We start from the raw sequence: 272,860 nt of genomic DNA on the forward strand, positions 1-272,860 counted from the left end.
ACAAAATGTTTCCAATCACCTTTAATACAAATTCCAACGAGTACTTCAAAAACGTTTTAACCATGCTCTTGACTTGCTCTATAACTCGTTGACTTCCCTCGCCGGGTACTTTAAGGGCTTGGATCATTTTAACGAGCACGTGGGCCCCGCCTGTGAACACGAGGCGCGTTATTAGATTCCATAACCCGCTGAAAACGAAGAAAACGATCTTGAGTAACACGACAGCCATTTTTTCTAGGAGCTTGATTCTTGATTCTTGGAAGAGGAAGATCAGTTTTTTGTTGTATATATATAAATATATATTGATTTTAATTAGAGTTTAGTGAGTTGAAATTCATCTATATATTATAAAAGGGGTAGTTGTTGTGTGCACATTTTAACAATTCAAAAGTCTTTAATATAATTTTGATGAGTTAAGAAAGACTTAGCTTAGCAATTTCCTTATGTTTTCTCTGTCTGTGTATTGAAGTTTGATTTTTGAACTACTGGAAAATAAATTGACCGAGGGTTGACTTTTTTTTGTCACAAAACCCTTCAAAATTTCAGACATCAATAAAACTTCAAGAAACACAAGACAATTAAATTGCATATGTGTATGAACATTATATTTTGCCATCAAGTAAAAGATTATATACACATTATATACACACCTCCACATTTTGCTAGGTGCAAGCAAGAAATAGTTCATCTATACAAAAAGTATACGCCTATTATAAAAATAAAAAAAATAAAACGAGCCCGTTTGCTTCAGTACTCGTCGAGCAAACTTGTGCAGTATCATCATATACATAACATCTTCGACTTCATATTGGCATTCGTTCTGTTTTAGTTCCGCAATTCTCCTGTCATTAGTTTCTTACGTCAGTAAATAGTACATTGAAAATCGAGTGTTTTGTGCAGATTAAACCAACACTACCACGGTTTTTTCTCGATGCCTTATTTATCGACGAGTTCTCGGGCCTCGTCCTATAACGTGTGCATCAAAAAAAAAAAAAAAAAAATTCTGAGGTATGAGATCCAATTCTACCTAAAGTGAAGGGGGCAAATCGATGCAATTGAGAGTAAAAGGGGTAAAGTGATATCGAACTAAAGTACAAGGGGGCAAATCTATACAATTGAGAGTAGAAGGGGGTAAAGTAATATCGAGCCAAAGTACAATGTGAGAAAGTGGAGTTAACCCTAAAATTTATAATGCTAATCTATCATGGTTAAAAGTGTAGCTTTTATTATGACAAGTTTTACATCAAAATTATTCTATTTAAGTAACAAAATAATTATCAAAAATAAAATAAAATAATAACTATATTATTAGTTTAAAACTAAAATTATGTAATTTTATTATGAAAAATAAAGGTTACAAATAATTAATTTAGCCTCGCATGCCAATAGTTAACTAATTTTAATAATTAATAATTTACTATTTTTAGATTTTGTTAAGTTTACAAAATTTTGTTAGTTCCAATTTTATTTAGTGGTAGAAATTTAACTGTAATATTATTTTTAATTAATATCATATGGTAAATAAAAAATAGCATGTAAAACTAACTTACGAAGTGTTATAATGGACAGTTGACTGGACATACAAGTTCGGTTTAAGAAAAGGAAAAAAAAATAATATAAAAAGAAAAAGATGCACAAAGATTAAAAAAGAAATATTAATTAAAAGAATTTCAATGATCAAATTAAATTCACCTTCAATCCCCTACACCTGTCAATCAGTGAACGAACCCGCTTTTGCCTTATTAATGGATGGTCCGGTCCAAATGCTCACTCTTGAAATAAACCGGATCCATGTAATTAGCTTAAATACAATAATTTATGGGGTAGTTTGATATATGCCCGTCTACTTTCATTTATTCATTTTTAGTAAGGACAAGTCACATTTTGCTAACAGTTCATCAGAAGGCATTCCAACATTAATGGTCGGACCAAAATACTCATATCATTGTACGCTGCAAGCACCTTTTCACCTCCCTCAATCACATTGCTCTATTCAACTGCGATTTTACTTTACATTTATGAGGTTTTGCTCTATATTACTGCGGTTTTGCTACAAAGTTGTGCTTGAAAGAAAAAGTGGCGGAAAAAAGTATGTAGTTCGAAATCTAATTTTAACGTCACTGTACTATAGAGTTCAATAATACATGAGACGTCTGAGCTTCTAACTATGAAAGTCGATAGTACGTGCGTTTGAACCACAAAACTCGACTCATATTACCCAATTGCCACCCTAACAGTATTTTCATTTTCTCAAGATCATTATTTTTCATCTATGGTTAAAACAACTTAATTACAAACAATTCCCAAAAGATAGGATCAAAAATCCAAATTCCAAACGGCCCAATTATAAACCAAAAGCCCTACTTTGTATCATCGTCTAGCCCACCTTTCTCTGTCACACACACACACACACACTCTCTCACACACACACACACACACTCACACGAAGCGCTCGAAATAGTTTTTTCAATTTTTTTTTTTTTTTTTTTTTTTTTATTATTTTTTATTTTTTTTAGAGAAAAAAATAAAAAATAAAATAAATAAATCGCCAATCTTCGGAGCACGAAGACGAATGAACCTGAAACTGTGAAAAACACCATTTTCACATTAAAAATCTCACGCAGAACACACAGTGGCAGTGGCATATGCATATACGTATATATGTATGGCTATTTATCTCTATATCCACATTACAGTGTAATGCTCTGATAATTTCACGTACTCTAGGGCAAAATTTAGTACCTTCTGCTTTGAATTGAGGTACCTTGTGCATCAGAAGCAAAACCCTAGCAGTGGTGCTAACACAAAATTCGAGGTCTTCCCTTTTATAGCCCCTTCGTTGCAATTCATTCGTGCTCCATCGCAATTCAGGTAAAATTTTCGCTCTCCCAGCTGGAATTTCAAGTTCTGCTCTAACCCTAAGAATTTTTTCCGCGCATTTTCAATTCAAATTGGGGTTTAATATGGGAAGATGGATATGAAATTGGTGATTACGTGTTTCTTTTCATGCATTTTGTTCAATTGCAGTTAGGTTTAGCTATATAGTTGTAATAGCATACTTGAGCTTCTCTGAAGTTTGGCATTTGAGTGGTTCTGGGAATTTCATATTTATTGCTGAATGAGTTGAGTTATGCTTTCTCCGTGTGCCTTTTTTGATCAGTTGTGAGAGTATGAATACGACAAGACGGGTAGAAAGACTTGCGAGGCTCCATTTGCAAAGTTTGGTTTGATGTTTACTTTTACGACACGTGTGCGTCGGTCCTGTGCTCCATATCTTTTTGAGAAATCTGTTGACTGATTCTTGGTTTTCTGATAAGCTAACGAACTTTGACTTGCTTTATGAATTTCTGACGTGTCATATTTGTGAATTTAATGATGGTTATGATACAATCTTTTACTTAAATCAAATTAAATGCGCGTTCAGAAAACTGTTTGCCACTTTCTTTTCGTATTCCTTATCAGTTTTAGGAATGTCCTGGATCACTTCCCAATCATTGGACAAATGGGGGAAACCCCTGTCGCTCTTTCACTCACATTTTGAATATGTGAACATACTGGATATGAAAATGCTTCCTGTTTTTATCTTCGTATGTGGAATCCGCCCATGACATGCATGTTATAGACGATGTATATGTAGGCCAGTGTACCTTTACTCAAATACTTGGAATTCAAAATATCATGGATCAGATGTTAAAATCACTGGAGATTGTTTGATTTCACATTGAATTGGATCTATAATGCATTAACACATGAATACGTATGAAACTGGTGCCACTGAGTCTGCAACACTGCTCGGACACATATTTTTCTGAAAGGATCTTAAGTGGAACCAAAGAAAAAAAGAATGGATATATTATCACCCTATTAGGATATAGTTACGTTTTAAAGCCAAGTGAAAGAGGAAATGTATGGGCATCTAGATTGTAAGTCACCCAATAACTCGACCTTATTTCTACAAAACTGAACTGTCATGTGCATTAGGAATGTTACAAGTATAAACTATAAAATCAATTTTGTGCATATATATATATATATATATATATATATATATATATATATATATATATATATATATATGTGTGTGTGTGTGTGTGTGTGTGTGTGTGTGTGCATTTCTCAACTTCACTGTGTCTCGGGTATATGTACAATGTCTCTATTAGCACCCGGGCAACATGGTATGGGGTCTTTGTTCATTTTTGCAGTACTGTTCAATCATGACGTTATCATTTCTTGACACTAGTTAGCCCTGTAAAATTATATTATTTGTTAATTCAACAGCATATTAATTTAGTGTTAAATCTTATCTTTATTTTTGCTGAATCGGACTACTAGGATCTAAGTTACCTTCGATGAAGCTTGTTGAAGTTGAATGCTCATGCATGCTATGTGCTATTAACCGACCAAGAAACCTCAATCTTTGATTTGTCTTTTTGTTTAACACTATGAAAATTGGACCCCTTACAATTGTTGGCCTTCCAAATTGTTTTGGCTGTTCTCTTCATAGCCAATCTCCAAATTTTCATTTCATGGTGTGCTCTAATATATGGTTGTTGAATGTTGTAGACATTTTAATTGTTTGTGTGAAGTTGATTTTGATGAAAGACTTGTTAAACCAGATTATCACACACATTCATGACAAACACTATTCCAGCTATCAGACAGAGTATGAAATAAGATGAAGGATGTAGCCCAATTAGAAATACATTTTTTCTGACCTTGCCCTGCCTATTTGAATTATGCGCTCAGATAATTTATCCTTTATGTGTTCCAGTTATCTCTTGTCATAAGTCTCTTAGCTATTTGTTTACAGGAGATAACTTCCTGAGGTATTGGAGGAGATCATGTATAGCTTTTGAACTGGGGAATGCATGGATGTAGTTCAACATCTGTTCTTTTAGTCGATGCCGAATTTGATTCTATGGGAGGTTCTGAAGTAGGAGTTGGAACTGCTAACAGAACTTCTCCGCGGAAAGCAGCAATCGAGAAAGTTCAAGCAGAGCTAAGGTAACGATGCTATGCCTTATTACTTCTATATTGGGTCAACCACCTGTTCTTTGTTATCGACTTCTATACTTTATTTATAGTCACAAACAATTTGTTGGTGATGACAGGCAAGAATTTGGTGTCCGGGATGAATGGAGAAGAGAATTGGATTTTCTTGAGCAAGTATGGAGCTTTACTTGATTTCCTTTTGGAAAATATCCAGAGAATTTTGAATTTTTTTGATTCCTTTTTGTTTGCAGGGCGGAAACCCCCTCGATTTTAAGCTTGGGAATGTTGCTTCTGTTAGTGTCCAGTCAACTTCAGTTACCGACCAACATCCCGATCAGTTTGTGACCAGGTATTTTAATGACTTTGCTTTTCCTTGTAATTACCTAACTGGCACAAATGATGCCTTTGTAACTTTTTGTTCTTGGAATTATAGTGAAGCAAAAGGTGGTTTGGCATTTACTACTTCTACTCATGGAGATTCAGTGGAAAGTAATCGTAGACCCGAGGCAGCTCTTTGTGAACCCAATAGTGCGGATAATCTCATCTTATTAGATGCTGAACATGGATATTCCGAAGGTCGTAGGAGTTTGTTGCATCCCAATAGAAGTAATGTTGTGCCATCTGAACAGTCATTCCAGATGGATGTAAGTCGTAAAACTCAGGAACATGGGGATTCTGCTGCTTTTGGTCTCCCTAGAAAAGCATATAAGAGAAGGAATAGGTCCCGTCCCAACCGTGATGGAGCTAGGTCAAGTTCAACTGATGTAAATCCAATTCGTGGAAGTCATTCCTCTTCTTTACCTTCTCGCCATGGGCATAAGGATGTAAATGGATTGGTATCGGATACCGAGAATCAAAGTATATCATTGAACTGGAACTCAAAGCCTACAAGTCCAATGGATGTTACCCGCCCTAAAACTGTATTTACAGGTGCTCAGGACAATATTGGATTCGATGGTCTAAAGTCCGTAAAATCAACCAAGGACCTGATTGAGGGTGTTTTTGTAAATACTGCATCAGATGTCATAGCTTCAAAAAACCCTGTAGATGAGGAACTAAGCCAACAATCATTTTCAGGTGCTATTAAAACTCGTAATCGAATGGATTCAAACGGGCCTGAAGCAATCCAGGTTTTGGGAGAAATGGACCCTGCAGCTATTGAGTGTCAGCCAAGTGTGAATGCCACAAAAGTTGAGATTCAATCTAGTTCCTGTCAGATCAATGGATTCAGCAGTAAAAAAGGCGATGAGATGATAAATGACGATCATAAGAGCAGTCCCTCTTGTGTGATAAAGGTTTTGGATTCTGAGTCATCTTGCACGCAAACCAGCCTCAGTAATGATGCAAATAATGATAGGGAAAAGTGTGCTAGAGTGAAAAACGTTGACTCCAATGGGAACCTTGAAAATCAAACTTTACAAGATGGGAACCCAGTTATAGAAAGTGATAAATTTGCAAATGGAGATAAAGATACTGAGGAAATTGACGTTTCCACTCTTGTCAACAAGGAGAGTGTTTCTGCTTGTCAAAGCCAAAGAGATACTAGTTTCTCACTCCAACCGAAGGAGGAATTATATCAAAGCGAATCTGCTTCAAAAGGCGAGGTGAAAGATCAAGTTATCACTGAGGGAATGGATACTTGTGACCCCATTCAATCAGAATCTGGGAGTAAACCTACTGATCCTTTGGCTGACAATCCTGGACTGCAGAATGAAACATCTCGTGATGTTGGGCATCAAGGTTCTATTGATGTTTCAAATTTGGATCTCCCTGAGGCTAGATGCTTGGCTAGTGTGTCTACTTTTTCAGTTGAGGATCAAATAATCCCCGAGTCTGACTCAAAGTTGGCAAGCAGTATCGATGAAGATGCAATATTGAAAGAAGCACAGATCATAGAGGTTATTGTTTATGTATTTGTGTTATCTTTTGTGCTTGAAGAATATCTTATATAATCTTTTTTTGGATCAAAAGATCTAATACGACTATTGATAGGCAAAGCGGAAGAGAATTGTCGAGTTGACTAATGTGACTTCTCCAATGGAGATTCCCCGGAAATCCCATTGGGAATATGTGCTTGAAGAAATGGCATGGTTGGCAAATGATTTTGCACAGGTTTTTCTTCATAAAATATCTCCGCGTTCTTCATATATGGATCGTGTTTCTACACTGGAAAAATTGTAAATTCCATTCTTGAGAGCCTTCCTGTTTTGCATCTTCTCATGTAGGAGCGTATTTGGAAAATTGCTGCTGCAGCTCAAACATGTTATCAAGTTGCTGTTACTTCTCGGTTGAGAAAACAAGAAAAATGTTCTGGCATGGATGCAAAGCGTGTTGCTCATACCTTGGCCAAAGCTGTCATGGGGTTTTGGCACTCTGTAGAGGTACAAATTCAGGTAAGGACCTGTCTTCCAAATGCCTGTGCCCGTGATTCTGTTTTTGAGAAAATATTTCCATTTTAGGAAATGGAGCCCTATTTTGATAAATTGGGTAATGAAACATGAGTGATTAATATGGCACATGGAGTAATTAGTATTGTTGGAGCAGTGCATTTAAATAATCATAAAAAAGACCCGTTGCATTTCAACTGCGGCACAAGAAATCTAACGTTGATGGACCATCTCTAATTTCTGATTAAAACTAATCTTGTTGTTTGAATAGTATTTTCGTCTAGAGATATTTTTTTCGTGTTTCTATAGCCTCTATGAAATGGCTGGGATATTCCATATTTTTTATTGCCGAAAGTTTTTTGTTTTTTGGTATTGTATTGGTTTGTTTGCATTAGATATTTTGTGCTTAGTTGGGCACAGCACACCAATCTTTCTGAAGCATTGTTCTGTCTAATGATTTTAGTATATTAACTAAGCATTTGGAACTCTGAAGCCTATGAATTTATCTATGGGTTAACATTGTTTCAACTTTTCTTGTTGTATGCTGCTAGGCTATTTTGGACGAGTCATTAAAGCCATTATCGATATCCTGTTGAAAGATTGTAGACTTTTACATGATTTAGATGAAGCATACAGTCTTGTATATGTATTGCTTTTTTTTTGAGTTTTTGTATTTTATTGTCAGCTTTCTGCTGCCTTAGTTTTGTCAGACCCTTTATAGCTGTTGGGTTGATGCCAAACCCTTTCATCCAGTCGCGGATGGTTTTAGGAAAAAAAATAAAGAAAATATAATTGAACTTGCAGTTGTCAATTTGATGGTTTTGCAGGAGACAAACAAAGAACTGAAACAACAACTTCAGAAGGATGAGGGACTCTCTGTTCGGGATTATGCAGTCAGATTACTGAAATGTAATGAACCCAGTATTTTTCTTAGTCAGACGGAGGTACCGTTAACACCGGATAGAATTTCTGACTCGGGAGTCCTGGACCTGTCATGGGAGGATAGTTTGACGGAAGTATGGATAATCACCCAATATCTTGATATATTTGTTTCATATCAATCCTCCCTCTGCCTCTCCCTCTTCCACTCACCCAGCCCACACACAGCACAGTCACTACTTATCGAATATTGCTTCACATACTATGGATACATGATGATATATATGTTTTACGTGATTCCATGAACTTGCTCGGTTCACTTATCTATTATATTACTGTATTACAATTCAGGAGAATCTCTTCTACTCAGTTAATCCTGGAGCTATGGAAACCTATAGAAAGTCGATTGAATCTCATGTGACTCACTGCAGGGTAAGTGTATTACTCAATCTTGGTGCATCATAACTTGTATTGTTGCTTACATTATACTGCTCGATCCATGCTTTGCACTTTTTCCTTGGCTTTAATTGCAAGTGGTCTATCAAATACATTCTTCAATAAGAAAATATTATTAATGGAACTTCTATATGGGCAGGGTAGTGGGAATGTGTAGCGCATGAATAGGCCCATTAGGTATTAAGAAAGTCATATTGATGATACTATGGACACTCATGATATGTGAACTTTGGACCTGGCCTCTTTATGTTTAAGGAATAGCTTGTTTCAGATACTAGTAGGTATTTTGAAGTCCATGCTTGTCTAACTAGAATACTTTGGTGAAATTCTAGAGAACAGTGTACAGGTGCTTGTGGATGCCACATGTTTGAAATTTTGTTATATACTAAATATGAAGACAGTTCCAATAGAGCAAGAGTTTGAAACATAAAATTAGAAAAGTAACGTGGACAAGAATGCTTGCCAGCTTTCTTCTAGTCTATGAACTATTAGACATCAATGCTAATACAACTCGAATCTTCATGTTTTATATTTTACCTTTTAGTGTCTAACCTTCGCATTATCCGATCTCTTGAATTATTCAAATGCCGCTTCAGAGAATTGGATGCACTGTGCAAGAGGAAGTGGAGACGTCTGCTTGTGATGTCGCAACAGGTAAATCTTATATAACTTCTGCTTGTTTTGGCCTTGTCTTTTGAATTAGTATTTGTTTGATAAGGTTGCTGCCCATTGCAGATTTTGAATATAAAGATAATGCATATGATGAGGATGAGGGGGAAACAAGCACATATAACATACCAGTGGCCTTTGAAGATAACAAATCTTCGAGATATGGCCAAAAAAAGAGGAAACACTTGGGACATTCTTATGGTGCGAGGTCGTATGAAATAGGCTCTGATTTGTTGCCTATGCCAAGTACTGAAAATAACTTAGTGAGCCAACAATATGGTTTAGCGGCCAAACGGCCAGGCAGCAGTCTTAATGTATCAGTCCCAACAAAACGCTTACGGACTGCTTCCAGAAGAGTTATCAGTCCTTTTAATGCTGGAGCATCTGGATATATTCAGATGCCAAATAAAACAGAAGCTTCAAGTTGTGATACCAATTCATTTCAGGATGATCAGAGTATCCAACGTGGTCGATTGCTTGTTCCAAATAGTGTAGAAGTAGACTCAGCTGGCGCTTTTGAAAGGAAATTACCATTTGACTCTGCAGAAGTATCATTAAAACCTAAGAAGACGAAGAAAGCAAAGCATCTGGTCTGCTATAGTATACCCTATCAAGTATGTTATTGTCATTGTAGTCAATTTCTTGAAGTATTGAATCTCATTGGTATTTTTTGGCAGAATTCTTCATATGAACAGAGATGGCAGGTCGATTCGAGTTTCCAGAATGAGCAGGTGAACCATGTCACATCACCTTGTATACCTTTTGTGTGTGTGTGTGTGTGGCAATAACAATCAAAATGGGCTGCTGCTGCGCACAAGCCTACCATGAGGGGTTGTTTTGCAGCCTGTTTGTTTACTATATTAAGTATTACTGAAATTGACGTGGACCACTGAGACCTTCCAGTCCAGTGCTTTAACTTACCTATTATCTGGAGCTTTTGCAAGAGACAATGAATCTTGTTTACCTTACGTGTTTAAACATCGTGTAGTTTAAACTTTTATAATAAATATAACTTAACGGAGTGTTGTCTTATTAAAATGCAGTCTAAGGTGATTTATATCATTATTGCCATTATGATTTGTACATCTGTAAATTTAACAAAGGCCTAATAATACTTCTCCTATTGTTATGATCTCATTTGGCCAGTGAGAATTTACTTACTATGGTTCCGCAATTTATTTGTGTATTTTTTGTTGTATAATCTATTTTACAGTTTCGGAGAGATCAGTGGAAAAAAGGTTTGGACGGTCATCAACTTGAGTCTAATGGGAACTGTGGTAAAGCTTCCTCTAAGCCAGTGGTCTTGGTTTATTGGGTAATGGGAACTCATTCTTGGTAGCATCTTATGTATTTGTATCCCTCTTATGAAGGTTTATTGGGTCAACCTGTATTAAAGAAGCCGAAGCTTATCCGACAATCACAGGATAGCTCTTTTGACAATATCCCACCAAGTGGAGGGTCTGTTCCTTCTCCAGTAGCCTCCCAAATGAGTAACATGTCAAATCCGAATAAATTTATTAAAATGCTTGGTGGCCGGGATCGTGGTAGGAAATCTAAAGCTCTTAAGGTACTTATACAGATCACCATTACCATTTCTTCCTTTCATATTCACTTGTCGATTCTTGCTGATGTTTCACAAGCACTGAAGTTAAAAATTGATATCTTTCAGATGCCTTTTGGGCAGTCGGGTTCAGGAAGCATATGGTCACTCTTTGAAGACCAGGTTGATTTAATTTTAGTTCATAATTTGCACATATTAGCTTACAGATAATTGTTTTCTGAAACTTGAGATATTCTGTTCTCCTCAAACATCATTTAAATAGATTGTTTTTCAATTCTTTTTAGGCACTTGTTGTCCTGGCACATGACCTTGGGCCCAACTGGGAGCTTGTAAGTGATGCTATTAACAATACTGTGCAAAAGGTAAGATTATTCAAAATTCCTCATATCGTTCTCATAGGAGTCTTAATAGTTGTCAGTTGTGATTCTAATAGTATCTGCTCTTATAACTTATGTTGTATGTAATCAGTGCATTTACCGAAAAGCCAAAGAATGCAAGGTGCGTCATAGCTTTTTGATGGATAGAAGTCCTGGCGATGGGGCGGATAGTGCTGAAGATTCTGGGTCTTCACAGCCTTACTCTTCTACATTACGTGGCATTCCCAAGGTAGAAAAAACATTCATCAGTTTCTTGTTTGCTTGAGTAACCTATTTATGATTTACCACGTAATTTCATCTCGAATTATTTGATCGACTTATACTGACGATCTTTACTAAAGATCATAGTTTCCTATTACGACATGATAAATTTTTCTATGGATATTTCTGCTTGTCATACAGGGAAGTGCTAGGCAGTTGTTTCAACGTTTACAGGGTCCAATGGAAGAAGAAACCGTCAAATCTCACTTTGCGAAGATAACAATGATTGCACAGAAACAACATTGTCGTAAGACACAGGTATTGACATTAAATTGGATGTCATACAACCCTGTCTGAATATGCCTTGATCATTTTGTGTTGTGTGGTTACCCTTTTCCTTACTTGTTATACATTGTTAATACTTTATGTGAGTATTCTTGTGTTGTGTTGTGTGTTATCCTTTTCCTTACTGATCTACTCCGCATCTGAGATTTTAGTCTAAATGTGTTACTCTGAAAGTAGTGGTCGCTTCTATTTTATTTCCTACTACGTTAGCCTGTTCTGCGCATCACTTAATGGCTTGATAGATGTATGGATCTATAAGTTCTGGTCAACTATGGCATATATTGGTATAGAAATTTACATATTCCGCTGTCAAAATGTTGTTTTCGAGATTATGCATTCTTTATGGAAGTGTGGGGTAATTTTAAGACTATGGTTTAGTTTTTGGTGCAAGTTTCACATATCAAAGTAGGTGATTTGCACGTTCCCTTTGTCTGGATGGTTCTCTTAATTCAAGTTGTGATTTGGGTTGTACGTTCTTGATGAGGTTAGAATTAGTTATTAAGACCACAGTATGATCAACATGGGGTGATTCTGTGATGTTTTTGGAGTAAATTGATGCTTGTTTTGCAAGTGGACTTTTGTTGACATTCCTCAGATAAATTCTAGCCTAATGTGGTTATCTCATAATTATGTAAGATCAGTTTTGGATACTTGATGCTTAAACCATAAATTGCTTACACTCGTTTCCGTTCCTAACAGCATTTATTTTGGTATATCTCTTCCTCTAGACTCTTCATAACTAGTTCAGTTATTCTTCTTAATTAAATTAATTGATATGAACCTGAATCATGTTTTTAATTATGTTTTGTTTAATTTCCTCAATATATCTCGATTATGGTTTTATTTTATTCACAATAATGACTTTTAAGAATGATAACCAGGATCCCATACAACTTCAGCAACCTCACAGCTCTCATACAGTTGCTCTTTCGGAAGTTTGTCCAAATAACCTTAATGGAGGACCCGTTTTAACGTAAGATATGCACGATTTGCTCATGTTCATTTGAAGGATTTTTTATGATTGAATTTACATATTGTATTGGAACCGGATTTTTCTGTTCTTAAGCTAAGTGACTGAGGACTTTCTAACTGTCCTTAATTCTTAAATTTTTCTAAAAGCTCCACTATGTTTGCTTTTTTGAAGGCCTCTGGATCTGTGTGATACCAGCGTTTCTGGCCCTGATATTCTTTCTCTTGGATATCAAGGGCCACTTTCTAGTGGATTGGCTATTCCAAATCAGGGCAGTCCTACTCCGTCGCTTCCTGCATCTGGTGCCAGTTCTGCGTTGCAAGGATCCTCAAATATGATGATTGGCAATACCTTTTCATCTCCTCATGGGCCTCTCAGCTCATCTGCCAGGTAATGAGTTCTTAAGGAATCGAAACTTCTGTTGATTCTGTCATGTATATATATATATATATATATATATCCCCAGGTAATGAGTTCTTAAGGAATCGAAACTTCTGTTCATTTCCAGCAGGGATGGTAGATATGTCCCCAGGTCAGGATCATTGTCAGCTGATGAACAGCAGAGGATGCAGCAGTATAATCAAATGATACCTGGTAGAAACATACCTCAACCCAATACCTCTTCTGCTGGAATTGATCGAGGTGTTCGTGTTCTTCCTGGTGGGAATGGCATGGGTGTCATGGGAGGTGTTAATAGAAGCCTGCCGATGGCAAGACCCGGGTTCCAGGGTATTCCGTCATCATCAAATTCTGGTAATATGGCGTCCCCTGGTAATGGTATGTCATCAGCAAATATGCACGCTGGAATAGGTGCTGGCCAGGGAAGCTCTATGTTGAGACCTCGTGAAGCTGTGCAGCACATGATGCGGGTAAGCTGTATAGGATTCTGTATGGTTCTTTCTAATCTTGCTGCTTCCGGTAATTGGCTTCATTTTGTAGGAATTTTTTTGAACATGTATGGGCTAGGATACGAATTGTGAGATGCATTCTTTCGTATTAATCCAGGAGATTGTCCTCGTACTTTACAAGATAAAATTTCTGTTAATAAATTTTATTTGCCAGATTGCCTATTCTTGAATGTAATAAATTGCCCTGTGCTTTCCTGGATAATTTTTTTTTGGAATGCATGCCTTAGTTTCATTATATATGCATCTGTTCTACCTCTAACATACAATACAATACTATATTGTCTTCAGGATTCGCCGAGGCAAATGATGGCCCCTGAACTACAGATGCCTGGAAACAGCCAAGGAATGTCTCACTTCGGTTCTCCACCAGTATCATCATACCCGATTCATCACCCAATATCTCCACAACCACCACAAGTTCTTAGTCCTCGTCACCCACATTTTCAAGGACCAGCAAATCATGTCCCGAACCCCCAGCAGCAAGCCTATGCAGCAGCTCGTCTGGCTAAAGAGAGGCAGCTGCAAAATCGCATTCTACAGCAGCAGAAACAGTTTGCTGCATCTGATTCTTTGATGTCACCGCATGTACAGTCACAGCCTCAACTTCCTATATCATCTCCTATGCAAAATAGTTCGCAAGTTAATAATAATAAACCCCAGCAGACAAGTTCTCCGCCAGTATCAGTCTCTCCTTCGATGAATTCAGTGCCACCTCAGCATCAGCCAAACCATCAAAAATCAGCACAAGGAGCTGCACGGAATGGACAAGCTGGTGGGAGTGGGTTGACGAATCATACGGGCAACAAACGGCAAAGGCAACCAAATCAGTTTTCGCAAGCTAATAGGCAACATCCTCAGCAGCGACAACAGCAGTTACAAGCTCAACAAGCAGCTAAGGCTGCCAAAGGAGTTGGTAGAGGGAATTTGTCGATGCATCAGAACATCCATACCGATACCTCCCTCCTAAACGGGGTTTCAGCAAATCTCGGGGAGAAAGGAGAGCCAGTCTCGTTCACTGGTTCACCACTAAATACGGGACAACAAGTAAGGCCATTTGCTTCACAGGGCACCAATCAGTCACTGCCTCAGCAAAAGATGTATTCTGGCCAGGCATCTTCATCATCAAGAAATCTCCAAAGTAATGCTCAGTCTGATAATAGCTCTAAAGGTCAATTTCCTCCAGTTTCTCCTCCTGTTTCGTCTGGTGGCAATCAGTCCGGTACGTCGTTAACCACTACAGGGTTAAACCACCAACAGGGACCATCTCAGCAAAAACTAGCAAATCAAAATCAACCAGTTTCTCAAAGAGTGGTGGTTCAACCAAATCGACAGATTAATCCTGACGCGTCAACTAAACCACAAGTTGGAGATTCTGATACTGAGATAGAGGCTTCTAATAATGCAACAAATGCAGTTCAAGTTGTGTCACCGACCGGTGGTCATAAGTGGCATAATTCAGAACCGTTATCGGATTCAAATGCATTAAAATCACCAACGAATTTGAGTTCCTTGGTTTCAGTCCCCTCAAACTCGAGTGAATCTGTTCCTCAAGCTGGTCAAGGTCTTAGCCAGAGATCATCATCAGCCAGCTTACCCCAAATTCGGCACGACCAGCAGCCTCAGCAGCAATCACAACAGCCTCAGCAGCAGCAATCACAACAGCCTCAGCAGCAGCAATCACAACAGCCTCAGCAGCACCAGCCGCCACTTCATTCCCAGCAGGTGGTGCAGCTTCTCCAAGCAGGGAACGGCAATTTGTTCGGCAGATCGACTGAATCTAGATTGGAATGAGTCTGGCCAATCAGATTCTCACAACAAAGATTTGATCAGGCCCATATCGGGTCGACATACTCCTGAGATAGCAGTGTACAGGTATGTTATATATATTAATTACATTCATATCGGTTGTATTTTATCATCCTTAAATTGAAATACGATCCATTATAAGGGCCCCATCAATTCTTAGTTCTGGATCCTCAAGCAATCTAGAAATAGATCAAACGAAAAAGGGAGCTGAGAATATTTCATATTTCCTTCTCTTGCATACTTTCATTTTCATCTTCTTGTTATCGATAATTCATGTTTCGTTTGTATCAGTACATTTATGTGAATTAATTTTTTTCAATTATGACGTGCATTTTGGTCAGAGAAGAAGATCATGTATGCAAGGGAATGGAAAGATGGCGTGTTGGTCAAAGAAAAGAGTTCTCCACTGATCTGTGAAGAGATGCTGCTGGGTCGGGTCAAATGTTTTGAGTATACTGTATATTAGAATTGGGCCAATGGATAGCTTGAGGAAGATAGAGATAGATGGTAGGGGTAGATGTACAGTCTCTCGTGTCTCTCCGTTTTGGTGCCTTCTTCTTTGTAGCCCTTATTTATTTTCGTGCTCGATTTAATTAGGAGCTGTATTTGTTTCCGCATATGTAGAGAGAGATCAGTCATGTAATTTTTTGCCCTTGCGTTAAGGGCTAAATTATCATCATTGTAAAGCCCAAGGCTGTCGAACTTTTGTGAATATTAGTCCTTTTTGTATAATTGGGGATTTTGCTTCCCATTTTGTAAGTTTAAATGAAGTTATACCATGCTAGTTGTTTCTCTTAACAAGGTGAGTGCTTTAATTACATTATATCTTGTGTTAATATTCGCTTATGCTTGTTAATTATTTTATTACGTGTGCACGAATCCAAACAAACACTTATTTTGAAACGGAGGTGACGAGTTTCAAAATCATTAAAAATTGCATCATAATTCTTGAATTGTATAATCAAATGTTAATCTTATCATCAAATATGTCACATGTCAATTATGTAAACTCGTTCTTTTCCCGTCGAGCAATGCCAACAAAAAAACCGACTTGCACGCGGTTATTCATTTTCGGGTTTAGTTGATTTTGGCACTTTATCCAATGTGCAGCATGCCTTGTCCATTTCCTGCTGAGCAATGCCAACAAAAAACCAACTACCAACGCATAATCGACTTTCGAAATTACTTTTGAAAATTAAAATGGCATTGAGCAGCTGAATCTTAATATAATTCCAATTTCAATAGAAAAAATAAATCAACGAACTACAAAAACTAAAAGAATTTTCTTGTTCCAAAGTAAAAAAAACTTCGAATCAAAATCATGTGTGCCAATTTGCCCACCTGGTCAACAATGAACATAAAAACAAAGATGTATTGAATCATAAAGAATTCGTATTAATGAACTACCACCACCTACACGAACCGAATATTTTGTTTGTACACTAACAACTAGTTATTAACATCAACAGGCACCGATCAAAAAAACAGTTAAGCAATCATCAACTTGGACTTGCAAGTTTATCGAGCCATCTTTGCTTTTCTTATGAAGCTCGAAATACCCTGTCAATCGTATCAATAATCTTCCTCTCAGCATGAAGAATCATCTCCTTCCTCTTCTTCTCAATATCTGCCCTATACCGTTGTGTTTCACTCATCATTTCAATCTTTTTATTCTCCATTCCCACAAATTTCTCCGTAAAACACCTAATTTCTGCCGCCAATTCCATAGCTCCACCACCACCACTTTCTTCTCTCTCATCCTCCACCGGCACATGCTCCTCCTCCACATCATCATCTCCATCATAACACCGCTGCTTTCTTTTCCCATTTATCGGATTTCTCGACACTTTAGCGACCCTATTGCTACTTCTGCTGAATCCCCTCTCAATAGGCATTCTCTTCGCAGTCCTAGCCCAACTCTTCACTTCGCCACGCACAATGTTATTAATACTCTTCGACTTATTTCTAGTTGCTAATTCCACACTATTATTACTATTATTATAGCCCATGTTCCATTTCTCCTCGCTCTCGTTACCAGACTCACCACCATTGTAATACTCAGCCGTATTCGAATACAAACTATCATAGCCAAGAGCAGCAGCGCCGTTAGCGTTACCGTGGAAGGATTTAACGGCGGAGATTGGGCGTGCATTGACGGGGATGGGGCCGCGCTCCATTTGATCCATGAGGTCGAAGTACTGCCATGAGTAAGAGTAGGGTTTTTGAAGCTCCGAACGGTACCGTTTTCGGAGTTTCTCGATTTTGTGGCGGCACTGGGTGGCGGTTTTGGAGGGTTCGTCGAGGCCGCAGCGGGCTGCGACGGTGACTGAGACTTCCTCCCATTGAAAAGCTTTGAGCTGTCCTTTTTTGAGTGAGTACCATTTCTCTTGGTACGCTTTGATTATTGCTAGGGTTTCTTCGTCACTCCAGGGCACCGGCGGCGACTTTTTAGATTCCGTCGCCGGCGGATGAGGGGGTACGTGTTTAGATGAGAGAGAGGGAGAAGATGAGTGTGATCGCGAAGGTGGGTGCTGCTGCTGCCGCGGCGGCGGTGGTGGTGGCTGCGGCGGTGGAGAGGGAGAGGTGGAGGGGGAACAATAAGCCATGGTCGTGTGAATTTGAGAGATGAGAGGGTGAATGTATATGTTTATAGGAGGGGTAGGTTGCTATGACTAGTGCTTTGGCGGTGGCGGTGGCGGTGACTGCGGCGGCGGCGGTTGTTGGTGGAGTGTGGGGGCTGCGGAGGTCAAAAAGTGCACGGAATTGGGGTTGTACGGATTAAATTGTAGGAACCACATTGCCTACGGTTTTCGTTTCTACAGTTAGCTGCAGTATTAATCTTTGGAATTGATAATCGTGCTTATTGTTATACACTTGTGTCAACATTTAAGTTGTTGTACGTTTTTAATTGTAATTATTTTTTTGTTTATGCAAAATAGATACTGTATATGCCATAAGGTGGTATTACATATGATAAAACAGTTTGATAATTGATATATAATATTTATTTAGATTTTTTTTTTTTTTTTTTTTCACAATAAAAGAAGGGGAGAAAAAATATAAAATGGATGATTATATTAAGTGTGTTCTTCAAACTCCTTGACTCAATTGCAAAAATGGAGAAATCATTTGTACTATCTATATACCCTAATGAAGTCTCCTAATGAAGTCTTCACAGAATCACATCCCACCTCCAACATAATTTCATACCTAAATGCCAGAACAAAAAACAATCATTAGATACAAAATTAATTCTATAAAATATCAGAGAGAGAGATAGAGAGAGAGAGGGAGAGAGAGAGAGAAGCTACCTCAAGAATGATATCGGTTGGAAAAAAATAATCTCAAATGACATCGAAAATATTGAGAAAAAAACTATGTATTTGTCCGGTGAAAACAAGCTCAATGAAATGTTAGGTTCGTCGGGGTAGAGACTTGCTACTTCGTAACCAACAACTTCTTGACGCCTGTCATTCCGAAGAACAGATCGATCATCACAAAGATTCGTAAGTAGGGGAATATTAATGATAAGAAGTTCGTTTATATGGAACTCACTTTTAATTTGATCTCTTTCAGAGTATCCAAAGACTCGGAAAGTTCCACTTGTTTTGATGCTGTAGCGAGCAACGCCTAAAACACAATGAAAATTCACCACTTTCAGACATTTAGTCGACCGATTAATCCAAAGACTAGAGAGTATAAAGTCCAAATAAATCGTACTTTTTTGGTCTTTTGCAAATCGTACTCGATTGATTTTATGCGGCTCATAGACTCGAGAAGTATATCATCTTTCTCTGGTGGAATCTTTGCAGGTTTTTTGCACAGCTCAGTTACCAAATCCTCCAAATGCTGCAACTTCTTGCAACATGGGTGGAGAAGCTCCTCTGTATTTGATCGTGTTTTTTGTTCATCCGGAGAATTTGAATTTGGCGACTGGATTTCTTCTGTTATCTCAGCATTTCCCGTATTGAAAAAAATTCGAACCATCCAAGAAAGCAAAAAATATATGAATGCAAGTAATCTGATCAGCACATCTGTGGCTATGGTTGAGATTGATCGCTTTGTCAGCCTCGTCAAATCTACGTCGAGGTTCAAACAAGAATATAATTAGACACCCCTCACTTATGTATATCAACCATTTTAAATTCATTATTGATTCAGAATATTTTTTATCCTTTCTCAAGATTGCTGTGACAAATTTTTGTTTTTAGGAGATGATATAATTAACATGTTTTTTTGCAAACATAAGGCAGAAGTGAACATTAAAGAAGACTTACTTGATGGACAATGAGTATCGACTGCCTCAATATTATATGGTTCCGATCTTGTCACTCTCTCCTAAGACAGCAAAGTCAAATAGCAATAAGACATACATAATTGATAATCCTATAAACTCATATAAAATCTTAGGTTAAACTTTTAAAAGAGGAAATGATAACTTAAGCGCTTACATTACTGCAACCTGCTGTTGCTTCCATGGTGCGGTGAGATGAGGGTCTCGAAGAATAAGTGGAAGCAGTTTTACCCCTTGAGTCCTGTGCGGAGAATCACAGTATTAGTTACATCACACACACAAGGGTGACTAAGTTCGTTCTCAATTGCAGTATTATGTTACCTTCAAATCGATTAGCTTGATCTCAAAATCATCACTGTCAGAGAAGCTATCTGGGAAAAATTCACTACTTCGATTCTGTAAAAAGTTTAGTTCAAATTGTATATATGAAAAGTAAAAGAATAATAAAAGTTGGGCTCTAAAATTCGTCATATAATTTTACCTTAGAATCTATTAACTTAATTTCTAAATCATCGTTGTCTGAGAAGCTGGTTATCTTTCTAGTATACATTAATTCATCATGATTCAACGCGTGTACCAGCTGCAAATATGAGTTGGATAACCCTGATCAAATGAGAAAACATCGGAAAATGATGCAATAACAAACGAAAAGTTCTTGATTAACGCTTGTCAACCTGAACAGGTAAACCGAGTCCCAAATGTATACCTTAATCAGTTCTGGACTGTTCCATGGTCCCTTGTCAGATCTAAGACACCCACCTTGATCAGGGCATGAGCAGGATCCACCAAGAAAATCTGGCAACTGACTGTTTAAATAGTTAACACAAGTCATAATCTGTAAACATTTTGTTGTAGAACTTCTCATTAGGAGAAAGAAAAACCCTCACCTAGCATCTACGACCTCCAATAGCTTATTCTGGAAGTTCGTCCCTAAAACCTGTAAGACGGCAAACTTGGTAAATTGACACTTCCATTAGCTCCATGACATTTTGGAGTTTGAATAAGATTTAGATTGTTTACATGTATTTTCTCTGTGGTCCTTGGATCAAGAAAGCCTTTTGCCCAACTCCATAGACACTTAAATCCACTACCAGCATTAACTATGAACATATGATGCAATGTCTGAAAATGACGAGTACAATCAATCAGTTGAATAAACCGATACATATATAAGAGTAAACATATCTAATCTATTCAGGAAATTGCAGCTGAGGTACCTCAGGATAGTTGTTTCCGTCTATTCTCTGCATTCGCATTACGAGATCATGTGCTACCTTACCGAAACTCATCCAGTTCTGCATTAGATGCATATATACAGATTAATAAACATGTGTTCTAAATTAAAAAAACAGTTGCGTGTACTAAATCATTTAAGAAACAAAGGTGAACTTAATATCTAGTTCACAGACCAGTCCCTGTACGTCCAGAATTGTGGTGGTCGAATCAATATGTCGCTTGGCTGCAATTGAACATGCTGGAAACTTTTCCGCAAAAGCCTTTTCAAAACCTTGAATATGATACTTTAAAAACCTATCGGAAGTGGTGACACTCATGAGCTTGCTAGGTTCTAGTTTGCCAAGCCTTTCGATGTACACTGGTCGCCCTTCTTTATCCACACCATGGTAACCATGAGGATAATAGCGTTGAACTTCTTCAAATTCGTCATACAGAAAATCCTGCACATAGACCATTCTTTAGCCCTATAGTATGACCTCAGTTCTCGTTTCGTTTTATTACCGTACAACTATCAAAACTAGGGAATGCAAGTTATATAATCCATTTGATGACATCATTTACCTGAATAATAGAGTCTACTCCATTCTCTTTCCTCCATTTCAACATTTCTACCCACATATGGATCGCTTTCTCAAGGTCAAACTTCCTAGCTTTCAAGAATCTGCAATTTCATTCATTACTTTCATCGGGCTCACGAAAAACACGAAAATGTTTGTTTTGAAAGATATCCGGAGTTAGTTAATTTTGATTATATGTAGATTAATACCTCAATAGAGTATGGTAATCATCGTGCTTAGCCGGGAGCAGGTCTCGTTCAATCAAAACCTGACGAAATTCACACACTGCCTTCTCTTCCCCTTCATCTAGAAACTCTTCTGTCGAAAACGAGGCGAATTGGCAATGCACCACCCTCTTGCTGCGTTTCCTCATAGTTTGTTTAATCCTTGTTGAACCATTCGCTGCCTTTCTTCTCAACGATCTCAATCGTCGTTTTCTATTCTCATCCTCGAAAATCATCTCGTGATCAGATCTTTTCCCCCTTTCATCTTCGTCAATCATAACTATTTCTGATTAATGAGAAAAAAATAAACAAATTGAAAAATCAAACATATGGAATATACCCTATCTTATGAACAATTTCGAAGGGTTAAGTTTCAAATACCTGGCATTGTTCTTCTAGGGCTTCAGAATTCAATCGGCAGATACTCTGCACCAATTAACAAATTAAACCTCGTTAATTTCGAAATTTTGAATAATCAGAAAGACGAGAGAATTTTCCCCAATGATTTAGTAAATCCAGAAGGCAATCAATTCTGAAGAAATGATTTCGTAAATCTAGAAGATTCGCGATTCAGATTCATTCCCGATTGAAAGCTGTACACAATCTCGCAGAAGATTGATAAAAACAAAAACAAAAACAAAACTGCGCATTTTTCACGCTTCCGTAAAACAAACCAGAATCTCACCACGAGGCAGAATCAAAAGATACCATAAATGGAAAAGGAAATTCAGGCTCGTCACATCATCATCAACACACACTCAGTCTATATCACACGTACCTCCAAAACACTGCAGCATTCAAAATCCTTCGGTGATCGATCACTCAGCAATAATCACTTTTTTTCTCTCTCTGTAGTTGTGTGTGTGTGTGTGTATATATATTATATATATACACATATGCCACGTGTACAGTCACATAGAGAAATATATATATATAATTCACGTAGAAACGCCGTGGCCGGTGGATTAACAGCTGGAGTTGCTTTCAGATCACTCCGTCCGTTTGTTTCTCTTTCTAGAAACTCAATTCTCGTGAAAACGTCAATTGAATTGAAGTACTGTTAAATTACGTATACACACAACACACACTGTAGATACAAATACATATATCTATAGATACAAATGTATGTATAGAGAGAGAAATTGTATCGGTTGGGTATAATTCTGGTAGAGAGAGAGAGAGAGGGGGGAATATGGGGGAGAGGAACCGACGAACGAAGCGTGTCGTTTTCAAAGAATAGTAATATTGTAGTAACGTACAGTGGAGCGCTTAAGGGAGGTGGGGGTGGGGGCGGGGGTGGGGGGAAAGTTCAGTGACGGCGGTTACTTGACGGCGGCGCTTTGTGATGACTTTTAGCTTTGCTTTTGGAACGAATCGGGGGAGGAAATGAAGGAAGCACGAAGTTGACGTTGCCGTCAGTTAAGGCACTGGGTGGAAAGTTGAAAAAGCGTGTTCGGGTCTTGTGTACAGAAAATTTGGGTTGTCACACACACTAAACAAATGAGTCCTTATGTTAAAGAATCATTCAATTTTTTAATTAAAATATAATATAATTGAATTGGGAAATAGTATTAATGTAGATCATTTTTATTTTGTCCAACCATTAGAGGGATGGAAATCCCAACCATTTTTTTGTATTTCATTGATTACTATCCGAAATATTTCGATTTTGGAAACATTTTTTCATTATGATTTAGACTTTTGAAAATCCAATTTCCTTTATTTTTATTACTTTTCTAGTTTTCTACCGAAATTGAAATTATCTAGTAACTTTATTGGATATTTTGATTTTCGATTCAATTTAATTTTCCAAAAAAACTTATAATGTTAATATTATATATGACGTACCCTATTGGGCCACCTCAATGGACCCAAAATACAACTCATCTATAAATAAATAAGTTAATGAGTCGATCCTGACCCTGTTAGTTTAAGTTCATGATGAGTCCATTAAAATGTTTAATTCAAATGAAGATTATATTTTATTAAATGTGCCTTTTGTAGTCAATTGATTTATATATGTATTTTTCAATTCAAACTACAAAAAAAAAAGTGTGGGGGCGTTTTAATTAGGTTGACTATATTATAGTTTAGCAATAAATATAAATTTGGTGGGAAGTTTGGTTTGGTCTTAAGGTGTATATTATGTATTCCACTAAGGTTGTGCAATGTCCATGTTAAGACAACCATTGGGGATTAATGGTTGTGCATTTGCCAATTGTCCCACACCACACACACACACAACCTTTTTCCTTTTTTTCTTAATATTTCTAGAAGAATATTAAATAAATAAATAAAGCTTAAATTACCAAAATAGTAGAAGTCAAATATTTATACTCAATTAACTAGGAATTATGTGCTAATGTTATCATATGTAATCAAGGATTCCCCCTCACCTTTACTTTTAGTTTTAGTGTTTTTATTTATCCTGAAATGATTAATTACTAGTCATGATGAAATCATGCATCTAGAAGTGTGTAAATATCATTGGGTACAATCATTAGCAACAAATAAGCAAGTGATTCAATTTAATTTAATCGTGATTTGAAAAATATTAGGGAGAGGGGGCATGACCCCCGACCCTCTGCTGGCTCCGCTATTGTGAACAATAACATGATGATTGTTAAATCTAATTGAACATTAACTATCTAAAATTGTAGATTTTGGAATATATTCGTTATAGTTGGTGAACATTCTTTCACAACTTGGATTATAATTAAGTGTGCAATAATTATATATATAATTGGATAATGTATTTATATGTTGTTGGGATATAAAAATGCATGATGAATTGGTTCAAACTTGAAACATGCCATCCCGCAAAACATGGGCCTTAAAGTGAGGTACAAGGGACATTTGACATGCATTTTTGTCTTATGACCAAGGACAAGAAATTAATCTTTGGAATTTGTTTCTCTATCGTATTTATATATTAATTAATTATTACACAAGTCATAATAAATTATTATTATTTCTTTATTAATTTATTATATTTCTTTTGACCTTGGGCAAGTTGGGCTGCATGCTTGGGCCTAGGCGGTGTTTGGCTTGCGGCAGCAACTTAGGCCTGGACCATTTTGTTTTGTATATAATATAATATTTGTAGTAATTATATAATTATTTATTTAAAAAATAATAATTAATTAGACGTTATTAATATTATATTCAACAATTTCACTTCAATAATGTTATCTTCAATAATTCCATTATGGATACGCCTAACTGGGTCTATAATAGGCCCATTAAATATATGTCTATATTGGGTTTGACAGCTGAGGGCCAAATAAATCAAGTGTTTAGGCCCAATATTCATTAAGATCTAGGGCAAATGGCAAAAAGGCCCATCACATGGGACTTAAATGCATTTTAGTCCACAAAAAAAACAGTCTCTCAATTAAGCCCATCCCCATGTCTTTAGTCTAAAATACCCTCAATAATATAATTCTTAACAATTCCACCCAGTATGCTCTAACTTCCTTAATATTACACATTGACCCCGGATTTAAACAAATATATCACATTAACCCCCAAAACTTTTTTTTTTCAGAAAATAATTTTTTTTCTGAACTGTTTTTTTTCCGGCCAGATTCCGGCCGGATTCCGGCATTGACCGCCGGAGACCGCCGGTCTCCGGCGTTGACTTTTTTTTTTTTTGAAATTTTTTTTTCCTGATTTTTTTTTTTCCGGCCGATCAACCACCGTTGACCGCCGGTCTCCGGCGTTGACTTTTTTTTTACTTTTTTTTTTTTTTTTTTTTTTTTTTGAATTATTTTTTCTTAGAAAAAAAATATTTTAATTAATATTACTGTCTTGACTACTAAATTACTGTCTCAGACAGTAATATTACTGTTTGGGACAGTAATATTATGAATATTATTTTTCCGAACAGTAATATTATTAATATTATTGTCTAAGACAGTTAAATTACTGTTGGAGACAGTAATTTAACATCCAAGACAGTAATATTAATTAAAATAATTTTTTTTTAAGGAAAAAAAAAAAAAAAAAAAAGTCAATTAACAGTAAAGTTACTGTCTCCGACAGTTAAATAACTGCTGGAGACAGTAATTTAGCAACGAATACAGTAATATTAATTAAAAATATTTTTTTTAAGAATAAAAAAGTCAATTAACAGTTAAATTACTGTCTCCGACAGTTAAATAACTGCTGGAGACAGTAATTTAGCAACGAATACAGTAATATTAATTAAAAATATTTTTTTTAAGAATAAAAAAGTCAATTAACAGTTAAGTTACTGTCTCCGACAGTTAAATAACTGCTGGAGACAGTAATTTAGCAACAAATACAGTAATATTAATTAAAATATTTTTGAAGAAAAAAAAAAAAAAAAACAGTCAATTAACAGTTAAATTACTGTCTCCGACAGTTAAATAGCTGCCGGAGACAGTAATTTAGCAGCCAAGACAGTAAAATTAATTAAAATATTTTTTTTAAGAAAAAAAAAAAAAAAAAAAGTCAACGCCGGAGACCCGGCGGTCAACGGCCGTTGACCGGCCGGAAAAAAATTTCAGGAAAACAAAATTCAAAAAAAAAAAAAAAAAAAAAAAAAAAGTCAACGCCGGAGACCGGCGGTCTCCGGCGGTCAACGCCGGAATCTGGCCGGAAAAAAAATATTTCAGAAAAAAAATTATTTTCTGAAAAAAAAAAGTTTTGGGGGTTAATGTGATATATTTGTTAAAATCCGGGGTCAATGTGTAATATTAAGGAAGTTAGATCATATTGGGTGGAATTGATAAGAATTAGGGTTAAAATTGGGGTCAAAATTGAAATTTGGGTTAAAATTGGTTAATTGATGAAATTGGGCTAAATTGGGGTGTAAATCATGAAATTGGAGTTGAATTGGGTTTCAATGAATTGGGGGTAATTTTGGTATATATTAAGGGATTTTCCTTATTTGCAAATAAGTTTGAATGGGGTGGATTTATTTGAAAAACAAAAAAGTTGGATGTCCCTATTTTAATTAAGTGCCCTTGTCATGGGCCTATTTGCCATTACCCCTAAGATCTAATTATAAATTTAGAACTATACTCTAGGTATAAAGTAGGGTTATAATTATTTAATTACAGTTCCACCACTAATTAAATATAAATAAGACCCGGCCTCGTGGTAAAAGGTAGAATCCAATGGTAGTTCAACCATCGAATTCTGATGGTCATAGAGAAAATTATGACTCCGAGGAGAAACAGCTGAAAAATTGAGAGAAAAATGAAATATAAAGAAACGGTCGTGGATAATAGGTCAATTTTTGAACTAAAAACTAATTAGAGATAAGTATGAGGGGGTTTTCGTAATTTAACATTGTACGAGGGTTTGGTGGTAATTTGGGGTTGCGGAGAAAGATCTGAGTCACACAAGTGAAGTGAAGTTAAATCTAGAAGGCATATCCCAACTCGATTCGCTCCGGCCAAACAATTGCCCCCACCTCACCACGGATTAGGGCCCCACCGGAAGAAAAGCCCAAACCCCCGCCTCCTTCCACCACCACCACCACCACTGCAATGCCAATTCTGTAATTAGAAACCACTATGGCGGTTCTCGGCTATGGACCCTCAGTTCTCACTCTTCCGCCGCCGCAGGTCCGCCTTTCCGATTACCGCCACCTGCATTTCAATCGTTCCACTCACCGTCGCGTTCATCTCTCCGAGAGTATCAAAATCATATGCAAATCATCAAGCTCTCGGTATGGATATTTTTTTTTTGTTTTGTTTATGGCAGTATGACCGTGTTTAATTCTCCTCTTCGGCGTGATTCCGGCGTAGTTGTAGTTATATGAGTTTTCGTTTTTTTATCCTTTCGTAACTTCATCCATGATTGATGTGAGTGCGTTTAGTATTTGAATGAAAGTTGCTAGCACTTTAATGTTACACAGATGATATGTATTTATTGTTATACATGGAATTTAGCAATGTTTGACGAGAGTGGAGAGTTTAATTTAATGTTCTTTCATTTGCACGGTGTTTATGCTATTATGAAGTATGAAGGAATCGAATTCTCGGAAATGGAACTAGAAATACTTGCACTTAGAGGCTGAATATATAGTTTCGTCGAACTTTGTTTATGGATCAAACATGTTGTTAGTTAGTAACAAACCAAATTATTTTGCCTTACCTTTGAATGCCTGTTAATGAAATATAATATTAGGCGTGTCCTCGTGATCGTGGATTGGATTGCTATTGTTGTTTACCTTAGAATTGGGTGTTTGATGCTGTAATATATTATATATTATTCCAATTCCGACAAGCTCTCTGTTGCCAAGATAATAACTTTTTAACATTTTGTGCTATGCAGGATCGAAAGCATTCAGCATGATAATGCAGAAATCTCCGACACTGCAAAATCGGAAGTTATTCCCGAGGATGAAAACATGGCTTCTGATATTGCTATTGGAAGTTTAGGAAACAAGGCTGCTGGTAATGGAAGTTCACTTCTCCCGATACTAGGAATACTCCTTGGAATAGCTGCCTTGATTACATTAATATCAGTTGGTGTAAAGCCGCTAAATCTGGGAACATCAACTGGAATTCAGTTTGTGCTGGATGGCTCATCCTCTCCCACTTTGGCTGCACCTGCTAGTGCTTTTAGCTTCCGGGCTTTTGGATATAAATTTGTGCTTCCCGAATATGCCCCCGGGTACACTTCTATTTAACTCCCAAATTTTATGACACATTTTTTCCTTACTTTTCAGTCCATGTTGGAGTTTTAACTTATAATATTTTATTGTTTTTCGTCATTTTATGCTTTTAACTTCCTGGTTGCAGATGGGTTTACTTTTGGCTGCTGATGGCAGCAGGATGCGGACTTTTTATTAGCGAAGAGGCTCTAAATATATGGGTATGTCCTTTATGTCAAATCTCAGTTTCGCACACTTCTGTGCTCTTGCATCTCTGTAATTATTGTAGTCTTTTTCTCTTTTATCAGGTAATTTGAAATGATGTAGGTTGGTATCTCTTTGGCACGACTACTTTCTTTGGGCGGGACACGGCAATCTTTAGTTGATTCGTTTTCTAGAAATGCTCCATATATGATATCCACTGTTATATGGGTGTACTGGTTAGTATTTTATTTAATTATTCGTTTTTTTAAAATATATTTAGTTGGCCTATCAGTCTTAAAGTCATTATTGCAAAAAAATTCATTGCTGTTACATCATGTCTTCTCGAAGCCATGGATTTTTAATATCTCAAATATGTGCAATTATTCGTCCAGCTCACATGGTGTGTGTATTATCTTCAGGGGAGTTTGTCTCAGTGATATGATACCGTTTTACGTTGGGAAAATTTTCAGACAATCGGGGGCATCTGATGATGTTTGTTCAAAGGTTTGTACAACTGAAATACATTTAATCTGCATAATTTTTTTTTTCTTAAAACATCCTAAGTGTCTGTCTTATGTGACTCTTCATGATACTTCAGTTAGGGCTTGACAAAAAGAAAGCTGTGGGCATTACAAGAGCTATACAGAGATATGGAAATCTTATTGGTTTTGGTGAGTCAGCTGTTTTAATTTCTTATCCTTGAACACCCAAAAAATTAGACGACCTAATTTACATTTTATTATTGCCAAAAAGTTTAGTTATTATTCTATTGTTTTTTTCGCCTTTTATCTCCTTTCCTCATGCAGATCACAAGGTTTTCGGTGCTAGTTTTGAACCACATTATTCAATGCATGTCAACTTGCTACTTTTTCTGACCCTCTTATTTTATTTGCAATTCATGCATGCAGTGGAACGATTTTCTGTTGGAGTAAGAAATCCTACGGCTTTTCTTGCTGGGGCAACGGTCAGTGTTAAAATTTTACGAAAGAACCTTTTTTCTGTATTTTAAGTTCCTGCCTGAACTTGTTAGCTTGCGTGAATTTATCAATGGTTATAGCTTGTCTAACTAGTTGAATAAATCTATGTAGAAAGGCAAATATAACCTTCAGTTGTGAACTCAGTTTTATTTGCTTAAATCTGATTACAGGGCATATCACCAGAGTGTTTCTTTGCCGGTGTCTGCTGTGGTGGACTCATAACAGTTCCATTACAGGTAACTGAAGTTCTCCTTGATAACATATGTGAATATGGCTTTTCTACCTTACGGTGGTATTTCAAATAAAAATATTTACAAAAGAAATTTTTTGCAATATTTCAGATAAACTTTCATTCTCTCACCCCACAAAAAAAAAAAAAAAAAAAGAAGAAGAAAAAGAAAAAGAAAACTGATTATTCTCTTGTGCTTATAATATGTTCCATCTTGCAGTTGGCGATTGGATTCTTGCTGAGAGAACGTCCAGTCTTTGCCCTTGCAACTGTGGCCACTGTAGTGGTGAGCTCTTGTGTTCAACCGTTTTAACTATAATATTTCACATCAAATCTAACATCTGTCACTTTTTTTACAGGGAATTTGGACAGTGTTCCCATATGCTGTGGCGGCTATGACTGCATTATTCCTCTACTTGCGAAGTCGTTACTCTACTTAGCTCTGTGTTAAGTGTAGATTTATACACTTAATTATACCTTTTAATTGGAGCTTTTGGTGTGTTTTTACGATAATTGGTGCTTAATTTGGTTATTATTTGTATTTTAGGTGCAAATTGAAGAATTGACAACTTTTGGGGTGAAAACTGCAAATTCAGAGAAAAAGTGGGCCAAAAGTGAAAAAAGTCAGATTTCCTGCAGAATTAAAGCCCGCGCGGCCGTGCGGATTTTAAAGCATAATCTCACACGGCCGTCCGGGTGGACGTGAAGGCGCAGTGAAGGAATTTTAATTACACAAGGAAACCCGCCCTATTATATTTTTGCACCCTATTTAAAGGCCAAGAGCACACAATTAGATCTATCTTTTATCCATCTATCTTTATTTTTAGTTTTTAGCTTTCATCTTTCGACACGCAATCAAGGAGCAAGAGAACGAAGACGAAGACTTGACGACTCTTCATCCTAGTTTTCCTTTTTCCTTTTCTTTTCTGATTTTTATGAATTTTCGTATTTTTATTATGCTTTTCGTTACGAACATGAGTAGCTAAGTTTTTATTCTAGGATTTTATTGGAACCCTATGTGGTGATTCGAACCTCTTTTTCGACTTTTATGCAAGTTTAATTCTTCGATTATTTCTTCTATCTTGATCTTATTTAGTGCATGAGCGTAGCTAACTTATGTTGCTATTTGTTATTGTTAGAATTGATTGACAGATCGTTTTAATAATTAGAACAGAGATAGAAGAGCCTTCGAGTAGTTTTTCACCGAATGCGTGTGTTGATTGCATGTATTATCGTAGACATACAGATAATACCTTAGGTAGCCGTTGTCGAGACTTGTTATTTAATGCTTTATTTATACTAGGTTTGCATAGACATATAGTGAATCTTTTATGAATAATAGGTTTATAGCGCAGCGACAGCTGGTTATGAATAATTTCGTGTCTTGGGTTAATAATCGGGAATCGTAACTTGCATGATAGGAGATTAATTGGGTGAAGAATTATCGCATAGGGGGAAGATAAAATCCTAGATCCGTTTTATATTGATATTTTCTCGTGTTTAATTGCTTTCTTAATTAGTTTAATTTATTTAGTTAATTAATTTGACAAACTTGCGTAGGCTGGATAAAAATCGTAATTGTTAAAATTTGGTACTTAGGATTAAATAATTTGCGTATTCCCTGTGGGATCGACATCCGACTCTCACGAGTCTACTTTACTACTTGTTTGCGATACGTACACTTGCGTGTTGGTATTTAGCACCCAACAAGTTTTTGGCGCCGTTGCCGGGGAATACGGCTAAATTATTTATTTATCCTGATATTAAATTTGAACAATTTTTCTTACTTCAGCCAATTTTTTTATTTTATTTAATTATTTTTTTTATTATTTATTTTGTTCTAGGTACTTTTTATGCGAAGAGGACACGACACGAGTCTGCTACCTCTTGATCCCGAAATTGAGCGAACGTTTAGGCAAGCCAGGAGAAATCAACGGTTAGCCCAAAACAATCCGGCAACGATGGAGGACGAGAATAATCGTGGAGAAGGTGACCAAAGGCGCCTACCGCATGCGGCAGGGGATGTCGTTATCGAGCAAGAGCAACGCCAGCTAATCAATCCACCGCCTCGCCAACGAGCCTTGCACGAGTACACCGTTCCGACACTCAATGGGTTCCAATCAAGCATCCAGCAGCCCCCCATTGAAGCCAACAATTTCGAGATTCGAGCGGGACTCCTCACGATGCTCCAAAACAATGGGTTATTCAGCGGATTGGCTCATGAAGACCCACATCTCCATTTGGTCAACTTTCTCGAAACATGTGACTCGCACAAAATGAACGGAGTAACACCCGAAGCACTGCAACTCCGCCTGTTCAAGCACTCCCTACAAGGAGCAGCCCGAGAATGGTTGCAAACTCGCGCACCGCACTCCATCTCGTCGTGGGCCCAGCTAGCTCAACTTTTCATGAACACATACAACTCCCCAACAAAAACTGAGAGAATCCGGAGAGAAATTCAAAATTTCATACAAGAAGCCGGTGAAGCACTATTCGAGACGTGGGAGCGGTTCAAACAGCTAGTAAGGAGGTGCCCAAATCACGGACTACAAGAGTGGCGCCAATTGCAAATATTTTACGATGGACTGCAAGACAACTCGAGGACAGTGCTCGACTCTGCAGCTGGAGGTATGTTCATGAGTTTAACCTATGACGAAGCATACGAGCTCTTGGAACGAATCGCCAGAAATAAATACATGCGAGCATCGGACCGGTCGAATAGCGGAGCAGTCAAGACGGGAGGAATTTTGGAGTTAGACGGAGTCACTGCAATCACAGCCCAATTGGAGAAGCTATCGAAGCAAGTAGCTGCTTTGCAGACTCAGCAAGCCCATGCAGTCCAAGTTCCCGACCAGCGCGTAGAAGAAACGGAGTCTCTGAATTATGTGCATGACACCAACCGACAACAGAGGAACCCGTACTCCAACACGTACAACCCGGGATGGAAGGATCACCCTAACTTTGGGTGGGGAGGAAATCAGCAAGGACCAAGGCAAGCACCACCTCAAGGTCAACCGCCTAATTATTCACGACCAGCGCCCGGATTCCAAAATCCGCCTCAAGCCCAACCTCAAGGTGGAGATCTCGCAAACATCTTGGCGCAATTTATGACAACCACCCAAGCCTCCATCCGCAATTTAGAAACACAGATGGGTCAACTTGCAACCCAACTAACAGCGAGGCCATCGGGAGCACTGCCATCAAACACGGAAGATCCTCGGAAGAACAACGTCGAGCAGTGCAACGCCGTGAGTTTAAGGAACGGGAGACAATTGGAGGAGGCCCCACGAAAGGAGAAGCAAAATACGGTAATCGAGGAGCCAATTGAGATTGAGGAAAAAGAAGCAACTCGCAAAGAACCACCATCACCCACAGTGACCCCGCGAGTCCCTCAAGTCCCATATCCCCAAAAGCTTAAAAAGAAGAAGCTCGATGCGGAGCACCAAGGATTCTTGGACAAGCTGAAGGAAATCCACATCAACATTCCGTTTATCGAAGCCATTCAAAAGATGCCAAAGTGGGTGAAATTCCTCAAGGAGCTCGTGACAAAGAGGAATAAATTGCAAGGGAACGAGATCATCCAACTCACGGAGCAATGCAGTCAAATTCTTGTACGGCCCCTTCCACAAAAACTCGGCGATCCAGGTAAGTTCACTATCCCTTGCACTATTGGAGGTAAAAATTTTAGGTCACTCATTGATTTAGGTGCTAGCATTAATCTTATGCCTTATTCCACTTACAAAAATCTTGGGTTAGGTGAGATTGAACCTACGGCTATAACTCTTCAATTAGCCGATAGGTCTTTAGTTTACCCAAAAGGTATTTTAGAGAATGTGCTAGTAAAGGTGAACAAATTTATCTTCCCGGTCGATTTTGTTGTACTTGATATAGATGAAGATAGGGAGATACCTCTTATTCTAGGAAGGCCGTTTTTAGCCACGTCGAAAACTCTAATTGATTGTGCTAGTGGTGATCTTTCAATGACAGTGCACGATCAAACGATCAAATTTAACGTTTTTAGCGCTAATAAAAATCCATGTGATGATAATGATTGTTATGCTATTGATCTTGTGGATTTTACGAATCATGACGATTTTGACGTTTTGATCTTAGACCATGGGAAAGGATCTTTGAGTGCAGGAGATGGTGGCGGAAAAGATAGTCGGACGGAGCAAGTTTATTGTGCGAGCCCAATTTTAACTCCGCCGAGAGACAGTCAAAAGAGTTGGGATGATAACAATGATGAACGTGCAAAGTGGATGTGGCCACCTAACGAACCAAACGAGCATTATTGGGGAGAGGGATGCAATCGCCATGTGACTTCGGTCACGTTAGCTTGAACAGAGAAGCAGACAAAGTCCGGCTGAAGACTGTAAACTTAGCGCTTCTCGGGAGGCAACCCGAGCTTTCGTTTTTTGTATTTTATGTTATTTTAAATTTTTTTTAGTTTGGCTTTTATTTTATTTTATTTATAAAAAAAAAAAAAAAAAAAAAAAAAAAAAAAAAAAAAGTTTTTGGGTACTAATAGAAAGTTTTTATTTTGCAGGGGCCTAATTGCAAATACCGGCACGGCCGTGTGAAAAAGACAAGGAATTCCGCACGGCCGTCCGAGAAACGACTCCAGCTACTGGACAAAAACGTGAAACCGCACGGCCGTGCGAAAAAGCACTGGGAATCCACACGGCCGTCCGAAACTTGGAGCTGCTACTGCCCGATTTCACCAAACGGTGCGGCCGTGCGGATTTCTTCACAATATCCCGCACGGCCGTGCGAATAAAAAAAAAAAAACGGGCAGTTTAAAGAGGGGTTTTCACACCCAAATTTTCACAATTTGAAATCCCCCTCTCTTCCACTTCGAACCCTACCCCCCTCTTTTCAAAATTTTCAATTTTCTTGGACCAAATTCACCGAAAATTCACCAATTACACACACATACTTCTTAATCGTGGTGGTTTCTTGTTGATTTGCGCAGGGGGGATTCAAGAAAGGTGCAATTTTCTCCACAAACCCACTCCACCAAGAACGCCCACAAGGTGTTCGACGAATTGCCCAAGTCAAGTTTGGGGGGAATTTTGCACATCAATTCACGTATAATCCCGACGATGGTCCCGACATTTAAAACAGGTGTTTTCTATCCTTAAACTCCGGGCAAATCACATTGAGGGCAATGTGAATTTTAAGTTTGGGGGTGGTTAACTACTTGTTTTCATTTATGTGCTTTATGTGTGTTTTATTTTTTTATTGTGCATGTTTTAGTTTGTTGTTTTAGTTGCCGTTTTATTATTTTCGTTTTATTCTAAAAAAAAAAAAAAAAAAAAAAAAAAAAAAAAAAAAAATTGTTCGATGCATCGATGAATTACGATGATGGTAGATGGTCAATGTTTGATGATGAAACTACTTGCTTTATGTTGATAAGGAGTATGTATTTGTTTAGCTTTCGATTCAACGGAACGTAGAAGTGAATTATTGCTAGGAATCACACCTTGTGCTTTGCTTTGGTTGAATGTTTTGCATGTTAAATTTGGAATTTATTTGTGCTCAATCATGCTTTGTTCGGTTTTAAATCTCACCTTAGGACAGGTATGATACGAAGTGTTGATAATAAGTGATTTGGGATATGATTTGGGCCTTCTTTGAACCGTTTGAGCCTTTCAAGCCTACCTTTAAATTTTTATCCTTAGAACCTTGATTTGAGCCTCGGAGAAAAAAGGTGTTCTTTCTTTTAGCCAATATGTAGAAGGTAGAAAAGTGGAGATTTCTGAATAATCATCCCTTGGAGGTCCGTCGAGAAATTCTTATAAGATCTTTCTTCTTCTTCGAAAAAAATAAAAAAAATAAAAAAAAAAAAAATAATAATAAAAAAATAAAAAAAAATAAAAAAAAAAAAAAAAAAAAAAGAGAAAAAGAAAAAGGATAGATATATATGTGCATCTTCATATATATATATATCTAAATCCGTCGATTAAAAAATAAAAAAAAAAATAAAAATAAAAAATAAAAATAAAAAGAAGAAGAAGAATAGATTAGAAGGGAGAAATAAGGACTAGTTGTTGAGTTGTGTTGAAAACTCGATCCATTGCCTCAAGGCAAAAGTGTTGACGTGTGAATTTTGGAGAATCGAGTTTATTTAAGTCCCTAGAGGTGAATTCATTGTTTCAAACGCCTATCTTTCAAATTTTGGCGTAATCACCTCAATTCAAGAAAATTAGCCACATATACCCATATTACCTACCTCGGACCAAAGAGCCTAACAATTGAAAGCCACAAAGTCCCAATGATTCCAATAGCTTATTGTTCAATATTAGTTGAGTAAAATAATTTGGTGAGTATTTGGAGTCAAATATATGCATGTAAGTACAAATTCTTTCTATCTTTAACTTGCAAATATTGGATACTTGAAGCAATTGTATGATTTGTGGTTTTTGGTAATGGTGAGTGACTAAGTGCCGTTGAATGTTAAGCTTGCGAATACTTATGAATTGTCATCATAATTGCAAGTTCTGAAAACACGAAGTTGACCAATCGACCTATGTAATGAGATGTATTGTCATGATTTGTGTTCTTGATTTGATTTTACTTGAGGACAAGCAAAAGTTCAAGTTTGGGGGTGTGTTAAGTGTAGATTTATACACTTAATTATACCTTTTAATTGGAGCTTTTGGTGTGTTTTTACGATAATTGGTGCTTAATTTGGTTATTATTTGTATTTTAGGTGCAAATTGAAGAATTGACAACTTTTGGGGTGAAAACTGCAAATTCAGAGAAAAAGTGGGCCAAAAGTGAAAAAAGTCAGATTTCCTGCAGAATTAAAGCCCGCGCGGCCGTGCGGATTTTAAAGCATAATCTCACACGGCCGTCCGGGTGGACGTGAAGGCGCAGTGAAGGAATTTTAATTACACAAGGAAACCCGCCCTATTATATTTTTGCACCCTATTTAAAGGCCAAGAGCACACAATTAGATCTATCTTTTATCCATCTATCTTTATTTTTAGTTTTTAGCTTTCATCTTTCGACACGCAATCAAGGAGCAAGAGAACGAAGACGAAGACTTGACGACTCTTCATCCTAGTTTTCCTTTTTCCTTTTCTTTTCTGATTTTTATGAATTTTCGTATTTTTATTATGCTTTTCGTTACGAACATGAGTAGCTAAGTTTTTATTCTAGGATTTTATTGGAACCCTATGTGGTGATTCGAACCTCTTTTTCGACTTTTATGCAAGTTTAATTCTTCGATTATTTCTTCTATCTTGATCTTATTTAGTGCATGAGCGTAGCTAACTTATGTTGCTATTTGTTATTGTTAGAATTGATTGACAGATCGTTTTAATAATTAGAACAGAGATAGAAGAGCCTTCGAGTAGTTTTTCACCGAATGCGTGTGTTGATTGCATGTATTATCGTAGACATACAGATAATACCTTAGGTAGCCGTTGTCGAGACTTGTTATTTAATGCTTTATTTATACTAGGTTTGCATAGACATATAGTGAATCTTTTATGAATAATAGGTTTATAGCGCAGCGACAGCTGGTTATGAATAATTTCGTGTCTTGGGTTAATAATCGGGAATCGTAACTTGCATGATAGGAGATTAATTGGGTGAAGAATTATCGCATAGGGGGAAGATAAAATCCTAGATCCGTTTTATATTGATATTTTCTCGTGTTTAATTGCTTTCTTAATTAGTTTAATTTATTTAGTTAATTAATTTGACAAACTTGCGTAGGCTGGATAAAAATCGTAATTGTTAAAATTTGGTACTTAGGATTAAATAATTTGCGTATTCCCTGTGGGATCGACATCCGACTCTCACGAGTCTACTTTACTACTTGTTTGCGATACGTACACTTGCGTGTTGGTATTTAGCACCCAACACTCTGCGTCTTATAATCGGAATCGGAAGTTTCTATGGAGGAGAGGCCAATCACTTGCATCTCGAAACTTATTATAGGTAACTAACTTGAAAGATTAGCTTCGTAGAAGATAACTCGTATGTTACCATCTTTCTGCAAACAACGTCATAAATGGAAGATCAAGATTTGGGATTAAGGGTTGTCCTTGCCTTCGTATTTTCTTGATATATTTGTTTATGGGTGTTTGCTATTATATCCCCTCGCAATATAAATGTAGTCATTCTAAATAATTATTGTCAAGACTCTCATAGATGTATACTAATTGATCCCCACATTTAGGGGTGTAAATGAATCTAGTGGCCAAATGCATGATTGTTCAAAGTCATTTGAATTTTTTATCGAGTTTGAAAATTGTATTTTAGCTTGGTTTGGCTATTAGTCGAGTTAGGCTCGAGCGAACTTTAACCAAATACAAATCAAGCTCGAATAACTTGGTATTCTTATGCGTAGTTATAATTTTGTTTCCATGAGTCAACTTTGTTGTGTTAATGAATCGAGCTAAATAAACTTTTAATTGCTGAGCTCGGATTAGTCTGAATCGAGTACCGATTAGTTTGATTATAATTTCATCCCCTAATTAAATAAATCACGGATACATCCTAATTCTATCACATGGATTAAAGATAACATAGGATTCCATCATCTCTGATTCTCTTCACACTATAAATTATGTCTCCTCTCTCTTCAATATACCACACAAAATATTATGATAAATAAACTCTCATACATAAAAAAGATATATAATAATAATACTACTAATTCACACAAGACCAGAAGAGGCAAGATAGGCTAGCTGGAGACTATAGGCTTCTTTGAGCTCAGCAAGAACCTGTGAAATACTTGGTCGACGAAGTGCATCTCTTTCGACCGATCTGCATGCAATCAAAGAAGCCCGTCTCAAGCTTTCTGCATCGAAACCCCCCTGTATACTTTCGTCGACTATCTCAAATGTACCAGCCTGCAGGTATGGTTTTGCCTGCAAAAAAAAAATAAAAAATTGCAGTGACATGAAAACTTAGCTAGATTGTGATTTTATAACTTTAGATAGGTTGTTTTTCGTAAATATGAAAAGCCGAGTCTATTTACCCATAGAACCAAGTTGAACGAATCTGGAGAGCCGGTGTGAGTTAGGGGTTCCCGGCCACATATCAGCTCCAGAAGTACAACCCCAAAGCTATAGACATCACTTTTCTCTGTTAACTGTTGAGTCGAATAATACCTGTATTTATAATTATGTATACATTATTACAAGATCGATCTGTGTGTGTGTGTGTGTGTGCGCGTGTGTGTATAACTGAAGAAACGGCTATGGAATCTTACTCAGGATCAAGATAGCCTGCAGTGCCTTTGACTACAGTGGTCACATGCGATGCATCTGATTTAGTCACTTGCTTCGAAAGGCCAAAGTCGGAAACTTTAGCATTCATCTCATTGTCTAAAAGAATATTACTGCTCTTTACATCACGATGGATTATACGTAGTTCACTTCCGTTGTGTAGGTACTCCAAACCTACGCCATAAAAAAACGAGCCCGTTGTTTAGGCCTAGTTTTGCTATTTACTGTATGGAACTTGTACTTGTGATTAGATTAAAGAAAACAGTCACCTTTTGCTGCATCGACAGCGATTTTCAGTCTCCGAACCCAGCTTAGTGTCAGTTTCTTGCTCTTTGCACCTGTTTGAAAATTTTAGTTAATTAAGGAAAAAAAAATGATTAATTAAGAACAATCAAGAAAATTAACAGACCATAAAGATTATCTGCCAATGATCCTCCCGATAAATATTCGTAAACGAGTATTTGCTGCTTCGATTCGCAGCAGAACCCTTCCAACGACACTAGATTCTGGTGACGAATTTGTGATAAGAGAGACACCTGAAAAAAAAAAAAAATAATCCAGGAAATTATAATCAAGAACACATTAAAAAAACATGAGTTTTAATCTTTTTTTTAAATATTAAAAAAATAGACCTCATTGATGAAAGAATCGGCGCCTAGCTGAGATTTATCGAAACGAACTTTAACAGCTACTGATTTGCCACCTGGAAGCTTGCCAACATACACACATCCGAAGCTACCGCGGCCAATAGCTTCTTTGAAGTTATTTGTAGTTGCTTTTATCTCTTTGTAAGTGAATATTTTCGATGAACCCCATTTATGCATATCCATTGCGGAACCTAAAAGTTGTAACAAAATAAAAACGAAAAGTTAAAATTATCTGTTTAGCGTTTTCCTATGTTTGATTACTGCGAAGGTTGTCGTCGTTACTTGGTGAATAGCTTTTTTCGGCTTTCTTTCTCTTTATGTACACGATAGCCGAGAACGAAACCACAAAGAGAGCAAGAACGGCTCCTCCAACTGCACATAGTAGAACGATCAAATGGCTTTGGTATTTGTGCTTCTTTGGCGTAAAGATTGTAACTTGCGGAGCTTGAAGTAACGGGTTTATTGAAAGCTGATTGCATGTTAGTGTGAATGAAAGGCACAGGTTTCCGGATGTCCTGTAAAATGATAAAAAAATATATATATAAATAAAAGGAGTTCCATACATACACATATATATATATATATATATATATATATATATATATATATATATATATATATATATATATATATATATATATATATATATATATATGTAAATATGAAGAAAAGCAGATTTCAGCTTATTTGATCTCACCTGACTTCTAAGCTTTCTCTGTTCAGTGACTGTGGGAGTGGCCCTTGTAGCTTATTGTTCTCCAGATTCCTTTAATTTACAGAATAAAAATCATTTTGTATATATATATATATATATATATTATTATTATTCATACTTACAATAAATGAAGGTCTCTTAGCTCTTCAAAGCTTTCAGGTACTGTGCCTTGCAAACTATTATTTTGCAGGTCCCTACGAATAAAAGTGTCGATTTAATTCTTTTTTTGGTCCCGTTCTCATATTTCTAACTAAAAAAAAAGGAGAAGAAACTTTGGTTTAATGAGACTTACAGGACTTGAATGTTGATCAAATCTTCGAAATCGGAGCCAAATGAAGTTATCTGATTGAAGCTCAAGTTCCTGCCAAAATTATTTTAAGACAGAGTAAGAGTTTACACCTTTCCGAAACAATATATTTTTTTCGAGTACTATTTGTTTGGTTTTGATGAGATGATTACAGTTTTTCGAGATGTTGGAGACCACCCAAGTTTTGTATCTCTCCGGCAAGAGAAGTGTTGTGCAGATCTCTACAAACATAATAAATTGTAAGTTATTACAAACACTAAATATAATCTAGCAAATAAATTGTTGATTCTTGTGACATAATTCTTAGTTCTTACAGTGATTTAAGGTCGAGTAGATCACCAAATGTAGGGATTATCGTCCTCAAATTAACGTCGAAAAGTTTCCTACATACAGCCCAATAGATTAATTAGCCAATAAAAATAAATATAAATATAAATAAAAAATCTCATGTAAGATTAACATACAAAGAAGTGACAAGATTTCCATCACATTCGATCTGTTCCCATGGTGTAGGCGAACACGGATCATCTTCCCACCCGAAATCGATCCCCGTAAATTGTTGTATAACCTGAAGAGCCGATACTACAAAAAAGGGATTAAAAAAATATTAGAAATTCTAAGCATAAAAAAAATCATGAATTAGCAGAATTCAAGAATGTAGTAACGAAAAAAAACCTGTGGTTGAAGAAGATTCCAAGGGAATTTCAAGAATCTCGTAAACCTCGAGAGCGTTCACTAAAGGATAGTATGTAATCGTCTTTAATGTAATATTCAACTCCTTGATTCCTTTCACACTGAAGAATATACCGTTGGCTTCCCAACGAGCCACCGTGTAATTCGACCGAACAACCTCACCGTTAATCAGTAAATCGAAAGTTGGCGAAACAGGCAAAATCCCAGCAAAGTAAAGGACAATGTAGTAATCTCCTACATTATCTAGTGGCAGCCGATATACTAGGTTATTCCACCTTGCAAGAACTCTAGCTGTCTGAAGAACAACACAAGGAGGGCTCTCTTTAATCTTCGACAAATCGAAGTTACTCTCAATGTCGAACCCAGTCGATACGTGATAAGGTGAGTAATCCTCGTCAGCATCCCATAATCGGTCATACGGATCCAAAGGGTACCTTTAAAAAAATGCAAATTTTTTTTTTTTTTTTTTGAGAAATAGTACAAAATGATCATAGAAAATGGTGGTGTTTTAGTAATTAATTACCTTAGTGTTCCGTCACTATAACCGCAGTTAATACGGTGTGATTTCCTTAGAAGCTTATTATCGTTTGAATCTTCCGGAAGGTAAGCTCCCTGAGGAAGGTTCCGGAGTTCGAGTGAGGATATAACGGGAAATCCACCGTTGGGAATCGAGTGAAAACACAACGGTAGAAAATCTTTGTGATTATTATTAGCTGATGGCCATATAAATTCTTCGATCCATGGATCCGTGTGAGCAAGATTAACGGTGGTGGTTACAGCTGTCCCGAGGGAGACAGAGAATACGGGTGGTTTATTAAGTCCGTCGTAGTTTTTGTAGACAAATGTTGTCCTAACGAGAATTGAAGACGAGATGTTCTTTATCGGGAGCCTGTAACAGTTTCTGCCCGAAAAATCGGGGAAATATCTGAGGGTTTTTGGGGTGGTTCCGTCTGAGGAAACCACACTCGTGATGTTGCCTTTCATCACGTAGTTTATATCCGGTGTCCATGAAATGTTGGATGAATCGACGTAATCTGTCGTTCCACCGCATGTTAAACTCAAGAAACCTAAAAAGAAAAAGAAAAAAACTAATTGTAAGAATATCAAGAATATCGAGAATTGTAGTACAAGAGGGAGAATCGAATACCGTCTTGGTAACCGAGAGTGAGGCTTATGAATGCTGAATATAGAAATAAGCCGAACCAGCTAACGAATCGTTGCTCCATCGAATAGAAACTGTCTTAGAAAAAAAAAACAGTGCAGAGGAAGTGGAGAGAGAGAGAGAGAGAGAGAGAGAGAGAGAGAGAGAGAGAGAGAGAGAGAGAGAGAGAGAGAGAGAGAGAGAGAGAGAGAGAGAGAGAGAGAGAGAGAGAGAGAGAGAGAGAGAGAGAGAGAGAGAGAGAGAGAGAGAGAGAGAGAGAGAGAGAGAGAGAGAGAGAGAGAGAGAGAGAGAGAGAGAGAGAAGATTTGCATGAGAGAGAAAGTTAGAAGAAGTAAGAATGCAGTAATATATATGATGAGAACTGAAGCTTTTGAGTGAAGTTATGGAAAAAAGAAACAAAAAGATGAACTTTTTGACCGTTGGATTGCATGCTGTTTTAGAGGGAAGTAATAATGAGTGGTGATGATGACTGTTTTTATTGACACCATTAATACTAACAGCAGCTGATTGTGTTAAGACATTTATTTAAGTTGAAATCTGGTGTTAGTTATTTCTTGATCTTCTTACAGTAAGTTCTTGAATTTACATCATTGTTTTTTTTTTCCATCTTTTTCTTTTGACTATTGTGGGTAGAAAGGCATGTTAGGGTGTAATGATGGCTGATTTTTATTTGAACAAAAAAAAAATGATGTATTTGTGCATAGGATGCTTCAAAGAAGAGATTTATTGATTGATTTTTTGTGTAGGCCTCCATTAATCCTTGTTCATAATTAAAGCTTGTCTTCTTGATCAAGGGATATTTTCACTTTTTTGAACACCCCAAAACTATTGCCAAGATTCAGGCTTAAATTATCATTTCTCGGGTCATTAATCGAATACGTAGGACCTCATGCGCTATCAGTTGTCCTAAAACTAATTGGTGTTAAAAAATGCGCAAAATTGTAGTCTGATAGTGTATTCAACGCATACAAGCGGTTAATGCAACTTAACTTTATGATATGGCTGACTAAGAAATCTACATCGGAAATTCTAGTGAATAAATTGCACAAATTAAAAGTTAAAAATTATTTTCTTAAATTTCTATGGTAGAAATTAGAATGGGCTTTAAACTAATGATATCGTTTCTGGGCCCATGGGCTTTATATTTCAATTTTCAATTATAAATAGCCCAAAGTAAATTCACAGTTAGGAGAAGGTCTATTTTGCAAATATATTAAAAATCAGGACCCTCGGGGGGAATAATATATTTCATCTTCATAACTCATGAATTACTTTCTATTTGCTTACCTCCCAATTAAGGAGTGTAAGTGAGTTGAGCCGGCTCATGAGCTGGCTCGACAAAAGCTCGAGCTCACCAAATATGACTTGCGGCTCATTTTACATCCTTGGGAGTCCGACTAATGGTTTCATGTGATCTGTAGGTTAAATTCAAAAAATATTAACATTAAATATTTTTAAGTAAATCTATAGTTGTGTTTTCATCAAGCATAAATAATGGTCGAAATTGGAACAGCAATTTCGATACGAAATTTTCCAAAATTCATCCAATTTTTAGCAATTTGGAATCGAAATAGATCATTGAATTCCAATTTTTTTTTTTTTTTGAAAGGACCTAAATATAAAATCAGTTTATAAAGAGTTGCATTCTTTGTTTGGTGGGAAAAGTGAGATTTAATTGACAGCACATCTTCTCACCAAACCCTTATCTCACAGTCTTAAATCTACCTTTAACACCCCACCCCCCCTCAGCCACCTACCCCCCACTACACTCTCTTTCCCACACTATTTCTTCAACCCCCATTTCCATTTTCTTTTTCTTTCTTTCTTTTGCAGCCATTGAAGAGTTGTTTTTCTTCATTCAATTCTTTCTTACATTTTCATTCAGATTCAGAGTTTTTATCTTATGGCTAAAGTTTTTTCTCTAGCAGAAGTTTCTGAGCACAACACCAACAAGGACTGTTGGCTTATTATTGGTGGCAAGGTATATCATATCATATCATATCATATTATCGATTCTTTGTCTACCCTTTTCGATTTACTGTTGTGGGTCGACTCTGTTTTCTGTCTGTCATGATTTTATCTGTTCAAGATTCAATTTTTGTATCATTTCTTGATTTGTTTTTTTTTTCTTTTTTTTTTTGGGAATCTGATGAGTTTAGCTGGAAGTCTGGTTAGTTTTGCTTATGCATCGTGCTTAAATGTGACCCCTTGTGATTTTTCAGACAATGTTGTTGATTGGATTGTAGGAACTTGGATTTGATTTTTCAAGTTTCCTTAAAATGCACTTTCTCTTGTGTTGTTTATTTGTATAGCTTGCAATATAATCGTATGTATCTACGTGCATTGTCGTAATGAAGTACGAGAAATAAATCTATCTGCAAAATGAGTTGTTTCTAGCTTGTATAATCATCAACACAAGTAATTGCATGATTTAAGTGTTTTTTCTAAGATACACAATTGAAGGATATTTTATTTGTTTCCTTTTTATCGGATATTTCTTATGCCGGTGGTACTTACTTTTGTGTGTATATATATCGACAGGTTTACGACGTGACTAAATTCTTGGAAGATCATCCAGGTGGTGATGACGTCTTATTGTCTTCAACCGGTATATTACCAAATTTTCTCTTCATTAATCCCTACAATTAATATGTGATTTAGCAACTCGAATATACCATGTAACAACATCTCACCATAGATTTACACATAATTGCACACACATGGATGTGTGCGGAACGTGCCAAGTGTACGGTTAGATATTTTCCGGCGGACTTTCATAGAATTATAGTATGTTATAAAATCATGTTTCTTGGTTTGTGATGGTTTGTAGGAAAAGATGCAACCGATGATTTTGAGGATGTGGGCCATAGTACAAGTGCTAAGGCAATGATGGACGAATTCTATGTAGGAGAAATCAATTCATCGACAATTCCAAAACAGACTAAGTACACTCCTCCGAAACAGCCTCATTACAATCAGGACAAAACATCAGAGTTCATTGTCAAGATCCTTCAGTTCTTGGTTCCATTGATTATCTTGTCTGTGGCTGTTGGAGTCCGTTTCTATACCAAATCATCGGCCTAAAAAAGTACTTTTTTCTCGTTCATTGTTCGGTAATAAATCGAGGTTGTTAAGGTTGAAAAATTCCATCTTGTCTGAACTTTCTAGAAGGTTATGTAGTCTTTTTAAGGTAGCAGGGTTTTTCATGTTTGTGAAATTGTTGATGAGGGATTGATTTTGTATTCTATTCGATTTACGTGAAGAAACTCACTATTAAAATCCAAGAAATATATTCATTTCCAACCGATTCTTGTTATTGAAATCGACAACGAGTAACATACGACACACATCACTTATCATAACTTATATTTGACTAATGAAAATACCAATCAAGAATTGAGAAAAAAACAATGACATACCTCGTCACGAGACATGCTTATCGCATGTTCTTTCGGTTACCTTAGTCTCGTTTCTATGCGCAAAGAGTCTACCGACAGCCTTGGAGAACAAGTCAAAGAATCTTCTAGAACCAGACCTCTCAATATTCATCTTCATAGAAACATGTTCCTTCTCCAAATCATTTAATCTCATTCTCAGCCTAGCCAGCTCGAGTTTCAACTCCCGATTCTCTCTCCTTAAAGAAGCATAATTATCTCGTGGAGAAATCGCAGCACTGAGGGCCCCACTGCTTATCCGCCAAGACTGCTGCATATTAACATTCTTCGGATCTTCATCTTGGTAGGAACAGAATAAGGCGTTTCGTAGCCTCGTTTGCTCGTAATAGAGAACTTGGACTATTGATTGGAGAGGGAGCCGCTCGTTTGTGGCGGCGTGTGCACCTGCTTCTTGAGATAGTTTCTGAAAGTCGATTAATTTGCAGAGCTTTTTCCTGTCTGAATCTGTTAAGTGTTGATGAGCCTGTGGAACAATGGTTTTTTCAGTGATCAGTTTGAGCAGTCCTTTTCTAACATGCCTATTTCAGACAGTCAGTCATTTTTTTTTTTACATGTAAAAATACATTTGCAAATTTAGCATTTTTTCGTCCTGTTTTCGCCCGAATTTTCTCGTTTATGACTGACGTGGCAAACAAACTCTTGCTTATAGTGAGACTTAGAATTTATATATACAACCCTTAGTCTTGATGGATTTCGGTATTATAAATTGCCAGATTTCGGCTTTTTATGCACTGATAATCCACATACACAGAATCCTACACGTCGTCATGCCACGTCATCAGTAAACAGACAAAAACTAGAAATTCCAGCAAAGCAAGACAAAAAATGCTAAATTTAGCCAAGTTAGAGCTAAAGCTATTACTTACTTTGAGGTAAACATCGACCGCTCGATACAATCCATCATGAACCGTACGAGCATGTGCAGGTAAAGCTTCCGCCACATCAGCAAACTTGTTGAGCTTAAGATTTGCATCAGCTGCAATCTCACAAAGGTAATTATCCACCAACTTCGACACTTTAAACAAAGCCGTTTGAGAAGGCGAAAGAGGATAATTATCCGATTCGAACAGCGAAAAATCGTCCATATCTTCTTCGCTATCTTCACTCCGAGAGAAATTAACAAGTATTCTTTCCACAGTGTCCACATCGAACAACGTGTCGCCAGCCTGGCGAAAAGAAGGTATCAAAAGATCATCAAGACTTGCTGTATCCAACTGCGACCCTATTCGCCTCTCGAGATCCAGCCTGCAAGAAATTGCACAGTCGAAAATCACCGCATTTCGTAGCAACCCGAAAAGAAAATTTATCGGAACGGCAAATTTTTCGACCGGGAGTAGGCTTATAATCGCCTCCACCACAACTCTTTCATGTCCACTAATTGAGTCGGTTTTCGATTTCTTGAGTAACTCCTTTTTAGCATAGTTCATAAGCGATGAGCCTATACTTTCTGGTCTAACTCCTCTGCATTTCATTGCTTTTACAACTCTCTGATAAAAATCGATTCCAAGAATGGAAAGGTCCTCTATCCACCAATCGGATTCACAGTTCGTTTGGTTCTTGCTCATGTGAAGTCTACCCGAGTTGCTATACTCGAGCCTCGAAAAACTTGAGGCAATTTGCTCCACGCAAGCTTTTGAAGCTATGGAGTCGATGCATATTTGGACTATTTTCAGCTCGTCTGCAAGTGGGAGTAGCTTTTCGCATTGTTGGAGGACTTTTACGCACATTTCGAGGCTTTTGGACACTATGATTTCGAGATATTCTTCGGCTCTGGTGAATAGGTTGTTCTTGGAGTAGTCTTCGGTCATTTCGAGGTAATCGGAGATGCAATAAAGATGGGCTACATTTGTGGGGGTAATTTCGAAATTGACACCGTAGCAGAATTGGGCTGCAAGTTCGAATGAGTCGGCACCTCCTTGTAAGCTGACAAGCTCGATTCTTGATATATCGGAGTCTCTATGATCAGCTACCAGCTTCCGGATTCTTCCGCTTCGTGATACGAGAGGGAACTGCAATTTTTTTTTTAAGTAACAATTTATATTTTTTCAAGTTGAAATTTGAAATGTGGTAGCGTGTGTGCGGTTACCTTATGCAATAAGAATGTAGTGCCGTCTACTTCGATTGTTATATCGCTCGGAACATCTCGAAATACCCTACGAAAAAGATATCGGAACAGTGATTAGAGAAGCGATTTGAAAAAAAAAACAGATGATCTAGTTAACAATAGATGAAAAACAAGTACAATCCCGTGAAACGAAGTGTCGTATAAAATATAAATCGTAATTCTCTTACAAAGATTCGTGTTTTCGATTATTAAACTAATTAACAAAGTCAAGAGAAAATAAAACACTTATGAAGAATCAAATCAACAAACAAACCATTCACTACACCGTTGTGGAGGGCAGTTTTCTTCCATGGAGAAGGATAACTGATGAGAGAGAAAACAAATTCGACAATCACAGAGAGGAGAAATGGAAGCTTTAGAGAGAGAAAACAAGAATGTGGGGACAAGGAAACAAGCTGATGAGAGAGAGATAGTGCCAGTGAGAGATGTTGCTGTAGGCAAAGTTCTTTGGCGATTTTTGTCAAACAGTTTGTGTGCATATCATACATTGCAAATTGTCCAGACCAAAGCATTTGCTCTCTCTTGTGGGTCATCATCTCTATTCCAAAAAATATTAAATTAAAAAGGAAAAAACAAATTTATATATATATATATTATTTCCAATTTTGAACAGCATTTCGCAAGAATTTGTGCTCGTAAAGGGGCGAAAATAAAGGAGGAATCGCTCTCTGCGTTTCTTTGTTTATTTTTCATGAAAAAAGTCAACACTAATAGGGAGAAAATTGAAAAATAAATAAATAAATTATTTGTAATAAAAGATAAAAGCGGGAAAAAAGGTCGTTATTCTGGTTTGACATTTTACTCTTTGCCCCCCTAATCTAATTATAATTTTCACTTTAGTAGCCTTCAAGTTTTGTTTTTCCATTTACAACCCAACCTAAGAATTATCTTTTGACATTTTCATTCATTTATTATTTATTTTTATTTTGTATTTTTGATCGTACTAATCGATTAATATTTTCAATTTTATTAATTAGGTGGTTGATACATTTAAATTTTAAGCGTGAGAAATTTAACGTTATTTATTATTTATTATTATTTTCTTTTTCCATGGTGACCAAACAAAATCCTTTGATTGGTCTTAGCACCAAACTTAATAATAGTAGAAATATTAAATGCAAGTACGTGATCACAAACATATAGTGGTGGATCCAATTGATAAAGAGTTGTTAATTTTATTTATTTATTTATGTATTATTATTATTTTAATTTATTTATTTTGCCATAGGATTGAAAGAGTGACGGTGGCCAACTTTGTTAATAGTAGCAATTAAATTATTATTATTTTTTATTGTTTCACCCACCTTATTTATTATAACAAAGGGTCCACATATTTCCCAACTCCATCAATCATTATGCAAGTAATTTAATTATAAAACCTTTATTTAATTTTTTTTTATAAAACTTGAAATTAAATGTTTTTTTTAATGTGAACTAACAAACATATTAGATGTGGATAAGTAATTGATAAGCAATGCCAACCAATTATATGCATAAATTATATGTCGGCTGATCGGCTCATATGATATTGTTTGTAAGTAAACTATATTAATATGATATTAAAGAAATTAAAATTGACTCATTTATTTATTGATTTTTTGATAGTTAAAGTTGACTCGTTGATACACTAACTACTGTTGGAAAGCATGCAGGGTACGTGTGCAATCTTATATTAAATTATGAAAAAAAGAAAAAACCCTAAACTTAGGTAAATAAATAAAAACATGTCACGTTTTGTAATTGTCAAAATACTCTCGACTCCATCTTATATTGATCCTCTTATGGTGTAATTTTTTCGTGTAATCTTTTTGAGTTAAGTGATTATTATCCCTATAGATATGTCATTTATTTATGATACTTTTTAAAGATAAAAACTAACCTTAGGGGGCCTTTACACAGAACTCTATTCTTCTTGAATATTACCTTCACATTTTTTTAGTATTATCATTATTGGTCTCAGTGTAATTTTTGTCTTCAAAAAATAATATAAAGAAATGTCACGTTTGCAAATAGAATTAACAATTTTTTCGCAAAATATTCACCGAAATAAAAAAAAGTATTTTGTCAACCTCTTTAAATTAAATGTATTGATGAAAAAATAAAGATAGGTGGAAAACTCAATCATTAAAGGGGACATAGATATTGAATGCCAAATTTCCTTCCACAAAACAAAAAATTATTACCAATTGTTTGTAGGTTGTAACATCATTGTCTTTAATTTTGTTAATTTGGACTTTCTTTGGGCATGTCAGAACCAGTCAAATCTCATATGTCTTGACTGTATATTGGAGTGTAAAGGCATCCAATGTTTACGAGGATGTCGAGTAAGGGCATAAACGAGCTGAACTTTGTTGTTTTTGCGAGCTCGAGCTTCAGGTGGAAAGAAGTAACGTACAAAAAAAATAGATTTTAAGGGGAAATATGCAACAAAAAATTCGATTCCGGTGAATAACCCATCGAAATTTGGCTATCGGGGCAACATAGGACAAAAATAATATTTTGAAGGGAGGAACTCACTTTTTTAAACTTAGAGGGGGGAAATGGAGGAACTTTGAAATTTATAGGGGGTGAAGTGCAATATGGTTTTTGGTGGGCGGAATCATATAATTTGAAAAATACATGGACTGTCTTTGAAAATAGCAAAGCCTAATGGATTTGGACCATTTGATTGGCCCGGATAAACTTTATGGGCCGGACCATTTTATTTTCGGAATTATTTTATTGTCATTTAATATTTTAATTATTAATGTTGTACATTTGTACTGCTGAGTGCTGACCTTATTTCATAATTAAATTATTAATGAATTAAAAAGTTCATGCCATGTGAATAAAAAATTGATAAAAATCACATGAGTTTGTTTATTTATTATTATTTAATCCTACATGGTCATTGTGGCCCTCTCATTTAATATTATGTTTCATTTTCCCCCACCAAACTCTTTTTTTTTTGAACATTCAAATATATTATCATTCAGTAAAATCACATGATGTAATTTAAAATGCATGTTAATTGCTTAAAAGAATACAATAACTGCTTAGCTGTATAATTAGAGTTCGCCTCACCAAACTCAATTAATTTCAAATATTAATAATATTTAGCAAAACTAACACTAAGGATGTGTTTGGTGTATAGTGGATCCACAATAATACAATATAGTGGGTGGAGAAAAATGCTTTTTAATTTTATTGGGGAGAGAAATGTAAGGATAAAAAAGTAGAAAAAGATAGGCAAATTCATAGTGAAAAGATATATATTTGAAACTTAAAATGCACTATTTTTGTTTTGGGGCTTGATAATTACCGTTATGTATTTCGAAAGGTGTTTGAATTGTGAACGGTATTCGTAACCTTAGACCCCTAAAAATTATTTCAGATTTTTTTTGCAGATAAAATTACGACTTGGAGCAATTAGTAACTTTGTGAACTTCAAATATTTTTTATTGTTACAAATTTCTAGAATAAAGTTTTATCATTTAATATTAACATATTTTAATGTTTTTAATATTTAATTTAGAAAATAAAATAAAATTATTTCATCTACGATAACTATCTTGAACGAAAAAAAACACAAAAGGAAAATTCATTAATTATTATCCAAATACGTCCCTTTTTTTTTGAAATATTCCTAAAAAATCATTTTTTTTCTTGAAAATTACATTTTAAATATCAATATTATTATGTATTTTGTATTACGGATGGCTAGAAAATAGAAGTTTCAAATTCCGCCAATTTCTATTTCTGAAATTCCGATTTCGGTTTTTTCGTAATTTTTCTTTCTTCAATAGATTGAAATTACCTTTATACCCAAAAAGATGAAGTGGTACCTAGGAGGCTATTTTCACCCCTAGTTGAAAGTTTAAAAAACAGGACTACACACAAATGCAAATCGATAGTCTTGTTCGAAAACATCAAATCTATTTTGACTCTGTAAATCAATTACACACAGAAAAGTGAAAACACACACACACACACACACACAGTAACTCCCACACACACACACACAGAGAGACACACGTTGTGTCGTGTATATGTAGAGCCAGGCACAGATGTAATGGAGGGAGTGGTGAAATAAGTCCAACTGAGTCACGTAAAAATACAGGCAAGAAGACGGGTTTTAAGGATTGAGTTCCACCTCAACACCCAACTCGGAAACTGCCCCCTTTTCTGCTACCTTTGTCTTGTTCGAGTAATTAATTGCTTCTTCCATGAATCCAATTATTCATTGCTTGAACATGGGTTGATTGCTAATTTCAAGGTTATTTTTCTTTCTTGGATTCCTGCTGAAAATCCCTCTTCTGGGTTTTTTTTTTTGGTTTCTGTGCTCTAATTTCTTGTTTAAAGTTTCGATTTTTATTTTTAAAATTGATTTTTTTTTGAATTTTGATTTATTTATGCAAATAATGGTGAGTGAAGTTTGTGGTTATGTGAAAAACCTGATCTTGCTAGTTTGAATTACTGATTTTGATTCTTCTTCTTCTGTTGGAGTTTGTGGGAGCACTGGTTTTTTAGGTTTGATTTTGTTGCTGGTTATTGTATGAGCAATGTAATTCAGTTTTGGGGTTTTTGGTAATTTTTGTTAATTGTAGCTCCTTATTTTGGAAGATCTTTACATCTGAAATGTTGCATTATCTAAAGGCCTTTTTGAGATAAGATTCTTTACTGGAAAGAAATGTGATTGTAGCTTTATCTCATTTTGCATAATAAATAGGCAATGTTTTTTATTTAGTATTTCGATTTTCGACCCTTTGTTATCACTAAGTGTGCCTCTGTTAGTGGTGCTTTTGTTCCATAGTTTCTAATTGAGTTGTGTTTTTTTTCTCGCTAGGATTTATTTCTTAAGCGGTCGTAAATTATCTGTTATCGAACTATTCATCAAATTAACCGGTAGCAAGTGAAAAGGAAAAAAAAATAGAAGAAAAAAAAACGTTCGTCGTCTTCTTGAAAACAGAAGGTAGTGTTTCTTGGCTACGCGAAATGTAAAGATTAAAGAACTCTATTCGTGTCAATTTGCTGTCAGACGTTTGAATATTTAACATTCTCGTAAGGAAGCAGCGTTTATTCTAAATTATGTATGTAGTAGTTAGAAGTTTCTAGACGAACTGAACTTGACTATTCATTGGTTACTTCGACAGGAATTAATAAACCTCAATTTGGAAATTAAAAAAAAAAAGAAAAAGAAAAAAAATCATGAGTCCTGGATGCAGCGCCTATGAGGGCACAATCGAGTCCCAGAGTACAGATTACGGTATTGCCCCTGATAGCATCGAGTTGAGGGCCTCTCCTCATAGAAAGAATTTGACTATTAATGGCACAAAGCGCGGCGTTGCATCTAATACTGCTGTGCATGAACTTCTAGAATGTCCCGTTTGTATGAAAGTAATGTACCCTCCGATTCAGCAGGTAAAAATTTCTATTGCAAATTCAGTTTATGTTATTTACTTGTCTTGTATATTACATTAAAACCGATATATTGTTTCCGATTATAGTGCCCAAATGGACATACTTTATGCTCCAAGTGCCAATTGAAAATACGTTGCTGCCCAATTTGCCGTCACGAGCTAGGAAATATAAGGTGCTTGGCATTGGAGAGAGTTGCTGAGTCACTCGAATTGCCGTGCAAATATCAGGTCGTAGGGTGTCAAGATATTTTCCCGTATCACGGGAGGCTGAGGCATGAGCAGAATTGTCGGTTTCGCCCCTACAATTGCCCCTACGCTGGAGCCGAGTGCCACGTCAGCGGCGATATCCCATTCCTTATGGCCCACCTCAAGAGTGACCACAAGGTCGATATGCATGATGGCTCTACTTTTAACCACAGATACGTTAAGTCCAATCCGCAAGACGTTGAAAATGCCACGTGGATGCTCACCGTAAGCTCTCTCTCTCTCTCTCATGTTGTAACACGCTTTTTGTAGCACAAAACCCCCTAAATAGTGAGTTTTTAGGGGGAAATTTGCTAAAAACAAATTGAATCATAGTGGGGGTTTTTGCTATTAAAATAACACTGTGAGTTCTTTTAGCAATTAGAGAATATACAAGGGTGATTGAATGCAATAAACCCCAATTAAATTAGTAAACTAAATAATTTACTAAAATTACACGAACCTTGTGCAAATACTCGTGTCGTGTCACTTACTAGTCCAATAAAATTAGGGGTGGGAAAAAGACAATTTTGTCCCCGAACACAATATTGGATTAATGTTAAGCCAATAAATCCCAAATTCTAATACGAGCAACCAAACATTTTACTAAAACTAAATAAATTAGTTATTCAGCCAAAATTTACGGTTTTTTTCTTGTTTCGGGTGCAGGTTTTCAATTGTTACGGGTACCAGTTCTGCTTGCACTTTGAGGCGTTCAATTTAGGAACAGCCCCAGTCTACATGGCGTTCATTCGTTTCATGGGAGACGACCACGATGCTAGAAAGTTCACTTACACCTTGGAAGTCGGAGCCCACGGCAGGAAGCTGACGTGGCAGGGTATACCTAGGAGCATACGCGACAGCCATACGAAAGTACGCGATAGTATGGACGGACTAATTATTCAGAGAAATATCGCGCTCTTTTTCTCCGGGGGTAACAAGCAGGAGCTGAAGCTGAAAGTTGCGGGGCGAATATGGAAAGAAGAAGCGTAAAAGAGGAAGTACCGAAATTTCTTTATTTTATTAACTATTTTGTTATTTATGTATATGTAAAAAAAAAAAAAAAGTTTGAGCTAGTTGTATGATGTGGGATGATCTTTTAAGTGTTGTTGGCTCATTAATTAAGACTGATTGATTATTAACCTTAAAAAGATTGTCATAATTGTGTCATTCATTCAGCTGTGTTTGTTGTGGTTTCTCTATTTTGTTTCGGTGTATCGAACAGTTATAATTCATCGATTGTTGTATCTCGCCCGTGTGGGGCTCGTACAAATGAATAAGACAAATTGCACGTAAAGCCCGTGAAGGACAGCCCAAAGTTAGACGTCCGGTTCGGTTGAAAAGGTATATGAAATACTAGCAAGGAGAAAAACGTCTTTCACTCTTACGTCGCACGCCGATTTGAGGTAAAGCAATGAGGTGTCACGGTATGACCTCAGGCCGGTGTTCTAGACGAGCTGACGTTTGTTTAACCTAAAACTCAATTAAATGATGTGGCATACACCTAATTACTAATACTAAAATACTAATATTAATATTAATACTAATACTAGACATATTTTTCCTATAAAAAAAAATACTAGACATATTATCTCTCTCTCTGTGAGCTCGAATAGCTTGATTTTTTGAACATATTTTATCATATTTTTTACAATTGAGTTTGGGTACGAGTCTAACTTCATAACTTAGCAAACAAAAATACGTGTTTCATTATATTATAATAATAATAAAAAAAACTTAAATAAAAAAAATAACAATAATAATAATAATAATAAAAATAACAATAATAATAATAACAATAATAATAACAATAATAATAATAATAATAATAATAATAACAATAACAATAACAATAACAATAATAACAATAATAACAATAACAATAACAATAACAATAATAAAAACAATAATAATAATAATAATAATAATAACAACAATAATAACAATAATAATAATAATAATAATAATAATAATAATAATAATAATAATAATAATAATAATAATAATAATAATAATAATAATAATAATAATAATAATAACAACAATAACAATAACAATAATAATAATAACAACAATAACAATAACAATAATAACAATAATAATAATAAGAACAATAATAACAATAATAATAATAAGAACAACAATAATAATAATAAGAACAACAATAATAATAATAAGAACAACAACAATAATAATAATAATAATAATAATAATAATAATAATAATGATAATGATAATAATAATGATAATAATAATAATAATAATAATAATAATAATAATAATAATAATAATAATAATAATAATAATAATAATAATAATAATAATAATAATAATAATAATAATAATAATAATAATAATAATAATAATAATAATAATAATAATAATAATAATAATAATAATAATAATAATAATAATAAATAATAATAATAATAATAATGATAATAATAATAATGATAATAATAATGATAATAATAATAATAATAATAATAATAATAATAATAATAATAATAATAATAATAATAATAATAATAATAATAATAATAATAATAATAATAATAATAATAATAATAATAATAATAATAATAATAATAATAATAATAATAATAATAATAATAATAATAATAATAATAATAATAATAATAATAATAATAATAATAATAATAATAATAATAATAATATTGTGATATTAGACTGATATGATATATTAATGATGCCACTAATTGTCAAATTAAGTAAGCTGTTCGCTTAGAAAATCAAGGAATAAATGAAAACTAAACTACAATAATTCAATAAAAAACAACAAACAAAATTATGTTTCTTTAAATAAAAACTATCTTTAGATCACATGCGCATAAATAATAAAATAAAATGCAAATTTTAAATAATAAAATACCTTACCACTATAACATATATCATATATGTGTTATATAAGTTTTAAGCAACAAAAAGAAATTTTCTCCAAAGAAAAAAAGGATACAGAGAAAAAGGGAAAAAGGAAAACTAAATTCATGCGAGCTCTAGATCTAACGCATTTTAATTCATAGTGTATGTTTCATTGTATTTCATATTGAACCATTGTCTAATTTAGACACGGCCATGGGCCGGTTCTTTGGCTTGGAACCGGCCCGTTGACTGTGAACTGGTACTAAAATCGTGAACCAGCTCGTGTTCCTCGGGAAGGGCACAGTTCTAGAATTATGTGAACCGTGAACCGTCGGATCGGTGAACGGGCCTTGAAAAATACCCTGACATCTCAATTTTTCCTATAAAATTAAGTTAAAGTCATTTCATTTATTTCTTTTTATTTTTTTCCTATTTAAAAGTAATTCTTTTAATTAAATTTATCCATCAAGTATATATATATATATATATATATATATATATATATATATATATATATATATATATATATATATATATATATATATATATATATATATATATATATATATATATATATATATATATATATTTGGGCCAGACGGAACCAGAGTGAATCGGCGGGTTGGCCCGGCCCGGCGAACCGTATATTTTACGGGTCAGCCCGAACCGGCTCATGGCCATGTCTATCTCCGTTGCCAATGGTTTTCGCTGCCCTATTGTTATGTGTTTCGAGTTTTGACATCATTTGCCCTTGATTGGATCATTAATTATAGTTTGTTTTCTTTTGTTTGTCTTTTTCCCTCTTATGTCACTTCCATTTTAATTCATAGTGTATTTTTCATTGTATTTCATATTGAACCATTGTCTAACTAATGATACCTGATTTGAAGTTCATGCTAATGTCTTATTTATTTTTTGAGTAAATTACAACCACCTATCTGATATATAATCAAATTACGAATCCCCTATTTATATTTGGATAATTACAATAAGATCAGTATCCATGCATGTTTAAGATTACATGCATTTGCAAACAATACGTGTGGTGGGGCATGTCAAAGGGTATCAGACTCTACAACAAAGGCCCCTGTTGCTATATCAAAGAAGGTGAACGAAGGATTTGGTACCCGATGCGGCCGTTTGAGGCATTGACGTTCATATTCATCAAAGTGCACATAACCTCAGGAGCTCGTCCTTGGCCACCAACCTCCATCGCCGCCGGAGCTCGTCCTCGGCCACGGCCACCCACCTCCATCTCCGCAGCAGCACCATCACGTCCGTTTGTCGCCATGGATGGATCTTTTATTTAAAAGAACTTGTTGTGCGTGTTGATTCTCTGACACAGGTCTTGTCAAAAGGCTTAATAGAGAGTATAGAGCGTATTTTTTTTCTTTTATGGCAACTGTACATAGATAGCATATCAACAAGACAACAACTAAAGACTCAAACAATGCCCGTATGTCGTTATCAAAGTTACTGTTGACTAAGTTTAGTTGATTTTAATTCAAATGCATAACTGACTAGGTAGTTAATGTTAGAGATAACCCTCATTGCTTTAATTCTAAAATATTATCTTGTGATTAGATTTAATTTGTGTTTACTTATTTGTGCCAAGTGAGCATTTTCAAATGGCAATATCACAATTGATGGATGGAGAGGGGTGTATGTTAATTAACCCTATGTAATATAATAATATATAATTAACCCAATGGCAACATTTTGTGTTAATTAGTGAAATTGAGCTAAATTATCGTTAAATAATGAAATTGAAGTTGAATTGGGAAAAAATGTAATACTTATTTACAAATAAGTTTAAATGATAAAGAAATATGTAAAAGATAAAAAGGTTTGATGTTTCCCCTAGTCATAGCCCTCTTTGCTATTAACCTAAAATATTACTTGTGATTGATTTGATTTGTGTTTATTTATTATAGGATACTGTATAGTGTATACCAGATTTTCTATGATTAATTGCTATTTAAACCGTGTATAATACACTCCAAAACGTTTATTATATTTAATATAAATCGGATTCGACTATTTTTTTGACATGTGGTATTTTTAAGTCTAAATTCTTAATAAATCAAGCAATTATAATGAAGGTTAGAGCGATTATGGAATCATCCTATGGCATCCAATTTTTCTATTAAAACAGACCATCCGGTCTAAATTCACACCCATAAAATATATATGATTGTGCTTACGTGCAAATTATTTAATTACCGTAAATTTTAAAAAATTCTAGTACTATATTTAATCTAGGCTGTTTGGACAGGCGCAAGTTATTTGGGCTGAATTGGCACAAGCCCACATCCTATCCTCTCTTTCTCTCTCTGGCCCAGGCCCAACTCAGCAAAGGCCCCTACCCCTCCCTCTCTGAATATTGTATCACATTGCTTTACTCAATGTGTTAATAAGTGGAGAATTAACAGAAGACGAAGGTTGCGTTGGTTTGTTTGCTATCGTAATTATATCTCGGTCATCGGTTGTCCTTACGCGGTCATTGTTCTTGTTGCGGTAATTGAAACAGCTTGTTTTATCTACTTGCTTCGTACCCGTTGTGGAGATGTGGTCTACAAATGGAGTCAGAACAACTTGGTCAAGATATTAATCAACAATTCTGAGGTCAAAGCTATTATGCAACGTAACGATCGTGAAAGAATAACTCCTCTGTCTGCAGATCGATCGTTGATCCAGTGTGTACTGTAGTAGCCACATACATTTTAATTCATATTCCCGAGTTACAAGTAATAACGTACACGGATTTTAACAACAAATAGTTCCGATTAATTCATAATGTACTCATATTCGTACAATGTTTGTCTCTTTTTCACGTTCGAGTGCGCCTTAGTTATAATTGAAGTTCAGTCTAATAATAATAATAATAAGCTATATATATATACTATGCCTACCACATCTGACGAATTCTGGTTGTAATTAGACAGACCAAAATTATCTATAAAATTGCTCTACTCCGTTACAAGCATTGAGATATCATCATCCACTAGAGTTGGAACCTGCAAATTAAAACAACGAGAGATGTATCAAGTCGATTTACAAGGATATATAAACATTGTATTGACATAGGATTAATTAATTACGAGTTCATGTAATAACTTTGAGCCTTTTGACAGTCGATTTTAAGTTGAAACATGAATACAGATAAATAATAAAATGCAAGCACGGATCAACTAATCGAACCACATCACTAAATCAGCCATACTCTGCAGATAAACACATTAGAAAGCAAAATTCACCACTTACACACACACACAAGAAACTCACTCATTAGAAAGCAAAATCTTCGTTTCCTCTTTCGGATTCTTAAATCATCGTCCAATTTACCATTTACCAACGCAATTTCTCGTATTACATTGTCTAATATAATCATGAATCACTTCTCCAAGAAAACGGTTAGTCTTAACACTTTCGAATATCCTCCCAAATTTAAAATACTTCCAGCACATCAAGTCTCACACACACACACACACACACACACACACACACACACACACACACATAAAACAAGACACATCTGTTCAACTCAGCCTAACATATTTCGGGTTTTCGGGGTTTCATTACCTTTACTAAATCAGACAATCATCCTAAATTAATCACAATGCACAAATAAAACAATCCACAAGACAAAATAAAAAAAATAACAAGTAGATACAAAAATAAGACAATTGAAGAAAGAGACAAATACCTGAACAATCTGTCTCAAAGAAACAGCTTTGTCCTTGCAAGAACGAACAGTGAGAAACTGATCAAGATCGAGTTGTTTGTTAATAATCCCAACAGTGAAGTAAATACTATCAGAAGGGGGCAAATCGACTTTGATCTCATCAACATCGAACCACAAAAAGAAGAATCTTTGCACCTGAATCCCCTTCAAATTAGTGATCGACCCAATACTCAGCTTCCCTGAAATCGTTTTCTCGTAGTAAACGGTGTAATCGAACTCTATGTAGCAGGGTTTCGCTAGATTCACTTCAAAATCACCATCTTCTGTGAGTGTGTAGTTGGTCACCGAATCGGGTAACAAGCCGCTGGGTAGGCCGTATTTTGGGAGGATTTCGTACACCGTCGGCGCCGGAGTTGGTGCGGCGGTGGGCGGCGGTGATTGGGATGATGCGCTGAGGATTAGAAGAGGGAAGATAACGAGTAGATAGTTGAGCTTCGCCATTGATTGATTTTTTCTTTGATGAAAATTTTATCAGAGTTATAGTCAAATTAAAGGGCTGTGTGGATTGTAATTAATAATTATTAATTATTTAATTTTATAATGTGATTATTGAGTTTTTTTAATTAATTATTTTTTTGGATTTTGTGGAAACAAAGATGAGAAGGAATTTGTTTGAGGCATTAAGAAATTTCTTGGAAATTGTTAGGGTTTTGAAATTTTGTGCAACGTGGGGTTGAATTTTATTTGTTTTTGTCTTCGAGTTTGACCCATTATTGACCGACCCGCTTGGAGGGATGCCAATTTGGTAAGATAATATTTTAATTAATTTAGTTAAAACGAGTTTTTTATTTAATTTATTGGGCTACAAATATAATGTATTGGGCCGTTAAATTATAGCCCGGGTATTTTATTGGGCCGCTTCATTATAGCCCGGGTATTTGATTGGGCCGATTCAAGCCCACCTAGGCATGTAAATGTTATGTAGTATTACATATGCAGTAGGGGTGGAAATCGGATGGAATGGATCGCAAATGACTTTTTTCGAAAAAAAATTCATTTTTTTCGGAAGTAAAAAAAGGGTTTTGTTTTTTGTTCCAAAACAATCGGAATGCAAAATTTCATTCCGGTTTCGGAATGCCTCGAAATCGGTGGAATTATTCGAAACTACATTATGCATTTTGAAAAACAATTGAAATAGTTGAAACTATAATCGGATCGGGAAATCGAAATTTCCGATAATTTTATTTACAATTCCGATTCCATTCCAAATAAATTCGGAAGAATTGGAAATCGGTTAAGGTTCCGTATTCAGACATTTATAGATCGGAATTGATAGAATTCAGAAATTCCATTCTGATTTCCACCCGTATTATGCACCGATGATTTTGCAATAAATGTTTATTTGAAAAATGATGATCTATAAATAGGTGGTCCTATAACAGTAAGTATAATAGCAATGTGTCAAAATGGAGACAAATTAAAGATAAGCAGCCACTACATTAATTCAGACATACATGCATGTGAACATTATTAATAGCATCCTCTCTCTCTCTCTCTCTCTCTCTCTCTCTCTCTCTAGAAATGATGAACATACAAACAAATTTATAGTAGTAGTACTCATACAAATGAAAATACTAATTAATTAATACAAAAAAATAAAAATAAAAATGAAAACACAATTGAAAATATAAATCAAAGATTGGGTAATTTGTCAAAGTAGCACCATAATTGTGAATATGAGCCCTAAAATCATTTCAATGTTTAAAAATGTATTCTTGTTTCCTCCATCACCACTTTTCTGATTAGCAGCAGTTGTTACCGTTGTTGTCGGCATCCCACCTGATGGACTCCCTTTAATTAATTAAATAAAATTATTACAAATTTGGTATTAATCTTAATTAAAAAATCATTAATCCATATGCAATAATAATCTGAATATATATATAAATAAAAATATGTTTCCTTACCGGGAACAGGTGCAATACTAGTTGAAGTAGCATTGCTTTTATTGGCACTGTTTACAAAGTCCTCAAACACCTTGGCATCCGGTGAATTTGGTGGTAAATGCAGCAAAGCTGTATCCATTAATAATTAAAAAAAAATTAATTAACCATAGATATAAACTAGTATTTTGTGAATATTTTGGGTAATTACTAAAATGCCCTTAATTAATGAATTAATTACGTACCGGGACAAGCAGAGATGTTGGCGGGTGCATGGCACTGAGAGGGGAGGCCGAGGGCGAGGGTGGCGTTGATCTGAAGGCCGAGGGTAGGGTCATTTCGGTCTTTTACTAACAAACAGATGCACTGGGGGCTTTTCTGCAATATTTGCTTGAGGCCAGTGCAGCAGTCAACCGGAGGTGCCTTGGCTTCACCGCTCACGTAGGGGAGACACGTGGCAAGTCCAACCAAGTCGTTGGCGCATTTTTCCTTGTCCTTGTCTACATCGCACGTTGCTAAACTACCCCACAACATTACTACTGCTAAAATGCACGGCACCACCTTCGAACACCCCATTTTAATTTTCTTGCAATGTAGAGAGAGAGAGAGACTAGAGAGAGAAAGAGAGAGAAACTAGAGAGAGAGAGAGAGTTAGAGAGATGGCCTATGCTTTGTATGTGTGTATATATATATGTAATATATGGTTGTCTTGTGACATGCTGTATATTAATTAATGGGGATAAGGTAAGAAGAACTATAGGCAATGAGAATGGGGTTCGTGGGAGTTAGAAAACTAAATTTTGTTGGTTGAAATTTATTGCTATTTTGCCGGAAATTATTTGGGCATTTATGCAATTTTAAAAAAAAAAATTAAATATACTATCAAATAGCACTCCCATACCTTGTACCATATATAGGTTAATAAATATTATTTAAAATTCTAGTGCAAGAGGCTTGTCTTATATGGGTGTAACGAACTGTAACCAGATCGAGATTTAATTTGTTGAAATAAAATAATAGTTATATTGGAACCCGTGATTGATTGATTGATTGAGTCTTTATATATTATTTGCTATTCATCCTATTTTTTTCATTTCAATAGAATGGCCCGTGACTTAGATTGTTCTTGAGTTGTCCGTGATGATCTAATAGTATTAATAAATTTTAAATGTGATTAATTATGGTTCGGTTAATTAGGATACGTAATTAATTGTTTGATTACAAGAAGTATTATTGAATCGTCAACCTCCAACTACACACTAGTGTAGTAGCATTTAAGAGTAATTAAATAATACTACCATACTAGCTCAATTTCTCTTTTTTTTCTTGTCGGAATATATTTAACTATGGTACCACTCATGTGGTCACCATTTCTAATTGTGTGCAGAGATATCACACTCATAGCCCATTGGCCATGTTGTTTAGTAGAGATAGATAACGAGCGACGAGTTGAGAGTAGATGACGAGCTGCGAGTAGGTGATCGATGAGATGACGAACGACGATCTGTGAGTAGTCGACAAGATGACGAGCATATATAATTGAGAGTAGTAGGTGCCACCTCATAACTTAGACATTTAGGGTTCGAGAAAATATCTTGGATTAGAAATGTCCCGAATAATTGAATTGGATAAATCAAAGGTATCCGAAAGATTTCTTCTATAAATGGAGCGTTCATAATAACTCTCAAAGTAGGACAACATTACATCAAAAAAAAAACTTGAGCTTGTATACCATTTTCTGAGATTTTGCTCGACTGGTAAAAAATTAGTGAAACCGAACTTAGATGAGCTATTCTTTAACTAAGTTATTAATTCAAATATTCATTTCTATATATTTTAGTGTCAAAATTTATTTAAAAAAAAAAAAGACCACTTATGCTATTTTTAGCAAAAAACGTGTGTTATTGTACACATTTTTTTAGTGATTTTCTCGACTAGTGGAAAACTAGTAAAATCGAATTTAGGTGAACTATTTCTTGACCAAATATGAATAAGTATATTCATAGTTGTACATTTGAGTGTTCAAAACTATTTTTTTTTTGTGCGACAATTTTAGCTAGTTTTGGCAAAAAATAAAAACGTGAGCTATAGTATACGATTTCTTTGTTATTTTGCTAGTCTTCTATTGATAAATCGATGGAAATTTGAATAAGCTAATTGAGCTACCAAAGAAATTGGATTGAAATAAGGGTTTATTAGGGATAAACCCCTTGTTCATATTTTCTAATGAGGTAGATTCAATTTTTTTTCTCCTTTTTGAGATAGACCCAATTTTGCCAACTTGGCAAAATATATTATATAATTTGCCTTTAACACCCCTGTTTTATATTTAAACGGCATTTATTTCCTTTACTACGTGATTTGAGATTTGCTGATACATTGCCTAAAATCACGGAATAAAATTACGTGAGATCATTGGCCATTATATCAAATCGTGTACAATATTTTTCGAAGGTTCTCTTCAGCGTTCCAGCGGTTTTTTATCGTCTTTGAAGATTTATGCACCGTCGTTGAAATAGGATCGAATTTGAGCGTTCGTTGTTGGACGTTGTTAACCGGGTATGAATGCGTTATTCGTTTTATTTTCGCTCAATGTCTAGGATTGTCGATTACGGTGGTTACAAATTTTTAAGAGTTGTGTTGATACTTGATTCTATTAAGTAGAACGTTTTTTAACAAAATTATTCCGTCATATATACATCGTTATTTTTTGGCGGATGACGTTTGTTTGGAAGAGGATTGACAAAGTTAGATGAGGATGGTTCACGCATATCGGACCAGAGTTGTTTTATATGAACAGTCGTAGTTGGTTTACGCATTAATTGAAATAACTGTCTGCTGTCGTGGAGTTCATGAGTCGGATCCCGGTCGATAGTTGGTTTATTTGTTTATAACAGCCGATTAAGTGTGTTGGGTAGTACATTAAAATATAGTTCGTAGTCTTTTTTAAATTAGCGTATGGATTTTGCATTTTAAGTTTATTTTAAATGATATTAATGTATTGTCATTCAAAAGTATTTGCAGTCTATTTAATCATTTTTTAGTATTCTGCATTTTTAATTTTGTTTCATGATTTTAGGTTTTTTCGATGGCGAATTTCGTACGGATGGGTTGGTTGCTATAAAGAGGTGTTTACGATGTAATGGCTCGGTAACTTCGGTTAAGTTTTAAACCGTTGTAATACAGTAGTATACTATTATGAATACCGTATGATACTACCATTATCATTTTATTATACTATTATGAGATTATTAATGTACTAGAGTTTTTTAACTTGACATATTAGTTTGATTGTGTTATGATGTGTTTTATGTATTTTATCAAAACCCTAGATTGAAATTATGAGATTATTAATGTACTATTTTATTGGTTATGTTGGAATACTTTACGTTGGTGTTGTTCTCAATGTTCTTGTCATTTGAGTGGTATATTGTTTGTAACACAATTCATATCACTACTATAACCGTAATATACTATCATAGCAGATCAATGTACTATATTGAAATTATTAATATACTATGTGGTTGAATAATACGGGATCCATAGTCGATTAACGAGATCCATAGTCGAATTAGATCAATAAGATAGTTTATTACATGATATAAGGAAAATTACCCTAATTGATTAGTATTTCAAACAAACATATTATTCAGTTTCCATATATATTATTATTTTTTCATATATATTATTATTTACCTTAATCGTTTTCATATAATAAGGAAAATTACCCTAATTGATTAGTATTTCAAACAAACATATTATTCAGTTTCCATATATATTATTATTTTTCCAATAGTCAATTAACTAAACCCATAGTCGAATTAGATACATGGGATAGTCTATTAAAAGATATGAGATAGTCTATTAATTTTAAAACACAAATCCGCCGCCGTCACTTCTCAAATCTAGGGTTTTGACGATTCTTCGGCCTATAGTCGATTAACGAGATCCATAGTAAAATTATACCAGTGGGATAGTCTATTAAATGATATGGGATAGTATATTAATACAGATGTAATTCGACTATGACTCGTTAATCAACTATGGGCCGAAGAATTATCAAAACCCTAGATTTGAGTAATCCTAAATTTGAGTAACCCTAGATTGGAGCAGTGACGGCGACGGCGACGGCGACGGACAACGACGATATCACTTCTGGTGGATGTCCTGCCCATCAATTGTTGCAATATCACTGATTTAGTGCTCGAATTCGGTATGCGATTATAATAGATTTGCAATTACTCAAACGTAATAGTCGATTTAGCCAAAACATATCAACAAATCGATGGATGATAGCGATTCAGCGAGTGGCGACGACGTACCTACGACAGCTTGCTCGGAGTGCACGAAAATCGTCGTTTCACGGCAGTGCAGACGTCTTCCCCTTTCAATCGACCGTACCGGAAAGTTAGTCTGGGAGGTTTTGCAGTTTATTCGATAGTGGGTTTGGGATGATAATGATTTAACGGGAAAATAGGAAGGGATTTGATTTTATTTCAAAAGGTAAAGTAACAGGTTTTGTGGGATTTGATTGAGGGTAATTATGTAATTAGGAAAAGTTTGAGCTGTTATCAAAATGACAAATATAAATTTGGATCTACCCCTATTATTTAAATGTTTAAGGGGGTTATATCTAATAGACCCTTGAAATAATATTGGGCTCAAATTTTAATTATTAGGGCCAACAAATATAGGAACTTTATAAACATAATTTGGGCCTTTATGGGTTGAGTGTAGGGGTGCAAGTTGGAACGGAATTTCCAATTTCCGCCGGTTCCGATCCGAAAAGTTCCGATTTTGGAGCAACTTTTTTCATTCCGACTTCCGAAAATCCGGTTTCCGATTTTTTCCGATTTTTTTGGATTGGAATTGGAATTATATAAAATATATATGGAATTTCCGATTTCCGGTCCGATTTAATTCCGAAATTAATTCCGGAAAATTCCGATTTTTTTCCGAAAAATACACTTATAAATATATATATTATATAATTCTTATTTTCCGACAAAATACACCTATAAGGTTTGTTTTAGGATTTTGACATAATGAATTTTTGTTCGAAGTTTTATTGGAAACGAAATTTAGTAGTTATTAGTTTTACTTTTATCGACATGGATGTTCTTATTTTTTAAAAATTATGAACATTTTAGAAAATTTCGGCTAAGTTTTGAAATTTTAAAGCTTATGTGATTTCCGATTTTTTTCCGAAATTCCGAAATTTTCGGGGCTTTTGGAATTGGAATGAATTTTTAGATTCCGAAAATTTTGGAATTGGAATTGGAATTGATTTTGTACTTCCGAATTTTTTTGGAAATTTTCCGAAAAGGTTAATTCCGATCCGATCCATCCGACTTTCACCCCTAGTTGAGTGCATCAGTTCTTACGCATCATTATTAATTTCATTTTTAAGACAAAATATTATATTTCGATTTAATTTTATTTTTTCAATTTACTGAATTTTATAGCATAATAAAAATGTGATTTTTTTTTTGGTGTAAAATATATTTAACTTGACTCTTATTTTGATTTAATAAAAAATGTGATTTTCTGTTTTTATTGGCCTTCTACCAAACACGCCCTTAAGCATGGTGAAAAAGAAAAAAGAAAAAAAAAAAACAGAAAAATCCCTAAAACCCCAATGTTTCAAATTGAGAGAAAATCGTAAGCAGAAAATCACATTTTCTCTGCAAAAACCCTCAATAATTTTCCTAATTGATCTCCATTGTATTTTATACAGACAATCTAGCTTTCGTATACGTATATATTTCACCATACAGACGCTCTGCGCACTTCAATCTAGTTCCTTCAGGTATGTATATATACCTACCTTGTTTGTTTATAAGATATGTGTATATGGTCAAAAGTTTTGTGATCGTTTTATCTTTATGGGATTTTTTTGGTGGGGAAATGAATTTATATATGTGAAGTATTTCTTCTTTTTTCATTCATTTTGTAAGAGGATTAGAGTAGCTGAAAGGAGGAATTATTATTTAATTTTGTAGTTATGATTGTCTGGTTTCGTCGGCAATTCGGAATTAACTATTGCAATTTGGAGGTGTTGATTAATCTAAAATTCGTAGCTCATCAGTGTTAATTTTGTAGTTATGATTGTCTGGGTTTGGATTTTGTTGGGTTCGATTATTGCACATTCGGAGCACATGTTCATGGATACTTTGTTGTTGCAGTCCGTATTTTGACGTCTTGATTATTTTGACAAGAAAACATAAATGGCGTTTGGTTCGTTGATTTCACGAGATGGGTGAGAAAGAGGAACAGTGGAATGCATATTCGTTTTTGTATATAGTGCTATCACACTAATAATGATTCATATACGCAGCCGTTGATTCGTTATGTTTGAGTGATGGGTGAAGAACGCTTGCCGAGCAAGATGGACACAGAGACTAAGCATGCGTCTGTTGATATTCAGAATACTGCAACGGTTCCTTCATCCACATCGTTAGCAACTACCCCGAAAACGTCTATGTTTGCAAAAAAGATAGGATTCGTCATCCCGAAAAACAAGCTATCAGGTTCGTTGGTTCCTTTTTCTCGAGGCACTAAAAAAGCAGATGCTGATGTGACAAAAGAGGAAGCTACTAATCAGGTGCAGAGGAAAACCAAATGGGGGCCCGATCCAGCCGCGGATAACACTGTTCGAAAAGGTAGAGCATTGGCATATCAGGTATATATGGGATTCAGCTTTCCTTTTTTAAAGTATTTGCCCTGTAGTTTTCCTGAAGAGCTCTCGTAGTTTTATGTATTCGTGCTATATTTACCTTCTTCTTTTTCTCCGAGTCCTGGTATTTTACATTTGGCGATTATTTTTGGGGTAAGTAGGGTTGGGATTTATAGTAGGTTACATGAATTTGTAGTCCCAATTTAACTACTCGGTGCAATTTAAGAATTTCCTTTTTCAAATTGGGTGCAAAAATGTCAGTGTATTCTTTGTGAGTGGCTCCCATCAACTTCAAATCGAGGTGCATAAGTAGTGATGATATTACTGCCTTTGTGGTGGTACAAATTTTCGACAGACTCGGATCAATCAAATATCACAACAGCTGACTCTAGGGGCCCTGGAACTTGAAGATAACAAAGACTCGTTATCGACATCTGAATTTCAATACGAGAAGACATCAGATCATCAGCTTAGCAAGGAGGTCGGTCAGCTGATTTTTCGGGACACTTTTTCTTATCTCTTTTTAAATTCTTTTAATTTCATGGTATTTACTCGATGTATATATACGGATTGTAGGATTCTGAACTGCTGGAACTTGAAAGACGTGAAATTATTGGTATGAAGAAGTAGATTTCTGCTGATATTTTTCAACTATTGTCGTTCATAACTTTAATTTAGTCGTTTTTGTATCTGTTTACAGGTGAAATATTAAAGTTAAACCCAACCTATAAGGCTCCTGCTGATTACAAACCTATTTTAAAAGAGGCAAAAGTTCCAATTCCTGTGAGTGTACGTCTTTACATGCATTTTACAGGCTCGTTTAATTAACGAGAATTTTGCAATTCTTGTGTGTGAAATATTAAATGAAGTGGGAGTTGCTTAAGAATATGCGTATGTCTCTCAATGCAGATCAAAGAGTATCCCGGGTACAATTTTATTGGTTTAGTATTTGGCTCTGCAAGTGATACTCATAAGCGACTGGAGAAGGTACGTACGTATTTATTGTTGTGTGTTTCATCCATATCGCTGACAAAATTATACAAACGCATGTAACTTAAAATGTTTTCCTTGATCTTGGATGATAACCATGTAAATCAGGAAACGGGGGCTAAGATACAAGTTTATGGCACAAAGGCCGATACGGGAATGAAGGTAAATAAGACATTAGAAAACTATTTCATACTATTCATACTTGCTAACTATATCCTTTCTTCTGTTGTTTTTAGGTTCAAGTAACTCCTACTGATGGAAAAGAAATAGACGATGCTTACGAAGATCTGTATATACATGTATCAGCCGACACATTTGAGAAAATCGATGCAGCTGTGTCATTGATCGAACTTTTAGTCACCCCAGTTTCAGTATGTTCTACACCCCCCCTAAATCAAAACTTTTTTTACTTTGTTCTTTGTCTGTTATGTTGATACTATTTATGCTTTGTGTTGTTAGGTGAATCCAGTGTCTTCTTCGACAACATCGAATGCAGTTTCTGATGATCAAGTCAATGCTCAATCGAGTCAAAACCAGCCTACCTCCAATGTAGGGCCCACACCGATAAACCAAGGAACAGCTCAACCATATCCCGGTTCTTTACCACCTCCTCAAGGTCAATATCCTCAACCATGGTTTTCTGCGGGTCCCGCTCATACTCCAACATATCCACAGTCTCGATTAGTCTCCCCTACAAATTCTTCTGCACCGTTACTCAACAACACTGTCCAAGTACCTTCTTCGCCTTTTAATCCCACAAACATGCCTTCACTATTCGGCCCACAGCCAGTCTTACCTCCAAGTTTCAGTCCTGTTCCGCAAAATCCTTCGAATTTTCTCTCCAGACCTCAGCTACCCTCGTATTTGCAACAAGCACCCCCTCATAATATAAGACCGATAATATCCCCATCACCTCAATCTGCTCCTCTTACAACATCATTTTCTGACAGACCAATGAATCCTCAGAATGTTCCTTCCCACGGACATCATGCTATGCACCCGCAGAATATGTCCGTTTCTGGAGCGTCACAGCCGAGTAACCCTAGCAATATGATTTTTTCACCAAGCCAACAATTTCGGCCACTGCCCAATCCATTCTCTGGAAACGGTAGAAATTTCGATCCTGTAAAACCTCTTTCTAGTGATTTTACTTTTCAGCCCCAACGACAACCACCGAATGCAGCTCCTCAGTTTTGGCAAAATAGTCAACCGCCACATCATCACAATGTAAGACCAATTCAAACAGGGCCTCAATCTCCATTCTTGAGACCTATGGTGCCTCTGAATTCTCCCCCGGGTGGTCCCGCTTTCCAACGGCCTCAGATGAGTCATCAACCAATGCCTACAAACTTTGCCGGAAGTCCAACGGGCCCACAAATGCCACCTAGGCATGCGATGTTGCCACATATGCAACAACCAAGGAACTTTATTCCTATGAATAGTAACAACGACTCTGGTCCTTTTCCTCCCAGACCAGGAAATCACCATCTTGGAGCAATGCACCCGCAGAGACCTCAACCGATGCCGCCACATCAGCAATTTGGTAATAACCATGGAAGGCCGTTTTCTAGCTCTTCTGGTGTTCAGCAAACGTATGATCCTTTCTCACCTACTTCAACGACTTTTAGTAACAATCCTCAAATGGGCAGTAATAATGCAGCGCGGGTGCACGGTGAAACTGATCCGGAGTATGATGATCTGATGGCTTCAGTCGGTGTGAAATGAGTTTTATTTTAAGTGCTCTGTTTGTATTAGCCGCATAGAGTTTGAGAAAGCAGTCTTCAGAAACAGTTTTGAGCTGTTGATCTATAGTTTGTCTTGATATTTACGTCTCTCTATTTCGGATATAACAAGCACGTTGTGAAACTTGTATCCTCTTTGTTACTTTATTTCATTTTGTTTGAAATTCTCAGTTCGATGAATAAATTTCTGCATGTCTACATGTAATGTCGATACGAGACATTTGAAATTTAGCCAAATCCGAGCAAGTTCCTCTCTATTCATGGTTAGTATTTACAAATAAGAGGTGGCATTATTAAGATCCATACAAAAAGGGTTGCCAACAAAGCAAAAAAGTTCAAACAGAAGGACCGGAACGAAGCACCCTTTCCAGTCTCTCAGCTTTCGAGTAATCGTTTTCTGCAAGTGGGCCCGCAGGAAAAGGCGTTATCTCAACAATCAAATGTGGCGTGGGGAGCTCATCGAACAAGGCCCGGACATTGTTACAACACACGGTTTCTCCATGAGCATTTTCCCTCCTAATTTGACACCCCTGCAAAAAAAATAAAAATTAAAGAAACCCGAAGAAATAGAAGATGCAAGAACTATAACACAAATTAAGGTAAGTTGAAAGACATAAGAGAATTATTATTTAATTACCTTGTGGGAAGTGGCATCTCGAAACTGATCATCGTCCGACAGTAAGGATGCGATGGCTTTAAGCAAACGCCTACCTTCGGATTTAGAATGAATTCTGTAATGTCGCCGGAGTGTACCCTTTGTCGTAGGATGCCATTTGCTCACTAATTTTCTTCTGTCAGCTGCCTCTTTCTCTGCACAAAGTTAAAACAAATCGGATTGTATTGGTCCTTATAATTTGCATTCTCAACCGAAACATCAATTAGTGTTTTAAAATACTACGTAAGAAAATCGCTACCATTTGCATACGTGTGTAATCGAATCTAGTTTGAACTCACACTACGAAACGAACAGCAGCAAAGTTAAGCATCGATCTCACTCTAAAGCATACCAAAAGTTAAACAGCATGTAAACGACAGTTCATCCCCACAATTAACACCATTCTTGAAACAGTGAAGAATCAAATAATTTATCAAATATTTCGACAAATAAGAATCCATCAGAGGACTGTTTTTGTCACATAAACAACATAGAACAAATAAAGTATGGATTAAAACAACAAAAGGAGTTATCCTAGGAAATCAAAGAAAGCCCACAAACCTGGTTTGCTTAACCTGTCAAACCACTTTGAAAACCCCAAATCCGGAGCTCCAGTTTCCAAATCTACACCAAAAAAAAAATTAATAAAATCAAATCTCAAACCAAAAGAAAAATGCCTTAATTTTTTTTCACGGAGATAAAAAGAGCGGTTTAAAAACATCGTTTTCATCGGAGAAAGCTATATATATATGTACCTGAAAGAAGTGGATTAGTGGGAGATCCAGCTAATCCGGTTTTTAAGAGAGCATAGAAAATGCAGAGGCGACCGGCCCACAAAATCGGAGTCTCGAGCATGGTGGCACGCGGTGTAATTAAAGATGCTGCTCCATTATTGTTTCTTGATTTGCTTCCCAGATAGTATCTTCCATCAAGAAGGGGTAAGAATAGAGTTTTGGGCAGAGATAATGGAGTATTTGAGCTCAGATTCTTGGCGGAGTACTGAAATGGTGATGTGAACGCCGCTGAGATGGCGGCGGCGGTGGCGGTGGCGGTGGCGGAGGTTGTGGTTTGCAGAAGCATGTTGATATGAATGAGATATCTTTCTGTAGCAGAGAAGGTTTCTGGTATTTCTTCCTAATGATTCAGCTGCCAAGATTGTATTTTTTTTTTTCTTTTTATAGTTTTTAAATAAATATCACAAATAATAATAATGTACTGTATATCCAAAATGTATAAAAAAATCACAGTATTATATGTATATATGTATCTATGATCTATCCATCCAAAATGAAGTATATCCAAACAAGGACTAAATTGTCATTTACACGGGGGATATTTAAAGATATTTAAAATAGTTTCATAGTGGATAAGGTTTCAACTTTTGGGGGTACGTGGAACATCCTTCATTTACATTTACTCATCATATCAAATTCCTCTTTTTTTTTCATCTCTTTTTTTTTTTTTTTTTTTTTTTTTTTAATAAAAAAAAATGCCAGTTTCATAAAGATAAATTGACAAATACCAACAATAGCATTTTTCTCAAACTCTACTTTAGTAATTTACAAGCTTTTAATACAACATATATATATTTTAAATAAATAAAAAATTCCTACTGAACTTCTCCCACTAAAGATCTCCAAGATTAATGGAGACAGCAGCCTATATATAATATATCTCTATCTAACCTTAAACCAAATACTTTAGTAGGAAACATGTAATGAAACAACTCCCTTCTCAAATCTTTACGAATCGAACATCGTTCTGCCCAAACGCAGTTCCACAGCCGGGACACTTGCGATGCCTGATTTCGAGATTTCTTTGGATGCATTGATTGCAAAACAAATGGAAGCACTTCACTATCACAACCTGCCATTATTGAAATGAATTCCGCTTTTCTTTCAGCATCGACACGATGAATTTTCCAAATATTTCACCACAAGTCTATTTATTTAATTAATTAGCAGAGGGTTCGTGAGATTACCTCCTTGGGCCGATCAAAACACACCCCACATTTGAGTACACCTTTGCAATCTTTAATCTCTTCCTGGAGTTTCTGTATTGCAGCCTCGCCATTTTCGGAAGTCAACTCGTCTATTGTTCTATTCACCTCCATCACTTCTTCATCAAGCTTCTTTCGCTCGCTTCTGTATTATTATGACCGTTTTATACAAGATTATAATCTTTCTCTAACAGATGTAAAATTGGCTACTAATGGAAGGCATAGAAAAAACCAATAAATCACGACACAAGTTATAATATAGTATGTTGTATTTTAATCCAATCAAGACAGATAAGCAAATCGAGATTTACCTTTCATTATCTAATTCGATTTGGATTTCATCTACGTTTCGCTGAATCTGTTCGTGTTCCTTCTCAGATGATAATACAGCGGATTTCAGCATCTTCAGTTCTTTCTCTGCATCTGCTAATTCCCACTTTGTAGCTTCGAGATTCATTGCCATGTGCCTGTCTTCTTGAATGGAACTTAAAGTTTCTTGGTGGTGAAGTTTCATCTGCAAGTTTTATTTTGGTTTTAAAGAGGTAATTTAAAATCTTAACAGAAAAAAAAAAAAACGGGATTGCTTGATTTCGAGATAAACTAATTACCTGCTCCTCACTTTGAGCTATCCTCGACTTCAAAGATTCAAGAGATCCATTAAGGCGTTGAAGTTGCTTTTCTAACCCTTGTTTCTCAGAGAGTAATATGCTCTGTGATTGCTTTGCTTTCACACTCTCAGATACCAGCTGCAAAACAAAACCACAAATAATGAATAATACAAAAACTTGTTGCGTCGCTTAACAAGTAAAAGGTAGATTATAAAATCGCCAAATAAGAAAAAGGCGATATTTAACTCAAACCTTTATATTGTATTCATCCCTTTCAGTCACTTGCTGCAACAAATGCTGGTTTTGAGTCTGCATGTCTTCGTAGGATTGACCAATAGTCTGTAGGTAGACTTTGCATGGTTAACAAAAGCGCCATAAAGATGCTAACAGACGAGACATAATGAATTCTGCTTAATAACGAGCATAATTAAGAGACATCCTCTAAAAGGACAAAATTGTCACCTCAATTTCAGATATATAGGACTCTGACTCTGCTTCTTTGATTGCGATGGCTTCTTTGACCTCTAAAACATCTCTGCGAGTACATAATGTAAGACTATTTCTCGAAAATATTATAGAGTGTGAGAACTTGCAAAAAGAGGGTGAATCGATTCAGATGGAAAAGTTAAAGCACAGACCACAGATTTAGATCCTCCCTGTGTATCTCTTGAAATAACAAAAACATACTTCATCTTGCTTTACTTATTCCCTTTAGTTAGTTTTCAGTTTTCTTTTTCCTTCCTTAAAGATTTGATCGTCTTGTAAATTAGTTTACTTCTAATACATTGAAAATTTTATTTCAACTTCTCATGTCACACAACTCCGATGAGGAGAAATCTTAATGACAGAAAAATCAGACCATTTCCATTTCCTTCCGCTTCAAAAATTCAAGATTAAATTATAGAAGTTATCATCATAATGCAGATGAGATTAATAACCAATGCGGTCACAGACTCACAATATGAGAGTAAACTCCATTTTACCCTACTGTACTATTTATTTCATATCAAATACCCCTTTGTATAGGAGGGCATGAAGTAGCAATATGGAACAAACAAAATAGCTTATAATATCAGTTAGGAAAAGGTGGCATGTTCCTTTTCCACTTGTCAGCACCATCTAACTCAGGATAAATAAGCAAAGGCATGCATAGGAAAAAGCAAGAAAACGAACCTGTCAGCACCATCTAACTGAGCCCTTAATTTAGCCATTTCAGCTTCAGCAAGACAAAGCCTCTGCTGACACACTGACTCAGCTTCATAAGCTGCTTTGACTCTCAATTCCAAGCTATGTTCCTCTAATGCATTCCTCAAAGTTTCAGCTTGTAAGTGAGCTCTACGTTCGGATTCTTTGATCTCCGTCAAGTCTCTTTCATAGAAAAAGTTAGATCCAAACGAAGAGTGAGGAATTTGTGTGTATGCAATGATTTATTTTGAACTTGCAACAACAGTTATACACATGAATATACTGGACTAAAAGCTACCTATTATGATAAATTTGCTGACCAAACATATCCAAGAAAATTTCCAGCTCTTGCTTTTCCTTCTGCATTTTCTCAGTCTGCAAATTCAATTCTCGAAAATCAATGGCTATATGCTTTTAGGTTACAAGATATAAAAGATCCGATGATGAGGGTAGAGTGTAGACACATACAATGTCCTTTAAAGACTTGATCTCCTCCGTCCGCCGAGCACATTCGTTAGACAAATTCTTCAATTCAGTAGTCTGTCAGCAAGAATAAGAAATCTCAATTGAGAACAAATAATACAATTCACCAGCAAATACAATAGATGACTTGAAGAAATTACAAAAGTAGTAGGTCGAGATAGAATATGAACTGTAACTAAATATTTTCAATAAGCTGTACATGAGAATATGGGATTTTATACTTCAACAAATGGATCTACAAATAAATTATCATAATTATCTTGAGAAGTAACAACAAAAACTATATGAGCAATCAAAATAGAATATCAGTTCAACGATAAAATTTGTCTAGATGTTTTGATGCGAGTCACCATTTGCAAGTTTTCTAGTTTCTTTAAGTTTATGAGGGGCTTTTAACTTAGTTTCTGAAGGCAAACCATATAATGGCAATCAGAGGATTCGAGTTCTTTGACCGTTCACCTAGCCCCTTCTAGATGACTCCCAGCCCCTATGTGAAAAGCTATGTGTATAAAAGGGGGAACACAACCAAGCATTTCTGTGTCAAAAACAAAATGCTGATCCAAGACAGCAAACGATTAGTGGAATAGTACAAAGCAAACCTTTGAGTCTAGTAAGGCACTGAGTGATTGGGCTTTTTCGCGCAAGGAGAGAGCCTCATCAGCTGTTTGTTTCCACCTGTTCAATTGGCTTTCCATCATTGCTATTTCTTTTGATAAAGCTGATGCCATTACCTGAAACTCGTCTTTGATATCTTTTCTTCCTGAAAAATACATGGTGTTCTTACTTGATTGTAATTTGTAAGCACCAATACAGCAGTCATAAGTGAAGTAGTAGTTTATCAACCTGAATCTTGAAGAGATTCTTCCATTTTCATCTCCATCTCATTCTTCTCGATGACACAGGTTTGCAGCTGATTCTTTAGTTCTTCAACCTTTGTCTCAGAAATATATATTGCAGCCCTTGCAGCCTCTAAAGACTCTGTTTTTGCAATCAAGTCTTTTTCCCTTCGCACGATGAAAGGCCTTTCAGCCTACATTTTTGTTTTTAGCAAACACTGGAGAGTTGAATAACATTATTAAACCATATTAGGACATAGCTTACTTGCAAAGACTCCGCTAATGTTTTATAACGCTCTGCCTCAGCATTCCAGTGTTGAAGCTGATCATTTGCCAAGGAGTAAGGGCGAGATGCATAAACATACTTGTCTTCCTTCAGTTCGTTCTACACAAAGAAAACAATGAAAGTGAGATTACTTACATCATTATGAACTAATTTACGTGTACATCAAAAAACACCATTTAGAACCTCAAGATGCTGCAGTTGATTTGACAGAATTAAGTTGTCCTCCCGTGCATCACGAAGCTCAGAAAGCCGATCCTCTGCTAGTACCTACATCAATATGTTACTTTGACATTCATCATAAAAGTATAGAGAGGGATAGAGCAAGTGAGGGAGTTGTGGAGAGTGATTCAAAGGATGAGAACCTTTATCTCCTCAATAGATTCTTTCAGTTCTCGTAAACGCTTCGACCTATCGGCAGGCTTTTCAGGAGAAGCGTTTCCGTTTGCAACATTAGGAACTATAACCGGAATAGGAATTGGGACCTGCATGCTAGAAACCCCATCTTTCTGCATTTTCAGATTAATTAGTTTTCTTCTACTTTCTTCAAGTTCGGCCATGCTCTCCTCCAGCTCTCCTTCAAAAAGAATATGAATATGATTAAGTTCAAAATATATACTTCATATAGATATGCATCTCATACCAAAAAATCAGTCGAAAATTGGAGCTGAGAATCTACAATATTATTATTCAGTGCATGGTGAGCACACACACACACACACACACACACACACACACATATATATATATATATATATATATGGAAAAAAATCACTACCAGCAAGCCGTTTTATCTCAAGCTGATCAACTGAATGGTTGTCAATGCAAGTTTGAATCTCATCAGCATAGTGCTTGTGCTTTAAGTGAAGCACATCAACCACCGCATGGAGGTGACTAGTCTCCTCTGTGATTAAATCATCAAGCTCGCGCCATTGGATAACAGCATCTGAAAGATCATCAGTTAAAATAGAGTATCAAATTTTACTGAACAATGTTAAAACACATTTTAAGTGTGTGGAACCATGTCTACATGCACAGATATTTATGCACCAATTGACAAACCGATCAGAGACTAGATTATAATCCTCCTTGTCAAGAACTCATAACCTTCTGAAGATGGTTTCTGAAGTAAATTCTGAGCTATGCCCTCAAACTTGGCTCTCTGAGAATCAATAGCATCTTCAAGTAATTTCATCAACTCTCTTGTAGAGGTCTGACGTGATGCAAGAGCTTCTTTAACATAACCAATTGATCCATCATTTCTGCTGCTTTCAATAGCACCTGTTTCTAGTACCCTACAAAGAAATATATCCTCCGCAGGACATGATGGAATAGAGCCTAAAGTGATGTCAGTATCTTGATTATATACATATAAACACATATAATATAATAATATAGAATCAGTCAAATCCAAACATCACCTCGAGAAAATTTAGCATGATCCAAAATTTGCAAAGAACTTTGGTCAGCCCCAGCTTGTACTCCAAGTAAAATTATATCGTCAATCAACTACACAAAGTGTTCCAGTCAGCCACTAAAGGATGTTATTCATGCACATAGCACACAATTAAACAACACAAACTATAGGAGAAAGAGACATGTATGAGTAACCTGGTTCCAGAGTTGGTTCACTTTTATCAGTATTTCATCATATGAAGTTTGTTTCTCTTTTACTTCTTTGATTTTGGATTCGAGATTATGTAGCTCTTGCTTCTGTGTTTCTAACTGTTGTACAAGTCTCTGGTTCTGGTATTGAAGAACTGCAGTATCAACCTGCCAGATAACAGATGTGACTTTACTTATTTATTGTATAGAGACCAGAATCAACTTAGATATGTAATCAGCACATAATTTAGAAATTCATTTTCGGGAGAAACATAGACAAATATAAATGTCTGAGCCTTATAAACGAAGCAGCATAACTTATGGTACAAACTCTCAAGTATCTACCCGAATTTCAGTTTCCAAGGTTATACTAAGCTCATTTAATTTACTCTAAAATGCAAAATTCCGAAACTCATTTACTTAACAAGGGAATTGCTACAACTTTCAGACAGAAGTTCAGTGGTTCAGGCAGTGGACTTTTGCTGCTAGAGTATCCTTGCAGGACAACATCAAGACTTACTAAGACATAAAGTCTCCAAGTTTCATCAAATAGGTGGAAGCTAAATCTCCAAATTTTCTTCTCCAATAACCCTATGAATATTCTAAATAGGATTTCAAAAAACATAGAACGATTCGCATGTGAATCCCGATCAAGTTATGTTCGTCGATTACAATTTAAAATAGAAAGCACCAAAAGTGAAGAAAAAAAAAAAAGATCTCATCATTGTAGGGGCACATCCACCTTATTCCTAACTCCACTCCAATACCTATAAGTTACAACATAGCACCACCACACTTTTATAGACCTAATACACTCCATTTTCAACCAAATCCCAAAATATTGAAACATTCTACCAGTTCTAATTACCTTCCCCATAAATAAGAAAACGAAATCCCATCTCTAACCGCAATACCGTATAGACCTACCGCAATATTAAGCACAATAAATAGAAACAACTGAAAATAAAGACAAATTCATGAACAACAACAACAACAAAAAAAAATAAGGCGAGGTTTACAGGTTTGTTGTCGTCAGGAGGAGGAGGAGAAGAAGAGTGGCGAGCCATTGAAGAGCCGTTGCTGTCGAGATGGCGGCGCTTGTGCTCCGGCTCTTCTTCTGGTTCCATTTAAACTAACGCCGCCGCCGCCGAGCAGAAAACGTAGTGGCTGTATACCTAACACCTCCGATCATTACATGAATAAATACTGGAAATTTTTCAATTCTTCACTGGCCAATTTTATGTAAATATAAAATATGCAGCAAATGAATTCTGCAATTCTTATTCCTCCACTGCTGATTACTGCTTCTTTATGTGATGACAAATTCCAGAACCATAGTTAGAAGAGAGAGAAAGCCATAGAGGAGAGAGAGAGACTCGCCCAATGCAAACTGTGAATTTTCAATTGAAAATTTTCCCCAAAAAGAGTAGACAATTGGGCCTCCTCTTACAAATTAAAGGCCCAATATAAAGTATTTAAAATTGGGCCGATTAGAAAAACAATTTATTTATTATTATTATTATTAAATGCTAGTTTTGTGTATATATATATTTTATATTCAATAAAAATGAATATTAATGACCATTGAACAACAAAACGTGTCAAACTTTTATTTGTTACGAATTTTGTTCTATTTCGAATATGTGGTCGCTTTTTACCAAACATCATAAATTTGCTCTAGATTTTTCATTTGAATAAAATAAATATTGTTAGAAAATGAAGAAGAAGACAACATAACAAAGAGAACATAAGAGAGTAAATAGAGAGAATGCAATATGTATTTCTCTTCATCTTCTTGTTGTGTAAAATACATTTACATTGTGTTGTATATATAGTACAAGAAAGACCTCTCAAAGGTCAAGAGTTACAACACTTTTAATGATGAATAATGGTGGAGATAATGGTGGGAGTTATGGTGGTGGTAGTGGGAGTAATGGTGGTGTAATGGTGGTCATCCACACTTTTAAGTTTCATAACACTCCCCCTTGGATGTCCACCATCTATGGAATATGCCTCGTTAAAAACCTTGTTAGGAAAACCCAGTGGGACAAAACCTAATCGAAGGAGAAAAGAGTACACATCCATTTAAAGCTTATGAGCGTCACACTGCCTCGTTAAAACCTTGCCAAGAAAAACCCATTGGGACAAAAACTTGGACGAAGGAAAAATAGTACAATGTTAGAATTATTGATCACGCTCCCCCTGAATTCGACATGAGATTGAGTTTGATCATTTTCTCAATGATTCAATGATAGATCTCCGACATATAGTTAATGATGATTGCAAAAATCATCTTTCTTCTTTAACTCGCGAGTTTAGAAAACTTCAATATTTCGGCAGCCTCTTTTGATATATTCAAAGATCGGACAATCAGTGAATGAGGCTTATCACATAAAATGATGGAATTAAATTCCATAAAACAAATGTTCGATCTATAAAATTTATCCTTCAATTGATCTCAATCTCTTTCATCAAATATGCCTATGTGAGCTCTTCAAGAGCCTCACAAGACTAAGTCATTTATATATACCATAAACGAATCATTTGATTATTCATTTCTCTAATATGGTATTCACTAAAGTGACTATACCATCATAATTATTAATTTGTGTATGGATCATCACAATGGTCTAACTCATGAGACCTTTTATTATATGCTACAAGCATTATATTTTCAAGAATTTACTTCATTGTTATTATTTGATGATCCATATAGATATGCGGTATTTGTATACACATGTTGTATGTCAAGTCATTTGAATACCGAAAATTGATTGCATCGTTCTCATAATAAAATATTTTCAAAAAGGTATTCAAATGTACCGCGATAATACTACTCACTTTTGTACTAAAGGCTCCACAACTTCATATGTGTTGACTTCAAGTCAATGTGCAATTTATTTTATCTCAAATCTCAAATACTCGTGGCCAATTACATTTTTTTAACTGTATGGCCAATTGCATGTCGACATGTATTTGCTTTTATGAGCTTCAAGCTCTTCACTATTCAAAGAATAATTGCACAAATATTTATCAACAATATCTTTGTACTCCCCATATTTTTCTACATCATCAAGTCATAGCTTGTTATTTCACTTTTTCGGTACCGGATTCTCCTCGGAGAATTATATTTATTATGGGGATTATAGCCTTTGTGGGTACGATCTCTTTTAGAGATCTATATTTTTCATGTACCATGTATTTTTCTCTTGTAGAGAATTTTATATCTTGCACCAATAAAGTTTTCATAATACTTTATGTGCTTGAGCTCATTATTTCTTTCACTAAATGTCCGATAAGGACTTAAACGCGCGCTTTTGAGTTTCACAATATGGAGGGAGTAATAAGGGACTATAGGTCCACTATATTTTCAAAGTCAATATTAACAAAATCACTTTGGTACATGAAAATCAATTCAAAGATTTTCTAATTCTTCAAAATGATAGATTGGTACAACAAATACTTGAGAACTACTAGTCTCAAATGTCTCTCTATTTCATTTAGAGAGCAAGCTAACCATGATTTATTTGCCAAACTCTTTATTGGCACTTCGGTTCGATTGTAAATGATTTCGGTATCTACCGTATAATCATCAATGAATTTATCATCCAAATATAAATTTGATTTATGCCACCGTAATTGGCAAAGATTTTCAAATCATATTGATGGATATTGGTGTTGAGGCGTCCCCCAACATCGTCTGTAAGACGATTCCTTTCATCAAATGGGATAAATAATAGGATGAGATTACAATGCTACTAGCGCTAGCATACTTTTAGTTAAACGATATTCACCCACTTCTTGAGGTGCAAATCATTCGAACCAACATAAATATCTCCCCCTCTTATATGCATAAATTATAATTGGTTAGCTAGTGTACCATATTCACCCTTCAAGGGACTTCTCGATGCAATCACAATGTACAACATGTCCTCCTCGGACATTCTCTTTTCACCCTTCTAGAGTATTCATTTGCAACATATTTTTCAATCAATGCATCTCGCATTTTACTCATAAGATTGTTGCAATGTATTCTTTTGTAATGTGTGTGTTAATTCTTTGATGCACAAACCAAGATGAGACATATTATATTATATAATTTCACGCCGTTTCCATGTAAATAAATCGGCTTCTAATCTCCCCCTAACGGAGGGAAAATTGTCTCATATAAACACAATTGACAAAGTATGTCATATAATTATCTCCCATTAGGGATTATTTAATCGCATAAATAATCGATTGTAATCTACATGTAATAAAACATGCGATAGATATGCCATGTCCAAAATGTGACACAATTTTTTGTTATTTTTTATATTGGTGCTTGATAAAACTTATCAAAATGTTTTATCATAAAATGGATTCATGACCAACATTTTTCGTATTTCTCATCTCTCTTCCACTTCTAATGATGAGAGAAAAATTGTGATAAAATAAGCACCAAAATACGATATGCCCTCATATTCTCTCGATTCGCTACAATGAAAGCAACTTTAGTTCTTATGTTGCTATTTCATGAGCATAATATATATCCAAAGTATGGATTTTGATGGAGTATTTCAAGTCACATATATTGGAGAATATTTTCTTATATCTCCATAAGTAACTATATTTATGTTACTTTTACTTGTTTGTGCAAGACACATGCCACCAATTTTTATATGTGTTTTCATGGCATAAAATACTTTGTTTGTGTCTTGAAGCCACATTTAAGTATGAAGTATGTGGCTTGTGACTTGAAAACATATATCACCAACATGAAATAGTGTATGTTTTCATGACACATAAATGGATCTTCAACTTAAATGATCCATATCTCATGTTTTTTGTTGTTGAACATTCAAGATAATTTCAAACCTCGTGATATTTTGATATTATTGTATCACAAATGAATACTCATTTTGAGTACATATATACAATTCAAATCTCAAGGATTGAGTTTTATACCTTGAATTTATGTACTTGGTTTGGGGTCTTAAGCCCTATAATTGGTACTTAATCATAAAATAATAGTACTTTGAGTGGGAAATACCCATTAACTCAAATATTCGATTTTGAATATTATCACTTAGACCTTGAGTCTAATATATTCAATTGAGACTTATAGTCTTCAAATTTAATCTAGGCCTCAAACCTTTATATTTAATATTCTCCCATACAAGCTTTCAAGCTTTCATATTTAAACTAGGCTTTAATTTGAGCCTAAAATTTATGAACTTCGAGTTCCTTTTTCGATTGATGAAGCTTTTCAAGTTGCATAAACTAGAGAGCACATGGTTTTTTTTCTTAATATACCACTCAAATCTTCGAGTCACTTGATTGTACGTGCTCGATTTGGGCTTCAAGCCTCAATATATGATAAAAATCGTAATAGTACTTTGATCATGAAAGAATAGTACTATAAATGAGGAATACCCTCTAACTCAATTGTTCAAGAGTCTTATCATTAGACTTAAAATCAAATATACTCGATTGAGAATTTTGATCTCGTATGTAATATAGGCTATAGGCCTATAATCGTCCCTTTTTATTTTTAGAACATCATGTTCAAAATTCGCACAAGGGACAGCTCTGGTAGAGCTGAGTATTTTAAGCATATCTCTCTTAATCGAGATCCGATTTCGATGATTCAAAATGTTTCGAAAAGCCAACAGAAAATGCTACAAGTTTCGTATTTTACCTTTTCTGAAATTCGGACATTATCAAGTCCAAAAAATACATCGAAGTAAAAACTGGTGAATTGCACGAAAAATCACCTACAACAAAAGTAAGATGGTTAATATTTTATCAATTCAAAACAAGAATAAAATATTTAAAATAAACTCCCTTTCATCTTCAATGGCTAATGAGTCATCTTCCTTGGACCATCTTTGCTCGAAAATTAAAGTAGAACAATCGTGCTGATAACGTGTTAGAAAATGAAGAAGAAGACAACATAACAAAGAGAACATAAGAGAGTAAATAGAGAGAATGCAATATGTATTTCTCTTCATCTTCTTGTTGTGTAAAATACATTTACATTGTGTTGTATATATAGTACAAGAAAGACCTCTCAAAGGTCAAGAGTTACAACACTTTTAATGATGAATAATGGTGGAGATGATGGTGGGAGTTATGGTGGTGGTAGTGGGAGTAATGGTGGTGTAATGGTGGTCATCCACACTTTTAAGTTTCATAACAAATATATGTATAATATAAAATAATTTATCTAAGCTTTGACTACCACTAAAACGAAGAAATGTCAATCTTTTATTCCTTTAGGACTTGTTTGTTTGGGAGATTAGCTACAACTAAGAGCCCGTTTGGCTAAGCTTATAAGCTCCTAAAAACATCTTATAAGATGTTTAGGAGCTTATAAGTTGTTAAAAGGTGTTTGGTAAAAAAATTGCAAAAGATCTTATTTTTTCAAAAAATAAGCTGTTAGGGAGCTTATAAGATGTTTTTAAAAAAGTACCTCTACCCCACCTTCTTTCTATAAGATCGTATTTGCTTATTTACTAAAACACTTAAAATACAAAATTACCCTCAAATATTTTATTATATTACATGAATACTAATAATATTTATATTTTATCAAAACAAGGTATTCTTGTAATCAAGATTAATAATTAGTTAAATATAATTATCGTAATAATCATAATAATTGTAAAAAAAATATTCTCTATTTATATTTTATATGTATATAAAAATACACGAATATTCTTATTATCTCCATAATAAATTATATTTCTTTCATCTAAAAAAAAATTATATTTCTTTTACAACTTTTATTTTATATTATTATATAATTTAATATTATTATTATTATTATTTGAAAAAATAATTTATAAATATTATAATAATATTTTAGGAACAAAACTATTTGAGTCAAATAAGTTTAACAATTATACTGGCATCATGTACTTTTTTGTCATTATAGCAATAAACAGACCTTTTATTTCCAAACACCTGAACAACTTATAAAAACAAAAAGTAACTTATAATCTAATATCCAAACACCTTAAAAAATAATTTTTAAAATAAGATCTAACAGCTTATCAGCTCCTAAAACATCTTATCAGATGTAGGAGCTTATAAGATGTTTTAAATAAGCTTAGCCAAACGGGCTCTAAATAATTAAGCTTTGTTTAATGTATGGTATCTCGATAATTTGTTGGGTCGACCTGCATATTATATTATCATGGATTATCTTGTTGTCTAAGTACGTATTCTATTGAATTATCGAATGTTCAATTATATAATTGAGTTTTATTAAATTATTTAATTTTATATTAAGTGATGTAACCAACAGACCTTAATATATAATTACGGATTACCGATAAAAAAAATGATGGCATGAGATAATTCAATTTTGAAAGATTGAATTTTATACGCAGACGCCATTAATTTTATATTTGATAAGGTGGGACCATGTAAATCATATTATATATATACTATCAATTTAGCCAAAACGAATTAATTATATAATTACTTAATTAGTTTTTCACAAGATTATATAATTTTATTTTGATTAATCATATATCGACAACCAAACGAGTTTTAAATATATTTAAAACATTATTTGGAAAGACGATTAAAAAAAATGGAATTACTTTTCTTTGGTGTACAAACAAATCACAAAATGCTAATAATTCACAACCTAAAAGTAATAAATTCAAACCAAATTCACACCACACCACTCCCTTTTTTCTTTCACACATTTGACATGAGACAACTTAATTACTATTGTACTTTAATTACAAACCCACACTAATCTTAGCTTAATATTAACAATCAAGTAAGTAATATTTAATTATGATCTCCCAATTTGAAGAAAACTCTTTGGCTCCTCTATCTTAGTATTATTGGCCTTCTTTTGTGCCTCAACATCATCTTCATCGTCATCCAATACGAATTTCGATAAAGATTGGTACTCGATTTTCTCATGATACAACTTAACCATAACCAAATAAACGATCACTGCAAAAATCGTCACACCTAAAACGTACCAGCTGAATTGAATGTTCACTAACGACTTAGCCCTTTCTAGGGCCTCTTCCCCGTGACACCTCACGACTTTATGACCTTCCTCCAAGTTCATAAAGCAACCCTTAGGTATTAGACTAGGTGTCCATAACATGTACCCCATTACCATAAGCCAAACACCTTGTAACATTACACTTGTTGACCTCACAAAGCTATTCAAGAAACTCTTGTGATAATTAATCCCTAAAAGGGTTGTCAAAAGTGACGTGGATATAGCGATTTGGAGTAGCCAATGGTATCGGCCCTCGACCCCCATGTGGTCGGCGGAGTGGAGGTGGAAGATGAGGAGTTGCTGCCCGAAAGCCACGGCGGCTAGCAAGTGTGTCAACCCGGTTTTAGCGGGCGGGTCGAGTTTATCGAGCAAGATTGAGAGGAGAGCGTACGTGAGGAAAGTGAGGGAGATGTTGGAGTGTTCGAAGTTGTGGAGGTGATTGGAAGGGATGGTGCCGTCCGGGTCGAGGGGCTGGTGGCGGGTCGGCCCGATGAAGAGCTCCATGGATATGGACATGGAGCAACCCAATATGATCAAGTAGAGCTCCAAGTATTTGATTCTTGAAGTTGGGAACCATGGTGAAGAAGTGTAGGATTTGGGGTGGAGTGCATGGAGTTTTGTGTGGTTAAGTAGGTGCCATAATCCTATGATGAAGAAGCCAAATCCAGGTACCACATGCCCCACAAGTGTGCCCATGTTCTTCTATGTGTGTGTGTGTGTGTGTGTGAGAGAGAGAGAGAGAGAGAGAGAGAGAGAGAGAGAGAGAGAGAGAGAGAGAGAGAGAGAGAGAGAGAGAGAGAGAGAGAGAGAGAGAGAGAGAGAGAGAGAGAGAGAGAGAGAGAGAGAGAGAGAGAGAGAGAGAGAGAGAGAGAGAGAGAGAGAGAGAGAGAGAGAGAGAGAGAGAGAGAGAGAGAGAGAGAGAGAGAGAGAGAGAGAGAGAGAGTTTGTGAGATGAAAAGGGATAAAGGGAAAAGGGTTTTTTATATGGAGGATTTTGATGAGAAAAATGAAATATTTATAAGGTCTAGAGGCTTCTAAGAGGATTAGAAGTTTGAAAATTTGAAGAACTTTGATTCATTTGATTAATTTTCTTTGCTTTGTTTGTGTAGGGGGTGTTTAGGGAATAAAAGGGGTTGACCAAAATGAGTAATATTAGGTGTTGTTTATGTATGGGATGAGGTGGACAAGTTTTGGTGTTCTAGAAATTTAATAGGAGAAGGCAAATTGAATTATATTGTTTATATGAATGAATGGGATTATCTTGTCAAAAGTCAAGAAGTTAGCATCCCTAGTAATTAATACCAAACAAAGCTAACATTTGGTTAGGATTTATGAATTATGGTTGGTAAGAAAACCTTCAATTGAAAAAAGTGATAATTATTTTTTTCTTCTTTTATTTTTAATAGGAAAAGAACTTTTATTTTAAATAGCACAAGATGTGAATTAGGTAAATTTAATAGCATACCCTGCATTTATTTGATAATTGCATCCCGCAAAGTAATTCACCAAATACAGATAAGTATATCCCACTTTTAATATACGAAGGCTAGTGATACAAGAAAGCTAGATATTTTTCGAACAATATTTTCCGATTCTGTGCACCTTGTGTGACGATTACGTTTTCCCGACATTTGGTGAAAATCTACTTCAAGCTTATGCTGCTCTTCGTTTGCTGGCTATCGAGCCGGTGATCTTGAGCGGGTCCCGTTTTTCTTGTCATTGTCTGTGCCGGTTCTGTACAGACAAAAAACTCGTTAAAATCAGTGAAAAACAAGAAAAATCGACCAAAAACGGTTCTGTACAATCGACGTGCAATAAAATATAAGGTTATTTTGATTACGTCCATTCACTAACGCTGTCCAAATCACCACCCGAAGCCTGCACCCAACTATAACCAGGAACTTTCTTCAAGCCCTTTATTTTCATGTCGTTTCTCATCTTATTATCCATGCTAGAAGAAGAAGATACAATAGCAGCAAGTACATAGTTTGCTCCAAGATCGGGCTCGATTTTGAGTAATAACTGCATCAAATGTTTGTCCACATAAAGACCACAGCCATGGTGTTTACAAGCACTAATGTAACTCCTTAAGACAACAGAGTTAGGCTCGATCGGCATGCTCACGATAAACTGATAAGCTTCTTCGATCTTTCCAGCACGACCCAATAAGTCAACCATGCATCCGTAATGCTCCATAGTAGGCATTATATTGTACACATTGACCATTTTGTCGAAGAGTTCTTGTCCCTTTTGCAAAAGACCTTTGTGGCTACAAGCAGAAAGTACGGTCGAAAACGACATACTGTCGGGCCTTAAGCCCGTTTCTTCCATTCTCATAAACAGAGATACAGCTTCTTCTCCATGGCCGTTGTCTGCAAGGCACGAAATCATGACAGTCCAAGACTGTAGATTTTTGTCGGCGATGGAGTTGAAAACGTGGAAGGCTTCGTCTAAGTGAGCTGATTTTGCGTACATGTTTAGAAGGGCTGTCTCTAAGACAACGTTTGGCTCGATACCGTTAGTGAGAATATGCGTGTGGATGGATTTTCCTAATCTGGTGTTTAGGAGGTTGGTGCAGGCGGAGAGCAAACTAATGTACGTTACCGCGTTTGGCTTCTCGTTTACCGTGTTCATGTCTTTAAACACTCTCAAAGCATCCAAATTAAGGTCACTGCAAGCATTAAGAGGACGATTACAAGCGAGACGACTAAATGACGAATCACAAAGTAGTCGTATTTTTCGTACCAAAAAGAGTAAACATAAGCAGGGAAATTCAGCATGAAAAACTAAAGAGCTGCAAAGAAACCGAAACAGAGTATGCATACCGGTCAACATAAGCGGAAATCATAGAACTCCAAGACACCACATCTTTCACAGACATTTCATCGAACACCTTTCGCGAAAACTCAACCACATAGCACCCACTATACATCGTCAACAGAGTATTGCACACATGCGAATTCGAACCAAAACCCGCCTTCATAGCCATCGAATGCACCGACCCACCGACGCCCAGCATCGAACAACGCCCGCAAGCCTTTATAACAAAAGGGTACGTAAATTTATCAGGTTTCAGCTCATAAGGCGTTCGAAGTAATTCCACAAAGAGTTTGACGGACTCTGTTGGGGCGGATGAGCTCTTGGCGTACGCTTTAATCAGCGTGTTCCACGCAAAGAGCGGCGGCGGCGGCGCCGCCGCAACGGATGAGTTATCAAAAATTTGCCGCGCGTGGTGGAGGGAGGCGGACGCGCCGGAGAGAATGAGATGAGAGAAGAAGTACTCATGGTGGTCGAGGGAGGTTTTGAGGAGGAAACAGTGGAGGAGTTGGAAAATTTTCGTGGAGGTTTTTGATAATTGGAACAGAGTTTGAATCCGGCGGGAAATCATGCGAAAATTTCCAATTCGCACGTGAACGACGAAGATGACATTCAAAGGGATGGATGCTTGACAGTTGACTCTCCCCTCTTAAATAAATGGGTAAATTACAACCGTTACCCTGAGGGTAAGATCTATTTACGAAAAACCCCCTCATTTTCCAACAATTATATCCATCTCCTTGAAATTTGTAAATTTCTTCATTTACACCCTTTAGTAGGGAGATGAATGTAAGAAATTTATAAACTACAAGGGAATCGATGAAATTTCTCAAACAAAAAGGGTTTCTTTGTAATTAAAATTTTAAAGCTCAATTAAACTTCTTTCAATCTCCATAAATAATTAAACAAATTTTATAATTCAATATATAACCAAACAAAGCCTAAACAGCCATATTCGACACGATTCAATCCATTAACAGCTCCATTCACAATCATGAATCAACACACAATAGATTGTTTTCAAAACCAATTGAGCAAATTTACAATGAGGATAAATACAAAAAAAACTTCAGCAAATACAACCGAAGAATAAAAATTCAAAACATAGAAACGGGCGAATTATACAGTCATAAATAAATACAAAAGCACTGCGCTTTGCTCAAGTGAATATTTGTTTGTTGCACGATAGACGTTACATCGAACAGGAAAAGAATTCCTGATTGTTTTAAATAAATATCACTACAAATAGATAAGTATCAAAACGTTGCAAATAACTAGCAATCGTTAATCAGAGCGTTACGATATTAGGCACAGGAACATCCCTCATCAACGGATAATCCTCAGGTAGTGTGAGTAATGGCTCATTTCCCGATAATCCTCTCAATGCCAAAGCTAAAGAAAATCCTAATGCTCGTGCTACGGGCACAGCCACTGCATTTCCTACTTGTATGTATCTGACAAACATCACAACAACAAATGTATTAAAACTCTCGAGCAAGAGCCAAATGGTTTCAACATAACATAGTTGTAAAGAAAATATTTTGATCAGAAGCAAAAGAAGCTAGTGGCAGACTATATCAGAAACATTTTATCTGCCTAATTGATCAGTAAATGTTATATATACCTTTCTTTTATTGGGCCAAGAAGTTTATAGTAATCAGGAAAGCCTTGCAGTCGAGCATTCTCACGGATTGTAAGAACTCTATCTTGAAGCGGATGCAAAATTGCCTGGAGCGAGTGTGTGTAAATAATATTGAATGCACAAATGAAGGAATGTATATATATATATATATATATATATATATATATATATATATATATATATATATATATATCTGTGTGTGTGTGTGTGTGTGCTACCTGGTTATGAGGCTCTGCACGGGTAACAACAGTGGGCACAGTTTGATCCCACCACAAACGCCCAAATGGCCTGCACATTTTGGAAAAGAAGTACACGTTAATAGCATAAAACTTCGCTTCACTAAGTAAAGATTAAGCATAAAAGATAGTTATTGTACTTCGATGAAGTTCCTCTAACAAACGTCATAGCATAATCAGGAACCTGCAATTAACAAGTCTTTGTCAGGCACCAGCAGGACATTGTTTTGGAGAACGAAATGATAGATATTACATAAGAAACTTGAATAACAAAATCATACCAGAGGCTTCCCTGAAGTCACCTTTTCCCTTTCTACATCAGGATCCCACTCAACTTTGTTATCAGCACGAACTCTGACACCTGGCAGGTCCCTAAAGTTTGCACCCTAATAGCACAAAGGACAATTTCGAATAAACACAGTTTCAAATAAATAAGGCATTATTTAGTTGTAATACCATATTCTATTTCTACAACACAATAAGATGAACATACCTTCTTTTTAGGTATTCGACAAACACGTTCGTAATCATCCTGATTTAGCTGCAGGGGGCGATGATCATACAAATCGTGTTTTACCACTTCCAAATTGAACAATAAGCTGCCAGGCATTTCTGCATTGTAAATGAACAAGAAATTAAAAGTAATAATACCAGCATCATATTTTATGTATAATGACTTGGAAACAAAATATATATGTGCAGATAGTATACGTATTCTTTGCTACTTGAAAAAATTGAAAATCAAAGAAAAAAGCAAAGAACAGCTCACCATCCCTTCGTAGCCGAATGAAGCGCTGGAATTCAGATTGTGGCTCCAAATCATAAGGCCTTTCATCACGGTTCTCATCATTATCAACCTAAGTCACATATTTTTAAATAATGAATAATGGGATGAAACCTAGGAAAGTAGATAAGTGTGAGAAACTTGAGTTCTGCTTACAGGAGGGAGGTCGGATATTGCATCTTCGAGAAAAAGTTCCTTTGCCAGTTTGACTTCACGACTTGCTTCAAATCCAACAACATTCCCCTACATTTGAGAATGGATAGATTTACAAGTACTCAAATTAGACCTCAGAAAATATCTTTTACAAGCAAAAAAAGTAGACACCAAAAAATTCCTTAAGAAATTAGCAAGACTTACTTCAAACTCAGTGGGGGCATTTCCTCTGGCCACAACATTATGTGTAGGCAACGGGTACTGGGGCAGTCTCTGTAGTGCAGAAAACAATTGAGAAATGAATATAAGAAAAGCTAGTCTAAGAAATAGTACTTTATACATGACAATTCTTTATAACATCATAATGTCAATACCAAAGCAAAAATAGAAAAGGGCAAATGACGTCACCTCTGTGGGAAGCGCACCCCACATGAACATTCGCATTCGAAACTGAGGCAGTCCATAAGCACCAGCTGCCATCATACCCATCCTTGCTTGATAGTCCATCGAGAGAAGTCTGCCTAGTGCGTATCTACCAAGAAACCCCCCCGCAAACCTCACAATGTCCACGACATTTTCCATCAGCACAAATTTTGGCCTCAAGAAGGCCACAATATCCATGAAAATAGATAATTGTTCATTTTTTTGGTCTGCGAGAGGATTCTTTGTATTCCTAAACCTATTAAAGCCACTAATCCCTTGGCAGGGAGGGCCCCCACATAAGACATCAACAGTACCCTACAAGGCATGAAAGCAAAATACCAATTACTCAAAGTAAAGTATAATAACTTATGTGTTGGCATAGAGCAGCAAAAGCTTACAGGTAATGGCAACATCTTGGATTGGTTGCCTTTTGCAACATATTCTTTCAGCTTTTCAGGACAGCCACTAGCAAAATAGCATTCATAGACACCTATTAGAAATGAAAATAATCTTAAACAGCAAAAGGGTCTTAGGTTTTATATACCTTAGGCCTTCCAATGGTTCCCAAGTGTCGTAATCTGGACCATAGCCTAACCAACGTATCTAAAGAAGTTAAGAAAGTAAGCACAAATTAAAATATGTAACGCAAACATATATATAACTTGTTCATCAGCTCAGAATAGGTAAAAACAATTCATCTTATTCCATTTATAGCATATGAAGTGTTCAGAGCAACATTGACACGAATCATTTTAACTCAACTACCTTGAAGTGAAGTTTGGGATTTCCAGTTTTATTCGGGTCACCATAACAAACTGCCAGTATCTCATCAACCTCAAAAACTTCAGAGTCTTCTGCACCTGCTTCGTCCTCTTCATCTTCATCATCATCATCATCATCATCATCATCATCATCATCATCATCTTCAGTGTCATTCAACACTCCATATTCACGAGATGAAAGCTTCTCCCATTCCTTAAGTAGATGGAGAAAATCATCCGCGGATTCATTTCGCACCTATTTAACAAAATTCCATCATCTATTTTTTAAGCACAAAGATGATAATTGGTCTAAAAAATAAAATAAAACAAAATGAAAATGCACCTGTGTTTCTGGATGATTTAATCTCAAACTTTCACAAGCATATTCATTAATATCCACGGCCCATTTCTACTCATAAGAAAAGGAAACAAATGAAATTAGAAATGATCTATACCTTGAATAACTTTATTTTGAAAAGACTCATAACAATCAAAAGAATATAGGTACACAATAGATAATATCCTAGATGTTTAAATATGAAAACTTACAGTAACAAGCTTCACACCACAACTGTTAGCACCAAGGCAGAGCCCAGTGGACATTGCACCGCATCCAGAGTACAAGTCAAGTAGGGTCCTCTCATTGTTGAGTTCAGGCACTTCTCCATCAGTATCACTAGAGATAGTAGAGCCGGATTCATCACTACTTGTGGATGTATCTGCAAACAAGAGATCGTTCAAAGAAAATGAGGTCTCACTCCAATTTTTCATTAATTACAAAAAAAAAATCATGAATACAATCCATTCAACATCAAAGTAAACCATAATTCATCTGAAAAGGTAAAAGTACCTGAAGGCAAGCTTACAAAAGAAGAAAAAGGAAGCAAATACTTCTTATCACAATAATATTCACATGTTGATTTGAGGGCTTCCTTCACATCAATGTCAGCCTGTACATAAGAGACAAAATTAACATGCCACTCTATGCAGAAATGTACAAGAAAAAGGAAAAGGTTAAATAAATGGCGTCAGCATACCTTTAATGGTAAGATTTCAATTTTAAGTTTCTTTACAAGACAACTAAGTGGGTTGTCATCCTTAATATCTGAAAAGAATACGCACTTGGTATCTATAAGGTTACCACAAGCTTGGAGAACCTATTACACATAAGATAAACTCTCTCAGAATAAAAAAATACTAAACCTTACTGAAAATTTAAAATGGCATTTTTCTTTGAAATGTCTTACAGTGTCACCACCCCTGTAAAACCACTGAGCTGTGAAATTTTTCGAGCCATCTAATGCTTCAAAAATCTCGATAATCTTGCCAATGTAATTGGGTTTTCCCGGTTCACCCTAAATCACAGAAAAATACATTCAGGCACATAAAATTAATATAATGCTAAAGCTTTGATAAAATAAAGGCGTAAAGAGAGTCGTATCACTGAAAATGTTAAGGAAAAAGAGACTTCGAAAGAACCAGATGAACACTCACCATAACATAGGCATCATCTTCGAGAAAATAAATCTGCCCATCAACCTCCGCTTTGAGAAAGTGGCATCTAGCTTGCACAACTTCCTGCATTAGTACATAACACCAATAAGATAAGTTATACAGTACGATTTGCTCAAAAAAATATCCTCCGTTAATTTCCAGAACATGTGTTTAAGAAAAGAGTTTATTGCATTTAGCCCCTTGTGTTATTTCAAATTCTTAGAAACTCTCATTGTCGTAAATATTGGCAAAAACACCCTAATAATGCGTTTTTATAGCACAGAACCCCCTAAAAAGTAATTATTTTAGGGTTGTTAGCTAAAAGTAATTGAATTATATGGGGGTTTTGCTGATAAAATAATCTGGAAGTATACAACAATTACAGAAAATACAGGGGTGCCAAATGCAATAATCCATAAGTTATGAAAAAATGATGGAAAATGTTAGGAATATATTAATCGATTGGTAATACCGAGGTCACTTCATCAATAAAGCCTCTGCTTTCTTACAAATTTCTACAATAAAAGAGTATTATTTTTTTAGTGCATACTCATACTCACATAAATGTCCGGGCTGTTTCACGACACTATGATATAATTGCGCATTATCGCATTTAGGTAATAGTATTTAGATATGCGATGACAGCTGGTACTCTTCTTCCCAACACCGCTTACTCAGAATTTAACTCAATCCAGTCTTGTAAAATCAATTTAGCCTACATTAGGTATTTTGATTTCTTCTCTAATAAAAAACAAATCTTGGAAAACTAATTGAATATATATTTTATATATATATAAAAGACACACGAATTGAACAGCAAATGCAGATAAATGATTATAATAGATACCATATTAATTTTCTGGTAGCGATGGGGCCACCTCTTCCTTGCTTCGTCTGCCGGCACCGGTTCACCCAAAAACTGACCATCTCCCTCATCATCACCCTCTTCCTCTTCTTCATCCGGTTTAACTTCCCGAACCGGACTTTTCACCTTCTCAACGGTCTGATCCACCACAGGAGCCGCCGCACTCTCAACTTGTTCCTCCTCCCCCACAAAATCACCGTCAGATTCCACCGCAGCGGACGATATGCGCTTATTTGACCGTGAATCCTCTTCCATCGCCGCCGGATCCGTCTTCACCGATCTGGACTTCCTCTTAATCGCCATTGTTAGAAGCTGAACGGGAATGCAGCTTTCTGTATGTATGTATGTATGTATGTGTGTGTAATAGTGCGTGTTTGTGTGTAGATAAGCTGTGTGAGTATTTGGGGGGGAAGAAAGGGGGTTTGAGGTAGGGTTTTTAAAGGGGTTTGAAATGTTTTGAAGAGGCGGATGAAGGGGCGGGAGAGTGGAATTATGAAATATGATTGAACTGGATTTGATAATTGCTTGGAATCCGGTAGTGTACGTTGGTAGGGTATAATGGGTATTCCGCCTTTGTTCATTGTCAAATTTTATTTTCATTTTTGTATTTTCAATTTTGCTTATAAATATTAAATTTATTGGATTTAAAAAGAAAAAATAGTGTTATATTTTTTAGTTTATTTTTTTATTTGTAGGAATTTATTTTATTAATTTAATTGTGGATTTGTTGTAGAGAGAGAAATATATTCTTCAATTAGTTGCCAAATTCGCAAGTATTTCGAAATTAGTTAAAATCTTTTGAAATCCTTCTCACTATTTCCTAAAAAAAATTATGTTTATTATAATTTCAAAAACTTTTGGAAAGCAAAATTTCAAAACTTCTTTAGTTCAAAGTTCAAACATTGACTTATAATCATAGATTATGATGTTGAGTAATGTAATTATATGATCCTAATATTATCTAATCGATCGTAATTTGATGATGGTAATTTGTGATTAACCCTAAATCCTAATAACTTAAATAAATAAAGGCCATAAGCATGCAAATGCAAATAATCATAAATATAGACCCAAATATTTTAAAACCTTTTTTCACAAATTTAAAACGGAAAACAAATCCTCATCAAGAACTCGATTCCATTCATCAAGGACAAAAAATTAAGAAACCCCTAAACCAATGTTCATTGAAGTTAAACTTTCAAACTGCAACAATCACCATTTAATAGTCTCAAGTTGAATTCGAAGCCACATCAGCAATATTAGCCACGTCAGCAGCATCGGATGGTTCTTTCGTCGAGTCGATGCCTTGTTTGCTCTTCTTGTCGTTTTTTTACGCTTCTTGGTCGTAGTAGCTTGATCAGGTTTCGAAGCAATTTCAGAGATTGAAAAACCGGCAACCTCAAAGATGTGTGATCTTTGAGGAAGCAAAGCATTTATGACAATTACGTCGACTCCTTCATATGTCCAAACGCCTAATTGAGCCTCTCCCTTTAGTCCGATAGCAAACCAACTGAGGCCAGCAGCTGCAATATCTACCGCACTTGAATCCCACCAGTTGCCAGTTACGCGAAATTCCTTTTTTACCCATTCTCCCAGCTCCTGAAATCTATCCTTTCCAATTGGCGGCTGAAACGTAAAAAAAGATAATCGTAAATTAAATCAAATCAATCATATTTGCTCGATAAATAAGGTTAAAGTCTATCGAGGAGTGCATGCCGTGGTCCAGAAATGAGCATCGATATTGCTTTTGGCACAGCAGTTTTTGTGTCGAGCATAAAGAAATATTGTGCACAGAGTAACTGGTGTTAGATAGACCGTATTTTTCAAGAAATCTTCCGTAGCAAAATCCACTCTTTAAAGTAATTTTCAAATTTCAAATCAAGTATCCGAATCTGATGTACCATAAACGTCTATATGACGGCATTCAATCATCTTGAGAACCAGGTAAAAGAACAAAAACATTACTTATATATAGTCTAGCTTTCACACATTGTGAATCGAAGAAAAAGTAAGCAGTTGACAGAGCATAATGACGGTGAATAGCATACTTTTAAATGACCACCAAAATGTTTCTCGGACATTGTGCCAGCATTTTCCGTATTCCCCAGATGCAAAGTAAGAAGCGGAGAAGCCCATACTGTAACGTAAACGGAATCTACCGATGATTCTTCTATGTCCAACCTCAATAGTCCACCAATATGAACCGACTGCCCTGCCTGTCAACGTAAAGTAATCAAATATAATTCAAAGTATATTTTGCTGTAACCGACAAAAGTAAGACACAAATAAACCAATGGCAGTTAAGCAAGATTCCAAATTAGTACTTAATAAACAATCAAATGAGAAGGAAAACAAACTTTGATTCTATAAGTCATCGGCTTCAACTCCTTCTGGATTCGAATTAGCTTATGCTCCTTATCGGTCAACCTAGTCGATATCTGATGAAGATGCAAAATATCCGGAGTATCAAACAGCTTCGCTTTCCCAGGTAGCAAACCCTCAACCCTCACAATTCCCAAGGTTGTACCGGGCAACAGTGTCTCGGTTAATCGATTCGCAGTCGCTCCAACACATTTCGCTACTGCATTAATCAACGTGCTCTTTCCGGCATTCTGTGCACCAACTGCCCAAACATTCCCTCTTTCTCCTGCTAAGTCAACCACGTGATCAACCAGATTCTTGATTCCCCACTCTCTTACAGAGCTGACCAAGTGAATGCCGGTCAACTTCCCTGCCCCAGCTTCCCTTGCTCGTGTGCGAAACCAGTTTTCGAGCCCTGTCGGTGAAGTATTGCTAGGCAAAAGATCAATCTTAGTCACCACCAAAACCAGCCTCGGTGTATTCCCTGGTTTTCATTCCTTCCATGACTGTTCATTCTCGTCGATTGTCTTCGAGACTAAATCGACCATCTTCTTAGGAAATGAAACGTCGAAATCGGCTGCATCCACCACCAGCAAAACCACAGTCCTTGCCCCGATAGTTGACATCAGCCTCTTTCCAATGGTCTGATCGAAGTCGAAATCAGGCAACGAGTTCTCGACACTCGGGTGGGCCACACTTCCGTGGTACCTCAAATTGTGACACCTGGAGCAGACAATGGGCTTCTCACTAGCCTCCTCCTCATCCGGGCTGCCAAGATTTTCGACTCTCTTAGGCATTTCATCGAACACCTGATCTTCTGTTTCAAAATTATCGATCTTTTCAGCATCAGTGATCTCAAACCGTAACCCCTGTTTCGAGGGAATCTGATATTCCGGACTCATCGGAAATTGGTATCGCTTTCTTGAATTTCTTGTAGTTAGGGCCTTTAGTCAAGGGATTAACAAAAAAACCCAGGCTGCTTGCGATCAAAATCTTGCATATGTATACCGCAGCCCGGGCAAATGGGGAAGGCTCGTGCATTAGCTTCAGGGCCGGTTCTGAGGTGAGGCGAAGTAGGCAGTCGCCTAGGGCCCCCAATTTTTTTCGAAAATTTGGGGCCCCCAAATTATTTTATATACACTTTATATATTAGTAATTATTTTAAAAAAAAATATTATCTATATATAATATAAAAAGAGGATCTATGCCCTCAATGATTGACATGTGGCAAATGATGATGTCATTTGTCAAAATTGCTTAGTTGGAGTTCAATTGATGAGGTGGATTCTTCAATTGATTAGGTGGCATTTTTATTTATGGATGTTTTTAAGTTTTTTCCTATTTTATATTTACACAATCATTAAATAATTACCACATGTATATATATTATTTCCAAAGTTAATATTTTATAAATTCGAAATAAAAAAATTTTATTTAAATTTTCAGTATTTCAAAATATATTTATTGAAAAAAATTCATGAAATTCAATTTTTTTACGAATATTCAAATAATTTTCAGAAAAAACGTTTTTTTAAATATTAAAATATTAAAATAAAGGAATACGGTTTTTTTTTTTTTCAATAGTTTGGAATATTCGAATATCCATTCAATAAAAAAAAATTGGGATATCTGTATAAAATGAAAATATTAATAAATTAAAATATATTTCATAATTTTTCATTTGAATCTATAAATTTAATATATTTATATATATATATATATATATATTCGAATTTATTATTTTTTAATTAATCAAATAAAATATATAATAAAATTTATATTTTATTAATATATGCAAAATATCTTTATACATGGAAATAATATATATATATATATATATATATATATATATATATATATATATATATATATATATATATATATATATATATATATATATATATATATATATATATATATATATATATATATATATATATATATATATATATATATATATATATATATGTATATATAATCGAATTTAGTATTTTTTAATTAATCAAATGAAATATAATAAAATTAATATTTTATTAATATATGCAAATATCGTTATACATGGAAATAATATATATATATATATATATATATATATTCGAATTTATTATTTTTTAATTAATCAAATAAAATATATAATAAAATTTATATTTTATTAATATATGCAAAATATCTTTATACATGGAAATAATATATATATATATATATATATAATCAAATTTAGTATTTTTTAATTAATCAAATGAAATATAATAAAATTAATATTTTATTAATATATGCAAATATCATTATACATGGAAATAATATATACAAAATTGATTAAATTTAAATTTCATGATTTCATTTTTAATAGATGTTGATTTGTTTGACTTTATTAAGGAATTTAGGACTAAATAATCGGTCCATGATATTAGGAGTAAATAACATCAATACCTTAATTCCATAATTTGGTTTAGCTCATTAATGCATAAAATATATGTTTTCCTTAAAAAAAATTATTTACTTATTTAGAATGTAAAAGTTAACTATAAATACCTTCGACCCCAACTCATTCATCTCATTCTTTTTCCATACATTTTGTTATAATCACACAAAATCACGGTTCTCACCCTAATATTTTGGTTTTTTGTCTTTATGTTTTGTAATTGTATACTTTTTTCTAAGCATGTTATTTGTTGTTTATTGTTTATTTATATAAGAATCTAACTTATATTTTTGTTTTTGTTTTTTTTAGATTAATGCATAACATCGTCTGTGCCATATGCGTCGACATCCGCAAGTGAAAAGTCCTGCGATATTGTGTAGCATGCACGATATGATTCAACATTATTGTATGGATTGATTTTCACAAATTTTTACTTCTACTATTTCATATTTTGATTATACTTGATATGATTGTAAGCTTGGTTTCAATGAAGAAGAGGTTGAGGTTAATGCAATTGGGCATACAATAGAAACAAAATAATTCGTACATTTCTTGATTTGTAATAGAGATTCATATATGTTTCATTGCATATATTTCAATAAATTTTATTTTATATTTATAGATTTTTGTAACGATATTAATTTTTTCGTCCATTAATATTGTTTTTCTTGCAATTACCCTTTTGAATAAATTGAATTATCCTTACTTCTACGTAACATATAGAACATGCAACAGGTTCATCATTCTCCATTCGCAATTATTATTGTTATTGTTATTGTTATTGTTATTATTATTATTATTATTGTTATTGTTATTGTTATTGTTATTGTTATTGTTATTGTTATTATTATTGTTATTGTTATTGTTATTGTTATTATTATTGTTATTATTATTATTATTATTATTATTATTATTATTATTATTATTATTATTATTATTATTATTATTATTATTATTATTATTATTATTATTATTATTATTATTATTATTATTATTATTATTATTGTTATTGTTATTGTTATTGTTATTATTATTATTATTATTATTATTATTATTGTTATTATTATTATTATTATTATTATTATTATTATTATTATTATTATTATTATTATTATTATTATTATTATTATTATTATTATTATTATTATTATTATTATTATTATTATTATTATTATTATTATTATTGTTATTGTTATTGTTATTGTTATTGTTATTGTTATTGTTATTGTTATTGTTATTGTTATTGTTATTGTTATTATTATTATTATTATTATTATTATTATTATTATTATTATTAGTATTATTATTATTATTATTATTATTATTATTATTATTATTATTATTATTATTATTATTATTATTATTATTATTATTATTATTATTATTATTATTATTATTATTATTATTATTATTATTATTATTATTATTATTTATTTATTTATTCATTTTTACCTTTTGTTCTTTTTACTAAGCTGTAATATATTATTAAACTTCAATTCATTATTTTGGTATATATGCACAAGATTTTTTCTTAACCATATAAAAATATAAAATACTAAATAATATATGTGATATTTTAATAAGAGATCACCATTATCGTTCCGTGAGGTTTGGAACAAATAAATAAATTTTAGGAAAAAAAATATCATCTGTTTTCAATTGTTCTTTAAACCTCGCCTAGGGCCCCTGAATTCCTAGGAACGGGCCTGATTAGCTTCGTCGTAGTTTCCATCCCTTGTCAGAGGCAAAAGGGAAGAAGAAGAAGAAGAAGAATACTGGTTGTCTGCCGGCTGTGAAGAGAAGGGTGTGGTTGGAAAGAGGAATGGTAGAGATTTAGTGGGGTTTGGGGAGGAGTGAGAAGGGACGATTACAAAAGAATGGAGGAAGTTAGATACAGGTCTCGCGTATGTATGGGTGGTGAGGGAAAATGGGGCGATAAGCTTTTAAGCATCGATGGTGACAGATTTCTCACCATGGTTTCCGTTTTCTGCCTTCGTTATTCAGCTATCAGCTATGGACATTTTTTCATGCATTGAATTCTCATGACAGAGAAATCGAATGATTCTCTTATAAGGGCAATATCGTCCATTCGAACGTCACAACTTACAACAACAAAAACTTGTAGGGTAAATTACTAAAACCCCCTGAACTTAGGCTAAATAATGAAAAATACCCCTACATATCTGTAATAACCAAAATCCCCCTCTGATTAACTTTTGATCGGTTTTTTTTAACAAAAAATGTGTACAGTCTATTATACCTATGGGGTTGGTGTAAGACGGATATTTGCGGATCTGCCCGACAAGAATCTATTAGATAGTATAACCAAACGAGGCGTAAGAGTAAAAGCCAATAACGGTTATTTAACGTACGAATAGGCAAAGACAGAATTGAGTAAAAATCAATAGGTACTAACCGAAGATATAACAAATCTCGTCGATTAGTACGACGACCAAGACGCCGCAAGGGTAGTGGAAAAATGGGTTATTCCTCCGACGATCGTGTGCCAAGAGCGTACTCGAACGAGGATGTCGCACAGAGACGTGGCTACGTACGCCATACAGAAGATAAATGATACAGTTCAGTTGGAGCGTGCCAAACACGAGTGCCGTCCTCCTTGGCGACGAACAAAAAGATCTCACCCCTACGTGTAAGTCCACCCTTCTCCTTACCACTCCTCACATACTTAACCAACACCAGGTAAAAGCTTAATCCACCCATAAAAGCAACAAAAGAGGTCACAACGTACTGTGAAGCCCCCTTCACAAAGAGTAATGTTACGTCAGCCACAAAACTAGACAATGTGGTTAAGATCTGTGAATAAAACGAAAACAACAAACAATCAACAAACTAAACCCCACAATGAAAGTTATGAAAATGAATTTAAGACGACGAGTAAATTGATCAGTCGTCGGAAATGGAAGCATTAAGTGTCATATGATCGATGTTATTAACCGGACAGACTTGAGATATGGTAGAACAACTAACAAGTGATCAATTTGTTTTTTCAATTATAAAAAATGCTCTGTCGAAACTGTCCCGGAAATTATATATATATATATATATATATATATATATATATATACTTGATGGATAAATAAATTAAAAGAATTACTTTTAAATATGAAAAAAACAAAACGAAATAAATGAAAGGACTTGAACTTAATTTTATAGGACAAAATGGGGGGAGGAAAATAAAAAAGAAAACAAATAACGGCCCGTTCACTGGGCCGTTACATTTGTGTGTTTTTTTTTTTTTAATATTGTTATTATTATTATTATTATTTTAAACTCGGGTGAACCGTTGAACCGGCCCGGCGGTTCACGGTTCACATTATTCTAAAACCGTGCCCTTCCTGTGGAACACGAGTCGGTTCACGATTTCGGTACCGGTTCACAGTCAACAGGCCGGTTCGGATCGGTTCCTGGCCAAAAACCGGCTCATGGTCGTGTCCAAATTAAACAACGATTCAATATGAAATGCAATGAAAATATGAAATACAATGAAAAATACACTACGAATTAAAATGGAAAATGTCATAAGAGTGTAAAGACAGAAAAAAAGAAAACAAACTACAGTGATCCAATAAGGGCAAAGGGTAGCGAAAACCATCGGCAACGGAGATAAGGCTTCACCAAAATTGAGCTTTTTGGAAACAAAATGAAAAATATTAGTCCAAAAACGTGAGAGAGAATTTTTTGAATTGTTAAGAGATTATGTTATTAACCTCCTATAAACTAATTAATTACATGCAGTACAAGAAAATGCAAAATTGCAACGATTTTTGTCTACATAATTTATTCTGTTGCAAATAGTGTTATTTTAACAACGAAACATGGGATTTATAGCTAAAGATCAATAGTTATATTTATTATCACGTGTATAATATATTACTTTGAATAAACAAGCAGCAAAATAGAGCTCAATAGATTAAATTTGTATACATCAAGTCCAGTTTGAATGTGTGTCGTTATGCGCAATAGATTTTCGACAAGGCCCAAAAGTCGATTGTTAACATATTCTTTTTAAACCATCATTCATTCTTGAAAATATTCATTTTGCTGTCTTTGCGCATGTAATCACGTACTATGCACATAATTAGCACATATTTTGCACAATATTAGAACACAATTTGCACATAAAGCTGAGTGAAATGAGAAAGCCCTAACAATACTAACATATAAGAGCCCTAATTAAATACCCTACTTAAATACCCTAATGTAGTAGCTGGTGACAACCTCAGGGCTCATTAGAAAAGCACACGTATCTGCAAACAACACCGGGCACACGTATCTACGCCGAATATGACTATAGTTGAATATGACTATAGTCAACTAGTTTTGGTCTTACAATATATACACAAATTAAAATGAAGAAAATAGGTGTTGGTAATTAATTATGTATGCATGCCGTATTAATTAATTAGTACCGACTGCGTCTACTACACCTTCCCCCTGCATGCCATATTTGTTCCATAGTTTGAATTTTTCATCCAAAAGTATTATTGTATATTTTTCTGGAAAATAAGTAGATAATACACCTGCACCAAAAAGTAGTATATATATATATATATATATATATATATATATATATATATATATATATATATATATATATATATATATATTCCTGATCATCATGAGTTATGATGTCATCTTCATTGCCACCCTCATCTGCAACCTCAATTATGATGTCATCTTATCAAAATTGACAAGCCTCGAATATTATGGAATCGATCATGTATCAATATTTACTGATTTATCCTTGTGAAAGCGATCCATTCCACCTGGGTCCCTCCCTATTGGTCAATTGTATTTTTAATTCCTGAATAAGTTAATTATTTGTGTTTTTTTCAAACACTTCAAAGGATTAAAAAGTTTTCTACTTCTCATCCATACCATCTATACTTATTTATAATAATTCTAAAGATGTTCATTAATAAGTCAATTAGGTTTCACGGGCTGAGCCTCAGTTTTACTCCAAATTGGGCTAGCCCTTGGCCCGGCATTAGCCCAAATACTTTTTCTATTTTTATGAGTTTCTTTATTTTAATTTTCTTTTAATAAAATATCAAAAAATACATTAATAAATATGTATCTTTCTTATATAATAGTTTGAAAATAATTTTAAAATTTCTAAACTCATTTTATTTAATTATATGATTTTTTTTTAATTATTATGCCTTGATCGAGCTCGTCGGGCCCGTCAACATAGAATGAAATGAGCTAAGGAGCCGGCCTGGGCTCATGGTGTCGCTCTCTGAGCCGGGACGGGCGGGCCCGTGAAAGGTCAGGTGGGCCGGACCATCTTCAATGGGCCGCGGCCGAGCCGGGTGGACCATTTGTTCACCACTAATTTAATCCTTCAAATAAGTATTTATCTTGAAACAAACCTCTTACATAAATTGAAAGTACTCTAGTATTTAAAAATTATGCATCTTAGATAGGGACTTGTCTACTCATGGATATGTGAGTAGGGGTGGCAATCAAATTCCCGACGATTTCAATCCGAACACTTTGGAAGTGAATTATTTTGTTCCGACTTCCAAAATTCTGCTTTCCAATTTTTTCCAAAAAAAATTATGTCTAAATTGGAATTAATAATAAAAGTTTTGAACCTCCGATCATTCCAAAATATAAATAGCATTAGTGCATATTTTTACTTGCTAAAATAAAATCACTACCCCATTAACCATTTGCCTCACTTCATCAAACAAAATAGACTCACCATGGTCACAACTTACAACCCACTCACCCAGCTATTTTCATCTCAATTTCACCAACTATTTAATTCTTTTTAACCTATAACTTAATTTTGACCATCGATGTACTTAACTTTTTTATCTGCCTCTAATTAATATTAAATAATAAATTATATATTTACTTGTCTTGTAAATATTAAAACATCCGTAAAATATTACTGTATGCAAAATCTTCGAACTAATTTCTTGTGGGTGGCGCTGCTGACATCAATTATCTAGGCTTTTTTGGTGTACATGAAGTACGCGTATCGTCGTGACATCATCATGAAGAAGACGGTGGAAGAAAGAGCTAATTATGACAAGTGGACGGTAATGGGTGAGTTTGTACCGATTTGCTGCTCTTTGATGCAAATAGCAAGCAACTAACACCTTTGTTTTGATCAAGGTGATCATCGGTTGGAAATTTGGGAATGTTTTTATCGATCTTTCGCTTTGTTTTGCTGTGTGGCTCTTTCTTTCTGTCATTTGGAACCTCTTCGTCGATGATCTACCCGATTGGATCCAATCAACTCGCATCCGTTCTTAGTTTTCGTTTCCGTGGTGGCCGGTGTGGTACTTGCATTGTGTTTTTTCCCTTGTTCGTATGGCACACTAGTTTTTGTATCCTTCAATTTGGTTTATGTTTTTTACTTTATGGAATTTTAGTTACATTCCATCTAATTACTCAAAAAAAAATGAGAAAAAAAATATACACACACATTATTACATCGTTTTCTTTTCCATTTCTAGTTCGGTCTCTTTCACTCATCGACGATCCGTCGAGCCCTTACTATCTTCATCCGTCTGACGGATCCTGATATCGCAATTGCTCACCGAAGATAACTACGCCTCTTCGAGTCACTCCATCACTATCTCTCTCTCACCATAAAGAATAAATTAGGGTTTCTCGACGGCACATTAATCATCAAAGTGATAAGTACTTATTTGAGGGATTAAATCATAAAATGGTGTGAACAAAACAATATTTGGTACTACGATTTATTAAAATCAAATATAAAATATTAAACTTAACCTGAGAGTAAATTTAGTACTATAATTTTTTAAACCCACGGTAATTAAATAATTTGGAAATTTGCACGTAAGCACGCTCATAGTTTTTTGACAAAAATAAAATGAGAATATATATTTTATTGCCATATCTTTGGCGTGACTAAAATAAAATAAACATTTTGGAGTGTATTATACAGGGTTTAAATAGCAATTAATTAGAGAAAATCTGGTATACAATATCCTATTATAAGGGGTAAACAGCTTAAAACCCTCTGTGTTAAGGAAAATCTGTGCCAAATCCCCCTGTGTTTTTTTCTTGCGTGAAACCCCCTTGTGTTTCATTTTACTTTGCACAAAATCCCCTTCTCCGTTAAAAGTTAACACCGTTAACTATAGAGGATTTTATGCAAGTTTTTTATAACATAGGGGGATTTGGTACATGGTTTTGCAACACAAGGGGGTTCTACGCAAAATTAATTTATTATTTAAAATTCAAATTATTTTCTTAAATTAAGTCAAATACATATATTAATTTAAAATATGAAAACCAAAAAATATATATAAATAATTGCCATGCCATGCATGCATGCATAAAATTAAGAAATTACATACCAAATATAAATTATTGTGGTTGTTGGAAATAGAATCTATGCCAAAAAGGAAACAAAAAATCAAAAGCACAATCTACTACTCAAGATGATGGTTATCATTCCAAAAATATTGGCCATGCTGCCTAAGATACAAAATAATACCTAAAAATAAATAATCAAAATTGGTCTATATATACATTGAATTACTATCATCAAATATCAAATTAAATACGTACTCGAAAAAAAGTCGAAACGATCGAATATCGAAGAAAAGATCGAAGACATGTCGGGAGAGAGAGATGAAGAAGCTGGTTGGGAGCGTCCACATATGGTTGCCGACGCACGAGTTGGAGGACGAGCCATCTTCTTACTTAGTTTGCTGCAGGTAATTACTTATATAAAAAAAAATTAAAAAAAATATTCCATCAATATATATTTATATTCAATAATTTTGTTCAAAAAAAAATTATTTATTATTTATATGAATTAGGTGATTGTGGCATGTGTGACAATGGGTGTGGAGATCTCACTGATAATGGGAGTAGGTGGGCCGAAGCATCGAACAAGTTTGTTGTGGGTGTCGCCGTTCACATCAATTATCTCGTTGTGTTTGGTTTTGTGTCGTTATCGAGTTGACAATAACCCGATGATGACGTGGATTGGTTATGCTATGACGGTTGGCTTCTCTGTGCTGCACATGGCTAGCAGCTCGTTCCACTTGCTGAAGGCGCTCAACGGTTGGAAATTGAAATTTTTTTTAATCAACTATCCGCTTATTTACGCCGTATGCATCTTGGTTTCTGTCATTATCAGCCTCTCTTATTTGGTAGAAGGCGGCTAGGATTTACTCAACGATCGGCCATCTTTTGTTATGCATGCTACCGTTATTTTTCGTTTTCACTTTTCAATTTCGTTTATGTTTTTTCTCTTGGTTGAATTTTAGTTTTATTTTTCTCTTCATTATATTGAATTTTAGTCTTATTTTTCTCTTTATTATATTGAATTTTAGTCTTATTTTTCTCTTTATTGAATTTTATTCTTACATTCCATCTAATTTATTTACGCGTTTCTATTATGAGAAATTAAATAAACTTTTTCCAACCATTATAATTACATCTACACACAATATAAATCGATCGATACGTAGTATAAAATAAATAATATAGACGTGACAAAATAAATCGGATACGTATACAACAAACTATATACAAATTAATAATAACAAGTACAAGAATTGCTTGGAAATAATGATATAAAAAAATAAAGAAAAATATTGGAGCAGAGGTCAATAATGAAATAATGTCTTTGGCCTCTTCACTCTGTTCTTCTATTTTTCTTCTCTGTCTGTATGTATGTATCTATATATGTATGTATTTCCATAAGTATTAGTGTTAATATTAGTATTTAAGTGTGCCTCATTTAATAGAGTTTTAGGTTAAAACAAGCGTCAGCTCACCTAGAACACCGACATGAGGTCATAGTGTAACACCTTATTGCTTGATCTCAAATCGTCGTGCGACGTAAGAGTGAAAAGACGTTTTTCTCCTTACTAGGATTTCATTTCATATGCCTTTTTAATAGAACCAGACGTTTTCCCAATTGTGTCAATGCCTATTCCCTAAACTAAAAAAAATCCGTGAAAAGACACTATAAGGGATTGATGTAAGACGGAAACAAACCTCACAGGATTTTTGATAATTACGAATAGATCGGGATTCTCTAAACTAAATTCATTTTTCTTATGATTAAAATTTTCATCCCAACTTTTGGAATTCTGATTCCTTTTCAGATTTTTTTGTGTTGTAAACTGAATCAAACATTGGGTTTCAATTTATGATCAAATTTTAAATTTCGACCGATTCCACCGGTTTATTCGAAAACTACATTCAAAAAATATATATATATAATATATAAAAAAATATGTAGTCTCAATCAATAACATGAAATTTTTTGCTAATATATAATATAAATAAGATGAATATTTTCTTGACAATTACAAAATCTAACATGTAGGGATATATAAAGGATCGAATGAAAAAAAATAAAAAAAATACACCTAATTATATATACTAAATTGAATTAGAGTGAATGTACACTACAAGAAAATGTAAAATATACAACAATTTCTTTGTGGACGAAATTAATTTCGTTGCCAATAATTATATTTTAGCAACGGAATATAGTATTTGTGTCTAAAGAATAACCTTTTTGTAACCATAAATTTTTGTTGCCTTTGAATCTTATAGGCAACGAAAACTATTGTTGTGAATAGTATCATATATATTTCGCAACGAATTTAATGTAAGACAACAACTTCATTTGTTGCAAAAGAGTGTCTCTTTTTGCTACGATATAAAATTGTAGTAAATACATATACAACGACAACAAATTTATTTTGTTGCCAGTAAGTGATAAAAGACAACGAAATATTTTATTGTAAATGCTCCAAGTGATTTGGCAACAAAATATAATCGTTTGTAAATGTTCCAAGTGATTTGGCAACAAAATATAATCGTTGCCAATTTACAAACCAACTGTTTTTTTTTAAATTTATAATAATAATAATAATAATAATAATAATAATAATAATAATAATAATAATTATTATTATTATTATTAGTATTATTATTTTTATTTTATATATATATATATATATATATATATATATATATATATATATATATATATATATATATATATATATATATATATATATATATATATATATAAATAAAATAAAATATGATAAGAAAAATCTTATTTATTTATATTAACTAGCAGTAACTCATGCATTTTTTGTTAAGTGAATTGTTTATATGGTTTTAAAAATTAAGTATATATACATTTATTAATAATGGAGAATTAATGACAAGATGTTATATTTATAATTTAATTTTATTGTAAATTATTTTTTTGATATATTACTTATTTATATAATTTTATTAAACAATTTACCTTGTCTATTTAATTTTTATAAATTTATTTTCAGCCAATTTGGAGAATATAATGTTGCCCCAGCGGTTTGAAGGGGCTCTAACTTCAAATCAACTAGTGTTCAATTCCTACCATTGTCATATTTTCATATATTTAACATTTATCAGCCCGTTGGGCCGGTCGTGAGTTCGACCCAAATATTCATATTCCGAAGTGGCCAGTGGTCCCATGGATGCGGGTCCGGCTTGGCTCGGTGGTCCAATGGATGTGGGTCGGGTTGACGGATGTGGGTTCGGCTTCGATAAAAATCCGAAATCCGGACCATATGTTTTGCAATGAAATAAATTCATTGACAACGAAAAACGAAAATAAATTCGTTGTGTATACTATTGGCGACGAAAATAAATTTGTTGTGTATACATAATACATTGGCAACGATATATATTTGCCAACAAAATATATTCATTGTGCATTCTAAATGTATAGGCAACGAAAAATATTTGCCAACGACATGAATTCGTTGCGCAAACTAAATGTATTGGCAACAACTTTAAATTCGTTGCCCCGAACTTTCCGTAACAAATAAAAGACAACGAAGCTAGCAACGACTTATTTTCGTTGCGAATGGAATTAGCAACGAAATTATATACTTTCCACAACGAAATTCATTGTAGCAAAATGCGAACTTTCTTGTAGTGGTAAGACGATGAAGATAAGATGTAAATACTATTGGGATACCACCAATTGAAGATGATTATCATGATGAGGTGTAATTACTGCAGGTGATGCTTCGTTATCTTGAATACGGTCGAAAATGGCGTTGGCTTCGATATGGTCGAATAATAACCTGACTAACATGTTCCGACTCCACGCGCGCACGCAGCTTTGGCACCCACTATGGAGTAAAACCATCACAATAACTTTTTCGACGATCAGAATAAAACAAACCGTGGCCATAACAACTGCAGCGACAGCCATAGGAAGAACCTCCGGTTTTTTAAATTTTTTTACGAGAAAAGTCATAGAGCAAGCGAGAAATATCGACCCGATGAAAACCACAATCCGGATGTCCATATAAATGTAATACTCGTTCATCAACTCTTTTTTTGTATCTGAATCTGCAGTACGTACACATAAAACATCAAATTTATATATGCATATTATTGTAGTGTACGTACTGTACTTGGTGCATGCATGTATGCATGCATTTTTAACTCACCAATATTAATCACCACTGAGTTTGCTCTATTTGCTGTTGAGGTTTCTGTGTACGAATGAAGAATATATTAAGTAATGGTAAATGGTATATAGCTAGTCATGAGTTATAACTAGTAGATATAGTTAAATGGAATTAATTACCGTGAGACAAGCGATGTCGTCTAGTTTGGAGAATATCATCGCGATAGACAGTGCCGTATAATAAGTTTACGAGTGTGTTCCGACTCCATGCGCTCAAGATATCAAAACGTCCAATATGTAGCAAATACGTAAAATAAGCTTTTCCAACTCCTCGTATAATACTAAACGCGGCCGACGCAATTCCGATGGCAAGTGCAACAGCATATATTATTTTGTTGAATAATATTATTCCGTACACCGAAGTCGAAATAACTAGCATTGAGATCAAAAATTCCCAAAACATGCCATACAGCATATGCCAATTCTCTTTCATTAACTCCCCTTTAGCTTTTGAATCTGCACCATCAACATAAATCCCTTTCAATAATTAATTAATCGCTGTTTAATTTAATTTAATTAATTAATTAGCGATTAATGACTTACCAATCACAGGCGAGGAGGAGATTGGCCTTGTTGTTGTTGTTGTTGGCGCCACTCTAGAATTCTCCATGCTCATATCTATTATTGTAAGGTTCTGGTTTCCCGCCATTGTGTGTGCAGTACTGCGTGTGTTATCAAGAATTGCAGATTTTTGTTAAGTAATTTGGACAAGAAGAAAAATTAAATACTTACGTTGGATTTTCCTAGAGATTAATGGCAATCATGAACACATACAGCGTAGTATATATATATATATATATATATATATATATATATATATATATATATATATATAATTGGCACATATTTTTCCTTTTGGTACGTACGTAATTTCTCAGATTTAATTATCAAAAAAACAATTCTAATTTATGCATGATAATAATATCAATTCTTACCATATCAAATAGTGAAATATGTGATGTACGTACCTTTCCAAAAAAAAATTAATTGGCATGCCATGTATGCATGCGTAAAATTAAGAAATTACGTACCAAATATAATTCATGTAGAATAATTGTGGTTGTTGGAAATTGAATCTATGCCAAAAAAGAAACAAAAAATCGAAAGCGGAATCTACTACTCAAGTTGATGGTTCGTTCCAAAAATATTGGTCATGCTGCCTAAGATACAAAATAATACCTAAAAATAGATAATCAAAATTGGTCTATATATATACACTGAATTACTATCATCAAATATCAAATTAAATACGTACTCGAAAAAAAGTAGAAAATATCGAAAAAAAAGGAGGAGTAAAGATCGAAGAGATGGCTTGGGAGCGTCCACATATGGTTGAACAGATGGCTTGGGAGCGTCCACATATGGTTGAAGAGATGGCTTGGGAGCGTCCACATACTTGGGAGCGTCCACATATGGTTGAAGAGATAGCTTGGGAGCGTCCACATACTTGGGAGCGTCCACATATGGTTGAAGAGATGGCGGGAGAGGGAGATGAAGAAGCTGGTTGGGAGCGTCCACAGATGGAAGAGATGGCGGGAGAGCATCCGCAGATGGAAGAGATGGCGGGAGAGCGTCCACAGATGGCGGGAGAGGGAGATGAAGAAGCTGGTTGGGAGCGTCCACAGATGGTTGCCGGAGCACAAGTCGGAGGACGAGCCATGTTCTTACTTAGTTTGTTGCAGGTAATTACTTATCAAAAAAAAAAATTAAAAAAAATTCCATCAATATATATTTATATTCAATAATTTTGTAAAAAAAAATATTTGTTATTTATATGAATCATCAGGTGATTGTGGCATGTGTGACAATGGGTGTGGAGATCTTATTGGTAATGGGAGTAGGTGGGCCAAAGCATCGAACAAGTTTGTTGTGGGTGGCGCCGTTCACATCAATTATCTCATTGTGTTTGGTTTTGTGTCGTTATCGAGTTGACAATAACCCGATGATGACGTGGTTCGGTTATGCTATGACGGTTGGCTTCTCTGTGCTGCACATAGTAAGCAGCACGTTCCACTTGCTGAACGCGCTCAACACTTGGAAGTTGAAGAATTTTCTAATCAACTATCCGCTTATTTACGCCGTATGCATCTTGGTTTCTGTCATTATCAACCTCTCTTGTTTGGTACAAGGCGGCTAGGATTATTAACTCAACGATCGGCCATCTGTTGTTATGTGTGCTAGCTACCGTTATTTTTCGTTTTCACTTTTCAATTTCGTTTATGTTTTTCTCTTGATTGAATTTTAGTCTTTTATTTTTCTCTTGATTGAATTTTAGTCTTATTTTTCTCTCGATTGAATTTTAGTCTTACATTCCATCTAATTTATTTACGCCTTTCTATATATCATGAGAAATTAAATAAACTTTTCCCAACCATTATAATTATATCTACACACAAATATAAATCGATCGATACGTATATAATAAACTATATAGACATGACATAATAAATTGATACGTATAAAATAAACTATATACAAATTAATAATAACATGCAAGTACAAGAATTGCTTGGAAATAATGATATAAAAAATCAACAAAATATTGGAGCAGAGTTCAAAAAATACTAGAGCTGCAGAAAGATTGATCACTCGGAAGATAAGAGAATGGCACTAAGACTTTTATAAATCTGAGTGCGAATAATTTCTTTTTTTTAATCAAATCCAATAATAATTAATGGATATAATATATATTAACACCTAAATTAATAACCGAATTATTTTGGTTATTAATTAGTAATTTATCTCAAACTATTGAACAAATATGGCATGCATGGGGAAGGTGTAGTAGACGAAGTCGGTACTAATTAATTAATACGGCATACATAATTAATTACCAACACCGGCCTATTTTCTTCTTTTTAATTTGTGTATATATGTAAGAGCAAAACTAGTTGAGTATTGTTGAGTGTAGATATTACACTCAATACGTTTACTTTATGTGGATCTTTTGTTTAGATACAAAAAAATTCTACATAAATTATATTATTTTGTATCTTTTGTTTAATATTGTTATTATTTGTAGCACCCCCCTTCTAGATGGGCGATAAATCGAACCGGTTTATCGGAATATTTATTAAACTAGCGGAAGCAAAGGATCTCTTTGTAATTTTTGAAACATTGGAATGGGGTGAAAATGCAATTATTAAAAATATGTTCTTTTGGGTGTTGAAGGCTTTGCATTTTCGAAAACTTTGTTGGATTGATTTAGCCGAATACAAAGCTTGATTTAGAAATAAGTTTCGAAAGGAGGTTTCTCATTCGAGTGCTACATTCTCACTAAACATTTTTCGGTTCGAGAATAAATCAGAGTTCGGAAAGGTTATTTTTGGTGAATAATTCGAAGTTTTCTAACGAAGGCATGATAATAGCAAATTACGAAACTTACTATATTAAAGTAGAGTTAATTGCATAGAACCCCCTGTGTTATTTCTCGGAAGCAAAAAACCCCCCCGGAAAAAAAAATTAGCTTATAACCCCCTCTGTTGTGTTTTAGTCAGCCCACCGCCCCTTTGTGTGCACTGACTCGTTGACTTAAGTGAAATGACAGAATTACCCTTAATAAAAAATAAAGCGAAAAGAAAAAACAATGTCTAACAATTTTTAATAAATTTTCAATTTTAAACAAACAAATATAAATAAAATATGTGTTAAATATAATAACAATTAAAAAAGAAAAGAAAAAAGAAAATAGTGTAAACATATGTTGATAATTAAAAAAATACAAAATAAAACATATCTTAAATATAATAATAGTTATATAAAATAAAATTAAAAGTCTTCATCTTCTTCCCTGCAACCACCGTCGTCTTCCTCCAACCCCCACCCCTTTCCTCCATCCCCGCCTCCCCCCCCCCCCCCCCCCCCCCCCCCCCCCCCCCATCCAACTCACAACTCAATTCATCCCAAGTCGGAGCGTTCCACCGCTGCTCATCACCCCAACACCACTACATCTTCAGATCTTCTTTCAATTGAGGCATGCCGCGGCGGAGGTGTGCGGCTCGTGGTAGGTGAGATTGAACGGAGAAAATGGAGGCCCAGAAAATGAGTTTTCTTCATCTTCGTGCGGCGGCGGCCTCAGTGGCGGTCATCCTTGGAAGCAGAGGTTTCTTCGAAGTTTTTGGGCCATTATTGATCAAAATTCGCAGAGAATTGAAGATGTCCATGTCTGACATAAGGCAGAGGCGGCGGAGATGGTGGATTTCGGGTTGGAGGCCACGAATGAAATGGTTCTTCTTTTCTTCGGCGTCTCGAGCGATGAATGGGGCGTAGAGGCAGCCACGTTCGAAACGGCGGATGTACTCGATCATCGGTAAGTCGCCTTGTCGGAGTTCGAGAAATTCTTTGAGTTTGTGGGCTCGCACGTCTTTCGAGAAATATTTTTCGAAGAATTGGACTTTGAATTCGGTCCATGGTAAAGTTTCGAGGTTCGTTCCTTCTTTGATTCCTTCCCACCAGTGACGAGCTTCGTTTCGGAGTAGGAATATGGCACAGTGTACGCGGTCGCGGTCGGTCATTTGCATGTAGTCGTAGATGACTTCGAGAGATTTGATCCACTCTTCGGCTATGGTGGGGTCGGTTCCACCGTGGAATTCGGATGGGTTCATTCGGAGGAATCGTTCGTATATGGCTGGATGCGCATTATTTTGAGGCGGGATTTGGTTACGTTGGAGAAGTTGTTCGATTTGACGTTGGTGGTTTTGGGCTTGTTCTAGGATTAAGTTGGAGAGATTATTAATGGTTTGATTGGGATCTTGTGGTTCATCAGCGGAATTGCTCGGGTTTGCTCGGGTTATACGTCTCGCCATTATTTCTATATTAATTATCATTAATAAGTAAAGCAAATAAAACACATAAAGAAAATAATACACATACGTTACCGGATGGTCCGAGTTTCGCGTCTCGAGTAGTCTCTAAGCCCGTGAAGTTCGTACGAGTATCTATGAACAATGCTCTGATACCACCCTCTGTACCACCCCCCTTCTAGATGGGCGATAAATCGAACCGGTTTATCGGAATATTTATTAAACTAGCGGAAGCAAAGGATCTCTTTGTAATTTTTGAAACATTGGAATGGGGTGAAAATGCAATTATTAAAAATATTTTCTTTTGGGTGTTGAAGGCTTTGCATTTTCGAAAACTTTGTTGGATTGATTTAGCCGAATACAAAGCTTGATTTAGAAATAAGTTTCGAAAGGAGGTTTCTCATTCGAGTGCTACATTCTCACTAAACATTTTTCGGTTCGAGAATAAATCAGAGTTCGGAAAGGTTATTTTTGGTGAATAATTCGAAGTTTTCTAACGAAGGCATGATAATAGCAAATTACGAAACTTACTATATTAAAGTAGGAATTAAGTACGATTCATAATGAAAATGAGTTCAAAAGTACGAAAAGAGAAATGTTACGGTTTAGGGTTACACCACCAAAAGAAAATAACCAAAAGTCTAGCATCGTTCATAGGTCCTCGTACGTCTTCCAAAATCCCGGGCAAGACCTCGATCCACTACTCGATCCATCCCGGTTGAGGATTACTACTACCTGCAATTAAAAGACATCTATATGAGCTATAAAGCTCAGTAAGAAATCCGAGTATTATCAAACTTTGGAAATACGTTATACATAATATATAATATTGTATACCCGTTCTTACCCACAATCCGCACACAACACAAGGCAATCGATCAATTCACATATCTCACGAACATACATCATTTAACAAGATCACATAATTATGCAAAATGACTAAAATGCCCTTTTTGTGAAAATCATGAAAATACATTTTCGTTTTATCGGATCCGTGAAAGATTAATTTCTGTATAGAATAATAAACCTGTTACGAGCCCGTTTTCACTAAGTGGAATCAAACCACTACCACATCATCCTAGTTGGATACCGGCCCACTATATCCGAGTTGTTTATTACCCGATATTCCATTAACCTTTCAAATAAAAATCATTTAATGCAACTTTTCGAAATAATGCTATAACCCACACATGACATCACAAATATCAATCAAGTGCCACAAATCACACAAATACCACAATTTACCACATTTTTACAATTTGGGCAAAAATCCCCAAATTTTCACATATAAACACACCACCACACACGGCACACACCACATGCACATTCAGCACACACACTTACACATATTCAGCACACACACATGTACAATCAACACATTAAACATCACTAATTACTCATCAAATAAACTTAGGAACAAATACCCTTTTTACCTTTCATTTAATGGACTTATTACCACATCTAGGTAATAATCCATTTCAATCAATTTCTCACAGCCATTAAACACATCCAGCAGCAAATCAAAGTGCAAAAACACCAAAATTCATAACTCATGACCATTAAATCAAAATATGAACACTTAAGGCACAAAACATATGTAAGTGACATGCAATTATCCTAATTTCGAAATATTAGCAAATTAATTCCAAAAAACTCTCCAATTAAATCCTAGAACTCCTAACTGACTCAAATTCCAGATTCTGAAATTATTTTAAAGTTTTACAAAGTTTCGAATTTTCTTGAAATAAAAACAAAAAAATCCCTTTTTCAATTTAAAAATCCAAAACTCTAATATAACTCTAATTGATTTAAAAACTTGTTAAATAAAACTTTTTACTATCTAATACTTGCTGAAAAACAGATCCAAACTTTAAAAATGAGAGATTTTTCGGAAATTGCAGTTTTGACCCAAAAGTTTCGAAATTTACACATGCAACCACACTAGAAGTTCAAAATCAACTTTTTCATAAAAACCCCTAACAAATCTGAAATTCCACTTTACTAGATGCAGAAAATGAAGTTGAAAAGTTACTTTATGCAGAAATTTCGGAAATTACATATTTTACCCCAAAATCTCTAGATCTACACATGCAATCCTACTAGAATTTCCAAATCAACTTTTTCTTACAAAAATTCTTTAAATCCGAAATTTTAGTTCAATAAATGCTGGAAAACAGTTTTGAAAACATTTTTCGGACAGACTTTACAAAAATTACAGATTTGGCCCAAACTTTCGAAGATCTACACATGCAACCACAAAAAGTTAAAAATTTCATTTTCTTGAAAACCCCTTTTTGAAATCTGAAATTTTTAAGGCTTTTGGCCAATAAATGCTGTATCTAACCACTATCAACATAGATGATGCATGCAAGAACAAGAATTTAACAAGAACACTCATTTTTCCATTTTTCTTCAAAAAGCCCTAAATTTTCGAAATCTTCCCCAATCTTTTAAAATTTCATGAAAATCCTTTCAATACTATTGATGTCCCTTAATTGCAGCAAGAAATCGAATTTCTTACCTTAAAATCGAAGAAAGAAAATAGCCGAAAGGGAGGGGGCTTTCAAGCACCGAAGTCCAACCAAGCCACCTTGATTGTGAAGGAAATGGTGTGAGCTTCAAGGAGGGAGGAGTTGTGATCTCCCGTAAGGAGGCAAGTGGTTTTGATGGTATTTTTGGAGTAGTCTATGGCAAGAGTTAAATAAGGAACTCTCATTTTGATGTTGGAAATTCTTTGAAATTATTAGGTGAGGTGGAGAGAGGAGAGGCCGATGGTGGTGGTGATGGCTTCGGTGGAAGGAGAAGAGGAAGACAAGTGATGGTTGAGGTGTTGGAAGAAGAGAGATGAAGGGTGTCTCTTCATCTCACTAATGAGGGTGTTGAGTGTAGGCTTAGGTAAAATGATTAGTATTTGCCAAGTGTAAGTGCATGCCTAATTAACATAATTTATTTATTTAATTCAAATCACAACTTGCATCTACACACACATCATCCGAACACACACACACACACAATTTCGGACACATATATATATATGTCTATATATTTAAATGCATAATGTAAATATTAGCATATATGTATGTATAAGTATGCATGCATGTATGTACGTGTGCATATAGGTATATATATATATATATATATATATATATATATATATATATATATATATATATATATATATATATATATATATATATATATATATATATATATATATATATATATATATATATATATATATATTCCACATAATTTACCAAGTAATTTTATCAAACAAATAAAATACGTAATTATTCATATAATTCACGTAATGCACGAAATTCCTAGGATTTCAATTTACGAAAATTTAAATCATATAAATCACACATGTAATAACACATGTAATTATTCACGTAAGTAGTATAGTTAAATTCACGTAATGCATATAATCACGTAATAATATTTCCTAAGGGTTCTCGAGTTAGGAATATTAATCCCGGGTTTTAGGATTTTCGGGTTTTGGAAAGGTGGGGTGTTACAATCTCCCCCCCTTAAAGAAATTTTGTCCCCAAAATTGTTACCTGAACAACTCGGGGTAATGTTCGCGCATTTCTTCTTCTCGTTCCCACGTGGCTTCTTCGGGCGTATGGTTTTGCCAAAGGATTTTAACAAATTTAAGGTCTCGGTTTCGAAGGGTTTTGGTTTTGAAATCAAGTATTTGGGAAGGTTTCTCTTCGTAGGATAGGTTGGGGTTTAGTTCGACCGGTTCGGTGTTCAATATGTGGTCGGTGCTGCGAATGTATTTTCGAAGCATCGAAACGTGAAAGACATTGTGAAAGTTGGATAAGTTGGGTGGTAGGGCTAGTCGGTAGGCGCGAGTACCAACTTTGTCAAGAATTTCGAATGGGCCAATAAATCGTGGTGCTAATTTTCCCTTTTTCCCAAATCGCATAATCCCTTTGAAAGGTGCTACTTTTAAGAATACGGAGTCTCCGACTTCGAATTCGAGATCTCTCCTTCGAGTGTTGGAATAGCTTTGTTGCCGATCTTGGGCAATTCGCATTTTCTCTCGGATGTTTTTGATGATATCGACGGTTTGTTGGACTAGGTCGGGGCCAAGGAATTTTCTTTCGCCTATTTCGTCCCAATGGAGCGGGGACCTACACTTGCGGCCGTAAAGGGCTTCGTAGGGTGCCATTCCAATTGACGAGTGAAAGCTATTGTTGTACGCGAATTCGATTAGTGGGAGGCGGGATTCCCAATTTCCTCCAAAGTCGAGAATACAAGCGCGGAGAAGATCTTCTAGGGTTTTGATAGTTCGTTCGGATTGACCGTCGGTTTGGGGGTGATAGGCGGTGCTGAATTTTAATCGCGTTCCAAGGGTTTCGTGTAAGCTTTTCCAGAATTTTGACGTAAATCGAGGGTCTCGGTCGGAAATAATGGAGATGGGAACACCGTGGAGTCGGACTATCTCGCGGACGTATAGTTCGGTCAGCTTTTCTAAACTAAACGTCGTTCGGATCGGAAGAAAGTGAGCCGTTTTGGTCAGTCGGTCAACGATCACCCAAATGGCGTCGGATCCTCTTTGGGTCTTCGGAAATCCTTGCACGAAGTCCATTGTGATAGCTTCCCATTTCCATTCCGGAATTAAGTTCGATTGAAGTAGACCTCCGGGTCTTTGATGTTCCGCTTTGACTTGTTGGCACACTAAGCATTCGGCCACGAATCGGGCCACGTCTTTCTTCATTCCAGGCCACCAGTACAACTTTTTGAGGTCTTGGTACATTTTGGTTTCTCCGGGATGGCAAGTGTACGTGGTTTGGTGAGCTTCGGTTAAGATGAGTCGGCGAACATTTGGATCATCGGGGACGTAAATGCGATTTTGGAATCGGACGAGACCATCTTTGGTGATTTGAAAGTTGGGATTGGATTCGAGGTTGTCGCGAATTTTGAGAATTTGCGGATCATTTTGTTGGGCTGATTTGATCGATTCTCCCAAGTTAGGTTGGACTATGAGCGCGTTGATCGATTTGCGGCTAAGTGCGTCGGCGACCACATTTGCTTTGCCGGGGTGGTAGAGTACCTTGCAGTCGTAATCTTTGACTAGTTCGAGCCATCTTCGTTGCCTCATGTTCAAGTCTTTTTGGGTGAAGAAGTATTTCAGACTCTTGTGATCGGTGTAGATGATACACTTTTCACCATAGAGGTAGTGTCGCCAGATTTTGAGTGCGAAAACGACGGCGGCTAATTCGAGATCGTGCGTTGTATAATTGCGTTCGTACTCTTTGAGTTGACGTGAGGCGTAGGCAATGACCCTTCCATTTTGCATGAGTACGGCGCCTAGACCTAATTTCGAGGCGTCGCTGTAGACTATGAATTCTCCGACTTTCTCCGGCAGTGCGAGAATTGGTGCCGAGGTGAGTCGAGCCTTTAATTTGGTAAAACTGGCGTCGCATTCGGGAGTCCACTGATACTTGACGTCCTTTTGAGTCAATCGGGTGAGTGGAGAGGCAAGCTTCGAGAAATCCTTCACGAATTTGCGGTAGTAGCCGGCTAGTCCAAGGAAACTTCGGATTTCCTTTGCGTTCTTCGGAATCGACCAATTTGACACGGCTTCTATTTTGCTGGGATCGACGGAGATTCCTTGTTCTGAGACAATGTGACCAAGGAAAGTCACACTCGAAAGCCAGAACTCGCATTTGCTGAACTTGGCGTAAAGTTGATGCGATCGGAGGATTTGGAGTACGGTACGAAGGTGAGACATATGATCTTCTTGGGTTTTGGAGTAGATGAGAATGTCGTCGATGAAGACAATCACGAACTGGTCCAAGTATTGATGAAAGACCCGGTTCATAAGGTCCATGAAAGCTGCGGGGGCGTTGGTTAAACCGAAGGGCATGACGACAAATTCGTAGTGGCCGTATCGGGTTCTGAAAGCGGTTTTGGGGATATCGGATTCTTTGATTTTGAGTTGGTGATAACCGGATTGGAGATCGATTTTCGAGAAGACCGATGAGCCTTGAAGTTGGTCGAAGAGATCATCGATTCGAGGAAGAGGGTATTTATTCTTGATTGTGACTTTGTTGAGTTCACGGTAATCGATGCAAAGGCGGAGGGATCCGTCTTTCTTTTTGACAAAGAGAACCGGTGCTCCCCACGGGGAATGGCTGGGTCGAACATAGCCTTTGTCGAGCAATTCTTGGACTTGATCTTTCAGCTCCTTCAATTCCATTGGGGCCATACGGTACGGTGCTTTGGAAATTGGCGTAGCGCCGGGAATCAGATTGATTTCGAACTCGATTTCTCGATCGGGTGGAAGTCCGGGAATGTCATCGGGAAATACGTCGGGAAATTCTTGGACAGCTCGAATGTCGGAAATTTGGGCTTTGGGATCGGACTCGGATTTTAAAATGTCCACTAAGTAACCGGAATGACCCTTGTGAATGAGTTTGACTGCTTTGATCGCGGATATGATTGGAATCGAGGGTTTGGGCTGACTTCGGAATTTTAAGGTTTCGCCGTTCGGAAGAGGAAAAATGACCGTTTTTTAGGCACAATCGATTTGGGCTTTGAATTTGGTTAACCAATCCATGCCTAGTATAACTTTGAAGTTTTGGATCGGTAAGAGGATTAGATCGAAATTCATGGTTTGAGTATGAACTCGGATTGGGCAATTGATTATGACTAGGTTAGAGCACATTTCTTCGCCAGAGGGAATGAGGATTCGGTATTCGTAATTTAATCGGTTCGGTTCGAGATTTAAGTGCGCAATTATGTCTTTCGATATAAAGGAATGAGTAGAGCCGGAATCGATAAGGGCATATATGGGTTCTTCGAGGATAAATATGGTACATGCGATCATAGACGGGTCTTGCTCGATCTGTTCTTGCGTCATGGCGAACACTCGACCGGGGACGTTCGGTGGGGGTTTCGGGCAGTCTTTCACCATGTGTCCGGGCTGATGGCATCGAAAACAACTCCTTGTTCCGTGTATGCATTCTCCGGAGTGACTCTTTCCACACTTTGGGCAGGTTGGCCTTGGCGGCGGTGGCGGTGGTCCGGTTGATTGGCGAATGGGCTGCGTTCATTTTCCTCGGAATGGGCGGTTGCCAAAATTGTTCTTTTTCCACGGTCGTTGAGTAACTCCTTGTGGTCGGCGGCTGTTTTGAATGTCTCGTTCGTCTTGGGCAGCCATGAGTGCTTTATCTACGAGTTGGCGGAAAGTTGAGGCGTCGGACATACGAATGTCTCTACGGATTTCGGGTTGGAGGCCACGAATGAAATGGTTCTTCTTTTCTTCGGCGTCTCGAGCGATGAATGGGGCGTAGAGGCAGCCACGTTCGAAACGGCGGATGTACTCGATCATCGGTAAGTCGCCTTGTCGGAGTTCGAGAAATTCTTTGAGTTTGTGGGCTCGCACGTCTTTCGAGAAATATTTTTCGAAGAATTGGACTTTGAATTCGGTCCATGGTAAAGTTTCGAGGTTCGTTCCTTCTTTGATTCCTTCCCACCAGTGACGAGCTTCGTTTCGGAGTAGGAATATGGCACAGTGTACGCGGTCGCGGTCGGTCATTTGCATGTAGTCGTAGATGACTTCGAGAGATTTGATCCACTCTTCGGCTATGGTGGGGTCGGTTCCACCGTGGAATTCGGATGGGTTCATTCGGAGGAATCGTTCGTATATGGCTGGATGCGCATTATTTTGAGGCGGGGTTTGGTTACGTTGGAGAAGTTGTTCGATTTGACGTTGGTGGTTTTGGGCTTGTTCTAGGATTAAGTTGGAGAGATTATTAATAGTTTGATTGGGATCTTGTGGTTCATCAGCGGAATTGCTCGGGTTTGCTCGGGTTATACGTCTCGCCATTATTTCTATATTAATTATCATTAATAAGTAAAGCAAATAAAACACATAAAGAAAATAATACACATACGTTACCGGATGGTCCGAGTTTCGCGTCTCGAGTAGTCTCTAAGCCCGTGAAGTTCGTACGAGTATCTATGAACAATGCTCTGATACCACCCTCTGTACCACCCCCCTTCTAGATGGGCGATAAATCGAACCGGTTTATCGGAATATTTATTAAACTAGCGGAAGCAAAGGATCTCTTTGTAATTTTTGAAACATTGGAATGGGGTGAAAATGCAATTATTAAAAATATTTTCTTTTGGGTGTTGAAGGCTTTGCATTTTCGAAAACTTTGTTGGATTGATTTAGCCGAATACAAAGCTTGATTTAGAAATAAGTTTCGAAAGGAGGTTTCTCATTCGAGTGCTACATTCTCACTAAACATTTTTCGGTTCGAGAATAAATCAGAGTTCGGAAAGGTTATTTTTGGTGAATAATTCGAAGTTTTCTAACGAAGGCATGATAATAGCAAATTACGAAACTTACTATATTAAAGTAGGAATTAAGTACGATTCATAATGAAAATGAGTTCAAAAGTACGAAAAGAGAAATGTTACGGTTTAGGGTTACACCACCAAAAGAAAATAACCAAAAGTCTAGCATCGTTCATAGGTCCTCGTACGTCTTCCAAAATCCCGGGCAAGACCTCGATCCACTACTCGATCCATCCCGGTTGAGGATTACTACTACCTGCAATTAAAAGACATCTATATGAGCTATAAAGCTCAGTAAGAAATCCGAGTATTATCAAACTTTGGAAATACGTTATACATAATATATAATATTGTATACCCGTTCTTACCCACAATCCGCACACAACACAAGGCAATCGATCAATTCACATATCTCACGAACATACATCATTTAACAAGATCACATAATTATGCAAAATGACTAAAATGCCCTTTTTGTGAAAATCATGAAAATACATTTTCGTTTTATCGGATCCGTGAAAGATTAATTTCTGTATAGAATAATAAACCTGTTACGAGCCCGTTTTCACTAAGTGGAATCAAACCACTACCACATCATCCTAGTTGGATACCGGCCCACTATATCCGAGTGGTTTATTACCCGATATTCCATTAACCTTTCAAATAAAAATCATTTAATGCAACTTTTCGAAATAATGCTATAACCCACACATGACATCACAAATATCAATCAAGTGCCACAAATCACACAAATACCACAATTTACCACATTTTTACAATTTGGGCAAAAATCCCCAAATTCTCACATATAAACACACCACCACACACGGCACACACCACATGCACATTCAGCACACACACTTACACATATTCAGCACACACACATGTACAATCAACACATTAAACATCACTAATTACTCATCAAATAAACTTAGGAACAAATACCCTTTTTACCTTTCATTTAATGGACTTATTACCACATCTAGGTAATAATCCATTTCAATCAATTTCTCACAGCCATTAAACACATCCAGCAGCAAATCAAAGTGCAAAAATACCAAAATTCATAACTCATGACCATTAAATCAAAATATGAACACTTAAGGCACAAAACATATGTAAGTGACATGCAATTATCCTAATTTCGAAATATTAGCAAATTAATTCCAAAAAACTCTCAAATTAAATCCTAGAACTCCTAACTGACTCAAATTCCAGATTCTGAAATTATTTTAAAGTTTTACAAAGTTTCGAATTTTCTTGAAATAAAAACAAAAAAATCCCTTTTTCAATTTAAAAATCCAAAACTCTAATATAACTCTAATTGATTTAAAAACTTGTTAAATAAAACTTTTTCCTATCTAATACTTGCTGAAAAACAGATCCAAACTTTAAAAATGAGAGATTTTTCGGAAATTGCAGTTTTGACCCAAAAGTTTCGAAATTTACACATGCAACCACACTAGAAGTTCAAAATCAACTTTTTCATGAAAACCCCTAACAAATCTGAAATTCCACTTTACTAGATGCAGAAAATGAAGTTGAAAAGTTACTTTATGCAGAAATTTCGGAAATTACATATTTTACCCCAAAATCTCTAGATCTACACATGCAATCCTACTAGAATTTCCAAATCAACTTTTTCTTACAAAAATTCTTTAAATCCGAAATTTTAGTTCAATAAATGCTGGAAAACAGTTTTGAAAACATTTTTCGGACAGACTTTACAAAAATTACAGATTTGGCCCAAACTTTCGAAGATCTACACATGCAACCACAAAAAGTTAAAAATTTCATTTTCTTGAAAACCCCTTTTTGAAATCTGAAAATTTTAAGGCTTTTGGCCAATAAATGCTGTATCTAACCACTATCAACATAGATGATGCATGCAAGAACAAGAATTTAACAAGAACACTCATTTTTCCATTTTTCTTCAAAAAACCCTAAATTTTCGAAATCTTCCCCAATCTTTTAAAATTTCATGAAAATCCTTTCAATACTATTGATGTCCCTTAATTGCAGCAAGAAATCGAATTTCTTACCTTAAAATCGAAGAAAGAAAATAGCCGAAAGGGAGGGGGCTTTCAAGCACCGAAGTCCAACCAAGCCACCTTGATTGTGAAGGAAATGGTGTGAGCTTCAAGGAGGGAGGAGTTGTGATCTCCCGTAAGGAGGTGGAGAGAGGAGAGGCCGATGGTGGTGGTGATGGCTTCGGTGGAAGGAGAAGAGGAAGACAAGTGATGGTTGAGGTGTTGGAAGAAGAGAGATGAAGGGTGTCTCTTCATCTCACTAATGAGGGTGTTGAGTGTAGGCTTAGGTAAAATGATTAGTATTTGCCAAGTGTAAGTGCATGCCTAATTAACATAATTTATTTATTTAATTCAAATCACAACTTGCATCTACACACACATCATCCGAACACACACACACACAATTTCGGACACACACACATATATATATATATATATATATATATATATATATATATATATATATATATATATATATATATATATATATATATATATATATATATATATATATATATATATGTCTATATATTTAAATGCATAATGTAAATATTAGCATATATGTATGTATAAGTATGCATGCATGTATGTACGTGTGCATATAGGTATATATATATATATATATATATATATATATATATATATATATATATATATATATATATATATATATATATATATATATATATATTCCACATAATTTACCAAGTAATTTTATCAAACAAATAAAATACGTAATTATTCATATAATTCACGTAATGCATATAATCACGTAATAATATTTCCTAAGGGTTCTCGAGTTAGGAATATTAATCCCGGGTTTTAGGATTTTCGGGTTTTGGAAAGGTGGGGTGTTACATTATTATTATTATTATTATTATTATTATTATTATTATTATTATTATTATTATTATTATTATTATTATTATTATTATTATTATTATTATTATTATTATTATTATTATTATTATTATTATTATTATTATTATTATTATTTTAAATTCGGGTGAACCGTTGGACCGGCCCGACGGTTCACGGTTCACATAATTCTAAAACCGTGCCCTTCCTGTGGAACACGAGTCGGTTCACGATTTCGGTACCGGTTCACAGTCAACGGGCCGGTTCGGACCGGTTCTTGGCAAAAAACCGGCTCATGGTTGTGTCCAAATTAAACAATGATTCAATATGAAATACAATGAAAATATGAAATACAATGAAAAATACACTACGAGTTAAAATGGAAAATGTCATAAGAGCGAAAAAGACAGAAAAAAAGAGAACAAACTACAATGATTCAATAAGGGCAAAGGACGTCAACACTCGAAACGCATAACAATACGGTAGCGAAAACCATCGGCAACGGAGATAAGGCTTCACCAGAATTGAGCTTTTTGGAAACAAAATGAAAAATATTAGTCCAAAAATGTGAGAATTTTTTGAATTGTTAAGAGATTATGTTATTAACCTCCTATAAACTAATTAATTACATGCAGTACAAGAAAATGCAAAATTGCAACGATTTTTGTCTACATAATTTATTCTGTTGCAAATAGTGTTGTTTTAACAACGAAACAGAGGATTTATAGCTAAAGATCAATAGTTATATTTATTATCACGTGTATAATATATTACTTGGAATAAACAAGCAGCAAAATAGAGCTCAATAGATTAAATTTGTATACATCAAGTCCAGTTTGAATGTGTGTCGTTATGGGCAATAGATTTTCGACAAGGCCCAAAAGTCGATTGTTATCATATTCTTTTTGAACCATCATTCATTCTTGAAAATATTCGTTTTGCTGTCTTTGCACATGTAATCACGTACTATGCACATAATTTGCACGATATTAGCACATACTTTGCACGATATTAGAACACAATTTGCACATAAAGCTGAGTGAAATGTGAAAGCCCTAACAATACTAACATATAAGAGCCCTAATTAAATACCCTAATTAAATAACCTAATGTAGTCGCTGGTAATTAACGACCTCAAGGCTCATCAGAAAAAGCACACGTATCTGCAAACAACATCGGGTACACGTTGAACGTGTCGCTCGATTTCCATTCGTTAATGTTCTTCAGCTAGATATATACTTGTTGATCCATGCGTGGCCTATTGTGAAATATAGTAAAAGAACTTCTGTGATGAGCATCATGTGCCAAATCTTCCTCCTATCCTCTCCCTCCTCCTCAAAGTAATAAAACCAACTTGTCCGATATAATACTCCAGCATTCAATCCACGTAGCACGTACTTCCGACACAGACACGCTAGTGAAAGTATCGACAGCCATAGTATAGTACAAACAGTTGCATGTACTCTCTCAATCTGGTTGAATCGCTTGTTGTTGTCCGCAATCGTGTCTCGATTGCGGCAACAACAAGTATCCACGTCAACTTAAGAAACACACATATATTGAGAAATTAATATTAACTTATAACAACATAAGTATTTTAGAAATTGTTATTAATATATATATATATATATATATATATATAGTTACCTGTTCAATTAGCATGAGAAACCTCTTCCATGGAGTTGGAAAGACAAACACATCATTGTCGTCGAATTCCTGATCACCATTTTCATCTGCAACCTCATGAGTTATGATGTCATCTTCATTGCCACCCTCATCTGCAACCTCAATTATGATGTCATCTTATTAAAATTGACAAGCCTCGAATATTATGGATTCAACCATATATCAATATTTACTGATCTATTCCACCTGGGTCCCTCCCAATTGGTCAATTGTATTTTTAATTCCTGAATAAGTTAATTATTTGTGTTTTTTTCAAACATTTCAAAGGATTAAAAAGTTTTCTACTTCTCATCCATACCATCTATACTTATTTACAATAATTCTAAAGATGTTCATTAATAAGTCAATTAGGTTTCACGGGCTGAGCCTCAGTTTTACTCCAAATTGGGCTAGCCCTTGGCCCGGCATTAGCCCAAATACTTTTTCTATTTTTATGAGTTTCTTTATTTTAATTTTCTTTTAATAAAATATCAAAAAATACATTAATAAATATGTATCTTTCTTATATAATAGTTTGAAAATAATTTTAAAATTTCTAAACTCATTTTATTTAATTATATGATATTTTTTTTTAATTATTATGCCTTGATCGAGCTCGTCGGGCCCGTCAACATAGAATGAAATGAGCTAAGGGGCCGGCCTGGGCTCATGGTGTCGCTGCCTGAGCCGGGACGGGCGGGCCCGTGAAAGGTCAGGTGGGCCGGACCATCTTCAATGGGCCGCGGCCGAGCCGGGTGGACCATTTGTTCACCACTAATTTAATCCTTCAAATAAGTATTTATCTTGAAACAAACCTCTTACATAAATTGAATGTACTCTAGTATTTAAAAATTATGCATCTTAGATAGGGACTTATCTACTCATGGATATGTGAGTAGGGGTGGCAATCAAATTCCCGACGATTTCAATCCGAACACTTTGGAAGTGAATTATTTTGTTCCGACTTCCAAAATTCTGCTTTCCAATTTTTTCCAAAAAAAATTATGTCTAAATTGGAATTAATAATAAAAGTTTTGAACCTCCGATCATTCCAAAATATAAATAGCATTAGTGCATATTTTTACTTGCTAAAATAAAATCACTACCCCATTAACCATTTGCCTCACTTCATCAAACAAAATAGACTCACCATGGTCACAACTTACAACCCACTCACCCAGCTATTTTCATCTCAATTTCACCAACTATTTAATTCTTTTTAACCTATAACTTAATTTTGACCATCGATGTACTTAACTTTTTTATCTGCCTCTAATTAATATTAAATAATAAATTATATATTTACTTGTCTTGTAAATATTAAAACATCCGTAAAATATTACTGTATGCAAAATCTTCGAACTAGTTTCTTGTGGGTGGCGCTGCTGACATCAATTATCTAGGCTTTTTTGGTGTACATGAAGTACGCGTATCGTCGTGACATCATCATGAAGAAGACGGTGGAAGAAAGAGCTAATTATGACAAGTGGACGGTAATGGGTGAGTTTGTACCGATTTGCTGCTCTTTGATGCAAATAGCAAGCAACACCTTTGTTTTGATCAAGGTGATCATCGGTTGGAAATTTGGGAATGTTTTTATCGATCTTTCGCTTTGTTTTGCTGTGTGGCTCTTTCTTTCTGTCATTTGGAACCTCTTCGTCGATGATCTACCCGATTGGATCCAATCAACTCGCATCCGTTCTTAGTTTTTGTTTCCGTGGTGGCCGGTGTGGTACTTGCATTGTGTTTTTTCCCTTGTTCGTATGGCACACTAGTTTTTGTACTCTTCAATTTGGTTTATGTTTTTTACTTTATGGAATTTTAGTTACATTCCATCTAATTAATTAATTAATTTAGGCTTATTGTGAGAAATTAAACAAGTTCTTTTGGACCATTATTATTACATTTAGAGACAAAATAAATTGATTCTATTAGCTATATTAATAAATATAACGTTTTATTAGAAAACGCATTTTATACTTATTCTTATTCATATACATGTAACATTTTATTAGAAAACATATTTTACCACTAGGGCAATGTATAGGGTTCGAGTCCCCCTCTCCCCTACTTCCCTTTGTAATAGACTTGAATTTACTCAAAAAAAAAATGAGAAAAAAAATATACACACACATTATACATCGTTTCTTTTCCATTTCTATTTCGGTCTCGTTCACTCATCGACGATCCGTCGAGCCCTTACTATCTTCATCCGTCTGACGGATCCTGATATCGCAATTGCTCACCGAAGATAACTACGCCTCTTCGAGCCACTCCATCACTATCTCTCTCTCACCATAAAGAATAAATTAGGGTTTCTCGACGGCACATTAATCATCAAAGTGATAAGTACTTATTTGAGGGATTAAATCATAAAATGGTGTGAACAAAACAATATTTGGTACTACGATTTATTAAAATCAAATATAAAATATTAAACTTAACCTGAGAGTAAATTTAGTACTAGAATTTTTTAAACCCACGGTAATTAAATAATTTGGAAATTTGCACGTAAGCACACTCATAGTTTTTTGACAAAAATAAAATGAGAATATATATTTTATTGCCATATCTTTGGCGTGACTAAAATAAAATAAACATTTTGGAGTGTATTATACAGGGTTTAAATAGCACTTAATTAGAGAAAATCTGGTATACAATATCCTATTATAAGGGGTAAACAGCTTAAAACTCTCTGTGTTAAGGAAAATCTGTGCCAAATCCCCCTGTGTTTTTTTCTTGCGTGAAACCCCCTTGTGTTTCATTTTACTTTGCACGAAATCCCCTTCTCCGTTAAAAGTTAACACCGTTAACTATAGAGGATTTTATGCAAGTTTTTTATAACATATATAGGGGGATTTGGTACATGGTTTTGCAACACAAGGGGGTTCTGCGCAAAATTAATTTATTATTTAAAATTCAAATTATTTTCTTAAATTAAGTCAAATACATATATTAATTTAAAATATGAAAACCAAAAAATGTAATATTCGAGATGGAAGATGGAACGAGTTCTCAAATTATTTATGTTATTTTCGCATATAATTAATCCATAATAAAATATAAAAATAGATGATAATTCTAGCAAAATAATTATAAATTTTATAAAATCAAAATTCTTAAATATATTAATAAATTATATCATATAAAAATTGATTTTTTTAAAATACTTACCACACATTAAATTTATATTTTTTACATTGTAACTGAATAAATGTGTTCGACTTAATTTAAGAAAATAATGTGAAAATTCTAAATGAATAAATTAATGTTGCATAAAATCCCCTTGTATTGTATAAATTATGCACTAAATACCCCTATGTTATAAAAAACTTGCTTAAAATCCCCTCTATAGTTAACGGTGTTAACTTTTAACGGAAAAGGGGATTTCGTGCAAAGTAAAATGAAACGCAAGGAGATTTCACGCAAAAAAAAAATATACAGAGAATTTTGGCACAGGTTTTCCTTAACATAGGGGGTTTTATGTTGTTTACCCTATTATAACCTAGGGTCCATTTGATATACACCCCTAGAATGGAAAATATATAGGGATAGGTCCACCCCTAAAATTCTTTCTTTGAGATACCCCCCTGGAGATGCAAAAGTACTATTGTGCCCTTAAGTGTAATTTTCGCCCAACTGTATTTAGTATTTCTGCCCCTACATTCAGCATAATGTTGAACTGCATTTAGCATTTTGGGCCAACATTTATCATTTTTATATATTATTTTAATAAAAAATATAAATTCTTATTTTATTATTATTTTTTATACATATCGTATTTTGTATTTTTTTAATTTTTTTATTTTTTTTAATTTTTAATTTTTTTAATTTTTTTAATTTTTTAATTTTTTTTAATTTTTAATTTTTTTATTTTTTTGAATTTTTTTAAAATTTTTTTAAATTTTTTTTTAATTTTTTAAATTTTTTTTAATTTTTTAATTTTTAATATTTTAATTTTTTTTGATAAATTTATTGTACTGAATTGACTATATATGACTACAGTATACCACAGTCATGTATAGTTATATGTAATCATATACTGTCTTTTTACCCCAAAATTAATCTAAACCAACAACAAAATTCACAATTTAATCTTGATATTATAAATCAACTAACCCAAAAATAATGAAAAAACACAATCACATGCATATAATCTTCAAAACATGAACACGCATTACTAAACATTAAAAAAACATAACATACATATAAATATATGTTACTACACGTGACTATAGTTATATACAATTATCTATAGTTATATAAGTGGCATAAGTCTGGAGTACTGTAGCATGAATCCAACTTCACAAAGGCACTTCATCGAATTTTATTCTCCGCATGTCATAAAACTATAATAAAAGCAAAACCTGCGACAAAAAAATAAGAGTTAAATAGCAAAATGGAACATGCGAGTTAGATTACATGAAAAATACAAAAAAATATGATTTTTTTGTTGATAAATTTACTGAACTAAAATCGACTACAAATGACTATAGTATACTACAAGTCCTATATACAGTCATGTATAGTTACATGTAGTCATGACTATACATGACTACATGTGACTGACTATATATGACTGTATATGACTAAATATAACTGTATATTCATCTGACTAAAATTAACCATTTTAGTAACCACTACTCGTTAACTTTCTATTACAGACAAATAAAGCTCTCACACATTAGGCATTTCAAATCATCTTCAAATAAATACTAAAAAAAATACATATGATTTATAATAAAAAATCAAATTACATGAAAACAACAAAAAAAACATGATTGTTTTTGTTGATAAATTTACTGAACTGAAATCAACTACCAATGACTATATTATACTACAAATCCTATATATAGTCATGTATAGTTACATGTAGTCATGACTATACATGACTACATGTGACTGAGTATATATGACTGTATATGACTAAATATAACTGTATATTCACCTGACTCAAATCACTCATGTAAGTAACCAATACTGGTTAAATTTCTATTACAAACAAACAAAGCTCTCACACATTAGGTATTTCAAATCATCTTCAAATAAATACAAAAAAAAAAAAATTATATATGATTTATAATAAAAAAATCAAATTACATAAAAAATACAAAAAAAACATGATTGTTTTTTTTGATAAATTTACTGAACTAAAATCGACTACAAATGACTATATTATACTACAAGTCCTATATATAGTCATGTATAGTTACATGTAGTCATGACTATACATGACTACATGTGACTGAGTATATATGACTAAAGATAACTGTATATTCACCTGACTCAAATCACTCATGTAAGTAACCACTACTGGTTAAATTTTCATTACAAACAAACAAAGCTCTCACACATTAGGCATTTCGAATCATCTTCAAATAAATACAAAAAAAAAAAAAAAATTATATATGATTTATAATAAAAAAAAATCAAATTACATAAAAAATACAAAAAAAAACATGATTGTTTTTGTTGATAAATTTACTGAACTAAAATCGACTACAAATGACTATATTATACTACAAGTCCTATATATAGTCATGTATAGTTACATGTAGTCATGACTATACATGACTACATGTGACTGACTGTATATGACTGTATATGACTAAATATAACTGTATATTCACCTGACTCAAATCACCAATGTAAGTAACCACTACTGGTTAAATTTTCATTACAGAAAAACAAAGCTCTCACACTTTAGGCATTTCGAATCATCTTCAAATAAATACAAAAAATAAATTACATATGATTTATAATAAAAAAATCAAATGAATCCAAAGAAAAATATTTTAATATTAATTGTTCATAGATCTTCAAAAACATAGTAGATCTGATTTTTTTTAAATAAATACAGTAAATATATACGAATCGAAAACCACCAATTCCAGATCTAAAATTCACCATTAGATCTGACACAATTTCAAATTTTCGAATTCAGTTTGTTTCATAAAAAAAATAATTAAATAAGGTGAAATAGTGATAAGAATTCAGATCTTCGAAAAATAAATTAAAAATGGATTGACATTCATAAATTAAAAAAATAACTTAAAAAAAGTGAAGTGAATTAATACCGAGTTCAAGACGGTGGGAGGAGCAACGACGGAGCACGGCAGCAACGACGGAGCACGACGGAGCACGGCAGCACCACGGAGCAACGGAGCACGACGGAGCACGGCATAGCACCAGAGCAGCGGAGAAGACGAAGTGACGGAGAAGGCGGAGCGACGGAGAAGCGGAGCGACAAAGAAGGCGGGGAAGCGGAGAAGCGACAGTGGGAGGTGAGAGAGAAGAGAACAAGAATTTTGAGAGAGAGAGAGAAGAGAAACGTTGGAGAGGGAGAGAGAAAAGAAAACGGCCGTGAGAAGGGAGAGAGAAATTAAGGAGAGTTGGTGAAATTTAGGGTTTTAAATTGTAACTAAAAGGGTAAAACTGGTATTTCAATTTGTCTAGGGAGGTCTATCAAATTAAGATTAAAATTTGGGTTTTTGACTAGCAAAGAAAAATCCTTAGGACCTTTCCCTATATATTTTCAAAACTAGGGGGTTATCCCTCATTTCCCCTATAACCTATTATAAGTAAACACAAATTAAATCCAATCAAGAGATAATATTTTACAATTAATGCAATGAGAATTATCTCTAACATTTACTACCTATATATATATTACAATATTAATGTTAATGTGAATCACAATTCACAATACATATTACTGGTAAAAGGATTTAGCCGTTTAATTAAAAATTTTATTTATTTATTTTTTGTTACAATTCTTTAGCTGTTTGTTATTTTGAGACAAGTTAATTGCATGTCATTTGTCGTAATGTGTCCGTGTCGTTAAATAAATCAGGAAAATCTTAAATATTCATCTCAGGCAAAATTTATACAATCCAAAAACTGTAACCTACTCTTCTTTTGTAAGCAACATATATAGTAAATCAAGTGTTTAATGGTTAATTCCCATTTAATACAAAAAAAAAAGGAAAAACGGGGATGGATGTAGTGGAAAGAACAATTTTCGAATTATAAAAGAAGGGAAAGGCGAGTATATATGCGTTTATATCAAATAGTGAAATATGTGTTGTAACTTTCCGTATCTTATATATAAAAGAAAGAAACGCTAGGGCAGCCCTAAGAAACCCTAATGTCATATTTGTAATTCTTTTTCAATTTTTATCAATTTTTTATCTCCTTAATATTATTTTAAATATTATTTTCGAATTTTATCATATTTGTATCCCCTAAATATTATTTTAAATATTATTTTTTATTTTGTCTCCTAAATATTATTTTTTATTTTTATCAAATTTTTATCTCCTAAATATTATTATTAATAATATTTTTTTAATTTTATCAAAGTTATATCTCCTAATTATAATTTTAAATATAATTATCAACTTTTAGCAGATTTTTATCTCCTAAATATTATTTTCGAATTTTATCATATTTATATCTCCTAAATTATATTTAAATATTTTTTTCGAGTTTTATCATGTTTTTATTAGTTTTTTATCTCCTAAATATTATTTTCGTTTTTATCAGATTATTGTCTCCTAAATATTATTTTCGATTTTTATCTAATTTTTAACTCCTAAATATTATTTTAAATAATAATTTTGATTTTAATCATATTTTATCTCCTAAATATTATTCTAATTATTATTTTCATATTTTATCAACTTTTATCTCATTAAAATAATTTGAAATATTATTTTCGATTTTTTATCAAATTTTTATCTCCTAACTATTATTTTAAATTTTATTTTCGATTTTTATCAGATTTTTATCTCCTAAATATTATTTTTTGATTTTTTTTATCAAATTTGTATCTCATAAATATTATTTTAATTATTATTATCGATTTTCATCAAATTCTTCTAGATATTATTTATAATAATTTGATTTTTGATTTTTACAGAAAATGGTAAATAAATCTGATTTTCATCCGTAGCGGATTTTGTGACATCGTTTTACTGAATGTCTGCAACATTTGAATTTTATTTCTTCCCTACCTAAGGCTTCTTCTTTTGGTAACCCGACTTTAGATTTTGTTTCTTATATTCTTCTTCATCCTATTGACTGTGTGGCAATTAGTTTACATTTTTTTCCATCATGGCTTATAGGTAATTTCATTTTGTTAACTTATGTGTTTCATTAATTTATACCAAAGTTTTCAAATTTTATGTATAACAATTATTTCATTTTATATGTTATTGGACATGTTATTGAAAGGGATGATTTGAGAAAATTAACCAAAAATGGGCGGAACCACAAGCTATTGGAAGTCGACCTTCAAGACTTATTGTTTGTATGCGTTATTTAATTTATTGTTTATATTTATTTTTGTTTCTTAATTTTCCAATTGTTAATTCCAGTGGCAAAACAACCTTAAAATGAGGCAGTGGAGAAGGGCTTAGTTCCGATGCAAGATGTATAGATGGCCTTTTACGATGGTATGTTGTCGATAGTTTAGTTTTGATTATGTTAACTTAGTTATTAAATCTAATTACTTTAAAGCTCAACATGAAAGACATAATTGATGATTTTTTTTCTGGTACAAATTTTCAATCTACTGGTATTAGCTGATTCAATTCATTTGGAAAATTATTCAACAGTAAAGTTATGTCCTTTTTTTTTGTGTGTAGTATACTTAATAATGTTCCAGTATAATAGAATTTTGATCATACGATACATCAAACGTTTGTTTATATTCTTACAACATCAAAACAATGCAATTTGTTGTCCCGTGCATCGCACGGGTACAATTACTAGTATGTATAACAAAAGAAGATTTGGGGGCTTTTTCCAAAAAAATTAATTGCCATGCCATGCATGCATGCGTAAAATTAAGAAACTACGTACCAAATATAATTCACGTAGAATAATTGTGGTTGTTGGAAATAGAATCTATGCCAAAAAAGAAACAAAAAATCGAAAGCAAAATCTACTACTCAAGTTGATGGTTCTCATTCCAAAAATATTGGTCATGCTGCCTAAGATACAAAATCATACCTAAAAATAGATAATCAAAATTCGTCTATATATACACTGAATTACTATCATCAAATATCAAATTAAATACGTACTCGAAAAAAAGTAGAAACGATCGAATATCGAAGAAAAGATCGAAGAGATGTCGGGAGAGAGAGATGAAGAAGCTGGTTGGGAGCGTCCACATATGGTTGCCGACGCACAAGTTGGAGGACGAGCCATCTTCTTACTTAGTTTGCTGCAGGTAATTACTTATATAAAAAAAATTAAAAAAAATATTCCATCAATATATATTTATATTCAATAATTTTGAACAAAAAAAAATTATTTATTATTTATATGAATCAGGTGATTGTGGCATGTGTGACAATGGGTGTGGAGATCTCACTGATAATGGGAGTAGGTGGGCCGAAGCATCGAACAAGTTTGTTGTGGATGTCGCCGTTCACATCAATTATCTCGTTGTGTTTGGTTTTGTGTCGTTATCGAGTTGACAATAACCCGATGATGACGTGGATTGGTTATGCTATGACGGTTGGCTTCTCTGTGCTGCACATGGCTAGCAGCTCGTTCCACTTGCTGAAGGCGCTCAACGGTTGGAAATTGAAATTTTTTTTAATCAACTATCCGCTTATTTACGCCGTATGCATCTTGGTTACTGTCATTATCAGCCTCTCTTATTTGGTAGAAGGCGGCTAGGATTTACTCAACGATCGGCCATCTTTTGTTATGCATGCTACCGTTATTTTTCGTTTTCACTTTTCAATTTCGTTTATGTTTTTTCTCTTGGTTGAATTTTAATTTTATTTTTCTCTTCATTATATTGAATTTTAGTCTTATTTTTCTCTTTATTATATTGAATTTTAGTCTTATTTTTCTCTTTATTGAATTTTATTCTTACATTCCATCTAATTTATTTACGCGTTTCTATTATGAGAAATTAAATAAACTTTTTCCAACCATTATAATTACATCTACACACAATATAAATCGATCGATACGTAGTATAAAATAAATAATATAGACGTGACAAAATAAATCGGATACGTATACAACAAACTATATACAAATTAATAATAACAAGTACAATAATTGCTTGGAAATAATGATATAAAAAAATAAAGAAAAATATTGGAGCAGAGTTCAATAATGAAATAATGTCTTTGGCCTCTTCACTCTGTTCTTCTATTTTTCTTCTCTGTCTGTATGTATGTATCTATATATGTATGTATAGATCGCCACAAACGAGGAAAATGCAATTCATTAAATCGGTTCGTATTTCCATCAGTATTAGTGTTAATATTAGTATTTAAGTGTGCCTCATTTAATGGAGTTTTAGGTTAAACAAGCGTCAGCTCACCTAGAACACCGACCTGAGGTCATAGTGTAACACCTTATTGCTTGATCTCAAATCGTCGTTCGACGTAAGAGTGAAAAGACGTTTTTCTCCTTACTAGGATTTCATTTCATATGCCTTTTTAATAGAACCGGACGTTTTCCCAATTGTGTCAATGCCTATTCCCTGAACTAAAAGAAAATTCCGTGAAAATACACTATAAGAGGTTGGTGTAAAACGAAAACAAACCTCACAAGATTTTTGATAATTACAAATAGATCGGGATTCTCTAAACTAAATTCATTTTTCATATGATTAAAATTTTCATCCCAACTTTTGGAATTCTGATTCCGTTTCAGAGATTTTTTGTGTTGAAAACTGAATCAAACATTGGATTTCAATTTATGATCAAATTTTAAATTTCGACCGATTCCACCGGTTTATTCGAAAACTACATTAAAAAAATCTATATATAATATATAAAAAAATATGTAGTCTCAATCAATAACATGACAATTTTTGCTAATATATAATATAAATAAGATGAATATTTTCTTGACAATTACAAAATCTAACATGTAGGGATATATAAAGGATCGAATGAAAAAAAATAAAAAAAATACACCTAATTATATATACTAAATTGAATTAGATCTAGTGAATGTAAGACAATGAAGATAAGATGTAAATACTATTGGGATACCACCAATTGAAGATGATTATCATGATGAGGTGTAATTACTGCAGGTATGCTTCGTTATCTTGAATACGGTCGAAAATGGCGTTGGCTTCGATATGGTCGAATAATAACCTGACTAACATGTTCCGACTCCACGCGCGCACGCAGCTTTGGCACCCACTATGGAGTAAAACCATCATAATAACTTTTTCGACGATCAGAATAAAACAAACCGTGGCCATAACAACTGCAGCGACATCCATAGGAAGAACCTCCGGTTTTTTAAATTTTTTTACGAGAAAAGTCATAGAGCAAGCGAGAAATATCGACCCGATGAAAACCACAATCCGGATGTCCATATAAATGTAATACTCGTTCATCAACTCTTTTTCTGTATCTGAATCTGCAGTACGTACACATAAAACATCAAATTTATATATGCATATTATTGTAGTGTACGTACTGGACTTGGTGCATGCATGCATGCATGCATGTTTAACTCACCAATATTAATCACCACTGAGTTTGCTCTATTTGCTGTTGAGGTTTCTGTGTACGAATGAAGAATATATTAAGTAATGGTAAATGGTATATAGCTAGCTAGTCATGAGTTATAACTAGTAGATATAGTTAAATTGAATTAATTACCGTGAGACAAGCGATGTCGTCTAGTTTGGAGAATATCATCGCGATAGACAGTGCCGTATAATAAGTTTACGAGTGTGTTCCGACTCCATGCGCTCAAGATATCAAAACGTCCAATATGTAGCAAATACGTAAAATAAGCTTTTCCGACTCCCTGAATAACACTAATCGTGGCCAACACGGTTCCGAGGGCAAGCACATAAGCATATAGTTTGTTGAATAATATTAGTCCATACACCGAAGTCGAAATAACTAGCATTGAGATCAAAAATTCCCAAAACATGCCATACAGCATATGCCAATTCTCTTTCATTAACTTCCCTTTAGCTTTTGAATCTGCACCATCAACATAAATACCTTTCAATAATTAATTATTAATCATCTTTTAATTTAATTTAATTAATTATCGATTAACGACTTACCAGTCACAAGCGAGGAGGAGATTGGCCTTGTTATTGTAAGGTTCTGGTTTCCTGCCATTGTGTGTGCAGTACTGCGTATATATATATATATATAGCTTCATTCAAGAACCTCCACCGCCTCTTTTACTATTATTCTAAGGTTCAAGTCCCGACACCAAGGCAAGCCTATCTGATGTTTTCCTCAGCCTCTTGTCTGCTTCACGTTTTCTTCGTCCTACGTGTTGCGTCTCCCTCTGTCCTCATCACCCCTACCCGCCCCTTCGTAAACCCAGAGGCATGAAAAATAAAGTCCTTATCATAAAATGAACCAAAACAGCTGAAGATAAAAGAAATGCAAAAAAGAAAAAAGCAATCCTTATGGCCATAGAGCAAACACACCCTCTCCACATCTACCGTACACATATTCCACCATGTCCGTATGGTCATTATTCGGAAGAAATTTTCTGAATATTATAAAACATATGAACATGTAGTCGGGAAAATTAGGAAAAATATTATCCAACATGCAGATTCTCTTATATTAACGGCCCTTCTTACCAAAGTACACAATTAGTAGGTTTACGAAGAAACTCTCGATCAGAATGACCCTTCTTCGAATTGAATGTTAACACACAAATAAATAAAGGGTTTCGCCAAAACAGGCAACACTTTGCTGTGGAAGACATGTAGCCACAAAAGATATATGCGTGACTTTCTATATGACCGATTTTCGGAGTGGTCTACTTTTGGATGCGTGTTTTGGCCGATTAATCTGTTGGGTTTGGGAATAAAATAAACATTTAAAAGAGAATCAATAGGCCACCATGTTCAATGAAATAGTCCTGTATGCCACAAATTAACGAGAAAACCAACCGAATCAAAATGCAGCAATGTCTAAAGAGGAAAACTCAACTCTACAATAGAAATTTCACAGAAGTCGTAAAATGATATAGAGCAGGTTCCGATGCAATTGGAGTTGTAAACAAAATCTGTTTTCAACATTAATGAAATTGAGAACTTCTACTGTAACGAAAAATTTAGAGAACGAGTGGTCGGGGTTCGGAAAACTGATAATTCAGAGATAGAGAATGGATGCTGTCTCGAATTGTACCAAATCCATATAAAAAATAAAAGATAAATACTACAAAGTTTCTACGAGCAACAAAACAACGGGATGCTACATATTGGATTCCTAAATGCCTCAACCAATTACCCCATGTTATTAAGATGCAATGAAATGATTATACAAAGCTTTACAGCAGATATCATAAAATTCCTGAAATAGACAATTAATATGTTAATTGTATTTTATCTTATACCTCTTAAGCCCATCGAATCCATCAATGGCATCGGTAGAGCTCAACGCCTCAGTGGTGTGCCTTTCTCTCTCTCTCCCCTCTCCCCTCTGATTTCGAATCGCATTTGGCGAGGGCAGTGGCACGTTGTAGGGACTGGAGGAGGCGAATTTAGGGTCCCGTCGCAGCAGCAAGTGCAGCTCCGGCATCGGCAGCAGCTGTGGTGACGGCGACCTCTTGCGAAAAAATTCATTCTCATCGAGCATTAATTGGAATTTCTCCAAACCTATTGCGAAAAAATTCTTAGTCATAATAATCTCAATCTTAACCTGGCCAAAAAAAAAAAAAAAACATAATCAAAAAACCAAATTCATAAATCCATATTCGAAACATGGAAATGAAGGCCAAGTTTGAAAAGATGAAAACCCCACATCTCTTGCCAAAAAAAAAAAAAATAGAATCAAAACAGAGAGGAACTACAAATTAGCTAAATTGTCCGATAAGATTGGATGAAAAGAAAAGAAATAAATAAGCGCGCGCACCTTGCCGGAGAGAAACGAGGAGTTCAGAGGTAAAGCAGATGAAGCCATCGGATGTTGTGTGAGCACAGAAGGTCGATGTGGAAAGAGAAGCAGAATGGGGCCTGTGCAATTATCTTTCTCATGTAAATGTCTCTCTTAAACTTCTTCACCCTTTTGGTGGTGGAGATTATTTCTTAATGCGGTTAGTGTCATGTCTGCTGCCACACGGTATGAAATTATCACCTTGGAACTTGCGCTTACGGGTATGGATGGAGTGACCGACGGCCGACAATATTACAAAAAGAAGAGGACGTGGCGTGCTTACGTCAAACAAACATACGTGGCAAAGATGTGAGAAGCTGCTGGTGGTGGAGACAGAAATTGTTGGCCGCCGATCACCGAGCAGTGAGAAGTCTGTAAAACGTCGTCGTATTTCAGGCAACGGTTTGACAAAAAAATAAGCCCTGCTGGCAGACTCCGGCGGGCATCGAACGAAGCGACGGCGGCCGTCGGTGGCATTGCGGCGGCTGACGGCGAAGAATTTGAGGCGGTGGCCGAATTTGGAGAGGAAAGAAGAGGGTCAACAATAGTAGGCGAGAGAGAAAAGAGGAGAAAGTGAGAGGGTTGATGTAAACGACGCCGTTTCGCACGAAGCTGAATAAAAAAAAATCAAAAATCAAGCACACATGTCACGGTCGAGCTGCTCCAAAAGTAAATGGAAAACAAAATAATGTGAGAATCTGATTGGAGGGAGCGAACCGAACGACAGCGTTTAGACATCAAATGGGCCAAAAAAAAAGCAGAAAGAAAAGGCTGCAAAAATAAAGGGCCGATCCCCATATATATATACTTAATATATATATATATATATATATATATATATATATATATATATATATATTGGCACATATTTTTCCTTTTGGTACGTATTTATATTTAATTATCAAAAAAACAATTTTAATTTATGCATGATAATAATATCAATTCTTACCATATAAAATAGTGAAATATGTGTTGTACCTTTCCAAAAAAAATTAATTGCCATGCCATACATGCATGCGTAAAATTAAGAAACTACGTACCAAATATAATTCACGTAGAATAATTGTGGTTGTTGGAAATAGAATCTATGCCAAAAAGGAAACAAAAATTCGAAAGCAGAATCTACTACTCAAGTTGATGGTTCTCATTCCAAAAATATTGGTCATGCTGCCTAAGATACAAAATCATACCTAAAAATAGATAATCAAAATTCGTCTATATATACACTGAATTACTATCATCAATCAAATTAAATACGCACTAAAAAAAAGTAGAAAATATCGAAAAAAAAAAAGGAGGAGTAAAGATCGATCGAAGAGATGGCGGGAGAGGGACGAGACGAAGAAGCGGGTTGGGAGCGTCCACATATGGTTGAAATGGCGGGTTGGGAGCGTCCACATATGGTTGAAATGGCGAGTTGGGAGCATCCACATATGGTTGAAATGGCGGGTTGGGAGCATCCACATATGGTTGAAGAGATGGCGGGAGAGGGAGATGAAGAAGCTGGTGGGGAGCGTACACAGATGGCTGAAGAGACAACGGGAGAGGGAGATGAAGAAGCTGGTTGGGAGCGTCCACAGATGGTTGCCGGAGCACAAGTCGGAGGACGAGCCATGTTCTTACTTAGTTTGTTGCAGGTAATTACTTATCAAAAATAAAATAAAAAATTCCATCGATATATATTTATATTCAATAATTTTGTAAAAAAAAAATATTTATTATTTATTAAATCATCAGGTGATTGTGGCATGTGTGACAATGGGTGTGGAGATCTTATTGGTAATGGGAGTAGGTGGGGCAAAGCATCGAACAAGTTTGTTGTGGGTGGCGCCGTTCACATCAACTATCTCGGTGTTTTTGGTTTTGTGTCGTTATCGAGTTGACAATAACCCGATGATGACGTGGTTTGGTTATGCTATGACGGTTGGCTTCTCTGTGCTGCACATAGTAAGCAGCACGTTCCACTTGCTGAACGCGCTCAACAGTTGGAAATTGAAGAATTTTTTAATCAACTATCCGCTTATTTACGCCGTATGCGTCTTGGTTTCTGTCATTATCAACCTTTCTTGTTTGGTAGAACGCGGCTAGGATTATTAACTCAACGATCGGCCATCGGCATGTTGTTATGCGTGCTACCGTTTTTTTTCGTTTTCAGTACTTTTCAATTTCGTTTATGTTTTTCTCTTGATTGAGTTTTAGTTTCATATTTTTTCTCTTGATTGAATTTAAGTCTTTTATTTTTCTCTTGATTGAATTTTGGTCTTATTTTTCTCTCGATTAAATTTTAGTCTTACATTCCATCTAATTTATTTACGCCTTTCCATGTATTATGAGAAATTAAATAAACTTTTTCCAATATAATTACATCTACACACAATATAAATCGATCGATATATACTTTCTCTCTCTTATGATAATGTGGAAATACTTATTTTGCACATATTTAACACTCAATTTAATTTAAAAAATATATAATAAAAGGGACTCACATTCTTGGTTGCATATATAAATTAAAAGATATTACATATAAAAAGGGATATTTTTTTTTTTTTTTTTATATGCATTAAGCTAAGTTCCAAGAATGGATTTGTACTTGTGCTGCTATTACATACAACCAGAAAAGTTCACAGCAACAATTGCTTATCTACTAACCAAACAAGCCCTTAGCGGAAAGCATGGTCATAATCATGGTAGCGGAAAGTTTTGTAGATGAAGTGCGACAGCCATTTCGAAGCCACAAAACACAACACAGCCGCCGAAAACAGAGCGTATCTTGCAGCAACAGAGATAACACCCTGTTTGGCAGCTGCAACTATTCCAATTGCAAAAACTGAAAAAACTTGCAGCACAATCTCAAGCACGTTGAGACGTTTATGTGCAACACTGCAGCTGCTACAATTCACCGTATGCGACCAGTACCTAACAACATTTCAAAAAAATCGAAAAAATTATATTTCATCTTTTTTTTTATCCATAGTTTCTTGAATTCTAGCACAACAAGTGATTTTAGGTGTTTTATACGATGGGATTTTATTTACGTACCTGTCAAATGGCTGCTCTCTATGAGGAGTGGGGGGTAATAGTCCGGTAAATTTAGTTCCCCAATCAACTTTAGTACCTCCGTATTTATTTAACCACCTTCTAAAGGCTAAAACGAGTGCATCTGCCTTCGTTGGGACAAAGCAAGATTTCTGCCAGTTGATAGACCCAACTTCCATCAGCTTCCGTTCCTAAAAAGAGAAATAATTTTTTAAATACCTGAATTTCGTACACATCTATTGAAAGCACAATATGTAAAGTTATGTAACAATAAAAAAATAATGAGCTTTAAGTTCACCTCTACGTGAAGAAGATAGAGATCGGAATCAAGAATCAAGTTCTGTCCAATATGAAATATCCAACGTGGAAAAATCCGTTCAATCCAGACAGCAAAGTTTCTAGGCGAAACAAAGATCAATCTGCTATTACCAGGACTAACTGGAACACAGTAGAAAATAAGAAGCGCTCTTTTCTGGGGTGGAATAGGTGATACTACCTCCTGCACGAGAGAAAATATTTACTGCTCGATAGAATGCAAATGAACTTCCAAAATGTTTTTTTCTTACACGATTAAAACTATTACATCTTTGGTTCCAGACGATGATGTTTTTTTCACGGTTAGAGCCCCACCTGGACTGAAAAAGCCATAGTAGAGACAAGGTGGAATGAAATAGTTGTCCCCGAAAACTTGCTTTGCAGTGAAGCCATTTATATCTACTTTCTGAATATTTATTTCGAGGGGTCTGCCTCCTTCTCTATCGGCCTTCAAAGTGCAGGATATTTGCTGTTAGCTATGGGAGTTTAATCGTTTATAAAAGAAAATATGTTAGAAGCAAGCCTTGCATAGATTTACTTATCTCTCTGGCGTTTTTCCAGCGCTCATTATGCCGTAATGTGCATATGGGACATGAGCAGGGTCCATAAGATTTTCAATCAGAATTTCGTACTTGAAAAAAGTCAATATATATATAGCAATTAACTCTAGTATTAGAAAACAAAGCCCTATTTTTGGAAGTCTGAACATGAGACGAGAGTGATAAACATGGGACAGAGCTAGTAGTATTTATAATCATTGATGTCATGATTAATTGATCGCAACTAACGAAACCTTCGGTTAAGATAATAAACAGTACGTATTCCATTTTGTGACAAAATCAGGGTCATTCTTTCGCTTTTTTTCCCGGGACTTTTTTGTTATAATTCTCTTGTTCACATAATCATTAGGTACCATGCAAAGAAAATCAGAAGGTGAGCATATTATCCGGAAAGATTATGATACCCGTAAGGTATGTCCCTGGCTATCATCGAATTGGTGTATGTTGGGTCGTCAAGTTCTGGTATGTAATGAGGCTTTTTCTTCGATAATATATCTTTGTACTGTGGGTCCGAATTTGGCCAGAACCAAAGAATGCCATTTTGCACACAAGTTGGATAAACAGCTACACAAGCTTTCTTGGAAGTGTGAATCTGCACGAGTGGAAATATACTTTCAGTCTTCGATATTTGTGTACATCAAAATCCCAGAAATTCTAACTACAATGTTCACACAAAAGCAGAGAGTTAACACATCAACACCATCTTTAACTTCCGATAACAAGGCTTCAATTATTTTTCGCACTCCTAAACTATCACGTAAATGTGGTCAACGAACAATTCCGGCAAAAAGTCTTCAAATTTAAATGGCAACAGAGCTTCAAAATCTTTCGGTACTTGTTTATTTTCACCATTAATCTCATATTCACACTATCACACCATAAGTAACAAAAAATGTGTAAATATCATTTGCTGCAGCAAAATAAATTACAAAGCACCAAATCAACAAGGGAGGGAATAAAAGATCGAGATAGTTAATTACCGGAGGGCCGTCACGGGGTGCTTGAGGAATGAGTTTGCAGTCGCCGGCGCCACCAAAACACCAACCATGGTAGACGCACTGCAACCTGCCCCATTGATCAATCCTCCCTTCAGAAAGTGGAGCCAATCTGTGAGGGAAACTATCATCAAACACCTTCCATGCATCCTCATTTCTATCCCACCAAATCACTATATCCATTCCCATTACTTTCTTCCCATGTGGCCTTCTCTTGTCCAGATCACACATCGGCACCACTGGGTACCAATTCGCGTACCAATCAAACTTCTCTTCATTATTTTCCGAATCGATTTCTTGATCAGGCGATGACGATTCTTCCTCAGTTGATGATGGGGCGGCGGTTGGAGAAATAGCTGTGAACACCTTGAAATTCGCTTTCTTGCTGCGAATTTTGGAGAGAGGCGTCGTAATTTGCTGAATTGACGGAATGTGGAAATAGGGTTTTTCGGAAATGGTTCTGGGAAGTTTTGTTGAGATCGGCGGGGGGTGAAAAGATGGGAAAGATGAAGCTCTGAGAGCTTCCATACTAAGTACTAATTAAGATCACAAAAGTTGATGTTCAAAGGGGAATTAATTAATTAGTTGCAGAAGTAGTAAATTATTGGAGATAGGATAGAAGAGGTTTAGAGTGAGATCAAGACTGTGGCTTGAAATACTCTACCAACGCATGTATGTTTCATCTCTGTACAACAAAGGTTAATATAGTGTGACACATGTATTTAAAAAAAAAAGAAATAGAAAAAAGAAAGCATAAGGTCCAACAAATCAGATAACAAAAACAAACTAATGGTTCAATTAAGAAACATAAATGAAAACACGTCAGTTGTAATGAATGCTTCATATAAAAACTAGATTACATAAATTAAAAACGGAAATGAAGGGGAAATAAAAAAGGCGGATCCGATCCGATCCGATCAAAAGGTGGAGCAGAATTCCGTAACCAAAACACAAAAGAAAAGAGTCGAAAACACAAACGGATGAGACGAAGAAACTGCCCCGCCAAACTCCCAGCCATTGGCTGCCTTGAGAAAATTGAATATGCTCGAGCGAATAGCAAACTCAGCACCTCCCACGATGTGGGAGAGTGCCAAATTCGCTCCCCTTCCTCTTCAAAATAGTAATATGGGCCATAGTTTAACAAATTTGTGTACTTCTTAAACACTTCCACAACTGAGTACATGGAAGTTATTTGTGGAATCCTTTCCACTTATGTGATATATCTCCACAACCAGTGTAACAACTGCAACAATAACCTAGACAATACCAAACACCTTTATTTAATAACAATTTTCGAAAACTTTGGAAGTGAAATTGGAAACTAATCTTTAGAATCGGAATTCATTTCTCTCTCCTGTTTCCAGAACCGTGGAGGTCATCGGCGGCGGATCCGTGGAGGTTTCCAGGTCAATTGAGAGATTTTGGTGGTGAGAGGTTTTTCATTTCGTGCATAAAAAAGTCTTAAGGAATAATACTAGTAATTAATATTACTGAAATTAAAAAAAAACAAAAAATTTAAATAAGTAGGGTTTTATCTAGAGTTATTCATGCATTATACATTTACAGGATGATATATAGCAAAAAATGAGGAAATTTAATTGAAAGTTGTATTGATTAATGATTCCATCTAATTAATTTAGGTCTTTCTATTATGAGAAATTAAATAAACTTTCTCCAACCATTATAATTACATCTACACACAATATAAATCGATCGATAAGTATATAAAATAAATAATATAGACGTGACAAAATAAATCCATACGACGTATAAAATAAACTATATACAAATAATAACAAGTACTTAAGAAATTAAACAAAAATATTGGAGCAGTCCCATTACAATGGATATAATATGTATTAACACCATGCGTAATTAATTAATTAATTGCAGGAAAATCATTTAATTTAATTAGTCATGCGTAAAAGCAACCACATGCGAGATTTAGAAACCCAGCCATGCCAAAAAGGAAACGAATTAAATCAAAGCAAAATCTTCATGATCTTCAGTTCATGATATATATTCTCATATATACCAATATTTGTCATGCGTAAGATTTAAGAAAAAAAAAATAATTAAAAAAAAAAACTTGATTATCTATATATATATTGCATTAGTAAATCAAACGTCATCAAATACTCGATCAGACAAAACGGAAAAAAGAAAAAAAAGAGATGGCGGGAGAGGGAGATGAAGAAGCTGGTCGGCGTTGTTGTCCACGGAGGGTTGCCGTACAACAAGTTGGAGGACGACCCATCGTCTTACGTAGTTTGGTGCAAGTAATTATTAATTTATTTTTTAATCAATCAATATTTTCATATTTTATTTATTTATTATTTATTTACTAATTTGATACACCAATATTGGTCAGGTGTTTGTGGCATGTTTGACATCGGCAATGGAGTTGGTACTGGTAAATGGAGTAGTAGATCATGCAAGGAAGGTTCGAGTAAGTTTGATGGTGATGGCGCCGCTGACATCAGCTATCTCGGTGTATCTGGTGTACTGGAAATACGCGTGTCGTCGTGGCATGCTCATGAAGATGGGGGTGGAAGTAAGACGTGAGTATGAGAAGTGGTCGGTATTGGGCGAGGTTTTTCCGGTTATCTTCTGTCTAGTGCAAATAGGAAGCAGCATCTTCCGGTTATTGAAGTTCTTCAAAGGTTGGAAATTTGGGAATACTTTTGACATATTTCCAGCTAGTTATGCTTTCTTCTTGTTGATTTCAATCACTTTCTACCTCATCTTCGAGGATCTACCCAATTGGATCAAGTCTAGGAAATAATCTATCCCTTGATTTAATATAGTTACTTTGCTGCTGCAAGTTAGATGCTACATCTCGATTATATATATATACATATATCGGGTGCTTATTAGCCGTAGCACCCACTGTTATATATTAGACTAAAATTCTTGATTGAATTTTCTCTTGATTGAATTTTAGTCCTACATTCCATCTAATTTTATTTAGGCCTTTCTATTATGAGAAATTAAATAAACTTTCTCCAAACCACTGTAATTACATCTACACACAATATAAATCGATCGATACGTATATAATAAACTATATAGACATGACAGAATAAATCGAAACGTATAAAATAAACTATATACAAATTAATAATAACAAGTACTGAAGAATTGCTTGTAATTAATGATATAAAAAATTAAACAAAAATATTGGAGCCGAGTTCAAACAATACTTGGAAGATAAGAGAATGGCACTAAGAATTTTATAAATCTGAGTGCGAAGAATTTTTTTTTTTTTTTAATAAAATTCCATAATAATTAATGGATATAATATATATTAACACCATGCATAATTAATTCAGGAAAAGGGCATACATAATTAATTACCAACAGCTATTTTCTTCATTTTAGTTTGTGTATATATTGCCACTGTCATCCGTGGTGTCGGTGTACCTGATGCACCTTAAGTACGTGTGCCGTCGTGAGATCATCACGACGAATGAGGTGAGAGAAAGAAGTCGCTACGAAACATGGACGTTTTCGGGCATTTCACACAGTGAAGGTGCACAAGGGTTGGAAATTTGGGGATGCTACCTTGCATATTTTATTGAACCTAGCCCTGGGCACTTGACCATGCTTAAATTTTAATTTGAACCACTCTTCTAACTAATTTCATATTATTATATTATATTATCTATCTTTGTTCCAACTGTGTTGAATCTAGGATTATGTTTCCCTGTTTGAGGTACTAGTGTAATTTTCGTTTCATTTTATCTTAATGGGATTTTATTTATTTTAGTGTATTCGGCATGTCTTACATTTCATTTCATTTCGGTAGTAGATCAACTATGATTTGTGGGGTATAGAAATTAATTAAACGGATATTTTCAGAAATTAAACATTTTTTTCTATTGAAATATATAATTCTGAATTCAAAATAAAAAGAAAATGAAATGTATATAATTAGATCTAACAGAATAAATTGAAATGTATGAAAAATTTTATACAAATAATAACACTAGTGAAGAATTTATGAAATTAATTAGAAATGTATCAAAAATTAAACCAAAAAAAAATAACAGTAGTTATTACTTATTAGTAATCCCCATTAATTAATTTACAACTACTGCCATCTCTCTTTTTCTTTTATTCCGTTTTGTCTGATCGAGTATTTGATGACGTTTGATTTACTATTAATGCAATATATATAGATCAAGTTTGTTTTCTAATTACTTTTTTTTAAATCTTACGCATGACAAATATTGGAATGAGAATATATATATATATATATATATATATATATATATATATATATATATATATATATATATATATATATATATATATATATATATATATATATATTGATTTAATTCGTTTCCTTTTTGGCATGGATGGGTTTCTAAATCAAGAGAAAAATAAGATTAAAATTCAATTAATAGAAAAATAAGACTAAAAGTCAATCAAGAGAAAAACATAAACGAAATTGAAAAGTGAAAACGAAAAATAACGGCAGCACGCATAACAACAGATGGCCGATCGTTGAGTTAATAATCCTAGCTCATGTCTTCTACCAAATAAGACATGTGGATAATGACAAAAACCAAGATGCATACGGCGTAAATAAGCGGATAGTTGATTAAAAAATTCTTCAATTTCCAACCGTTGAGCGCCTTCAGCAAGTGGAACGTGCTGCTTCCTATGTGCAGCACAGAGAAACCAACCGTCATAGCATAAACAAACCACGTCATCATCGGGTTATTGTCAACACAATATCGACACAAAACCAAACACACCGAGATAATCGATGTGAACGGCGACACCCACAACAAACTTGTTCGATGCTTCGGCCCACCTACTCCCATTATCAGTGCGATCTCCACACTCATTGTCACACATACCACAATCACCTGATTCATATAAATAATAAATAATTGTTTTTGTACAAAATTATTGAATATATATATATATATATATATATATATATATATATATATATATATATATATATATATATATATATATATATATATATATATATGATGGAATATTTTTTTTAAATTTTTTTTATATAAGTAATTACCTGCAGCAAACTAAGTAAGCAGATGGCTCGTCCTCCAACTTCTGCTTCGGCAACCATCTGTGGACGCTCCCAACCAGCTTCTTCATCTCCCTCTCCCGCCATCTCTTCGATCTTTTCTCCTCTCTTTTTTTTCGATATTTTCTACTTTTTTTCGAGTACGTATTTAATTTGATTGATGATAGTAATTCAGTATATATATATATAGACGAATATTGATTATCTATTTTTAGGTATTATTTTGTATCTTAGGCAGCATGACCAATATTTTTATTTTTGGAATGAGAACCATCAACTTGAGTAGTAGATTCTGCTTCCGATTTTTTGTTTCCTTTTTTACATAGATTCTATTTCCAACAACCACAATAATTCTACATGAAGTATATTTGGTACTTAGTTTCTTAATTTTATGCATGCATGCATGGCATGGCAATTAATTTTTTTTTTTTGGAAAATACAACACATATTTCACTATTTGATATAAACGCATACTCGCCTTTCCCTTCTTTTATAATTCCAAAATTGTTCTTTCCACTACACCCATCCCCAGTTTTCATTTTTTCCTTTTCTTTGTTTAAATTATTTTTTGGCCCATCGAATACTTCTATTGGGCCTCATAAATCTGGCCCAATAACTACCCTAAATAAATTAGACCAATATTAATTATTTTTCGTGTCGACAAAACGTCTAGCTAAATAAACTTTCTTGGTAATATTATATATATATGATTAGATCTACAGATATCATTATAAATTGATACGTATAAAATACACTATACAGATAATAACAAGTACTGAAGAATTTCTGAAATTAATAGAAATAAATAACATAATGTATATATAAAAAACAATGGAGCAGAATTCAAACAGTAGCTGCAGAAAGACAGAGAGAAGACAATGGCACAACAAAGAATTTCAAAAAACAGCTGAATTAAAATCGAGCGCAAAGCGACAAGTCACCCGATCGATATACCTAGAAATTATACTAGATCTATACATTATGATCATGAAATTGCATTTAGAATATGTATATATATGCATATGATGCAAGCATGTCAATTAAAAGCAAGAAATTAGTCTTTTTCGTCTACGCGCAAAATATGTCGGAACGAGTACCGATATTCACAAAAAAAGAAACACGATCGGAGAAAACAGACAACCTAAAGACGAAAATACAACAAAAGAATGTACAGCAAGTTCGAAAAGTCATAATCTGCTATCTCTTTTTCATCAATGTAAATAATATATGGTCTTTCCTCAAAAGTCCTATTTCCTAAATTCATAACAACCTTATTATTATTATTTTCGACTTCTATTTCATGCTTGAAGTACCTGACAGTGCACAATGTGACTCTTCAACCCGCTTCTCCCCGCAATACTCGACCACAAATTCGTGAACAAATTCCTAAAATGCCCCTTGATTGCAATATTTTCCCAAATTCCCGAACTGCCCTCCGCCCGTTTATCCGTGCCCGAAACATCCACCATACTAATACTCATATTATTCCGAATAATACAGAGCTTCCCGTTAATCGGCACAAGCGCAGCCGCCTCCAGAGCCCGCGAATTTCCGAGATGAATCTTACTATCAATGAACCTACTCCAAGAATCCGTTTTTTCGTCATAAACTCGCAATTTACACCCGTCCCTACAATCCAACGCGTAGAGCTTTCCGTTCATAGAAATACTCGGATTTCTCCATCCAGAAACCATCCCATCGTTAATCGGACTCCACAAATTACTCTCCGGTGTATAAGCTTCGCTCAAAACCTCCCTATGTGCACCGAGCCCTTTCAAGAACCACTTCCCGTCATAAACAACTCCGATAAACGGGACCATAGCTGTGCTCATATCAGCTATAAAACTCCACCGGTTTCTATTCGGATCGTAAACTTCGGCCGAGCGAAGAGTTCTCTGTATGCCTTCACATTCTCCACCAGCTACGTAGAGACAGTTGTTTATCACGCACGAGCCAAAGAAGTGTCTTTTACGAAGCATATCTGGGGCCCTGTGCCATTTGTTCGTTCGGGCGCTGTAAAAGATCACTCGTCTCATCGACCCTTTAAGGGGGTCTTTGCCCCCGAAAAGGTACAGGTGGCAGCCGCTGAGGACAGCACAGCCGAATCCGAGGGCTGAGCTGTAGTCGACGGGGACAGGTGGCAGCGGCTGCCAGAGCTGATAAGTGGGGTCGAACGCGTGCCATGAGATTCGATTGTCTTTGTCTCGTTTGACCACATAGACCCATTCTTCGGCCATGCCGAGGGATTTGCGGAGGGAGTAGAAGAAGTTCCCAGCGAGGAGCTTGAACCAGCGTTTGCTGACGAGGCGGAGCTTGTTGTGGTCGACGCGTGGGACCCGGATGAGGCAGGCGATCGCCAGGTCATCGGGGAGGCCTGGGAGGAGCGGGGGCTGGATCCTTGTTCGCTCGCGGCGGGAGTTTTTGGAACGGTGTGCTCTAGGGTTGATGTCTGGTTGGATGCAGATTTTGGAACCTGGTACGAATTTTCTTGCACCGACCACTGTTTTCAGACCAGAGTCTACCTTGCAGTAACATGACACAGAATCGACCTGCAAAAATGGTGGAAATACGAGTAATAAGGTAAGCTGATGCGAATTATATACCAAGACTTGACCTTCGAGTTAGATGCATAACACGCATAAAAGTACTAGAATTTGAATGCAGAAAATAAGCTGAATTTACAATAGTCGACATAAATTATATTTAAAGAGGGGAGAATTGCTGTATACTTTTCGTTCTTGAGCATTTCTAGTATATTTTGTCTTCGGTTTATTATCTTCAGATTTAGCATAGCCATATATCTCAAAGGCTCGGCTACAATACAATACTTTTAGCAGCATACTACGAGTTCCTTAATACGATGGGAGTTAAATCGGATAGCAAAAATGAGTTCCCTAATACACACTGGATTTAGTAAACGAATCTTGCTCACGAAATTAACCCCTTCAATGTTTTAATAGCAAAATTCACACAAGGGAGATCCCCATCTACTAGGTTCATTTCCCACTTCCTCAATCGAAATTACTCGAATTAACTTTCGACCGGCCCCCTTTTCCAATCTATTCACATAAATCTATTGCTTAGTTCTTGGCATTCTCAATTCATATGTGTATCTTCAAAGATCAGCAAAATCGAAATTCAAAAACGAAAAACCCACAACACATAATCCTCAGAATACAAAGAAATCCAGCAGTACAGATAAAGCACATTACCAAGAATTTCATATGGGAATCATGAAAAACACATGAATTCAAAGAATTGCTAACATAAAAAAGGTCAAAGGATCAAGTTTGACTCACCAGTGGTGCTTGAACTCGGTAACCCCTTTGTACATTTGGTGACCTCTCTACCGTTTGCTCCATATATATATATCAAAACTCAAGTCTCATATACATATAAAAAAAAAAAAAAAAAAAAAAAAAAAAAAAAAAACCCACCTTTTTTTCTTCAAGAGAGAGAAAAAACTCAGATCAAGAACTCAAAAAAATCAAATCTTGAAATCTGAATAAACTCAGCATTCGATGAGAAAAAAAACCCAGAAATCTTCACAGAAAAAAAAAAAGGAGAAAGAAAAAGAAAAATCCCACAAGCCCCAAGAAAGAAGCTTTTTTTTGTAGGGGTCCCCTTTTTTCACATCTGCAAATGCAAACAAGAAAACCAACAGCAAAAATTTGGGTTTTGGGAGTTAGGACTGTTTGCTATACTTCAAAACGTGAAGGGCATCTCTCTCTCTCTCTAGACTCTATCTATCTCGTCTCTTTCTCTCTCTACACCAAAAATACACACACACACACAAACACACTTGTAACTGACATATACATACAGAAAAAAGACTGTGGGTTGTTTTTGTTTCTTCTCTGACCGAGTATACTTAAAATGCTAAGCTAAGCTGAAGATTACAGCTGGACCCATTGTCTTTAGTGTCAACAAACATGGGTTTACTTTTGCAGATTTAATTTAATTCCTACTTATAAAAAAATTAAAAATAAATAAATTACATTATGTTATCACCTAAGATATTGTGCTGCAATGTAATAATCTGAGGGAGAAATGAAAATTTAATGTCAAGTGCAGCTGCAGACAAGAAAGCTGTTCAGATTTTCCAATCTCTGCATTTAATTAACGGGTCAACCCGCTCTGTGTGTGTGTGTGTGTGTGAGATTAAAAGGGAGGTGGCAATGAGTTTTTTTTTTTCTTTTTCTTTTTCTTTTTTTCTTTTTCTTTTATGCTAAACAAGAAATAATTAAATAAATAATCTAAAAAAAGAGACATTAATTTCAGGTATATGGATATTATTATCTTGATTGCTTACAAATAAGTAAAAAATTAATTAACATAAAAAGAATTTATAATGTAATAAAATAAATAAAAACCAGATTGCAAAGGCAAAATAATAAATATGAAAGAGACTATCCCTCCACCACCTCCTTCAATGTTTCTACCTAAATCCACCATCACATTATCACCTACTATATATTTCATTTTTAATATTATTTTATTTTTTTCTGTTGAGCATTTACAGTTTTATCTCCAATTGGAGTAATTATAATAAAATATTTGCAGAAAATAGCCCTAATTAATTGCATTTATTTCAATTTATTGCCTTCAGAAAACCCCACTATTTTTTTTTTATCAAATATTTAATAAAATAGTAAAAATATAATTTGGAATTTTAAAAATAAAATGTTGCATGTCAAGGATGGGTCATGGGACCAATTTTTATACATCAACTAATTGGTCACGCCGGCCACATAAATTATAACTTAAAATATTATATCTTCAACATCAAGTGAAATAGAACAAGTGGAAATTATATTCAACTATTAATTAACTATGTACTATGTAGTATGGAAAATAATTAGAAAAATATTTAATAATAAAACTCGCAAAAAAAAAAAAAGAAAAGCAATTAATATTAATATAGTTGGCAGAGAAATAAACCAAGAAAACGCACTTAAACTTTTGGCTGCTTTTGGAAGGTCAAAGAGCTGCTTTTTTTCTCCACCCAAATCATATATATTCATTCCCACTAATTCTCATTATAATTACTCTACCTTCACTCTTTCTATAACACACACACACACACACACGTATACGTATGTGTGTGTGTTTGGCAGTATCTAGTTCAACAACTCCATATGTGTTTTTTTCTTACGTTGAGTGTGTGAGCCTGTGTGTGTTTTATGTTTTCATTTTTTTCTTTTTTTTAATTTTTTTTTTGGGTGAGTTGTAATAATTAATAGTATAGACTATATAGAGTCGTGGAAATAAGTGGCTGATCTTGGTCATATATATATTTATTTTATAAATTTACATATAATATGTATAGCAAGGACGTATTGAATAGGAAATAATATAATTGAACAAATTAGTGTAGTTGGTTTCAAGCTGATTTAAGAGATGACGCCATTGTCACAACTCCCTTTGATTACAAAATTAACATTTACCTAAATCAGTTTCAAATTAAATCAAAGAATATTTGCACCCGATGCTTCGGATTTCGGATTTTCGGGTTTCGTGAATTTAGTGCAGTATCTCAATAACCGATTTCAACGTGATGGATCAATTTTATGATATAATAATAATTCAGGAATAAATTAAACGGCGGTAAAAGCAAGCCGTTCTAGAACAGATGATGTTGGTTCACGAATTGACCGATTAACAAATGTTTAGGCAACTAATCCACCACCACTTAATAAATAATTATATAATTATAAATGCAATTAATAATTAAAAAAAAAAAACATTGGGCTCCTATTTCCCGAACATTGTATATATGTACTGTAATGTATGTATGCGATCTTTCATCATTTGTAAATGTTTTTTTGTATTTATTAAAAGGCCCTAAAAAAAAGCCCACTAAATTAGCTGATCAAATAATCATGAACTAAAGGGTAAATTACAATCTCCACCTGAGTTAAAGTGTAATTATAAAAAACCCCTTCTTTTTTAGAAATTACATGCAACCCCCTGCAGTTTGTTAATTTCTTATTTTCACCCCTTATAAACATGTATTAGTATGAGAAACCTACAAATTACAGGGGATAGATGCAATGATGAAAAAACGAAGGGATTTTTTCGTAAATAAACATTACTAGGGGGGTTTTGAGTTATAGCTAGGTTGTTATTCATTTTTGTTTTATGCATGCACTACTTTCATTATCTAAGTTATATATATTAAGACCTCGTTTGGTTGGAGAGATTAGTCATGATTATGTTATCATGCCTTATCTTGCCATTTAATGTATTTTTATTGGATCTTCCAAGATCAAATAATACAATTGAGTTTCAATAGATTATTTAATTTTATCTTGGCTAATCTTATCTTTGGCAATCAAACGAGGCCTTAAACAAGATTGCTACGGAAAAACTACAGTGGGATTTGATAGGGATCTAGTGTACGCAACGGGCAATGCCATGAGTTTCTTGGTTCTTCCAACGTACGCCCTCTTCGTCAAGTTATCGTAGTCGTTGCTTTCGATCGAATCCAGGATCATTCTGTACAGAATCAACGATGACCAAACCTGCAAAACTCAATCATAAGAAACATCAGTTTAAATATTTCTTAATCCAATTCTCGTTTTAGGCTTCATTTGGATTGAATGATTATATTGGAAGGCATATGCGTTTAATTTACCGGCCAACGGCTAGCTTTGTGAAGCTGAGTCGCCCCTTGTTCGGCGAGATCAAAATAGAACCTTGCTCTTCTAATCTGCTCTTTCATAAATTCTCTCCAATCATTACTTACTTTTCTTGAGAACACGTATTTATCGCACAGCCCGAATTTCGTCAGTTCGTCTTGCGGAAGGTAAACTCTCCCTCTTGATGCACTGTTTATATTCAAACAAAACATATTCATTCATAGGATATATATATATGTCCTAAAAAATTCAAAAGACTTACTCTTCACCAACATCTCTTAGAATGTTCGTCAATTGATTCCCGATTCCTAGATAAAGCGCTGAATCGTATATCGTTTGAGCTGAAACTGACGATTCTGGTGCGATTCCCATTACAGGAACACTCATTAGGCCTACAGTTCCAGCCACATAGTAGCAGTACAAATAAAGCTCTTCGAAGTTTGCGTATCGGTTCTTTCTCGTATCCATTCTCATCCCTTCTATCATGTCCTTGAATGGCTATAATAATTAAAAAAAAGAAAAAAAACCAAATTACTACATACGTACTAAAAAATCGAAAACTTGGGGAAAAACGAAAAAATAAACCTTAATGTCTAAAGGAAAGTTGTGGACAGTATCAGTAAGTGCAGCGTCGAGCATGTCGTAAGGGCGGCCATTGAAGATATCGTCTAATCTCTCGTCCCATCTTTCTAGAACGGACGAGCTGTGGTGGGCCGCGTTTGGACCGTCAACTAGTTCATCTGTCCTCCTGCACCACACTGCATCGAATCGAAACAAACAAAAATACATAAATAAATAAATAAAACATTATCCAAGTGTACTTTAACATAGGCAAATTACGAAACATTCAAGAATTAAGTTATACCATAAATAGCCCATATTGCTTTCTGTCTTTCCTCAGTCATCAACAGTGTTCCTGCAATCATGTTCGAATTTTAACTAAAAAATATCAACTTCTGCTAATAATTAGAAAAAAATAATATGAAAAATTGGAAGATTAATATTAATAATAATAACCTAAGTAGAATGTCTTTGCATACTCAGCACAAATATCCCTGCATCTTTCGTACGCTTCGTTAAGAAACATAGGATGGAAATTAGGCCTCGTTGTACGAATATCCAAATCCGACGAGCCGATCTTCTGCGACTGTTGTCGTTGGACTATTTCGTGCACGAACAAATCAGTGCAAGAAATCCCATGAAGCGATAGTTGTGTCGGAGAAGTAGTCTCTTTCGTTTTATTCGTAATAGCTACGGTTACTTCAGCTCTCGGACTTGTTCTTCGTTGCTTCTTCTTTGACAAGAATGTACTGTTTCTTGCTTTGATGCAAGTGTTAGCTGCACAAGAAAATGCTGCATTCATTTTTGTAATAAATGTTTATTAAATATTATTCAATGGAATTTTATCAGGGGACCTCTGTTTTTATAGTTATTTATTATGTGTTTTAAGATTGCAGAAGCACGATTCTAAGTATGTAAGAACAAAGATGCTAATTTGTCTATAGCAATTTTTAACATTGCTTCCGAAATTGTCTGCTTATGCCACTGGAAATAAGGATCTTGGCCGCCTTCGATACCTTTCTTTCTTGAAATCTTCAAATTATAATAATAATTATAATTATTATTATTAATTTATTTTAAAAAAAATTGGGTTTAAGTAAAAAATATTATTTTATAAAAATAAAACCTTATTTTATTTTTAAGGCCCTCCCAATGTGACAAATTATCCGACCGGTTGGATTTTGATTTTGGGATTAATTCGGTCCAACAAACGCAGTGCAACTATACTATGAGTCGATCTTGAATGCTATAGCCTATACATATTAAAGTTCACTAGATAGCATATGATCGTAGATTTGCAAACAATCATATACGTAAATACGTCGGTGTGTATAAAACGTGTGCATGTAAGAGTAATACGTATACACATTTTAAATACTATCTAGTGTTGAACTTTGACGGGTATATAATAGAATAAATCAACTACCGCAAACATGCAATATTGTTGGTTTTTTTTTATTTTCTTTAAAAATATTAATTGTATTTAAATTAAAGTAAAATGATCAGAAAAAACTATTATTTAATCGAGATTATTAATATATAGAGATTTTACAGTATATAAAAACTTATAATCGTAAAATAGTGCGATATAAACCGGTCATTGTCAATGTGGTTGGTCAACAAAAAAATGGGCCACTGCCATTGGGCCAATTTTATCCAAACAAATAGTGTACGAAGAACAGTAGGATTTGGATCCGGGTCAAAATACGGGTGATATTGTTTGATATTGAAATGTCAATATTACCCTTGAACAAACTAAGACACGTAGACAGACGTACTATTCATTATTTAATTTGAACCCGTATCTTTTTCTGCACTCCTTTTTCCTTTTGGCTTTCGCATTATTGGCGAAAGAGTTAAGAGAGGGGTGCTCGCAATTTGCTCACAACCAAGTCGACAATGGTGCCCCCGAGGTGTTTGAAGAAGATACCGTCGAAGGGTTTCCAGTGTAAGTTCTTTTTTGACGCTATATTAGCAATGCAGATTGTTTACTGAAAAAATCCATGCCCTTTTTTTGTAGTGTTTCGCGTGTTTTTTTTTGAAGTGATTTTTAGCCACATTTAGTTGATTGTTGCTCGTTCTCGATGTGGGTGTGGCTTTTATGTTCATTGACAGTGTTATTGGAGCCGGAAATTGTGAATAAATACTTTTATACAAAAGAATTTTAGTGTAGGCACCAGGTGTTTGATAGAAGTCCCGTGTCAACTGTTGCGTAGTATTTGTGAACTTACCATCTGATTATGGGTGTTCTTTTGGAGCAATTGTAGTTTTGACAAGTAAAACACGTTGTGGGTTTTTTTTTCTTCTTTCCTTTTTGAAAAAGTCGAACTTTGAAGTTATGAAATATGAAGGGAGTATGAAACTGGTCTGATCAATAAATTATAAATATTTCCTCTGATATTGTGTTGATTTTATGGGCTAAGTGGAATCTATCCTAATTTATAACATTTAATCACATGATATATTTCACAAATCTGTCATTCATTACCGACCACTGTTTTCAGACCAGAGTCTACCTTGCAGTAACATGACACAGAATCGACCTGCAAAAATGGTGGAAATACGAGTAATAAGGTAAGCTGATGCGAATTATATACCAAGACTTGACCTTCGAGTTAGATGCATAACACGCATAAAAGTACTAGAATTTGAATGCAGAAAATAAGCTGAATTTACAATAGTCGACATAAATTATATTTAAAGAGGGGAGAATTGCTGTATACTTTTCGTTCTTGAGCATTTCTAGTATATTTTGTCTTCGGTTTATTATCTTCAGATTTAGCATAGCCATATATCTCAAAGGCTCGGCTACAATACAATACTTTTAGCAGCATACTACGAGTTCCTTAATACGATGGGAGTTAAATCGGATAGCAAAAATGAGTTCCCTAATACACACTGGATTTAGTAAACGAATCTTGCTCACGAAATTAACCCCTTCAATGTTTTAATAGCAAAATTCACACAAGGGAGATCCCCATCTACTAGGTTCATTTCCCACTTCCTCAATCGAAATTACTCGAATTAACTTTCGACCGGCCCCCTTTTCCAATCTATTCACATAAATCTATTGCTTAGTTCTTGGCATTCTCAATTCATATGTGTATCTTCAAAGATCAGCAAAATCGAAATTCAAAAACGAAAAACCCACAACACATAATCCTCAGAATACAAAGAAATCCAGCAGTACAGATAAAGCACATTACCAAGAATTTCATATGGGAATCATGAAAAACACATGAATTCAAAGAATTGCTAACATAAAAAAGGTCAAAGGATCAAGTTTGACTCACCAGTGGTGCTTGAACTCGGTAACCCCTTTGTACATTTGGTGACCTCTCTACCGTTTGCTCCATATATATATATCAAAACTCAAGTCTCATATACATATAAAAAAAAAAAAAAAAAAAAAAAAAAAAAAAAAAACCCACCTTTTTTTCTTCAAGAGAGAGAAAAAACTCAGATCAAGAACTCAAAAAAATCAAATCTTGAAATCTGAATAAACTCAGCATTCGATGAGAAAAAAAACCCAGAAATCTTCACAGAAAAAAAAAAAGGAGAAAGAAAAAGAAAAATCCCACAAGCCCCAAGAAAGAAGCTTTTTTTTGTAGGGGTCCCCTTTTTTCACATCTGCAAATGCAAACAAGAAAACCAACAGCAAAAATTTGGGTTTTGGGAGTTAGGACTGTTTGCTATACTTCAAAACGTGAAGGGCATCTCTCTCTCTCTCTAGACTCTATCTATCTCGTCTCTTTCTCTCTCTACACCAAAAATACACACACACACACAAACACACTTGTAACTGACATATACATACAGAAAAAAGACTGTGGGTTGTTTTTGTTTCTTCTCTGACCGAGTATACTTAAAATGCTAAGCTAAGCTGAAGATTACAGCTGGACCCATTGTCTTTAGTGTCAACAAACATGGGTTTACTTTTGCAGATTTAATTTAATTCCTACTTATAAAAAAATTAAAAATAAATAAATTACATTATGTTATCACCTAAGATATTGTGCTGCAATGTAATAATCTGAGGGAGAAATGAAAATTTAATGTCAAGTGCAGCTGCAGACAAGAAAGCTGTTCAGATTTTCCAATCTCTGCATTTAATTAACGGGTCAACCCGCTCTGTGTGTGTGTGTGTGTGTGAGATTAAAAGGGAGGTGGCAATGAGTTTTTTTTTTTCTTTTTCTTTTTCTTTTTTTCTTTTTCTTTTATGCTAAACAAGAAATAATTAAATAAATAATCTAAAAAAAGAGACATTAATTTCAGGTATATGGATATTATTATCTTGATTGCTTACAAATAAGTAAAAAATTAATTAACATAAAAAGAATTTATAATGTAATAAAATAAATAAAAACCAGATTGCAAAGGCAAAATAATAAATATGAAAGAGACTATCCCTCCACCACCTCCTTCAATGTTTCTACCTAAATCCACCATCACATTATCACCTACTATATATTTCATTTTTAATATTATTTTATTTTTTTCTGTTGAGCATTTACAGTTTTATCTCCAATTGGAGTAATTATAATAAAATATTTGCAGAAAATAGCCCTAATTAATTGCATTTATTTCAATTTATTGCCTTCAGAAAACCCCACTATTTTTTTTTTATCAAATATTTAATAAAATAGTAAAAATATAATTTGGAATTTTAAAAATAAAATGTTGCATGTCAAGGATGGGTCATGGGACCAATTTTTATACATCAACTAATTGGTCACGCCGGCCACATAAATTATAACTTAAAATATTATATCTTCAACATCAAGTGAAATAGAACAAGTGGAAATTATATTCAACTATTAATTAACTATGTACTATGTAGTATGGAAAATAATTAGAAAAATATTTAATAATAAAACTCGCAAAAAAAAAAAAAGAAAAGCAATTAATATTAATATAGTTGGCAGAGAAATAAACCAAGAAAACGCACTTAAACTTTTGGCTGCTTTTGGAAGGTCAAAGAGCTGCTTTTTTTCTCCACCCAAATCATATATATTCATTCCCACTAATTCTCATTATAATTACTCTACCTTCACTCTTTCTATAACACACACACACACACACACGTATACGTATGTGTGTGTGTTTGGCAGTATCTAGTTCAACAACTCCATATGTGTTTTTTTCTTACGTTGAGTGTGTGAGCCTGTGTGTGTTTTATGTTTTCATTTTTTTCTTTTTTTTAATTTTTTTTTTGGGTGAGTTGTAATAATTAATAGTATAGACTATATAGAGTCGTGGAAATAAGTGGCTGATCTTGGTCATATATATATTTATTTTATAAATTTACATATAATATGTATAGCAAGGACGTATTGAATAGGAAATAATATAATTGAACAAATTAGTGTAGTTGGTTTCAAGCTGATTTAAGAGATGACGCCATTGTCACAACTCCCTTTGATTACAAAATTAACATTTACCTAAATCAGTTTCAAATTAAATCAAAGAATATTTGCACCCGATGCTTCGGATTTCGGATTTTCGGGTTTCGTGAATTTAGTGCAGTATCTCAATAACCGATTTCAACGTGATGGATCAATTTTATGATATAATAATAATTCAGGAATAAATTAAACGGCGGTAAAAGCAAGCCGTTCTAGAACAGATGATGTTGGTTCACGAATTGACCGATTAACAAATGTTTAGGCAACTAATCCACCACCACTTAATAAATAATTATATAATTATAAATGCAATTAATAATTAAAAAAAAAAAACATTGGGCTCCTATTTCCCGAACATTGTATATATGTACTGTAATGTATGTATGCGATCTTTCATCATTTGTAAATGTTTTTTTGTATTTATTAAAAGGCCCTAAAAAAAAGCCCACTAAATTAGCTGATCAAATAATCATGAACTAAAGGGTAAATTACAATCTCCACCTGAGTTAAAGTGTAATTATAAAAAACCCCTTCTTTTTTAGAAATTACATGCAACCCCCTGCAGTTTGTTAATTTCTTATTTTCACCCCTTATAAACATGTATTAGTATGAGAAACCTACAAATTACAGGGGATAGATGCAATGATGAAAAAACGAAGGGATTTTTTCGTAAATAAACATTACTAGGGGGGTTTTGAGTTATAGCTAGGTTGTTATTCATTTTTGTTTTATGCATGCACTACTTTCATTATCTAAGTTATATATATTAAGACCTCGTTTGGTTGGAGAGATTAGTCATGATTATGTTATATATCATCCCTTATCTTGCCTTTTAATGTTTTTTATTGGATCTTCCAAGGTCAAACAGTACATTTGAGTTTAATAGATTATTTAATTTTATCTTGGTTAATCTTATCTTGACAATCAAACGAGGCCTCAAACAAGATTGCTACGGAAAAAATACAGTCGGATTTGATAGGGATCTAGTGTATGCAACGGGCAACGCCATGAATTTCTTGGCTCTTCCAACGTACGCCCTCTTTGTCAAGTTATCATAGTCGTTGCTTTCGATCGAATCCAGGATCATTCTGTACAGCATCAACGATGACCAAACCTGCAAAACTCAATCATAAGAAACATCAGTTTAAATATTTCTTAATCCAATTCTCGTTTTAGGCTTCATTTGGATTGAATGATTATATTGGAAGGCATATGCGTTTAATTTACCGGCCAACGGCTAGCTTTGTGAAGCTGAGTCGCCCCTTGTTCGGCTAGATCAAAATAGAACCTTGCTCTTCTAATCTGCTCTTTCATAAATTCTCTCCAATCATTACTCACTTTTCTTGAGAACACGTCTTTATCGCACAGCCCGAATTTCGTCAGTTCGTCTTGCGGAAGGTAAACTCTCCCTCTTGATGCACTGTTTACATTCAAACAAAATATATTCATTCATAGGATATATATATGTACTAAAAAAAATCAAAATCTTGATTTATAAGAACAGAATAAAAAACTTACTCTTCACCAACATCTCTTAGAATGTTCGTCAATTGATTTCCGATTCCTAGATAAAGCGCTGAATCGTATATTGTTTGAGCTGAAACCGACGATTCGGGTGCGATTCCCATTACAGGAACACTCATTAGGCCAACAGTTCCAGCCACATAATAGCAGTACAAATAAAGCTCTTCGAAGTTTGCGTATCGGTTCTTTCTCGTGTCCATTCTCATCCCTTCTATCATGTCCTTGAATGGCTAAAATAAAATTAAAAAAAAAAAACCAAATTACTACATAAGTACTAAAAAATCGAAAACTTGAGGAAAAACGAAAAAAATAAACCTTAATGTCTAAAGGGAAGTTGTGGACAGTATCAGTAAGTGCAGCATCAAGCATGTCGTAAGGGCGGCCGTTGAAGATATCATCTAATCTCTCGTCCCATCTTTCTAGAACGGACGAGCTGTGGTGGGCCGCGTTTGGACCGTCAACTAGTTCATCTGTCCTCCTGCACCACACTGCGTCGAATCGAAACAAACAAAAATAAATAAACAAATAAAACATTATCCAAGTGTACTTAAACATAGGCAAATTACAAAACATTCAAGAATTAATTTATACCATAAATAGCCCATATTGCTTTTTGTCTTTCCTCAGTCATTAGCAGTGTTCCTGCAAATCATGTTCGAATTTTAACGAAAAAACAGCAACTTCTGCTAATAATTAGTAAAAATAAAATAAAATTGGAATATTAATAATAACCTAAGTAGAATGTCTTTGCATATTCAGCACAAATATCCCTGCATCTTTCGTACGCTTCGTCAAGAAACATAGGATGGAAATTAGGCCTCGTCGTACGGATATCCAAATCCGACGAGCCGATCTTATGCGACTGTTGTCGTTGGACTATCTCGTGTACGAACAAATCAGTGCAAGAAATCCCATGAAGCGATAGTTGTGTCGGAGAAGTAGTCTCTTTCGTTTTATTCGTAATAGCTACGGTTACTTCGGCTCTCGGACTTGTTCTTCGTTGCTTCTTCTTTGACAAGAATGTACTGTTTCTTGCTTTGATGCAAGTGTTAGCTGCACAAGAAAATGCTGCATTCATTTTTTTTTAACAAATGTTTGTTAAATATTATTCAATGGAATTGTATCAGGGGACCTCTGTTTTTATAGTTATTTATTATGTGTTTTAAGATTGCCGAAGTACGATTCTAAGTATGTAACAATGAAGATGCTAATTTGTCTATAGCACTTTTTAACATTGCTTCCGAAATTGTCTGCTTATGCCACTGGTACTAAGGATCTTGGCCGCCTTTGATACCTTTTTTTCTTGAAACCATCAAATAATAATAATTAGGGTAAATTACAAACACCCCCCTGAGGTATGGTCAAATTACAAAAACACCCCTCTTGTTTGGATAATTACAACCACCCCCTCAGCTCTTCAAATTTAGTGGAATTTTCGAGATTATATGAAATATTATCACTTTTGTACCCGTTTTATACCATTCAAACTCTACATTATGAAGTAACATGGTCATAATATGTGATTTTTAGCTTGTGTATATCAGTTTGTAGTGCATCGGAAACTGTATTTTTAAACAAAACGAATACAAACTAGAGCACATTACACGGAATCTAGATGATTATATTGAATTTGGCACAATAAGGGTGGAGGTGTAAGAAAAAATCATAGTTGAGGGGGGTATATGTAATTATCCAAACAAGAGGGGGATTTTTGTAATTTGACCATACCTCAGGGGAGTTTTTGTAATTTACCCTAATAATTAATATTATTATTAATTTATTTTCTAAAAAATAAATAAAATTGGGTAGTAAAAAAGATTATTTTATAAAAATAAAACTTTATTTTAGTTTTTAAGGCCCTCCCAAAGTGACAAATTATCCGACCGGTCGGATTTTGATTTTGGGATTAATTCGGTCCAACAAACACAGTGCATGACTCTAGACATCTGCAACGATGCAACTATACCATGAGTCGATCTTGAATGCTATACATATTAGAGTTCACTAGATAGCATATGATCGTAGATTTGCAAACAATTATATACGTAAATACGTCGGTGTATATAAAACGTGTGTAAGAGAAATACATATATACATTTAATATACTATCTAGTACTGAACTTCGTCGTGGTATATAATAGAATAAGGGGTAATATGCTTGACACCCCTAAAATCAAACCTAATTAGATATAGGAGACAATCTCAAATACAACATTTTAACTAAATCCTTAATTTCAAATAAAATTTGATCCACATCCTTTAATTTTTATTTAACCCGAAAATACCCTTTTCATATAATTAATAAAAGATTGCTTCTCATTTTTCTCTCTCCACTACTTTTTTTTCTCCTAGCCGCCCACCCCACCCCACCCCACCCCTTCTCTCTCTGCTTTTTTTTTTGTTTTTTTCTCTCAACCGCCATACCCCACCCCATCTCTCTATCTGTACCCCACCCCTTCTCTCTCTCTCTGGTTCCACAACGCCTCTCTCTCTCATACATTTATTTTCGCCCCCAAGCCAACCTCTCCTCTTTTCTCTATTTTTTTTCTTATTTTTGACAGATCTATTAGGTGACGGTGAAGGGTATATATAGTGGGTTGGTTATATAAGCGGTGACAACACCGAGTATGGTGTATCTGGTTGAGGGGAATCTCTGGGCGAGGGGCTTGGTTATGGAAACGGCTATGGTGGGTGGTGTACCTAGCGGCGACTATGGCAGCGGTGGGATGGAGGCGTCTATCGTGAATGGCGGCGACTATGGAGTCGGTCGGTATGGAGGGTGGTTCTGGAGGCGATTAGGGAATTTAGGGTGGTGGTGGTAGTCTCGATTTCGGGTGGAGGGTGGTTATGGAGATAGGTAAGACAATCGCTATCGCAGGCGGCACTATGGTTGTTGTGGTTGTAGATAACTACGGTATACTGTAAGTTATGTGACTGACGGCTAGGGTTTCAAAAGGGAAGTGAGTATTTTCAAATTTTGCGTACAAATGACTATGGATGGCTACGATTACTATGGGTTCCTACGAATTTCTATAGGTGACTACGACCGAAAAAAATAAAAAAATAAATTATAGTTTTCAATATTATAGTACACCGGTATATCATAGTATATTAGTATATCATAGTACATCGTAGTATACCATACATTATTAACTAAAATCTGTAAACTAAATTAAAAAAAATGAAAAACATGTTTTTGTAATTTTCAATATTATTTAGAAAAAAAAAACAATTTTTTTTTGTTTTATAATAGTGTAAAAATGTTAAAATGAAGAAAGAAAAAAAAAAAGTGTTTTCTGTAAAATAAAAATAAAAATATTAGATAGAAAAATGAAAATATTAAATGTATACTAATACGATGATAAATGCAATTTATTTTACTTAATGCAGATTTCTAATTTGTGAGTGGAGGGGTATTTTTGGAATGAATTTTATAAAGGATGTGTAGCAAATGTTTAGTTAAACTTGTCATTTAGTTCTAATAAGTTTTCTCACTAGGGACTTATATCTTAAGACCCCATAGAATAAATCAACTACCGCAAACATGCAATATTGTTGGGTTTTTTTTTTTTAATTTTCTTTAAAAAGATTAATTGTATTTAAATTAAAGTAAAATGATCAGAAAAAACTATTATTTAATCGAGATTATTAATATATAGAAATTTTACGGTATATAAAAGCTTATAATCGTAAAATAGTGCGATATAAACCGGTCATTGTCAATGTGGTTGGTCAACAAAAAAATGGGCCACTGCCATTGGGCCAACTTTATCCAAACAAATAGTGTACGAAGAACAGTAGGATTTGGATCCGGGTCAAAATACGGGTGATATTGTTTTATAATGAAATGTCAATATTACCCTTGAACAAACTAAGACACGTCGACAGACGTACTATTCATTATTTAATTTGAACCCGTATCTTTTTCTGCACTCCTTTTTCCTTTTGGCTTTCGCATTATTGGCGAAAGAGTTAAGAGAGGGGTGCTCGCAATTTGCTCACAACCAAGTCGACAATGGTGCCCCCGAGGTGTTTGAAGAAGATACCGTCGAAGGGTTTCCAGTGTAAGTTCTTTTTTGACGCTATATTAGCAATGCAGATTGTTTACTGAAAAAATCCATGCCCTTTTTTTGTAGTGTTTCGCGTGTTTTTTTTTGAAGTGATTTTTAGCCACATTTAGTTGATTGTTGCTCGTTCTCGATGTGGGTGTGGCTTTTATGTTCATTGACAGTGTTATTGGAGCCGGAAATTGTGAATAAATACTTTTATTCAAAAGAATTTTAGTGTAGGCACCAGGTGTTTGATAGAAGTCCCGTGTCAACTGTTGCGTAGCATTTGTGAACTTACCATCTGATTATGGGTGTTCTTTTGGAGCAATTGTAGTTTTGACAAGTAAAACACGTTGTGGGTTTTTTTTTCTTCTTTCCTTTTTGAAAAAGTCGAACTTTGAAGTTATGAAATATGAAGGAAGTATGAAACTGGTCTGATCAATAAATTATCAAGATTTCCTCTGATATTGTGTTGATTTGATGGGCTAAGTGGAATCTATCCTAATTTATAACATTTAATCACATGATATATTTCACAAATCTGTCATTCATTAGCAATTTGTAGCAATGTTGAGTTCACGAATAGACATAATGGGATATAATGTTACGCTTTTGCTGGTTCTCGTATAACTCTTGCGCTTATAAAGACTGTATTGTGTGGATAACATCCGACTATTAAGGGAAAAGAACTTCAATGAAATTTGTTTCCTGTCATAGGAAGTTCTGAGTATAAACGGTGATAGGTCTATAGAATTAAAAGTTGAGCTAAAAGAAATTACGATAAAGACAAAACTGATAACAACTGTTTTTTCAAATGGTTTGAACTAATAGTACATATTCGAACCTCAAGATTTGATTCATTCAAATTTTGATTAGATGTTTGGACCCTAGATCTATTAATTGAAGAACTGGTCATCTTAGATTGCTTTATTGTTTCAGGAAAATTTAGGGCACTTTAAAACATGCCTCATGTATTTAACATGTAATACTTTTTTTTTCCTTGAATGTTGGTATTCTTGTTTTTTTTAAATGAAAGATTATATATTGTTTCGGATGGTTCTATTTCATGGTTTTCTTCTTCTAGTGTCCCTTTTTTTTCCGGTTATTTGTATTATTTTGGGCTCCTAATTGATGATTTGCGAACTGAATGTTGATGAATGAAGGTTGTTAACTTGAGAGATCCCATCCATTACTCATCATCAAATTTTGGTGGGACAAAAGAGTTGCACATTGCTAGTATGTTGTCCATTGAGCGTTCTCATCATGGATCACATGGAGATATTAAGGTTTCTCCAGACAATCAAGAAGATGACGGTGGGCATTGGTATTTTTCTAAGAAGGAAATAGAAGAAAATTCACCTTCAAGACAAGATGGCATTGATTTGAAGAAAGAGACTTCTATGCGGAACTCATACTGCAAGCATTTACAAGATCTGGGGATGAAGCTGCAAGTGTGAGGTTTCTTTCTTTGATGTGTGTGTTTCCTTATTATTTTAGTCAAAATGAATTGCTCTGGATTTCTTAAAATTTCTTTCGAGTGATGATTCTCGATTGTCGTCCTACGTTTTTTAAAGCTGTAGAAGGTGTAAATCAGAACTTTTCTTGATTTATTATATATGATAAAGTAGTAGAAAAACATAAAGTAGAATTCGAAAGTCAAATGTAATCTTTCTCCATATCTTGTGTATTCTCAAAACAATGCGGTGGCTTCACGATGCAGGCCTCAGGTGACGATTGCGACAGCAATGATATTTTGTCACCGTTTCTTCATTTATCAGTCTCATGCCAAGAATGATAGGAAGGTGAGTTGATGATTTATTCTGTCATGTATTAATTCATCTGAAGCTGATAAAATCTTTGGTTTATGTGGCTGCTGTTTCTGAATAACTGCATAGCATTTTAACAAGCATACTCAAACCATCAGCATCTCAGTCGAGATATTACCTGTTAGATGTCGTTGTTAGGTGTAGGCTAACATGCACCTTGATTCATGAAAGAAACCCTTGTTGCAGACTATTGCCACAGTATGTATGTTCCTTGCGGGTAAAGTTGAAGAGACTCCCCGTCCTTTGAAGAATGTCATACTAACGTCGTATGAACTTATTCACAAAAAGGATGCAAAAGCTGTCCAAAAGATCAAGCAAAAGGTGGTGTGATATATTCATACGTACATATATACGTATATATACTCTATTTTGTTTACAAATAGGGTTGTTTCATGCTGTTTTACCCTTTTTGTAGGAGGTATACGAACAACAAAAAGAACTTATCTTGATCGGAGAAAAAATGGTGCTTGCAACTCTTGCTTTTGACCTTAATGTACTCCATCCATATAAACCTCTTGTCGAGGCAATTAAGAAATTTAAGGTTGCCCAGAATGCACTCGCTCAAGTTGCCTGGAATTTTGTGAATGATGGGTACGTCTCTTGCTTTGTCATAGTTTTCATAGTTCACGCGCATTGCCATTTTTGACCCGAGAAAAGAGGCATGCATATTACAGGCTCAGGACATCACTCTGTTTGCAATTCAAGCCCCACCACATTGCCGCCGGTGCTATTTTCCTTGCCGCCAAGTTCTTGAAAGTGAAGCTCCCATCAGACGGCGATAGGGTTTGGTGGCAGGAGTTTGATGTCACCCCACGTCAATTGGAGGGTCAGTTTCTTTCCGTTGCTAATGTAATAGCTAAGACAAATATATACTGTCATCGGCTTTCGATCGAATAACTGTTTTAAAATGATGCAGTTTGACTGAAAATATCTAATTTGATTGGATTTGCTGTGTTTCTTGCAGTGGTTAGTAATCAGATGTTGGAATTGTACGAACAAAATAGAGTGCCGCCATCTCAGACTACTAAAGCCGAAGGTGGTGGAGGCAGTCAAAGGCCTCCTTCAAAGGGTGGTAATAAAGAACATTTGGCTAATGACAGCTGTTCCCGTGGTGGAGCTCCTTCTAAGACAATACCCTCCAAGCATTCTGACAATCATAACGGACCTTGTGAAGTGACTCAAACACGAACTACTGACTATGAAACAACATCTGAAACAAATTACGAGATAGGAGACAGTGAAATTAACAGCACAGAGCACCATCAAGGACAAACACTGTCGGATAAATATCATGGTAGAAATTTGTCCCACAAAGACGACACGGTTGTGAAGTCACCTCAAAAGATTGACAGAGAAAAGCTCAAAGCAGCGTATGAACGGAGAAAGGCATCTGGAGACAAAATACCTCAGAAAATGGAACCTTTGGACGAGCTCGAGTGGGAACTAGAGGATGTTGAATTGCCTGAGAAAATTAAGCCTGAAACGAAACAAAACCGATCTAACCACATGAAATACGAGAGTGAAATTAGAGAAGAAGAAGAAGGGGAAGTTGAGCCTTTTGATGATGATGATGAAAGGGGATATATATCACCTAGGTCAAGTATTCGCAAGAGGAAAGCTGAGCAGCAAAATGACTATGAAAGAGAGCACAAAAAGCACATCCAAGAGAATCATTTGTGACATGTTTTCGGTGATTGCTTGGCCATTTTTGTTTGCACGTTTTACCACGCGATGAACGCTTACTGCAACTTTATTTATCATAGAAATGTAAGCCGCCGTAGTATGGGATATATATATTTATATTTTTCAGGATCAATGTATAATGATTGTGGAGTTTGTTATTAGGAGATAGTAATATAAGGCAAAAAAGAAACGATCAGTTTCACTAACTGAAATTATTGTTCTCCAGTTGTTTCTATTCATTTATTTTATTTATTTTTCTCCCATATCAGAGTGTCATTGTTGTAGAAGTACTAAAAACACATGTTTCGTTTAAATTAGTCGAGTCGGACTTATGAGCTTGATGAGCCGGTCAACAAACTCTCGAGCTCAAGCCCATCTCCTAAATAAAAATAATTTTCCAGCTCAAGACGTATACGAGTCACAGAAACATGTTTAACTTTTCTAACGTTGTATGTAGTATGTACCAACCTTTATACTAATGTAATACATATTGATATACAATATATATAGACAAATTTACAGAAAAAGAACAATTATAAACTCTATTTGTCTTCTCCAAAACTAATCGGCATCGGTTTAAATGCAGCCAATACGACAGAAACTTTACACATAAGAAATCCCATCATCCCAAATACAAGATCTTTCGATGTCAACTTAACTGCATCGTCTCCCGATGCATATTTCAGTATAGCAATGGCAAATGCAAATCCCAATACTAGACTTATAATAGGGCCCTTCAATCTCCCAAGACTTTGACCAAAATCTCCTTCTATCTCGCTCGGAACAAGCTCCGGTGTGGATATTCCGTCAACCGATCTTTGCAACAATAATAGATACAAGAATCCACACAATCCACCTATCAAGAACGGATAAAGAGCTTTTTCCCCTGCAGAAAAAGACGAAATGGAGGATCCAGCCAAGATAAGCAAAGCATCGTAAAATAGCAACGAGAACTTTAGATACGAGTATTCCTTCATGCTTTCTTCGTTCGAAGTGATGTAACTGCCGAGCGAATTTGTTTCGTCTAAGGATTGATCACCCTCTTTGGAAAATGCTGTAATGGAACGAGGTCTGAATTCTATCATTGAAGCCTCGCTTTTTTCACCGAGCAAGATATCCTCCAATTCGAAGTTGTACTGTAGAGCACTAAGCTGCTTGCTTTCTTGGTTATTTTCTGCTGGAGAAATCACAGTCAAACTCATGCCACCTATTCTCCATTGACCTGCCATTCAAAATAACAACTCTAAACAAAAAATAAAACATGGAAATCGATTATTACGAATTTCGACCATCACATTCCGTAACACTGACATTGTGCTTCTTGGAGTTCTCTGTCAGAGAATAAAGCATGCAAAGTTCAATAAAAACCGATTCAAATAAACTAACATTTAAACGCTATTTATAAATGCAATTAAACTAAGAACATATCTTCTTCTAGGAAATAGATTAACCTGATTCAACGCTGATCCAAACAGCTACAATTCTCCCAAGATCAGGTCCCTCGAAAGCAAATTCATCGACCGAGCCTCTTTGAAAATGCAAAGTATCATATACGACCTTTTCTTCTAACCATGTATGGGACCCAACTGAAGAAGCGGGTAACCTTTGCAAGATCGAGGATCCATTCTCGTCAATCAAACATAGTAAAATTCCAGAGTTGACATCACTGAAACCTGACCCGTAAATTTTACTCGTTTGTAGCTTGACTTTATAGAAGAACTCGGTTTTGCCAAACATAGAAGAAGCAAACAACTCCTCAAAAGAAGCATCCGTGCAGAGTTTCACTTCTCCAGCTCGAAGGAGTCGTGAGGGTTTCGCGTATTCTTGAAAATCTAATAGAATCACACCATACATATAATTTTTCAATTATCAGATAATAACCATTTTGATCGTTCAAATAAATTGAGGTCCTAGAACTAGAAAATAAAATTAATACAATTTAGGTAATATGATAATTAATGAGAGTACTTAAGCTTAAGCTGACATTCAATTTTCATCCTCAAACCACCCAAATTTGAATTCCTTATTGATCAAAACAACAACTATATATTCAAGCTACCCTAAATTCATGGAGAACGAAATTCAAAAATTCAGAAATATTTATCCTCAGATTTCGATTAAATAAAATAATAAAACTTGTGAATGAAATGAAGAGAAGGGGTTCGGAGGAAAGTACCTTGATAACTGTTCCTTTTGGAATGAACAACGAGTGGAGAATACTGATAATCGATACCTAAATCTGTGATACGACGTCGATTTGTTACATAATATTTTCCTGGAAATTTATTACAGGTTGATGAAACTAAAATTTTTGAAGAAAGCGACTCCATTTCTGAGAAAACTTGATGAACCAGAAGAAGATGCAGAAAATAAAAAATATCATTACTTTTTTTTTTTTTTTTGGAGTAAATCGCTGTTCCCAAGAGCGCTTTTTGCTGTGAATGCTAGAGTCGTAAATTACTGTAAAAGATGGATCGGGCCAAATAGCCCAGTTATAGATACAGTAAGGCCCAATTAATTATCTTGATTCTAAATTGGAATATTGACCGGTCAACTACAAATAACAAGCAAACGGTGTCGTTTCATATTGCAGACGGTAATCCATATTCCTGCAGGTTTTTCAACTTATCCATTTCTTGCCTAAACGACAAGATGACGTCATCCTCCAAATGCACCAAAACCTTGACCGTTTCGGTTTCTTTTCCCGGCAAGAAAAAGCAAGGCTCGACGCTCCCCAGCAGGTGCCTCGACAGCGGCACCACCGCGACTGGGCCGCGCCACCCGAAGTCCACCGTGGAATGTCCCAAGTGCCGCCAGTCGGTGAACCCGCTCACCCTCCTCCCCCCGCTGATCCCATCCTCGTAGTGCAACTCCTGGAAATCGACGAACGAGGACACGTACTCGGCGGTGGCGTTGTGCTTGCTTTTCTTGATTGAATCGGCTGTTTTCCAGATGGGCTGCTCCGCCACCTCCGCCGCCGTGAGGTGCACGTACATGGGCACGCAGCCGTTGCCCCAGTAGCCAGCTGGCAGAGGCGGATTGGCTATCTTTCTGATGTTGATGGAATACGCGAATGTTACTTTCTCGTGTATAGGGACGACTTCACAAGATTTTGTCCTGCAAAAATATAAACTAATAAATTAAATAATCAAAATTTAAAATTATAAATATATTCAATGTGAATTTACTAACCTAGCCCTCCATATGAAAGCACCCAATGCTTCAAAAGTGGTAAATTTTGACCCGGATTGGTGGTGTAGGATTTTCTTGAGCTGATCCAACCACTCCTCTTTCACATTAAAACACTCCTTCACGACCCGTTTACCCGAACCCTTATAAGGGGAGAAACCCTTATCCAAGCTCAGAAACTCCTGGATCGGGAACTCCAAACGGGGCGGGTTTCTCGGCCCGAGCAAAGTGGTTCGGTCCCAAATCGGGTCAATACTCATCTGACCCGACCCCCGTGCCAGCTCAGCCATGGCGTTGAAGAACAGCGTCGCCCCAAGCCCGTCGCATATCGCGTGGTGTACGGCTGCCCCGAGGACGAACCCACCACAGCTGAATCTCGTCACCTGCAACGTCATGGGTCGGATCGAACTGCCATCCGGATCCGGGTCGGGGAGCATCCGACCGGAGAATTCCTCGTCGACTTCAGCGTCGAAGTTGTTGACGTGGCTCAGAGGGAAGTTCACGGATGCTCTGACGACTGGCACTCCATCGCCGGCGTGGCAATGCAGCTCGAAACGGCCGTCGGAGATTCGGCGGAGAAGGGTGCCGGCGAATGGGTAGTAGCGGACGAGGGCGGCGGAGAGCGCGGCGGTGATGACGTGGAAAGGGTCTGCTTTTTGATCGGGGTTATCGGCGGCGTAGACGCGAAGGTAACGGAGAGTGACGGTGAGGTTGCGGTCCGTGTCGACGTGGGAGAGAGAGAGGACGTGATCGTGATCAAACGGAGACTTAACGGCGCTGACAACGGCGGTTTCTTGGATACTTACCTCCATCCTCGGTGGGCGAATGACGGTGGCAAGTGGTGGCGCACGCGCTTTATAATTTTGGAAAGTGGAAGAAGGTGACGTGGCGTATTTTACCACCACATGTCACGTAGTGGTAGGTGGGAAAATGAAAGAGCTACTAATCTTTTTTATTTTTTATTAATTATAGATAATTAATCTTTTTTAATCGATTTTACATTAATAATTATTAATTAGATTAATAATAAATGGAACATCTCCAGGCCTTTCAGTATAAGGGCTATTAAATCGGGCTTTTTAGGCGAAAGCCCATTTAACATCAGCCCAATTTAAGCTGTTCCTAATTCGGAGTTCAATTTCAATTTCAGTTGTGTTCTTCTTCCTTTTTCTCCGAAGCTGAAACTGTTCAAAAATCTATGCTCCTTCGCGTTCAATTTCAGGTTCGATTTCCTCAATCTTCCTATACGTATATATATGTACGTATATATAGATGTGCATATGTAGATATTGCTTGTTGTGTGTGTAGATTGTGAATGTGTACGCAAGCTCGCAGGTATATACATATATACAGGAGATATATGTATGATGTATGTATGTTTTGTATATATGTGATTTTTAAAATTGATTAGGTATAAGCGAAGGTATTGTAGTAGATCTCTTCCGATTGGTTTTTTTCTCCACCGAAAATTCTATTATTATGTGATTTGTCGTCTCAACTTTGGTGAAAATGAGTGATTCTTCCTTGGTTATCTTTCGCTCTGCTGTGTGTGTGTGTGTGTTTGTTCGTGATTTTACTCTGATAGTGTAATGAATGTATATTTCCGGCGTGTAGGATTTGAGTTCGAGTTTTGGCTGACGAATCGTAGCGTGTTCTACTGAATCTGAATCGGAAAAAAATGGTTTCCTTCGAGATGAACGAGCGAAAAAGTAAGTTCAGTTTCCATTTACTATGCCGATATTTATTCAGTTAATCGTACACGATATTTTGCTTGTTTGTTGGCTGGTCATGTGCCAGGACTTGTTTTGAAAAAAACTGTATCGTTGTAATAACATTAGGATTGCTTTGTGAATATTACTGATCGTGTGGAAAGTGCTTTCGGCGTTTTAAATGATTAGTTCTTAACTTATAACAGCTTAACCTTAATAGATGGTTTCATATAATTGTTCCTGGCAATTCACATTTTCGGTTCTTCATTTCATTTACCAATGCTCTAAGTGTACTATACTATAGAAAAAGCGCTTTAAGCCATTGTAGCGTAGTGGGGTTTCTAATTAATATATTTCTTCCCGGGTTTTCCAACAGAAATTGGACTTGGTTTGACGGGATTTGGTGTCTGCATTTCACTGTTGGGGATCATTATGTTGTTCGATAAGGGACTAATTGCAATAGGAAATGTAAGTATACTGTTAAATCGATTGTCAATTTGAATGATTTTCATCTCACCTATCTAATGTTGTCCCGTGCTACACTCAAAACAGATCCTCTTCGTGTCAGGGGTGACTGTAACCATTGGACTCAAGTCAACCATGCAGTTCTTTATGAAACGCTCTAACTTTAAGGTTTATTTTACAACATGATAAAACTATTTGCTTCCCGTTACTTATTTTAACTTTCGTTCATTGTCATATCAATTTGCAGGGGACAGTTTCATTTGGTATTGGCTTCTTCTTTGTTATCATTGGATGGCCAATAATAGGAATGATAGTTGAGACATATGGATTTGTTGTGCTCTTCAGGTTTGTTGTTGGTTATGCATATCGGATATTTGGTTCATCTTTCAATCTTCTTTGTTTAAGGACGATTTTTAACGTTTTATTCCTTATTTGCAGTGGCTTCTGGCCTACACTGGCTGTTTTTCTGCAGAAGGTTCCTGTCATTGGTTGGCTGTTCCAGCAACCTTTCATCAGATCGGTATGTTTGTATGGTCATCTATCAAATGCTTCTTCGAATGTTTTGATTAGTGATTTCTGATATTAGACGCAAGTATCGATGCAAAATTCTGTGGTATGGCGTTTTGGTTATATTGGTATGAGTTCATGTCTAAAATAATCATGTTCAAAATTTGAAAGTTGCATTCTGAAACTTTTGATAAGAAAATTTTCAATGTTTCCCATACATTGTTTGTTATTTTCATTACTCCATACGTCAATGCTCTTGATATGAAGATACATCGTGCCTAATATGTGCCAAATGTTTTTCTTACATTTTTTTCTCAAGATGCATTTATGATTACAATGGTTCACCATGTTGTAATGCCGAATGGTCATACCTTCCGGCTGATTCATTACTGCTATTTTGTCAGTCAACTAGCTTTACCCTGCCAAAGCCTAATAGATTATGTTGAACGATGTTTTGAGGTGTTGGTAGTTCTTCTGCATTCTATGTTGTTCTTTCCTTTACAAGGCCAGCTTTCTTGTAAAATATCCTGATCGAGTCAATTCACCTTAATTTCACCAAAATCTGCTCCCCTTGTTTGTAAAAGGTCACATGTTCTTTGTTTGAATTATACTATACAAATGTCCTTAATATATAATGGTTCAAATGGCAACTTATGTTTTAATGCTGTTTGCAGTTTTTCGATCGCTACCGTGGAAAACGAGTACCAGTGTGAGTTTCGTATAGGACAATGCAAGCAGCAGCACATTGAACAACTAGAAGGTGTTGTAAAATACTATCTGACAGGAATGGGCATGTAAACTGATTCCAGTATGGTTTTCTCAGTTGGTGATATAGAGGCTTACGTGTAGAGTTTTTGAACAATCTCTACTCATCATTGGCAAATAGAAGAGTCAAAAAAAATTCGTTAGAGATTTTAAACCGGTCCTCATTTACGAGTTTAACGCTCCAATTACCCTTTGATTTCCCGTTTCTTAATATGAATGAATACTTTTACGAGTTTAACGCTCCAATTACCCTTTGATTTCCCGTTTCTTAATATGAATGAATACTTTGTTTGTCGTCTAGAACAACATTTAACTGGTATGAGACTCTTTTCAAAGGTATAGCAGAATCGACTCCTTGCATTTCCCACTTTTAATTATGCAAGTGTGCTCGTGTAACTTTGGATGTTTAGTGCTCGTGATTATTTTTATCTTTGAGCTACCCAGACAAAGTTCTTCGATAAAATAATCTATCGAGTAAACAAATCCAATTAAAATTACAGATCCACGGATCATTATAATAGCCATCGGTTGTACTACGAAAAGTGCAAGAAACAAATAATATTATTCGACTTTACGAGACTCAAATTATCTAATTGGACTGGTAAAAGGTCCAGGCCAAGACGAGATCATTCTTCATTTATTATGCGCTGACTAAAAGAAGATGAACAAACCAAACATTAAGTAAAGTCTAATTATTTAATTAATGATAGTTAATGTTTTCCAAGCAAACGAGTCCTAAAGGCTAAAAGAAATGAAAATGGTAAATAGTTGAAGAGAGTACAACCGATCCAAATTAGGAACAACCACCCTCGATATAGCATAAGAACATATGTACTTTAATAGATTTTTCACGGGGTCATAGACCTATCCCTTGGAGGTTCCCTCACATAGTCGGTTGGAAACGGGCTCCTGCTCCTGCTTCTACTAGGGCTTCGAGCCCTAACTGGAGAAGGGCGACGCCCTGGACTTTGGCTTCGGCTCCTTGAACCATATGGTGATCTTTCCCTCACTGGACTTCCACCGCGGTTCCTTGGCCCATCATATGCTGGGGAGTGTGAGTATGATCTCTCTCTACTGTACCTTCTCTCGTACGGTGATACAGATCTGCAAATATCAAAAATATACTTAATCGAATTGTGCTAAGCAGCTAAGAACACTGTAGCTCACCAGTGCAAAGCAAATATACTCTTGCAAGCCGATTCTATAGGGAGGATGTGCATAATTGACAAGATTAAAAAGGGAAATAAAATATAAAAGACGAGAAACTAAACAGTACCTAGAGTATCTTCTCTTGGGAGGAGAATAGTAGTCATGGTTGCGAGAATGAGACCTTCCATACCGTGGAGGTGGTGAACGAGAATACCTGGGAGAACGAGAATATCGTGGAGGGGATCGCCTTCTATCGTAATCACTGCTTCTGCAAGTGAACACAAACAAAAGGAACTAGTCATTTACGATTTACTATCTCAACATGCAAGCAATACAGAACAGACCACCATTTCAACCGGTTTCCATAAGCTGGAGGCCATATTCAGCTTAAATTACTTACGATCTGCATATGATTCTTGTTAGGCAGTGTGTTTTTCTTCAACAAATCATTCTTTATCAAAATTAATTGGATTTACATTTCAAGTTCAGAATTTGTGGGACATTAATAGTTTCAAACTACAAATTAAAATATCATACAAAAAATTCAATACTGTTCAAGAAAAAAGTTATATGTACAAGCAGAATTTACCTTACACTCCTTTCTCGAGATCTCATTTCAGTTGGCTTCTTCCTATTTTCCTCAGCAAAAACAACAGTGAGCTCCCGACCGTGCAGAATTTGACCATCCATCTGATACTTAGCTTCTGCAGCATCGGCTGGGTCCACATACTGGACAAATCCGAAACCTCGCGGATTACTGCATACAAATCCAAAACCTCATGGGTTATACATCAACTGACAAATATACACCAACCAAAGAAGCAGGGGGAGCTATTTTTTAAATAATTATTCTATAGAACGCTCTAAGACGGGGGGAGTCTGCTTAGATGTTGAAAATGAAAGATAAAGCAGTCAATAAGCCTACAAAGTTCCTAAAGAGTACTCATCAAAAGAACTGCTTAAAGTAGAATTATATTGAAGGTCACGTTTAAGCGCATAATCAAGCACTTAATAGCTGACCTTTTAGAGTGATAATTTAAGATAAGTTGAAATCCTTCAAGACTTGAAATCTTGATATCTTCACATTCAAACAAGAATACTCCCAACCTTCACTACCATTTACATCATCTTCAACTCTTTATTACTTCATTCACTTCAAGAGACCACAAACTATTACTACTTGATTGAAGTCTTCACTTCATAACTTTTACTTCACTGCTAAAGCTCAAACATTTCAATACAGTATCGAATTTAAGAAAATAAAATACAGACAAGAGATTCAAAGCACGAACCATTTAAAAAAAAAAATCCACATGCATTGTTTTAGTAATGTGATAAAGAGAAAATAGAGAAGTTCAATTGAGAATTCAAGAAAGATAAGAACAACAATCTACAAAAACCTCACCCTGTGTAATAATCTCTAGGGAGATAGATGTCCTTAAGCAGGCCAAATTGGCCGAATGGTCTCCTCAAATCTTCTGGCCTGCAATCGTGCCGTAGGTTACGAACTAAAAGACTAGTTGGAGCTTCTTCCCTACCATAACGTCCTCCTCGTGGAGGACTTCTTCCTCTTCTACCATAACCTCTTGGTGGTGATGGGGTGTAGCTCCTTTCCCTCATTTAGACACACTGCACAAAATCACAACCAATGCAAGTATTCAAAGCGCAGTTAGATAACGAAACAACATTACCCAATAAAGGGAAAGAATAAAAGATAAGTAATATGCAGTCATTCGACTTCACATTGTCAAATATTGCAGTGAATTAAAAAAAACTAAAAATAGAAAGTGAATTGGGAACGAAAAGAGTGATCAGCTAGAGCTAATACATGATAAATAGCCATCATATAGGCAATCAAAGTATTCTAGTCATCATATCAGCTCATATATTCGAGGAATAAAATCAATAAAAAAAAAAAAAAAAAAAAAAAAAAAAAAAAATTGGAAGTTTATAGGAAACAAGCCTGATCAGCTAGAGCTAATACATGATAAATAACCATCATATTGGCTATCAAGTTATTCTAGTCATCATATCAGCAATCGTATGTAGCGGGGGATAAAAGAAACGAAAAAAAAATACGAATAAATAGGAATGATGAAGAATGATCAGCTAGAGCTAATACATGATAAATTGCCATCATATCGGCTATCAAATTTGATTGAAGTCATCATCTCATTCTTAAGTCGCCCACAACTAATTAATTGTTTTCAATTGAATACTAAATACAACGAAATAACCACTAAAACTGATATTGCAAACCCTAAAATCCTTAATTAAGATCTCAAATTAAATTACCAGAACAATTATCAACAAAACGTTCGAGAAAAAAAAGGAAAGAGAAACGAATCGGAGAATGAAGAAAGTAAAATCCCTAATTAACAAGGTACGCCTACCTTGTGAATTAGGGATTTTACGAACATGAATTCAAACTGGAATATTCGTATGAAACTAATAGAACTCAATTAAGTGTACCTGAAACCAATAGAAAATCGAATTCTTGAAACACCGAGAGAGAGAGAGAGAGAGAGAGAGAGAGAGAGAGTGCGGCGGACGAAGTAGAAAGTGAATTTAGCGTACGAATGTGCTAGGTTAAGTGGCAATTTATAGACGATTTGGAAGCGTGGATATTATTAAATTAATGACGTCAGCAATAAATTATGTGAGAATAACAATAAAATAAGTTTTATATAATAATTTTGCTTATAAATAAAAGACGAAAATTATACTTTTAACATTGAAAACAGTAAAGAATTTACCGATCAATATTTATTCTCAATAAATTCAATTCAAAAAAATAATTTATTCTCAATAATCTCCAGGGCTTCCCCGCGCACAGCCGTTTGCCCGCCGCCGACAACCGCCTTCGAAAGCCCGATACCTCGTCGGCCGTCTGCATCATTCCATAAGTGAGTGTGTAGGTTTTTTGATTTCTTTTTTCGAAATAGAATTTGGTGTTTGAAATAATCGATTTCCTGATCCTAAACAAATCGGGGAAAAACAGTCCGAATTTTGACCTAATTTTACGAAGAAGACGATCAAAAACTGATGCAAAAATCGGTGCTTTATTCATTTGTGAAATTCGGTAATGAATTTTCAATCCTATATCGGTAGTACCAAATTTAAATCCCATCTCACCGGTTTCTTAACCCTGCACTACTGATTTTTTACGGCAGAAAGAGACTATCGGATTCAACTATCTGCATAGTTGGGTACAAGTCACTGTTGTGATATATGTGTTATTTTGAAGGTTTCTTTATGAGCAATTATTTGGTAGAGTAAGGGTTTAAGAAAAAAACATGATGTATGTTGTGTGTTATAGGATTGTGTTGAGTTTAAGAATATTCAAATAAGTTCAAGTGGTAATATTTCCGCCACATGCAACGGGAAAGGGGTTAAGTCGAAGCAAATTAGGTGCTTATATAATTAAGAAACGTAGTTATGCGTTTTGTTCTGTGCTGTCCTTATCTAAGACCTATCCGATACCCTGATGTTCTGAATTGTATAATTCTCCAGGTGTTGGATATTCACTGAAGATAGTTAGTATTGTTGAGAAACTCGTTAAGTTGTTAAGAGCACAAAAGAAGTGATATGGAAGAGCAATTTATACTGAGAGTCCCACCATCTGTTGCCGAAAGAATAGAACGGCTCTTAAACGACTCTGCTTCTTCTTCTGAAGACAAGTCGTTGGATTTGTCGTTTTCTGGTATATACTACAACTTTTCTTCAACAATTCAAAGTTTACCCTATTTTGGTGATTGCTTTTGTTTTAACACTCTGTTCGTTTTTGGTTTTCTATTGATGTCTCGTTGCCCTGTTTCTTTACTTCAGATGATGGAAGGACTGGCACATTTTCTGTAGGCAGTGACCGTTTCTCTGCATCCCTTTTGGATCTTCCCACAGTTGTGGAGTCGTACAAAACTTACGACGACAATGTGTTGATCAAAACTGCAGACATTGGTCAAGTAGGCCAAATAGTTGTTAACCAATTATTCGAGTAGTTCTGTATAGTTCTTTCAGCTGTATATGGTCGTGTTAACTGTCCAGAGTTGTGGCAGATGATAATGGTGAGTGAAGAGGGTGACATTGTCCCAGAAGCAGTGGAGTATAGACATGGACTTACTCCACCTATGAGGGATGCTCGAAGGCGGAGGTTTCGTCGAGAGCCTGATTTGAATGTAACCTCAGATTGCCTCTAATTTTACTTGGTTATCCCTTTATTAGTTTTCGTACAAGCTCTTGAACACGATACACTAATAACTTGTTCGGTTGCCAATTCTGGATTTTCTTTGTAATAGTTGTAACTTTGACCTTACCGGTGCATGCAATTTACTGTCTTTTGTTGTTTTTGCAGCCTGAGGTTGTCCGTCGTGTAGAGAAAGATTTGCAGAACATCATGGCTGGTGGAACAGCCGAGAATTTCGATATCCTTTTAATTTTGTTAACTGTTTATGTTTGTCCATGCCCCAATGGGTCGGTAACTATAATCATTTCCTCACAGTGGAAGAAGGTAACAAAATTGATGTCCCTATTATTCCATTGCAAATTCAATTCTCGTGACTTTTCGTCAAATAAAAAGTTGGTGTTTTTTTTTGTTTTTTTTTTTTGTGGAATGTCAAATTGATACCCTAGTTTTGCATCTCCAAAAATCATACAACAACGTAAACTATGTCACCGCTATTTGTGTTTTGACTTCCCGGTAGTGTAGAACTTTATCACCTAGTGTGTTACCTTAATGTTTCAAATTTCATGGGATGGTTTCTATATATTTTAATCGCGAATGCTCCTTGACTTGTGAATTACGCGTTGAAATGGCTGAGCCAGAGGAATATGGTGATGAAAATTCGCGTAGTGCCACCACTAAGAAAGTGGTTTCTGCACCTTCGACAAAGCCTGACGTGCCTGAAGCTAGTACGGCTGGTGGTGAGCCTGAAGGAAGTGATTCCGATGAGTCTGATGATTCAATGTGAATCAAGAGTCAGTGGAAATTGGATATATCTTTACTGAATTATTTTTCTTGTGAAGTGGATCTATTATGGCATATTGCTTATTAAATGTCATAACCAGACTTTTCGTTTGTTGATCCTTTTTCTATTGAAGTTTCAGCATGTTGTATCGTAATATACGTGTCTATATCGTAATTTTGGACTGTTTATTGTCATTTTTTTATTTGAGAAATCGAAAGGTTCCTTAAATTATGATTTTGATCAACAGTTAGCAATATTCGACACTTCAATGGAAAAGGAACCCGAAACTGCTTCGACTTTACGAAACCCGTAAAGTCTTTGCAGTTCTGGGGTGCAAGGCCTGGAGAAAACCAACCATACGTTTGGGCTATTGTTCAACGTAATTTAATTATTAAAAAGGGTTAGATAGGAAAAAATTGTTCGGCCCAAACTAGGTGACTGTTTTTGTGCTCTATAATATTCTTGATGTTGTCTAAAAAAAATAATTTACTAAGATCAAAAATAAAAACCGATAACGGATACGATAATTTTTTTGAAGCAGAATCACTAATTACATGAGTGTAATCAATCTTCTTCGCATTTCTCTTTTTCTTATTTCAATTTTTGGTTGAACGTATGTTAATTTGACAATAATTTGATTTTTATTAGAAGTTTATTTAAATTAAAATTTTCTATAAAAATAGTATTACTTACCATACATTATAAACTCGCAAAATATAAATACTTGTATAAAATTTCTATAGGTACTCATTAAAAAAACAAAAAAAAAAGGAAATTTGTATAGGTAGCCGTAGCAGTATCAAACGAAATGAAAAACAAAAAAAGTTAAAATGCTTTGAAATCCACACTTAAATAATTGATATTTAAATATGAGCGCTGACCGCTCGTGCCTTTTTCTTAGCAGCATGCAATTATGTGCTTAATCCAAGAAATACTGATCACATGAAAAAAGTGGAGACACTCACTGTTGTTAGTGGGAAAATACTCAGCCTAATGCGAATCTTGGTTTTACTCATAAAGGTGTTTGAATCTTGTTTCCTTACACTCCTCTCCCCCATTATTACATTTCTTGTTGTTCCCTTTCAAGATTCAATTTTTTTTCTCTCTTACTTTCTTTCTCATGATAAAGCGCCTCTCTCTCTCTCTCTCTCTTCCCAAAGATATTATTATCACTTTCACTATCCACCTCAGATTTCATCTCTTGAAACCCTGATAAACTTAGTGAACCCATTTGTTTTTATATTTTCACCTCAGAAATGTGTGTTTCTTGGATTATCAGTCAGCTACTTCTTTCCGGGCTGTCTGCTAAGCTTCTGAAAGGTAAGAGCTTGACAAAATGCTGTCAGCTGAATAAATACTGCTGTGTTCCTCTTATGCTACTGTTTCTTTGTTTTACTTTTCCTGGATTAGTAATTTCTGATGATTCCACTGTGGCCTCAGTACCTCTTGGTTTTGAGTTTAGTGCTTTGGATACGGATAAGAATTGGGTGTCTGAAAATGGGGTTTTTGCGTTTGGTTTCTTGAAGATAGATGGTGATGATTTTGATGAATATGTGGTTGGAATTAGGTATAACTTAGGGGATAGAGCTGCAAATATGCCTGTTTGGACTGTTGGTGGTGGTATGAAGGTACCTTTGAACACAACATTTAGGTTTGATTTTGATGGGAAGCTAATCTTGATGGATAACTCAACTGGAACTCCTCTGTGGAGTAGTAATACCTCGACTTTGGGTGTTCGAAAAGCCACTCTTTCAGACAGTGGTAACTTGGTTCTTTTGGGTAGCAAAGATGAAGTTTTGTGGGAGAGTTTTAGCAGTCCCACTACCACTTTGCTTCCTGGGCAATCGTTACATTATCCTCAAACCCTAAGAGCTCCTTCGACAAGAACAATCTTGAGTTACTATAATTTGGCGATTACCCGAAACGGAGAACTCGTGCTCGTGTGGGAACACAATGTGACCTATTGGAGGAGTCACTTTAGCTCCAAAGAAGCAAGATTCGACTCCAACGGTGTTTTGGGGCTGTACAATGATAGTAACCAGGTTGTCTGGTTTGCTTCGTCCAAGGATTACGGAGATGCTTCTGTCACTTTAAGACATCTCAGAATTGACCGAGACGGGAACTTGAGGATTTACTCTTGGGATAATGGGAGCCGTTCATGGAGGTCTGTTTGGCAAGCGGTTGTGGACCAGTGCGATGTGTTTGCTTCTTGTGGCTTGTATGGTGTTTGTGGGTACAATTCGTCGGGCCCCGTTTGCGATTGTTTGTACTCGGATTCATTAGAACAGGGGGTCGGTGGTTGCAAGAAAATGGTGGATTTGGAGAATTGCAAGATGCACACTAGCATGTTCGAAATGAAACAAACGGTTCTTTACGGTCTTTACCCCTCGCAGGACGTCGAGTTATATTTGAGTGAGGCAGCTTGCAGAGGGTTTTGCTACAACGACACCGCTTGTGTAGCTGCAACTTCCATGAATGACGGGTCGGGTCGGTGCACCGTAAAACGTACAAGCTTTATCAGTGGGCACAAGACTCCTAATATCCAAGCTGTGTCTTTCTTGAAAGTCTGCTCCGTTCCGCAAGCTGCTAATCAGCACGGCAATACAGAGTCGATAGCCTCGTCTCGTGGTCTTAAATCTGGAAATATGAGCACTAGAAAGTTAATCGGAGCTATAGCATTGATTGTTATACTGACATTGTTGGTGATTTTGAGTGTTCAGATTCTACTGTTTTGGTTTATGTACCGTAGACGAAAATTTAAGGTTCGGACAAGGATTCCTTTTGGGAAGGATGCTCAGATGAACCCTCATTACAGTATTCTGATACGATTGTCGTTTGAGGAAATTAAGGAACTGACGAACAATTTCGCAGATCAGCTCGGAGCTTCGGTTTTCAAAGGATTGCTTCCAAATAAAACCCCTGTAGTTGCCAAAGTTTTGAACGATGTGGTTGTGTCGGAGAAGGAGTTCCGAGTGACTGTTTCTACACTGAGTGGGACCCACCACAGGAACCTAGTATCTGTAAAGGGCTTTTGTTTCGAACAAGGAAACAGCAAGTGTTTACTGTATGAGTACGTTTCGAATGGCTCTTTGGACAAGTGGCTTTTCGACAACCCCAAGAAGGGCTATAATAAGGAGCAGATTTGGCAACGAAAAGTCGATATTGCCCTTGGGGTGGCTCGTGCAGTAGCTTACCTTCACTCGGAGTGCCAAAAGTGCATAACCCACGGAAATTTGAAGCTCGAAAATGTGCTGCTGGACGAGAATTTGGCTCCGAAGGTGACGGATTTTGGAATCCGCGATTTAGTGACGAAGAATATTCCGGGTTCATCTTCGTCTTCTTCCGAGTCTCCGTCGGAGCGGGATATATTCATGCTCGGAGAAATATTGCTTCAAATTGTGACATGCAAGAGGGATGTTTTAGGAGAGAACATGGGGAGAGTACTTGACGAGGTAAATCAAGAACGTTGTAATAATGATAATTTGGAGGCGATTGAAAGGATAGCGAGAATTTCGTTTTGGTGCATGCAGAGTCAACCGTTTTCGAGACCTTCGATAGGAGAAGTTGTGAAGGTGCTCGAAGGAACACTTTCGGTGGATAGGCCTCCGTCACGTGGAGCTTTTTGTAGGGGCGAAAGCGTCATTATCGAAGGAGAAATTGTGAATGAAATAGAATTGCAGAAAAACTGACATACATATGTGATAGAGAAAGTAGTCAAGTTTTGGCAGATAGAATTCTTCAATGTATCTGATTTCTTCTTTCACTTGTCTGTGTAGACAAATTGTATTAATTTCAGCTAGATAAACTCGGTTATTATTATGATTATTATTAATTTATTAGCTCGTATAATTTATATAGGGTAAATTCCACTTTAATCACTTGTACTTTGACTTGATATCACTTTACACCGTTCTACTCTTAATTGCATTGCATCGATTAGCCCCCTTTACTTTGGTTCGATTTAGTTTGATTCATGTTCCACTTGACCAAAACTCGTTTGCGCATCACTCGACTACTTATCAAACCAATCTCGATTTCGATTGGTACCCCTGTATATAATAAGAATGTAAAAAAAAATAAAAAAAAAAATATAATTTATTAAAATTATAAATGGAAATTAAATGAGAGATATTTCAAGCATGAATAAATACAGAGATGAAACATACATGCATTGCAGCATTGGTGGAGTATTTCAAGCCACAATCTTTATCTCACTCTAAACCTCTTCTATCCTATCTCCAATCATTTACTACTTCTGCAACTAATTAATTCCCCTTTGAACATCAATTTTGTCATCTTAATTAGTACTTAGTAGCTGAACAAACAGTCCGCCATGGAAGCTCTCAGAGCTTCATCTTTCCCATCTTTTCACCGCCCGCCGATCTCAACAAAAGTTGCCAGAACCATTTCCGAAAAACCCAATTTCCACATTCCGTCAATTCAGCAAATTACGACGCCTCTCTCCAAAATTCGCAGCAAGAAAGCGAATTTCAAGGTGTTCACAGCTATTTCTCCAACCGCCGCCCCATCATCAACAGAGGAAGAATCGTCATCGCCTGATCAAGAAATCGATTCGGAAAATAATGAAGAGAAGTTTGATTGGTACGCAAATTGGTACCCAGTGGTGCCGATGTGTGATCTCGACAAGAGAAGGCCACATGGGAAGAAAGTAATGGGAATGGATATAGTGATTTGGTGGGATAGAAATGAGGATGCATGGAAGGTGTTTGATGATAGTTGCCCTCACAGATTGGCTCCACTTTCTGAAGGGAGGATTGATCAATGGGGCAGGTTGCAGTGTGTGTACCATGGTTGGTGTTTTGGTGGTGCCGGCGACTGCAAACTCATTCCTCAAGCACCCCGTGACGGCCCTCCGGTGATTAACTATCCCGATCTTTATTCCCTCCCTTGTTGATTTGGTGCTTTGTGATTTATTTTGCTGCAGCAAATGATATTTACACGTTTTTTGTTAGTTATTTTGTGATAGTGTGAATATGAGATTAATGGTGAAAATAAACAAGTACCGAAAGAATTTGAAGCTCTGTTGCCATAAAAATTTGAAGACTTTTTGCCGGAATTGTTCGTCCACCAACGTGATAGTTTAGGAGTGCGAAAAATAATTGAAGCCTTGTTATCGGGAGTTAAAGATGGTGTTGATGTGTTAACTTTCTGCTTTTGTGTGAACGATTGTTAGAATTTCTGGGATTTTGATGTACCCAAATATCGAAGACTGATAGTATTTTCCACTCGTGCAGATTCACACTTCGAAGAAAGCTTGTGTAGCTGTTTATCCAACTTGTGTGCAAAATGGCATTCTTTGGTTCTGGCCAAATTCGGACCCACAGTACAAAGATATATTATCGAAGAAAAAGCCTCATTACATACCAGAACTTGACGACCCAACATACACCAATTCGATGATAGCCAGGGATATACCTTACGGGTATCATAATCTTTCCGGATAATATGCTCATCTTCTGAATTTCTTTGCATGTTACCTAATGATTATGTGAACAAGAGAATGATAACAAAAAAAATCCGGGGAACAAAAGAGAAAGAATGACCTGATTTTGTCACAAAATGGAATATGTACTGTTTATTTTCTTAACTGAATATTTCGTTATTTGCGATCAATTAATCATGACGTCAATGATTATAAGTACTACTAGCTCTGTCCCATGTTTATCATTCTCGTCTCATGTTCAGACTTCCAAAAATAGGACTTTGTTTTCTAATACTAGAGTTAATTGCTATATATATTGACTTTTTTCAGGTACGAAATTCTGATTGAAAATCTTATGGACCCTGCTCATGTACCATATGCACATTACGGCATAATGAGCGCTGGAAAAACGCCAGAGAGATAAGTAAATCTATGCAAGGCTTGCTTCTAACATATTATCTTTTATAAACGATTAAACTCCCATTGCTAACAGCAAATATCCTGCACTTTGAAGGCCGATAGAGAAGGTGGCAGACCCCTCGAAATAAATATTCAGAAAGTAGATATAAATGGCTTCACCGCAAAGCAAGTTTTCGGGGACAACTATTTCATTCCACCTTGTCTCTACTATGGATTTTTCAGTCCAGGTGGGGCTCAAACCGTGAAAAAGACATCATCGTCTGGAACCAAAGATGTAATAGTTTTAATCGTGTAAGAAAAAAACATTTTGGAAGTTCATTCGCATTTTATCGAGCAGTAAATATTTTCTCTCGTGCAGGAGGTAGTATCACCTATTCCACCCCAGAAAAGAGCGCTTCTTATTTTCTACTGTGTTCCAGTTAGTCCTGGTAATAGCAGATTGATCTTTGTTTCGCCTAGAAACTTTGCTGTCTGGATTGAACGGATTTTTCCACGCTGGATATTTCATATTGGACAGAACTTGATTCTTGATTCCGATCTCTATCTCCTTCACGTAGAGGTGAACTTAAAGCTCATTATTTTTTTGTTATTACATAACTTTACATATTGTGCTTTAAGTAGATCTGTACGAGATTCAGGTATTTAAAAAAAAAAAAATCTTTTTTTAGGAACGCAAGCTGATGGAAGTTGGGTCTATCAACTGGCAGAAATCTTGCTTTGTCCCAACGAAGGCAGATGCACTCGTTGTAGCCTTTAGAAAGTGGTTAAATAAATACGGAGGTACTAAAGTTGATTGGGGAACTAAATTTACCGGGCTATTACCCCCCACTCCTCATAGAGAGCAGCTATTTGACAGGTACGTAAAAAAAATCCCATCTTTAAACACTCAAAATAACTTGCTTATTTAGCTATTCAAGAAACCGTGTTAAATTTTTCGATTTTTTTGAAATGTTGTTAGGTACTGGTCGCATACGGTGAATTGTAGCAGCTGCAGTGTTGCACATAAACGTCTAAACGTGCTTGAGATTGCGCTGCAAGTTTTTTCGGTTTTTGCAATTGGAATAGTTGCAGCTGCCAAACAGGGAGTTATCTCTGTTGCTGCAAGATACGCTCTGTTTTCAGCGGCTGTGTTGTGTTTCGTGGCTTCGAAATGGCTGTCGCACTTCATCTACAAAACTTTCCGCTACCATGATTATGACCATGCTTTCCGCTAAGGGCTTGTTTGGTTAGTAGATAAGCAATTGTTGCTGTGAACTTTTCTGGTTGTATCTAATAGCAGCACAAGAACAAATCCATTCTTGGAACTTAGTTTAATGCATATAACCTTTTTTATATGTAATATCTTTTAATTTATATATTCAACCAAGAATGTGAGTCCCTTTTATTATATTTTTTAAAATAAAATTGAGTGTTAAATATGTGCAAAATAAGTATTTCCACATTATCATAAGAGAGAGAAAGTATACTGGAAATTACAATCTTCTCGCATTATTCACAATTCAGTTGTTAAAGACTTAAGACCAGTTCATGTAATTGTTGCCACAAAATTAATTAATGATAGAAATTGAATTTGAAAAAGAAAAATAAAATAAAAATCAGGCTGACGTGGCAAGGACTGGCCTCAAGAAGAAGATACTGAAACAGAGTGTGGTGACAGCTCACTTCATCATCACGTCTTAATTAATTGCTGCTGCTTTACGCCAATTTGTAGTCATAATCAGCTCACAACTCTCCCAAATTTTCCCCTTCCATTTCTCTCTTCTCTGTCTAGCCAATTTAAAGATCCAATCTTTTCTCTCACTAACTGTTCAATTCTATTCTCGTTCATCAAATAAAGGGCATTTGTTTCTCTCTCTCTCTACAAATCAAATCTGCTTCTTTTCTTTCTTCTTCAGTGTACCCACACTACCCACCATTGACCTCAAGATCCAATCTTTTTTTTCAACAAATCATTTCCGATTAAACCCTAACAATTGCTTTCTCTCTCTCTCTCCCGACTTCAATTTGGCTTCATTTTCCTTCCTTTTTTCTCTCTATCAATCAAGTCCCCTAAATCGCATTTAGTTGTTAAAATTCAGTCTTTGGGGAAGAAGGGCCATTCGCAGATCACAGGTGATTAAGATTTGCTCTTTTTCTGTATATTGAAAAAATCGATTTCAATTCGGTTTATCCTGTTTCAGCTCTCAGATCCACTTCAATTCAGTACAAGTTGTAGTGAAGATTTCACTTTCATGAACGCAATTTGAGTAGATTAGGGTGGGATTCAGTGTTTTAATCTTAAAATGAAAGAACTGAATCCAACTGATCCGATAGGGCAGAACATAATCAAGGCAATCAGCAATGTGTGTTTCTCGGTGTTCGTATTCTCCGTGCTCATATTTACAGTAATTGCCATCACCTACCAACCCCCTGACCCATGGGAATCCTCCAGAGCCCTAACCAAGATCTTCACCGACTACGAAAATGCCACCTTCAAAACCGACTCTTCCGTCTTCAAAACCGGTGAGGACATTGCCGCAGCATCTCCGCTAGCAACCCCTGCCGGATCACTGCCGCCCATTACCGAATCTACAATTAAGCAATCCGAAGACCAAATCACAACAAATTCGACCGTAAAATCGGGCTGTGAGGATTCATCTATGCTGAACTGTTCGGACCCGCGAGTTTTAATCGCGATCCAGAGGTTCAATTTGAAGACTTACAAGGCGATTGCCTTCTTAGATTATCAAACTCCGGTTAATGGGTCTAAACCGGATGAGTGTGACGTGGCGTGGAGGTTTAGGAACAAGAAAGAGAAGTCTTGGAGGAAGTATAGAGATTTTCGGAGATTTAGGATTGGGATTAACGATGATGATTGTTCGTACAAGGTTGTTCGTCCCGGGAGGTGGCATTCTGGAGTAAACGCGCGTCGCCCTAGAACTCCAGTTATTTCTGATGGGAAAGATCGAACGGCTAAGATTGCTCCACCTGTTAAGGATGACGAGATCAACGACACGATTCCCGTTTTGGGATCGGATTCGGCTTTTAGGCAGGGGAGGTATTTGTACTATTCGAGGGGAGGTGATTATTGCAAAGATATGAATCACTATATATGGAGTTTCTTGTGTGCTCTAGGCGAGGCTCGGTATTTGAACAGGACATTTGTGATGGATTTGAGTGTTTGCTTGGCTTCTACTTATACACAGAGTAATAAGGATGAAGAAGGAAAAGATTTTAGATACTACTTCGATTTCGAGCATTTGAAAGAGACGTCTCCAATTGTGGAGGAAGGCGAGTTTATGAGAGATTGGAAGAAATGGGAGAAGTCTCGTAAGACGAAAGTTCCTCTTAGAAAGGTTGCTAGCTATAAAGTGACTCCGATGCAGCTGAGGAGAGATAAAAGCACCATCATCTGGCGGCAGTTCGATGCACCCGAGCCGGAAAACTACTGGTATAGAGTTTGTGAAGGTCCAGCTGGCAAGTACATCGAGAGGCCGTGGGAATCTCTTTGGAAATCAAAGAGATTGATGAATATAGTTTCGGAGATTAGTGGGAGTATGGATTGGGATTTCGATGCTGTTCATGTTGTTCGAGGTGAGAAAGCGAATAATAAGATGCTGTGGCCTAATTTGGATGCTGATACTTCGCCCGATTCTCTAGTTAATAAACTTCAAGGGAAAATTGCACCTTGGAGGAATTTGTATGTTGCGACAAACGAGCCCTTTTACAATTACTTCGATAAGTTGAGGTCTAATTACAAAGTCCATTTGCTTGATGATTATAAGTATTTGTGGGGAAATATGAGCGAATGGTATAATGAGACGACTGCTTTGAATGGTGGAAGGCCTGTTGAGTTTGATGGTTATATGAGAGTTGAAGTGGATACGGAGGTGCTTTATAGATCGAAGACGAGGGTCGAGACATTCTATAACTTGACCACAGATTGCAAGGATGGGATCAATACATGCTAAACAGGTTTAAATTGCATTTTGATTTTAATTAATGGTATGACTTGTCACAGTTTCGTCGAGGTTTTATATGTTGTATTAATATAGTAGATGGTATTCGCCATGTATCTGTACTATAGGTTTTGTTTTCTCTGTAGAACCCTTTTGTTCGTTTTTGAAAATCGAAAAGATTGTTGTTGCTTTACGGATAATGTTCGTTCATCTTACACGAGGCTGTGCCGTAGCCTTATGATATAGCTTTATGATGTGTGCAAATTTGTTGAAGTGTGTGTGTCATGAATCTATGTCAAGTTTGGAGGGCTGTCAATTTTAAGAAACTGCTGACGTGGATCATTAAGATAACAAGCAACTAGTTGTTTATACACTTAGTGTAAGAGGGCTTACTGGTTTGTTATGAATACCAAGCTGTGACCTCCTTAAATTAGATCAACCAAACAACACATAAGTAGATTTTGATTAAAGTTGTATTAATTACCGTTTTAGCCTCTTACCGGGGATCGGAGTGCGATAAAAGCTTCGGCCCGACTAGCCATATCCGCCTTCCGTCTTTCATGCATATCAGAAACAACCAGTACATCTCCCACTGCATGTCATGATATCTGCCACAAATATATATATATACAGTTCTTTATGTTAATTTAGTGACAATAATTAATTTGATATTTTTAATAACTTGAAAAAAAGAAAAAGGTAAAAGTCATATATACCTCTATAGGAACAAGAGCTGTTGGGATAACTCTGGCCAAGAATAAGGAAAAATTGTAAGGTAAGATTTCAATGATATCGAAATTTCGTTACAACATAAACGAAAGGCAGTCGTCGAATATATTAACGATGTTGTTTACCAGTGGTTGACCAAGATCAACGGCTGCATCACTGAATATGTATGTTTCTGTAACCAGAGTTACTTCCACAGAAACCACAAACCCTTTTGAAGTTAACCATTTATCAGTAAAAAAAACTGATTAGTAATATATTAACAAATTATATTTTATAATTTATTAGTTTTTGATATATTAGTAAATATACTAGATTATTAAAAAGAAAAAAAAAAGGTAAGCAAACAGCCAAAAAAAACTATCTTTGTCGTACCAAGAAAAAAGAGGTATTATGTAACATATATAAACTCGAACTTCAAACGAACTAATAATAATAAAAAAAAAAAAATAATAATGGAAAAATCGGATTGTCCCTCTCGGATCTACAAATCAAGCTGTGATGGTGGCGGTTCGACTGGGATTCCGGTTACGAACATTAAATCAACATCACCATGATTCTGTGCGATCAAACTATTTCATAGCGGATTTGGATCTTGTTCAAGTTCGATATATTTCAATCAACGGTCGCTTATCCCATATTCTTTTACGTACGCCCAAAAAGACGACCGATGCCCCTATATATAATTAGTAAATCATAATATATATTAGTTAAAAAAAATGAGGAGAAAATCTACCGGTCAATTCATACATGAACTGGGTAAAAATTAATAATTAGCTACAAGAGCATATTTTTTTTATTGCTACAATTTGGTCAATATGTCACAAGAACGAACGTTCAGCTACTAATAAAGATTCCTTCAAATACTTATATATATATAAGTTGGTATATGTATATATGGACTTTTGGGTGTATGTTATAACAAGTTTGTTGCATTTTCAAATCAAAATTAAGGGCTGATCTGTTTTCTCTACCAATTCCTTCATCGAAAAATCTTGTTTCGTCCGCACGTAGTAATTTAGGAGTTGTGTTTTAATTCATATCCTTCATGCAAGTTTAATTTCCAACAGGCTTGAAGATGGTTATCTCGTAATTGTAATGTTGATGATCGAAGTCAAATTTAAAGGTACGTTTTTCGAGTATGATCTTTTCATCTTTTTCAAACACTTGTATCTACTTCATAAATCATAGAAATATATATATATGTGTATATATATATAGAGATACATATAATCTGCATATATGTGTATGTCAGTATGTGCATGTGTGGGGAAGAAAACCCTAGCTAGCAAATGAAAATTAATTCAATGTTGGTTCATATATATACATGCATGTGTATCTGAGTTTCTGATGAATCTCATTTAATTTCTTGAGTATTGTCATCAAGATCATCGATAGTGTGACTTTGCTCGCTCGTGCAACAGATACAGCATTGTACGTGTGAACTTGTGGGATGAATTAAAATTTAAATAATTAAAATTTAAATATTTTCATGCCTTCCAACAAACTTTACAGGTGATTGATTAATTAGAATTCATTGCTGATTTCTTCTTTTGTAATATATCAATATTTATGTGAGTGGTGAGTGAAATTGACAACATATATATACATTCAACTTTGGTAGTTGAGGCAAAAAAAATTAGGGCAAAAGTCAGAGGAGTTAATGCTGTTGAATGCTGAAATGGTTTTCTTTCTTGTCTTGTTCAAATTTTAATTTCTTACTACATATGTGTAATTAATCTGAAATATTTACTCTTTTTTTTTTTGTGCATGTAAAATAGTCTCTTTTTTTTGTTTAATATTATTTATTTTTTTCCTTATATATGATGAAATCCACTAGCTTTTAATTAGGACTCCATGTTAGGGCAATATAAGTCTGCAGATAATAAAATGAATTTCATGCATGTACAAAAAATTAATTTCCAAGCTGCAGAATTCATGAAATATATAAATGATTGATGAAGAAAATATTATATTATGAAACTTATACAGAATCAACTAGCTGCATGCATGTTCAAAAATACAAGTACTCTTAGCCAATTATTAATAATAATAATAATAATAATAATACGCAGATCGATCAATTTCATCGTATACGTGAATCGACCGATCACAATTATATTAGGCAGCTCTTTTATTCGATCACGAACTATCTTGGCCGGTACGGTCATCATGCATTATCTTGAATATGCTGAGGAATAGTAGCTATAGTATTGAACATATCATCATTAATCAACGAATTCAAGAACGTCGAAAATGCATCTTCGTTACAACTACTCATCATCATATGATCATCGTCATCATCAATAACTCCATTAATATCTTCATTATTAATCATCGTCTTCGATGGTCCATCGTCCACTTCAACAAACTGCTCATGATGAATATTAATACTGTCCATCATTCCATCTCCAATTTGAAGATTCGTCGAATTTTGAAGGGCAAATGGGACATAATTAATATTCGAAACCGAGTCGTACTGATGATCAACGACTGTCAAGGAAGAACTATGATGATGATCGAGAAGTTTGTTTTTGACGATTTCGGGTTTATTAGGGTTTAATGAAGGTAATAAGAAAGGCTTGTGAGTTTTAGGATCAATGCCTTGGCTGATTAACTTCTTGCTGAGGTGAGTGTTCCAGTAGTTCTTTATCTCGTTATCCGTTCTTCCCGGTATTCTTCCGGCTATTAGAGACCATCTACATGCATTATTATTTACCATTTAATTATTCATTTCTTTTTATTGACAAAATTTATTTACCAATAAAAATGAAGAAACTTATGTTTGCAGAAGAAGATACATATATATGATGATATCATATAGGCAACAGGTGAAACCTAAAATTCAAGAATGTCTACAGTAGAGCTAAGAATCACATATATATAACACTATATATCTTCTTCATATATATATATAGTAATAATAAAGATAGAAAGAAATACCTGTTGCCGAGGAGGCGGTGGAGGCGGAGGATGAGATCTTCTTCATCGGAGGAGATGTGGCCGCGCTTGACGGAGGGGCGGAGGTAGTTCATCCAACGGAGGCGGCAGCTCTTACCGCAGCGGAGAAGACCGGCCTTCTTGGGGAGGGTGCGCCACCTCCCTTCACCTTCCCTCTTTATGTAATCCGACAGAAGCTTGTCCTCCTCCACCGTCCAAGGTCCCCTCTTCAGCCCCACCTTGCTGCAGCACGGCGTCGCCCCCTCCACCTTCTTGCCGCCGCCACCTCCTCCTTTAGGTGGTGGTGGTGGGGTTTGATTTGATGATGAAGAAAGTGATGGACTTCTCATTTGCTGTGTTGTCGCTCTCACATGTACACATACATACATACATACATACATATGGTGGGGGGTCTGAAGAAATTTACTTAAATTTCTTCCCTGCTAGCTTTTATTGATGTTTGATATAATTTCTCTATTTATCTTGTTAATTAAGATGGTATTTATTATACGTGTGTGACTGTGTTAATCTCACCTGTGAGTGTACCGAATTCTTGGTTCAAATCATCAAGATGTGTAGTACTTCTGTTGATTGATTGTGAATTGAAAAGGATGACTGGCCAATAAGATTAGCAATGCTAAATATATTTGCCAGAAAAAGGGAATAAAGTGGGGTTTATATGAAAATTTTAGAGGGATTTAATTTTTCTAATTATGCTGTGTAGTATGTGTATGAGTCACAGATTGAGAGATGTATTAGAGTAAAACCTGGGAGTCATTCATCGCCCATGGTTTCAATTTTGTTTTCATTTTATTGGAACCTTTTTTCCATTTTTCAATATTTGTTATTGGGAAATATATAAAATAATAATAATAATAAAAAATATTTTTGGATTCAATACAACATGTATTTAAAAAAAATAAAGAGTACGGTATATAAAACAATAATTTAGAATATATAATGATAATAGTGCAGTTAGGCAGAATGCCAGATATTAATAAATGCATGGAATTAAGTAATTCCGGCAGATATTAAGTGGTGGTACAACCTAAAGATATTGGGATTTAGTATAACCAAACGTCGTTTATATAGGTGTACAATTTCGAAACTCAATTTAATATACTGAATCATAGCCAGAATTCTCTAGGGGGCGACAATATTAGACTAGTCGAAAAATAATAATTATCTACATGGTGGGGGCATGGCCCCCCGTGGACCTTAGATAGCTCTGCCACTGAGACTCGCACATAACCGTCAACCGGAGCTAGCTGAACGCTTTTCTCAGCGATGAGCTGTCAGGTACTTCTTCTTAGGTCCCGGATTGGTTGCAGCATAAACTGCAAAGAATAGTTTGCATCTAGCCAATCGGATTTTTTTGCCATGGAGTGACTTGAATGAGCATATATCTAAAACACGAAAAAAGGTTAGTCTTGGTTTGAATCTCACCTCCTTATTCCTCTGTATTATAAATGTAAATGCAGTTAAATGGACATAAGCATAAGGCGAGTCATAGTATTCACTTCTGAGGGAGTTCCTGATAGCTGTCGACGCTTTTGTAAACGAGAGATATTTAGTTGAGAGTTACCTTTTGTTAAGTCATACGGGCATCGTTTGGAGTCTAATATGTTTGTACTTCTGCTCTGTATTGAAAGATCTAGCACTCTCTGTTAATCCTTTGGACAAGACCTGTGTCAGAGCATCAACACCTTCTTCTAATGCAGCATCAATCTGCCAACAAAAATAGATCCATGTATAGATATAAACTTTTAGTTTGTTTTTTGCCACATGGTGAATCTCGATGAGGAGGGTTTTTCTGTGTAACGCAAACTGAGACCTGACTAAAAGAAAAAATGTAAGCACATGCATACCCTCTCTCGAGCTCTGGCATTGAACTTTTGGAGTACAAATGCTTTTGGATCCATTTGACCAGGAGGTCGCCCTATACCTAACACAAGAATTAGATTCGATTTGGTTATGTTGAAGATGAGCCGAAGACCGCCAGGCAGCAAAAGTTTAAAATTAAGGATTTGAACTTACCAATTCTTAACCGAGGAAATTCACTGTTCCCATGAAAATGATAGATCACACTTTTCAGCCTGGTAAGATTACATGGTGCAATACAGATGAGTCATTAATCTTAACCAACAGAAAGAAAATCCCATAAAACAAGTCAATATTCTCAAATTCTCTAACAAAATTGGGATATGCATTAGAAATTTCTGCAGACCATTTTCTACAAGGGTACGCTAATCTTTCAGGCAATTCGAACCTTATTGCTATGACAGCAACAATATAATGTCTAAGTTAATAACTATCAAGAACATTAAAGTACTATAATAATTAGACCAAGGGAGATAAATTTGCAAACTCGTGGTGAAAATTTTCGAACAGCTTTAGAAGAATTTTTTTCCAGTCAAATAAAGGAATGCTGATACACCAGAAATGGCTATGTTTAGCAGTGGAAGTAGTTTTATTGAATGGACAAGTGGAACTATTTGCAGCCATTGAAAACAAGTAATCTCTGAGGAATCTTCACAAGTGAAAAATATAAAAGGTATATAATTAATGCCTATTTGAACATCATATAAGCTCTAGTAGAGCTAGGAACTTATAAGCTCAAATTTGTTACTGTTTGGATACATTAAGCTACAAGAGCATATAAGGTCCTATTATATACTTTAGGAGTTTATATAATCCTTTTGCACTTTGTGAAATACTTTGAAGTTTTAACGTCTCATAAGATGTTCTCTTCTTGGATGTTTTAAGAATCTAATAAGATATCGCAACAATCTAACATGAATTACATAACAGGCTTAACAGCATCAAGTACACATCAATCGTCAAGAACGGTCACAGAGTGGAACTTCAGCAATATCTTAGGCAGCAAGAAAATGAAGAACCACAGAATAAGTAGCCAGGTCGATAGGCGACCAGTTAGCTTAGTCTCTTTACTACATGACTTCCACATGCTAAAATGCTTGTGAGGAAAAGGAAGATTTATAGTCTACACATTTAGTTTAAAGATGAGAGATTGCATAAAGACATTGCTAGATTGAATATGTGTTCCTAGTCAAAAACCGACATACTTTTACAAGAACAGAAAACTGCAGCTGCTAGGTACGAGATAGAAGTCCGTGGAAGTGAACGAACAAAGTCCCCCAGTCATAATGATGCAACTATCCTAGAAATTCAGACATAAAGTTTCTACTTTCTTACCCGTTATGACTGCCATGGTGTCCCTTAGGATGAAGACGAAGAACCCCACAAGGTAAATCCTTGTCGTCATGAAACTACAGCAACAAAACACCCTAAGAGTCAAAATAACTAAAGAAACGAGTCCAAAACCAGTTAAAAAATGTGTATGATTAATCAATTTATCCATCAAACCGTACCACTAACACTCGATTAAGAGGAAGCTTATAATAAGCTGCAAGAGGACCACTCTGTCAGAAAATCGAGAGGTAATTCAGTCACACACGAACACATGCACACACAGTAAGAGAAAAGGGGAGCTTTCATTAAGGAAATCTCAGTTAAATGCGTACAGATTCACCGCTTAAATTCATGTAAGTCTGAGGCTTCGCCAAGAAAACTGGAGCCCCGTTGACAAAACCTGAAGAAGATATCCAAAAACCAATACTCATTATAAAAACAAACTGGTGAAAGTTATATGTATGAGAATGTATAGCAAATAAATAACAAGTGATAAACCTTTTCCGAATATGGACTTGCAGTGGACAGAATCCATCGGGATCCCTTGTGATTTGGCAAATGCATCAATCATTTCAAAACCCACGTTGTGTCTGGTCCCCATGAATTTATCCCCTGGATTGCCCAAACCCACAAAAAGCCATGGCCGAGGATCGGAAAACACAGTGGCGGTGCAAAAGCAGCGCTTGGCAGATCTGCTGGGAAGCATAATTTACTGTTCTGCAACGAATTTAATGAACTACTCAGTGTCGAGGGGGGTGGAATGGAATACTGAGAATTGGGGGAAAAGAGAAGAGTTTTACGGATTCGAAAAAAATCTGCCCTAATCCAGTTCCAATCCCTAATTCAGAAACATTGATCTCCGAAATGACTCGGATAAATGGTGAACCGCAAATTTTCTGGTAGGCCGGATCGACAGAAATCAAGCGAAGCAGTTTGCCGCGGAGAAGAATGAGAAATGTTGGGCCGAAATCAACCGGGTCGGGTCCATAGAATGGGCCATATCAATATCTATCTCAGTATCTTACCAAAATATTTTTAAGCCCAATATCTCATCAAATCATCAAACAGAATATATATACAGGGTAAATTACAACTGCCGCCTTGAGGTAAAGTGTAAATACAAAAAAACCCTTATTTTTTAGAAATTACATCCAGCACCCTGTAGTTTGTAAATTTCTTACATTCAACCCCTACATACAACATAAGGGTGTAAATCTACAAAATACAGGGGGTTAAATGTAATTATATAAAAATGAGGGATTTTCATAAATAAACCTTGCCTTAGGGAGGTAGTTGTAAGTTACCCTATATATTCTTATAATTTATAATTTCTCTTGTGTAGATTGCGGAGTCGAGCTCGTTGAATATGACTTGTTCAATATTGTTTAAATATCTCGACTGATTTGCAAATAATTAACACAAATAATTTAATCAATTATACAAAAATTGAAAGTATATGTACATAGACAGCAAAGTATTTCATTCCCTTCATCAATTTAACATTTTGCCTCTAAAATAAAAGTTAAAGGACTTACTATTAACTTCTATTTATTGGTACCAAATTATTTCACATTGAAAATAGCATTTAACAAATGCCAAATCTTAATACCAAATTGGCAAATTATTTATATTTATAAATGTATGTTATATTTGCATATATCATCTATTTCAATTTATTTATATGTTGTTCATTTAACGTTTTAATTTATAAAAATGTATTATATTTTATATATGTCCTTTTTCTAATTATTACTAATTTGTTTATAATTTTTAAAAAAATAAGTAAGCTATAATATTTCATGCAATAAAAAAATGTTATGTTAGGAATTTTACACCGAAGAACTATTGTGAAATTAATTATGGAGATCAATGATTAAAACAAGATAATTGGTATGTTATAAGGGAATAAAGTGAGATCATAGTTTAAGATGGACGGACTATTTGTGAGATACAACATTTAATTTAAATCCCAAACGGTACCCAAACCCTTTAATTCGATGGGCCTTAAAGACTAATTAATACACTCACACATCTACATGTTATTTAAATGGGTATTACTAATTAGTAGCTTGTAGGATTTTGGGCTCAACGAATTTATCAAAAATTCGGCCCATTAACCTATTTCTACCCGATGCAGCTCAATCGAAACAAATTGCCACTTGCTCACAAAGCTTGTATGTATGATGGAACCCCTTCGATCTTTCATCGTATCACCACACTTAATTCACGTTGTCTGCTTCCAACGGCACCTCAGTTGGTCGTGACGATGGTTGCCATCCCTTTTGGAGACCGTCTTGCTTTTCTCATCTATATATTCCGAACTATTGAGAAACAGAGATAAGGGTGTGAAAACACATGCAAATTTGAATTATGTTCGTCATTTCAGTTTTTCATTATTCGGTGAGTGAGTTTTGAGTGCAGGAAACACGGAGTTCATATTTGGTGAGCTCGGGGTGAGAGTGGGTTCGAGTTTGTGAGTTTCAGTCAGATCTAATGTGTTCGAAAGCTTGTGCCAGTGAGTATGGGACTCAATTGTGACTTAAAAAAATGAGCCTTTTTCAATTTCATCAAAGCTTTTATATGTTAAAAAAATAATTAAATTTGTTTTATTAAATATAATGTTTCCACTATTGACAAATGTTTTACCTTTACACCTCTTTTATATCTCATTCAATTAATTAATTAATATTATGAGTAATTAACATTTATTTTGCCGCTCATATAGAACCTAATTATTACAAACCAATCCCACATTGTATCCTACTATGCCCTAATCATCATTCCCGTCGATTTTATTTTCCCTCCAAGTTTCCCGCTTCCAGAAGCTGTACATCGCCCTTCAAGTACTTGTACATTCGCCCACGATTTCGGATAACCAAATAGACGAAAATACCCACGCACTCGTTTCCGCGAATTTGTGTTTTACTGTGTGCCGGGGGACACACTATATAATCGCAGAGAAACACACCTTCACTACGTGTTCTGTGTGTGCGAAAGAGAGAGATAGAGAGAGAGAGGCACATACGGACATTCTAGAGAGAGAGAGAAACAAGGGGATACATACAGAGGCGCCACCCCTAGCAAAAACCAAAAACCCTAGTCTATCAACTCGGCGAATGGATTCGGTGTCGACTCAGGTCCAGCAAGCCCAACTGGCGGCGGTTATGGGTCCCGACCCGGCGGCGTTCGAGAATTTAATATCCAATTTGATGTCATCCTCCAACGAACAGCGATCCCAGGCCGAGTCAATCTTCAATTTGCTCAAACAGAACGATCCAAACTCGCTCGCCCTCAAACTCGCCCACGTCCTTTCATCGTCGGTGCACCTCGAGGCGCGGGCCATGGCCACAATCCTCCTCCGGAAGCAGCTGACTCAGGACGACTCGTTTATATGGCCCAAACTCAACGAATCAACCCGTTTCACAATCAAAAGTATTCTGTTGTCCTCAATCCAGAACGAGGAGTCGAAATCTATCATCAAAAAGCTCTGCGACACCATCTCGGAGCTTGCATCTTCGCTGTTACCCGAAAATCAGTGGCCTGAACTCTTGCCCTTCATGTTTCAATGTGTAACCTCCAATTCCCCAAAATTGCAGGAATCAGCATTCTTGATGTTATCCCAATTAGCCCAATTCATAGGAGAGATGTTGATTCCTTATATTACAGAGTTACACAACGTGTTTTTGAATGTGCTGACTAATTCCCGCGACCCGGATGTCAGGATTGCAGCTTTGAGCGCCGTCATTAATTTTATCCAGTGCTTGTCAAGCTCGAGCGACCGTGACAGGTTCCAGGATTTGTTGCCGTCTATGATGAGTACGTTGACTGAAGCATTGAACTCGGGGCAGGAAGCTACAGCACAGGAGGCTTTGGAGTTGTTGATTGAGTTGGCCGGGACTGAGCCAAGGTTTCTGCGCAGGCAGATTGTAGACATTGTGGGCTCAATGTTGCAGATAGCCGAGGCCGAGACTTTGGAGGAAGGCACACGTCACCTGGCCATTGAATTTGTAATCACTCTAGCAGAAGCACGAGAAAGAGCGCCTGGGATGATGCGGAAGTTGCCTCAGTTCATTAGCAGGCTTTTTGCGAATTTGATGAAGATGCTTTTGGATGTGGAAGATGATCCAGATTGGCATAGTGCGGAGGATAAGGATGAGGATGCAGGGGAGACAAGTAATTATAGTGTAGGGCAGGAATGTTTAGATAGGCTCTCTATAGCGCTTGGTGGGAATACAATTGTTCCAGTGGCGTCTGAGCAGTTGCCTGCTTATCTGTCTGCTCCAGAGTGGCAGAAGCCTCATGCTACCCTTATTGCTCTTGCGCAAATTGCGGAGGGTTGTTCGAAGGTATATATACATTATTTGTCGTTTGCGATAGTTATGAATTTGATGCTAACCATTATCATTTATTAGTTATTTAATTGCTTTATGGAATATTGCCTTACGTGTATAAACGGTAGTTGGTTTGCACTCACAAAAGCTGTACTTGATAAAACCATTTACGACCTTTATGTAGATTCGGCACTTCTCCTACATATTTTGTATGTTTCTTGTTTGTTTTATTCGGTGCTCATGTAGGTTTGTGTATGACGTAGTATCCCTTGTCCGAAAAAGTATATATGCAGGAAAATTAATGGGGGATGAGTATAGTGCCCGTTGTAAATTGTAATATTTATTTTTACTTTTGACTCTTTTTTTCGTCTAATAATTATTGATTATAGCCACATAACCTACGCATTCTCTTTATGTTGTAAATTTTTAAGCTCTTTATGGTATGGGCTCTGGTTGATTGACTGGTATTTTACTATATCAGTTTGACGCCATCTCTTTTAACTTCGATTGGTTGGACGATTTTATGGGAATATTTACTTGGTCGATGAAAAATTGTGATATCCTGTTAGTTATTAGTTAACCAAGCTGTCAAATTTGTTGGCGAGTTTGTTTGCTTGCAACTACAGTTGGTTAACATAATTTCTATTGTTTTATTATTTTAGGTGATGATTAAGAATTTGGAGCAAGTGTTGAACATGGTTTTGAGTTCATTTCAACATCCTCATCCACGTGTGAGATGGGCAGCTATTAATGCAATTGGTCAGCTGTCAACTGACTTGGGTCCAGATTTGCAAGTGCAATACCATCAACAGGTCCTGCCGGCACTTGCTTCAGCTATGGATGATTTCCAAAATCCTCGAGTGCAGGTTTGTAATCTTGTTTGTTCTCTTAGTGTTGAACTCAACTAGTGAGAGTATAGCTTATTGCTCGGTTTTAGTATGTTCTCTCTCCCCTGATGGATATCATCCACCAAGTTGCTGAAAGTTTCTAGTTATTTTCAACATCTAATTTGTTGTTACTTGTTAGTATAATGGGTGAGTCATATGTGTATTGCTGATGTTGTTTAAGTTTGTTTCTATTGCTTGGTCCTTGTCTTAATCAGGGTTCAGGTTCTGCTTCTGGAACTTTGTGCCATGCCATAATTATAGACTATTCGGTTCAAATAATAACTATTTTTTTCGCTTGCAGGCACATGCAGCTTCAGCTGTGCTTAACTTTAGTGAAAACTGCACCCCAGAAATTTTGACTCCTTATTTGGATGGGATAGTGCACAAGTTGCTTCTACTTCTGCAGGTGCAGTTGCATATAAGAATGAAATATGTTATGCAAGATATGCATGTATATTATGCCCATAGTAGATGTAGTCTATTGTAAACTGATTTATGTTTGGTAAATTGCAGAACTCCAAGCAAATGGTGCAGGAGGGTGCCTTGACTGCTTTAGCTTCAGTTGCCGATTCGTCTCAGGTACACAACCTTTAAAAGGTCCTTGAGTTGATAATGTATTACATTTTCGTGTATACTGAGTCGGTGATCGGATTATGACAGGAACACTTCCAGAAATACTATGATGCAGTTATGCCTTACTTGAAAGCTATCTTAGTGAATGCAACAGACAAGTCTAACCGTATGCTTCGTGCTAAAGCTATGGAGTGCATCAGCTTGGTTGGGATGGCTGTTGGAAAGGATAAATTTAAGGAAGATGCTAAACAAGTAAGTGATAAACATTGATCTTCTGGTTGTTGCTTTCTTGAACCCTAATTAGAATTTTTCGGTTATCAGCATCTGATTCAGACTCATCATGATTGTCAATATGATTTAATTTCTTTCATTTTATGCAAGGTTATGGAAGTGCTTATGTCACTACAAGGGGCGCAAATGGAAACAGACGATCCCACTACCAGTTACATGCTACAGGTATGTCATTGTCCCTGGAGGCTACGGATTCCAAATGTCTTCAGATATTTGCATATCTAACTTCTCAAAAAAATCTCTCTGTTGTACTGTAGGCATGGGCAAGACTCTGCAAGTGCTTAGGGCAGGATTTCCTTCCTTACATGAATGTGGTTATGCCTCCATTGCTTCAGTCTGCTCAGCTTAAGCCTGATGTGATCATTACATCTGCTGATTCGGACGACGAACTCGATGAATCTGATGATGAAAGGTATCCTTTATTTCTATATTTCGTCCTTAAAGGATCTTTCATACATGGACGAAGTTCAACTCTACGAAATATACTTTTGTAATCGAATTTGTTGTCTTTTTTTCCCTTCTCTTTCCTTCTCATGATGAAATTGCCAATCCTCCCAAATAAAAGCATAAGATTGATGTTATGAGCATATCTTAGCATCCTAGTTTCGTACCTTTTTTTCCTTTTGACCAAGTTAATTAGTTAGATTTGTGGTTGATAACATGTCATGTGCTTGTATGATACTATTTATGTGATTTAGTGTCAGAACATTGATTAAAAAAATATATTTTTCCAATAGCTTTAAATGCTTGGGCAAGTGTTATATAACAAGTCAGTTTTCTGGTTCGTATTCCCACTAGTCACTTCCTTTCTTTGTTAGCCATAAGGTACTGACTAACTTAATCAGCATCCGTTGGAGAACTCACTAACTTAATCAGCATCCGTTGGAGACTATTATCTGTATTCATGAAGCTCCCGTTGTATCTGAAAATATCTTTGAACAGATAAATTGCGTCACATAAAAGATTGAAGTAACATTGTTGTGTGTGAACCAGTTTGCCTCTTCTTTACTTTGGTTACTGGCTTTAATGTTATTAATGTTGAAAGCATGCCTGCATAATTATCATCTTTCATGTAATTGTATCCAAGACTAATGCGTGATTCTACATTTTGCAGCATGGAGACCATCACCCTTGGGGATAAAAGAATTGGGATTAAGACTAGTGTTCTAGAAGAAAAGGCCACTGCTTGCAATATGCTTTGCTGCTATGCTGATGAGCTGAAAGAAGGTTTTTACCCGTGGATTGATCAGGTTAGTGGGTGTTCATTGGTATTTGGTTAATGTCTTTGATGATAGATTATAACTTTGAAGTCTCATAGCTCGTTTTGATTGGTTTAGGTTGCCCAAACGCTGGTTCCTTTGTTGAAGTTTTATTTCCATGAAGAAGTCAGGAAGGCTGCTGTTTCAGGTAATACATGATTTGCTTAGAATGTTTGTCCTTGTACAAAATATTGAAGTTGCTAATGCATATTCTGTCTGTCCACTGTCTACTTCTAGCGATGCCGGATCTATTGCGGTCTGCTAAACTGGCTGTGGAAAAAGGGATTGCTCAGGGTCGTAATGAGACATATATTAAGCAGCTGTCTGACTACATATTTCCTGCTTTAGTAGAAGCTTTACATAAGGTATTAGTTATTGTAAATATTGGACATCTGTTTTTCACATTTTGTTGTTGGTCTTAGTTGTATCTGGGGACTGATAGCTATGATTATCTTGTCATGCAGGAACCGGATACAGATATATGCGCAAATATGTTGGACGCATTGAGTGAATGTCTGCAGGTGGGTCACTTCTTTCATAAATTAGAATACACATGTGTTAACCAATATTTCCACATGGATAGCGTGGTTGCAACTTAATAGTATATCAAACACAAGATTAAGATGTGAAATTTTGCTTGTAGTTTCTATATCTGATCCTTCACGTAGGTAGCAACTTTGCTCTGCAAGTGGGCCAAAAAAATAACAATTGAAATCTATGTTGTGTTTCTTGTCCTAAAATGTTAATAAGTTGTCTTCCTGCAAATGGTATGGTAAATGTACAATGATTTGAACTTTTTTGTGCGGTGCTTTTGAAATGCTAATTATGGTTTCTATATTCCGCCACTCGGTACTTTATATTTTGAGCTTCAGATCTTCGAGTGATTAGGTTTTATAATTGATATTGAGTCTTCATTGTGAAATAGAACTGTAAGGTTGTGCTAAGGCAGAACCCAGTTTGTAGTTGGGAAAATATATAAATATGATTGCAGTAGCCTCATTTATGTGATGCAAGTTACTATCTTAAATTGTTTTAGTTTTATCTCGTCGTAATTGGAAATTTGTTCGAGTTCACTTTATCAGCTGCTGGTCCTTGATTCATCATTCACCATATAATATTTCTCTCAGATTTCTGGACCACTTCTAGATGAGAGTCAGGTTAGAAGTGTTGTGGATGAGATAAAGCTGGTTATCACAGCTAGCTCAGATAGAAAAAAAGAGAGAGCTGAAAGAGCCAAAGCTGAAGATTTTGATGCTGAGGAGGGAGAATTGCTTAAAGAGGAAAATGAGCAAGAGGAAGAAGTATTTGACCAAGTTAGTTGATTATGCGTTGATGATTTGGATTCTAATTTTAGTCAAATTCATTCAGTTGTTAAATCATGCCAAAAAGTTCCTACTGAAAGTTCTGAGTGTTTTTCTTTGGGTCTTGTTGCTTCAGGTGGGTGAGTTGTTGGGAACTTTAATCAAAACATTTAAGGCTTCCTTTCTGCCGTTCTTTGATGAACTGTCATCATACCTAATGCCTATGTGGGTGAGTCAACCTCTCTATTCCTTGTACTTATTATCTTCCCCTGTTTGTTTGCAAGGGATTGTCACGGAATTTCGATTCAGAGTACATAATGACAATTGGACAATCAGTCCATACACATTAATTTTGACACATCATGACAGAGGTTATTATTCCTGCAGGGAAAGGATAGGACAGCTGAAGAGAGAAGAATTGCAATTTGCATATTTGATGACGTAGCTGAGCAATGCCATGGAGCAGCTCTAAAGTGTGTACACATTTCACTAAACAAATACTGAATTTGGTTTCGGTCATGAAATTCTTATGTAGTTCCACCTTTTTTTTTATGTATGCTAGGTACTATGATACATATCTTCCTTTCCTATTGGAGGCATGCAATGATGAAAATCCAGATGTCCGACAGGTACGCAAAAGCACTTAATGTAGGACAGTAACCTAGTGTTAATAATCTGACTTGTGGATATCTGAATTGCCTTTGTTCCTCAGGCTGCTGTGTATGGACTAGGGGTATGTGCAGAGTATGGAGGTTCTGTATTTAAACCACTTGTTGGAGGTAAAGTTTACTTGTATTTGAACTCGTAGAATCAAATTTCTGGTTTGATATCAGTAAACTGACCTCTTTTATTTATCTTGTTCAGAGTCTCTTTCCAGGCTCAATTTTGTTATAAGGCATCCCAATGCGTTGCAGCCAGACAACGTGATGGCATACGATAATGCCGTTTCAGCTCTGGGGAAGATTTGTCAGTTTCATCGTGACAGCATTGATTCAGCTCAGGTAAATTTTCTTTTTTTTTTCTTTTTCTTTTTTGGTTCGTTTTTTGCTGTTTTAAGTGTAGAAATCCATTTTCATGTGCCATGTTGTCTTTAGGCTTCATTTGCCTAGTCCATTTTTCTTTTGCTTGTACTGTCCTTTTCAATTATCACTTTCAGTGATGGCAACTTGTTGCGGTTGAGTTATCTTAAACTTTTAATTCTCTAAATCTTTGTTTTTAACTGTCATGCTAATATTTCTTGTCTCTTCCAATAATTCGTTGATTCTAACTGCAAAAACTTACTAATAGGTGGTTCCTGCCTGGTTGAGTTGTTTGCCAATAAAGGGTGACATCATCGAAGCCAAAGTTGTTCATGACCTGCTTTGCTCAATGGTCGAGAGGTCGGGACTCGACCCAGCTTCATCTCATTTTTTTTTTCTTTTTTAAATCTATCGTCATTTCTATTTACTTGCATCCCCAATTTTACTTGCTGACCATTTCTTTTCCTTTTTTCAGTTCTGATAGGGAACTTTTGGGTCCCAACAATCAGTATCTCCCCAAAATTGTTTCCGTATTTGCTGAGGTTAGTTCTCTAAGCAAATTGATGACGTTAACAATATTCTTTTCTTACATTTGTATGACATAATATTTTTGTTACAGGTTCTGTGTTCGGGCAATGATCTAGCCTCACAGCAAACATTTAGCAGGATGGTGAATTTGTTGAGGCAGCTACAGCAGACACTACCTCCATCCACTCTGGCGTCTACATGGTCTTCCTTACAGCCTCAGCAGCAGCTTGCATTGCAATCTATCCTCTCATCATAGTTTGTGCCAATCTTTATATTTATTTGTTCCTCGTTTCTTTCGGATGAGGACTCTTTTCAGCATTTCAATTTGGAAATGGTTTATGCATCAATCAACCTGTCGTTGCGCGTTTGGTCTCGAGTGTGAATGCATTTTCACAAGTCATTTTGTCGATAGAGTTTGTATATTAAAAGATCTTTCTTGCTTTCAAAACATAATTGCTCTTTGTCCCCCTTTTTTGGTTGAGGGGGTTGGAGTTTTTTTCTTTTCTTTTTTTTCGTTTTTTTTTGGGTGAAAAGATTTCATTTGGCAATTGTGATATTTGAGGGTTGTGAGAAAGGCAAACAATGTCTGCAGTTTTGGTCAAATCATATTGTTCCTTGGATGAACATGTAAGGTAATTTTATATTTTTTATTTGTCGACTATGAGTTGGGAATAATGGTTTTCGAGTGAGAGAATATAATACATGGAGTTTAAGGTTTCATCTTTTGCCTCTAGTATATGATTTTTAAGCCTCTTTGTTTTTTTCTCAAACTAACCATAGTTGGATCTTCACTCTGCGTTGTCGATTGTTATACGAGCATGAATGTTTAATCTAATATAGTTGGTCTTTGATCTTCAAACACAAGATTCTGCTTTGTAGGTTATTATAGGAGCATGAATTTTTAATCTAATAAAATTTTTTGTTTTGTTTTTGGTGGTTTATGTTAATATAGATTCCTGTAAGAGCAGCATGCTATCAAGAAATACAATGATTCTTACAAGGTTTATGTCCAAGTGGCAGCCCCTAAGAGATTTCGAATTTTTTTAAGGAAATTAATAATTAATTTATGAGAAAATTAGGCAGGCCTTCGTGACTGCAACTAAACTATATGCCTATAGTGATTTGACCAATTGGAGAAAGAAAGAAATATTATTAATTAAGATTCAAAAAGGGTATAGATTGTCTTCATGTACAACTACATTTGACTTTAGGCTTTGTTTTTCAGTCCCATTCGTGTGTTACAAAGAGATGGCCCCCATGTATAGTACTTTCTTTACTTTGACAAAAATACGTCCGACGGTGTAAAACTACGTTCTTGTGCAATAGTATGCAAACCAGAATCTCTTGACGCAAAAACTTCAATATATTCTTTGCACACATAGTGGCCTACAATTTGTGGCATGATTCTTGAAAAGCAACTATATTCTGTCAGTTAGAGCGAATGAAAACCCGGGAACTCATGATCCAAACTTGGTATAAATATAGTATGTCACACATAAATTTAGAATGTAGAGTTATGGACAAAAACATAAAAATAAAAATATAAAATTAAAGAACGTGTTGAGCAATATAGAGAAATGGGAATAGGCACGCCTTGCAGAAAAAAAACAAATAAACATTTAAACATAATTAATTGGTCATGCTTACGACTCACAGCTTTGAAATTTCAGTCAACTCTTTACATGGAACAAACTCTCCACAAAACCAGACAAAACTAATCAAGACAAATTACCCAATACCCATCCCTTCTATAAGAAACAACTCCTCTTCTTTACTTTCTTTTTTTAAGCCTCAATAAATATTATATCATCAATCAAAACAAAAAACATGGATGATCTTCAAATCCACAATAACCCCACTCACAAACCATTAATAAACAGAGTCACACACAAGAACACCAAGTTCGTCGGCGTGAGGCAAAGACCCTCCGGCAAATGGGTTGCCGAAATCAAGAACACCACTCAGAAGATCCGCATGTGGCTCGGTACTTTCGACACCGCTGAGGAGGCTGCTCATGCCTACGACGAAGCCGCCTGCCTCCTTCGCGGCTCGTCCCGACGCACCAACTTCTCCAACGGTGCTGCCCCATGCAATCCCGCTCTCTCCTTGAAAATCCGCAACCTCCTCCACCAAAAGAGAACCCTTAACAACATTAATAAGCCCACCCCCCCTAATCCTAATCCTAATCCTAATCCTAATCCTAATCCTAATAATCAAGAAACCATTATTGCCAAGAGTGTTGTTTCTCCACCTATTAGTTCCACTAGTTCCCAATGTAGCAATGTGGTGGAGGCCGGATATCCCGTTTTCGCTCCGTACAAGCCGGATTTGAGTTGTTTCGTGGGAGGGTACGAAGTGGGGTCCACTCACTTGGATCATTATTATTGTGATCAACCTTCTGCTTATTATAATCAGGTTGATTTTGAGAAGATGGCTATTCAAGAAGATGGCTTTTTTGACGCGAAAAGAGAAGTTGAGGTCCAAAACGAAACGGGATTTACGGATTTCGAAAGGATCAAAGTCGAAAGACAGATATCAGCATCGCTCTATGCAATGAATGGTGTGAGTGAGTATTGGGACAATATCAACGAGTACTCCAATGATTCTTTTTGGGATATCACAACTTTGTGCCATATGTTCTGTCCGATTTAAAACTGTTGTTTTAACTTTTCGAGCGGATCTTATATCTATCTTCGCCAAAATCGTATTCGGGAACAAGTGATTCTCGTCTTCTTTTTTTCTTAAAAAAAATGGTTAGATAATTCATGAGAAAGTACTATTAGGGGATGATCCAATGTGCACTCATCATTAATTTAGATTTGTTTATTGGACACAATTGAGATCGAAAACAGGACCTTCTGCTTGGATTTTGGCCAGCTTATTGAAAGATGAAGTTAAACTAGAAAGCATATTCATAATTATATATGTTTTTTTTTCTTGCTTATATCAATGTGAACAAACCTAGTACAATCAATACATTGTTCGTGTACTATGTTCAACACGTACATTTGTGATCTGAATGGTGATCTGGAAACTAGTAGAAATAAGTAAGATGATTACGGACTCGTGTGTTTGTATTATCATGTATGTCAAATTTGTACGTTTTGTTTTGGCAGTTTCCGGAATTTCTTGTACGGACTGTGCCATTTCAAATATTACAACACTTTTCTGCCGTCTAGTTCTTGTTGTACTTAACATTAGCTCCAAGCGTTGGACAAGAACAATATTTAGAATTTGTTGCTGAAATATAAGTATATACTAAAAATAATAATGTGAATATTCGACTTTCTAATATGCAAGTCTTTGGCGTGTCAACTGTATAATAAGGTTAAAAGCAAGTAAATTGTTCCAAAATCAGAAAGTTTTGGATCGAAATCGGTTCACGGATTTTTTTTTTTTTTTTATTCACCATGATATAAAATAAATATTAATGTAATTTTTGAACTTTTTTTTTTAGATTTTTTTAATTGTATTTAAATCGGAACAAAAATCAAAATCTCATATATAATTTCAAAAACTAAAAAAATAGGAAAAATCGGAAATCACAACCTTTTAAAATCAGAATGAAAAATAATGTTCCAAAAAATTGAAAGTTTTCGAATTTAAATGAGTGGAAACGAAATTTAATATATACAAAAACTTTTCAGATTATTATTTTTTTTATACATATTTGTGTTATAGTTGGACAGTTTTTTAAGAGAGATGAGAAACTCCAAACTGAAAGAAGTAGTTACATCCCAACAGAATTGTATTGACAACAGAATTCAATAAGTAGAAGAATTCCTTGTAAATTAATATGAAAAAATCTGCGGGAATAAAAACTGAATAGGTTTAATAAGTTTGTGTTTCCTTGAATACAAAGAGGAAATATTTGAATCTAATTCTGCTGCCACAACTCAGAACTCAGAACTCAGAATTAAGTGCTCTGCTTTCACATACATAATAATACTAACCAAATATTTGTTATGTTTTTCTTCCCTTTCAGTTTCATTTTCTCCGTAGAATTCACTACTGCTCCAGACTTCATATCCAAAGAATGAAAACAAATTAGTTTCGCTCGTTTACGTTTTCGATTTCCTCCTCTATTCAACAAGATTCGACGTCGGTTTGTGATCTTTCTTCAATATCTTTCTTGTTCTTTTTTTTCCTTTCATTGTGCGTGCGTGTGTGTGTGTGTGTGTGTGTGTGTGTGTGTGTGTGTGTGTGAGAGAGAGAGAGAGAGAGAGAGAGAGAGAGAGAGAGAGAGAGAGAGAGAGAGAGAGAGTAGCTAAACCTTTGAATTTTGATTGATCTTGTGTGGATGTAGCAGTTTTTGATTAGTTGCATGTGCTTTTTTCCATTTTTGCATACTCTGTTTTACTAACTCTTATTGTGTTTTGATAGGTTCATCAAACGAGCGATTGTCGAGAAAGTATACACTCTAGTTTGGAAGAATTTACGAGCAGAAAGGCACGAAAATGCCCGACGAGGAAAGAAGAAGACTCTTACATGAACAAATAGATGAGGTTAAGTATTTGAGCTCAGATCAGAAAACAACTAATTAATTGCGGCATCACTTATTTGTTCATAGAAAAACAAACGAAAAATCGATCTATTTTCTTGTATGATATTTGGACTTGGGAGGATAAGATAATAAATACTTTTCGTTTCGGTGTATATGGTTTCTTGCAAATGAATATGATTATCAAGATTTGATTATATTGAAATATCAGGTGCATTATTACATAGAGGAGTGCATCAGTAGATACATGACCAAAAATGAAACCATAGATGCAGTCTCTACTGGGATTAATATCAACCCGGATTTTATTAAGAGAGGTATCGATCACTACCTGCTTTTAACTCAGAATAAAATATTAAATATGCATTTCAATTTTCAGCTCCAGTTTGTGTGATTTTTTACTCTTTTTCGTGTTTTTTTTTTTTTTTTTTTTTTTTGTAATTCAGTTTGGGAGAAGCTGGAAATGGATAATCAGGATTTTTTCAGAGCTTATCATACGAGGCTGGTTCTCAGGGACCAAATAATAGAATTCAACAGGTTGCTTTCGCAGCAGGTACAACTCATGAATGGTCGCAATGCTAACAATCCGCCAAGTAAGACAGACTTCTAATATCCTGGATAACCGGTCCCGTATATATATATTTTGTTTTTTTCTTTTTCGTATAAGTATGGAGTTTGGTTTATTTATGAGATAAGTTTTGATTGACTTAGTATAGTTAATTTTATTTTCAAGAATGTCGGTTTGCTTGTGGAGTTTGGGATTTATGATTAGCAGTAAACTGGTATAGCAGCATGTTGTTGTGTGCGAAGAAAGCTTATTGGATGATATTATATGTACAGGGCAACAACAGTTCCCCTTACCAAATATTAATGTTATGGGGAATAATGAACCGTTGATCGAGATAGGTACTCCTCTAGTTCACGATCGAAGGGCTGTTGCATCACCATCGAATAGTGTAGAGTCTAATCCAATCTACATGGCAAACTTTGACCTAAATCTCACCCTTGAACCTGAACCTGAACCCGAACCCGAACCTAGTACTCCCTCTCTCTCTCTCTCTATCTATTTCTCTGTCAATAAATTTCCTGGAGAAGTGGTGTTCGTGTTTCTGAGATACACACTTTGTTGTGCCATTTCAGATGTAGGAGATGATAACATTGTCCAACCAAAGGCCGAGCAATCAGACTCGTCGGATCCTTCTTCATCTGCATCACATTCTCATTCTCCTCTTGGTGGTAAATAATTCACGATGATGATTCCGTTGGTCGTAAATACAGTGACTGTTTTCTATTACTACATTTCCCCAGCTGTGTGGACCTGTGCTATGAGTTGTAGATGCTAACATAGCTCAAGTACATATATCTTACATACACGCGCATCATGAAATTTTACCCGATGAAATTTTCCGGGGTTGTAAAAAGAAGGGCTATAACTTGTACAGTTTCACTTCTTTCATAAACTAAACCTTATATCCAGCAACAAGTACGATATAACTGTCAATAGCCATGTATAGTTTGCAAAAGTCGAGATGCATATTTTCATACCATAGAAATTTAGACAGTACTTGAGAGAAAACATAAGTAGGATCCAACTAAAGTTAGTACAATAATAAAAACAGGAACCTTAATAATACACAAATAGAGTGGGGCTACTTAGAATCCAAACCCCCTCTCAACTCAACAAACTTAGAACTATATTAATAATCTTCACCATCGTCTTCTTCCTCAACACCCTCTGCACCAACTTCTTCGTAGTCCTTTTCAAGTGCAGCCAAATCTTCACGAGCTTCACTGAACTCACCTTCCTCCATTCCTTCCCCTACGTACCAGTGAACAAAAGCCCTCTTTGAATACATGAGATCAAATTTGTGGTCAATGCGCGAAAACACTTCAGCCACGGCTGTGTTGTTGCTGATCATGCACACGGCTCGCTGCACTTTGGCAAGATCTCCTCCAGGCACCACCGTTGGAGGTTGATAGTTAATTCCACACTTAAATCCAGTTGGGCACCTTTTCAAATCAAAGAATGATTTCTTAGAATTATAATAATAGTCGAAAGTAAAAGAATTGGAAATTGCAAGAACTTTTTTCTTACCAGTCCACGAACTGAACAGTTCGTTTTGTCTTGATGGTGGCAACAGCAGCATTGACATCCTTGGGAACAACATCTCCACGATACATTAAACAACAAGCCATGTATTTCCCATGTCGTGGATCACATTTTGCCATCATACTGGATGGTTCAAATACTGCATTTGTGATCTCAGGTACAGATAGCTGTTCATGGTATGCTTTCTCGGCTGATATCACGGGTGCGTATGACGAGAGCATGAAATGGATGCGAGGATATGGTACAAGATTGGTTTGGAACTCAGTCACATCGACATTAATGGCCCCATCGAAACGCAAAGAAGTAGTCAAAGATGAAATAACTTGAGAAATCAATCGATTCAAATTGGTGTATGTTGGCCTCTCGATATCTAAAGACCTGCGGCAAATATCGTAAATGGCTTCATTGTCCAAGAGGACTGCCACATCAGTGTGCTCGAGAAGAGAATGAGTGGAGAGAACACTATTGTATGGCTCAACAACTGCAGTGGACACCTGTTAATTGAGAATTTAAATCAATTACCTAATCCATGTCATAATGAAAAACATCTGTTAATAGTTTAAGTAAAAGTCTAACAAACCTGGGGTGAAGGATAGATGGTGAAACCAAGCTTTGACTTCTTTCCGTAGTCAACAGAGAGGCGTTCCAAGAGTAAAGAACCCAATCCAGAACCAGTACCGCCACCTACAGCATTGAAAACCAAAAACCCTTGCAAGCCTGTGCAGTTATCAGCCAACTTCCTTACTCGGTCAAGGCATAAATCAACAATCTCTTTCCCAACTGCAAACAAAATATCACAAGTAACAGTCAGTGGTTTGACATATATGCAGATGTAACTACTGACAAGCTATCACGCACTATATCAAAAATGGAAGAAAAAAAATGTCAAATGTTTTTAAGTTCAATTAACTTTGTTCGTAAGAGCAGATCAGTCTTACATGTAAACATAAATAAAACATTCAATTAATGTACTATATGGCAATAATGTAGCTATGTAACTATTCTGACGAGTATCTAGAACTCCAAAAATCAGGGATTGAGAGGTAGTGATGTAGTATATGATCAATTAACACAAACTTTGACTTGATTTATGAACAAATTGGACAAAAGGGGGGAAAGATCTAATGAAAAAGGAAACTTCAAATCTGTAAATATGGTGGATCTTAACCAGTATAATGGCCTCTAGCGAAATTGTTGGCGGCATCTTCCTTTCCAGAGATGAGCTGTTCCGGGTGGAAAAGCTGGCGATAAGTCCCAGTTCTGACTTCATCAATAACCGTAGGTTCAAGATCAACAAATATAGCTCTTGGTACATGCTTTCCTGATCCAGTCTCGCTGAAGAAGGTGTTGAAAGCATCATGCCCCACACCGAACGTGGTGTCACTGCAAGTTCCCACACACAAAATTACGGATCAAATTCACAAATCTAGAAATTTGAAAAAAAAAATTAGAGGGAATAAAAAAACATTTAATTTCTAGAAGCTGTTTACAAATCGAGCTTTTACAGAAACCTCTTCGATTTGGGGATTTAAGCCACAACTGCTCACAACTTGGCACATTTGAAATCGAAGCAAAAAGTATAATCAGACAGAAAAATTTAAATCTAAATAGAAGATCCAGCCACGAAACTTTCTACTGCAGCAAAAAAACACAATGACGAATAAAATCTGAAGATCGAGTCAAACACAGAATAATGCAGCAGATCAGAACACTTGGTCATATCCACAAATCTCATTCAACATAAAAACGAAAGACAAGTGCAAATGCAAACGCAAAAAAAGGGTAAAAATAGAGAAATAATACCTAGGCATCATGCCATCTGGCTGAATACCATGCTCGAGGCAGTACAGCTCCCAGCAAGAATTCCCGACCTGAATCCCGGCTTGCCCTATGTGTATGCTTATTATTTCTCTCATTTTTCCTTCTCTTTCTCTCTTTACGATTTTTCTTCAGATGAATACTGCTACACAACACAACAGCCTAAACCCTGTCCTTTCTCTCTCTCTGTTTAGGTCTGTGATTTCAAAATTAAGAAAGAGATATTTTCTCTTTCTAAACCAGTATATGTATTTGTTTTAGGGGGGAGTGAGTGAGAGTGGGCGTATGGGAAATTATTTACGGGATTTGATAAAATGGTTGGAATCCGTATGGCCCCACCATTTGGTGCCAGCTGTGATGTGGGCCCAGACCATCTCGACATCTCACTGTTGGACTTCGCAGCTTCCCACGGCCCAAAGGGGTAAATGACATAAATACTCATTGCTCCATTGGTATGTTATGGGTGAGAGTGAGGGTAATTTGGGAAAACTGTATGTTGGATTGGAAGCTGGACCACGTGTACCCATGTGAGGAGAAGTTCAAATTTTGGGAATATTTTTTAGAGGGAAATGTTATTAAGTTTTTGCACACAATATTTTTATTACAAGTTGGTCCTTATCATGTAAATAAATTATACTTTAAACGAAATAGAACATGGACACTCAAGGCAATGTTTGGAATTTCTCTTTTTAATTTTTATTCAAAAATAAAAATAAAATTGGCAAGATTTTTATATTGGACTTAAAACTCTTTAGATTAATTAAACATGCAAATACAATAAAAACTGATATATAACAAGTTAAATGTTCGGAAATTAGCATGTCAAAAGTAACGTATGCAATGATATATGACATATATGAATGTATAATTTGAAATGTAAGGAGTAAAATATAGAATTATTTAATTGGAACTTTTATTTGCAATTATTTATTTATTGGAAATATGTCCCTTTTGAAGGTCTTAGAAATTAAAAGTTGGGCCTCGATCGGGTCTAACGGGCTGCTCTAACTGTGGAATTAATAAATTTTATCTATTATAAATACAGAAAATTGGCCCATTAGTGCACCAAACACAAGACATTGGTCAACTTTCAATAATCATGCATTTTCAATTTGTTATAATTACGACTTTAACGATCAATTTGTCTATAAATTGACCAATGCTAACACACATAAATATTACAATTTGACTATTGCATTGCGTTTTATAAACTCTGGTCATCATTCATCAAATTTAATTATCATAAAATATAAAATGACACAAACATGAATTTTGACTACATTTACGTGAAATATTATATACTTGATGGGATACATTCATACTTTGTGTGCTAACGGTGCCAATTCTCGTGTGACTAGCAAATCAACCTTAAATTATTCTTATTTCTTACTAACATATATATATCACGCGGCCAAAGTTGAATATTGAAGAAAAATGGGCCTGTCGATTTTAATTTTATTATTTAGTTTGATCCATTTGTATTGGTTAATAATTCATTTAATTATATCTCAACAAATGCGTGAAAAGCATCGCCACTTGGTGTTGGTGGGGTGGGGGACTAAAAACTAAAAAGAAATATTCCTAGAACCACGCCAAAATTGAATCTTGCAGAAAAGGAAACTCTGATTTGTCAATATTATTGTTTTCATCATTGGCCCCTACATTTTCAATTAATTCGATTCCCCCCCAAAAAAAACATGGGAAGTAGAAAAATCATGGAGTGTTAGTTGGGTTGGGCGTATGCCAAATTGAATCTTGAAGAAACAGAAACTATTGGTGTGATGTGCCCCTCTCAATTAATTTACTAATCATTTTTTTTTTTGCTTTAAATAATCAAATTGTTAAATTTATGATGAAGCAAACATTTGTCGTGCTCCTCAACATGGAAGTCAGGCAGGCAGCAAATGTTAATTTAATTTGTGTTCACATTATAATAACTTATATCTACTTTGACCAAATAAGTTTAGTGATAACTAATTAAATAATTTGATTTTATTTAATAAATGTTTTGAGCTAACATGCAATTGAAGGAATAATAAATTTGTGTATTGGGCTATTAATGAATTATAAACTAGAAATCTATAAGTTCAATTATACAATTGGGTTATCTTAAAATTGAATAATATTACGTTGAATAATTATATGACGATAATCGAACGAGACCTTAAAAAGATTAGATTATTAGATTTTCATTGTACAGTGTAAGTAAGCTATCAAAAAACTTGAATGTAAATAAAGGAAAAGTTGAGAATGTAAAAATAGCAGTCCAAAAGCAACAAGTCATAAAACTATTAGGTCAAATTTGTAATAAACTGCTATTCTTGACCCGATATGAGAATACAGGGACTATAACCTAATTGCCAGAACTGAAAATATATATACATAAATACATAGATAGATACACATTTTGTATGTAATAATAGAGAGAGGGCACACTTTCTCTTCAGCTGCCATCACTCCTCGTGTTGTCCACCAACAATAACTCTCTGTTTCTCTCTCTCTCCAGGCGCTCTCGATCTTCATTTGTTTGTCAAAAAGTAGAGAGAAGAAAAAAAAAGGCGAGTTGGAGAATGGGAGAAGAGAAGCCGAAATCAGTTGGAATTTGGTCGACCGTGAAGCCGTTCGCTAATGGCGGTGCATCTGGTATGCTTGCTACCTGTGTTATCCAACCCATCGATATGATCAAGGTATTCAATCCTCACGTATCATTTCATCGAGTTGTTTGTAATTATTTATTGTTTAAGACTGTTTTTTTTTTTTTTTTTATTCTTCATCGATTATGAGTGTTGGGTCCTTGTCATGGTTCAGATCTTAGATCAGATGGATTTAGTTTCATTTTTGAACACTCGGATTCAATGAGGTCTTCATATGGATTATATCAGATGCTTTCGTGATGGGGTTTGGGTCTTTTTTTTTTCTGTTTTCGGAGCTTACGATGTATCTATGTTGTTCTTTTTTAGCATTATTTTGTTGAAAGATTGAGCCGTTCTGGGTCTCGTTAGATCTTATTATTCTTATGGTTTATTTAGCGATATTGAAATCGATACTCGGAACGAAATTGAGTATATTCTATTTGTTATTAGCTGAAGGTTATTGGTGTTGATCTTCAGTTTCTATTTCTTAATTATAGGTCAGGATTCAACTGGGCCAGGGATCCGCAGTTGATGTGACTAAGACCATGCTTAAAAATGAAGGTTTTGGTGCCTTTTACAAGGTATGTTTGCTCCTAAGAATTTAGAATTTTTTACTTTAACATTGCGGCATTGTTATGATGTGTAATGTGTTAGTTTGCTATTCGATACTATAAGCATATACTCTTTGATTTTAATAAGAATTTACTCTGCCACCGTTTTCTTCTTCAAAAATATGTTTGCTTAGTTAAGTTTTGGTAATATGATAGAGGCTATAACATACGGCACATACCTCTCTTTATATATACAAATGGGCCATGCCTTTCATAATATGCGATCCACCAATCTTGCAGGATCAGAAAACTGGTTTCTTATTGATCTTGATATGTGATGTTTTAATTTTTTATAATATCTCTTAAAATTGTTACTTTTATTTCTACAGGGTTTGTCAGCTGGGCTTCTTAGACAAGCCACATACACAACCGCACGTCTTGGAACATTTAAGTGAGTTGTTCTTATGAACCGAACCTTTTAGATCAATGGAGTTATGATGATTTTACTAGTTCAAAAAAAAAAAAAAACAACAATTTGAGTTAATGGAGTAAGAGGATTGTGTATGACTTATATAGGATGTGTTCTTCCCTCTATTTGCAGTTAATTGTTGCGTCCAAAAGTAATGCAATCACCGTATCCCATGATCCTCCGGTTTTCCGAAAATATTTTTGCTTTGTCATTCAAATATGAAATCATTTTCCGTATTTTGTCATCTCTCAACTTTTGTTTGTATCCTATGTTGGCTTGAAGTGAGAAAGTGCTACCCTGCCTCTCCCTCTACTTCACAATCAAAAAAATGGTGGAATAATTTATAATGCCAATTCTGTAAAAAATATAGCCCTTTTGTTTAATTTGAAAAACTCTCCTGTGATAGGATTTTGACAAACAAAGCAATAGAGGCCAACGATGGGAAGCCATTACCACTTTATCAGAAGGCTCTGTGTGGATTGACAGCTGGAGCTATCGGTGCATCTGTGGGAAGTCCTGCGGATTTAGCACTAATTCGCATGCAGGCTGATGCTACTTTGCCTCTCGCCCAACGACGTCACTACACAAACGCATTTCACGCGCTCTCTCGAATTGTTGCTGATGAAGGGGTTTTATCTCTCTGGAAAGGTGCGGGCCCCACTGTGGTCAGAGCTATGGCACTTAACATGGGCATGCTCGCTTCTTATGACCAGAGTGTCGAGTTCTGTAGGGACTCTCTTGGTTTTGGCGAGGCTTCCACTGTCGTAGGTGTGTGATAATCCACTCTGTAAAGATTTGAGACCTCTTATTATTGTTATTTTTTTTTTTAATTTTTTTTTGGGTGGGGGCAAATTTTGAAGCTTTTTTCGTGTCTAATTTCAGGGGCAAGTACTGTGTCGGGATTCTTTGCTGCAGCGTGTAGTTTGCCGTTTGATTATGTGAAGACGCAAATACAGAAAATGCAGCCAGATGCTCAAGGGAAATATCCTTACACTGGTTCGGTCGATTGTGTCGTGAAAACATTCAAGGCTGGTGGACCGTTCAAGTTTTACACTGGATTTCCAGTCTACTGTGTTAGAATCGCCCCTCATGTCATGGTACCTTTCTCCCTTATTTTGTGTTATTAATAGTTATGTTTTTAAGATGGTTTATTGTTAAATTGGTTAATTCGTTTGCTACCGTTGGATTTGTGTTGTTGCAGATGACCTGGATTTTCTTGAACCAAATCCAGAAATTTGAGAAAACGATCGGGTTGTAAGTCCAAGTGGAGTAGCAGCAGGTTTTGGTGGGGGTTAAGCTTTTGATCGGAATAATGTTTTTTGGCCATGTTTGTCGTAATTGACACGTTCGAAGTTGAGAGTAATTTTACAGCAGCCAACATAATATTTTTGTTCTTTTTTTTGTATTGAACTGAATGAGGTTAGGATATAGGGCATGCATTTTTTGCAGAATCCTCTCCAATTAAAGGTTGGGAGGAATTTTTATTTTAAAATTGAGGAAGAATGAATGAATGTCTTGGCAAAATAATAAAATGCTACTTTAAATTGCTTATTTCAGAAAAGTGGTAACAGGAATTTTTTTATTCGAACATCATCACATGATTTGGTGACATTTTAGATATTTAATGATTTGGAACTAATTTATCTGTTGGATTTGTATATTATTATTTATTTAGCTGTGATCTTAAGGACATCAAAATTGTTTCTGCAAAAATACAAATTAATTATACAAAAATAACATTCTGCATCATAAATTCTAAAACAAAACAACCTAAATTAGAAGTACCAAGAAACCATGCATGCTAATAAGCTAACAAAAGGAGGGGAAAATATTACCAAAAAAGAGAGAAAAAAGTCAACGCATGGAATTGAAGCGTCTGTGAATTCCCCTGGATGACGAAGGCCGTTGAAATGAACGCACCACCCTCAGCAGCGGTGCATTGGCGGCCGCAGATTCTGAAATAACAAGCTGCTGTCTCGATTCCTCTGTTTCTTGACAGCTGTCCAGTGTCCTGGTTCAACAAACATTCCTCTGTATTTCCTGAGAAATTTATATGGTCTAATAGAACAGAATCGCCTGTTTCTATGTCGGACTCGTTGATGTCTGAAAGAAATATCTCGTCTCCATAGAAAAGCGCGAAAAAGCAGTAGATTATCATACCTGCATAGCTTATAAATGCCAGCAGAGCATAGTACTTGTCCAGGCAACTCGAGTAAATATAACTCTTCAACCACGTGCTTGTGTTGATCAAAACTGCATTAGAAAATTTCCCAACTCCCATTACATATTCTCCAAACGGAGGCCCGTAGCTAGTTACTGATTTAGAAACCTGAGAATTGAAGAATTCTTCGAGCCCATATGTAGAAAGTCCTTCCATTATTCCCAATAATAAAAAACTGCGGAATCATCAGCCTATAAACACTCGGATAATTCGTGTCTATGTTGACTAAATGATGCAGCCACCGAGATGCGTTTCTCGAAGCAACTATGCAGCATGTGCCACACTGCACACCATTCCCATGCCGATTCTCACAAGCTGATACCACTGTCCATTATTATTATTATTATTATTGTTGTTGTTGTTATTCCTAATTCTGTTACAAAGTTTGTTGAGTAGGAAATTAGATATTTCAGCGACCAAGAAAGATGCTAATCTCTGCATATTGATGAAGATGTTGATGGCTTCTTGGAGAAAGACCAAACTGAATGTGAGAAATGTTGTCCACATTGGAACCATCTTCAACAAGAATTTCACTCCCTTCACTTGTTCAACACTGCAAATCTGGCCTCTGTGTAATCTCATATGATAAATAAACTAGCAAAAATCCCTATGTGAAATTATTTAAATAGCACACTCGCCCCATTTATTATTTGAGTGTTGACTTCATATAAAAAGACACAAATACCCCACGATTTTGCGGTTAATAAATTCTTATATCTTTTAAATAGTTTAGTTATTTTATTTTTGTTATATGTTAATTATAAAGGTACAATGGAGTCTTTAATTTATTTTTATTTTTATTATCACATAGTTTTTGTATATATGTTAAATTATCGCTACATCAAAAGAAAATTTAAATTCCGCTATTATATATTTAAAAAAAATTATACTTAATTTGATTAACAAATTTTTAAATTTAATTATTTACTATTTTTTAATAATATTTTAGTTTCTAAACAATTAAATTAAAAGGAAAATATATATACATATAAATACATTTTTAGGAACAATTTCGTCATTTCACGTCCAAAAACCTACTATCAGTCGTGCAACCCGCGAGTGAACCACACTTAAGTCCACCGAGGGGGGTTTTTGCCTTTGACTAAATTTCATAAAGGGGATTTTGCTAGTTAATTTATCACATGGGGGTTTCTGTTATTTGGAAATTACACAGGAGTACTTTTTGCAGTTTACTCATTATTATAAATTATGATGAATTATGAAGTACGAAATATTTTAATTAAAATTTGAACTAATTTGGAATATATTTTCAATAGAAATAATTGAACTATTAAAAATTGAAAAACAATGTCATAAAAGAAAGAAAAAAAAAATTGTTGTGCACGACTTAAAAGGAAACATAAAGCATAGCACCTAATTAAAATTCCTAATTAATCGATTTGAAAAAAGGAAAAAATCCAAAATTCTGTTTTTCTCATCACCCTTTTCATCTCCACAGAACCCACTCACACCCATCAATATCTCTTAGCAATAATTATTTTTTTTCCTCTACAGCACAGGTCCACAGCATATCTCCCCCCCTCTCTCTCTCTCTCTCTCCCTTTTCTATTTATCTTTTCCTCATCTTTTTCGTCTATTCTTCTTCGAGTAAACTGCAAAAACTACCCCTGTGTAATCTCGAAATAGCAAAAACCCCCCTGTGATAAATAAACTAGCAAAAACCTCCCCCGTGAAATTATTTAAATAGCAAAAACCCCCCTATGGAACTATTTGAGGGTTGACTTGATATAAAAAGACACAAATACCCCTGGAGTCTTGCAATTAATAAATTCTTATATTTTATAAATATTTTAATTATTTTATTTAAAAAATAATCAATTTAGTTGTTTACTATTTTTTTTTAAATTTCTAAACAAACAAATTAAAAATAATAAATATACATAAAATATGTATATATATAAATACATTTTGAGGGACAATTTTGTCATTTCAAGTCTAAAAAATCAGCTAGGGGGGATTTTGCCTTTGACTAAATTTCACAGGGGGGTTTTTGCTAGTTTATTTATCACAGGGGGGTTTTCGCTATTTCAAGATAACACAGGGGTAGTATTTGCAGTTTACTCATTCTTCTTCCTTCATATCTAGTCACACACTACTTGTTCCGGTCATCCACGAACAGATTCATCAAATCCCGGCAGCCCACAGCCAGATCCGTCGAATTCCGGTCGCCCACGACCTACTCCACCCAGATCCAGCCACCCCACCGAACTCCGCCCAAATGCCGCCACCAACAGCCACCTCCAATGCTGTCTTTCAGTCAAAAACTGGAGTCAATGGCCGGTTTCCGAGTTCAGCGGTTTTGTCCGGTCGAACCGGGATTTAAACATTTGGACCGGGTTTTTAGTTTTTCCGGTTTTAGGGGTCGGATCGGACCGTTTTCATCACGGGTCGCGGTCGCGGTTCTGACAACCTTGGTAATAACCACAAGACACTTTTTTTCTTTGTGTCCTGCGCCTGGATAATTAATCTCATAAGGGAACTTATGAGATTAATTAGTTATATCTCGGACGGAGAAGAGGTACGCTTTTCCCAAATATATTACTCTCTTTCTTTCTTTCTTTCTTTCTTTTTATGTGGATACAATATTGATTCTATATATATATATAACAAGTGTGTTGATCTGCAAGTTGAGAAAATGTTTGGTCTTGATGTTCATAGATCTAGTGATGTTGACATCAGGGTTGGGTCCCCTGCATATTTTTTTCTTAATTCTACCAATTTTTTTTTTCTTAATTCTACCAATTTTTTTTTAATCTAATAGTTTATTGACTTTCAATTTTTTTCTTCTCTTAAATAACCCCATATTCCAGCAGTCCCAAAGAAAAATAAGTATTAAATCTATTAATACGACACTTTAATGGGAAAGTGTTTATTTATTTCATAATTATGTCTCTATTTGTGGACACAATAATTTAGATCAATTCACAAATAATGACATGTGGAGATTTATGAGATAAATACCATTATTATTTCAATTTTTTTCTTCTCTTAAATAACCCCATATTCCAGCAGTCCCAAAGAAAAATAAGTATTAAATCTATTAATACGACACTTTAATGAGAAAGTGTTTATTTATTTCATAATTATGTCTCTATTTGTGGACACAATAATTTAGATCAATTCACAAATAATGACATGTGGAGATTTATGAGATAAATACCATTATTATTGCCTTTCAAATGAAGAAAACAACATGACCAAACTTGATTCATTGTATAAGTTTTGTATCAACTGATGAGCTGAGGATACGTGTAATGATCGTTTTTCAAATTTCAATACATTTTCGCATTTGATCAATTCCAATCATGGCATATGATCATTGCAATTTATATATACAAAATTCTTTATTATCATGTTTTACGAGGAGTACTTCATATATTGCATTAAGAAGCGTTGGTGTTTCATATATTGCGTAGGAGTGGCCAGAAGAAGACCGGCTCTCATTTTTGCTCCACACGTTACACTCCTCATCTACTAATTTACATCTCCTTTGATTATGGTCAATAAGACGGGAACTATCTTAGCAAACTTGTCCATGCACTTCTCGTTGGTCGAATACGAGCAATACCACATTAAGAATCTTTTTATTTCTAGCAAGATTGATCATGTCAACTACAAATCCCAAGAACAAGATCATAAAAAAATCCTCTAATTCACCAATACAATCAATCTTTGACCGATTCAAGTTTTGACAAATGGAAGTAAGTTTGCGATACTTTTCATTCTGTGTCATGATCTACTCAAAGGGCTATTGTGTCATCAAGAACTTGAATCAAGTCTCGTATTTCTGAGAGTAGGTACGTGTTAGCTTCTGAACATGAAACATTTAAAATAGTGCCGCTAATGTTTCTAAGGATGTCAATGTTTGCTAATGTTGCGGTCCAGTCAAATGTTTGTAACAGGATCTTAACCACAAAGAATCTTGCTAGAAATAAAAAGATTTTTAATGTGTTATTGCTCGTATTCGACCAACGAGAAGTGCATGGACAAGTTTGCTAAGATAGTTCCCGTCTTATTGACCATAATCAAAGGAGATGTAAATTTTTCTAGCAAAAATAAGGAGAGCTGCGTTATAATCTTGTACGTTCGCTACAGACGAGTCCACAATATATCAAGTTGCTAATGATGTTTATAGTACTGATCGAGGTAAGAGAAAAGCCATTCGCATTCTTGAGATGCTGACTTCGCGTTCTTCAGATGATAAATAGGTAAACTATTATTCCTTTTAATCTTTACTACAATAATATACCGTCTAAATTGAATATGGTTGTCTCCGGACCATATCTTCGAATTAAAATACGACAAATTAAGATAAGTAGGGGTAGTACAAACCTGATATGATGTTTAATCTATTGTGTATGTAAATTGTAATACAAAATTATATAAAACTAAGTGTAGTCAACAAATAAAAGACTATCTATCATTTTAACAAATTTAAATTAACTATTTTCTAAGAAAATAAAATAAAAATTAATAATTTGAAGATTAGATATATTTCTCATTAATACCTCTCTGCTCTTCCAAATTTAACTGACTTGTGTATCATGTAGAGGTACTTTTTCGAGCATGCTTTTATCCTGTAAGAGCCCATATTTGCTTCCATGCTCTTAAGAGGTACTTGTAACTTGGATAACCTAGTTTTACCTAGCTTTTATTGTGCCTCTAGAGGTCTGTGTATGTTCCAATGTGTGTGTGTGTGTGTGTGTGTGTGTGTGTGTGTTTTTGAATGAAGAAACTCGCAACCAATTATATAGGTGTTTTCTCTTTTCAGGTGAGCATATGATTGCACGGACATTTAGGTGGACTCATTACGGCTAGTCATTCGTGGAACTATTATTATTATTATTATTATTATTATTATTATTATTATTATTATTATTATTTCTATATTCGTATGAGAAATGTATATTATGAATTCCAGACTATTGTTAAAACGATGGTTTTGGGGATGATTTAATATTATGTTGTGCACTTGGAATAGGTAATTGTTGTGTTGAATTTGAGTAATGTGACATAATATAAGTGTTTGTGTTTGTGTATTGATTTGATGTTTGTAGTTTTTTCTTGCATGGGGATTGTGCCTAGGTGATGTAGAAATGTATCCTGTCGAGGTACTTTGGAAAAAGAATAAATCTAATTTTGTGAGGCCTATAATATTCATCTTTACATACATGAGTAAGCATCCACCATAATCAATATTTTTTTCCCCCATGGTTATCATTTATGAGTAATAGAAATGTGATGACATAGGAATTATGAGATGGAATGTACATTGACGAAATCAATCCAGGAATCCAGAAGCAGCATGAAAACCGTAATATGCATAGAAACTAGCCCATGAACTTGAATCATAAAAAAGTTCATATCCGATCACCAAGGAATGGAGCTTACCCATTATAGAAGAAGTTAACACAAAGTACATCAATGGAAATCATATAAGTTGAGCAAAAGATTTAAAAGGCGATTGAGGTTGCAGTAGCGATATGTTATCCTACCAGCTTAGGCAAATACAGTCCTTTTCGTTCTTTCTGTTCCCGGGAGAATTTTTGTCTAATTCTCCTCGTCTCCATCATCTCTTTCTCCATTCTCTCCTTCTGCATGATGCAATAATAGAGCTGTTTTAGCAATGAAGTCATCACTTTTCCAATGCAAGCCAATACAAAATAACACTCCAGGGTTCAAATATATATATCAAGCTTCAAAAGACAGAGTACACTCACAAAATATTTTTTGAAAACCATATAAACAATGTATTACGGATAATAAATAACAGTAGGGTTAGCTTCTTTGCATATTCGGTTAAAACTATCACCACCCTCATTCACAGCAATAGATCGCTCATACCCCTCAAACTTTTCAACACTAAAGAGATCGCTGTCAAAAGTATCCATCTTTTGACTCTCTTCTTTCGCCTTCTGAATCTGATTCACCTGCAAATCCAACGACCCCCGAAACCAGTCAATATTAGCTAGGAAAGGAGAGAGTAAAATTAACCCTAGTAATCAAACAATTCAATTCAACAACAACCGATTCAATTGTGTACCTTGTTGAATCCGTAAACGCAATAAACCACGAATCTGAACCACATGCAAATCCAATAAACCACGAATTAGTATAGCTCTTACTCTTTTATCAATTGTTTAGCTCTTACTCTTTTATCAATTGTACGCACAAAATGAGGTGTTGTAAAAAAAATTGCTGTGTTTGGCGAACAATTTGTGCTTACATAGGTTTGTAGGATAGCTCCTACTCTCTTATGTTTTGTACCACCTAAATATGTAGAAGATGTTTAATCATTGGTAGTCAAAAAACATTCCATCTAAAATTGTTTCAATAACTTTTTTAATAGTCAAACAAAATCACAAAAAAATCATAATCCAAAAACAATTTCTTTAATATTTTTTGACACTAAATTGTGTAGTTAAGAAGATATTTATTCATAATTAGTCAACTAAAGACAAATTTATTAATTTAGGAATAATCGAGCAAAATCACAAATATTTAGACACTCTATATAGCACACGCATTTTGCTAAAAATGATGAAAACATTTTGTATCACTCAAGTATTGAAGATGGTTATTCTTTAGTCAAATAAAACTCATTAAATAATTTTAAAATCACAAAAAGTCATTGAAATGTCTAAATATATGTTATATATTTGAACACTCAAATATAAAACTTGTTAAGAATATGTTTTCTATGTTATCTGTTTTAATATAAAATACAAATTGGCAACTGGGAGATGAAAAATTGAAAATAATTGGTTGATTGACTTAGGTAGGGTTTTATTGGAAAGATGTAGAACACACACCGAGAGAAAAGCCTTCAAACTCTAAAAATGGCAAATGGTATTAACAAGAAACACATATTTAGAAATAACATATATTAATAAAATGTATTATGAAATTGATGCCAAACATAAATCTCATTTGCAAGAAATCCAAATCATATAGGATTCTAAGTTACCCTACAAAATAAACTACCTAAAATACAATAATAATAAACGTAAATACATATATATATCTCAATATCTTCGCTTTTTCATTAAATAAAAAAGAAGAGAAAATAAATAACATATTGCTTTTACTGCTTTTTCATTAAATAAAAAAGAAGAGAAAATAAATAACATATTGCTTTTACTGGACATTAGTTTTTCTTGAGTTTTTCGCTTGCAAACTATAAGATAAAATAAAACAAAGAAAAATGTAAAGTTTCCTTCCATTATTGTTTAATTGCCAATTATCACACCAAAATCATAAATTGATCATTAGGCACATCACCTAGTTCATTTCCCCGTTTTTGGTAAGTAATAATAACTAGTACTATATCCGTGCGATGCACGGGTTATTCATTGTAAAAAAATATATTTAAAAATAAAAAGGTTTATCGAGATAGTATAAGATTGATTATTGATATTCAATACAAAGAAGTAGAAAATATTAAAAAAGAAAACTAATTTTTATAGTGTAAGTGCTGAAATAAGCCGAAATAAGTGAAATAACTAATACTAATACTAATACTAATATTAATACTAAATACTATACTAATACTAATACTTTACTAATACTATACTAATAATAATACTAATATATACTAATACTAATACTAATACAAATACTAATACTAATAAACTAATAAACTAATGCTAATTGTCATGGTAATGCGAAAGCCAATGCTAATACTAATGAAAATCATACCCCTAATGATTCTAACTCTAATATTAATCCCAATGATACTGCTAATGCTGACAAATTGTTCATCGTACATAATTCACCAAACAATAAAATAAACAATGAACGGATTATTGAGTTATAATAAACTATCGTTTATCTATTTTATAAATCATGTGTCTAGTGATGGTAATGAAAGTAAGATTTTGAAAATAATTATACACATTTGATATACCTAATTGGGTCGACCCAATGGACCCCAATTTATCTAATAATTAGGCACGCTACACGAAAGCCCAAACACCTTCAAAGTAAGGATTGGGCCCAACAAAGTAAGCTCAACCAAATCAACAACATATAAATAGATGTTTTACTCATTTGTTAAGGTAGTTTTGATGATTGACTAACAATCTAGAATTTTATTCTTTCTACTATCTCCACGATCCGTACATCTCACTTGAGCGTCGGAGGGGTTTCCGCCGGATCAACCCCCGGCTTAGTTCACTCTGTTCATTTCGCAGGGACCTCAGGATCATCAAGTTGTCAAGCTACTGATCCGCTTTGCTCTCCCAGTTCGTTTTCTATACTATCCCATGTGATCTAAACTTTAGCATCATCAACATTTAAGTCGGTTTAAATTAGTCGAAACAACTAAAATCATTCAACGCACATAATAACACAAAAAATGAAAATAACTACAAATTATAATTGTCATTTATCCATCTATTAAATATTTTATCTACTAATGGTAATGATATAAATATTTTAAAAAGTATCTATCAACATTTAAGTTGGGTTACATTCTTCAGAGCAATTTAAATCGTTTTATGCCCATAATTCATCTAAAAATGACTTAAAAAGGAAAATAATTAATACTAATACCAATACAAATCATAATCCTAATACTACTATTAATAGTTATACTAATGCTAATACTAATACACTAATGATAATTCAGTGGTAATGCTAAAGCTAAAGTTAATGTTAATACTAATACTAATGTTAATTATACTCTTAATCATTCTTATTCTAATATTAATCTTAATGATAATTGTAATGCTGACAAATTGTTTTGTACATAATTCACCAACCAATAACATAAAACATGAAACGAATTATTGAGTTATAATAAATTATCGTTTATCTATTTTATAAATGTTGTGTGTAGTGATGGTAATGAAATTGATATTTGAAAATAATTATCCACAATTAAGTGGGTTTAGATTAGTCAAAACAATTAAAAATCATTCAACGAACATAATAATACACAAAAAATGAAAATAATAATTCACAAATTATAATTATCATTTATTCATCTATTAAACATTTTATCTACTAATGGTAACGAAATAAATATTTTAAAAATTATTTATCAACTTTAAGTGGGTTTATGTTTGCCAGAGCAATTTAAATTGTTCAAGGCACATAATTCACATAACAGTAACTTAAAAAAGAAAATAATTAAACTAATACTAATATAATGATAATCTTAATACTAATATTAAAACTTATACTAATGTACTAATACACTAACACTAATTGTAATGGTAATGCTAAAACTATTACTAATGCTAATCATACTCCTAATAATTCTAACTCTAAACCTAATCCTAATGAAATGCTAATAATGCTGTTGAATTATTTATTGTACATAATTCATCAAACAATAACTTAAAAATGAACGAATTATTGAGTTATAATATATTATCGTTTATCTATTTTATAAATCTTGTGTATAGTGACGGTAATGAAAGTAAGATTTTGAAATTGTTTATCCACATTTAAGTAGGTTTAGGTTAGTCAAAACAATTAAGATCATTCAACGCACATAATAAACACACACAATAACCAAATAATAACATGAAAATTGAAAATTATGATTTACAATTCATAGCTCTCATGTATCCATCTATTAAATAGTTTATCTACTAATGATAATGATATAAATATTTTAAAAAGTATTTATCAACATTTAAGTGGTTTTTATTTTCGTCAGAGCATTAAATTATTTTATGCCCATAATTCACCTAACAATAACTTAAAGACGAAAATAATTAATACTAATATCAATACTAGTATTAATCCTAATACTAATATTAACACTACTATATATTATAAATACTAATGCTAATACACTAATGCTAAATTGTAATGGTAATGCTAAAGCTAATGCTAATACTAATACTAATGCTAATCATATCCCTAATAATTTTAACTATAATCCTAATTCTAATGATAATCCTAATGGTGATAAACTGTTTATCATAGATAATTCACCAAACAATAATTTAAAAAAATGAACGAATTATTGAGTTATATAATAAACTATCGTTTATCTATTTTTTAAATATTATGTGTAGTGATGGTAATGAAAGTAATATTTTGAAAATAAGTATACACGTTTAAATAATTAACAAAATAATAACACAAAAAATGAAAATAATTTTGTTTTTCCAAATCAGATACAATATCACATTTGCCAATCCTATAGAAATTTCGTGACATAAATCTTGAAGTAAATTACAGGATTCGATCACCTTGAACCATTAATCAATGAACGACTTCTTGTAGATTTCTCAGATTCATAGTTTGATATCATATTGACCTGACAAACAAAAAACACAAAATATTTAATAGATTAGAAAGAATTTATCCGATTGAAAGCAATCAATCGTAAATAACAATAAAATATGAGTGATTATTAGACACATATGGTGAGTAAATAACGAAAAACATAACACTACTAAAAGAACAACAATGGTTTACAAAAAAATTGAGAGATTGTGGTGAAGCATAAGAGATTTTATAGTATTTTGTGAATGATCGAAAAAAGGAAAATAATAATTATGATTGCAATAATATCAAGCAAAAATTAAGCAAAAGTCATTCACATTTTTTAATTTTCAATCTTGCATAGTTTTTGCTTAATTTACGGTAACATTATAATATTTGGATTCAAAGATTAAGTCATTAATATCACAATCAAATATTTTAATATTATTGAAATCATTAATGGATTAAACGATGGATAGACACGGCCATATGCCGGATTTGGGCCCGGAACCGGCCCATTGACGAACCGGCCCGAACCGTTGACCAGTGAACCGGCCCGTCGTCCCCGGGACGGGCTCGGTTCTATGAATTGGTGAACCGTGAACCGCTGTGCCGCCTCGGCGGTTCACTCGATTTAAAAAAAAAATATTCAAAAAAAAACAAATAACGGCCGGTGAACCAGCCCTGTGAACCAGCCCCGTGAACCGGCCCTGTGAACGACCGTTATTTGTTTTGCTGAAAAGAAAAAACCAAACATGGAGACTCCGAAAAAATATGTGACTCACGTTGATGCAGTCAACATGACTTGAAGGAGCTTTTCTTCCAATCCGACGAAGTTTATGACGGATTTCAAGTTCTCATTGAAATTGAATTTTTCTGTGTTCGAAGAAGATTCCCCCCAACCAAAACTGGTCAAGAGATTTGAGCATCCTACACAGGTTGATTGTATCACTATTGACCGTTCTCAGACACAAACGAATGAATCACGAAAATTGATTGTCGAAAAGCTTAAAAATTGGAGAGTACCTTCCGATTTGCGTCAAAGGTGGATTGACATGGCGCTTCACTGATGACTTGCGCGTATGCATGCCTGAATTGGAAAACCTTATCATCTCCATTGACTTAGAGGTTGACGTATGTTCACAATTCCGTTACGATGAGAAACTAATTCTGAGTGATAAGTTTATGGAAGGACTACAAAATTTTCGTTTTGATTGATGAGTTGATGGATCAACTACAAAATTTTCTTGCAAACAAGAATTGAGAAGAAGTAATAACGAGTGGATGCTTTCTTGCTGCGAAAATTACGATGGATAGACACGGCCATAGGCCGGTTTTGGGCCCGGAACAGGCCCGTCGACGAACCGGCCCGAATCGTCGACTGGTGAATTGGCCCGGAACTCGTGAACCGGCCCGTCGTCCCCGGGACGGGCCCGGTTCTATGAATTGGTGAACCGTGAACCGCTGGGCCGCCCCGTCGGTTCACCCGATTTAAAAAAAATATTCAAAAAAAAGAAGCAAATACTGGCCGTGTGAACCAGCCCCGTGAACCGACCCTGTGAACGACCGTTATTCGTTTTGCTGAAAAGAAAAAACCTAACATAGAGACTCCGAAAAAATATGTGACTCACGTTGATGCAGTCAACATGACTTCAAGGAGCTTTTCTTCCAATCCGACGAAGTTTATGACGGATTTCAAGTTCTCATTGAAATCGAATTTTTCTGTGTTCGAAGAAGATTCCCCCAAACCAAAACTGGTCAAGAGATTTGACAATCCTACGCAGCGTGTTGTTGCTGTTGTTGTTGTTGTTGTTGTTGTTGTTGTTGTTGTTGTTGTTGTTGTTGTTGTTGTTGTTGTTGTTGTTGTTGTTGTTGTTGTTGTTGTTGTTGTTGTTGTTGTTGTTGTTGGTGTTGTTGTTGTTGTTGGTGTTGTTGGTGTTGTTGGTGGTGTTGTTGGTGTTGTTGTTGGTGTTGTTGGTGTTGTTGTTGGTGTTGTTGGTGGTGTTGTTGGTGTTGTTGTGGTGTTGTTGGTGGTGTTGTTGTTGTTGTTGTTGTTGTTGTTGTTGTTGTTGTTGTTGTTGTTGTTGTTGTTGTTGTTGTTGTTGTTGTTGTTGTTGTTGTTGTTGTTGTTGTTGTTGTTGTTGTTGTTGTTGTTGTTGTTGTTGTTGTTGTTGTTGTTGTTGTTGTTGTTGTTGTTGTTGTTGTTGTTGTTGTTGTTGTTGTTGTTGTTGTTGTTGTTGTTGTTGTTGTTGTTGTTGTTGTTGTTGTTGTTGTTGTTGTTGTTGTTGTTGTTGTTGTTGTTGTTGTTGTTGTTGTTGTTGTTGTTGTTGTTGTTGTTGTTGTTGTTGTTGTTGTTGTTGTTGTTGTTGTTGTTGTTGTTGTTGTTGTTGTTGTTGTTGTTGTTGTTGTTGTTGTTGTTGTTGTTGTTGTTGTTGTTGTTGTTGTTGTTGTTGTTGTTGTTGTTGTTGTTGTTGTTGTTGTTGTTGTTGTTGTTGTTGTTGTTGTTGTTGTTGTTGTTGTTGTTGTTGTTGTTGTTGTTGTTGTTGTTGTTGTTGTTGTTGTTGTTGTTGTTGTTGTTGTTGTTGTTGTTGTTGTTGTTGTTGTTGTTGTTGTTGTTGTTGTTGTTGTTGTTGTTGTTGTTGTTGTTGTTGTTGTTGTTGTTGTTGTTGTTGTTGTTGTTGTTGTTGTTGTTGTTGTTGTTGTTGTTGTTGTTGTTGTTGTTGTTGTTGTTGTTGTTGTTGTTGTTGTTGTTGTTGTTGTTGTTGTTGTTGTTGTCGTTGTTGTTGTTGTTGTCGTTGTTGTGGTCGTTGTTGTGGTTGTCGTTGTTGTCGTTGTTGTCGTTGTTGTCGTTGTTGTCGTTGTTGTCGTTGTTGTCGTTGTTGTCGTTGTTGTCGTTGTTGTCGTCGTTGTCGTTGTTGTCGTTGTTGTTGTCGTTGTCGTTGTTGTTGTCGTTGTTGTTGTTGTCGTTGTCGTTGTCGTTGTCGTTGTCGTTGTCGTTGTTGTTGTTGTTGTTGTTGTCGTTGTTGTTGTCGTTGTCGTTGTTGTTGTTGTTGTCGTTGTCGTTGTTGTTGTTGTTGTTGTTGTTGTTGTTGTTGTTGTTGTTGTTGTTGTTGTTGTTGTTGTTGTTGTTGTTGTTGTTGTTGTTGTTGTTGTTGTTGTTGTTGTTGTTGTTGTTGTTGTTGTTGTTGTTGTTGTTGTTGTTGTTGTTGTTGTTGTTGTTGTTGTTGTTGTTGTTGTTGTTGTTGTCGTTGTCGTTGTCGTTGTTGTCGTTGTCGTTGTCGTTGTTGTTGTTGTCGTTGTTGTTGTCGTCGTTATTGTTGTTATTATTATTATTATTTATTATTATTACTGAATAGTATTATTAAAAAAAACTATATTCGAAAATATATATTTCGGAAAATTAAATTAAAACGTGAGATAAAAAAATAATTAATGAATCGTATATAAATATAATTATGATTATTTCACTATAAAAAATAGTGTGTAGAATATATATATATATATATATATATATATATATATATATATATATATATATATATATATATATATATATCGAGTTTTCTTTTAAAAAATAAAACTGAAATTATTGAGTTTTCTAGTTTTCTTTTCAAAATAATGGAAATAAACAAATAAATATGTTCGAAAATTATTGAAATAAAATCATAAAAAGCCATAAAATCAGAAATTTAAAAAATGAAAAATGCATATTTGGTGGAAGTATAATCCTTAAACACATGTATTTTAATATAAAAGAAATTAAAATGTAAATTTTGGAATTCAAAAGAACATATTATAAAATATTAGGAAAAATATCCGGGTTTTTACATAAACTAATATTTATATTTTGTAAATGTAGAATATTAAAAATAACAATATTGTAATAAATTATATTAAAATAAATAATTATATTGTTATGATGTTATCATATTAATTTCCATGTAAATCATAAATGTAAATAATTTTATTTTATACATAAATGTTTTGAAATAAGGTAAACAAATAAAGAATACAATGTAATAAGGATTAATTAAGGGAAGAAGTCAAAAAATGAAATAAATGTGGGGTCAAAATTGGAGATTTGAAAACATCAATTGTGGACCTTGTCTTTATATATTATATAGAAGATATATAGAAGATTCTCTTAATTAAATGAAAAAGATAATTAAAGAAAGAAATCAAAAAATGAAATAAATGAAAAATGTAGGATCAAAATTGAAGATTTAAAAACATTGATTGTGTATTCTCCCTTTATATATTATATAGATAATAGGGGCGCCTATAGCAAGGAGTGAAGTCAAGAGTTTTGACATGAAGGGTGAAAACCACCAAATCCTGATGTAAAACAAGTTTTTACTAATGTCATCAACATATATACGACACCCTTATAGAACCTTCGGAATAAACAACCGTAAGATCATACGCGTAAATTCTCAATTATTGTCAGAAACTAGAACTGCAAAAAGTAGAGGTTAGATCAGGCAAGACGTTCTTTGGAAACAATCCAAATGTGGCACAAGTTGATGAAGAATTGAAGATCCACTGCTCAAGCCCTGAAAATCCATATGTAGCAATATTGGTAAGTCGTGTACTAGGAGGTGCAATCAACCGAAAATAGAGCTAGTTGTCGACTGTCGTAAAAAAAAACTCAAAGCAAGAAATATATGAAATTGTTATAAAGTATAAGCTTTTCATCTGACCTGCTAACGTAAGAGTTGTCGGTTGTATTGATGACAATCTTATCTCCGGTTAAAATATGAGCTGGGGTCTATTATAAGATGCCGAAAGAAGTTAGATGAAGTTACCATACATCTCTTGAGTCAAATTAGCCATGCAATTAACACTAGCAACATGCTTTATATACTTCATTAGATGTTTGTTTTCCGGTTTCTTAATACCCCAAAAACAAGATGACATGATTATTATTCTTGGAGCACATACGATCAGAAAATTCACAGTTTAACTGGGAAAAATATCTCCAGTAGGTTACGAAGCTGATGAAAACAGTATTTAGGACACCATTCAGTAGTAGGAAAAGGTAATATGAATTGAGAGTTTGTTAGAATTACCTGGACAATGCGACCATTTTCCAACAAAACCTTTTTATAACTGTGAAACAGAAGAATGAAGAGAAAACGTTAAATTATCAGGAAATAAAAAATGTCGGTGAAGGGAACACAACCAATCAAGAAGGAGATGATCTAAAGATAATGCATTGCACCACAAACCGAAAAGTAATATGAATTTTGAAAACATCAAAATGTTCTATATAGTATTTATAACCATGATCAGTTCCTCGTTGCTTATTATTCAGTTATAACCACACAAACCAAATAATCACTGAAGGAGATGATCTTACGGTGTAGGTCCACTTCCCTTCACTGCGTCAGCTGCTTCAGTAACTGTACATGTTACTCGATTCGGAATTGATGCCGACAATGGTTTGTCATCATAAAGCTGGACAGTGACTTCCATTTCCTCTGTGTAACAGAAGCAAAAAAATAAAAAAAATAAAAAAATCATGGTGTAATAGGTTAAATACAAATAATATTTATAATGTAACATGTATTCTGTAAACAGACCCCGTTCACCTTTCTCCATAACATGTGCATTGTGGAAAGCAAAAACGTTTTCTTTTAAGACAGAAGAAATCATTTCACCAATAGAAGCTTCGACTCATTGTGCAAATTTTCGTGTGTGATGAATAATTTTCTAGTATTCAGTATGCATATTAGAAGTCTTAAGACTCATTTTTTTGAAGTTAAAACTCTTATGCCAAACTATCTTGCCTTTATCAATAATCTTGTTCACTATGCTAAACTAAAATGGTTCCACGTTCTGCATGTGACATTGTTCCAATCCTCTAGGAAAAGAAGTTGGCCATAATTTCCTAGTCCAACAGTCGTACATAACTCTTACGAATAAAATTATTCTTCTATACACCAACTTAAGGCAACATCAGCTAACTGCATTTAACTATTAACTCAAATGTGCTCTCCATTTTTTTTTAAAGACTATACGCTTATAGTTTGGCATGTGCACAACCAACATTGCACAAGAACGTAAAAGGTAAGGAAGAAAGGTGCATCACAAATTTAGAGGATGCATAATAATTACCTTGAAGATAGACAAGAGAGTCGCCAAATAAGTGTCTCGGCACTTCTAGCTGGTTGTATGTACCCTGCCTGGAAAATAACAAATTGCAACACATCAGGGAACTCCTTTATATGTGTCATCCTAGTGAAACTCGAGAATACTTGTCGAAATCAAACTGTAGTACTCACTCCATTAAAACAATGTTTCCAGTTTCATCGTCAGTGTAAAGGTACTCCAATGACTTCTCCTGAACAAATATCTCTGCAAAGCACTACAAATTTATCTGACTCTACACAATACATACATGGATAAATATGCAACTTTAGGAACAGTGCCCTGAGCTGAGCATGAAGTTCAGGTTAGCAGATATCATATACAACATGTTATATCATTAATCATTTTTCCATACGCCCAAAGGTCTATTCCAAGCATAATCAGTACTCGAATATCCATATATACGTTCCAAAAAAGTCTACCTAGTTAATCAGTAGGCACAGATATGAACTTCTGAGTCCACCTTACCCTTCTTTACCCTTAACTTTCGAACATTATATGATCAATATTTAGGAGACATCAAGTATGAAGTAACTAACAGAATAAATAACTATACATTTCCCCATTATTAGAATTAGGACAAGAAGATGCATACTTTCAATTGGCTCATCAGTTCGCAACCTTTCGTTCACTTTGCTTCCACTGTCGACATCACGGAGCTCCACCTGTTAGTAATTGGCCACGTATAACAGAAGAATTTAATTCAATAATTTTGTTTGTCAATCGATAAGGATTGAAATTCACCATGCATTCAAATTCAAGTTCTCTAATTTGAAAAACATCTAATATGTGAAACAATGAGAAATTTGTTGACACGGTCCGAAATTCAAAAATTGAAAATGAAGAAAATAGCAGTACGTCAACAACGAACAAGTATAGGACTAGTCGTTTATAGGCACAAAAATGTAAGACATAGATGAAGAATATCAAATGACATAATGTATGCAAGAATGAAACCTGTATTATTGCTCCTCCTCTTCCTTGGGTACTGTGTTGCGCTTTTACCACCTAAACATTAGCACATTTGTATGTTACATTGAGCCATAACCATAACTACATGATCGTAGTACATAAAACATAAGAATTTACAGTCAAATAATTACCTCATAAATCTTTCCTGAATTGCATCAGCCCAAGATCCACAAACCATGTTACAATAATCAGTCAGTGTATGCGGTTAAGTATTCATATGTAATCAAAATACAATCAGAGTAGAAAAATTACCTCTTCTTTCAATGACGTTTCCTGGTCTCACCTGCGCAAAAATCAAAATACACATGAAACCCCAAAACTGAAAATTGCGACCACAACACGACTCGGTTTGCTAATCTATTAACTCATTAACACGGAAGGACGAGAGGAACGAACAAAAAGAAAGTTCAAATTGAACGAGGAAGATCTAAAATAATAACGGTATTGCAAAATTTTATCCACGCAGAAACTACAATTTAAAAAAATTGAAGAAACGCATCGAGTTGAACGATAAAATATAGAAGATTACATCGCCGCCGGAAAATCTGGCGCCGCGGAGCTGGGTGGCGGACCACGGGGATTCGAGAAGGCGTCCTCCGGACGGGTGAAATTTGATCGGGCGGGTGCAAGTCGTGAAGTTTTGACTACTGAGGGGTGTCGTGGCGGCGTAGCGGCGGAGAACGACGGAAAGGCGTTTAGTGAGGAGTCTCATTTTCTTCAACGGGGAATTGAGTTAATTACTGTGAAACTGTTTAATATTTATACTATAGACTGTAGTAGGGCCGAGGGAGTAATAAACAAATACATCTATTTAATTATTATTATACTTAATTAAAAAAAATATATATATATATATATTATTAAACAGTAAAAGATTTGAACAGTGACTTGGGACAAAAGTAATATCTAAGATAACTTTCTCAATGGTCAATGAAAAAATTCCTAAAATGTGAAATTCATTCAAAAGCATTTTTTAAGAAAATTATTTAAAGAAAAAAAGTTGGTTTCTTCGGTGCTGGGCTGTGTTTGTATTGGGCCACAAAACTTCACCCATGAATTTGTTGGATTATAACCATTTCACCACCATACTTTGATTACATTACAATAAATAATTTGTTAGGTTGTGGATTCGGTATTTAATTGAAATCTATAATAATATTGTCTACATTCTAGAAAGTCAAAAGGAGAAAAGAAAAGTCATACATCCCCTTTTTTCTTCTATTTTTTTGGCTTAAGATATTTTTATGTACTTGTATAGTATAGTATAGACATGGCCACGGGCCGGGTCGGGTCCGGGTCCGGGTCGGACCCGCCGGGTCCGGGTCCTACTTTTTGGGACCCGAAACCAACCCGCGTGGAGGCGGGTCCGGGTCCGGGTCGGGTCCACTCGGGTCCGGGCCGGGTCCGAGTCGGGTTCGGGTCCAAAATCGGTTCTTGAATTTTTTATTTTTTTTAATTTAATTTTATTATTTTCGGGTCGGGTCCGGTTCGGGTCCGGGTGGACCCGAGTTTCTAGCCGTTGAAACTAAAAAAAAATAAAAAAAATTGAATTTTCGGGTCGGGTCCTGGTGGACCCGAGTTTCTAGCCATTATAATTTAAAAAAAAAAACATTTTTTGAATGCTCGAACCGGGTCCGGGCCGGGTCCGGGTCGGGTCCGGTTTCTAGCCATTGCATTTTTGAATTTTGAAAAAAAAAAAAAAAAATTATTCGGGTGGACCCGACGGGTCCTCGGGTCCACCCGCCGGGTCCGGGTCCTCGGGTCCTCGGGTCCGGGTCTCGGGTCCAAAATATCAGGACCCGAAACCGACCCATATATTTCCGGGTCCGGATCCGAGTCCATGGTCAACGGGGTGGGGCCGGGGCGGTCGCCGGGTCGGGTCCGGGTCAGACCCGACCCGTGGCCATGTCTAGTATAGTATATGTATATTTGGCTGATTTATAATTAATTAATAATTTAGTATTTCTGAATTAAATCATTAATTAATAGATTTTTTTAGCAACATCTTGTACATTCTGTATAGAATATTGTAGCCAAATGTATAAAATTTATAAATTAATTGATAAATAAAAAATAAAGTAAAGTAGCAAATAGCCAAATTATATAAAATCTTAATAAATGCGATGGGAAGAGTTAGGTTTTTGCAGGGAGAGATATTTCAATTGTCAAATAGCTAAACACCCATAGCCATAGCCATAGCCCATTGCAATTTGATCTCTAGTTTTGTTTGTGTTGGTTAGAAATCAATTGTTATTGTTGAATTAGGATATTTTTGTCAATGGGAATGGATTTTCCGATGATGGGAAAATGTGTATCTATGTTCATCTGTATATTGGCAGCATCGGCGACGACGTCTTTCCGGCCGGTGTATTCTTCACCTACTTGTCAACGTCATTTCAAATCATTTCTTCACGATCTCAATTCTCAGTGCCCGCTCTTCATCCCCTCTTCTTCGCCAATCCAGGTGATTTTTTTTTTATTTCCTTCCTGTTTTGTTCTTGTTATTTATGTGAGTTATCAATTATGTTGACGTGTGTGTTTGTGTTTCATTTACCCTGATTTTCGGCTGCTTCTGTTTATGTTGTTTTACCTTTTTTTTTTTAAGAATAATTATTATTTATGGTGATAGATATTACTTATATTTGTATCACTGGATTGTTTTGTTTTGGATGTGTTATGGCATGTCACTTGTTGATATTTTGAGGGTGGTTTCGGTTTTTCTTCTCTCAGCTCGTAAATAATCTGAAGCTAATTTAAAGGCTTATTCTTGATCTGGGAATTGAGTACAAAAATGTTATCCGTGTCTACAGAGATTGGAGTGAGTTTTAAAATTAAAGTTATTTGTATTGGAATGGACCCTTTCTCTAAGAGCCTTCTGGGAGGAGGACCGTTCTTGATTATTCATTAGTTGTGCTGAAGTAAGTGCAGATGAACTATGAAGGATATATTTGATGTTTACTTAGAGCTAGGTCATCACTATTTAAATTTTCAAGTTATGATTTTCGACTACTAGGATAAAGGTACAATGTAGACAATATAAAAATGAACACAAGTGATGTAGAAAGAGCCGAGTCATTTGATTCATAAGTAGTGTCAGACATTAAGCGGAAACTAGGTGGGCAATCTTTTATTCTTACCGAACTATCAATTGCTAAGACACACAGAAAAGAGCACAAGTGGTTATAGGTGTCTGTGTTTTATTCTTACCGAACTATCAATTGCTAAGACACACAGAAAAGAGCACAAGTGGTTATAGGTGTCTGTGTTTTATTCTTACCGAACTATCAATTGCTAAGACACACAGCAAAGAGCACAAGTGGTTATAGGTGTCTGCGTTTTATTCTTACCGAACTATCAATTGCTAAGACACACAGCAAAGAGCACAAGTGGTTATAGTTTTCTATGTTTTGTCTTATTTTTCCTGATTTGCAGAGTTGTTAAAGATACATTTTTTTTTATTTTTCAATCACTCATTGATGCAATTTAATGTGATTGAAGGTGGATGGAGAATCATTAGAAAGAGCTATGAGCTCCAGTCAGAAAAATGAATATACGGCTGTTCTTTTCTATGCTTCATGGTGTCCATTCTCAAGCATCTTTCAGTCAAAGTTTTCTACTCTCAGTTCCATGTATCCGCAGGTCAAACATCTAATGGTCGAACAAACTTCAGTCCTGCCCAGGTGGGTGGTTTTAGCTCTGTCCCCTCCCTGTAAATGTTATTTCCTTTAATGTCAAAGGGGTGGATTAGCTTTACCACTATTAGTCTACTAGCATGTGAATTTGTATAACTTCATTTACCGAATTTTATGAAACACCTGCAGAATGTCCTTTGATGGTACTTTGATTAAGAGGACAAACACAAAGATATTGCTCGGGTCATAGTTTTTGGGTTTGTAGAAAGTAGCTTGTGAAAATTTTATTGGATTCTCGGAGATCATTTAGTTGTGATTGATGTCTTCTATCCGATAATAAGAAGCCTACACAGCATGCACAATTTTGAGAGGTTTATAATTTGTTATTCTCATTCAAGTCTAATTTTCTTTCACTTTAATTTGTGTCTTCCATTCAGTGTATTTTCGAGATATGGGATTCACAGTGTACCCTCGCTATTGATAGTGGATCAGAAATCAAGAATGAGATATCATGGTCAAAAAGATCTTCAGTCTCTTGTAAATTTCTACAGAAAAAAGACAGGTATCAACTATGGTAGACAGACATACAGTCTATTTTTAAAAGATTATATTGAATTGGGTTTTAAAATTACTGATTTACCCTCTCACGCCTACATTCTTGTACCTGTTTAGGGCTGGATCCTGTAGTGGATATGGTTGAAGATACATCATGTCATTCGAAGAGCGATCAAAAAGTTTCTCAGCTTTGGAATGGAGCATCGTTGAAGGAAAAATTCCTGAAGGAACCTTATCTATTATTCTCGATATTATTTGTCATGTCAAGGGGTTTTCAATATCTATTCTCAGAGATTGCGCCTCATATAATGGCTATATGGGCAGCATATGTTCCTCATTTGAATATTGGGATTTTTGGAGATTCGAGGCAGATAATAGGGCGAGTGTTGCATGTGATTGATGTGAATGGAATTTGGAGCAAGCTGAAGATGTGTAAAACAAGAAACTTCCATAGAGGGGCGAGAAATGCTCGGGTTTGGGCATCATCTCTGACATCTTGAGAGCGCTGTAAAACTAGTTGAGGCTCGGCTCGTAAACGGAAGGAACTTCTGTGCTCCCTATCTTCCTCTTAATGTGAACTTCAATTCTTGCATACTTTGTATTGAGAGTCACTATACTCTATGTAAAGACATTTTGAGATGTCTCTTGTAATTTCAGTTGTAGAGAGAGGAAACACCATGTAAATTTTAACCATTTTCATTTTTTGTGTACATTATTTATTGACAATCGGTCCTGTAAATTCTACGTTTGGGAAATAGGTAATTTTGCACTTATAGTTTAAGCACAATCACACATATTTTGGGGTTACAAAATTATTGTAATAAACAAATCAATCACAAATTCTTTGCAATGATTAATTCTAAATAAATGAATATATCATTGATAAATAAAATCCAAAACATTGGCAATTTTTTTTAATAATTAATAATTAATGATCAAGAATTTAATATGGGAAATCTATATATTTTGCATTACGTTCATATATCATATATCATATATCATATATATATATGAATTATTGAGCCCATTGGCGATTGAAACCTTAAGTAATAAATTGTAATGCATTTTTAAATAATAAAAAATCAAACAAGTGGAGAATTGTCAGATCGGTCGGGTTTGGCTGCTCTCCAAAACCCTAAAGTTGATTGCTTTCAGGACTCACTCACTCACTCTGTGTTGCCTCAAAACCCTAGTTTTTCTGCAGTCGGCATTCGTTTCTCCAATAGAAATTTTCCGCCACCATGGTAATACATACAGTCTCACTAATCATGTCTTCTCTTCTTTCAAGTCCCAAGTTTTGATTATGTTTATACTCTCTTTTGTGCATAAATACTTATAATATATGTGTGTTTGTGTGTATAGACTGCAGATGCTGTGAACCCGAAAGCTTACCCATTGGCAGATGCCCAGCTGACAATTACTATTCTTGATTTGGTGCAACAAGGTGCCAACTACAAGCAACTCAAAAAGGGTGCTAATGAAGGTTTCTTTCTTGCACGTGTATATTGATTTCCCATTTCATTTTTTACTAAATAAATGTATCTCTAAAAGACTGTTTTTCGATTGCAGCGACTAAGACACTGAACAGAGGTATTTCTGAGTTTGTTGTGATGGCAGCTGATGCAGAGCCTCTTGAAATCCTTCTTCATCTCCCACTTCTTGCTGAAGACAAGGTACTTTTTTCGACTTCTGTATCATATGTTCTACTTCATTTTTGGATATGTGGGGTTATGTGTGATGAATCTTGTTCTTTCTCAATTTCATTGCTTCCTTAGTTTGTTTGGCACTCGTCTGTTTTACCATTTGAATGTCATCGAATGTGCAATTATGGTGTGCGTTTCTTGACAGATATGTTTAATTGTTTATTGTCTTATGAAACTACTTGTGCAATGGTTCTGTCTTTTACTCAAAAAGTTAGATAAAACAAGTCTTTCCATATAACATGAAATGCTTTGTATGACACATCATGCAATAATATGCACTCTGTTACTCCAAAGTCAAATTTTGATATCATGTTTCGTTTACCTTCTCGTGTTTCTAATATCTTGAAATGTGAAGCACATCATCCGTTTCATTCTGGTGTTGTTAAAAATAAAATTGTACCTTTTTTCGACTTTATACAATTTCTCAAACTACTTGGATACCAGTACCTCTAATTTTGAGTTATGATGAGTATGCTGTGCAGATAAACCATGTTGTTGGATTACTTGCAACCAAATACTTAAATCTTTTTAATGTTCAGTTTCTTAATATTTAATTTACTGTTATGTGCTTAATCTTTAAAATAGCATGGCATAGCATGTTGTCTTTGCAATAAGCAGCATGAGATAATTGACCCCTGAAAATCATGTTTAATGGCTATGGTCACTTTGTATTCAGCTGAACTTTTGTATGTTATTACAGAATGTGCCATATGTTTTTGTACCATCGAAGCAAGCTCTTGGTCGAGCATGTGGGGTAACCAGGCCAGTGATTGCATGTTCGGTGACAACCAACGAGGGAAGCCAGTTGAGAGCTCAAATACTACAATTGAAGGTATTTAATTTTAACGGATTTTCATCTGTCTTGATAAAATCCTTATCCTCCTTTCGACAATTTAAAATAATAATTATATATTCTTGTGAAACGCAGGATGCGATTGAGAAGCTCCTGATCTGATAGTGTAAAAGGCTATTCCAGCATGATGGGCCTTTGGATCAATCAACCACGAGGCTTTGACTGACTCACTTTCTCTGTACTATCTCTCTATTACTAGTTTCCTCTGTTTGTATTGTACTACCTAGACTTGTTTGTTGTTGTCACTTAACTATGGCGAAATGTTAAAAACTTTTTTTTTTTTTTTTTTACTTTTTACGAGGACCGTAGTTTTTTTGACAAAGTGGTGTTATTTTAATTTTCTTTTGAGTTATCTTACAAGTCTTCACTTTAACCTCGTTTAAAGCTGTTGATTGTGTCAATACACTTGAAAACATCTAGCTTTGGACTATGTTTTACTCTTACTAACATGATCCATGTCATATTTTACTAAGGTGTGGGCGAATCCGTATTTGAGCCGGAAAATTTCATAATTGAGGTAGTTAAGGTAAATATTGTAGTTGATTCATACCACCATTTAATCTGCAATTTGCATATGAAATTAATTCTCACCAAGTTGTGGTTGATGGTTACTTGGCTTTATGTCAGCATTTGTCGAAAGTATAGAGAAAGAAAAGTTTGCTGATAAGCCACTTAATTTAGAGCTTCATCACTCAATAAATCAAATTAAACTACAGACTTTAAAGATTTGGTGATACATCATACATACATGTGTTCGTTTGAGAAATGAAATAAAGAAACACTCCACATATCTCCAATTCATTGCTTATAGACAAACCCTCCTGTAGCCAACCACCCCTAATATACATAATAAATAATTAAATTATTCATGATTAATATGGTGATGTACACATGCATATATAATCTTGACCCCATATTGCATGTGCTCACCACCATATATATATATATATATATATATATGATGGATGATCTTCAAATAATTTGATGTTATACATATGGGGCTTATGCAGCTGGCTAGTGTGGCTTACATCTCTCCTGTTGCTTTTGCACGAGATCTCTACGTAGTTGATTGTTGATTCCTTTGTTATTAAAAACGTGGGGTGGGTTGATTAGGGTCGGGATTTAAATATATATAATATAATAATGAGTAAGTACTGAGCTTTGAAAAAATAAAGAAAGATCCATGTCCGAATTATATATGTTTTACAGGCTAGCTAGGTGGGGTTGTCTTGTTTGAGTTAAAAGTTTAGCTTTAATTTTATTTAATTTTCATCTGAGAGATAAGCAAAAGCATGTGCATGTGCTGCTAACCACATAATGTATGTTGTCTTACTGTTGTAACATACATGAGATCGAACATACACATAATCATAATGTATATGAATATTAATTAGGTGCAGAAATTATAATATGCGAATATTAATTAATAGTGCGATTATTGCCACTTACTATTAATTGTCCTTTGATTCCATCTTGCTTTCTTATTCATCACCAATATATCTATATCTATATTTTAAGTTAATTCAAGTCCCTTGAATTTGATCCGATTCATGATCTTCAATTCTCCATTCATTTATCTTCTTCACTTCTACCATGTAAAGTATAACCAAATTAGACACATAATACACACATGACTGGTATAATATTAGTAATTGAATTGTCACGATTAGGATTTAGTGGTGGAAATCCGACAAAATCGAATCGGAATAATTTGCATAAATTCCAATTTGTTTTGAAAGAAAAAATAATTCCAAAAAAAATTGAAAAGCCAAAAATCGTATCAAAGATTCAAAATTCAAAAAAGAAAATATCAAAGTATCAGAATTCACAATGAAAATATTTATGTTTCAAAATGAATAGAAAGTATTGGATTTGAAATCTGCAAAGAAATATGAAAAAATGTATTTCGATTTCCACCCTTGGCCACACATCTTAAACATCAATTTCTTTTATTTACTTAAGTGGTAATCACGTTCCATATATATAATTTGATTTTTTGTATTATAATAATTAATGACAGCAATTAATATTTTGATCCATATATAATTAATTAATTATTTTTTTCATTTTTGCTTACTCCTGAAGTGTGTAAAATATTAACCGATAGTAAGTAGTGAAAAGAAGATTAGTTGGAATGGTAAAGTTTAATTAAAAATCCAAGAAATTAATTAACAGTATATATTATATTGTATTGTGTGATGATGAATTAATTAAAGTAGGGAGTACGTAAAAAAGAGAAGACAAAGTAAAAGAGAGTTTTAATTTAATTTGTAGAATATTATATATGATAAGAATGGTTACATTATATTATTACAAACACAAACAAAAGAAAAATGGAAATATGGGGATCATAAAATAAAACCAATTAGAGAGACATGAACCAACAAAATCCCACATTAATTCCGACAGTAGTACTGTAACCACATAATAATAATAAATATTAATAATGCATGTAAACAGAAAATAATAATAGGGAAAATGAAAGCAGAAGAATAATAATGGGAAAATTGTTTAATTAGAAGAGAAGAGCAAAAGCCATGGCGGCGAAAGAGGCGAGGAAAGTGGGGACGAAGACGGAGGCGTCTGAGGAGGGGCCGGGAGCGGGTGCCGGAGAGTGTGCGGCTGAGACGCCCTCCATGCCGCCGGAGAGTGCCATGATCACGACGACCATCATCAATGCAACACCGACCATGTTCTTCGACTCCATTATATTATATTCTTTTTTATGTATGTATATTCGATTATATATTTCTCTCCTCTTTCGAAAAGCGTGTGTGTGTGTGAGTGTGTGTATAATGTTTTTCTAGAGAGAGAGAGAGAGAGAATATATTGTAGGTATGTTGTGAGATTGTGAATAGAAATGGGAGATATTGTGGGGTTTATATACAGCTGAAGATAGCTTTTACCTCCACCTTCTATGTTTGTTTTTTGTTTGTGTGTATGAGAGATAAACCCGGGCAGCTGCCCATTGCTTATATTATTATAATCTCTTTTTTCTTTTACTTTTGGAGTACTATTTTGGGAATATTACTACATTTAAATTATAGAAAGAGGATTTTTTTTTTTAGGATGGATTGGATGGCCTTTTCCGTTTAATTCATTATTCTAATATAAAATTGAGTGTACATTACTAGCACTCGTAAGATAATGTCAAATTATGAAGTAAAATACGAAATAAATTAAGAGATGTGAATTTGGCAAAAAAAAAAGGAACAGGGTGTCAAAGACACAGCTGTTTTGTGAAAGCAAATAATCATAATTCATCAATATATTAATTAATTTAATAATGACAAGTAAACAACGTTTGGGCAACTCCTCCCTCCTCCTCCTATATAGTGGGTGGGTGTCATTACTTACTTTGGATTAACCGCTTCTTTTTCTCTATTCAAATATATCAATCACCAAATGCCAAATACTTTAAAATATATCTTTTTTACTTAACAAGTTCTAACTCTCAATGAGGATGTCAATTCATAACTAATCAAGAAATACCTCATCTAAATTTTATTTCACGTCGAGCAAAATATATACATAACTCACCTTCTTTCGCTAGATCATAGCTCGTTGCTCGTTAGCTACTCTCAACTTGTTAAACATCATCTCATCAACTACTCTCAGCTATTGAACTCAATAACAGAGAAAACTTAAGAGAGATGTTAGAATGCGTGCGTGCACAGATAATTATGATGATTAAGTGGTATCTGTATAAAAGAGTTTAGCTTGCCATTTGGGCCCCCAAGATATTGGGCCTTAAATAATCGTTAAACACAGTTGGGCTTTTCGGTAATATCTGTGCCTGTAGAAACAGACCAATAATGAAGGTTTGAATGTAAAATGTAGGCTTTCTTTTCACAGCAAAGGAAGAAGTAAAATTATATTCATATAAAATGAAAATCCCACCTATGCATTGAAAGGCTTCAAAATTGCTTAAAAATGTTGCTTTTCTGTAAAATTCTCTACAACAAAAGTATATACCTAACTGGCTAACTGTTAACCTATCCAGTTCAAATACTTCTTTGTTTTTGTCCCCTCTTACCCCTCATTTACAAAGGCAAATTGTCCTCTATATATTCTTACATCAATCTACTACTCATGTACACATGTTTCCCCCCGCCCATCAATTTGCCCCCAACAATTACCAAAAACCCCCTCAAAAACCCGACACTGATAGCGCTGGCCCTTTCTTCAGAACAACTAACTACAGGTGGCGCCATTCCGATACATGGAGCTTTATCTGTCCAATTATTACAATCATCTCTCATTAGTACTAAAACATCATAAGAAAGTAGGATACTGACAAAAGATGTGTATATATTTCAGGTAAGAAAATTTACCAAATCACTCCACCAGCAACTCTGTGTTCGTCCGATTGGCGAGCATGTATGAGTGTCCGAAAAAGGGACAGCTTGTCTAGGTGGATCGGTTCTCGAGGCATCTCAAAATGTTATAAAGCTTCTAGAACTATTGAAGATTTGGTGAACACGGAAAGAACAAAGGGGGCCTCTTCGCCAGGGTGGATTGTTGTAGGAACAATAGTGTACCCCTTGGGATCAGGATCTAATACCATTTCACACGATATTTCTCGAGAATTTACATAGTCTGTCCCACCAACTGATTCGTGCATGTAAATGTTGTAAGCTGCTCGATGTCCACGTGTCTTTAGTATCCTCATACCTATGTAAAACATCATCGAATCATGGCTCGATTGGTAGTTTCTAAAACCAGCTGTTGTCCTCGAGAAGCTCACACCCTGCATAGATATATATACAACACAAGTTTGGGATTATTGCAGCTTATAAGCTTCATTTGATTATAAGTTTGCATATAGTATTTTTTGTGTCTATGTACCTGCGTTAATGTAATGAAAACATGAATAGGTAATGATGCATCTGCTCCGGTGGCTCTCAGGCGAAACTGTGGATTTTGATGCCAAGTTTCGTAGTCTTGGCAGCCGCCAGCACTGTATCCCCGCCACTGGCTATGAACGGAGTAACGCATTTCCGGTGGGTAAACACGGCATACATATATCGACCTGAAATGTATCTGAAAATCTTGCCATGACATCCAAAATATACCGTCTTTAGCCTGTTCACAATATTCGCAGCATTAGATAAAATTCAATGATTTGTAATAATTTTCGAAAGAGAATATGCTCAAGCATCATTTTTTTTTTACCTGTGGGGTATGCTTGAGCTTGTGCTTCATCCTGTCTGTCCATTCAGGAGATGTATCGGACCAAGGCCCATTCCACTCAACCTCGTTCGCCCATGGATTTCTCACCTGAACTAGTTTATGCCCATCCACTTCTCGTATCTGAACAAAAGATTGAAGTACGCAAAAGAAGTGAACATAAAATTCAAAGGGTATTTTTATTACATGTCCTCGATTGACATTGATATATCATACATACCTGTAATATTGAGTAAGCGTGGCCTTGTACAATTCCGCTAGAAGAAACGTGGACGTCAGAGCCAGACGGGCTTCCAGCACCGAGCAAAAAGCCTTCTTGTTTAAAACGTAATAATTGAGACCAAAGTCTTCCACTTGCAAGATCGATTTGGGATTGGGCGCTTCTCATGTCAATTTCTTCACCTGCACCACCAGTGAGGTCCACTAGAGCATCTTGAACGAGCCCACCTTCTAATGCTTCGTATGATCCATGCAGTTTAGCATATGCCTTTTCAAGTAATGACACCCATAGTTCGTTACCCTTTTTGCTCGTTGCAAATGCAGGTTTTCCAGGTGATTCACATGGGATCCAATCGTCTACAACTACTGGAACCCACTCCCCCTGATATCCATAAATCAAATAATTAAAAATCTAAATACGGTGTTCTTTAATGTACTTTTCAAGTAATTGTCGAAATAATAACATAAAATAAACTTCACCTGAATGCAAAAGCGAACTGTGTAGATTCCTTCTTCGTTGTAGTCTGGAGTAATAATGACTTCAGATATTCGTGAAACCTCAGTTAAGACAGCAACCGCACTCAAAAACCAACAATCACCCAAACGACCCTGTTCATGTTTTTGACATTCAGATGAATATACAGAAACAAGGACACACAACAAACAACATGGGCAGTATCAAACATAAATACCTGACAGACATCAGAAGGATTTGCTGTCCCCGAAAATAAGCACGGACTACAATTTAGATGCTTCTCTTTGACTATTTCATCCGGCCTCATCCATTGTGAGACAACCTATCATAAACATCACGACCAGTTATGCAAAAACAATCTTTAAAAAACAAAACAACATTATGTCAGACAAGAAGTTACCTGTAACTTGGGCGGGGGGTTGCCAGGATCAACAAACAATGAACGATCACTTGGCGGGAACTCTTGATCGGTAAAATGTACTTCTCCTCTTGCCAAGAGAGCTTCCTTAACTGCAAGCTCCACCGAGCGCATGCGTTGATTGATTTCATCCTGACTGTCCATTCTAGGTTTCCTCAACCTTCTAGTGAAAGAATCAACATCCACGATCACTCCTTCTCTTTCCGATCTTCGCTTCCTCCCACTTGAATACTGTCCATCCCAATCCACCTCATCTCTATCGTAGAGATCAACCTCTGCTGGATCACTGTCCCACTCCTCAACCTATAATTTAAACGCATGAAAAGAAATGTTATTACACATGGAAAGAAAAACTCAGACAAGGAATGGAACTCAAGCACGAACCCTTGGAGGAGAATCTGCCCACTGCCAGTTGTCATCAATGTGGTCCATCGAGTTGTAATCTACAGCACCCATTGAAGATGGCAGAGAGGCGATCTCGTCTTCACTCAAGCACCTTCCCCAAAGGAAAACATCCATTACATGCATCTTCGATTCGGCATTTTCGCTGTCCGATCTTCCGAATGCATCGATATCCGTGGGTGGTCTAACACCCACCCAAACATCCGTTCCTTGTTCCCATATTCCATTCCCCACATTTAGTGGAAGTCCTGTCTGATAACCATCATAACCACCGTCGATGAAGCAAGTTGCCTCGCCTAATTCAGCATCAATAGTCATCGTAATAATATGCCACCTGCAAAAAAAGAAACCTCAAGAGTCGTAAAAAAAGAAAAAAATCGAAAACGGTGGAGTTTTGATTCGAAAAATAGGGATACAAACCTTCCATCTCCAATACTTGATGAACTTATACTCCACTCTTTTGCAACAGTAGTTTGTCTATCACCTTTTGTGATTAAACGGAGGCCAACTTGTCCAGCCTCGATACCTTGTTCAGAGCCAGCCACGAGAATCTCCCAACAAACTTTTCGTTCGAATTCGGTTCCCAACAGACAAACTGGTCCAGACTCGGGTTGAATCATTGCAGCTATGGAGAAACTAACTTTCTGGCTCTGGCATAAACTAGGATCGATTTGACCACAGTGCCTTCCACTTGTTGTGGCTTCATCATCAAGAACACACACAGCACCCGCAAGTCCAGTCTGCAGTGCCCGTTGAGATAACTGAGTTGCGCGTATTCTACGAGCAATGCTCGATACTCTCTCACGAGCGAATGAATCGTCGAGTACTGAATCGCCTCCAATAGCACGAACGGCAGCCGCCATGGCTGCCGCCTCCCTGCCACCAGCGTTAGGGATAGATGATATGAGAGAGGCCTCAATCTCCTTCCATTTGCGTTCTTCCTTCTCCAAGAGAGCTTTTCTCCTTTCTTTACCCTTTCCTTCCTCTTCACGTCTCTGCATCAAAGCTTCCTCTTCCATCTCCTTCTCTCTGATATAACTATCCTGTATAATTTCGAATTGTCTACGGTCCTCAGGCATCCACTTCTTGATTTTTCTCGCACTTAGATCCGAAAAGCCTATGCTGTCCAGGAACAGCCTTAATCGAACCTCATCCTGGACCCTTTCAGCTTTGGCTGTCAAACCGAGCAAAAGAAGTAAATAGCCGCCAAACTTATCCCACATGTAAACCCATTCAGTATCGATAGCTTCTTCGAGAGCAAGAATTCGGGCATGGGCACACATTTCTCTCCTGTGGCCTACATCACTGATAACTTCGTTGCGTAATAACTTCCAGCTCCTCAATCTGGAGAAAAATGATCCTGCAGACAGTTCTTCGTTTCTCAGACGGTCTCGTAATTTCATGACATCTGCCCTAGGGAGAACAAAGTTCCCTGCTCTATCCCGTGCAATAGTAGGATCTCCGACCAAAAGAGCAGCTGAACTTGCTGACCTCTGAGGAGCAGAGTATGTTCCAGATAAAGCATTTCTTGTCTGCATGGAGTTTCGATATTTTAGATTTAAACATACGTATTACTCAGATAAGAAAAAACTTCCTTCCTTCAGCATGACAAACAAAGCCATGACTTTAAAGAAAGGACAAGCAGCTAAGTGGGTTCACCTTGGTTGCTGATCTAGCAGTGGCCTGTATTATAGTTTCCTTACTAAGGAAGTGAACGGCATCTTCCACCATCTGAGAGAAAATAAAATGTTAAGAGAGTGGAAAAATGGGGGAAATTTGATTTTTTGATGTATTTAAAACGCTAAATTGGAAACTCAAAGTAAAAACCTCGAGAGTTAAGCAAGAACGTGATACAGCAAATCCAAAGGCCACGACAAGGGTAACAGCTGATACAGCAGCACCAGCAAAAGGTGGGTAAATCTTCAAACTGGCAACAACGCCCCAGCCTTCAATTGCCAATGCAATCCCGTAAAGCACAAGAAATGCAGCACTGAATGGAAGATATAAAAGCTTAAACATTAGAAATAAAATGAAGCATCTAGCTAAGCAATTTGTTTTAACAAACTCGAGCTACGTTCCTACGTATAGTAAAGATGAAAAAAATAAATGTGATATTGATGAAGGAACTTTAACAAACCTGACATTTTTTCCACAATCTGCATGAGCATCATAAACATATACAGGCAATACCCTCGGAGAATAAATTACTATAGGAGGAGAAAGGAGTACCTGCGATGTTCATGCAGGAAGATAAAAAAAAGATATGTCATAATTGGAAAAAGATAAATAGTTCTGATTCACAGAGTAGGCTAAGTTAAAGTATCATCAGCTGTAACTCACAGTTAATGCTCTTCCAGCCAGTAGGAAAAGAAATGAGAAGTAGCCAACTGATGCGCCAACAAAAGCTTTATCTGGAAATGAAAGTTATTTTAGATCTCGTAAATATCGAATCAACTGTGTGAAAATAATGACGCAGGGAATTTTAACCAGTTACTAGGTACAAAATCGACGAGGAAATGCTTTTTTTACCTTGAACCCAACCAACAAAAAACGCCGCCAGAGCCAAAAGAAGTGCAAGGAAACAAACAAATAACATCTGGAACCGTGTCAAGTAAAAATTGTTTGAAGCCCAGTACTGAATGACACCAATGGCAAGGACTAGAAGGAGAACAACTAAAAGGAACGATGCACCAATCTGTAATGAAAAAAAGATACTCGTTCGGTGTGGTAAAACTGCATATAATGCCAGATAAAGAGGTTCTAAAAAAATGCTTACTAACCGTCCATGGTTCAATTGTAACTGTAACAGCTGAAATTGCACCCAGCAAAAGAACTAGGCCGATAGTTATAAATATATATGCACCTCGAGAAAGCTTCCAGTTATCATCTCTCCTGCAATCATTTACTCAGACTGTGAGCCACTTGCATATCCGGATCGAGAACTATAGTCACAAATTGGTGACCACAATAAATTATAATTATATTGCACTATAGGACCGCTTACCATTTTAGCAAACCAGAAGATAGAAACAATATTGCAGGCATGCAAATCAATGGAAGCAAAGCGGCAAGGAAGTCGGCCTTTGTTGGAATCTGGTCACTCCTCGATTCTACAACCTTAATGTATGATGCCCCACAAAATGATACAAGTACAGCTGCAAAAGTCGAGAATTAGTCCTTAGTAAGAAATGTGACACCAATCCCATAAATGAAATCAAATAAAACAGTGAGTGATAATAGTATAGTATATTAAATTTCACCTGCAAACGATCCAATGCAAACAGCAGATGAGAGAGAAAATCGATAGGTTGCAAACCACGACACTATGGGCAGTACACCAGTAACTATTAGTGCGATTGCAGAAGTCATTGCCCAGCCGAGATACACCGATGATGCATAGGGAGATAAAACAGTTTGCTGATCTCCAGTCCACCCCTTGTAGCGTAAATCATTCAAAGGCTTTGCAGATATAATTCCACCAAGAGCTAATAGAGATCCAGCAAATAAGGCTATGCAAATGAAGAGAACAGCACCCTGACAACAAATTGTAACACCTTCATCAATTAGAGAAACAAGAGATTTGAAGGATAAGTCAGCAATCTAACTTATGAATTATATTACAAGTCTCACAAGATTGAGTTATATGGGAAACCATCATATTTGTGATGAAAACGAACAAAGAAAATAAATATTTAAAAAGGTTATACCTCTTTCCTTATAAAACTATGACTTCCAGCACGACCTGTGTCACTAGCACCTGAAACCCAAAACTTGTAGCCATTGTGAATCCATATGGGAATGCCAACAGATAGGCATGCCACCATCAGAGGCACTGTCAAAGACAGTCCCAGAAGAACTGACGACTTGCTGCAAAACCAATTACAATAAAAATTAGTTTAAATTGGCAAATCGTAACTACTACATAAGATATATACTTTTAAGATGTTAAAAGTAAGAAAATTGTACCTCAAGAAGGAAAGCAACAACCCTACTGAAGTGCACACTAACCAAGCAATGAAGCCATACTGCATATGATAGAAAGAAAAGAAAAAATAGGAGATGTCAGATAAGCAAAAATATTTTAGCCCCACTAGAAAAGTTGCATGATTAGGAAAACTGAAGACCGAGGAATCAAGGGGAACAAAATCAGAGACATCCCAAGGCAATAAGAATAAGATTTGTTGTTGAGATTCAGGATAAACATCCATTTAAACAGGCTAAAGTAAATAATCTGACAGCCATGCAGGTAAACGCCAGAGTTTCGTGGACTGAATTACTTAACATTATGTCATATGTAAGAGGAGAAACTATGGAAAAACGATGGTAGTTAGCAATATGGTATTACTACGTATACGTAGTCTTCGAATGAATAAGAACAAAATGCCGATAAAAGAAACAACAGATGATATAGAAGTAGTACAGTGAAAAACATCAACTGTAGAAGTATCCAGAGCACATATGGTAGCATACCTTCCTAGGTTTCGAAGTCATAGACAATTCTTCAGATTGAAGTGATCTAAGGAAAGCCATAACTGACCAAACAACAGGAGATAGTAGCAGTACAGCAATGCCAAATTCAAACTGCATAACAGGAAACCAAACATGTAATGAGAACTAAAATGACACAAAAATTGTGCTCAAAGATATTATCACAAAAACCGCAGAGTTAACAAATAATATATATTAATGGTCAGTGTACCTGCTGGTGTGTAGCATTTATTAGATTGATTGTGTTCGGGCGGAAAATGCCAATAACCGTAGTCTCCACGCTAAAGACAAAACTGAACAGAAGCCATGATCGCTCTGGTGTACCTGCTATGTAGTGCAAGACTAGTCTACAGAGTTGAAGCCATTTCTCCAAACCACGTAGTCTAAGCTCTTCCGAAAACGAAATTTGATTAGGTGGCATATTGTCAACACTGTTTGAATCCATCACAGTCATGTTAGTATTGTCACGGTGATCCCTGTCTGCATCCAAACTACTTCTTTGCAGCAAAGCAAGGATCATAGGATCCAATCCGTTCTCCTTCAGCATCACAGCAAAATTAGGATCGAGCCCTTTGTCTTGCAGTAAATTCGTCAGTTCAAGCTCTCCCTGTCTTGATCTTCTTTTCAAGATAGATTTAATCCTTGGATCGTTCAACTTTTCCTGGAAAGCAAGGGCCAAATTCAACTCCAGTGCCTGATTTGCAGAATTAGATCCACTAGACTCGCATCCCTGGCTTTCCATTCCACTACTGGAACAAGCTACCAAAGAGTTGTTATGTTCGAAACTTTTATCAACATATGAAGGCCCGACAACTTCAGTCTCTTGAACTACAGAACGACAAGAACTACTATGTAATGCGAAACTTGGCCGTCCACTATCAATCCCCTTCTCACTGTGAATCCCTTCAATGTTATTCCAGCTAGAAATATCGCCGGTGCAAGGTGCTGTACCATTACCAAGGTGACCAGCCTCTGCACTACTACTCCGCTTCACACTTGAACCACAGCCTTCAGATGAGCTGGATGAGCATTGCTCTTTCTTACGGAATCCTTCTCTGAGGCGAATTACTGTACTCTCCAACGCATCTCTTCTTGCAGTGGACGGGTTAGTGACTGACAAATGGCGAGAAACCGCAGCTCCAAGAAGCACAGATGCCACAACTGCATAGCTAATACAATGTCCTAGATACCTGTAACAACGAAATTGTGGTTCAAGTCTTGATCAAATAAACAGGAAGAAAGAAATAGGTATTTAGGTGTAGAATGTTGTTGAAAACAAGATGAAAAACGAACCAGTAATAGACTCCAAAACATATCAGGAAGACACGAGAAATCCCAGCAACTATAAGTGCAGCAACACGACTTTTAAGCAGCTTAAATCCATAAAGGCATGTTCCAACATTCCAATCTATCAGAGACAAAACAATATTAGGATTGTGATAACCGAAGAATTGCATATTGGAGAATTTGGAGTAATGTACTTATGTAGTTAGTGGATATACCAAGAATAATTACTGCAGCTGATGTGATGGCTCCGAGCCAGTGTGACTCTTTGGCTGTCAGGCCATATAAGATCGAATATACAAGCAGAACTACAAGGGAACCAAAATAGAGAAGCCCGAGGTGTAAAGCCCTGAAAGGATCAAATGCAATGGGCATTAGTTAAAAAACTCAAGATAAGATATCACAGAATGGACATATAGAAATCACATTACAAACAAAAGCATAAGCCTAAGAGCATTAGTAAGATCTACAATGAAGAGATCGGCAAGGAAAGACCCATGTGGAGCACATTGACATTAAATGAAAACAATTAGACGTAAGACTTGCCTTCTAGATTGTTGAGGGTATAACTCATTGGGATCTGGTGGTTCAGGTAAGCAAGCAACAGGACCAACCTCAATACAATCAGAGTAAGCAAATTTATATGCCCTTCTCACATATTCATCGATATCTACACCGCTGCCTGCCAGATTCATACAAAAAGGATAAACAAAGTACAACTAACGTAAAATTTGATGCCCAGAGAAAACAAATGCAAGACTTACCATTGAAGACCATCCTACATATGAATAGCATGTTTATTGCTAGGGCAATTGCTGACACGCCAAAGAAAAAGCCAGAAGGTGAATATCGCTCAGATGCCTTTGCACCCGCAGTAACATATACAGCACAAAGTTCATATGCACAAAGCAACCCAACAGCTAGAAGAAGAAGAATCGCAACAGCCCCTGTACAAGATTGTTATAAGGGTTAGATGAAATGGGATTAGTGTGAAAAGAACATGCCTAAGCTGTAACAGAAAGTTCAGTCTATATACATACTTGAGCTTTGCCATTGTGTTCTCCACCAGAGCATTATGGAATAGAATGCCAAAAGCAGAGCAACTCCAGCCATTATAACGGCTAGACCGATTATATCTCGCCCTAATATCACTATCAACCAGCATCCCCATACAATAAGCACCACAATGGGAGAAATAACAATCATCCATGCACAGAGAGAAAGAAGACCACATAATATTCCCAACTGAGGTCCTTGCAAGACATCCGGCCATTTTCTAGCAAAGATCCAACTGAAAAGACAAGTGAGGAAGAATTCAGTCAAAATTGTAGATATAGATATGTTGTGTTATATAAATAGTTTCACTTGATATGCTAAATGGTGTGAAAATTTAAAATAATAGGTTAGTGAACTAGATAAATTATTTTCTATTGTTAACAATAACAAAGATATTGGAATGAACCACCACACTGAACTTTCAAAGCTGCTTCTTGCATTCCATTGCACGTTGAGTTATCAATGAATTCAAGACTCCGTTTAAGCTCAAACTGAACTAAGAGCTTAGTGTGTTCCAATAAAAGGGAAACTAGTATTCAGGATACATTGACCTAGGTACAGACTTTCTGCAAGACACGTGAATTGCTACATCTTCCAGAAATCAGACAATCGTGTCTGATAAAGAATCCTAGAGTCTCAAAGCCTTAATATAGATACGAAGACATGGAAGATATTACAAGAAATACAGGGCTAAATAGCATTTAGATGAGATTTTACAGGAACATTTACTTTGTATACATCATTTACTGAATAAAGAACAATTTCACATCTGCTAAGTTCTTAAAAACTTCAGCCGCTCTTAAATTCCATTAACGCATTTATAGTTCCAATTAATACGGTATGTGAAAAAATCTTATTAATTGTGACAGAACATATGATCTGCAAGTAATAATTATTCTCATTCGACCAATCTTATTGTGGCTAATCCAATTAGTGCGGCATGCCCCACATCACACTTCCAATGTAGAGACATAGAACCGATCTCAAAGATAAAGGAAAAACAATAATATCAGCATTAACTAACAAGAATACAGCTCAGTATCTTCATTAATTAGAATGTGCGTAAACTCTAATCCGTCTATTAAAGACTAGATTTCACTGCAATCAAATTGATATGATCCCGAAAATAAAAAAAAAATGGGTACAGAAAACTAGATACACGGGCCAAAGAGAATCACCTATAAATGCGCCAAGGCCGCCAATTGACCAACCAGAGTATAGCAAAAGAAGCAGCACCCAGAACAGAGAAAAGGGTCCCCGAAATTACACATGCCAGGATCAAGCCATGCTCCTCTTCCATTTCTATCATCTACAACTACCACAAAAACTCATTAGTTGCCCAGCAAAGAAAACTAAACTTTATCAGAAAACTCAAAACCCTAATCAAATAAAACCAGAACCCAGCAGTCCCACTTGCACAATTCCATTAAAATTGAACAGTAAAATCAGTAATTATGAACTTAACAAGACAATAAAGACACAAACTTTGAAGCATATACGCGAGGTTACCTCTATCTCAGAGAAAATTGAGGCATTTCTCTCAATAATTTAGCTAAATAAGCTACTGTCTTGCAGAAAAATGCCTGCCCCTCACCATGGTGAACACAAAGAAACTTTGTGGTCTTGCCCTAACTTCCTACCCCTCGCCACGGTTAAAAGGGTAGAAGAAAAAGGGATAAACAAAAATCAAAATTAAAAAAAAAAATGCAATTATTGTTCAACAGTAAGAGTTTGAGGGCAAAGCAGAGTAATATTAGAAACCCTAGAAAATTAAGACAGAGGAAGTGAAATGTAAGTATGTGGGGAGAAAGAATGCAGGTCTCAAAGGTTGTTTTGTTTAGAAAGAGAAATAGAGCAGAGACAGTGGAGAAGAAAGAGTAAAGTGTACCCCTCTGGATATTAAAATAAAAATAAAAAAATACAAAGACATAAATAAATAAATAAATAAAAGAAGAAAAAAACGAAAAAAATATATATTTTAATAGAATATGTAATTCTGTGGTCGTAAATGTATAAAGTAACAGCTGAGAATTTAGTCGGAGGGGAATGGGATGCAGAGTTGTGGAAAAAGGCGTGGGTATCACGAACCAATGAGATATTAGATTTGGCGAGTGAGATTATATTCAGACATAAGTCTAGTCCGATACGTGTTCTTAATTACTGGACACACATGCTTGGTAATTACATAACATATACTTATATAGATATCTACTAGTATATCATATCTTATATTCTCATCAAAAAAAAAAAAAGTATCATATCTTATATAATAAGATGCTTAAAAATGAGAGTGATTATTGTAATTGAGTATTACTACTCTCTAATTTTGTATTTGTCTTTAACAAAAAAGAAAAGATAATAAACCTTGAACATAGATTAGTTAATCCGTAAGAGTTGATATCTTATGGAATAATAAAAAAGCAGCATTTATGCATTATTATTTATTTATTTGGTGAAGTGAAAAATAGTAAAAATAAGATATGGATGAAAAAATAAAATTGGGCCTAGAATTAAAGCCGGACATAGTTCAATTGGGTATAGCCCATAAAGGCATGGGCTCGGGCTTGGAATTATTTTTTTTTTGATTTTAATAAGCTAAATATTTTAATATGGGTGTTCCATCGAAGCACTTGTCAAGAGTTGAAAATTGAAGAACCCATCCATATTCCATCATCATCGCTCACTGTTGTATCTCTAATCTCTTAACTGTATGTCTGTATATGACCACCCGTGAGCACTGTATAAATTACTCTCTCTCTCTCTCTCTCTCTCTCTCATTAACTTCATCTATTAATTAATACAAAAAAACATTCCTTTACTCGTTACTGTCAAAACGTTCAAACAAAATATTTTCTTATAAAATAAATTTGAGAATAATTCGTTTTAAAGTACATTTCACATTTTTTTTTGTGTAATTGCATTTGCATTATGCTAGAATGTAGTTATTGAGTGGACATATATATAAAATGTGTGTTCCTTTCTAAATAAAAAAAATAATAGTAATAATAACTTTAGTAATATATGATATGATATGAAATGAGGGCTAATAATATGCAAAAGATAGGAAAAAGATAATATATATAACAATATTATTATAAAGAAAAAGGTTAGTGGGTTCTCACTCAAAAGAAGTGGGCGTGGCATCAAGAATCCAAAGATTAAATAAACTTTTGTTCATTCCACTCACATGCAAATCTTTTCAGTCATCACATTCCACTTTAAAAGAAAGAAAACCCAACAACATTAAACAAACTCCTACAGTCCTACTAAAAGATTTTCCATTCATTATGATTACTTTAATATTACTATTGGTTATTATTGTCACTAAGCACTGTCATTATCTTTTGTTTATTCTACATAATCATAAAGTTGATTAGCATATTAATAATAATAAAGAAAGAATGAAAGAAAGAGAGAGAGAAAATGACAAAGGAGGGCCTGCTGCTTTCTTTTCATCTTTTCAAGAAACATGGCCACCCACCATTCACTTACATGGATATGGACCTAGAAAAAAAAAAACAACCTTTCGAGGAAATCTAAATCAAGGGTCAAAAACTTCCCACTACACAGTTAACTTGCATTCACACTACACAAACCTCTAACATAACTAGACAATTTTAAATTTCAAAAAAAAAAAAAAAACAAGGGGTTGTTGAATGTTACAGAGGAGGTGCTTCAAAGGGCTCACTTTTTTTTTTCATTTTTCATTTTTTTGTTGGGATGATGAAATTAAGAGCAATTAGGGTTTCTACCAGGGCCTCCATAGTAAAAGTAATGCCCCCAATCCCCATTACTCCCAGTTTGGACATCATAGCAATTGGATTGCTCAGTGAAAGTACCAAGTTCTTTTGGAGCTTTGAGGTTGTTGGAGCTGTCAACAACTTGTATGTTCCTGAAATAGCTCGACTTTCCAAAACCTTCTTCTGGAAAATGACCGCTTCCCATTTGTGTAGATGTGTGCTGCCCATCGGGCTCCGAGTTTACTACCTCCCCACCCCACTCGATCATTGATGCACTCTCTGCCAAGTATGAGAACAAGAATGATGGCCAATACCCCAATACATACCCATTCCCAAACTGCATCCACCAATGTCCCTCTTTCGGATCCTATAAACAAACAATAATCAAAATATATCTTGTGAATAAATCGATTTATTTGGAATGCACCACGAAGCAAGAATGACAAGTTATAAACAGATTGTCTTTCAATAGAGCGAAATGATATCCAAGAATGTGTGACTATAAAGCAAGAAATGAACAGTATTATTCAATCACATGCTTGTTACTCTTTTTTCTTTTTTTTTCTTTTCCAGGACAGGGATATGATTATCACCACCATTTTAATTTTCAATACAGTTGAGCCAACTAATTATTATGCCAATTGAAAAGCAAAGAAAAAGAAACTAATTATGGCGATTGGTGGTGAATTGTGTATTTTTACCTTCCAGATGAGAATGCTAATATCGTATTGCGAATTCCGGTATGCAGAAACAGGAGAGATGCTGGCACCCATTGCTATTTCACTGTTGACTTGAATGAAGCCCGAGCATAGAAGATTGTAGCAGCCCGTTGCTTGATATGCATCGCTCTGTAACAATCACAAATTGAAGATACTAAGAAAAAATCGCATGAAAATTAAGGTCAAAAGTAAACAAAAACAAAAAGGCTAGTAGATCGAGCTTACGGTCCAATAAGTGAAGAGCCTGGTGTTGTTGTCTCCATAGAGATCTGGACTGACCTGAAATCATGTACATATATATATCCATCATTAATCCATTACATCACAATACATTACAAATAAAGATAAAGATTTCCCTGATGAGGGAGTGAGGGAGTGAGTGAGTGATAAATAATACCTGCCAACCAGCTTCAATACTATTAAGATCTTCACCAAAAGAACCACCTAAGACCCAAATCTGGGACAAGCTGAACTCATTGGGCTGTTGTATTTTGGGTTCCCAAACATTAATAGTAGCTTTTGCTCCATAGTATCTATCCCCTTCCACATAAGCTATAGCATGCTGGTGGTAACACATTACAAAAATAAACTAATTCAGTTCAGTTCAGTTCAGAGCAAATGGAAAA

At 35.3% G+C, this 272,860-nt stretch overlaps 45 protein-coding genes, 6 long non-coding RNA genes, 3 other non-coding genes and 1 pseudogene across 73 annotated transcripts in view; 18 read left to right on the forward strand and 37 right to left on the reverse strand.

The window, feature by feature from the left end:
* Positions 1–2,520: 2,520 nt before the first annotated feature.
* Positions 2,521–16,349, forward strand: LOC105955992 (chromatin modification-related protein EAF1 B). 6 transcript variants are annotated; one of them, XM_088817372.1, is made up of 24 exons: positions 2,521–2,871; positions 4,811–5,004; positions 5,112–5,166; positions 5,244–5,341; positions 5,426–6,890; positions 6,985–7,104; positions 7,218–7,385; positions 8,207–8,395; positions 8,610–8,690; positions 9,311–9,368; positions 9,450–9,973; positions 10,061–10,114; positions 10,597–10,660; positions 10,754–10,950; positions 11,053–11,106; positions 11,229–11,306; positions 11,413–11,550; positions 11,724–11,840; positions 12,749–12,840; positions 13,012–13,227; positions 13,349–13,706; positions 14,034–15,361; positions 15,408–15,617; positions 15,893–16,349. In XM_088817372.1, exons 2-24 carry the CDS (start codon positions 4,865–4,867, stop codon positions 15,966–15,968), a joined length of 5,880 nt encoding a protein of 1,959 aa, XP_088673498.1. In that variant the 5' UTR covers positions 2,521–2,871; positions 4,811–4,864; the 3' UTR covers positions 15,969–16,349. The 6 variants fall into 6 exon arrangements, with proteins under 6 accessions (XP_088673498.1, XP_088673504.1, XP_088673499.1 ...); XM_088817378.1 differs by having other exon boundaries at positions 2,528–2,871; positions 13,346–13,706; positions 14,034–15,363; positions 15,409–15,617; XM_088817373.1 differs by having other exon boundaries at positions 2,528–2,871; positions 13,346–13,706; positions 15,901–16,349.
* Positions 16,350–16,903: 554 nt separating this feature from the next.
* Positions 16,904–18,361, reverse strand: LOC105955993 (uncharacterized). Its single transcript, XM_012979806.2, has one exon. The coding sequence runs from the start codon at positions 18,155–18,157 to the stop codon at positions 17,093–17,095; it is 1,065 nt and encodes a 354-aa protein (XP_012835260.2). The 5' UTR covers positions 18,158–18,361; the 3' UTR covers positions 16,904–17,092.
* A 172-nt stretch (positions 18,362–18,533) lies between these two features.
* LOC105955994 (Sec14p-like phosphatidylinositol transfer family protein) lies at positions 18,534–23,238 on the reverse strand. Of its 2 annotated transcripts, none has more exons than XM_012979807.2 (17): positions 22,641–23,238; positions 22,244–22,288; positions 21,848–22,148; positions 21,643–21,742; positions 21,255–21,521; positions 21,063–21,140; positions 20,866–20,967; positions 20,733–20,782; positions 20,552–20,651; positions 20,327–20,425; positions 20,167–20,241; positions 20,003–20,086; positions 19,829–19,889; positions 19,272–19,630; positions 19,107–19,181; positions 18,863–19,018; positions 18,534–18,761 (listed from the first exon to the last, which is right to left on the reverse strand). In XM_012979807.2, the coding sequence occupies exons 2-16, from the start codon at positions 22,248–22,250 to the stop codon at positions 18,965–18,967; spliced, it is 1,812 nt and encodes a 603-aa protein (XP_012835261.2). In that variant the 5' UTR covers positions 22,251–22,288; positions 22,641–23,238; the 3' UTR covers positions 18,534–18,761; positions 18,863–18,964. The 2 variants fall into 2 exon arrangements, with proteins under 2 accessions (XP_012835261.2, XP_012835262.2); XM_012979808.2 differs by having other exon boundaries at positions 22,548–23,021.
* A 4,004-nt stretch (positions 23,239–27,242) lies between these two features.
* On the forward strand, positions 27,243–37,917 carry LOC105955996 (uncharacterized). Its single transcript, XM_088817379.1, has 11 exons — positions 27,243–27,563; positions 28,172–28,513; positions 28,642–28,714; positions 28,821–28,933; positions 29,117–29,201; positions 29,296–29,368; positions 29,606–29,661; positions 29,845–29,910; positions 30,124–30,189; positions 30,263–30,343; positions 37,778–37,917. The coding sequence occupies exons 1-10, from the start codon at positions 27,409–27,411 to the stop codon at positions 30,341–30,343; spliced, it is 1,110 nt and encodes a 369-aa protein (XP_088673505.1). The 5' UTR covers positions 27,243–27,408; the 3' UTR covers positions 37,778–37,917.
* Positions 37,918–38,428: 511 nt separating this feature from the next.
* LOC105955995 (Leucine-rich repeat protein kinase family protein) lies at positions 38,429–42,841 on the reverse strand. The gene is made up of 16 exons (XM_012979809.2): positions 42,661–42,841; positions 42,037–42,580; positions 41,496–41,947; positions 41,285–41,402; positions 41,135–41,203; positions 40,973–41,041; positions 40,806–40,874; positions 40,636–40,707; positions 40,496–40,564; positions 40,081–40,313; positions 39,784–39,989; positions 39,561–39,687; positions 39,421–39,489; positions 39,136–39,325; positions 38,902–39,034; positions 38,429–38,791 (listed from the first exon to the last, which is right to left on the reverse strand). The coding sequence occupies exons 1-16, from the start codon at positions 42,737–42,739 to the stop codon at positions 38,576–38,578; spliced, it is 2,715 nt and encodes a 904-aa protein (XP_012835263.2). The 5' UTR covers positions 42,740–42,841; the 3' UTR covers positions 38,429–38,575.
* Positions 42,842–44,479: 1,638 nt separating this feature from the next.
* On the forward strand, positions 44,480–45,978 carry LOC105955998 (cytochrome b5). Its single transcript, XM_012979812.2, has 3 exons — positions 44,480–44,656; positions 45,217–45,283; positions 45,506–45,978. Exons 1-3 carry the CDS (start codon positions 44,579–44,581, stop codon positions 45,757–45,759), a joined length of 399 nt encoding a protein of 132 aa, XP_012835266.1. The 5' UTR covers positions 44,480–44,578; the 3' UTR covers positions 45,760–45,978.
* On the reverse strand, positions 45,949–49,133 carry LOC105955997 (BTB/POZ domain-containing protein At5g48800). The gene is made up of 4 exons (XM_012979811.2): positions 48,509–49,133; positions 48,217–48,283; positions 46,997–48,139; positions 45,949–46,593 (listed from the first exon to the last, which is right to left on the reverse strand). The coding sequence occupies exons 1-4, from the start codon at positions 48,544–48,546 to the stop codon at positions 46,099–46,101; spliced, it is 1,743 nt and encodes a 580-aa protein (XP_012835265.2). The 5' UTR covers positions 48,547–49,133; the 3' UTR covers positions 45,949–46,098.
* A 2,967-nt stretch (positions 49,134–52,100) lies between these two features.
* On the forward strand, positions 52,101–55,071 carry LOC105956000 (E3 ubiquitin-protein ligase SINAT2). 3 transcript variants are annotated; one of them, XM_012979814.2, is made up of 5 exons: positions 52,204–52,510; positions 53,081–53,206; positions 53,388–53,655; positions 53,742–54,125; positions 54,567–55,071. In XM_012979814.2, exons 3-5 carry the CDS (start codon positions 53,443–53,445, stop codon positions 54,888–54,890), a joined length of 921 nt encoding a protein of 306 aa, XP_012835268.1. In that variant the 5' UTR covers positions 52,204–52,510; positions 53,081–53,206; positions 53,388–53,442; the 3' UTR covers positions 54,891–55,071. The 3 variants fall into 3 exon arrangements, with proteins under 3 accessions (XP_012835267.1, XP_012835268.1, XP_088673506.1); XM_088817380.1 differs by having other exon boundaries at positions 52,218–52,510; positions 53,081–53,295; XM_012979813.2 differs by lacking the exon at positions 53,081–53,206 and having other exon boundaries at positions 52,101–52,510.
* A 4,473-nt stretch (positions 55,072–59,544) lies between these two features.
* On the reverse strand, positions 59,545–61,051 carry LOC105956001 (transmembrane protein, putative (Protein of unknown function, DUF538)). Its single transcript, XM_012979817.2, has 2 exons — positions 60,487–61,051; positions 59,545–59,797 (listed from the first exon to the last, which is right to left on the reverse strand). The coding sequence occupies exons 1-2, from the start codon at positions 60,964–60,966 to the stop codon at positions 59,750–59,752; spliced, it is 528 nt and encodes a 175-aa protein (XP_012835271.2). The 5' UTR covers positions 60,967–61,051; the 3' UTR covers positions 59,545–59,749.
* An 891-nt stretch (positions 61,052–61,942) lies between these two features.
* LOC105955934 (non-specific lipid transfer protein GPI-anchored 14) lies at positions 61,943–63,338 on the reverse strand. 2 transcript variants are annotated; one of them, XM_012979742.2, is made up of 3 exons: positions 62,654–63,338; positions 62,433–62,540; positions 61,943–62,316 (listed from the first exon to the last, which is right to left on the reverse strand). In XM_012979742.2, the coding sequence occupies exons 1-3, from the start codon at positions 62,982–62,984 to the stop codon at positions 62,177–62,179; spliced, it is 579 nt and encodes a 192-aa protein (XP_012835196.2). In that variant the 5' UTR covers positions 62,985–63,338; the 3' UTR covers positions 61,943–62,176. The 2 variants fall into 2 exon arrangements, with proteins under 2 accessions (XP_012835196.2, XP_012835197.2); XM_012979743.2 differs by having other exon boundaries at positions 61,943–62,304; positions 62,654–63,101.
* A 4,433-nt stretch (positions 63,339–67,771) lies between these two features.
* LOC105956002 (RNA-binding KH domain-containing protein) lies at positions 67,772–72,000 on the forward strand. 4 transcript variants are annotated; one of them, XM_012979821.2, is made up of 10 exons: positions 67,772–68,217; positions 68,594–68,667; positions 68,746–69,090; positions 69,440–69,565; positions 69,661–69,700; positions 69,785–69,867; positions 69,994–70,071; positions 70,183–70,236; positions 70,311–70,445; positions 70,534–72,000. In XM_012979821.2, the coding sequence occupies exons 3-10, from the start codon at positions 68,770–68,772 to the stop codon at positions 71,797–71,799; spliced, it is 2,103 nt and encodes a 700-aa protein (XP_012835275.2). In that variant the 5' UTR covers positions 67,772–68,217; positions 68,594–68,667; positions 68,746–68,769; the 3' UTR covers positions 71,800–72,000. The 4 variants fall into 4 exon arrangements, with proteins under 4 accessions (XP_012835275.2, XP_012835273.2, XP_012835272.2 ...); XM_012979818.2 differs by having other exon boundaries at positions 67,886–68,217; positions 69,785–69,873; XM_012979819.2 differs by lacking the exon at positions 68,594–68,667 and having other exon boundaries at positions 67,795–68,217; positions 69,785–69,873.
* A 43-nt stretch (positions 72,001–72,043) lies between these two features.
* On the reverse strand, positions 72,044–73,730 carry LOC105956003 (6,7-dimethyl-8-ribityllumazine synthase). Its single transcript, XM_012979822.2, has 4 exons — positions 73,227–73,730; positions 73,033–73,095; positions 72,454–72,626; positions 72,044–72,346 (listed from the first exon to the last, which is right to left on the reverse strand). Exons 1-4 carry the CDS (start codon positions 73,549–73,551, stop codon positions 72,152–72,154), a joined length of 756 nt encoding a protein of 251 aa, XP_012835276.2. The 5' UTR covers positions 73,552–73,730; the 3' UTR covers positions 72,044–72,151.
* A 252-nt stretch (positions 73,731–73,982) lies between these two features.
* Positions 73,983–80,920, reverse strand: HUB2 (histone mono-ubiquitination 2). The gene is made up of 19 exons (XM_012979823.2): positions 80,490–80,920; positions 79,477–79,638; positions 79,287–79,374; positions 78,973–79,203; positions 78,644–78,811; positions 78,231–78,442; positions 78,052–78,135; positions 77,848–77,967; positions 77,590–77,776; positions 77,346–77,506; positions 76,732–76,803; positions 76,562–76,638; positions 76,252–76,446; positions 75,541–75,613; positions 75,331–75,417; positions 75,079–75,216; positions 74,782–74,984; positions 74,453–74,615; positions 73,983–74,337 (listed from the first exon to the last, which is right to left on the reverse strand). The coding sequence occupies exons 1-19, from the start codon at positions 80,595–80,597 to the stop codon at positions 74,206–74,208; spliced, it is 2,661 nt and encodes an 886-aa protein (XP_012835277.2). The 5' UTR covers positions 80,598–80,920; the 3' UTR covers positions 73,983–74,205.
* A 6,107-nt stretch (positions 80,921–87,027) lies between these two features.
* Positions 87,028–88,460, reverse strand: LOC105955936 (uncharacterized). Its single transcript, XM_012979744.2, has one exon. It carries the CDS (start codon positions 88,181–88,183, stop codon positions 87,263–87,265), a length of 921 nt encoding a protein of 306 aa, XP_012835198.2. The 5' UTR covers positions 88,184–88,460; the 3' UTR covers positions 87,028–87,262.
* A 470-nt stretch (positions 88,461–88,930) lies between these two features.
* On the reverse strand, positions 88,931–90,908 carry LOC105955937 (pentatricopeptide repeat-containing protein At1g31920). Of its 2 annotated transcripts, none has more exons than XM_088817382.1 (3): positions 90,313–90,908; positions 89,342–90,158; positions 88,931–89,221 (listed from the first exon to the last, which is right to left on the reverse strand). In XM_088817382.1, the coding sequence occupies exons 1-3, from the start codon at positions 90,873–90,875 to the stop codon at positions 89,204–89,206; spliced, it is 1,398 nt and encodes a 465-aa protein (XP_088673508.1). In that variant the 5' UTR covers positions 90,876–90,908; the 3' UTR covers positions 88,931–89,203. The 2 variants fall into 2 exon arrangements, with proteins under 2 accessions (XP_088673508.1, XP_088673507.1); XM_088817381.1 differs by having other exon boundaries at positions 89,328–90,158.
* A 410-nt stretch (positions 90,909–91,318) lies between these two features.
* LOC105956005 (DNA (cytosine-5)-methyltransferase CMT3) lies at positions 91,319–97,135 on the reverse strand. Its single transcript, XM_012979824.2, has 20 exons — positions 96,645–97,135; positions 95,798–95,881; positions 95,551–95,658; positions 95,341–95,460; positions 95,154–95,253; positions 94,853–95,022; positions 94,647–94,712; positions 94,308–94,559; positions 94,087–94,145; positions 93,941–94,007; positions 93,528–93,857; positions 93,324–93,392; positions 93,123–93,209; positions 92,952–93,039; positions 92,676–92,794; positions 92,464–92,568; positions 92,323–92,366; positions 92,165–92,234; positions 91,929–92,032; positions 91,319–91,758 (listed from the first exon to the last, which is right to left on the reverse strand). The coding sequence occupies exons 1-20, from the start codon at positions 96,963–96,965 to the stop codon at positions 91,593–91,595; spliced, it is 2,529 nt and encodes an 842-aa protein (XP_012835278.2). The 5' UTR covers positions 96,966–97,135; the 3' UTR covers positions 91,319–91,592.
* A 568-nt stretch (positions 97,136–97,703) lies between these two features.
* On the reverse strand, positions 97,704–104,166 carry LOC105956007 (GTP-binding protein BRASSINAZOLE INSENSITIVE PALE GREEN 2, chloroplastic-like; annotated as a pseudogene). Its single transcript, XR_016030989.1, has 4 exons — positions 104,024–104,166; positions 99,020–100,108; positions 98,711–98,878; positions 97,704–98,288 (listed from the first exon to the last, which is right to left on the reverse strand). The product of XR_016030989.1 is annotated as a GTP-binding protein BRASSINAZOLE INSENSITIVE PALE GREEN 2, chloroplastic-like (transcript).
* An 8,253-nt stretch (positions 104,167–112,419) lies between these two features.
* LOC148771381 (uncharacterized) lies at positions 112,420–113,219 on the reverse strand. Its single transcript, XR_016031066.1, has 3 exons — positions 113,081–113,219; positions 112,941–112,985; positions 112,420–112,839 (listed from the first exon to the last, which is right to left on the reverse strand). It is a non-coding gene; the product is annotated as an uncharacterized LOC148771381 (long non-coding RNA).
* A 5,061-nt stretch (positions 113,220–118,280) lies between these two features.
* Positions 118,281–120,725, reverse strand: LOC148771382 (uncharacterized). Its single transcript, XR_016030971.1, has 2 exons — positions 120,284–120,725; positions 118,281–118,497 (listed from the first exon to the last, which is right to left on the reverse strand). It is a non-coding gene; the product is annotated as an uncharacterized LOC148771382 (long non-coding RNA).
* Positions 120,726–124,825: 4,100 nt separating this feature from the next.
* LOC148771383 (uncharacterized) lies at positions 124,826–125,605 on the reverse strand. Its single transcript, XM_088817613.1, has one exon. It carries the CDS (start codon positions 125,603–125,605, stop codon positions 124,826–124,828), a length of 780 nt encoding a protein of 259 aa, XP_088673739.1.
* Positions 125,606–126,120: 515 nt separating this feature from the next.
* Positions 126,121–128,253, reverse strand: LOC148771384 (uncharacterized). Its single transcript, XR_016030972.1, has 2 exons — positions 128,124–128,253; positions 126,121–126,337 (listed from the first exon to the last, which is right to left on the reverse strand). It is a non-coding gene; the product is annotated as an uncharacterized LOC148771384 (long non-coding RNA).
* A 13,216-nt stretch (positions 128,254–141,469) lies between these two features.
* Positions 141,470–142,839, reverse strand: LOC105955938 (uncharacterized). Its single transcript, XM_088817383.1, has 4 exons — positions 142,711–142,839; positions 142,292–142,624; positions 142,148–142,192; positions 141,470–142,046 (listed from the first exon to the last, which is right to left on the reverse strand). The coding sequence occupies exons 1-4, from the start codon at positions 142,766–142,768 to the stop codon at positions 141,703–141,705; spliced, it is 780 nt and encodes a 259-aa protein (XP_088673509.1). The 5' UTR covers positions 142,769–142,839; the 3' UTR covers positions 141,470–141,702.
* Positions 142,840–142,982: 143 nt separating this feature from the next.
* LOC105965794 (uncharacterized) lies at positions 142,983–144,645 on the reverse strand. Its single transcript, XM_088817384.1, has 3 exons — positions 144,527–144,645; positions 144,009–144,313; positions 142,983–143,461 (listed from the first exon to the last, which is right to left on the reverse strand). The coding sequence occupies exons 1-3, from the start codon at positions 144,572–144,574 to the stop codon at positions 143,287–143,289; spliced, it is 528 nt and encodes a 175-aa protein (XP_088673510.1). The 5' UTR covers positions 144,575–144,645; the 3' UTR covers positions 142,983–143,286.
* A 2,356-nt stretch (positions 144,646–147,001) lies between these two features.
* On the reverse strand, positions 147,002–150,151 carry LOC105955916 (flavonoid 8-hydroxylase 2, chloroplastic). Its single transcript, XM_088817388.1, has 7 exons — positions 149,442–150,151; positions 148,863–149,053; positions 148,444–148,530; positions 148,170–148,356; positions 147,885–148,085; positions 147,590–147,777; positions 147,002–147,466 (listed from the first exon to the last, which is right to left on the reverse strand). The coding sequence occupies exons 1-7, from the start codon at positions 149,982–149,984 to the stop codon at positions 147,211–147,213; spliced, it is 1,653 nt and encodes a 550-aa protein (XP_088673514.1). The 5' UTR covers positions 149,985–150,151; the 3' UTR covers positions 147,002–147,210.
* A 5,413-nt stretch (positions 150,152–155,564) lies between these two features.
* Positions 155,565–158,660, reverse strand: LOC105969900 (Galactose oxidase/kelch repeat superfamily protein). The gene is made up of 2 exons (XM_012994674.2): positions 157,824–158,660; positions 155,565–157,073 (listed from the first exon to the last, which is right to left on the reverse strand). The coding sequence occupies exons 1-2, from the start codon at positions 157,884–157,886 to the stop codon at positions 155,823–155,825; spliced, it is 1,314 nt and encodes a 437-aa protein (XP_012850128.2). The 5' UTR covers positions 157,887–158,660; the 3' UTR covers positions 155,565–155,822.
* A 2,184-nt stretch (positions 158,661–160,844) lies between these two features.
* LOC105966799 (phytoene synthase 2, chloroplastic-like) lies at positions 160,845–162,539 on the reverse strand. The gene is made up of 6 exons (XM_088817692.1): positions 162,183–162,539; positions 162,031–162,081; positions 161,751–161,923; positions 161,428–161,663; positions 161,162–161,354; positions 160,845–161,048 (listed from the first exon to the last, which is right to left on the reverse strand). The coding sequence occupies exons 1-6, from the start codon at positions 162,526–162,528 to the stop codon at positions 160,884–160,886; spliced, it is 1,164 nt and encodes a 387-aa protein (XP_088673818.1). The 5' UTR covers positions 162,529–162,539; the 3' UTR covers positions 160,845–160,883.
* A 5,541-nt stretch (positions 162,540–168,080) lies between these two features.
* Positions 168,081–169,733, reverse strand: LOC105955917 (phytoene synthase 2, chloroplastic). Its single transcript, XM_012979723.2, has 6 exons — positions 169,388–169,733; positions 169,247–169,297; positions 168,971–169,143; positions 168,650–168,885; positions 168,359–168,551; positions 168,081–168,245 (listed from the first exon to the last, which is right to left on the reverse strand). Exons 1-6 carry the CDS (start codon positions 169,731–169,733, stop codon positions 168,081–168,083), a joined length of 1,164 nt encoding a protein of 387 aa, XP_012835177.2.
* A 2,825-nt stretch (positions 169,734–172,558) lies between these two features.
* LOC105956013 (cyclin-T1-3) lies at positions 172,559–176,476 on the forward strand. Of its 2 annotated transcripts, none has more exons than XM_012979830.2 (7): positions 172,559–172,719; positions 173,868–174,157; positions 174,425–174,506; positions 174,717–174,851; positions 174,946–175,121; positions 175,205–175,356; positions 175,495–176,476. In XM_012979830.2, the coding sequence occupies exons 2-7, from the start codon at positions 173,943–173,945 to the stop codon at positions 176,208–176,210; spliced, it is 1,476 nt and encodes a 491-aa protein (XP_012835284.2). In that variant the 5' UTR covers positions 172,559–172,719; positions 173,868–173,942; the 3' UTR covers positions 176,211–176,476. The 2 variants fall into 2 exon arrangements, with proteins under 2 accessions (XP_012835284.2, XP_088673515.1); XM_088817389.1 differs by having other exon boundaries at positions 172,605–172,719; positions 173,868–174,162.
* A 155-nt stretch (positions 176,477–176,631) lies between these two features.
* LOC105956015 (Lipase/lipooxygenase, PLAT/LH2 family protein) lies at positions 176,632–178,591 on the reverse strand. The gene is made up of 3 exons (XM_012979832.2): positions 178,390–178,591; positions 177,665–178,045; positions 176,632–177,435 (listed from the first exon to the last, which is right to left on the reverse strand). Exons 1-3 carry the CDS (start codon positions 178,541–178,543, stop codon positions 176,756–176,758), a joined length of 1,215 nt encoding a protein of 404 aa, XP_012835286.2. The 5' UTR covers positions 178,544–178,591; the 3' UTR covers positions 176,632–176,755.
* Positions 178,592–178,642: 51 nt separating this feature from the next.
* Positions 178,643–180,214, reverse strand: LOC105956014 (HXXXD-type acyl-transferase family protein). Its single transcript, XM_012979831.2, has 2 exons — positions 179,406–180,214; positions 178,643–179,330 (listed from the first exon to the last, which is right to left on the reverse strand). The coding sequence occupies exons 1-2, from the start codon at positions 180,212–180,214 to the stop codon at positions 178,796–178,798; spliced, it is 1,344 nt and encodes a 447-aa protein (XP_012835285.2). The 3' UTR covers positions 178,643–178,795.
* Positions 180,215–180,217: 3 nt separating this feature from the next.
* LOC105956020 (vesicle transport protein GOT1) lies at positions 180,218–183,120 on the forward strand. Of its 3 annotated transcripts, XM_088817391.1 has the most exons (8): positions 180,218–180,320; positions 180,553–180,624; positions 181,017–181,111; positions 181,488–181,579; positions 181,664–181,744; positions 181,824–181,921; positions 182,015–182,096; positions 182,758–183,120. In XM_088817391.1, exons 3-8 carry the CDS (start codon positions 181,081–181,083, stop codon positions 182,794–182,796), a joined length of 423 nt encoding a protein of 140 aa, XP_088673517.1. In that variant the 5' UTR covers positions 180,218–180,320; positions 180,553–180,624; positions 181,017–181,080; the 3' UTR covers positions 182,797–183,120. The 3 variants fall into 3 exon arrangements, with proteins under 3 accessions (XP_088673517.1, XP_012835290.1, XP_088673518.1); XM_012979836.2 differs by lacking the exon at positions 180,218–180,320 and having other exon boundaries at positions 180,502–180,624; XM_088817392.1 differs by lacking the exons at positions 180,218–180,320; positions 180,553–180,624 and adding an exon at positions 180,692–180,737.
* A 405-nt stretch (positions 183,121–183,525) lies between these two features.
* LOC105956017 (serine/arginine-rich SC35-like splicing factor SCL30A) lies at positions 183,526–186,595 on the reverse strand. 2 transcript variants are annotated; one of them, XM_088817390.1, is made up of 6 exons: positions 186,529–186,593; positions 186,470–186,496; positions 185,403–185,626; positions 184,587–184,754; positions 184,125–184,265; positions 183,526–183,952 (listed from the first exon to the last, which is right to left on the reverse strand). In XM_088817390.1, the coding sequence occupies exons 3-6, from the start codon at positions 185,615–185,617 to the stop codon at positions 183,697–183,699; spliced, it is 780 nt and encodes a 259-aa protein (XP_088673516.1). In that variant the 5' UTR covers positions 185,618–185,626; positions 186,470–186,496; positions 186,529–186,593; the 3' UTR covers positions 183,526–183,696. The 2 variants fall into 2 exon arrangements, with proteins under 2 accessions (XP_088673516.1, XP_012835288.2); XM_012979834.2 differs by having other exon boundaries at positions 186,470–186,595.
* Positions 185,803–185,879, reverse strand: LOC148771385 (small nucleolar RNA Z102/R77). Its single transcript, XR_016031081.1, has one exon. It is a non-coding gene; the product is annotated as a small nucleolar RNA Z102/R77 (small nucleolar RNA).
* On the reverse strand, positions 185,959–186,035 carry LOC148771386 (small nucleolar RNA Z102/R77). The gene has a single exon (XR_016031082.1). It is a non-coding gene; the product is annotated as a small nucleolar RNA Z102/R77 (small nucleolar RNA).
* On the reverse strand, positions 186,097–186,175 carry LOC148771387 (small nucleolar RNA Z102/R77). Its single transcript, XR_016031080.1, has one exon. It is a non-coding gene; the product is annotated as a small nucleolar RNA Z102/R77 (small nucleolar RNA).
* A 193-nt stretch (positions 186,596–186,788) lies between the features above and the next one.
* Positions 186,789–189,192, forward strand: TAF7 (TBP-associated factor 7). Its single transcript, XM_012979835.2, has 6 exons — positions 186,789–186,903; positions 187,511–187,700; positions 187,826–187,959; positions 188,053–188,172; positions 188,349–188,418; positions 188,798–189,192. Exons 2-6 carry the CDS (start codon positions 187,586–187,588, stop codon positions 188,962–188,964), a joined length of 606 nt encoding a protein of 201 aa, XP_012835289.1. The 5' UTR covers positions 186,789–186,903; positions 187,511–187,585; the 3' UTR covers positions 188,965–189,192.
* Positions 189,193–189,866: 674 nt separating this feature from the next.
* Positions 189,867–192,836, forward strand: LOC105956010 (curculin-like (mannose-binding) lectin family protein / PAN domain-containing protein). The gene has a single exon (XM_012979826.2). The coding sequence runs from the start codon at positions 190,218–190,220 to the stop codon at positions 192,648–192,650; it is 2,433 nt and encodes an 810-aa protein (XP_012835280.1). The 5' UTR covers positions 189,867–190,217; the 3' UTR covers positions 192,651–192,836.
* A 260-nt stretch (positions 192,837–193,096) lies between these two features.
* On the forward strand, positions 193,097–196,147 carry LOC105956012 (flavonoid 8-hydroxylase 2, chloroplastic). Its single transcript, XM_012979829.2, has 7 exons — positions 193,097–193,837; positions 194,217–194,404; positions 194,735–194,824; positions 194,912–195,098; positions 195,183–195,383; positions 195,493–195,680; positions 195,783–196,147. Exons 1-7 carry the CDS (start codon positions 193,295–193,297, stop codon positions 196,036–196,038), a joined length of 1,653 nt encoding a protein of 550 aa, XP_012835283.2. The 5' UTR covers positions 193,097–193,294; the 3' UTR covers positions 196,039–196,147.
* A 348-nt stretch (positions 196,148–196,495) lies between these two features.
* SUB1 (calcium ion binding protein) lies at positions 196,496–198,955 on the forward strand. Its single transcript, XM_012979828.2, has 2 exons — positions 196,496–196,936; positions 197,005–198,955. The coding sequence occupies exon 2, from the start codon at positions 197,107–197,109 to the stop codon at positions 198,772–198,774; it is 1,668 nt and encodes a 555-aa protein (XP_012835282.2). The 5' UTR covers positions 196,496–196,936; positions 197,005–197,106; the 3' UTR covers positions 198,775–198,955.
* A 2,488-nt stretch (positions 198,956–201,443) lies between these two features.
* LOC105956016 (transcription repressor MYB5) lies at positions 201,444–202,946 on the reverse strand. Its single transcript, XM_012979833.2, has 2 exons — positions 202,432–202,946; positions 201,444–202,187 (listed from the first exon to the last, which is right to left on the reverse strand). The coding sequence occupies exons 1-2, from the start codon at positions 202,827–202,829 to the stop codon at positions 201,659–201,661; spliced, it is 927 nt and encodes a 308-aa protein (XP_012835287.2). The 5' UTR covers positions 202,830–202,946; the 3' UTR covers positions 201,444–201,658.
* A 513-nt stretch (positions 202,947–203,459) lies between these two features.
* LOC105956021 (Peptidyl-tRNA hydrolase family protein) lies at positions 203,460–206,555 on the reverse strand. Its single transcript, XM_012979837.2, has 8 exons — positions 206,140–206,555; positions 205,974–206,041; positions 205,821–205,871; positions 205,645–205,718; positions 204,466–204,524; positions 204,297–204,373; positions 204,014–204,156; positions 203,460–203,834 (listed from the first exon to the last, which is right to left on the reverse strand). The coding sequence occupies exons 1-7, from the start codon at positions 206,345–206,347 to the stop codon at positions 204,025–204,027; spliced, it is 669 nt and encodes a 222-aa protein (XP_012835291.2). The 5' UTR covers positions 206,348–206,555; the 3' UTR covers positions 203,460–203,834; positions 204,014–204,024.
* A 1,874-nt stretch (positions 206,556–208,429) lies between these two features.
* Positions 208,430–216,550, forward strand: LOC105956022 (uncharacterized). The gene is made up of 20 exons (XM_012979839.2): positions 208,430–209,987; positions 210,635–210,838; positions 211,161–211,265; positions 211,373–211,438; positions 211,520–211,684; positions 211,814–211,888; positions 211,981–212,135; positions 212,838–212,973; positions 213,061–213,130; positions 213,220–213,347; positions 213,447–213,503; positions 214,110–214,295; positions 214,420–214,512; positions 214,671–214,756; positions 214,846–214,912; positions 214,996–215,062; positions 215,148–215,284; positions 215,571–215,662; positions 215,778–215,844; positions 215,922–216,550. The coding sequence occupies exons 1-20, from the start codon at positions 208,758–208,760 to the stop codon at positions 216,084–216,086; spliced, it is 3,351 nt and encodes a 1,116-aa protein (XP_012835293.1). The 5' UTR covers positions 208,430–208,757; the 3' UTR covers positions 216,087–216,550.
* A 981-nt stretch (positions 216,551–217,531) lies between these two features.
* Positions 217,532–218,792, forward strand: LOC105974155 (ethylene-responsive transcription factor RAP2-11). Its single transcript, XM_012999225.2, has one exon. The coding sequence runs from the start codon at positions 217,658–217,660 to the stop codon at positions 218,480–218,482; it is 825 nt and encodes a 274-aa protein (XP_012854679.1). The 5' UTR covers positions 217,532–217,657; the 3' UTR covers positions 218,483–218,792.
* Positions 218,793–219,644: 852 nt separating this feature from the next.
* LOC148771388 (uncharacterized) lies at positions 219,645–222,162 on the forward strand. The gene is made up of 6 exons (XM_088817386.1): positions 219,645–219,935; positions 220,214–220,335; positions 220,543–220,648; positions 220,778–220,924; positions 221,172–221,369; positions 221,472–222,162. Exons 2-6 carry the CDS (start codon positions 220,288–220,290, stop codon positions 221,573–221,575), a joined length of 603 nt encoding a protein of 200 aa, XP_088673512.1. The 5' UTR covers positions 219,645–219,935; positions 220,214–220,287; the 3' UTR covers positions 221,576–222,162.
* Positions 221,846–224,539, reverse strand: LOC105974156 (tubulin alpha-5 chain). Its single transcript, XM_012999227.2, has 5 exons — positions 224,245–224,539; positions 223,610–223,824; positions 223,022–223,221; positions 222,427–222,935; positions 221,846–222,341 (listed from the first exon to the last, which is right to left on the reverse strand). The coding sequence occupies exons 1-5, from the start codon at positions 224,355–224,357 to the stop codon at positions 222,029–222,031; spliced, it is 1,350 nt and encodes a 449-aa protein (XP_012854681.1). The 5' UTR covers positions 224,358–224,539; the 3' UTR covers positions 221,846–222,028.
* A 2,175-nt stretch (positions 224,540–226,714) lies between these two features.
* Positions 226,715–229,473, forward strand: LOC105956023 (mitochondrial dicarboxylate/tricarboxylate transporter DTC). Its single transcript, XM_012979840.2, has 6 exons — positions 226,715–226,946; positions 227,390–227,473; positions 227,833–227,894; positions 228,319–228,680; positions 228,795–229,009; positions 229,114–229,473. The coding sequence occupies exons 1-6, from the start codon at positions 226,830–226,832 to the stop codon at positions 229,168–229,170; spliced, it is 897 nt and encodes a 298-aa protein (XP_012835294.2). The 5' UTR covers positions 226,715–226,829; the 3' UTR covers positions 229,171–229,473.
* A 205-nt stretch (positions 229,474–229,678) lies between these two features.
* On the reverse strand, positions 229,679–230,715 carry LOC105955921 (protein NRT1/ PTR FAMILY 5.7). The gene is given in 3 exon segments (XM_088817614.1): positions 229,679–230,301; positions 230,303–230,416; positions 230,419–230,715. Coding segments are annotated over 3 exon segments (969 nt in total). The 3' UTR covers positions 229,679–229,743.
* A 1,382-nt stretch (positions 230,716–232,097) lies between these two features.
* Positions 232,098–234,991, forward strand: LOC148771389 (uncharacterized). The gene is made up of 3 exons (XR_016030973.1): positions 232,098–232,672; positions 233,571–234,362; positions 234,926–234,991. It is a non-coding gene; the product is annotated as an uncharacterized LOC148771389 (long non-coding RNA).
* A 506-nt stretch (positions 234,992–235,497) lies between these two features.
* Positions 235,498–236,524, reverse strand: LOC148771390 (uncharacterized). The gene is made up of 3 exons (XR_016030974.1): positions 236,198–236,524; positions 235,999–236,084; positions 235,498–235,748 (listed from the first exon to the last, which is right to left on the reverse strand). It is a non-coding gene; the product is annotated as an uncharacterized LOC148771390 (long non-coding RNA).
* Positions 236,525–240,122: 3,598 nt separating this feature from the next.
* Positions 240,123–242,348, reverse strand: LOC148771391 (uncharacterized). The gene is made up of 3 exons (XR_016031067.1): positions 241,405–242,348; positions 241,164–241,308; positions 240,123–240,430 (listed from the first exon to the last, which is right to left on the reverse strand). It is a non-coding gene; the product is annotated as an uncharacterized LOC148771391 (long non-coding RNA).
* Positions 242,349–244,670: 2,322 nt separating this feature from the next.
* Positions 244,671–248,270, reverse strand: LOC105955925 (elongation factor P (EF-P) family protein). The gene is made up of 11 exons (XM_012979731.2): positions 248,030–248,270; positions 247,753–247,783; positions 247,632–247,645; positions 247,486–247,536; positions 247,124–247,193; positions 246,663–246,735; positions 246,496–246,563; positions 245,738–245,858; positions 245,448–245,487; positions 245,079–245,146; positions 244,671–244,931 (listed from the first exon to the last, which is right to left on the reverse strand). Exons 1-11 carry the CDS (start codon positions 248,210–248,212, stop codon positions 244,925–244,927), a joined length of 726 nt encoding a protein of 241 aa, XP_012835185.2. The 5' UTR covers positions 248,213–248,270; the 3' UTR covers positions 244,671–244,924.
* Positions 248,271–249,446: 1,176 nt separating this feature from the next.
* LOC105970762 (5'-adenylylsulfate reductase-like 5) lies at positions 249,447–252,426 on the forward strand. Its single transcript, XM_012995592.2, has 4 exons — positions 249,447–249,964; positions 250,999–251,180; positions 251,570–251,694; positions 251,805–252,426. The coding sequence occupies exons 1-4, from the start codon at positions 249,779–249,781 to the stop codon at positions 252,185–252,187; spliced, it is 876 nt and encodes a 291-aa protein (XP_012851046.1). The 5' UTR covers positions 249,447–249,778; the 3' UTR covers positions 252,188–252,426.
* Positions 252,427–252,675: 249 nt separating this feature from the next.
* Positions 252,676–254,595, forward strand: LOC105956025 (uncharacterized). Its single transcript, XM_012979842.2, has 5 exons — positions 252,676–252,931; positions 253,050–253,170; positions 253,257–253,360; positions 254,091–254,222; positions 254,319–254,595. Exons 1-5 carry the CDS (start codon positions 252,929–252,931, stop codon positions 254,343–254,345), a joined length of 387 nt encoding a protein of 128 aa, XP_012835296.1. The 5' UTR covers positions 252,676–252,928; the 3' UTR covers positions 254,346–254,595.
* A 3,490-nt stretch (positions 254,596–258,085) lies between these two features.
* DEK1 (calpain-type cysteine protease family) lies at positions 258,086–269,781 on the reverse strand. Of its 2 annotated transcripts, none has more exons than XM_088817387.1 (29): positions 269,285–269,781; positions 268,954–269,090; positions 267,760–268,010; positions 267,484–267,666; positions 267,266–267,401; positions 266,938–267,068; positions 266,729–266,843; positions 265,647–266,625; positions 265,418–265,528; positions 264,914–264,972; positions 264,655–264,814; positions 264,208–264,481; positions 263,952–264,102; positions 263,728–263,839; positions 263,477–263,642; positions 263,288–263,358; positions 263,085–263,176; positions 262,775–262,937; positions 262,607–262,678; positions 261,368–262,479; positions 260,930–261,281; positions 260,528–260,848; positions 260,345–260,449; positions 260,133–260,261; positions 259,654–260,034; positions 259,419–259,556; positions 259,092–259,328; positions 258,578–258,993; positions 258,086–258,477 (listed from the first exon to the last, which is right to left on the reverse strand). In XM_088817387.1, the coding sequence occupies exons 2-28, from the start codon at positions 269,082–269,084 to the stop codon at positions 258,688–258,690; spliced, it is 6,438 nt and encodes a 2,145-aa protein (XP_088673513.1). In that variant the 5' UTR covers positions 269,085–269,090; positions 269,285–269,781; the 3' UTR covers positions 258,086–258,477; positions 258,578–258,687. The 2 variants fall into 2 exon arrangements, with proteins under 2 accessions (XP_088673513.1, XP_012835297.2); XM_012979843.2 differs by having other exon boundaries at positions 268,954–269,084; positions 269,285–269,698.
* A 1,418-nt stretch (positions 269,782–271,199) lies between these two features.
* The window catches only part of LOC105970761 (protein neprosin), a 2,919-nt gene continuing 1,258 nt past the window's right edge, over positions 271,200–272,860 (reverse strand). Inside the window, exons 3-6 of the mRNA XM_012995591.2 lie at positions 272,632–272,796; positions 272,460–272,513; positions 272,217–272,363; positions 271,200–271,882 (exon numbers count right to left, since the gene is read on the reverse strand). Of these exons, the coding sequence (XP_012851045.1) occupies positions 271,505–271,882; positions 272,217–272,363; positions 272,460–272,513; positions 272,632–272,796 (744 nt within the window). The 3' untranslated portion in view covers positions 271,200–271,504. The remainder of the gene's footprint in view (positions 271,883–272,216; positions 272,364–272,459; positions 272,514–272,631; positions 272,797–272,860) is intronic.

The sequence above is a fragment of the Erythranthe guttata genome, chromosome 4 (genome assembly GCF_056151865.1).
Source record: "Erythranthe guttata isolate IM_541 chromosome 4, IM_541, whole genome shotgun sequence".
Classification (NCBI taxonomy): domain Eukaryota; kingdom Viridiplantae; phylum Streptophyta; class Magnoliopsida; order Lamiales; family Phrymaceae; genus Erythranthe; species Erythranthe guttata.

Bases quoted from the DNA above. Each gene is read 5' to 3' on its own strand.
- LOC105955992 (XM_088817372.1), top strand. From the start codon at position 4,865: ATGCATGGATGTAGTTCAACATCTGTTCTTTTAGTCGATGCCGAATTT. The intron at 5,167-5,243 runs GTATGGAGCTTT...TTTTGTTTGCAG, and splicing joins AATTGGATTTTCTTGAGCAA to GGCGGAAACCCCCTCGATTT. The intron at 11,307-11,412 runs GTAAGATTATTC...GTATGTAATCAG, and splicing joins TTAACAATACTGTGCAAAAG to TGCATTTACCGAAAAGCCAA.
- LOC105955993 (XM_012979806.2), bottom strand. From the start codon at position 18,157: ATGGCTTATTGTTCCCCCTCCACCTCTCCCTCTCCACCGCCGCAGCCA.
- LOC105955994 (XM_012979807.2), bottom strand. The intron at 20,968-21,062 runs GTACCTCAGCTG...CGTCATTTTCAG, and splicing joins ACGGAAACAACTATCCTGAG to ACATTGCATCATATGTTCAT. The intron at 19,019-19,106 runs GTGAGTTCCATA...TCGGAATGACAG, and splicing joins TGAAAGAGATCAAATTAAAA to GCGTCAAGAAGTTGTTGGTT.
- LOC105955996 (XM_088817379.1), top strand. From the start codon at position 27,409: ATGGCGGTTCTCGGCTATGGACCCTCAGTTCTCACTCTTCCGCCGCCG. The intron at 29,369-29,605 runs GTGAGTCAGCTG...TCATGCATGCAG, and splicing joins TGGAAATCTTATTGGTTTTG to TGGAACGATTTTCTGTTGGA. The intron at 29,662-29,844 runs GTCAGTGTTAAA...ATCTGATTACAG, and splicing joins CTTTTCTTGCTGGGGCAACG to GGCATATCACCAGAGTGTTT.
- LOC105955995 (XM_012979809.2), bottom strand. From the start codon at position 42,739: ATGGAGCAACGATTCGTTAGCTGGTTCGGCTTATTTCTATATTCAGCA. The intron at 40,565-40,635 runs GTAAGTATGAAT...TGTAAATTAAAG, and splicing joins CTAAGAGACCTTCATTTATT to GAATCTGGAGAACAATAAGC. The intron at 39,490-39,560 runs GTCTGTTAATTT...ATTTTCAAACAG, and splicing joins ATTGGCAGATAATCTTTATG to GTGCAAAGAGCAAGAAACTG.
- LOC105955998 (XM_012979812.2), top strand. From the start codon at position 44,579: ATGGCTAAAGTTTTTTCTCTAGCAGAAGTTTCTGAGCACAACACCAAC. The intron at 44,657-45,216 runs GTATATCATATC...ATATATCGACAG, and splicing joins GGCTTATTATTGGTGGCAAG to GTTTACGACGTGACTAAATT. The intron at 45,284-45,505 runs GTATATTACCAA...GATGGTTTGTAG, and splicing joins CGTCTTATTGTCTTCAACCG to GAAAAGATGCAACCGATGAT.
- LOC105955997 (XM_012979811.2), bottom strand. From the start codon at position 48,546: ATGGAAGAAAACTGCCCTCCACAACGGTGTAGTGAATG. The intron at 48,284-48,508 runs GTTTGTTTGTTG...TCTTTTTCGTAG, and splicing joins CCACAACGGTGTAGTGAATG to GGTATTTCGAGATGTTCCGA. The intron at 48,140-48,216 runs GTAACCGCACAC...AAAAAATTGCAG, and splicing joins CTACATTCTTATTGCATAAG to TTCCCTCTCGTATCACGAAG.
- LOC105956000 (XM_012979813.2), top strand. From the start codon at position 53,443: ATGAGTCCTGGATGCAGCGCCTATGAGGGCACAATCGAGTCCCAGAGT. The intron at 53,656-53,741 runs GTAAAAATTTCT...TTCCGATTATAG, and splicing joins TGTACCCTCCGATTCAGCAG to TGCCCAAATGGACATACTTT. The intron at 54,126-54,566 runs GTAAGCTCTCTC...TTTCGGGTGCAG, and splicing joins ATGCCACGTGGATGCTCACC to GTTTTCAATTGTTACGGGTA.
- LOC105956001 (XM_012979817.2), bottom strand. From the start codon at position 60,966: ATGGCGAAGCTCAACTATCTACTCGTTATCTTCCCTCTTCTAATCCTC. The intron at 59,798-60,486 runs GTATTTGTCTCT...TTTAATTTGCAG, and splicing joins CTTTGAGACAGATTGTTCAG to GTTCCAACTCTAGTGGATGA.
- LOC105955934 (XM_012979742.2), bottom strand. From the start codon at position 62,984: ATGGGGTGTTCGAAGGTGGTGCCGTGCATTTTAGCAGTAGTAATGTTG. The intron at 62,541-62,653 runs GTACGTAATTAA...TAATGGATACAG, and splicing joins CAACATCTCTGCTTGTCCCG to CTTTGCTGCATTTACCACCA. The intron at 62,317-62,432 runs GTAAGGAAACAT...AATTAATTAAAG, and splicing joins TAGTATTGCACCTGTTCCCG to GGAGTCCATCAGGTGGGATG.
- LOC105956002 (XM_012979819.2), top strand. From the start codon at position 68,770: ATGGGTGAAGAACGCTTGCCGAGCAAGATGGACACAGAGACTAAGCAT. The intron at 69,091-69,439 runs GTATATATGGGA...AATTTTCGACAG, and splicing joins GTAGAGCATTGGCATATCAG to ACTCGGATCAATCAAATATC. The intron at 69,874-69,993 runs GTACGTCTTTAC...CTCTCAATGCAG, and splicing joins AAGTTCCAATTCCTGTGAGT to ATCAAAGAGTATCCCGGGTA.
- LOC105956003 (XM_012979822.2), bottom strand. From the start codon at position 73,551: ATGCTTCTGCAAACCACAACCTCCGCCACCGCCACCGCCACCGCCGCC. The intron at 73,096-73,226 runs GTACATATATAT...TTTTTGGTGTAG, and splicing joins CACTAATCCACTTCTTTCAG to ATTTGGAAACTGGAGCTCCG. The intron at 72,627-73,032 runs GTTTGTGGGCTT...AACTTTGTGCAG, and splicing joins TGACAGGTTAAGCAAACCAG to AGAAAGAGGCAGCTGACAGA.
- HUB2 (XM_012979823.2), bottom strand. From the start codon at position 80,597: ATGGAACCAGAAGAAGAGCCGGAGCACAAGCGCCGCCATCTCGACAGC. The intron at 79,639-80,489 runs GTAAACCTCGCC...GTTATCTGGCAG, and splicing joins CTCCTGACGACAACAAACCT to GTTGATACTGCAGTTCTTCA. The intron at 78,443-78,643 runs GTAGTGATTTTT...TTCTTTTTGAAG, and splicing joins TGAGATAAAACGGCTTGCTG to GAGAGCTGGAGGAGAGCATG.
- LOC105955936 (XM_012979744.2), bottom strand. From the start codon at position 88,183: ATGGGCACACTTGTGGGGCATGTGGTACCTGGATTTGGCTTCTTCATC.
- LOC105955937 (XM_088817381.1), bottom strand. From the start codon at position 90,875: ATGATTTCCCGCCGGATTCAAACTCTGTTCCAATTATCAAAAACCTCC. The intron at 90,159-90,312 runs GTATGCATACTC...TAATGCTTGCAG, and splicing joins ATTTCCGCTTATGTTGACCG to TGACCTTAATTTGGATGCTT. The intron at 89,222-89,327 runs GTAATCAAAATA...TTGTCTGTACAG, and splicing joins GACAGCGTTAGTGAATGGAC to AACCGGCACAGACAATGACA.
- LOC105956005 (XM_012979824.2), bottom strand. From the start codon at position 96,965: ATGGCGATTAAGAGGAAGTCCAGATCGGTGAAGACGGATCCGGCGGCG. The intron at 92,235-92,322 runs GTACAATAACTA...CAAAATGTGCAG, and splicing joins GTTAGAGGAACTTCATCGAA to GCCATTTGGGCGTTTGTGGT. The intron at 92,033-92,164 runs GTAGCACACACA...CACTCGCTCCAG, and splicing joins GTGCAGAGCCTCATAACCAG to GCAATTTTGCATCCGCTTCA.
- LOC148771383 (XM_088817613.1), bottom strand. From the start codon at position 125,605: ATGGCGAGACGTATAACCCGAGCAAACCCGAGCAATTCCGCTGATGAA.
- LOC105955938 (XM_088817383.1), bottom strand. From the start codon at position 142,768: ATGGCAGGAAACCAGAACCTTACAATAACAAGGCCAATCTCCTCCTCG. The intron at 142,625-142,710 runs GTAAGTCGTTAA...TTGATGGTGCAG, and splicing joins CTCCTCCTCGCTTGTGACTG to ATTCAAAAGCTAAAGGGAAG. The intron at 142,047-142,147 runs GTGAGTTAAACA...TACGTACTGCAG, and splicing joins CTCAGTGGTGATTAATATTG to ATTCAGATACAGAAAAAGAG.
- LOC105965794 (XM_088817384.1), bottom strand. From the start codon at position 144,574: ATGGCTTCATCTGCTTTACCTCTGAACTCCTCGTTTCTCTCCGGCAAG. The intron at 144,314-144,526 runs GTGCGCGCGCTT...TTTTTTGGCCAG, and splicing joins CCTCGTTTCTCTCCGGCAAG to GTTAAGATTGAGATTATTAT. The intron at 143,462-144,008 runs GTATAAGATAAA...CAAACCCAACAG, and splicing joins GGATTCGATGGGCTTAAGAG to ATTAATCGGCCAAAACACGC.
- LOC105955916 (XM_088817388.1), bottom strand. From the start codon at position 149,984: ATGGAAGCTCTCAGAGCTTCATCTTTCCCATCTTTTCACCCCCCGCCG. The intron at 149,054-149,441 runs GTAATTAACTAT...CCACTCGTGCAG, and splicing joins CACCCCGTGACGGCCCTCCG to ATTCACACTTCCAAGAAAGC. The intron at 148,357-148,443 runs ATAAGTAAATCT...AATATCCTGCAC, and splicing joins GCTGGAAAAACGCCAGAGAG to TTTGAAGGCCGATAGAGAAG.
- LOC105969900 (XM_012994674.2), bottom strand. From the start codon at position 157,886: ATGGAGCAAACGGTAGAGAGGTCACCAAATGTACAAAGGGGTTACCGA. The intron at 157,074-157,823 runs GTGAGTCAAACT...CCATTTTTGCAG, and splicing joins ACCGAGTTCAAGCACCACTG to GTCGATTCTGTGTCATGTTA.
- LOC105966799 (XM_088817692.1), bottom strand. From the start codon at position 162,528: ATGAATGCAGCATTTTCTTGTGCAGCTAACACTTGCATCAAAGCAAGA. The intron at 162,082-162,182 runs GTTATTATTATT...ACATGATTGCAG, and splicing joins TGCAAAGACATTCTACTTAG to GAACACTGTTGATGACTGAG. The intron at 161,355-161,427 runs GTAAGTCTTTTG...GAATATAAACAG, and splicing joins CTAAGAGATGTTGGTGAAGA to TGCATCAAGAGGGAGAGTTT.
- LOC105955917 (XM_012979723.2), bottom strand. From the start codon at position 169,733: ATGAATGCAGCATTTTCTTGTGCAGCTAACACTTGCATCAAAGCAAGA. The intron at 168,552-168,649 runs GTAAGTTTTTTA...GAATGTAAACAG, and splicing joins CTAAGAGATGTTGGTGAAGA to TGCATCAAGAGGGAGAGTTT. The intron at 168,246-168,358 runs GTAAATTAAACG...TGAGTTTTGCAG, and splicing joins ACAAAGCTAGCCGTTGGCCG to GTTTGGTCATCGTTGATGCT.
- LOC105956013 (XM_012979830.2), top strand. From the start codon at position 173,943: ATGTTGTCCATTGAGCGTTCTCATCATGGATCACATGGAGATATTAAG. The intron at 174,158-174,424 runs GTGAGGTTTCTT...TTCACGATGCAG, and splicing joins CTGGGGATGAAGCTGCAAGT to GCCTCAGGTGACGATTGCGA. The intron at 174,507-174,716 runs GTGAGTTGATGA...CCCTTGTTGCAG, and splicing joins ATGCCAAGAATGATAGGAAG to ACTATTGCCACAGTATGTAT.
- LOC105956015 (XM_012979832.2), bottom strand. From the start codon at position 178,543: ATGGAGTCGCTTTCTTCAAAAATTTTAGTTTCATCAACCTGTAATAAA. The intron at 178,046-178,389 runs GTACTTTCCTCC...TGATTCTATTAG, and splicing joins CAAAAGGAACAGTTATCAAG to ATTTTCAAGAATACGCGAAA. The intron at 177,436-177,664 runs GTTAATCTATTT...TTTGAATGGCAG, and splicing joins TTGGATCAGCGTTGAATCAG to GTCAATGGAGAATAGGTGGC.
- LOC105956014 (XM_012979831.2), bottom strand. From the start codon at position 180,214: ATGGAGGTAAGTATCCAAGAAACCGCCGTTGTCAGCGCCGTTAAGTCT. The intron at 179,331-179,405 runs GTTAGTAAATTC...ATATTTTTGCAG, and splicing joins GCTTTCATATGGAGGGCTAG to GACAAAATCTTGTGAAGTCG.
- LOC105956020 (XM_088817391.1), top strand. From the start codon at position 181,081: ATGGTTTCCTTCGAGATGAACGAGCGAAAAA. The intron at 181,580-181,663 runs GTAAGTATACTG...CACTCAAAACAG, and splicing joins GACTAATTGCAATAGGAAAT to ATCCTCTTCGTGTCAGGGGT. The intron at 181,745-181,823 runs GTTTATTTTACA...ATCAATTTGCAG, and splicing joins TGAAACGCTCTAACTTTAAG to GGGACAGTTTCATTTGGTAT.
- LOC105956017 (XM_012979834.2), bottom strand. From the start codon at position 185,617: ATGAGGGAAAGGAGCTACACCCCATCACCACCAAGAGGTTATGGTAGA. The intron at 184,755-185,402 runs GTGAGGTTTTTG...ATTTGTATGCAG, and splicing joins CCTAGAGATTATTACACAGG to TAATCCGCGAGGTTTCGGAT. The intron at 183,953-184,124 runs GTACTGTTTAGT...TGATATTTGCAG, and splicing joins CCCAAGAGAAGATACTCTAG to ATCTGTATCACCGTACGAGA.
- TAF7 (XM_012979835.2), top strand. From the start codon at position 187,586: ATGGAAGAGCAATTTATACTGAGAGTCCCACCATCTGTTGCCGAAAGA. The intron at 187,960-188,052 runs GTAGGCCAAATA...GAGTTGTGGCAG, and splicing joins AAACTGCAGACATTGGTCAA to ATGATAATGGTGAGTGAAGA. The intron at 188,419-188,797 runs ATATCCTTTTAA...CTTGTGAATTAC, and splicing joins TGGAACAGCCGAGAATTTCG to GCGTTGAAATGGCTGAGCCA.
- LOC105956010 (XM_012979826.2), top strand. From the start codon at position 190,218: ATGTGTGTTTCTTGGATTATCAGTCAGCTACTTCTTTCCGGGCTGTCT.
- LOC105956012 (XM_012979829.2), top strand. From the start codon at position 193,295: ATGGAAGCTCTCAGAGCTTCATCTTTCCCATCTTTTCACCGCCCGCCG. The intron at 193,838-194,216 runs GTGATTAACTAT...CCACTCGTGCAG, and splicing joins CACCCCGTGACGGCCCTCCG to ATTCACACTTCGAAGAAAGC. The intron at 195,099-195,182 runs GTAATAGTTTTA...TCTCTCGTGCAG, and splicing joins CATCGTCTGGAACCAAAGAT to GAGGTAGTATCACCTATTCC.
- SUB1 (XM_012979828.2), top strand. From the start codon at position 197,107: ATGAAAGAACTGAATCCAACTGATCCGATAGGGCAGAACATAATCAAG.
- LOC105956016 (XM_012979833.2), bottom strand. From the start codon at position 202,829: ATGTATGTATGTATGTATGTATGTGTACATGTGAGAGCGACAACACAG. The intron at 202,188-202,431 runs GTATTTCTTTCT...TAATGCATGTAG, and splicing joins CACCGCCTCCTCGGCAACAG to ATGGTCTCTAATAGCCGGAA.
- LOC105956021 (XM_012979837.2), bottom strand. From the start codon at position 206,347: ATGCTTCCCAGCAGATCTGCCAAGCGCTGCTTTTGCACCGCCACTGTG. The intron at 205,719-205,820 runs GTACGGTTTGAT...TTGTTGCTGTAG, and splicing joins CTCTTAATCGAGTGTTAGTG to TTTCATGACGACAAGGATTT. The intron at 204,157-204,296 runs GTATGCATGTGC...TTTTGTTGGCAG, and splicing joins ATGCCAGAGCTCGAGAGAGG to ATTGATGCTGCATTAGAAGA.
- LOC105956022 (XM_012979839.2), top strand. From the start codon at position 208,758: ATGGATTCGGTGTCGACTCAGGTCCAGCAAGCCCAACTGGCGGCGGTT. The intron at 212,974-213,060 runs GTTAGTGGGTGT...TGATTGGTTTAG, and splicing joins TTTACCCGTGGATTGATCAG to GTTGCCCAAACGCTGGTTCC. The intron at 214,296-214,419 runs GTTAGTTGATTA...TTGTTGCTTCAG, and splicing joins AGGAAGAAGTATTTGACCAA to GTGGGTGAGTTGTTGGGAAC.
- LOC105974155 (XM_012999225.2), top strand. From the start codon at position 217,658: ATGGATGATCTTCAAATCCACAATAACCCCACTCACAAACCATTAATA.
- LOC148771388 (XM_088817386.1), top strand. From the start codon at position 220,288: ATGCCCGACGAGGAAAGAAGAAGACTCTTACATGAACAAATAGATGAG. The intron at 220,336-220,542 runs GTTAAGTATTTG...TTGAAATATCAG, and splicing joins TACATGAACAAATAGATGAG to GTGCATTATTACATAGAGGA. The intron at 221,370-221,471 runs GTACTCCCTCTC...GTGCCATTTCAG, and splicing joins TGAACCCGAACCCGAACCTA to ATGTAGGAGATGATAACATT.
- LOC105974156 (XM_012999227.2), bottom strand. From the start codon at position 224,357: ATGAGAGAAATAATAAGCATACACATAGGGCAAGCCGGGATTCAGGTC. The intron at 223,222-223,609 runs GTTAAGATCCAC...TTTTGTTTGCAG, and splicing joins CGCTAGAGGCCATTATACTG to TTGGGAAAGAGATTGTTGAT. The intron at 222,936-223,021 runs GTTTGTTAGACT...CTCAATTAACAG, and splicing joins CCATCTATCCTTCACCCCAG to GTGTCCACTGCAGTTGTTGA.
- LOC105956023 (XM_012979840.2), top strand. From the start codon at position 226,830: ATGGGAGAAGAGAAGCCGAAATCAGTTGGAATTTGGTCGACCGTGAAG. The intron at 227,474-227,832 runs GTATGTTTGCTC...TTATTTCTACAG, and splicing joins GTTTTGGTGCCTTTTACAAG to GGTTTGTCAGCTGGGCTTCT. The intron at 227,895-228,318 runs GTGAGTTGTTCT...CTCCTGTGATAG, and splicing joins GCACGTCTTGGAACATTTAA to GATTTTGACAAACAAAGCAA.
- LOC105955925 (XM_012979731.2), bottom strand. From the start codon at position 248,212: ATGAGACTCCTCACTAAACGCCTTTCCGTCGTTCTCCGCCGCTACGCC. The intron at 247,194-247,485 runs GTTTCATTCTTG...AATTACTAACAG, and splicing joins GAGGAGGAGCAATAATACAG to GTGGAGCTCCGTGATGTCGA. The intron at 245,859-246,495 runs GTAATTATTATG...TCTGTTACACAG, and splicing joins CTCTCTTGTCTATCTTCAAG to AGGAAATGGAAGTCACTGTC.
- LOC105970762 (XM_012995592.2), top strand. From the start codon at position 249,779: ATGGGAATGGATTTTCCGATGATGGGAAAATGTGTATCTATGTTCATC. The intron at 249,965-250,998 runs GTGATTTTTTTT...ATGTGATTGAAG, and splicing joins CCTCTTCTTCGCCAATCCAG to GTGGATGGAGAATCATTAGA. The intron at 251,181-251,569 runs GTGGGTGGTTTT...TCTTCCATTCAG, and splicing joins CAAACTTCAGTCCTGCCCAG to TGTATTTTCGAGATATGGGA.
- LOC105956025 (XM_012979842.2), top strand. The intron at 253,171-253,256 runs GTTTCTTTCTTG...TTTCGATTGCAG, and splicing joins CAAAAAGGGTGCTAATGAAG to CGACTAAGACACTGAACAGA. The intron at 253,361-254,090 runs GTACTTTTTTCG...ATGTTATTACAG, and splicing joins CACTTCTTGCTGAAGACAAG to AATGTGCCATATGTTTTTGT.
- DEK1 (XM_088817387.1), bottom strand. From the start codon at position 269,084: ATGATAGAAATGGAAGAGGAGCATGGCTTGATCCTGGCATGTGTAATT. The intron at 264,482-264,654 runs GTATAACCTTTT...ATTTGTTGTCAG, and splicing joins ATAGTTTTATAAGGAAAGAG to GGTGCTGTTCTCTTCATTTG. The intron at 259,557-259,653 runs GTATGTATGATA...TCTTTTGTTCAG, and splicing joins ACGCTTACTCAATATTACAG to ATACGAGAAGTGGATGGGCA.